This window comes from Sturnus vulgaris, chromosome 7 (assembly GCF_052056855.1).
Source record: "Sturnus vulgaris isolate bStuVul1 chromosome 7, bStuVul1.hap1, whole genome shotgun sequence".
NCBI classification, from domain to species: domain Eukaryota; kingdom Metazoa; phylum Chordata; class Aves; order Passeriformes; family Sturnidae; genus Sturnus; species Sturnus vulgaris.
In genome coordinates, this window is record NC_142249.1 from 21,346,444 (window position 1) to 21,563,741 (window position 217,298).

General features: G+C 37.2%; 6 protein-coding genes and 1 long non-coding RNA gene across 24 annotated transcripts; 3 read left to right on the forward strand and 4 right to left on the reverse strand.

The window, feature by feature from the left end:
• Positions 1-2,370: 2,370 nt before the first annotated feature.
• DYNC1I2 (dynein cytoplasmic 1 intermediate chain 2) lies at positions 2,371-29,679 on the reverse strand. Of its 5 annotated transcripts, none has more exons than XM_088168071.1 (17): positions 29,286-29,606; positions 27,555-27,672; positions 26,095-26,209; positions 22,759-22,849; positions 18,937-18,996; positions 17,632-17,747; positions 10,177-10,266; positions 9,793-9,955; positions 9,604-9,703; positions 8,998-9,123; positions 7,935-8,081; positions 7,503-7,616; positions 7,009-7,142; positions 5,876-6,020; positions 4,919-5,059; positions 3,824-3,949; positions 2,371-3,136 (listed from the first exon to the last, which is right to left on the reverse strand). In XM_088168071.1, exons 2-17 carry the CDS (start codon positions 27,660-27,662, stop codon positions 3,023-3,025), a joined length of 1,890 nt encoding a protein of 629 aa, XP_088024197.1. In that variant the 5' UTR covers positions 27,663-27,672; positions 29,286-29,606; the 3' UTR covers positions 2,371-3,022. The 5 variants fall into 5 exon arrangements, with proteins under 5 accessions (XP_088024197.1, XP_088024199.1, XP_088024200.1 ...); XM_088168073.1 differs by having other exon boundaries at positions 22,759-22,903; positions 29,286-29,599; XM_088168074.1 differs by lacking the exon at positions 18,937-18,996 and having other exon boundaries at positions 29,515-29,679.
• Positions 29,680-45,960: 16,281 nt separating this feature from the next.
• On the reverse strand, positions 45,961-56,507 carry CYBRD1 (cytochrome b reductase 1). Its single transcript, XM_014880243.2, has 4 exons — positions 55,872-56,507; positions 52,819-53,027; positions 50,116-50,270; positions 45,961-49,908 (listed from the first exon to the last, which is right to left on the reverse strand). The coding sequence occupies exons 1-4, from the start codon at positions 56,056-56,058 to the stop codon at positions 49,608-49,610; spliced, it is 852 nt and encodes a 283-aa protein (XP_014735729.1). The 5' UTR covers positions 56,059-56,507; the 3' UTR covers positions 45,961-49,607.
• A 7,266-nt stretch (positions 56,508-63,773) lies between these two features.
• DCAF17 (DDB1 and CUL4 associated factor 17) lies at positions 63,774-82,429 on the reverse strand. Its single transcript, XM_014880231.2, has 14 exons — positions 81,934-82,429; positions 80,611-80,714; positions 78,698-78,788; positions 77,769-77,911; positions 76,884-76,962; positions 76,653-76,742; positions 74,424-74,531; positions 73,817-73,922; positions 70,234-70,376; positions 68,741-68,850; positions 68,257-68,344; positions 67,286-67,369; positions 65,836-65,991; positions 63,774-65,070 (listed from the first exon to the last, which is right to left on the reverse strand). The coding sequence occupies exons 1-14, from the start codon at positions 81,940-81,942 to the stop codon at positions 64,945-64,947; spliced, it is 1,437 nt and encodes a 478-aa protein (XP_014735717.1). The 5' UTR covers positions 81,943-82,429; the 3' UTR covers positions 63,774-64,944.
• LOC148223201 (uncharacterized) lies at positions 76,686-80,655 on the forward strand. The gene is made up of 3 exons (XR_015804864.1): positions 76,686-76,777; positions 77,573-77,600; positions 80,036-80,655. It is a non-coding gene; the product is annotated as an uncharacterized LOC148223201 (long non-coding RNA).
• A 1-nt stretch (position 82,430) lies between the features above and the next one.
• On the forward strand, positions 82,431-131,444 carry METTL8 (methyltransferase 8, tRNA N3-cytidine). 13 transcript variants are annotated; one of them, XR_015804854.1, is made up of 13 exons: positions 82,431-82,633; positions 83,110-83,218; positions 87,958-88,113; positions 93,117-93,208; positions 97,967-98,355; positions 98,910-98,959; positions 101,458-101,521; positions 101,854-101,993; positions 108,407-108,513; positions 109,282-109,404; positions 112,098-113,934; positions 117,440-117,606; positions 129,370-131,444. XR_015804854.1 is itself a non-coding variant. In XM_088168078.1 (11 exons), the coding sequence occupies exons 2-11, from the start codon at positions 83,214-83,216 to the stop codon at positions 104,758-104,760; spliced, it is 1,077 nt and encodes a 358-aa protein (XP_088024204.1). In that variant the 5' UTR covers positions 82,431-82,633; positions 83,110-83,213; the 3' UTR covers positions 104,761-105,142. The 13 variants fall into 13 exon arrangements, 2 of the variants coding, with proteins under 2 accessions (XP_088024204.1, XP_014735719.1); XR_015804853.1 differs by having other exon boundaries at positions 117,489-117,606; XR_015804859.1 differs by having other exon boundaries at positions 113,879-113,934.
• Positions 131,445-132,058: 614 nt separating this feature from the next.
• Positions 132,059-134,632, reverse strand: LOC148223202 (uncharacterized). Its single transcript, XM_088168079.1, has 2 exons — positions 133,824-134,632; positions 132,059-133,354 (listed from the first exon to the last, which is right to left on the reverse strand). The coding sequence occupies exon 1, from the start codon at positions 134,473-134,475 to the stop codon at positions 133,996-133,998; it is 480 nt and encodes a 159-aa protein (XP_088024205.1). The 5' UTR covers positions 134,476-134,632; the 3' UTR covers positions 132,059-133,354; positions 133,824-133,995.
• A 341-nt stretch (positions 134,633-134,973) lies between these two features.
• Positions 134,974-203,222, forward strand: TLK1 (tousled like kinase 1). 2 transcript variants are annotated; one of them, XM_014880156.2, is made up of 21 exons: positions 134,974-135,360; positions 160,306-160,424; positions 163,879-163,950; positions 168,280-168,355; positions 170,855-170,901; positions 171,258-171,344; positions 172,420-172,509; positions 173,356-173,448; positions 174,680-174,790; positions 176,483-176,619; positions 177,909-178,097; positions 185,971-186,037; positions 189,612-189,709; positions 192,820-192,901; positions 193,145-193,236; positions 193,323-193,412; positions 194,032-194,201; positions 195,513-195,648; positions 198,024-198,135; positions 198,425-198,532; positions 201,470-203,222. In XM_014880156.2, the coding sequence occupies exons 1-21, from the start codon at positions 135,213-135,215 to the stop codon at positions 201,644-201,646; spliced, it is 2,301 nt and encodes a 766-aa protein (XP_014735642.1). In that variant the 5' UTR covers positions 134,974-135,212; the 3' UTR covers positions 201,647-203,222. The 2 variants fall into 2 exon arrangements, with proteins under 2 accessions (XP_014735642.1, XP_088024202.1); XM_088168076.1 differs by lacking the exon at positions 134,974-135,360 and adding an exon at positions 159,629-159,727.
• The last annotated feature ends 14,076 nt before the right edge of the window (positions 203,223-217,298 follow it).

Genomic DNA, 217,298 nt, shown 5'->3' on the forward strand with positions numbered 1-217,298 from the left:
AATACATGGCAATATTAAGTGTGTAATAGATACTACTCCTATGGTAGCATATTCAAAACACAATGAGAGATTTGCCAGTTACTAGTACACTCAAGAATTTTTACAGGGTTTATTACTCAGAGTGGCTTTTTTCCTGAATAGAAAACGTGCTACAAAAAAATTGAGGGCATTCTCTTAATTTCTAAATTGTTTTACCATGAGATTAGGCTATTCTGTGGGGGAGAAAATATTCTTACCTTTGTATTGTGTTTATATGCAAAACTGATTGTTTATATTTACAGGTGAGTGGAAGTAAAAGAAGAACAGAAAGTGAAAGTGAAAGCTTGAACTATTTCTAGCTTTTCTAACTATTTCCCTAGTATCATATTTATATGCGAAAATGTCAGAGGAAAGAGAGGAGTTGAGATTTCTGCTGTTCTGGAGGAAAATCAGTCACACCGTCCTTGCATCCAGAGATAAGATGGTTTCCAGCCTTGCTTACTCAAGTTTTACATGTTTCTTACAGGGTTAAACATCCTGGAATAGAGTATATCCAAGTGGTATAAACTGATTTCAGGTTCTGTTCTTACTTAAGTCACAGCAGGCCCATCAGGGATTAAATCAGTTTATGAAGAAATGGCTTCTTAAGAACTGAACACTACACAGAGCAGCCCTTCTCCAGCTCTAGCCTCTAAGGAAGATAAAAATTATTTTGGTGCTGAATAATATTTAGTGAGCCAGAGGTTACATACAATACACTGACCTTGGAAGCTTGACCACTATTCTGCAATATGAACATAGATAATGTCATTAGAAAGCTTCCTTCTTTAGTTGTATTGTGTTTAAGGAATTTCTTGTTCTGTACTGCTTTCTGGATAGAGACAGGCTTCTGGGAACTCTCTCCTCTATCTGTGAATTTTGTCTTGCGCTTTTCTAAATAGAGACAAAAATGGTGGGGACCCACAGGCATTTAATCTTAGTCACAGTTTGTTGACTGCCTTGATCAAGGCCTTGGGAGACTTGACAATGCACAACAGCATTTGTATTTCTTGCAGGTCCAAAACTGGACAGTTTGGCTCCTAGAATCCTCATTTACAGCATCTAGCATCACTTTTGGTCTCAACGTTGCAGGTATGGCTTTTACAACATTTTTAATCTGTACTCAACTATTCTGTGAGGGAGGACCACAAGCAGGAATAAAGATGTAGTAGTATTAAATTTAATAATTGAAAATTATTAGAAGGTTGAAATTACACAAAACTAATGCCATATGACCTGCATGTATGCAAAAGAAAGCCTTACCTACTCGATTTCTGAAAATAAAAGCATGAGGGAAATGTATTATACAATGAAAAGTAATCTCAATAAAAAACCCCACAGAGCAACTCAAGCACCCCCTCACCCCAAAACCATCAAACCAAGACACCTTCTGCTTGTTAAGAAATCTTCTGCCTAAAAGTACAAACTCTCTCATGATGTGCCTGTTCTTACACAGTTCACATGCTTCTCAGCTGAGGACAGCTGCTGTTGCAGGGTTGAGAACACACAGCATAAACGTCTGCAAACCGAGCAGCATGGCTGGGTTGAAAAGAGGAGGACAAACTCTTGAAATTCTAACACCAATGGAAGCTTAAACATGTTTCACTTCCAGACCCACCAAAAAAGAAAACTTTGGAAGACAGAACTGCTGTTACTGCTATGTCTCTATAAGATGCTCATAATAACAAAACTAAGACAAGGAGAAAGAAAAAACCACTAAAACTAAAGAGTTAAAAAACAAAGAAACAATGACAATACTCTTGGACATGAAACTAAGGAATACAAACCTATTTCCTATTTTTAAGCATATAAAACCAGCTCTCCTGAAAAAACAATAAGCTTTTAACAAAGTAAAAACAATTGTAGAGTCCTAAATTAGGCTACAAACTGATTTAGTGCCTAATTAGTAAAACTCACAGTATTTATTACAAAAAACAACCCAAAAGAAACAGCCCCCTTGTAATTTGTCTTAATAGAAAACTTCATAATGTGCTAAGAAACAAAAAAAAGTAACCTTTAAAAGAAATTCCAACCGTTCTGTTTCAAGCCATCAAGAAGTTTTGTTTCAATAAAAATGTTAAAAATCAAGAACAATAAAATCTTTAACTTAGTGCATAAAATTAGTAGCAAGTCTGTAGTTAACAGAATGAAACTCTTCATGCTATAAGAATTAAGTTAAAATCTAGTTCCTTACCATTTGAAAGAGAAACATTTGATAACCGAAGCCTTTTTTCTATTGGCCAATTGCCATGGCAGTAAGGGGTGGCTGGGGGTAGAAAACAAGCCTGTGATGTGTACAGTAAAACAAAAGGATCAGCTCCCAGAAACTTTAAATTACTGCAGGGACACAGATTATAGGTCAGGGCAGCTGACAAGTGCTTGTATAGTATTTATTTGTGAATCCGTCTCACCGTTCAATGCACCAATTCAAACAAAAGGAAATTGGTATTAAATATGTATTTCATTAATTCAGGTCTGATTATCATGTAAGTTTGTAACTACAGACAAATTTTTATTCACATATATTACCCACTACCAGAATCTGAGGCTTATCTATATATAAACAATGAAACTTGGAACATATGCATGCATATCATGGGTAATTTGAAGAATTCAAATTAAAGAATGCTTCAGAGATTTACTACCTAGTGAAGGTTAGTCTGTAACACAGAAAGTTTTAGGAGCAGAACTTTTACTTTTCAGAAAGATACTCTTTCAGATTGGACTTTACAGAAGCCAAGTAGCAAATTCATACCAGGTTAGTGTTTCAGCAAAAGATCCTTGCAAAGTCAAAGTTAACTGTATTAAAAGTTACACAAAAGAATGTGCTTGTAATTTATATATAAAACTTAACAATGCAAGATCTAATTTTCAGTGATCTTAATACATTTCAAAGTCCATTGTTGAATCCATATATTCGTCCCCTAAGCTATGATTAGAACTGACACGTAGGATTTGCATCCAGTCACTGCCAGTGCAGCCCTGGAGGCTGTTTTTGAGGGCTCTATGCCGGGATGCGGGTCGCAGCCTCCTCCTCCGCGTCAGCTCTGTTGGCGTTGATTTCTGCCAGCGTTCGGCCAAACCGAGTCCACTCATCCCCGCGAGGAACGGCGATTTGCTGTGACACAGAGAGTGTTACTGGAACCTCCTGCTAAATACAGCTGAGCTCGCTTTGAACGGCACAGCACTTTCATTATGTTCAGAAGAGTTTCCACTTCCAGATAAGCTTACCTTTATTTTAGTGTAAGTGTCAAAAGCTCTAACTAATAAAAGAAGCAGAATTTGAGACTACTGCATTGAAGTATAAAATTATATTATTGTAAGCCTGTGCTATGTATCTCCACCTGAGACACTGCCTTCAAAGGGAATACTAATGCTATAGCCTCATCCCATCAGTCATGTACTACTGCAGTACACATCCTTGCAAGAGCAGCTGCTTCCCTGTAAGAATATAATCAAGGCTGCTCTGCTGCAAAATGTTTTGTTTGGTATTTCTCGAGCTAGGATCAGAATTCACACGTGCCACAGTTACATAGAAGATAAAATTTCAGTGAACAAACCCATTGATCCTTATTTCACTAGCCTTACAGTAAAGCTTTTTCTTCTTGACTGGATGACAGCATGCTAAAAAGTTATGCTAGAACACCTTAAATAAAACACTACTAGGAAATACTAATAAAAAAATACAAATTAAACCTAATTATTATTCCTCTAATGATAGGAGAAAAAAAACGAAAGGCAAGCTGCTAAATAAAGAAACCCAAGTGCTTTGCAATATACTTTGCACAATACATGACATACATACCTCTCCCACGTCATATATAACTATTTGTCCCTCTGAGTCACCTACAGCAATCTCTCTCCCAGAATGTGTCCATCTCACACGGTTCAGAGCAGGATTGCCCTCCACGGTGATGCTTGCAGTGGGCACCTGTACCAATTTGAAACACATTGCTAAAAATGCATCAGGTTTCCATAAGCTAGATATTACAGAACACACTTAGGCCATCTGTGCTGCATCAAACGAGATGCCCAACACTTCAGCCAGTGCGTGGTACACAGATCAAAGACTGTTCACAATACAAAGACCTCAGTGGCCTTAAGCTATCACCAGTGACATGACCAAAACAAAGTACAAATATCTGCTATCAAAAGGCACTCTTCTTGTGGGACAGGAGGCACAGACACGCTTTCAGGCAGTGACAGGCACCCTAGGATCTCAGGAAGATTATGACAGAGGGTGGGATGAAATCAGCTGTTTTGGCAGGTCAAGCCCTGTCCAAAAGGCTAGAACAGGTAATTCCAATTTAAAGTCACAGGCTGGCATATGGTCCTACAACTTTCTTCTATATGTAGTTTTCAGATGGTGAAATTTAAGTACTAAGTATCTGCCAAGTTTCTCCTCTGATTTCAGCAAATCTTGGAAAATATTTCTACTATAATGAAGTTTATAACCCACACCAGAAAATTAAACATTCAGTTCACTAAGTTAGAAACAAATGGCACTTTCACTGCAGTATTACTGTGGCAATAGGAACAGTGGTGGTGTGTGGTAACAGGTTTGTTCACTCTCTTAAGCTGTAGGCTGACAAGGCCTCAGGGTGGGAGGTCTATAATCATTTTCACAACATGGATCAGTGTTACACCAACAAATGTTTTGCTCTCTTGTTAAAGGTAAAACAATTTAATTACTGCTGTTATTCATTAAGAGGAGTAATTTCTAACCCTGTAATCAAAGAATGCTATCTATTACACAGAAACTACTGAAACTGCAGAACATTTTAAAACAACAACGAAAAGCTATGGTAAAAAACCCCCTAAAGTATGGTAAACACACTACTTTTTTTTAAGAGTACAAACAATTTTCCAGCTGCACTTGACTGTTAACCTGATTTCTCACCTCAGTATCATTGTTGAGATTCCACAGGTCAAGCCTGCCCATCCCATCCACACAGGCAAACAAGGCAGGGTGAGTTGGAGACCACATCACATCATAAACATAATCCGAATTGTCTTCAAAGGAGTAGAGAGGTTTGTTATTCTGAAAAGAAACCAAGATAACAATGCAGTACCCAAATCCTGTATTTCAAAATTATAGAACTAACAGGTAAAGCAAAATACAGGACTTCAACAGTATTACCAGCAATAAGTAAAAAGTGATTTGCATTTTGACTTGCTTTAAAAAAACACCACTACAAAAATCAGCCAAAACCTAATGCTTTTAAAGGTATGCTTTCCAAAGCACGCAGCCATTTGCTGGCTGCTACTATAAAACAATCAATAGCAAGCCAATTGAAAACTGTAAATTTAATGCTTTAAGAACCTTGTAAATCAAGCCATTGATAATTCAGTGACTATTACTGGGAGATTTTAACTCTACTTCCTCTGCTTTGCACTCCTCAGGGCATCTGACTAACAAAGAAGTAATTCTTGCAATGAAAATGACAGATATTTCAATTGTGAGCCTCATCAAGTTTAACTAACATTAGTTTTGGTGCTGTCCCTTAGTCCTCCACAAAAATTGTAGCAAAACATTTGCCTTATGAATGTATGAGGTAACTGACTTTATAATATGATTTACATTTGATTACATTGTAATCATTGTTGATAACAAAGGGCAAAAGGTTGAAAAGAATGGGTCAGAAATACACAAATGATGTACAAGCTGAAAGCGAAGTTTTATGCTGTTAATCTTGGTTCTGCTCATCAGCTGTCTCCTCTCTGCAGGACTGCAGCTAAGAACCTCAGAACTTCACACAATTTGACTTCAGGTTCGTGAACTTCCTTAAGTAGCTTACATTATAGCACCACCTTGTGTCAAGGGCTATGAAGAAAACCACTGAACTATCTAAGTTACCTTCGTTGTCCAAAGCTTTACTGTCCAGTCAAAAGAAGAGGTGACAAAAAGATGTGAGAAGTCTACAGGTCCAACTGCTGCATGGCAGTTGATACCTGTGATTGGTCCCTGGTGTCCTTCAAACATCTCACTGATTCCAGCTTTGCTGTTTCAGAATATACAATGAAAGTTAATTGATTGGGAAACCAAACATCTGCAGACAGAGATAGCACTGAAATGCAATTTAAATACAGCCACAAGAAGATTTTTCTGCTTTATATGGATGTTACCCCACTGCAAAAGGCTTCACCACAGCAGGATCACAGAAGACCAGGCTTGAAAACAGACCTTCAGTTCAACATGTATTTTCTACTAATTTTAAGTGCCAAAATATATCCTAGGGACAGGAGACTCATTCAGGTATCAGTCCACACATTTAACTACATTGTCCTCCAAGCAATAGCTACATCTTCATATTCATACAAAGAACAAAATCCAGTCTCGGGAATAAGGATAAAACTCCCATGAAATTAAGAGAAGTTGCACATACTTTAAGGGCACGAGGTTCAGACAAACCAGTAAGAATATATCCCTAATAGACTCCTATCAGGGGTGATGAAAAAGAGGGAAGCAGATGGGAAGGATGTTACACGAAAGTGATACAATTTTGGGTATTTTGGAACCAAAAAAGCTGTGCAGCAAGGTGATGTGTATTTGAGATGAAACCTGGACACTCAATTGTATTTAAGAAAGCAATTGATAAGATACAGTCAGACCATTTCAAAATAGATTGAACAGCAGGAGAACAGCTAGCCAATTTAAGATTTGTGCGTGATGTTACTGTACAATTATTTACAAAACTGATACGAAGTTTGGAATGTTCTGCTACAATTCAAATTAATAAAACCATAGTGACCTATGCTGTCCTCATCAACACAAACAACTCATAATATCAATTCAATATTCCAACCATTTCTGTTTTAAATGAAGCCCTTATTCTGGAAAAAGTGCACTGGAATTCAGACAGAGCTACTCTGAACTCCTTCAATGTAAAGGAGAAAGTATGAACTTTAAAAAATTTTGAGTGTAAAGCATGCAGGAACTCATCCTTCCAGTGTTTTTATTTCCTTTGAAGAATTAAAGTTTGTATTCACCTGCCATGACGGCATGCAGTGTAGACTGAGCCCTCTTCACTGCCAACAACAAAGTTGTTGACATCTCCAATAGGGAAAGACATGCAGGTAACAGCCACAGCCTTGGACTGTTTGTGAACCAGCTCCATGCTATCCTGTAGTGGAAAAATTCAGCAACTTACTTCATTAAAAGAAATACTAATACCTACAAAATCTTTTCAATTTCACAATAGAAGGGTTTTCTTTTTATTTCACTTAGATAAATTGGGCAGGAATAAGAAAGTGTTCTTACAACATTTGTGTTCACCACTAACACAAATACACCAGAACTATAAAAAAGAAACAACAGAAAATATTTGATTCCACAGGTAGGGAAATATTTTATCAAGTATCAAGCTACCTTAATTCTATGTGTTGGGAAAATGTTGATTAATGTTTATTATATCAACTGAATTTTTAATAAAATATTAATCTAGAATAGATACTACATATATATTTATCAAAAGTTATCTTACCTGTGGTTGGGAAAGCATATCCAGACTCCAAGAGCATATTTTCCCATCAGTTGAGATACTAATCAAATTATGAGCATTCTGGGTCCCAACAACATTTACACAGTACACTGGGTGCTAAGAAACAAAATATTATCAGAGAAGAATTTAGAAGTAATAACCAGTTCTGATATAATTAATGTACAATAAAATATAATATTTTACCATTTAACAAAGCACAAAAGATTGATCCCAATCAAAAGTACAAATGATACTCCCCTATAAAACTGATATTTGTTTTTTCTGACACTGATTTTTATGAATAGCCTGATTCCTAAGTATCAAAATATGGACATAAACATTTAAGCATTGCCAATCAAGTGCCCTGGACAGAATTTCCTAGACATTAAACACATCTCAACAGGGCACAGTCCTTGAAGACATTTCACCTCCTACCGTGTGAGCAGCAGCTGAAAGTGGCGTTCTCTGCACCGGGGTTCTCTTATTGCTGCGATTATCCCACAGCACTATCTGGCCCGAGTATGTGCCACCAACCACCAGATTGGGATGAAATTTTGCAAATGTAGCTGACATCACTGCAGACTGAAAGGAAGAAAAACAAACAGCAAAATACACAAACTATCACTTGGTGACACTATGTCTAAAGGAAATGAGGCCCAGTATCAAAAAAACTTACTTGCCTAAATTTATTCAGTACATTATTTCACTTCTCAATTACTTAAGGATTCACCCAACCTTTGTAACCCCTCAACAGTCTTTTTGTTTCAATTTATAACTATAAAATGAAGTTTTCCTCCTCTTTTCTTTCATATGCATACATCTGTATTCCTCCTAGCATAGTTTATTAGCAAAGGAAGGCCCAGTAACATACAGGATTTTAATAATGTTTTGCCACATTCTGTAGTCATTACTTCTTAGAGAATGTAGAAATACATTTTGATATAACAGAGTTATTTTTGCAATCTGGGGTTTGACAGTAATGTGACAACATGAGGTTAAATTTTGATTCAACTGTGTAATTTTCCAAAATGATGGAAACAATGTGGATATCTTGGGCTTGGCATAATGGAAGAGATTTGCATGTTTTAATCTTTAAGAAAACCTCCATCTGCCTTTTTCTTGATGCATATGTTTCTAGTTTTCATCCTCGTTCCATTTCCTCAGGCTGTCTTCATTTTACTCAGTAAACTACGCTGTAGTATACAATCCCACTCAAGTCCCTTACATATAAACCTTTGTGATCCAACCATTACACAAGAAAGTTTTCCTGTTTTTTAAATAAAAAAAGGACTTCCCAAACAACCCTGAATTCTGAATAATGTCAGAAATTCTGAAACAGAGTCATATTTCTCAGCTGAAGTCTCTAGCTATCAACATCTGTTGAGAAATAAATGTGGGTAAAACAAATGTCAGCCCAATGAAATTATTACACTGACAAACATAAGGAAGGTGCTTGTTCAAATTCATCAACAAAGTCCCTCCCAAGGCAGGATCATACCTGGCAGTGAAAGACATACTCTGGGGTAGTTTTCTTGTACTTCATATTCCATACAAGGGCCACCCCATCAGGCTCGTGAGGCGCATCCTCATTGTTGTTGTAAGAGGCTACAAGTAATTCTGGATACTGCATGGTAAGTGAAAAAGACTCAAAGTAAGCAAGATGACTGGCTAATGGTCCAGATAATCCTAGAATCTTTGTTTTCTTTTGCCAAAATAGGGTTAAAAAACCACCTTGCATTATAAAGGCAAGAAAAATTGTCAGTTAAAACTGCAGTTGTTGCTAATTTAGCTCCTCCTACGTGCATTAAGGTGCACATTATTCTTGTTCTCTCATCATAACTTTAACTCTAAAACCCATTACTTTCAAGTGAGTTTTCTTTTTAATGAAGCTGAGTTACCTCTACAAAGCAGTCCTTAAACCAAAACCAGCTTTCTTCACAACACGAACCTTTTGCTACAGCTCTGTCTACTTTTTGCAAACCACGGAGCATGGAAGGAACACGTTTAGAAATACAGCCTGTATCAACTGGGCTTTTATGGGAATCATGCACAGAACGACAATGATTTACAAAGTCAACTGCTTACTTTAAGCATTATTTTTTACCTGAGATGACCAGTCCAGACAACTGACAACACGATGCTTTGACCAACGTTCATCAAAAAACTGCCTATTTAAGGACAGTTTTGCTCCCGCTTGAATCTCTCTATAAAGACAATTAGGAGATACTAATCTTAGATCATTTTTTCAGTAAGTATTGGAAATTCACAGAAAAGTATTTAACATTCACATTACCCTTCTTTGTCCTCTAAATCTCTTCCACTGTAGTCAAAGAAAATGTTGATTTGTTCAGAAAGGGCTCTTTCAACAATCCTTGTGGAGTGGTCAAAAAAACTTAAAAATTCTTCAGAATGCAAAATTTGTTGCTTTTCCTCCTCTGTGAGTTCATGAGGTGCAGCTGAAAAAAAATGTATACAGACATTTTCTGGACTGCATGCTTTTACCAATTATTTTCAAGAAAGAAAAACAGTATTTATCATTATTTTTAATAATTTTTGCATTTTATGTTTTGCTGGCTAATTAGCATTTAACAATTAAATTAATAGAACAAAAAGTTAAAAAACGTATTGATGGCTTTCTTTACAGTGCACATTTAGAAAGTCTTGAGGTGAACTGTACCTTCTTCCTCTTCCTCTTTTTTTAATGTTTTTTCTTCCTCAGGTTCCACTAATGGTTTTGGTGCAACCACATCATCTTCCTCCTCCTCATCTAAAGAGGAACATTATGGTGAGACCATCAGTGTTTTTAAAGGGGAACAGTAACATTCTATACGAATCTCAAATAAGCTGATGCAAAATGGTATCATGTAGCTTAAAATGGTTGCATTTGTAAAATGTAGGCTCAAGGATAACATTATCACAAACCAAAATATCATTGGAACACTGTCTCCACCTGGGTATCAGTTGCACTGAGTTATGTAGTTGCATAAACTGAAATAAGACACACAGGAAATTGTAAAGAATCCAAAGTGGAAATCTGTCTTACAGGCATTTATGATTCCACACAGAACCATGCAGTGGGTGTATGTTCTGTGTAACACACTGACACATTAATGCTGTGGAATAAAGAAAAATCAAATGTCTAAAATAGTCTACAGAACAGCTGCTTACTTATGATCTGAAAGCATCAGTCTAATGGGTCTGCACATGGCACGAAGATGGCTTACATTAGCTTTCAGGTTGCTATTCTGAGAGGCAAATTTTGCTAAAGATAATAGCGGAGAGATTACATTTTTTCTGTCATTCTAGATGCAAGTCTCATTCTCTGTATCATGTTTGGCAATGAGAACTTTACAGGAATACGTGTTTTCCCTAATTGCAATGAATAACAAAATGTTAATGTTCAGGAATACTGACAAGGCTTACAGCACTTTCTGCATTTCTACATTTTATTCTTTGAATACTGTAAACCAGAAAATAACTTTAAATTACTTAGAATTGTGGGATATGCTGGCTTTTCTTCATCCACTTTCTAGAATAGGCTTCTGAAAAGACTTGTTTTTATTGGTTAAACAGCTATGTCATCTGCTTATAAGGGATTGGCAGCAGGAGACTGCTGCATGCCTCATCACAAGTAATGAGACAGTATTCAACAGGGGCTAGGCTTGTTTGTTGCAGCCATCTCCCTGACCCATGTTCAAAGTTATCTAACACAAAAAGTAAAAAAAAAAACCAAAATCCACATGCATGCACACAAAAAGAGTAAAAAAAAAAGGGGTGGTCAAGGGATGGGAACCAGCTGCCAAGCCATGGTCCCAGCAGCCAGGCCAGCTGACTAGATAGCAACAACCAGATGGTACTGCAAGGATTGTCTCTCTGCTATGAGGTGGCTATGGGATGGCACAACATTTTTCTGCCTGACTGCTTCCAATCATGTCTTTCCCCAATGGCAAGCCTGTGCAATTACCAGCACTCCAGGAGGTCTACAGACAAGCCTTTACCCTGCAAACAAAATACAGCTTGTAGGCCATACCAGCTGCCAAACCACACACATAGTGATAGGTTTAAAGAGGTCTGAAAATCTTTCTAACTCCATAGTATAGGCAATAAAAATATAACTGTACCTGCAGGAAAGAAAGCTTTAAATGACACTGTATAATGCACACAATAATACAAACTCCAACTTAATCAAAATGATAATGACGTATGCCAATCCTACATTACTTGAAATTGAGCGATTTTTATGTTCTGACAAGTTTACAGAACTAGGATAAATGGCATGAATGATTTCAATATATGCTCATACTTTTGAACCAAATGGTGAAGGTTAAAATCTTTCCTTTCAAGGGCCTCAATCAGCCACAAAGGAAAACAGTAATCACTGTCTTTTCAGCCAGCCCAACCGCATTTGTCAGCCCTTTCTCCGTCAATGCAGCCAGAGCAATCAACCTGCCAAACATTCAGAATGGAAAAACAATCTGAAAATACAGGGTATAATGCACCTGCCAGTGAAAATGGCCATTTCAAGAAAAGCTAGTGATCTCAGTGACCCTGCTGAGGAGGCGGTGGTGCAAAGGGGAAAGAACCCGTAAAAGAATTCTTAGTGATCTCCACTCTCTTGCACATTGACACTTCCTTACAAAGCATGCCAATTACAGCTTTTGTGCTACTTAAAAAAAAATGAAAGCTTTTTTGGGCAAAATAATCACGCAAAGAAACAGAAAGACACTGCTGCTCCTTTTTCGATGGATTCGCATGCACGGCAGATTCATAACCTGAAAACTGTATAACTTGTGGCCATTTTAAAGAAGGGAATTCTTAATGTCAAATAACTACAGGTGTGAATAATGATTAATTAAAAAAATGTAATGTGAGTTAACACACACGATTTTGAGAACAACACATGCAGGATCACATATTCAAATTATGGCCACTTGGATAGAAATCCCCCTCTTTTTTGCCCTGCCAATCAATCTGGCAGAATTAAATGATGCCTTCAAATTTAGAAACTTGGTTTTGGGTCACCCTGGATACATTATTCTAGCTTTGAAAGTCCCAAATTAGAAATTTCAGCCCAACACCCCATTAGTCATACTACACTGATTCTAAGTACCATTTTCAGTGACAGGAGTCAAATACTTGTCAAACGTAGATGGTCAACCCCTTAGTGCTATATGACCTTCTAATCTACATATTTTATTCAAAAGATCATATAGTTGATTGCTCCTGCCTTTTAATGTTTGAAACATAAATGGCATATATTATACAGAGCTCGAAATTCCTTCATAGTACTTTCACTGCATACAGCCAGCTGATATTACTGCATTTAAATGCAGGATACAGCACTTATTTTAATATTCTCAAAGTATCAGACTTGAAATTGAACATGTCATCTCACTGATTTATCTGTAACTGCATGAATCTAAAACCTTCCCTCTAAAGAAGAATCACATGCAAACTTTCTTATTAAAGGATCTGGAGAAAAAAACTTCAAAATTTAAAAAAAAATCCCCATATATACAAGTTCTTGACCTCATTATCCAAAACTAGAATGCTTTCTATTCCAAACCCAGGAAGCTTTCTCACAGTTCAGAAAAAAGGCACCATTAAGTTGCTGGACTAAAAAAACAAGGTAAGACATGTTTATTTTAATTACTTTTCCTGTCTCTCCTTCATCTCAAATTTATTTAATAGCAGGCAGATAGCAGAATTTGCAAGGAATTAGCATAACAATAATACAGCACTCACCAAACACTGAAACATTGGACATATTATTTCTGAGAAAGTTCCAGTCTAATAAGTCAAGAACCCACAATACCATCATGCACTACATTTATCTCAAGTCAGCTACCTAAATTTGAAACCTTAAAGGCACTCCCTAACTGCATCCACCTTATTCATTATTGACTGTATCTACTGGCATTTTAAGCCACTTCAATTGCCAGTGTACCAAATATGATTTCAGATTAAAAAAAGGCTTCACAGGCTTGGAAAAGTCACAGGGCCGTGAAGACAGGAAATGGGACTCTATGTCACATCAACATATCGATGAATATTCATTATAATATGCTAAGGGATTAACTCCATGTTGTTTCTGACAGGCAATCAGGGGATCTAAGGTTACAAACTGAGCAGTAAAGTAGCTGCTATTTTTATGCAATCTTTAATAGCAACAAATGTCTTGCCAATGAATGCTAAAAACAGGTTTAATGAACCACTGAATTTTTACTTTGAGTTCACATCAAAATTGTGATGTATTTTGGCAAGACAGAAGGAAAGGCAGTGCTGTAAATTAGGCTGCACCTAGCAATAATACTGGAAAGTGTAGTTCCAGTTGTCTGAGTAATCTGTTGCTGCAGAGTAGGTTAATCAAAGTTAAATCATCTGTGAAATGGGTGGCTTTTGTTAAGCCAAATGTCTTCACATCAAGTTTTCCTATCTGTATTTCTGTACATTTAAGGCATATACTAGATAATATAGAATCATAGAATATTCTCAGTTGGAAGGGACCCAGAAGGATCATATATGAATTTACAATGGTCTGTTATTTCTTTAAAAAATATTAAAAGGCATAAATCCTGCATTCAGTGTACCAGTATCCAAGAAGAAAATCCTATACACCATATTTTTTATTACTTGCTTAATATTTATTTCTGTATCCTGGAGATGTTAGCAGACAATTATTCCTCAAAGAGTGGAGTTAATGCAATAATACTGTCTGCAGTCAGCTGCACGTGCATAGTACTGTACAGCAGCACTAAGCAGCAAGTACCCAGTTAGTCCTGGAAAACCTTAATTCTGACAGCTGAATAAAATCATATTCCCCTGTAAACCCATCCTTCTTTGGATGAACAGATTTCTAGGAGAGATCCAGATTTTATTGTTTTATAATATATAAAAATCAATCTTCCTAAGACAGTTTCTCAGATACTTTGAGGTCATAATAAATCAACATATTAGTACTGCAATAAAATAATGGAAGTTGTGAGAACTGTTAGAACACTAACTAATGCCTTCATCTCCAAAGGAAGCTGCCACATTTCAAGATTAACTTAACTGTTACATGAATCCAAAACAAGCATTCCCAAATGCCAAGTTTTATTTGAAGACATGAAGTCTCTCCTATTTAACTCACTTGGTATGTGTTGCCACAAATATTTCCATAACGATTAGGAATGGTTTTAATCTGAAACTAGTTTTCTTCTACTTCTTATCTGTTCCAGCAGGCAGACTGGTTGGAGTGTGAATGTTTCCCAATTCAGCTTACAATGTAAATACATAACCACTGTGTAGCACACAGAACTGGAACAAAGAGAACTATTTAGTTTGGTGTTTTGCTGTGGCTTTGTTGGTTTTATTTCATGTGCTGTCCTCCCCCACCCAATCAAGTGTTAGCACAAGGGGACCTAAACAAGCAGAATGACTGCAGAGCATACCTAATAAAACTGCTTATATTTTCCTTATTCAAAAACACAGCTGCTCCAACAGTATTTCAAAACCTCAAAATATATTATGAAGGGTCCAGTTCACGTCACTTTATAAGAAGCTATGAACACTGACCTAACCTAGCTCAGATGCTGCTGGACAAGGGACCTGCTGCAAGTGTAAGTTCAGTTACAAGCTCCACTTTCAAGTGTACTTCACAAGGTTTTTTTTGTTTACAGTATATGCATTCAGATAAGCACAACTCGGACTGTGAGATGAAATAAGAATCAATAAGATATATTTTACAGAATTTAATCTAATTGCACCCTGTAAATTCAGCATATTGCTTTCGTTAATTGTTTTAAAGAGTTAAAAATTTTTCTTTTCTTTACCAAGAAAAATCTCTTACCTAGTGACTCCTTTTTTGTATGCAGCATGATTTATTCTTTTCTTTAAACCTATGTTCTATTTCAGATATCATTGTAAAATGGGAACACAGAGCTTTGTTATTAATGTATTAATATCTTAAGATAAACCTTGAAAAGATCTTCAACGTTGAAATGATGAAAAGACACCTGTGAATTTTGTGAAGCACATGAAATAAATATATTACAAAAAAATTATGATGGCCCTCAAGAAATCAGTATTTGTAAGGTGGAATGGGTCAGGAGACAATGTATGCATTGAGACTGCTTTCTGGTAAATGCAGAAATAGAGATGGCCACTGTTCCACTCCACTACAGCAAACCTCAACTACAGCCTATCTACTGTGAAACTCAGATCATACAATCCCCAGCAATTTCCACAGTCAGCAGGCAGCAGAACTCTTCAAGTACATAAACTTTGACCTAAGTCTTCAGATTCCATGAACCTGACAGAAGGGAGGAAAAAAGACCTGAGGGATTAGACAAAGGTAATGTTGAGAGCATGGGAGAAATGAAAGCAGGAAAACCCCAAACACCTACCTGTGCAGGGATACAGATAAAATGAAGAATAGAAAAGAAACACAGTTAGAGAGAAATCATATCCTCTGGCTCACTGGAAGTGAAAGTTTGAAAGATACATGAAGTTTGAAAGATATATCCTTGCATGAACACACAAAAGTTCACATACCAAAGAGCAGGAAAACGCAAAATTATGAATGTAGAAGTAGGTCCTAAAATTGCTAACATAGACACATACTCAAAGTCAGTCATATTAAACAACCAAGAGATTTTGTTGTAGAACTGCACACAAGGTAGGTCAAGACTAATACCTTCATTTGCAGATCAATTCAAGTGTTTCAGCATTGAAAAGCAAATCTACTAGCCAACCATATTTTCTTTGGAAAAATTTATTTTTTGAAAAGCAAACAAGTCATGACTGAAAGCCTCTGTTCAATTGCTGAAAACAGAAACTACGTAAGTTATAAATAAATTGGTTCCATCTTTTAAAACTCAATGTACAAATTTCAGGTATAAAAATTTAAATTCTTAAGAAGTAGAGGGATTAATTGGTAAGTTTGTTGTGGGGTACACAGCCTTCAAGTAAGTTCATAGAATGTTAGGAGTTAGAAGGGATTTTAAAGATGATTTAGTTCCAACCCCCTGCCATGGGCAGGGATACCATCCCCTAGATCAGACTGCTCAAAGCCCCATCCCACCTGGCCTTGAACACATGCAGGGATGGGGTAACCACAGCTTCTCTGGGCAACCTGTTCCAGTGCCTCACCACCTACACAGTAAAGAATTTCTTCATGATATCTAAGCTTAAAGCCATTGCCCCTTGTCCAGTTATCACATGCCCTTGTACAAGGTCCCTCTCCAGAGCTGGATGCAGCACTCCAGGAGCAGAGGAGAGGGGCACAATCACCTTCCCTGACCTGCTGCTCATACTGCTGAGGATGCAGCCTAAGATAGGTTTGGCTTTCTTTTGGGCCACTTCTTGAGCTTGTCCAGGTCCCTCTGGGTGGCATCCCATCCTTCAGGCATGTTACCTACCCCACTCTAGAGAGCTTGGTGCACTCTATCTCTCTGCATGTCAGTGATGTAGATCATAAATAACACTGGTCCCAGTATGGACCCCTGAGGGACACCCCTTGTCACTGATGTACACCAGGACTCTGAGCTGTTGACCTCTGGATGCAACCATTCAACCAATTCCTTATCCACCTAACAGTCCACCCATCAAATCCATCTCTTCCAATTTAGAGAGAAGGATGCTGGGGGGGATCGTGCCTTAGAGAAATCCAGACAGATGCTGTGTACACTTCCCTTGTCCACTGATGTAGTCACTCCACAGTAGAAGGCCACTAGGTTGGTCAGGCAGGAGTTGCCCTTGTAAAGCCATGCCAGTTACCTCAAACCACCCCCGTCCTCCATGTGCCAATGTGTGGATTCTAAAATGCCATTAATGCAAAATATATCCCATTTATTTATCAGCTGTCAGCTAATTAAGGAACTCTGTTTGTAATCTGAACATATATTAGGAGTGTGAAAGTACCACATATATGTAGAAAGAGTGATGTTAAAAGACATGCAGAATAACAGTAATAGTTAAGCAAAACCTACAAAAATTTAGTAATAGAATCCATATAAATTATCTCACATATCAACCTTCATTTACCTTATTAAGTTTCAAGATCACAACTGCTAATTCTAATTCAGCCAGTCATCATTAATATATTAAAATAAACCGAAAGTAACTCAACAGTAATAAATTAACCATTCACCTTCCTTGGGCTGAGTCATAACAGGTGTTTGTGTCTCCTTTGTGTAGGTAACAATTTCTCGAGGAGGAAAGTCAACTTGTGTAATTTTGGCCATTCCGAGTTTAACAGGTCCACGTCTAAATAAAATTGTTTTAAAAATCAGAAAAAAAAAATTATTATTTCACATTTTGCATAGAATAATACCCAAGTCATTATGCCACAGCACTGCTTAGTCAAACTTAAATCCAGTGGAAACTCTGAACAAGTCACATGATTATGACTACTACTATTTTATCATTATTATTTAAAATCAGCATCTATTTATACAGCTGTGACAAAAAGAAAGATGTGCACATATAAATATCTGGACATTAGGATATAATTTTAAAGTTTTGCTCTTTGTGCTTAACCAGAATACTGCCACATATATGACACATCTGTATTATCAGAGATACAGATCTATTCACAAGAAATGCTTGTACAGCAACAGTTCTAGGATTATAAAGCTTGAAAACTAACTTAGTTATACTGAAGGAAAAAGCATTCCCTAGTCTTTTAACTTTGCTGCCCTTTTTTTGTCTGCCTCTAAGATACAATCTAGAATGCAGAACTGCCAGGCTGACCTGAAACTCACACTGACAAATAATTTATCCATAATACACTGTTTCACAGCACAATACTGAAAACGTCTGAGCTTACTGACTTTAATGAAGGTAGATACAGCTAGCATCATACCATACATAATTTATTCCAAAACCTGCACAACATTAATTCAGTCATTGTAGCCTTCTGTAAAACCTAATTGTATGTACTGTAATAATACTGCAATGATCCAACAATTTACCTATATCAGATTTAGTTTCTCATTATCCACTTCTCTCTCAAGATAAAAGCAGAAGAGTAACTCCTTTGAAAAGGTCTTGGTGGGCAGAATCATAATTCTTAGCACACAATACAGGTTTTAGTTAGTGCTTATAATGAGCTACAACTTTTATAAACCTATTTGTAAGAAAATATGGGAGTTGCTCTGTTTTTAAATACAGTCATGCTAACCTTTTAATATTAAATAAATGACTTCTTAAAGTTTACATTTTGTCAAAAAAAGACTCAAAGAAAACTTATTTATGTTTATTAGAAATAAGCATCTAATTTATATTAAAAAATATAAAAATTTCTCATTGAAAGCAAACTGCTAAGTCCAGGGACAGCAAATTTCTATTACTTACAAAACAGTTTCTTAACAACAACAAGTCTTAAAGGAAAAAATGCTCATACTTAGTATCCATAAGCACATGAAAGAGGGAATATAAGAAATCTCTGCAATACCCCAGATCGGAATCAGAGTGGAGCTGAAGAACTGATGGATCAGTATCCCAATGCAGCGTCCTGGTAGCCCAGGTTGAACAATCATGCAGCATTAGCAAAAAAGGCCAGAGATTAGTGAAGCAAATATACACTATGAAATTCTAGAGTTACAGCAAGCTTACAGTTATTTCATTATTCACAAGAAACAAGGCAATGCAATATCAGTTAAGGGAAATTCAGCAAACATTCAGTGCAATAACACATGCAGTAAATACAAAAGTTAAGAAGCAAACAGAATTCAGAGCTATTAGCAAGGAATTAAATTATTTTAAAGTTGAAAATTAAAGGTCTGCAAACAAACGTTGCCCTAATGAAAGGCAAATAAAAATATTTTAAATACTTTTAAGAACAGCTAAAAACTTGAAATTCCTTTTAAAATACGCTCAGATTTGTTCAAGTTATATGAAGACAAATTTGTTAACATAACATAAACTTGCCCAAAGCAGTAAATATGTGGAGGAAACTGTCATATTGGTAAAGGAAATGAGTCAACACATAAGCCTTTTGGTAGTGGGGCAGAAAAGCATTTCCACTGGGACAGAGAACTGCTAGAGTTTCCAAGATGTGACATTGCAGTAATTATGGGTTAAGCACTGCCTTGGGCTTGTAAGTGTCATCTGAGTTAGAGTCAACTCCATCTAAGACACTTAAAATCTCTTATAAATTGTGGGCTTTATATTAATAACATGTTTCAAAGTCATGTGGAATAACAAACAGAATGGATCCATTTCAAGTTCTACTAGAAGAAATGGAAGGGGAAAATCAATATTCCCTCTACCTACATTTTTAGCCTTCATCTCTTCTTCAGAAATTTTCATGTAGTCTACTGGCTATCAGGCTTAGGCAGAATTTTAGAAACACACTTGTAAGAGATTAGCAGATTAACCTGCATGGTTTTTTCTGATATTCTCCTATGTTATCTGCATTTTTAAAAGAAACATTTCTGAATTTTAAAAAATGAAGAATATGCAATATTTTACTATGATAAGTCAATAAAAGACGATTTTACATTTTCATCCCATACATGGTAACTTTTCAATTAACTAGGTGCAGAACTCCTAAAGTTAAAGTTGATCTAAAAATATACACACAATGCCATAAAAGCTCATAAATATGGGTGTGCCATGCATTACCTTGTTCCAGTGGAAAGTATGCATTAGGACTATTAATAATTTATAATACAAATACAAATAATACAAATCCACTGTCTTCGTTTGTAGCCAATCAACTGCATCCACAGCAATAGCTTAACACCCAAATCTCAAAAATCTTTAAATATCTTTTGTGCATCAGAGAACACATAATTTTAACCTAAAGTTAATTACTTGCAGCAGACTTATTTGTTAGATCTCTGCTATCTTTCTTGACCAAAAAGATTTAAGCTTAAGAGTTTAATTTGGTCCCTGAGACTTGAAGCTGGGTATTGCTTATATGTTGTTCAATCATAAGCAAAACCAAACCACCACCCCAACCTTCATGTTGCAAAGAATACCTTAGCCTCACATACAGATGCTGCATCACCACAATGCCTGCAAAGTAATTTTCTCAACTTTTTCAATCGTGTTTGAGACGAACTTGGGGAAAAGGCTCTAAACATAAAATGCTCCAACTTCAGCACCTGTTTAAGATGTAGCCCTTAAAAAGGGAGCTTTCCTGCTTTCCAAGTATTATTGTCACTTTCAAAAGTTGCTTTAGTGGGACTAGGGACAGTGTGTCTTTTAAAACAGTTGAAGCTAACAAGCAGTACAGGAGATACAGTTAAATATTTCTCAGAGATATTCTCTTAAAATAAAGGTAACAATCGAAGATGAAATTCACCTAATATTTATGTACCAAAATGATGCAAAATACTGTTTCTTTTGTTTTCCAGTTTGTTTTGCCTTCAGTTAAATGAATTTATCTACAAGCTTCAGTGAACAAATTTCCCATTCTTCCCCATATGTCCAGATTTCTCTGCATTCCTGCATTAGGCATTTTCCTAACACTTCCTAGTTCTCTAAAAATATTTCCTGTTTTTAAACTAATTCTATGAAGCATCCACCAGCCTAAAAGTAAACTGGCTGTACTCTTTTCTAGTGTAGGACTTACACTCTTGACTGAGGAAAAAAGAGAAAGAACCAGGATCAAACTAGGAAACAAAACTCTTTACTAATGAAAATAAAGCAAGACAGATGGAAGTAACAGCAGAAGCACAGTCTGAACACTGCTCTACTACTTACTAAAAGAGTTACTGACAAAATTCAGCACCACAGAGGAGGCTTTATACATCTCATATTGGTATGAGTCAACTATGAAATGCCACGTGTATCAAGGGATATCATACAGTCCAACTTTCATGTTCAAAATGTATGAACTTGTACTAATAACCCAGGATATAGACATCCATTTACTGGGGGAAGGGAAGAATCCACTGGTGGGAGAACAAGCAAAGGGACTCCAGCAGGGACTCCATAATGCCTTCAATTTAGCTGGATATTCATATCTCCATGCCTTAAAGATGACAATCCTGAGACAGATTTAAAGTTTGAAAATGCATGAAGCTTTTGAGACACAGGATATGGGTTTTCTCAAGGCTTCATAAGAAAATGCATGCATACAACATTGATTCTGTGTTCTCAAACGTAGTAATGCAGAGTGCAGTGCACTGATGAGGTGGAAATAAATTTAGTACACAACGTGGCATTGCATTACAGGTATGTGGCCAGTACATACTGTTTCATACTGAATTTAAATTAGGTGTGAATGGAAAGAAAATATTTTCTTTTAAAAAATCATTATCAAATACTTATTTTTTTTTTTTCCTTCTGGTAAAGAGAAATACGTATGTAAATATATATTAAAAAAAGACAATGAGCAATAAACAACAATTAGAAATCATTAAAATTTGCTTGCTACTCAATTAAGGAACAATTATATTGGTTAATTAACATGACAGGCAAACAAGATTATACCTGAGCACTGTTAAAAAAAAGTCTGGGTTCACATTTGCTGTCTGATGTATTCTCTATTTTAACTTATTAATTTCTACTTAGAAATAGGCACCACATAACCTTTGTTCAGGTCATTAGTATCTTGAATATTTTCAGATCAAGATGCATAGTTATGCATGCATAATCCCCATGTACACAAGATGTTACTGCAGTCTTTCAAAAAGAAGTTTCAAAGCAGTCTAACCTTTGACTCCCTTTCCAAAACAACTACTCATACAACAACAGAAACTGATAATGCAGTTATTCTGCTTTAACTAAACTTCATCCACAATATATGCTCACTAAATTTAAAGTGCACAAACTTCACCTGCTGAGAATATCTTACCAATATTAATAGGCAGCTACTGCTCTTATTTGCAGACTGTGCATGGGAAACTGTAGAAACACCCTTTGGAAGTAGTGTTTTCCTGCATTATCACCACTTGAAATATTTAACAGAAATATTTATCTGACTCTTGTTTAGAGCAGCATGTCTGAAACCATCACACTCAAAGAAGTGGTGAGACAGATGTGACAAGCACTGGCACTGAAAAAAAGGCCAACCGTGGCTATGTTGTTATGGAGTTATGTTTTGACAAAATAAGAGAATGCAAGTGCTGCAGTTGTCTACATAGATGAAGTCAAATAATGAGAAATACGGTTCTGAGTAGGGGAAAAATAAAATCAGAAGTAATGCAAAGCTTGTAGACAGTATCTTTTATTAGATCAGCTAGATATGGGAAAAAGCAAATAGCCTATGATTCATACCCATCCAAGTACTGAGCAAAGGAACGTGCCAAGGAAAGTGACATACCTAGATCCAACAGCACCATCCCCGGAGTCCTGGCTCCCAGCCTCGCTTGGCGTACTCACAGATTTGGAAGACGGAGAGGTAGGAGGAGGGACTAAATAGTGAAACAGACAGGTATCCGCTGTTACTACTCGCAGAGGGTGCACAGCTTAGGATGTTTTCAAATTAATTAAAAATGAAGTATTAAAAAAAAAGTGATGGCAAACAAAAAATACATGGATGAAAATGAACAGTAGAAAGAGAGGGGAAAAGACAATGTTAACAATTCATGCTGGACTTTCATGCAATTGTTTGGCATTTATGCATCTGGAGCATACAAGAAGACATGGAGGGGAAGACATTTAAGAGAAAATGAATTGAAAAAATATTTTCAAACTGAACTTCTGACAAACGATGACACTGATTTTCAAAGGGTAATTTCCACTGACTCACGTTCCTTAAACATAGAAAAGATAGTTGTTAATACAGCTCTGACATTAGTCTTTCTTAAAGATTAGACAATGAATGTGTTTAACTGGCAATGTTATTTCAAAATATATAATCACCAAACTGGACCAAAAAAAGTGGCTGTGTCATACAGCATCCTGTTATTTTTGTTCTAGTTTGAATCAAATCAATATAAATACTGTATATTACAAAGTTTCTAGTATTCAGTCTTGAGAATGACTTTTTTTTTCTGCTTGACAGTAAACATTTCTTAAGTGTCAGTTCATTTTCTGCTTGTAGATGAAGATTGCATTTACCATTTGAAAAGTAACATGCTTTCTGGAAGTGATACATAGTGAATGATATCATGCAATCTGATACAAATACAAAGCTACTTTTGTATTTCTTTCAACTTTTCTTTTTAGAAGTGGTCATTTTTAACTGAAACTTAGGGTTTAAACACAAGAATCAAGGGGAGTTTTGAAAGTCCTTATATGCTTCATTTTTCAGCAATATATAAAGCATTCACTGCTTAGCAACCCTTAAACCCTTTAATCAACCGAACACAAATTATTTATATAAACTGCTGTCTACTCTGTCAGTGGCTAAGCATGGGAGAACTCTGAATTTATGTCTGCAAGATTTCTACAGAATTTCTTGAAATCACAAGTATATTGTAAATTCTAAGGATTTTTTCTGTCTCATCTTAAAACAGAGACATGGTTCTGATTGACAAAAATTCTACCTTTATTTTACCAAATTATCAGTGAATTCTTCAATTTATTAAAATTTCATTCCTCCTAGAGGAGAGACCTTTTCTATAGGTCTTGAGTTGTGTTTGATAAATCCATACATACACACATTTAGACCTTATACTTATGTAACTGCGGGCATGTAAGAATATATAAATTCTTCAACTCATCCTTGCCATGTACTGGTTAATCTACAGCATAGGAGCTGCCCGCAGGCCTTTGCTTTGCCATCTGTGCATCATTTGTGCATCCTGGGGACACGGCGACATCGCGGCCCCAGCGCCGGTGCTGCAGCGCTCTCTTGTGGGGAAAGCGATTCTCGGGAAACCCTTCCCAAAATTCAGGTGAGTCCCACGGAAACACCAACAGTCTTACGAAAAAGATCAGATGGGATTTCACCTACCCCAGAGGATTAAACTATAAAATCTTGTTGAAAAGAATTCTGGTTCACTAACTGAAGGTTTCTTACATAGTAATTATGGTAGATATCAAAACATACTACCACTGGTCCCTTCTCCTGTAAGAGAGCCCACTCTCTAGCAGTTAACAGCACAGGAACTGCCTTAGGAATTAAAACAATTTCCTCGGAAAGAATCTAATGTCAAGCAACCCCCCTCCACTGACAGTACACAAGCTACCTCAGCTGCACACCACGCAGCTCAGCCACGAGTTAGCATCAGCTCAGGCACACAATCACTGCACTGGCCGGCAGAAAAGGAGCTTGTGCCTTAGGCATGTTAACTGCAGGCAGCAGGTGGGACATTCTAACTGGATTAAGGATCCGTATCAGACCTGGTTATCTCGAAAGGAAACAGAGCGAACTCTCTGCTTACACTGAAGGTTGTGATTAAGTAGCAGCTCAGAGGAATCAAACACAACATGCAGGGTGTGCCCCACTCTTTCATGTCAGCACCTGAGTTTTTCATGAACACCTCTAAGCATACACATTAGCTTGCTTTGAGGACTGGCTATTCTGTACCTTTCAGTTCTCTACCAGATGTGAAAAAAAGCAACAACCACATACTTTCCTATAAAAATTTCAACTTTACAGCCTAAAACTTAGCACAGTATCATGTAATTAAAGTGTTCAACTATGAGTCTAGCAAAGAAAATCTGTAGCAGGTCAGAACTGATTCCTTAGCAGCACACTGGTGCTAACACAGCCATATGGAGTCTCTTGACTATTAAAACAGTTTGAATTACCAAAAATGACTGCTGGGCTGTTGGAATGTGAGCAGCTATAATGGTGTTCACTTTTGAACACTTGAGAATTAAACAAAAACAATTATGAAAATATAATCACAGAAACATCTGTAAAAAGTTATTACTTTTTTGATTTACAAACGCAGTTGAATAGAGTCCCACCAAGAAGCCAAACTGATAAGTTTTAAACCCCTTTGATTTCAGAGTTGGAGACAAAAAGCAGAGTTGCATTATCAAGTTTCTTGCTTTCATCTTCCATGGGGATGTGCCTAAGTGAAGGCAAAAAGCAAGAGCCAATATGCTAACACATCCAAGAGCTGCACAGATACCAATCATCACCCTTGGAAGCTAATTTTTATACTTAGTGTTGCTATTGCTCCATCAAAGTCAGTCAGGTATTTGAGATAAGAAAAACTAGAGTGTAAAAAACGAGGAAAAGAAACAAGCCAGCTCCATACAAAAATAGCAGCATTAAAATGTGGCATTGTGGATAAGAGTAAGGAAAAGAAAAACAGGAGAATAATGAGCATGAAAAAGAGGGGGGAAAGACAATGCATACATGATACTTATATATTTATATAACCAATATACTTTAAATAGTCCACTAAGTATAAATAGTGTTATTTTATAAAATAATGTTACGTAATGTATACTGAAACACATCATTTGACATTTGTAACAGATCATGAAGGGCAAAAGAGTATAAAACCCAGACACGTGTAAGGCCCAAAAAAGTGGCCAGAGAATTATTATGTCAGTTATATAAATACCTCAATCCTAACAAAAAACCAAAAACCACCACCACAAAAAACCAAACCAAAACAAAAATAAAACAAACAAAAAGCCAAAACAAAACCCAACACAAAGCCCCAAAAAACACTTCATCCAAAAAAAAAAAAAAAAAACCTAAACAAAAAACTCCCAAACATTTATTTCAAACAAATAGTAACATTCCTACCAACAGGAGACTCAGGTGTCAACCCCATGCTCTGAAGTAATGCTTCAGCTTCTCTTCTCTTCTTTTCAAGATCAGATTCTTCTTGTACTGGAAGAACTTCTTTCTTCTGGTCAGTCTAAAAATTATTCAATAATTAAGTTATAGCCTTTAACCTTTCATTTATTTTGAGACCCCACAGGGTTTTTTGTAATACTGAAACCTAACCTACATCAAGTATGTTAGATATTCAATTTCAATTATTCTGATGGGGTTTTTTTGTAGATCAAGTAAACGGGCAGGAATAACAATGTTCCAAAGCTTTGGTACTGTCTTTAACGGACAAATATAAACATGCAAAATGTGCCTGTGTATTTAACAAAATGACTAACACTTCATAATATTAAGAGTACCTTTTTTTACACTAATCCTAAGCACTGTAAAATGCAGAGAGTGAAAAAAACATCCTGTACCTGGGTATAAAAGTATTTTAGAGAAAGTCATATGATTCCTATTTTAAAATGACAATAATTGTGTCAAAGAAACGTAGTTTTCTTTAAGTTGTGTTATCTACTGCATATAAAACAAGAAATACACCTCCACCCTCTTTCATTTAGAAATAGTGCAAGCTCTACTGCAAAAGATGGTGAATACTCTGTATCTTTCTACTCTTAGTTGGCTGCTTTATAAAAATGCAATTCTGGCAATACACTGCTACAAGATCATTAGGACATAATTTGAGCTATTTCTTTCTCCTTTTTGTCTGAATCATGTAGTTGGCAGCTACCCAGTCTTCAGTCATATGCTGATTTAGAACACCAACTAGATCATAACCGAAACACAGAGAAGTAATGAAAACGTACCCCAAAACATACCAGCAAAAGTTTATTTTATGAGATACAATTTGCATTCAGGAGAAACAGTAATCTATCACTGATTGTCCAGAAATCTAGAAAACTGTTAACAAACCAAACGTAACACACAAGTACCATATTTATCCTGAGTGTTGCTCTGCTTTTAAAATTCAGCCTATAGATAGGTCAAAGAGTAGAAGAACATAGCACATTGTTTGTACAATGATAATACTGACAGTCTCATAATTCCTACAGACATCCTCAGACCGTACTTCAGAAATGAGTTCTTTAAATAACACCAATCACAACTCATCAAGCAGAGCTTTCATGCAATAGATCAGAGGGATTTGATTAATGGTGTCACATGCACACAGATAGTTCCAGAAATCTGAACTTTATGCTAGTGTAAGATACTAATTTTTAAATTTTTTTTAATCCAGTTTATCATAAGGACAGCTGAAAAGAAAACTATGTTTATGTTACCAGAAAATGAAAGTGCTACATTTACATTAGCATCAACCATTAGACACTCCCTGAACAGGACACAGGAAATGATTATGTCAACCTACTCTTAAATTTTGGGCAAGCTACATATGCAAGTCAATTTTCAAAGTGAGAATAATTTCTTACTTCTTTCTTTTTTCTTTCTTCCTCCTTTCTCTTCTTCTCCTCTCTGATTTGAGCTAATCGTTGCTTCTTGCGCTCCAACTCCGCCTTCAGCTCACTTTTGTCAGACATGGCTGAAACACTGACCAACAGAAATCATGCAGAAATCAAGTCACTATTTGGCTTTGTTTGGGGTTTTTTTGGTTTGTTTTTTAAGATAGCAGCTTTTCTTTCCAGAAACTATCTGCAAAGAATTTCACTAGCTTACCAAAACCAGCTTACCAGAAGCCTGAGAAGTCAACAATAATTGAAAAAACCCATGTTCCTATTTCTATTTTTCTTTCACTTAACACATTCTCAACACTGAAGTGATTGATTTAAAACAAACAGATAGAACCACGGTATGATGACAACATCCATTTCTAAGGCATGTCTGATTTGAAGGAACTACTTTGAAAGAAGCCTTAGGTACTGAAGATGTGAGTATCTGATCTTGCCATAGGATTTTTGCAGCTACAAAACAACCTGCAGGACTGGAAATAGCAAGAAAAGCAGCTAGACAATATTTCTCTTTCATTTTTCACTTCAACAGTTAAATATTGGCATGCTATAACTTAACAGTATATAAGCTATATATCCTTCTACAACCCATTATATGATTCAAAGTAAAGATTTATTAAAATATTTAGTAGGATTATTATAAATTATAAGGCAATGTAAGTAGAAGTGTGGTGGTAAAAGAAAACTGTAAAACACATGCATTATTTTTTTTTCCTCAAAACTGTTATACTGCTAATAAATTGGTGGATCATTTAAAGACAGAAATGCTACAAAAAAGTTTTGCTGTGCAATTAACTCAAATACGAACAAGAAGGTCAACAACAAAAGGTGGAAACTCTAAGTTTAGAACTTCACAAAAACTTAGAATACAGACAAGGAAAACTGTGAAAGGGCTAGGTGAAGAAGAACTTCATTTTACTGTTTTTAAGCAAAGGCAAGTCAGCAAAGAAAATGCATAAGTGGTCCTACAACAAATGAGGCAACTATAAATGCTTGAATACAGCACACTTGACAATAAGGATACAAGATTAAGCGTTAATAATATGACTATGTGCTAATTCAAAATAAAAAAATACTTGCAAGTGTTTGCATAGCACAACTAAGTACAGAAAGGGATACAAAATGTTGCAAGCTTCATATGTCTAACCCCACATCTCAGTAAAACGTATACTGGACTAAATGTATGTATTCCTTCATGTCGTCTGCTAGCACTAAAGTGCTAATAGAGAAATAATCTACAGTCAGCATTTTTAAATGGCATTCCCGTGTCCCTTTCAAACACCACTAGGACAAGCGCGTTGTCACACCATGGACTGCCGTCCGTGCAGAGCCGGCGCGGGGAGGCGAAGCAGCACAAACCGAGCGAACCCGAGGGGAGGAGAGCCCAGCCCAGCCCACCCCGCCTGGAGATGACCACGGCACGAACCTGGCGCCGCCAGAACCAAACTCCCCACCCAAATCCCACAGGGGCCGTCCCGGGTAGAGCTTCTGGCAGCCCGGCCAGGGTGTCCGCACGGCCCGCGGCCCGGGAGAAGGCAGCACTCCCAGCCTCTCCCACTCAGTGAGTCCCGGCGCGGGCCGTTCCCGGCCCCACCCTGCTGCCGCAGCCCTCGCTGCACAGGGCGAGGCCGCGGGAAGGCGCGTTCCCACCGGGCGGCAGCAGCAGCGCCGGGCGCGGCTCGGCCCCCTGCGCACCTGTCCGCGGCTCCTGCCCGCTGCTCCTGCCCTGCGCCCGCCGCCCTCGGCCCCGCTCCCCTTCCTCCGCCGCACAAAGGCGCCGACAGCTGGCAGGCGGCTTCCGACGGCAGGCGCCGAGGGTCAAACCAGCTCCAAATGCGTTGCGGGATGCGCAGAAGCCTACGGGAACTGCGGAAGGACACAGAGATCTGTGCAGCAAAACACCTAATGCCCCACTCGACCGCACCGTCAGGGCCGGCAATCGGAAAGGAGTTAACGCGGGGGACAAGGCAGTTCCCGAGGCCCGGCACCACACTCCTCCGCGGGACGCTGTCTGGCAAAGCCGCTGGAGAACAACGACACCCAGCATGCAGCGCGCACCACTGGATGGGCCTCGTCGCGGGAGCTCCCCGGGCATGGGCGCGGCGCGGGTCGCGCGTTGTATGATGGGAGTCGTAGTCTTCCGGAGTGGGGACACACCAGCAGCCTGCGCTCGGTGCCCACACGGCGCAGGGAGTGAGCGCCACCACCTGCCGTGGAGTGCGCGTGCGCGCCGTCCCTGACTCGCCGATGCCGGGAGCGCGCGCCGGGAGCGCGCGCCGAGCTCCCTCACGGGGCCGTCGGCTGGGGCGGGTTCCTTGTGCGGGACAGCGCCTTCGCCTCTGCACTGGCTTTCGGGCAGGGAGGGACGATTCACGTAAGGTCCCTCCAGCAGCCGAGTGTGAAAGCCAGTCGTGTCGATGCTGACGCTGATGGAACTGTATAGTTTTAACCGCAGGGCCCACGTGCGGCCTATAGCCATAATCCCCTTAGTGACGTGGGGATAACGAGTATAAAAGCTTGGTTCGGTGTGAGCGTCAGGCCAGAGCCAAAATGGCCACCGCAGGTGGTGGTCTGTGCGTGTCAAGCGGTGGCGTTGGGCTGCCCTGGCGACACGGCGAGTCCCAAGATGAGCGTCGTGCAGGAGTGAAGTTAGACAGCTCATTTCGATACAGCTCCAAATTAGTGGCAAGTGACTGCTGTTTCCCACTCGTCCTAAATAAATAAGTATATTGTCATTTATATCCTGTGGAAAGCTATATCAAAATCCTGTACCAGTTCTTGGTAACTGCTGGGTTAGTGCTACTGCCTTCCACCTGAGTGAAGTGCTGGGTCCCGCATCTGCTGATCTGCCAGAACTGTGCTTACCAAAGCAGAATTATAGGGAAGATTGCTGTAGTTCAAGTGGAGCGTGTGTTCACAACACCCTATGAAATGAAGCTTTTGGAGGCAATAACTATCAACTCCAGAACAGGTTAAATTTTCTTCTATTACAGAATTGGAATAATTTATTTGCAATGACAGAATAGTTATGCCTGGTGAGTGTACTTTTGAAACTTGTTCTGACAAGCACTGGAAAAAGGCTTCATTTGCAGGCTGGCTTTGTTGCAATCCTGTTAGGTATCATAAACTGAACAGGTTGGTTGGTACTTTGCTGGGATAGCTGCTAGGAAAACTTCAATTGCTGCAGGAATCAGTGTTGATTATTTACTCTAGTGTTCCTTGTGAGTGAGGGTTCATACTGTGCCTTAAAAAATTTAGAAAAACCCTCTGTTGTTTAGATGGCTTCTAATCATTTAATAACCTTCATGCATTTTTGTAAGAGTTTCTCCCCTCTTTCCTGTTCTTACTAGATGGACATTTTTTAATGTCGTGTCAAAATAAGGTGAGGATGAATGATGTATTTTCTGAGATGAGAAGCTTTTTGCAGTCTGGTAACCTTTGGCACAAACATACACTAGTGAATGGTCCAGCACTTGAGAGTGATTCCCTGCCAAGCACTATAGAAAATAGTTTAACCAATTCCAAGTTCCAAGTTCTTCTTCAGTGTGGTCTGCATATGGTGTCAATTTTTTCTATTATGTGGTTAAGACAGGAGATAATGAAAGCTTCTTAAGGGATACTCTAATTCATCAAGACCTGCCCTAGTTCAAGAGGTTTTTATGAGAGAGTATGAGAACTGCCAAGACATCAGCTCAAAGGAACTATTTTCAGATGTGTTGTATGCTGGGCTATATTCTTCCCTCAGTTTGGGCACCTGTTTCCCACTGACCTTTCTGGAAGTTGGTGTACTCATCAAACGAGGAGAATATGTTTGAATATTTGTTAAGATGGTAACAGATTCCTTTTGTGTGGATTATGTCAGCATTACTAGCCAAAAAGATCAGAGGGTAAATAAGAAGACAGAAGGCCTGCACTTTTTTTTCCTGCTGTAACTGACAGCTTTAACAGTTAAATTTTATTATTTTCACGTTGTTATGAGCTTAGTTGAGTCACTGCCTCACAGCATCAGTCAGATCTGTTCCTTGGAGACTGAGGCCATGGAGTCATTTTGCTGAAAACAGAAATAGAATGTGTTCCTTTTCTGGTTCTTTCATAAGAAACTTGCTAATAGGTTGGAAGAAGCCCTGAAAAATTACATACATTCAGAGTGCAGTTAAACTATAAAACAAACACATAAGCATCAATTTTTCTTATAAATCTTCTCTCAGTTTATCTCCTACTTCTTGGCATAAATCTTTACTTTTAGCATAAGTTGCAAGGCAATAGATAGTTGAAAATGCATTTATTACTGGCAGAATCCAAGCTCCATATTTACACCATATTTACAAAACACTTGAGCAGAAAGGTGATGGCACATTTTGACTCAATGGAAAGGTGAACACTAACATCTGTCAAGACCTGTGGTGAGGACACCTATGATTAAAAGCACTTAATGAAGAAAAATTTTGATTTTTTGACTCTCAAAAACATGTGTCATTGGAAACATAGACACTTACTCAGGTCTATACAAGTTCACACACAAAATATATATACATATATTATTCTGAGACAAATCTACACATATAATTTGGTCATTTTTGTTCTGTGTTACATATACAAAACATGGTCTAATCTGTTAAATTTATTTTTATAGAATATGGCAAGACATAAAAAGCATTATTTTTGTTACTATTGTATATGCCTCTAATGCTAGCAAGCTCCAACACGTTCACAGACATGTTTGTAAGAGGAAAATGTATTTACAGTTGGTTTTGAAGTCAGTGGAAGTGTGTGATATTCAAGCAGTACAGTCACTAATCAGGAAAAAGAATTTTAATTTCACTATGGTTACAGATAATTCTCGCTATTCGTTATACTAAGGATGGCTGCAATTCAGGAGTGATGTAAAACATCTGTTCTATATGCTTAATTCATTCAAATATATTTATGACAACAATGAATAATCAGAGAGGAAGTAAAAAATTCAGATCCATGAGAATTTGTAATTTTGTGGGTTTAATTTTTATGTTTAGTAATAAATCCAGCATTTTGTAGCATTTCTTTCTCTGAGCTAAAAAAAGCTTGTTGCTGGTACATTAAGAAATTCATCTTAAAAGGAGCATTTCTCCAGCTCTTGTTCTTACTCTGGAATTGTGGGGTCAAGTGACCTAAGTCATGTGTTTTTCACCTTAATATCACAGGAGGAAAAGTGGTGTTTTGCCCTGGGTAGTTTGTGTCACTGGTTACCAGGTTACAAATGTATCTTTATTTTCTCTTAGTCTCTTAATGTGTCAAATTAACTGTCGTGATTTCAATAGCAATATTCCTTACTGCCATAGCTATGTGATTTGATATTTGAAAGGAAGCTTTTTGATTGGAAGATACCATATATAATTTGGGGTGTTATTAAAACCATATCTGCATGGAGTAGTTCATAACTTGCTTCCTAACAAGGAAATCAACAATTGAATTTTATCTATGTGGTTTCTGAGCTTTTCTTCCTGTCACATTTCAGAAGCTGACAGAGTTACTCTTGTGACACAGGTGTGAAGTAAAGGTGACAAATGCTATACAGAGTTTTACCACAGTTAACTCAAAATCAGTCACAGATATTCAATTGATCATTAAGAATTGCCCTTCCATCTCTTAGTCCCATGGTCAATTCAGAAGAACATACAAATTTTCTTAAATATCAAACAGTATTTAGAAGTAAGCATTTTAAATGAAGGCAAGCTCTAAATCTTTGAAGTTAAAACATGACCTCCATTGGGAGGAAATTTTTATGGTCTGTTGTTTGAACTCCTGATATGCACTAAAGCGAATTTCATATTTATTTCCATTGGGAAGGCAAACTACTTTTCATAGAAAAGGATCAAAAGCATCAGAGTGGATATGGTATGTAAATAATAGGAGGTGGGACAGCGAGGGTAGAAGAACTGAGGGACACTTACGGTTCAAAGAATTCAGCACTTTTCATTTATGCTGGAAAAAATGTAAATTATGTCACCCTCACCTCCTAGTGCAAAGTTATCAGGCAGGCAATCACTAAGTGATACTGCTGACATTAAAATGGGTGGAATATTATTTACTTCTGTTTATTTCTTTTGGAAACCTTACAATACTGTATTGCAAATGAAACAAAAATCCACATATAATGGTGTAAGAAACAAAGGTTTGTCTGTAGTTTCAATGCTGGATTATTGTTCTGTGTCAAAGCTAATTGAAATCCAAGATGTTTGTATCAAAGCTGTAATGAGACCCTGACAAATACCTTTCTGCCCCAGTGGAAATGTAATCTTTCTATTGAACATTTTGTCCTGGTAAATTCCATCTGCAATCGGCACAGGCATTTTGCATTTGAATCAAGAAGGTCACTCCTTTGGATCAGATGACTTAGTGTACACTCCACTTGCCTTTAGATGAAATTGATCTTTTACTGCATTGAACATAGGACTGCATTTTTTACACCTAATTATCTTATTGTTTCATCTAAATGAATTTGGAATGCTAACACTACCGACCCTTTTTGATCTTTGCACGTATCAGTGAGACAATTCTCTGAAAAGCCTTATTCCTTAGACAGGAATACTTTAAAAACATTCCGTTGCATTTCTTTGCTAAATAAACCAGAATAAAATCAGTGTTTCATTTATTGATATAATTGAATCTTTAATAACATTTTCCTCACTTTTTTGAGTAATAATCTTAGTATCTAGTAACTAAACTGCGTATTCAACATTTTGGTTGTTTTACTCATAAATAATGCCATTGACTTCAGTGTAGAGAGGCACCATAAGAATTGCACTGTCTTCACTCTTCAGTGTTAAAAACTTTCATTACCTTTGAAAATGTGACTTTTTTTTGGTTTTTTAATATAAAGTCAATACTGAGTGTACGTACAAAAGTGTGTGGATTATTTGTACAAAAACAAAGTGAAGAAATCTCTAGCTATGGAAGGGCTACTGTGAAATGCATAAATAGCAGCTAGGTCTCTGCAGGTATGAACCTGTTCTTATTTAAATCAATGGAAATTTCACTGCTGACTGCAGTAAATGCTGCATCAAGACCCCAGCTCTTTCCAAAAATCAATTAGATACGTTCTTAATAGGCTTTCATGCCTTTGAAAATCTTTCTCTAAATTATGGATGGAAACCAATCAATTAGAACTTAGAGTTCATTTTATTAAAATAAATCCCACAATATTGTGCGAAGTGAAATATAATGCTTAAATTTACTGGCTTTTATTCATCCAGAAAGATTAAGCAATATCTGTGATTGTCAAACCACCTTGTTTTATTTGCTAGAACATGTAGGACTCAACAGAATGCTGATGTGATTCTGCGTATTATGAATTGTTTCTGCACTGTGAAGAACAGTGCTGGTACTAGGAAGTTGAGCAATGAGAAATTGCTCTGTCAGGACATGGACTAAAATTAATTTTAAATAGACTTTTTATGTGATACTGTAGCAATTGGAAATTCTGATTCACCGTCTACTAAGAAAATGTTGGAAATGCTTTTAGAATTTTCTTAACCTACTAAAGTTCAGTAATAGTGGATAACAAAAATATAATTATTAAGGAAGACTAAACAGTATTTAATGTAAAAAGACTGTGGCTTGTTCTGATTTGTTTTTATTTTGAGTCTTTCATTGTTCACAGGAGATCCAGTGATGGCTGAAAAGTGTATGACATAAGCTGGCAGGTGGTACAGCATAAGGTTTGCATAAAGCTAATTTTTCCATTTCTCCTGTCTTCATCTGTTGTCATTCAGGTGCCATAACCTGTTTCCTTAAACTGCATTATTGTTAAATGTATTTATATCTATATCACCATGAGGTCATAGCATGTTGTGTGCTTCACTGTGCTCTATTTACCTAGAGCATATTATTTTGAAATCTTAGCTAGTTACACTGCTTTTATAGATTTAAAATTACAACATTAACATCTATTTTGTGTATTGCAATTTAGCTGTATCCTACCTAGATATGAGACAGCATATTTATTATTAAAATTATTAAATAAACTAAAATCATGTAATTTAGGTAACATAGCAATACATACATATAGTGTGTATGTTACCTTATGCATAGTTCTTATAGTAAGGATATTGAGGTTATTATTAATTGTATTTAATAGATTCAGATACTGAGTCAAGTCAAAAGATGCTCTAAATACCTTAGAGCTATGACAAAACCAGAGAGAAGATAAGCTTTACAAGGAATTGCAAAACAAAAAAAAATTAAAAGTGGTGTTTGGGGTGCTATTATATCTTATTTACTTATAATTAGGAGAGAAAAGATTTTTAAAAGAATAAAAATAAGGAACTACTGTATTTGATAGGTGTGAAACCAACTGTATCTGCATATACTTGGAAGTCTGATCCTCACAAAGTACTGAGTGGTTCTCTTCAAACTAAAAATAGGAAAAATGTAACTGTTAGCCTGAGAACATGCATGATAAGTATTGGTCTAGAGATAATTGCTTTGAGAAGTTATTTTAAGTTAATGAGAAGTTCATAAAAGAAAAGCCATTTCAACCAAATAAGTGTAATTATATCAACTAATGCGGAAACACATTCTGGGAGGAAAAAAAAAATAAGCATTGCAAAGCCTGGAATGGCCAGTATGGAATACAGAAATGTATCCAAGTGAGTAAGCATCAAATGAAGGATTATCCCTACTTGTGGAGAATCCATTCCAGCAAGAAATTGAACCAGGGACTACTGCATCTGAAATTCGTAGGACTCCCTGGAGAGCTAAAAGGGACTCTGCAGATTCTGTCATCAGTATGCCAAAGATCTCTGCTCTGTACTCAAAAGTAAGTGTTCCCCAGATTTCCATTTTTAAAGGACTTCTTTCAGAATACTGATCAAACCTTGGTGTTCTGAGTTTTTAAAAGTACAGTGAGGTTTTCTTTGCTGTTGTTTTGCATGTGAATGCAAGAAAGAAATTCTGGTTAAGGTTCTAAAGTTAGAGCCAAAATGTTGTCGTGTTCTGAAATAGATTGAAAGGTAAATAGAATTCTACTAAATATGCAGGCTAACCACTGAAAAAGAGAGAGGATAAGCATTTAAAGATAAATATTTTATTCTGTATTTACCTTGTAGTGAAAGAGACTGTGCCAAGCAAATAACAAAAAGATAGCCAGGTGTGCAAAACTAGTTGACAGGAGACTGGGGAGGTGTGCAGGATGAAGCTTCTGAGACTGCTGAATAAAGATGTTAGGTATAAATTAGAACTGATTTTGTACTGGGGGGTCTGCCAAAACCATGATACTAGAATATATTGATGCAGGAACATCCTATATATGTTGCATATATCTCAAACAACATCGTGCTAGACCACGAAACTGTCTTTTACTAGGATGCCTGTTTTGTTTGGAAAAGGATTGCATTATGAGATTTTGTCTCTGAACTAGAGGTAATGTAATCTGTAGAATCAATACTACAAAAGACTTCACAGTTTTACTGGATTTTTTAAACTTTGTGTTTTGTATTTTTCCTGCCACACATTCAGATGGAAGGCTTACTGCAGTGCGTTAGTCTTCTCATATCTTTAGGAAACCTGTGACACATTTTAAAATTTATTTTAGAAACACAGTGACTCAGTTCTCTCTTAAACACTTTTCACTGATTCATTCTGCAAGTTTTCTTAACTTGATTTTGATTTGATCCTGTGTACAGCTGCATAAAGATAGTGGATTAGGGTTTATCATACAGAGAACTATTCTGAAGAATCAAGAGATTTTAGCAGTATCTGCCAGCAACCAGAACTGTGCATCTGAGTCCAGTTAAGATATGGTTAAGTACTTTTTGCCAACCTTGAATAATAATAGTGTTGTAAAACTGACAACAGCTAAGAAACATAAGCATACATTGAAGACAATGAAAATTAATTGGATGAGCTCTCTGACATCAAGTTCAATGTGATTTGGTTGTATATCAAGAAAGGAAGCTTCATGTTTATGAAAGCTAGATTTCAAATGACATTGTAATGAATTGAAGCACATCTCTGCCTCTGTTCTTGACCTAGTGAAACAGAAAAGATTTTTCATTGTGTTTATTCTATAATAAATGGCTTCATGTGTATGGTAACACTGTATAAACAGCATTGACTTGTGGAATGTTAAGCACACTTTCCAGATAAGATTTTTTGTTATTTCAAGCAATGAAGAAGTATTCACAATTTTATCTTCGGGTGGATTTACAGTCACTTCTACTGCAGAAATGTAGGCCTGATCCCCTCAGACCTTCAGTGATAAAACTCAGTTGAAGTCAATACTTTGGATGTTTTCTGCCATCCTTTCTTCTCACTATGTTTGTATTAGTGACATAAATAGAGGCTCGAGTAAGGAAAAAGGAATTTGCAGTACAATGAGCTATACAAATAAAAAACAATTGTTCTTCACTGGCACATCCAAGTATAAAATAGGTTAGAGGAAGGTAGACAGCTTAGTCTCAAGCTTAGTATTTATAAAACTTAAGACATCATTGGCTGGTATGATAGTGAATTCAGTGTATCAGTGAAGCACTGTCAGGTTTTGGTAAGCATCATACAACAAGACAGTTTTAAGGGAAAAGCTCTGGACAGCTGGCAAAACTGGATCCAACAGCTTAGACAGCTGCTTACAGGGCTCCATTAATAAAGAAGACCTCTGTTTTTCTGCATGAAATCTTTTCACATACATTTTTTCAGATTTTGTAGGAAAGCACTATTTTTCTAGCTAGTTTCCACTGATAATATGTGTGTATAGTTGCGTGTTTCCTTTTCATTGGCACTTTTTCCTTTCCTCTCTGAAGGTCTCTTCTGGTTATATTGCTGTTAATCATGGCCAGTTGATTGCTTAAAAAAAAATCTCATTGGACAGGTTTCTGTGTTGGGTCAGAATAGGATATGATGTTTTGTCTTTCTAATCAATCAATTTTGTGAGGTGGGTTTTTTCATTTTGGGCAGAAGAATGAGCAGTCTATCTGCTTGATATGCAGACTCCACACTTCATAAAAAAGATAACAAGTCATAATTGTGAATATCTATCTAGAAGGAAAACAGCTAGTAGTAGAGGATCCTTTAGTTACTAGATAAAAGTATAAAATCCAATGATCAAAAATGGAAGGTAGATTAATTACGTACATAAAAATCGTACTAATTATAATTTAAAACAATATATCTACGGTAAGAGGAATATTCTAATCTATCTAAATTCTTCAACTGCCATTTTTTCTGTATGCTTATGCACAATTTCTGAACTGGTGTGGGAGTTATTGACTAAGACCTACAACTTTTGATTTGAAGCAGATCAGAATAATTCACATAGGCTGCACTTTACACTCTGATCTTCCTGGTAAGAATTCGTGCTCTGAATTTCATAATTAGAAATCTCACTAGCCAACCATGGGAAATAGGGAGGGGAGAAATAAGGCACTTCTTGTTCCCTTCTCATGTAAGGGGAATTAAAGTCAAATGTGACATAGCGGGACATAGTAAATAAAATGGGAGGCTTTGGAACAAGGAAACTCTGTCAAACCTCCACTCTAAAAGCAGGGAGCAAAATGCAAAACCCCAAACTAAGTCTCAATCTGGCATGATTTTCAAAGAAAATTAATTCCTCTCTAAGGTAGATAAATGATAATGAGTATACCATAGTCCTCACGGTAATATTGTAGTTATGAATCAGATTATTATGCTTATCTTCAAATTAATTCTGTATTCGGGTGAATCTCAATAGATTGGTGGGTTCAGATTGATTGGATGCTCAGATAAACTTCTAAACTGCAGGAAGCTTGTCCATATACCCCAAATTTGGGGCTTTACTAAAATTTGTACTCAAGAAACACTGATATTAGAGATAATCTTTGGCAAATGCAAAAATACTGAGCAACTATTATCAGTGGCCCTAGGATGACACTTTATTTCAAGAAATGCCATTTGAGGATTTGCAGATGGTAACTGAGTATATCAAATATGCTATTTTCTAGCAGCAAAACCAGCACTGCAACAAGCATGACTTAATTTATAGGATCAGTTATTCTTAATAATGGAATTTCATGAGATAATCATAAATTTGTAATAAAAAAATACAAAACCATAAAATCAGTTGTTCTAGTCAGAAATTCTGATTTAAATGCCAGAATAAACTGTTGTTTATGTAACTAACTGAAGGAAAAGGGAACAAAGTTAATTCTTACCCATTTTTCTATTAAATACATCTAGTTCAGGAACTCCAGAATATTTACCTCAGTAATACGATACTATCTTCCAGTTATTGAATTTAAACTTTTAGACCAAGTGGATAATATTTCTTTTTCGTTCAATTATGGTATTTAATTTTATTTATTAGGTGTATATTATTCAATTAGAAAAATTACTGAAATAAATTAAATTATCTGTTAATAATTACATTTGAAAGCCTATACCCTCTCAGTGCCAAAATCCCTCTAACTGCCTTCTGCCCTCAATATTTATTGTCTGCTTACTATGGAGTCTTGCCTTACTTGGGAAGTTCCCTGCATTTTGATGCCAGCTTTTCCAGTATCTCAAAAAATTGCATTTTCCATGGGCAATTTCCACTGTAGTTTACAAGAACAGTGTAAACAACTGTCTGCCAACTGGCTGTAAGTGATTTCAAGCTGGTCAAGTCTGCCTTTTAAGCAAAAATCTTTGCATGTTTAAATATCCAGAGAATGTAATTAAAATCTGAAGGATATGCAAAGACTATACAGACAATGAATTGCTAAAATAATTGTAATGATGCAGAGTTCTACAGTCACCTCTTGTCTCTGCTGCCGGGCCCTGTGTAGAAGGCAAATGTCTGCCTGACAGATTCTGATGGGAGTTCTTGTTAATTGCACTTACGTTACAAGGGGCACTATGTCAGTTCTATATAAAAACAGTGCTTTGCTTCCATTGTAGTTGGACAGTTGCAGAAACCACAAATAGTTTCCTTGATTATCTGTGTTCCTGGCTTGAGACCAGTAGCTTTCTTGCCTTTTATTAGTTGCAGCATAATCTAAAATAGAGGATGAATAAAATAATTGACCAAGAATGTAGCTTCAGATATTATTGTCTATGTGCCCCACTCTGTCTTTCCCTTTTCTGTCTCTCCCTAGGGGAAAGGCAGTTATCTTCCTTATGCTAAACCCAGTTCCTATCCACAGCAATCATGTAAATCTTGGCATCAGTCTCACAGCAGAATAAAAAGTCAAATCAGCAGGAAGCTTCCACATAAGAGCAACAGGCAGCTCCAGGAGGAAGAAAAAAAACTACAAGAAAAAAATCTTTTCAAACTCTTCCATTTATTTTCTTTCAAAAAATAAAGGGTTCTACTCATTAGAAACCCTCAGGTTTTCTTGTATTTTTAAAGATAATATGCCTTCAAAGAATAGAACTCATTATTCAGACAGCCTTTCAAAGTCTTTTATTTCAAAGCTTCTTTCTGAATAAACAAATCTATAAAGAGAACAAATTGAAGTTTCTGCTTTTCCTAGTGTTCTACATAGAGGCTACACAAGCTGTCTTCTCTCAAAATGAGTCAGACCTGAAATTACAAAGTAACCAAAAATTGTTGGATGTGGCTGGTGGATTAATTACCTACAGACTGTCTCTAAAGCAACAAAAACTATTTTAAATTGAAAATTCAAAATGTTAGATCAAAACCCCAATGTATTTTTTATGATTGTTACTATTTGCTTAGGGATGTTTTAAATGTTTAGATATAGGCAAAGGAAGACTAAGTATAATACAAATAACTATCATAAACATGGCAACAACATAATAAAACTGAAAGTAGAGTTTGTGATATAATTTGAATTTGTACTTATTGGACTGATGTACAAAATGTCTTTGTATCCAGTTATTACGCTCCACAAGAACTTACTTCAGAGTGATTTAGTCCTTTAAGGCATTAGGAGGAAGTGTCTTACTCAGACTAAACTGAGTTATCCTCCCCAGGATGAGAGAATGATTAGGTTTTAAACCAGAGAAAACATACTGAGAAATATAAAGATTTTGTTGCTAGAGGAGAGATGCAGGGAATACAATGATAGGAGTAAAATATCCTCAGAAGAATTGGAGAAAGGGGTTTGGAATAAGAAGGAAATGTTAATTAGTGAATAGAGCAGATGTAACTCAGTGGCTTGAAAAGCATAATGTTAGGAAGTGCAAAATAATACAATTTGTAGGAAAATGTGGAGAAATGTCTGAACTCTCACAGGACTGCAATCACCAGTTAGGAAGAAGACCAAGGCACTGCTTTGACAAGTTCAAACCATGTGATTCCTTGATATAGTTTCCTATAGTTAGTACCTGAATTACAATTGAAAATTAAAAAAAAAGGTTCAAACATAGTACACAAGACTCCATGAGGGATGACATAGGCTTACAAAGGAAGAAATCAAAAGAAGCACTCTGTGTGATTCTGGGCCAGAATATTTGACTTCATATTAAAAGCAGGTACAAATGGAGTACAAGTGCAGTCAGAGGCTGGAGTAGCAGGGAAATCTGTTGAACATAGGAATTGCTGACTGCCTGTATTGCCTGTATTTCATTTATTTGAGGAGAGGAGAGCAGTGCTTAGGTCTATATGCAAACTCATTTACTCAAACAGTGTTTGTAGTTATACTGTTGCCTTCTCATGGATAGGCAAATTCTTCCCAGGCTTTTGCAGTGCCATTATGAGGTTTTCGCTGCTTGGTAGCCGAGAAGAGTTCATCCAAATCCATGTATAACAGTGCCTTCTTTTCAGAGCTGCAGACTTTTTTTCCAGTCACCAGCTGCATAATTGTCAGTACAGACCAAAGAGCTAGGAAAACTTCTACAGCATTTTGAGATCTGCTGCAGTTGTGTTTCGCTAGGCTCTTGCAACTCCTGCTTACAGTACGCAATAAAGTGAGGACAAGATTTATCTCTGATTTCACTTTGCTGCAGGTTTTTAAAAAAAGCGTACTTTTCTACACAGAAATGGACATTTCGTGCTGCTACTCTTGTTAGGTATGGAGACCTGTGAAATGATGGTATCATTCAGTATAATTGGAAATGCAGAAGAAAAAGGTGTTTTATTTTTGTTGAGTAACTGTCTGGCAAACATCTTTGTTCACTCCATGCACCTCATCCATTATTTGTAGATTATAACTAAAATGTAATTTTAAGGCTTTTTAAGCAAAATATTTCCATAAAACAATATGAAGAGAAGAAATAGTTATAAATGTGGAAGTCACTGTCTGTCTACAGCAAATAACTTTGTGAGGAGCGATCTACTGAGTTCAGAGTACAGGCTGAACATGCAAGAAGGTTGCTGGCAGGGTGCAATGAAGAATGGCTGGCAGCAGGGCAGGCACAAATTGCAGGAAATGGCAACCAGGTTCAGCTGCTGGAGCAGGTTGACAGTTATGCTGGAAAGTCAATCCACAGGTCATAACCCAACCTACTGAGGGTCAGAGTCCTGTGGTCACTAGGGAGGTCCAGAGTGATGGGACCAGGCAGAAATCAGGCCACAAGTCAGGTCCAAGGGGATGCAGGCAAGCACTGAAACACCCAGGTGGAGCGGGATTAAAGGCTCTGGATTCACGAGCAGGAGTGCGGGGGTTGAGGCTCCCAGGTGAGGTTGGTCAGGTCCATTAAGACCTATTAATGTGTTCAGGGTCGTTATCCATTGGCAGTCTTGCATTTGAAACAGACTAAAATGATTACAGAGCCTGTGCCTTACTGGACTTCTGTTCAAATTCCTCATTACAGATGCAGTAATTACAGCAATGAATAGTCATGTAAATTTTTTTTGTATTTTTAGTCTCGTTCTCTACATCTGATCAGAAACAGGAGCCAGACATTATTAGTGCTCCTATTGCCACAGTTATGTATGAGCTATTCCTTAACTGCAACAGCAGCTACTTGTTTTTAACAAAAAGATAAAGCACCCAAGCTGAATTGCTAGGGTATTTTAAACTAGTATTTCTACCAGATCCAGTAGTCCTGACAATAATGAAAGCAATGTCCCAGAGAATCAGAATTAGGTGACTTTTGCCACTTCGTTGACCTAAACATGAACAGCAAGCTTTGTGAAAAACCACAGTGCCTTTTCTACATCAGTACTAGTTAGCCATAGGAGACAAAATAACTTCCAGTGTAGACTGAGAGAGTGGGCAAGCAAGATCAAGCAATAGCACTAGCATACCATGTAAAAAATATCTTTCAGTAGTACTGAAACTAGTCTGTTCAGTGGAATAGATCAGAAAACAGGATGCACAAAGAAGTTAAATTAAGAACAGAAGCTGTTAGCATGTATCAGATGACAGAAGTGTGCTTCTTCGTTATTTGAAATTAGCATTCATGTTTACTTTTTCACAATTTTTTTTTTTTAACTGCAAGGTCAAATGGTAAAAGTACTGGAAGTTCCTGATTTTTTCCTAATTCTTGCTACTTTCATATCATGTTTATGAGCTTATCCCTAAACTTTAATGCTTTTCTGTTCTTCTTGTTGTGTCTTTTAACCAAGCTTGTATTTGCACAGAAGTTAAAAACAGAAGTTTAAGAGCTCTGAGGTGGAGCACAATAAAGAACAGTTTCCAGCATCAGAGATGAAGAAATACTGTATTCTGAGTGGGCCCTTTAAAAAAAAAGAGAAGTGAATATATAAGTTCTGACATGACTGTGTTTTATGGCTGCTGACCTTGTGATTTTGTTTTGAGGCAGATGACTCATCATATTGTATCAGCTAAAAGTAAGGCTGGTCGAGCATCTGCCAAAGGCCGTTTTGGTTGTGCTTGCCACCTAGTGGATTACTGCTTGTATACACATGAGCAGGATCATCTGCCACAAAAATATTTGACCATCACACTATGAATCATGCTAATATTTAATTACATCCTGCATAATTTAAGTATTAGGCAATGAATTTTTATTTTGTTGGAATGTAATTCTTATGAAAATTGAACTACATATTGCAAACATTTTCAAAATGTTTATCCATTTTCTGACACCTGTATTTGTAACTGTAATATGATGTGGTGACCAGCAAAATATGGAATTTGAGAGCCAATGAGTAGTCAGTGTACATGGCCATGGACTCAGCTGTAAACTCAAGCCCCATGCTAATAAATGTTGGCTGAGGCTCTATGATGAGTACATTTGGTGAACATAACTGAGCTTGTTGAAATTTGTACCCATTGTTTCTGCTTCTTCTGTAAGAGTTAGCTGGAGCCCTGTAATTTTTTTAGATTTCTGGTTTGTATACAGTAGTAACTGTATACAGTTATTTCTTTCAATATCACCCCTTCTCTTAGCTGAATTGCCTGGAATGATTGTCATCGGGTTTTGTTGACCTGGACTTGAATTTCTACCTAAGTTTACTTCTCATTACTGCCCACTAGTCATACAGGGATTACAAGTGTTGCTTGTACCATAACACAACATAAATATCTGTATTGTAAGTTAGAAGGGTTCTGTCAACTACTTACAAAAACCATTTTTCCACACAAATGTAGTCCTCCTGCCAAAATTTGAGTCTCTTCTTTCAATTTTGAATACAATTTAGCTTTTACTAAATTTTTAATAATCAACATATTTTAAAACCATGGACTATTTTCTCCAACACATCCAGCCTACAGGCAACAGTTAAGAGAAGTTATCAGCAGCATGGAATTGTTAGGTTTGAATGCAACAGGTTTTCTGCTACATTGATGTTTGTAATAGTATTTTTTATTATTCCATGATGATGAAAATGTTGGAAAATTTTAGCCAGCAGCTCTATGGTATTCACAAATAATCGATTTATGCTGTTCACTTTCAGAATTTCCAATTAAACTTTTAAAATTCAAGAATACCTTAATTCTTAGCTGTTACTGATACGTTCATATAGATGATTTTACTTTTATAACATTTTATGATCATTAACCTATTTATGAGTAACTTGATATGCAGATGTTGAATTGGGTGAGAAGATTCCATGGGGTCTGTTCTTAGCCTGTCTGTTACTTATCTGAGGGTATTTCAATCTTACAGTGCATTATGATACCATTATATATGAGAATTCGTGGTCTTGCCATATTTGCAATGGCATTCTCATGACAGGATGGTTTTGGTTTGTTTTTTTCCTCCCTCTAACAACTGCTATGAGGAATTTCTGTTAGGATCAGAAGGTGAAATACGATTGCTTATACAGTGAATTCTTTTACTTTCTGTTATATACTGATTATGTTCCTAAAGTACATATGTATATATTTACGAAGTACATAAATTTCATCATAAAGATCATTATAAATAGCTGAAATTAAGACATATTTAAGAAACTTTGTACAACTGTCCTCCTGTTTTCAAAAAGTAATTTAGGAGTAATTTGATCATTATTGAAATTGAGAAAGTTATATTTTAGTACCATAATGAAAATCTGTACTCAGTAGTATTACAAGCTCAAAAATAATTTTTATTAATATATAAAAAAAGAATAAGGAAAACAGACATTGTAATTAAATATTTTCTCTCATCTACAAATAAGTACCTTGGATGACAAAATACTTTTTAAAGTTCTTGTGAACAGTTAAAATCAGAGGAAGGAATTTTCTGAAATAAAAGCAAAAGAAAGAGTCTTTTGGAATAGAAAATATTTGGCAATATCTCTTAGTCACTAATAAAATATCCATGTAAACAAGTAGTCCATATTTACATTATCATATGCAATATTCTTGGTAACATGTAGGAAGAAGTACACATGTAATTACATTCAATTTTAGAATCTAATTTGTACCATCATTTCCAAGTTTCATTAACATTGGAAAAAACACTTTTCTACTTCTGTCCATAGTACTGCATGATAGCATGTAAATAGAGTATTTTTTATTTCAGGCATCTTAAAAAGATATATCTTTCAATGTTAGGTTTTGTAACTTCCTGTTTTTATTGGAATCCAAGCCTGGAATGTAAGCTGTATAATAATTTTCCTGTAAAAACAACTATGTAGATGATTTCCAAACATGCAAAAAAATCTCAATTGAAAACGCTAGAGTTCTACCTTCCATTTGTATCTTTCAAAATACATTTTTTTTTAAATTTCCTATGTTGCTACTGTATTTATGTTACTCCTAAATGCAGGTAAGAAAATTTGCATGAAAAGAAAATTAATGGAAGGCTACTTTGAGGTAGCAGGTTTAGGACTATTACTCTCCAAACACCTATGTCTTTTTATTTAGCATTGAACTAACCTCATTTTTTTGCAAGGATACTTAGAGGCCTTTTAAATCAGTTTAGAATTAAGCCAAATATCTACAGTGTGTTTTGTCAATTTAAATTGCACACACCAAGGTTGATCAAGGTTTAGGAGGTTACAGCTACTGCAGCTCATGGGGACCTTCCAAAGATCAGCAGCAGAATCCCACAGTTCATGCACGTGAGATATCACTGATTCTAAATTCCCCAAATGGAATCTTCAAGCTTCTGCTGAGTTTCTACTATTATGTTTACCCTCTCAGCTTAAAACCAAAATTATATTCTGGGAGACACCCCTCAAAAGGTTGCTAATCCTTGATTTTCAGTTAGTTTTATATCAAGAATCACAGAATGGTTGGAATTGGAAGGGACCCAGGAGGATTGAGTCCAACCCTTAAGCAAATGGCCCATATGGGGTTTGAACCCACAACCTTGGTTTTACTTGTACCTTGCTCTTCATGAGAACAGAAGTGTAAAGAAATGCCACCATTCTTTTTTCAAGTATCATTCCCCTTGAAGAGTATATGGAAAACAATGGAAACCAGAAGGAGTACTGGTTATTACAGCTTTAACAACATATAGAACCAACCACCTAAAAGCTGTTCATTTCAACAGCATTCAACTCTGTGCTGTAACAAAAGAAGTCGTAGATTTTGTGGTTTTTTCCAGTACATTGTGCAGTTAGTTTCTTCCAGACCAATCCCTAGGCAACTGACTACTTTCCATACAAACATATGATTTTATTTTGTGACCTAGTACTATGCACGGATTGAGTGAGCTTATTTTCACAGGTGAATGAGATACAGTAACAAGCCAGTACATAACAATTTAAAATGCTGTTGCCTGTGTGAGTGCAGTATAGAAAGCTGCATAGCAAATTACTGCAAGTGAGCTCATTTATCCACTTCCTCTGTCATGCTTCACTGTTTATTCATTGCACATAGTGGGACTGGAGGAGTGCTCACACAATAGTTTAGTAGTTTAGGTTAGTGTTCCTTCTGTCATACCTGAATTGTACATTAAAAGCAGGTATTTTCTACAGTGGGAAATTACACCAATGTGAGGTTGGTCCCAGTCATTCACAAACCTATAAGGGAAAACATAGAACTCTGGGATGTAGTCTTTGATTACCAAATGGTATAGCAGAAAAGTTTTAAAATTATTTTATTATGCTAGCTTTCTGTACTGCATTCACCAAATAAAATATTATTATAAATCCTATTATTAAATAACAGGAACTGTGGTGCTTCATGTCAGAGAAGAGCCAGAATAACTCATGTCCAAAATACTTTGTACTAGCATGCAGTGAACTACAAAAATGGCCCACTTGTTGAATGGTAATGTGTTAAAATGTTTTTAAAAGCTGAAATAGATAAAAAACTTATGTAGTATTTAAAAAATAGGAAATTATATGCTGACTGAAACTATCTATATTCCAACATAATCAGTTGTAAATTCGTATTTCTAGTGGGCTCTGCAGCTTTTACAAGAGATAATAGAATGGTTCATCATTTTGGACTTGTGCAGTCCAAATAATCTACTATAATTATTCTTCTATAGTAGTAAAAGTATAAATATTGTTTGTATCTATGAAATTAATGAATGAGCATAATATATTAATACTTCAATTACTAGAAAGAGCTATAAAAGTAAAGTGCCAGTAGGGACTCTTCATTATTTAGAGAAAATTGCATTATTTAAAACTATAATTTCAAATTAAAACGTCATAAAGTTTGTATAGATTACATATAGACTAAAGCATGTGTTCATGCCTATGATAATGCTTTTGATGTCAGTGTGGAGATACCCAAATTGGCTTTCAATTAACAGGTAGCATTTTATTAAAACAGCAAAGCTCACCTGTGTCTTGGAGGACACATTTCTCACTTGTAGGTAATTTTTTCTGTGAGACTGATAGCAGATTTTTCTGCTTTCTAACCTCGTAACTTCTAGTCTAGTGCCCTAAATCAACAGAACTGTGCAATCAAATAAAGATGCTAAATTGCTGCCTTCTGGTATAAAAGGAAGACTTAGTTTAAGTGATACATTTTTCTAAGTGTGTTTCTATAGCTTTTCAAATAAGACAAATTCTGCTTTCGGATGTCTTAAAATTTCCTTAGATTTCAGTATTAATTTCACATAATTCAAAGCCAAATATTGTCTGCATACAATATATATGGTAGAATTTCTTAGAAGGTAAACAGATACATTCTGATTTTTAAAAAACAAGACCAAAAACCCCCAGAAGTTTCTAAAGGAAACATAACATTTTAATCTCTTTTTTTAAATTAAAAATTTTAGAATAAACTTTTTTATGAAGCAACTCTATCAAGTGCAGCATGACCTCAAATCCCATAGAACATAGCAGCTGGTGGGGGGTTTAATCAGCTAGAGAAGTCAGAGCTTTAAAAAAGTGAACATTACCAGAAAATTTATGTGTGACAGACTAAATTTTTCTGTCTGCTGTACTTCATGGCTGATTCATAACTTGCAAAATCACTGAAAATTTAGTCTGAATCTTGTTCAATTTTTCATGACTATAAGAGATATAAGCATTAAATCAAAAAGTGATAAGCAAGACATTTTCCAGTTAGGTGATTTTCCCATTATATGATGTCATTCATGCTCTTGTTTTTTTAAACAAGGCATCGACTAGTCATGGACCAATAAAATATGTTTTGGACTTACAGGAATTTAAATTCATATGCAGAAAACTTGAGTACCTTTCAGCAAGCCATACTAAAAATGAACCCCCAACCTACTTACATATCAATGTAACTAAATTAGAAGGACCCTCACCAGAGGGAATTTGGAGGTATAATAGTACTTTCATTCTGTGTATTTTCTTTACATAGTTGATCTTTGTCCTGCTTCATCAAATTTGATGTTTTGTTTTCTGGCTGCTTCAGTATTGCCCCTTAGATCAGACTTATCTGCATTACTGCTGTTTGTCATTGTGGATTCTACTTCTGTGCCTTCAGGAGTTGCTCCAATGGGCCTCAGAATTTTAGCGTTCTCTGCTGGGGGCCGCTTCCAGTGGGGCCTGCTTGCCATCCACAAAATAAGTGAACCAAATATGACAAGCAAAAGACCAAGACAGTTGACCAAAGTTGCTTCTGGCGGGGATGCACTGTATGCAGGAGTTTTCCTTTGAAAGGGGAAAAAGAAAGTAGAGGTCAGAAAAGATTGTTTTTAAGACAATCCTGATCTAAAAACAGCAGTCTCCTGCTAGGCAGGTCTTTTTAATACAAACAAAACAAAACAGTGTCTCAGTACTGGATGCTTATTATTCTGGGCAAATGGAAGTGTATTTGCAATGAATAACCTTAATAAACAAGTGTAAACAAATACTTACAATGCAAATATAAGCTTTTCTGTGATTCCCATGAGAGCTGTTGCAATCACTGTTGCAAAGATGGTAAGACCCGAATAAACGTGTATTGGCATGAGAGCTACGCGGAGATGGACCGGAGCAAATGGGAGCAGAAAGACAGCAAAACCCAGGAAAAGCTAAAACCAAAATAGATTTGTAGTTAAGGCTAGATGGAAAACAAGCTGTACTTCTCAAGAACAATAAAAATAACCATACAAAATTCCATTCTGAGATATCTTCAGGTAAAAATTTAAAAATAATTGGCATTTCTATTTTTTAATGTTTCCTGTCAAAACCAAAGCAAAATTCTGGACTAGCACTTGGGAAGCAGACATTAAATACTTTATAAATCATCTTACCTAATATCAGTGTCCAAACTTACTGACAGTGCTAAAATTCCAACCAAACTAAGTACTGGAAACACAAGTTTTCAGTGTCGCTAATTCACTAATACAGTGAAGGTATGAGGAGCCACACTTTTACATTCTTACAAGTCCTGTTCTCTGCTCCTGTTGCAGATTTGCACATAAAGGAATATCAGAAGACAGTCTAACCCTCTGACTTGAGTGGATTAAATAATTTTATCTTGTTAGAATTTTAGTTAAATTTAAGTGCCTATCTTTAGAAGGAGAATGGTCTCTCAATATATTGATCACATGGCTTTTACAGAGTGAAGACGTCTATGGGTGGCATCAAGCTATTCAGGGGACATTAGTCCTCCTATTAGCACTAATTTTGTGGTGGAAAATAACCCATCATGTGCCATGGTTGCATCCACAGGCTTGCCCGGTCATGTTGAGGTTGCATCCCTTCTTAATTTGTTCTACTGTAACTCACCCCTGCTGCTAAATTAGACACAGTGCATGAATTTGTATTTCATCCTGCTTTAACTCAGGCTTAGTCTTTGTTTTATCTTTCCATAATGGATTAGAGAGCCTGATATTTTCTCCCTGGGAAACTCTTTAGTACATCATAATCAAATCATCTCTTAATCTTAGATCTGCTAAACAGCTGGAGTTTTTAAAGTCTTGCACTGGAAGATAGCTTTTCCAGCTCTCAAATTACTTCTCCAGAATTTCTTTGGATTTGTTCCTTTTTATTTTTCTGATCATTCTTTTATATTAAAAAAAAATCATTACATTTCATATTAGTTTCACTAATGCCATCTTTTTGCTGTTGTCACAGCATTGTGAGAAATCATTTAGAGCTTCATGTCATTTTTGAGTACTTTCCAGAGACATCGTTTTCCAAGAGACAGTCTCATTTTACATTTTTGCCCTAGTCTTAAATTTATGTCAGTGTGCTATACTGTATTAACCTACATTTGGCTTAATTACAATATAGTTCCAACACTGTAGACAGAGTATTATGTGAACATATGACTGACATGCCCCTTCTGGTAAATGCCAAGTGTCTTCTCTTTTAAAAAAGATACTCCTTTATGACTATTTTTTATAGTACTCAGTCAATTAACAAACATCAGTCTCTGACTGGAGACTTACATCCCAGATTGGAGGAGACCAAGGATCTTTTGATGTGACAGGCAAGGCCTTAGGAGCCATTGATCATGTTTACAGTAGCAAAATGAAAAGTAGAAGTAAGACTTTAGTCACAATTCTTCATTTAACCATTAGGAAAAATACTGATACTCAGAGTAGTGGCAGCACAGACTTCTTTGAAATAGCTGCAAACTTAATTTTCAAACTGTTCTTTCTTATTAATTCATATTCATTCTTATTAATTTGTTCTGCTATGGAGAATATACTCAACAATGCTGCAATATGCTTTCTTTTGTTCTAAATGTTAAAAACACTGTTTCTTATACCTCTTGACCTGAGCAGTGAAGGATGAAGTCCAGAACCCAAATCCCTTAGCTGAGGCTTTTCTGTGCTTGATCATAGATAATTAATTTTTTCTTTTTAGTGTTTTGGGGGAAAAAAATTTGAAAGAACAAAATAAATTTCCATAGTGTATAACACAATATAGAGAGTTCAGGGTTTATATGCAGAAGCATCTGTATGTGTTCTGCAGATTTCAGGGTATGGTTGCTCTTCTTTGCCAAATGCGAAATTCACTAAGTTAGCTCATTTTACATTACAATAATGCTAATTCTCTGCCAAGAGGAGCAGTTAAAAGCATGCCCACAAACATCTATCAAAGTTCTGATGATTCAGGAAAACTAGTTAGCCAGTAGTAGCTCATTCAGATGTCAGATCCTTTACATCTCTACTGCTTCCTAATGCACTTGTTCTGCAGATTAACAAAAGTCTTGAGATCAAGAAGTGGCTACTTAAATCTATGATAGCTGAAAAAAAATAGAAAAGCTGTTACTTCATTTGAGACTTCCTTAATAAATGCTCTGACTGTATTTAAATATGCTGCCTACAAACCAAATAACTTGCTGTAAGTTCAGGAGTTAATAGGTCTTAGAAACATACTACTGTGTAACTGTATTGTAAGTTAATGGATGTTATGCCAGCAAATAAACAAAATATGCTTAAAAATGCAGTTTTCTTCAGAGTCAGTGATCCCATATTTGTACATTTACATGATAATTTGGCAAATCAAGAGTGTAAAATGGCTATCCCAGTAGTTACAATGTACTAGCAAGAGCCTATTATGCCTGAATTACTCAAAACATTCTTCAGATTTACAACTTGTTTATAAATACAGTTAGATTCTGACCTGGAGAGAATAAAATATAACAGCAGTCAGCCCAATCCAGCTGTGCAGACTGTACATGTTAGGAATGTTCTTGGCATTGTGGAATTCAAACACGGCTACCATAGAAACAATTGCAAGAATCATAGCTATGGTATTTAATCCAGCATGTATGAACTTCATTAGGAGTTTGCTGCACTTCCAGGTCCAGGGCAATCTGTACACAATAATAGCTGAAGAAAGAAGAGAATCAAGATTTTAGGCCTTGTAGGATAATTTCTTTCAGATATTAATGATTATGCATAATTCACATAGTTACATTGTAAATTTCAGCAAAATCCAACCACCTTAAGCCTTCTAGAAGGTCTATCAAAAGGCTTTTCCTCATACACTTAGCATAGCATACTCTGAAAACACAACTGAGGCTTAAATACAGCTTTTACGGAATTTTTTCCTCAATTATAAAATATCTTACAAACTTAAGTATGTTTCAAAAAAACCCCCCAAAAAACTGTAAATAACTAGGTGTCATCTTTTCCTCAGTCATTAAGTTGATCTAACAGGGAATTAGCATAGGATTTTGATTTTCCTGCTACTTGTCAGATTGGAACAATATAGCCTGATTCTTAGGCTGAGAAGATCACTTGTTGTGAAAATGTGTAAGATTATTTTATATTTGTTCTCTTTGCCAACTTTGGATAATACTATTCTATAATTACATAGATACTTATATGACTGTCTATTACATTGATACCAGTAAGTAAGACTACTTTGAATGGGAAAATGCTCTTCAGCATAAGGGAAACATAATCGGACTTTAGGGACAAAAGCATTTAACAAATACAAGTCTTCCACTACTGTTAGATGAATGTAGGGAAGTTTTGCTTATACTTGAATTAATAACTCTAGCAGACAGTTTTGTCCAGTCTGAACAAAACAATAGTATCCATTGATCCAACTCCAGATGGTCCATAAGAATAACTTAACCTAGAGCTGCTTCTTGACAAGTTTTCTCCAAGAAATAGAAGTTTTATTTCCCCATCACCATTTCTCTGTTTCTCCCTGCCTTTCTCATAACTGGTGCTTTTCGGATCTGCAGGAGGAAAGAAGACAATCTGGGGAACAAAGGGAAGAGAAAGAATTCACCTTTCAGTGGGTACAAGCTCTTAAAAACTTACTCAGAAGCGATGTGTAATTTCATGTCAAAATTAAAACAGCCTAAGTTAAAAGCACATACACAGAATGTTTGGTGGTGACATGTTAAAGCAGCCTTGTGAAGAGCTTACTCAAGGCAGAATATCTCTACTGCTGTTAAGAAATTTGACAGCCTAGGCACCTGAGACTGAGCTTTTTGACTCAGATCTTACTCCTGTTTTGAACTATGATTTTAAAACACATCGCACAGGGCAGAGTTATCTTGCAATATCTTTATATGGGACAGCTGTCCTTTTACAAATGTACAGCAATACAACATTTCCATCCTTTGTATAGAGTAATAAACTCAAGAAAAAATTGGTTTAGTTATTATTTAAAATCCTTTACTTAAATTTACCCAAGTTTTTTTTACTTACACCTTTCTACTTTTAACTACTCAAAGACTTTTTTTTCTTGTATGTGTCCAAAGAGGTGTCTGATTTCCCACTCTCATCCAAATTGCTTTGAATTCAGTGGCAGACTTCCATAAGCCAAATTTGAATCAGATTCACAGTGGTATCTTACCTGTTGATATTTCATCTGATTTACTACAGTACTCCTTCAGTCTCCAACTTTGCTTTTCCTATTATGTAATAGGACTTCTTCCCTAAATTATGTTGTATTATTAGTAAATTCCTTGTATGAACGTGGTTTCTTAGCTATGGTAAACTTCCACTTATTTTACATATATCCTTACTTATACAGGGCTTGGGGCAACCCTCTTTCTCTGTGACAGAAGGAAAAAACAGCTTCAGAGGACAAAAAATAGAAAATACATAGGAAGCAGCAGCAGAAAGCCTCTCCCTATTTTCTTCAAAATTTCTATGCTTATATAAAAAAAATAGATTGAGCAGATTAAGTAGTATAGATCTTAGTGAAGTCAACAGGTGGTTTTCATTGCTTATTTATAGCCTGAAATTACACTTCCTATTGAGCAATATTATGTAAAACAACTTCAAAATACGGTTTATTGCTCAATAGTAGTTTGCAGCTTGAAGCCACAAGAAGGCTGCGAACAGCCCCACTCCCACTCAAAACCAAAAATTTGCAGTGTATGTTCAAATTACAACATTCTCTTCATAGCCAGAACTAGACAGTCTTTGGCATCTTCCAGCCTTTTGACTGGTTGGAAGTGTAAAGGGAAAATGTTAGTCTACGATTGAACTCTATGAAATCCAAAGCTCGTACACTCTTAGAGAAACTGGAAAATAAAAAAAAAAGCAAAAAAGAAAAAAAAAAAAAACCAAAAAACCAAAAAACCCAACCCTGTATCTTAATGATTATATGTTATTTAAGCAACAGAACAAATGATTAATTTAAGATATATACTTTACAAAACAATTAATTCTAAGTCTAGCCTGAAGAACTACATTTTAATAGTGCTTGTGTTGCTACATTTTCTCTGGCAAAAACCCCGCTCCTGGATCAAGCTTCTGTGGTACTGAACTTCTCTTTCTCTTCCTGGGACAGGGAAGAGTGCCAAAAGAGAAACTTTCCTAGGGCAGCATTTCTGGCATTTCGATTTTCAACTTGCATAAATTCCAGCTGCCCAGGAAAAACACACCTCGCAAGCATTACTCAAAGTTCACGGCAATCCCCAGGCCAGGATAAACAAGTGCTTGCAGAAAAAACCCCAAAACAACCCAAACCCCATATGTAGCATTTTTGGCTTATTACAAGGGGCTCTTTGTCCTTTCTCCGGGAGTGCTGCTTTCCCTAAACTGCGGACCGACCGCTGCGCTCCCGCTGTCACCCGCTCCCGGCCGGGGCCGCCCCGCAGCTCCGCCCGGAGCCTCCCGCGCCCCGCGGCCCCGGCCCCGGCCCCCGCCCCAGACAGGCCCGGCACCCCCGCAGCTCCGCGCCCACCCGGGCCCCCGACGCACCGATGCCCTGGATGAAGACGAAGCCTGTGATGATGAGGACGGGGTGCCAGTTGAATTCCCCCGCGCTCCCGTCCCAGCTCAGCCCCTCGCGGTAGTGGAAGACCCAGACGAGGGAGAGGATGACCGACAAGAAGCCGACCAGCAGCGTAGAGGCCAGCAGCGCCAAGAATCGCCCGTAGTCCTCCATCTTTCGAGCCCCGTGCGCGGCAGCGGGCACCGCGAAGGAGGGGCGAGCCGGCGGCCGGGCGGGGTCGGGCTCGTGCCCGGGCTCGGGCCCGGCGAGGAAGGGACGGGACGGGGCAGGACGGAACGGGACGGACGCAGCAGGGGCGGGAGCAGAAGCAGGGCGGCACTCCGCGCTCCTCCGCGCCCCTCCACCCTGCCCTTCTCCGAGCGTCCCGTCGCATTCAGAACTCCGCCTTAGAAAAGAATTTTCTGTGTCAGCCTGTCCCCTGCCATGGTGGCAGCCCGACTGCGTTCCCCCCCGCAGCCAAGGACTGGTGGTCACGGGTTTTGTGCCGAGAGGCTGTTTTGGAGGTTGAGGAGTTCACAGACCCGCCATGAAGATAAGCCACCGCAGTCATAAGCACTTACAGATAAAGCAGGAGCGCTGTTACGACGAAGAGACAGACAACGCATACAGAAAATGCAGAGGAGGAGGAGTGCACTTAAAGACACTGATGTACTTACCTGGAGCACAGTCTTGCTACCATGATCGCCCCTCTTCTCACTGGATTCACTCAGTGCTGCAAATACAGAACAGATACTAACCAGTTTCATATGTGGAGTCTGGCCTAAGTATGCAGGATGTGGACATTGTTCTGTAGAATAGCACAGATATATCAAATATCCACTAGCAAAGAAAGGGAATGCATGAAACCAACAGATATGGAAAGGCCCATTGCAGGAAAGTTTGAGAGAAAAACAGAAAGAAACAAAACAGAATTGCAAAAGAGACAATAGGCAACCTGCCAAAAATATAATATGATAGATTAGACCAGTTTGGTCAAATCATGTAGTCAGCAGTTACTTTTTGTTTTGGTGAAGAACATTCAGTTGGCTCTGAAAGCTGTCAAATGTAGTAGGAGGATATGCCCAAATATATAATTAATACTAATTTTCTGGTATTTGATTAGCTTACTTTAAAAATATATATAGTGTTGAACTGCATATGAAGTAGAAGTTCATTAACTGATTGAGAGAAAAAATACTATTTACTCTGGCTAGCATTTGAGCTCTCTGGTATCTCACGCTTAAATTGAGGCCTAGAAAATGAAAGGAAACAGTTTTATGAAATTCAAAATAGTTTCCAATTCAAACACTGTACATACTAAAGTGTTGGAAATATCTACGTAGCAACATGAAGACCAAGCCAGATTGGAGAGGGATGAAGAAAATATTGCTTCATTATTGTCTTTAATCTCCTAAAAATAGACACTGATGCTTTAAAGAAAAGCTTGACTTGAGCAGCACTTCTATAAAGGTATTTAGCTTTCGTTTGCATGGATTTGGTGTGACCTGCCCTCAGGATTTAACTGGTTGCTCATTCTACTCACAATAGTAAGTAGAACACTTGTATTGTTAAATTTCACAAGTCACAGCCTCTAAGAGAAGAGCTAAGCCTTAAATCTTGCAATAAATACACTCATGCATAATCTTGCAAGGGTGACAGATTGTCATTATATTATGAGGCACACAAGTCATCTCAGTATTATGGTTAGAAAAAATTTACTTTTGTCTCTGTAAAGCATACAAACTGATATAAAGGTTTATTTTAATTTTCCTTCTATGAACCTAAATCTCCCAACTGCAAAATTCTTCCAGTTCCCACTGATTTCAACAAGCTTTGATTACATCCAGTATCCCAACAATTCCATTTAGGAATCTTCTACTCAAGTGGATTTTACTTTAGCTAAAACTTTATCTCTCAGAAGACTTTAATGAATCCCTATAGCTCAAACTGGTTTACCTGGTTCAGGCAGCAAATAACAAGGGCAACAACAAAATTCTATTGAACTGAATATGAAGCCTAGTTTTACAAAGTAATGATGAAGAATTTTTTTTTAAATAGAATTGAAGAAATTCCAAAGCTTAGAGGTTGTTAAATGAACGAAACCAGGACAAAGTGCAAAAGAAATTGTTAGACAAAGTGAAATGTTCTTTATGGAACATCTGTAATGCAGAAGGGATTTCAGGCAGCACCATTAGTAACTCTGGCCTGTATTTCTCTGCATTTCCTGTTCTTCCACCTCTTCTTGCCCACCTGGTGCAAGTATCAGATTGGTACAGAATCAGAAGCAATCCTTAGCACAGCTCCAATGGCCGAGTGGATTTCATGTTTACTTGGGGATGGGAACTCAACATGATACAGTTGACTGCTGAGGGCTGAATGACGCACTTGATGATCAGTTTGGAAAATAACCCCCCACTGGTATAAAAACGAAACTATTCTGTGTGGGACTTCCAAGTCTCTTGGATCAATGAACACCTGCTTTTGTTAACCATTACTGTGGATAGGTTCTACAGCAGTTCATAATCTCTATTCTTTTCCAGAGCTTCTGTCTCCTAGAGACAATGATATTTTCCCAGTAAATTACCAACTCTGTCAGTGTGTGTTCCCTCTTAGCAGTTCTGTTGGGACATGATCTAACATGCACTTCTTTCTTTGGGTTGCTGCATTGTCAGATGTAGAATAACTGTGACTTCAGACCCAGAACAATTTCAAAGTAAACAGACAAAGTAAAACCAACGAAAAGAGACAAAGATTCACAGATTATTTTGAAGAGTTAACAATGGATTCCTGCCAGTATTACATGTGTGGTACTTGGGAACTGCTGTCATCATTGCTATACCATTCATACATTTTGAGAGTAGCAGCCTAAACATAAGTGTACATAAATGTGTATCTGAGCAACACACCATGTCACCATAGACCATTATTTTGTGCTTCTGATGTAACTTTTTAAATACAGGAAGTATTTCTAGTTTCAAGTGACTAATAACTGACTTGTCAAAGCTGTACTTAGAATAAGAGTCGAGTCTCTTCTACCAGCTACAACTTTATCTCTTTTTCCATGCTGGAGAAGTCACTTATGATCTAAGCCTTAGACCTGGATATTCCAGACAAGTTACAGTATCCCTTAAAGCATTTGGATGAGTTTTTCAGAAGCCTGATGGCTGTTCATTCTGTAAACAGACAAAAGTGCTGAGATTGTCCAGTCAGCTTTGTTTTGGCAGCTAATTTAACTGACTGTTGTGGAAGCTTTAGAAATACCTCTGTAGAAGTTCTCTTACCAGGAGTAATACAGACAAAGGAGTTCAAGCGATTAGGGTTTGAATGGCACAAAGAAACCAGAATGATCTTTTAACTCTTTTGGTACTGAGTTCCATGCCTAAGCAACAGAACCATTTGACCTTTGCTATTGAGAACATCACTAATTTGTCTTTGCAAATTGCAAATTGTGACTGTGGAACAGGACTCTTCCAGTAAATGATTTTTACTTATTCTCCACCATAGAAAGAGCTTTTGCTAAGATAAAATAAGGCACATAGTGCACTTTTTGTCCAGAATGTTATATTAGTCATAGGCCAGTCATTGTTACCTGTGCAATGAAACTATTTATTGATCTTCAATCTATAAACATTTTGCTTCTGTGAGTTGTAGGATATTTTTCTAATAATTATTTCGTAAAAGCTTTTCGAAGTTGTGGAACTGTGGGACAATAGTTGGAATTGTCAAAGCAAGATTATAAAGTTTTACTGCTTTCAGTTTTTATTTGGCTCGTGCTTTCTTATTTTCTTCCCTACCACTCGCCAGCCTTGCCAGCAAATTATGTACTCAAATGACAAGAGAAAGGCAGGATGGGCACTCTTTTTATGCTCAAAGCAAATCTTATCACTCCTTCATATTTTTTATTTTTTTAAGAAGTCACTCCTTCATATTTTTTAAGTTTCTAGGCTGGGAAATTACACCTGAGTCTCTAAACAGCTATATTTATCAAATGCAAATAAAGGGCTAGCCCTTTTGGGATCACATTTTTGCTTCTCTGTCCTGAGCCAATCATTAAGATGTCATGGTGAAGTGGCAAATATAAAGTGATTTTGTTGAAGTAGAAATGCTGGAAGTATGCTGCTTTGGTCCACAGAACAAAATGTTCCTAAGACAGCCATAAAATCAAGCCAGCTTTCAGGCAGTACAAAGAAGAGGCAGTGGCATTACATATAATTATAAAGGGCTAAAATAGGAAGAGTGTGGTGTCAACATTCAGGAGTTTCCTAGATTTCCGTTGCCCCAGAGCATGGAAATGTGTGCAACCATGCTGCAAATTGCATGGCAGAGGCAGACAACATCCAAAGTTGAGACTAACTGCAGATACAGAAGATAATAGGGACAATTGCCAATGTATGAGTCCAAATACGAACATCCAAGTAAACACATTAACAGAGTAATTTTCCTGCCTGTCTTCTGGCAAGCAGCTGTTACTGAAGACTGTCTGGAGAGTCTGCTAGCCTGTCATGTGGAATGCATTGCTCTTCCTGCAGCAGCTCAAGTAGGCCAGAGTTCTTGAGTCATTTTGTGGAGTAATTCCAGTGAATTTTAGCTTTCCCTACCATGTTTCCTTTTTTCTTCCTGAGAATGTGCCCTTACTCTTCCCTAAAAATATACTGTTCTCAACAACACACTATTCCTTCTCCACTCAGGCAGGAATAAGGCATTTGTACTTCCAGTTTACTAAATAAGTTACTAAGCTATACCAAGCAGCTCTTAACAATCACATTATTTTAACTCTTCACTCTGCTAGGATACCTAGTTCCTTTTATAAAAAAAAATCAACCCCCCAAAAAACAATTTATTTTTGCAGTTGTTAATATTTTTTAGCCAAAGCAACCACTTTGACTACTTTATTAGATCTATAAATATTTGAATGCACTTACATTATTTTCTATATTCTTTCTAATTCTTTCTATATTCTACAAGAATATAATAACCTGAAGATTTCGGTCATCATTTTGTAATTTCAATAAAGCAGAAATAAATACTATAGTTATAGAAATTACAAATCTAGCAACCAGAGAGCTTCAAGTGTCCTCTCTGAATTGTTGATACAATTCAGTTATTATTGGTGAGGCATTGCTACAGGCATATCAGATCAAGTCCAGAAAAAATAAGCTCTTTAAAGGTTTTGTAGTGCAGCAATATTTGTCAGTTAGAAAAGAACTCAGCTGCTATTCTATATATTCTTTTGTGGTTCAGTCTTACAAAATCAATTTTACTCCCTCCCCTTTTTTGCACTTACCATTTAGGATTTGTTCAGTCTGGCAACAGCAGAAAGTTTGTTTCAAAGAACCTTTGGTGAAATCCAACATAAATTCACTAGTCCATGACCTTAATTACTAGACCAACATCTTGCTTTTTGTAGGCAGAATGCTCAGAGATCCTGCTTTAAGCAGCAAACAGCAGCTCCTCACAACTGTTCTTTCAGAAAGCACTCAGCCTACATGTCACCCTACACAGGTGTGCTTTCTAGCAGGTATTCCTTTTAACAATCTTTATTATAACTAGGAACTAAATTAATTTATTAGCTATCCATCTTGTGGGATAGCTTTTACAGTTCCATAAGGAAAAAAAAATACTGCTGTTGAGTTTTTGGCAATCTTCAGTGACTGTTTAGTAATATAAAAGGTATTTTTCTCAATAATAAGAGGAAAATAAAAGACAAAGTGAGAATAAAATTAGCAAGAAACTGTGCTGTTAAAGTAACTGGACATATCCAGAAACAAAACCCCAAACAAAACCAAAACAAAAACAACCAATCCAAAAAATCAAACAAAAAATAAAACCATTTTCCCACACTGAAAATACAGAAAGTTTGGGTGAAGTTATCTAATTGTGAATGCTGGCAAAATGTCTTTCCTCACATTAACAGTTCACTGATGTATCTACATGTCTCTGCCTATGCACATATAATCTTTCTCCCTTGAGCATCTAGTGCTAGAGGAAATAATGGAAGCATAAGCCATGGGCCTTTCAGGTTTGATCTTTTAAAGGATGCACTTGAAACTGCATTTGAGGTAATTAACTGAGGCTTTATGTGCATACTCTGGAAACCACGGCATGAGTGCTAAGAAGCCCCTGAAAATCACAGGAAGCAAGGGTACTCAAAATTTCATGTTTAACAGTTGCTTAGTCTGATTTTTGTAAAATAAAAACCTATCAGTAAATGGTTTTCCTGATCATAAAGGAGTTAGGTACTGCCTATGAGACGTGAAGAAAATTTTCGTCTTTGCTTATTCTAATTAATCTAATGCATTAATTCACATTTAATATCGATTTGACACTACACAATAGTACACCCCTGCCAGCAACAGTGACTAAATAATGTTTGAATGGTTGCATATAAAAGCTCCTGGCAAAGTAAAGGACTAGCTTTTTTTCTGGTGGATAAGTTTTGTTTAGAAATTTAACTTGGAGAAGAAGCAGTAGATTCAGGTAAGCTGCCACCAAGCATGCAGGTATTTGTATTTGGTTTAGATAGAATTATTTTAAACAGTGTAAAAACTACTGTTTTGTGATCAGCATTTTCCTCCCATTTAAACACAAGTTTATTTTTGGAATTTTCTGGGTCTCAGCATAGGTACAGAAGGCAACTCACAGCTTGAAAAGCACATAAGCATTTAATGATTCTGCTCCTTTATTGTGTTCCAGACTGTAAGTAGGATGCCAAGACTCTGAAGTGTTCAGGGCTAGTCGTTTGGGATTCTCTGTTTTTAAATAGCTTTCAAGGTGTTTTAAAGCAAATAGAAACCTCTTCTGTTTCTGAATGAAAATGTCTATGTGGGACCTGCCAGGATGGAACATCTGCCATTATCTGTAGTGCAGCAACACAGTGTGCATTTAGAGTGATAGAACTTCTTACACAAGAGCCAGTCTTCATCAAAGCCTGGGCTGCTTTTGGTCATTACAAATTGCTGCATTAAAAAACAAACAAACAAACAAACAGAAAACTGATGTACATTTATAGATTTAGCAGACTATCACTTGGTAAGTCTGCCATAACTTAAAAAGGATGCATAGTGAACTCCTGAAAGCTACAGCTTGTCTTCATGAACAGTACTTGCAGTATTTAATAAATGATGAAGTTTCAATGTCTTTCTCTGGGAAGAACTGCTTCAAAAATCCAAACAGCAATGAGCATAAAATTTAAGTATCTGCTTAAAAGTTGGGTCTTCTGCTTCAAGAGTACAGCTTCATATTAGTTTCTCCTTCATATATTACTTAAATAGTTACTTATAAAATAGCAGGTGTTCTTTCCTGGACCCAAAGTAAAAACTTTTGGAAGCTGGGTGTTGCTGCTGCCCTTTCTTTCTACTGTGTTTCATTATCTTTTTAAATGTCTTTTTAGTGTTGTTTTTTCTTTCCATAAATGTAATTCACTTTTTCTTCTGCATTACATTTTCTTTAAAAACTCACAATAGAAAACTTTTATCATTTTTCTAGAGCTCTTCTCTATTGCATCTTCTAGAATGATCCAACTTAATTAGTAAAGCCTGGAGCAAAAATAAATATTTGCATTTAGAGTTACCATGCTTATGATGACAGTGGTGCTAGTGAGTTCTGTTTTGATGAGCTATGCTCCTGAGCCCATCTTTATCACCATGAAGCCTCCAGCCTGTGTTTTGTTGTTGTGAGTGTTTTTAAATTTAAAATGAAAGCTTTTGTACTGCAGATTCTGAATACACCACATAGAACTCCAATACATCAGATAGGCTGCACACAGTAGTAAGGGTGAAGAGCTGGGAGCTTTGGCTCAGACTGAACAACTCCTGACCCTTGACAGGGACAGGCAGAGAATTGCTTGGAGATATATATATCTATGTAAAAACGTATAAAATATATAAAAAGACAGTAAAATACATAATTTATTAATATTTCTCTTTAAACCAAAACATACACAACCAGAAAACCTGAGTGATTTTATTTTTCACACAAAACGAAGAGAAGGATTTTGTCTAAGTGGTTTAATGGTAACACTTCAATTTTCATACTACATACAAAATTTATCCTAGATAGTTTTACATACTTTGATTAATTAACAGTTTGTATTAGTGATGCCTTAAGTTTTAGCTTTCTTATTTTCCAGATTCTGTACTGCATTAGTTTATAACTCTGAAATTCATATAAAGTGTTAACAAGTTCTCCTCACAGTTTAGTTAGATAAAACAATATTTTTCCAGCACAAGAACCAAGGACACCATTACAGCTTCAGGCCCAAAAAGTGGAAACAACGGCAAACTGAGGAGAGCAATCTGAGAGGATGAGACTTTATAACCTGAAGCTGTAATTGGAAAATTAACCCTAGTATGTAAATGGACCAAAACTTTAAGAAGTATGAAAATGTGTGACCCGTCATCCGTCTTGGGTAGAGCCATGACCTGGCTCTTGTACATCCCAAGCTGTATTCTTTGAAAGCCTTTTAATAAATACCTACTTTATTCCTTTAACACTGTCTAGCCTTTGTTCTAGGTAGCCTCTCAAGGCATCATTAGAGTTGCATAGGTAAAACTACATAAGACAGACCACAGCAGATGGCAGATAATAAGGAAATCCATGTCTTTCTCCTTGATGTCCAGTATTTAAATCCTATTGCTGAAGAGAAGCAATAAATGCTGCATCTAGCATTAATGATGAACTGGTGAATACATGAAAAGCCATGAACTACAGGCAAGCGTACAGTGTCACAAAGAAGAAAAGAAATAAGACCTTATGTAGTAGTACAAAATGTTAAGATTAAATCCAGCCAGAAAAACAGTAGTTGACTACTATGAATGGAGTTCTTAAATAACATCCAAAAGTCTCTGTAGCTGGTGTTTATGGCTTAAATATATACAAAAGTTCTCCCTCATTTTTTTACTAAACACTTTCTGGGTTTATTTTATAGCATTAAGAATCATATTCTTTTGCAGAATTCTTAAATAACATCCAAAAGTCTCTGTAGCTGGTGTTTATGGCTTAAATATATACAAAAGTTCTCCCTCCTTTTTTCACTAAACACTTTCGTTTTTTTTAATAGCATTAAGAATCATCATCTTTTGCAGTATCACATACCATTTGGTAAACGTAACAACTGAATCTCCTGTTAGGCTTCTGTTCTATATGTAATACAAGGTCTTTGTCAAAGTAAACTTCGTGACTGTAAGTCTGAAATGAGAAAAAAAAAGAGTTCAGATTGCAGTCTCTATTTCATAACTTGCTAACATCTGTATCATTTTCCACGAGGAAAAAAAAATATTTAATAATGGTGAACTCCATGATCAGGCAGAAATTTTGTGTGGATACACAGAGATTACTCTTCCAGATAAAGGACAGAATTTTAAAACTTTGAGAGGTTTCTCACATCGCTATTTTAGGAATCTGAGTTCAGAGCATCTGATTTAAGATCACAAGTTGCCTATGCAGTCAATGATAAAAGAGGTGTAACAGTGCTGAGAATTTCAGACGTCTAAGTTGGATGCCCACCTAAACTTGGACTGTATGAACAGCCCATTCCATCTTCCCAAATATATATACAGTGAAGTCCATGCTTCATTCTGTGCATGAGTACTTCAAGTTAAACTAGGGAGACTATTTACAAGTTGTAAAGTTAGTCTGACATTTATCAACTTAAATAGTCCACGGTTAGTTATACTTCAGAAATACATTAAGGACAACCCTTACCCCAACCAAAATACCCCCAAACAAATCAACCAACAAGAAAAAATCACGATTTCAAATAATGGAGTTTTTCAGGTAAGTTAACTACTGTCTGATAGAGTACATACAATTTTAGAGTTGTAATTATTATTTTATGCAACTCTCATCCCTTTGCAACACTACTTATATATCTGCTTGAAATCTGAACACAGGTGGTATGTAAGTAAGTATAAGGAAGAGACAGTGGGAATAAAATACAAGAATTTTCCTCACCACATCCCAGGACTCCTTTAATGGAATACTCTTAAGTAGAATCCCATGTTCATTGCAATGAAAGTCAAGGTGAGCTCTTCCATCAGCTCCTATCTGAGTAACTGCCACAGTGGATAATAAATCCAATTCATCTTCATAGTCCACAATTTTGAATGTCTTAGAAAAAACAAAACCTCAAGTTTACAAATCAAACATAAATTCACATTCCCCTCTACCTAAATTGCATAGCTCTTTTTTCTTCACATGAAGGCAGAATTGGGCAAATTCTCATTCTTAAGTCTTCTCATCCAAAAGAAAACCTTGAGAGCCTAATACCCAACAAGCATTTTTCCCAACATGAGCTGCCAGGGTATTTCAGCAAAATTCGTTAAGCAGGAGAAATGGAAGTGATGTTCTGAAGAATCCTAATGTGCAAGTATATATATTTTATATGCAGCATACAGAAAATAGGAAAAGAAGTATTTCTGAAGGGGCCAAAGACATATATTTAGGCTCTTGAAGCACAGATGTTAAGAGATAGTGTAGCTTTAAACCATCATTGGTTTTGAGGGAATGGGTACATGAGAGTAATCCCATGAATATCTCTATGTTCTGTTCAGATCTCTCTCTTGCTCCACAAATTACATGTCAGTGAAGAACTGACACCAAAATGTGAAGATAGTTCGCAATCTTAACTGCCTTTATCTGAGTGTGACATATTCTTTAAATTCAAATGTCAAAACATTTATTGGAATCACAAGTAAAGTGTAACAGCAGGAAAAAAAAAACAGTGTGCAATTATTTTTCTTATGGTTAAAAGAAAAAGTGAATAGAAATAAACTGCAGACCCTTAATATACTGGACTGTGCTATATTTTAAACCATAGTAAAATCTATTTCCTCAGAATAAAGAATAGGAGTGACTGCCAGAAACTGATGAATTTTACCTGTTGTGCTTATGTCAATTACAGACCCAGATCTCTCAAGAAGCAGTTACTTAAAGGAAAAGTATTAAATACCTTATCCTACAATCCAATCAAAGTAACTGGGATAGAAAAATTAAAAGTTTAGAGATACTATAAAAAAGAGGATCCTAAAGAAGAGGAAAAGAAAAAGTTTTTCATTTAATAAAATGCTTTATATGAAATATTCAAAGTAGATATTTAAATGATGAGTAATGATTTGTCACATTAACATATCTTTTCTGTGCCATTGAAGTCACATGGAGTTATGGTATCATGGGTATCAAAGATCAGTTCTTGAAAGAAAGAAAAGATACAAAGCTCAAATATCAACCAAGCAGAAAAGATGATAAACAGCATGTGAAGCAATTGGAAGAAGACAAAGAGAAGAGGAATAAAGAGCTCAAGGATATAGACATGTAATGGTTATACCCACTGCACCCGAAACAAGAAGGGCTGGCTAGCTAAACACTAAAATAATGCACGAAGTGCTCGTACTACATTGGTTACCTCTTGCTCTGGGTCATCATCCAGCAAGGTAAAACGCTTTTTCACCACTCGACCAGAAGCTGTTACAGTAACACTGTTGTTCACCTTTGGAGAAACATAAAAAAGTGTCTCTAGACTTCGGAGCAATTTAGTTTCTATTGATTGGACAATGTATCTGTTTCATACATTTTGCTTTCTGACCTTGTTTTGCTTATTAGCTGGGTGTAGCCCTGGTGCTGCTCTTTTCTTTTTGTGAGTTCATGAACTTGTTGACTTTAGTGGAGATATATTGCTGTTTGCTCATATTCAGAGGTGTCACACAGAGGTGGCAAAGGTTACCAGAATTTTTTTAACATAAGTGACTAGAACCAAGATGCTGGAAGGAAAATTAAAACTGCTGAATCACCACCAATTTTTTTCCTAAACTTTTACTTCCAGAAGATGGGAGAAGTAGCATCTCAAACCATCAGTGCACTGATTTGGCTCACCAGGGGATACATGAATGCCAAACTTGTCACAAAAGAATGACAGGTGTGCATGGCCAGGAAAAGGAACGGACTTTTGAAAGCAATGTAGTGTCTTTGTTGTCTTATGAAGACTTACCACTAAGTTATGAGAGACTTGAAACATTTCTAGTATTTGTATGATCAACTTACCTGAGCACTAGAGATGCACAAATTTGTTATTTGGTGGCACCTTCATTTGAAGAAAATCTGTCACCATTTTTAAAGTATGTTTTAAATCCATGATATGTGGTTACACTGCACATCTTAAAGAATGCTGAAAACTAAAGACCGGAGGTTTCAGAAATCTATCCTGAAAGTGTTACTGTTTTCAAAATTCTTTTCATACTGCTTAAAGTTCAATGAAGACAGAGAATGTCTTTCAATAAACCTTGGATAAATCCCATAAAACACAGTGATTACTCAAATATGCAAACTCCCTGTTTATAGCTCAAAATCACACATCATGATCACAGACACTAAACTCACACAGTTTTCTCTGTTGGCTACAATCGTAAAATCTTCTGCAATCTCCATTTGATCTGCACGATTTTTAACTTCCTTAAGCTTTAAGACTCTACAAAAGAAAGAAATTACAAAGTAAGTAATGTATTCTAATCTGCTTACTACATTTCTATATAATTTTTTAAATCCACTACATTAAAGTATTGTAAATAAATAAAAGGGAAATGAATTCTTTTTTTAATTTATGTTTATCAGTGAAATTTTGACACAAGTGTCCTTGAGTATTTTTCATTCCAAAATTTAAACTGTGACCTCTAGCACCACCCACATTCATCACACAGAAATCTGCAGATGTTTCTAGAAGAACTTTTGATTCTGACAAATTAATAGATTTTACAGTTTCTATAGGCTGATGAGTGTTTGGGCCTGCAAATTGTCAGACTACTGAATTTATGTAGTTATGCAACTTCTCTAATGAATGAAAGATTTCAGTAAAAAAGGCTCATACTTTATCAAATTTGGTCCCACGTGGATTATTCTACCTGACATATCTGGATGGAAATATATCCAGTCAGGTTCAAGTGAACAGCATTTCATATCCTGTATTCCATTTTTTGCCTGAAGAAGAAAAGGAAAGCTTAGAATATTAGTATCTTGAAAGTCTTACAGATCTAATTAAAGAGGAAATATTGAGCTCCTCACTATATATACCTCTGGAGGTTTTTAAGCATTGCTCCTAAACATGACCAGAAAGGATAGCAGTGGAACAATAATAAAAACAACAATAGTAATAATAAAAAACCTCAGTTCCAACTCTCAAGATACTCAGTGCAACAGTTTTGAGATTTTTAATATTCAATAAGCAATAACCTTGTCCCTTAGCTATATATTGTCCTATCTCTCCTGAAAATAAGCCGAATGAAGATTTAACTTACACGGTGCAAACATTTCAAAAATTCTAGCCATTTGAGTATCTAAGACATGGGATGTGTCAAGACAAGCAACAAACATTAGCACAGAGTTTGACTTGAGTTTCAAACCTCAGGCTCAGCCTCTTCGGTGCAAATTATTTGTGGAGCATGTAAGCCTGGAATACTTTGTGATTTCAGCTATCAGATGCAAGCCGGTCAAAATCTTGGGATTTTGGCAGTGGCTTTTTCTTGTTAAATATAGCTGACATCAATCATTCAAATTGCCAAATATATGAACCCACACAGAAAAAAACAGATGAGGAAGGATTCTGCAAATCCATTTGAATCAAAATTGATCTTCAGCTACAATTGTGAAACATCAGTTTTGAAAATGAGGAGGGAAATAATTGATAGGAAAGCAAAAGAGATAAGGACATTTACAGATGAGACTTATTTAGTCAAGAAACTCTGAAGAGGCCCAGAAATTGCTTGAAATACAGAATGATCTTCAGGTCAATTCCAGATTCAAAATAAAAGCTGAGATGGAGAGCTCACACAAAAATAGTATTCATATGATGAGTAGTACATAAACAAAAATAATTAGGAACAGATTAAACTAACTAATAAAACCTTTATAGGGATGGAAGGAGATTAAACTGAGCAATCAAATCTTTTTAGGGAGAGAGAGAAGGTGCAAGTCAAAGATAAACTACAAACATTAAGGACATTTATTCTGCAACATCTTAAAATTTAAAATAATTCTGTAGTCAGCATTTAGTAGGCTGTCTAGTCAGAAGTGCATTAGGACGTTATCATGCAAGGAAACAGGTAATGAGACTTAAGTCATGAATACAGTGCTGTGTAGCTCTGACAGCACTACTATTGTATTGGAATGAAGGAAATATGAGAAGCAGTACTGATTCAGAAGAAAGTATTTTACACATGACTCCATGGGACAACTAATTTGACACTGGGGTGAGCCCTGTGAAAGCACTTGGTAAACAAAGGTATTATAACCTACTCAGAATAAGAGATGAAGACAAACATAATACACATTAATTTCAGAGAATCTGCTTTCTGAATATATTACCAAAGCATTGTCTTTCAGAGAACAAATATGGAAGACTCCTTTATGTTTTTTCTTGTTAGGTGTGATGATATAATGCCAAGGGTAACCTCCAATTTGAAATGCATTCTCCAGAGAAGATGCTTCAAATAGCAAAGGTGGGGTATCTGCAAATATTCGGTAATGTTAACACCATTAGTAGCAGAACAGTCATAATTCCATTGATCCTTACAATTCTAAATTCCAGTAAAGCTCCTAATTCTTCAGAACTTTTGAAGATTGGTGAAAACACATTGGCTATGAACTCTTTTCCAGCACCAGCTATGCTACCTCACCCAGCATCCACTGCACATGTGCAGTTCCCTCTGGAGGGTTACTGCCTTCTCAGATCTTGATGCTGAATACTCTTCTAGTACCTTTGACTTATGAGAAAGATACAGCAAATAATTAAAATTATTCCAGCTCATCTGATTGAGGAAGGATGCATATGTGAACAGATCACACATCATATCAAAATGGTCACTATTCTCTTGGGAAAAACAGTGATAAATAACTGGAAACAGCAAGCAGCAACCTCAAATAACAATTAAATGCAGCAAGATAGAATATTCAGATTCTGCTTTCTCCTTTTGTGTAATACAACAAAATAGTGTGGACCACAGTGGATGCAATCTGTAGCTGAGTTCATAAAAATCAACCAAAATATAGAATTTTTTGCAATTAATGGCAAAAGCTATCTAGTTTTCCGTTCAGTTGGGATAAATTATTGACATGTACCAGGCCATTAGTACAAGTCTTCTGTTTACGACATGAGAGGCATCTTTGAACGAAATGGACTGTGAAGAACTTTACAACTCCTGCCAACTAGCTACATTAAAGCAATTTCTACAGCTGCTATAACCAAATCGATTTTAGACTGAAGATCTGCTCTAACAGCACAGAGAAAAGCTGGGAAAAAAATGACAAAACATGGAGAAAATCTGCAATTACAAGAGAATTTGAACAGGTAGAATATAAAAACCCAAACTGAATTAGTGCAAGGAGAACAAGGTTCTTATCTGGACTCTGAGTCCCAAAGGTTTTATCCAGATTTTGACTTGTTCTTATCCTGCTTTGTCTAGATAATTATCCTAATGCCAATGGTGCTGTCACATAACATCAGATATTATGTTTATGGAGTGCTTCGCTCCTCTCCTCTTCCTTTGTTCATGTTTCCATCAATCTAGCCATTTAGATTGGATGGAATTAGTTCACTGCCAATGGAAATGAAGTCTTTCCTAAGCTGGAAAGTGGCTGTGTCCCATTTGCCTTTTCGAGTGGCACATAGGAAATGGGAGATTCTGTGCAAGAGATAACAAACTATATGATATAAGAATACTCATGCATCTGCTGGAAATATAAAGAATGTTGAAGATGGAAGCATAAGCAAAGGACCTACTGAAACTAAAATCTGTCAGAAAATGAAAAATTATTTAAGGAAGTTTGTGACATTTTACCCAAACAACTTTATAAATAAAGCTTATATATTGAAGTCCCTCAAAAATTCTGGTAGATGGACTAAATGATACAATTAAATGTATCTCAATAATATATCAGTACTGAGTAGTAGAGGCTGCTTATAAAATATGCCTATCCTTTCTTTAGCAAAGATTTGCAAGATCATAGTCATGTAAACCAGTGTGATAATGTGATTCTGCTGCCTCAACTCCATCTTTCCCACTGTATGTCACTTGCTCTTGTTGCTTAACACCTCCTGTATTATTATTTGCAAGTCCTTTCCCAAGTCTTGCCAGTTTTCAATCTCCAGTTGAGCTTCTTTGTTCGCTTACTTTAAACTCTGCAAACTTATCTAAATAAAGTTGTTCCTGGCAGCACTAACAAGTGTTTGTAAAACCAAAAAAAAACAAGAAAAGTTTTCTACAAAGTATACTTCTTGCTTTTTTTCTGAAATTACTATATCAACAATAAATCAAATTACAATAAAAAAAAGCTAACAATAAATCAAATTACAGTTTTAAGTTCTGGGCTGTTCAGAAAATCACATACTGTGACCAAAATCAATTCCTTGCCAGTTAAGAGCTGTAGCAAAGTACATTTTAGCCTGTCAGTTTTGATCTCTATACACTTCCTTTTGGGTACCTCACACCATAAAAACAATACTGTAATAATGCCCATCCCTTCAGGCAATTTCTGTAGGGAGGCTAGGACTTAAGAAAGAAAGAAAACTACACACAGTTAAATTATAGTAAATACAAGCCTGCACTCTGTTAAACTGTTAAGATCTTGCTCACTGAAGCATTTGCCCATCTCATTCTTGAAAGAAAACAACTCAAAAACCACAGGAATGCAACTATTTGCAAAAGACAAGCATGAAAAATATTTGTCATGGGTTCAAAACTTCCAAACCACAAATTCCTGAATATGATTAAAGATCAAAAAGTTTTTCTCCAGTACACAGGTTTTAAATCTCAGAACTAAAAACTACAATGATCTATCAGCCATGAGATCAAATCTTCCTAATAAAGTTCACATAGCAGGTTTTCCATAGGTCCCTAACATTAAATGGTGGTTTCACATATTGAGGTGGGGAGAAAAATGGGGGAAGATTTCCCACTGCAAAAACTGAAACATCAAATATAGCAGCCTATTGCTTTGTTTTGATAAAACATTGCATTATAACTTCACTATGTAAGTCTGTCTTTTATCTTTATGTATATACTCCCTCATTTTTATAAAAATCTGGATTGATTTTTCTCTTATTATCTGATACTCTGAAGAAAAAAGGCATTTTTTTATATGGACGATCACCTGAAAAAGAAACATTTAATACAGAAACATTCAAAATTAAATAAATAAATACATGCATTCTTTGATATCTGTGAAACCAACCTTGTAAATTTTTTTTAGGTGCCTCAAGTGTAAGCTTGTGAGAATGTTTTTTTTTTTTAACTAAGAAAAGAAAATTCAAAAGAAGCCTCAGACTTTGGTCATTCATTAGGATTCTTAGCACCAAATTCTAATCTGCAAAATTCTGCACCAACAGAAGCCACTGTTTGCTTTTAGAGAAAGAAGTCATTACATAATGCAGAACATTTATAAGAATGATTTGAGGAATTAGAAGTGTTTTTAATAATTTGTTCTCTTCTGAGGAATTCATTTTACTGAAACTGGCACATTTCTGACAACCAAAATATTAAAATGCAAGTAGGACAAATTGTATTCAGGCTCTTGGAATTTCCTCTGCAAGTTGGAGTAAATGTTCTCATATCTTTTGCTTACATACCATATACTGTTTCTGGGTGCTACTAACAGCTATCCTCTTTCTCAAGAGCAATTGCATCTCAGAAATAAAGGGGTTTCCATTACATGCATTGATTATAGAGCAACTAAGCTATCTGAAAATCTTTAACAGTTTTCTTGTTATGTCCTATATAATTATTACTGTAATTACAAGTTAAGCAAAGCACATTTTAAAATAATGTAAATCCAGAAATACAGCTACAGCACAATATGAGCAAAGTAATTTTAATATTTTTTTCTTAGTGTGAAATAAGCCATAATCAACCCACAAAAGACACAGTCAAGCTAATACAAAGATCATAATTACCTGTTATTTTAATGTTACATGGAAGACCAAATGGATACTTTCCTACAACTCCCACCTGACCATTCCAGTTGAATTCTTGTCCCAAATCAAATGGTTGTTCCATGAACTAAAATAACACAGAACAATTTAGCTTTATGGATGCATACTTACTTGCTGTTTAGTTCTACTCTCTATTACTACTGCATTCTTTATCTTTTTAGATACTGCTTGAGGTTTTATTTTTGAATTAATGTTTGATTTTTGTTTGGAAGGATATAAACTCACAAGTCTAACTGCAGTTCTGTTTTGAGATCACACTTCCCCATGCCCACCAGTTTCTGGTCTTAATCTTATCTAACTACGGACTAGATGTGTAGAGAGAAGCACATCTGGTGTAACATTTATGTAACTCCTCAGAAGTGCCAGTCTGACCCTGTATCTATTATGTTTTGCCACCTCTAACTATTTCAAGTAATTTTTCTGATAATGTATCCATTTGTATCTTCTGACCTTAAACAGAGCTAGGCAGGAAGCTACATACCCCACATACTTAGGTAGAGTACATGAATATTTATGACTTGTTACCCAAAAGTAGCGTGGACTGGATGAAACCTCTTTTTTTCATTACCTGTTCCAAAATGGCCTTGAAGTTATAGAGTCTGACCAGACCCATGCTGTACATTACAATCAGGATTCCATTAGAAACAGCAACATCTGTCACACTATTACCAAAAATCTGGAATAAAAGGAATCAAAAAATATTCTATTAGAGAAGAAATAATTGAGAGAACACAAATAACTGACATTATATCCTCGATTTTTCAATCACTTTATTTTTTTTATTCTGACCAAAGTCTATGATCAGTGTTTAAGTTTTCTGTAACTCATCTGTTTTGCTGTTTCTTTAATCCACTGCACTGCAGTAACACCTGAGGTTACATCAGTCATATTCTGCAAGCAGATTCATGCTCTAATCAATTCTCAGTATATCTTCATATCATGCTACCCAGTTATTATCATACATGAATAGCTTATATTATTCAGCATCCCATGTTAGCAAAACTAGCAACTCAATCTAAAAGTCCTGATTTCAGATCTTCTGTTCTTTCTTCATCCCCAGGGTAAAATACTAGTCTAATCACAACTATGACTGTGTACAGCTGTACTAAAACTACATTATCCAGCTGTCATAGAGTACAGGGTTTTCTCTGAATCCAAATTAGACATACATGAGAAGCTGATTTATCTTTTTTAATAATTATGCACTATTCATTTGTGCCACTGCTTAACACATCACTGAGCAAACCCTACAAACTAATTCTTAATATTTAATTAATACCAACACGTGAAGTTGATAGATTTTTTTAAATAGATATGCTTGAAAATGTAGTTTTCTTTAATCTGACTCACTATGTGAAAAAGCAATTGAACCAAAGTTAAAACAGGCTTAAAAACAATAAAAAACTTAGGAAACTCAGAAACTGTAAGACACCTACATCTTAAAACTACCAGCAATTTTGTGATCTGTTCAGTTCTGAAAGATATATTTACCCCTGAGATTTTTCCTTTTATTTTGCTTTATTGCTCTTTCTCAATTCATTTGTTAGCTTAGGTCTGTGTCTTTCAGACACAAACTCTAATAATCTTCCAACCATAAAGTCTCCTTCCTATCCTTGAGACCTCAGCCACTCTGAGCTCAGAATGTATTGTGGTATTGTGGTATGCCATCTCAGTAAAGCTGCCACATGGGTGCGTTCTGCAGCCTTAAGCAGTGACACTAACCCCATCTCAAATCTAAGTTACATTCCACTGATCTGTGTCAGGTCTGGCTTTGCTTCCCTGCTTGCATCTCCTGCTGGGTGGATTGTCACATCTCAAATGCTGCCCCTTCCATTACAGTTTGAACAATTTCTCTGATGAATACTTGCTACAGACCCAGCTGAAGAAGTGCTCTTTCACATGTTTTGCCTACTATGACCACAATGAATCTGGCATGCCATTCCTAACCAGATTGAGAATACCTTTGGTACTGGTAATGTTTCTTCCAGTCCTAAATACCAATTTTGAACAATACACAGTACCTCCAAGCTGTCATGGGCCCAAATGAAAAAGTTTAACCCCCTGCCTTCACTTGCCAGGCCCAGTTTCAATTAGAGCCTCAACTCAACCTAGCATCAGCTAAAACTCCAGCCTATAGCTCTAGACCCTAAAAGACAGTGTACCTCACAGAACCTGAAAGACAGAGTTTGCATGTTTGTACTGTTTCATGTGTAATTTGTATCCAGAGCTTTCCTGACTTAAAATAGAAGAGTCAAAACTACAATCTGGCTCAAAGTTTCTTCCTAAGTATATACACTTACTTATAGGTCAGAAACTGAACTCAGGTTGTTTGTTCTTGACTGATAAAGCAAAACGTTATTTACTTTTGTCATTCAGTAACAGTGATAATAAAAGTGTGAAGTGTGAAACATTTGTAACTGCATGTAGAATTCATAGACTGTTACTAGGACTGGGTCAGAGGCACTTCTGTCTTTCTTTAAGGAGGTGAAAAGAAGTGACAAACACTTTAGGGTTCCCTAAATTTTATGACTGCTCTAAGAAAAGGCTAAAGTCCTGTTACATGTCAAAGAGTAACGCAGTAACAGAATCCATTTACACCTTCTCTTCTGGTCATTATAATTAGGAATATTTGCCCCAATGCCCCTATCAGACACAAGAACACTGCTGCTAATTAATGTTTCAGTTGCATACTTACAAACTGTAAGTATGACTTCTGAAATTCTGAAATAAGTGCCTAAACTACAGCTGTCATAGAAACTACAATACAAATTACATATTATTAGAGAAATTAAATTACCTTTTTGTTTATTTCCAGCATTCCAATGAATGAAAGAGGCAAAACTTGGAATACAGCAAGATAAAACAATACAGTCTGTTGGATTCCTGCCTGGGAAGGAACAATACTGAATATAGTTATTAAAGGTAGGACACCTTTATCCTCTACTATAACCAAGTATAACGTCCCCATCTTTGTGCTTGTAAATTTTTTTTATCAATGTTGTAAAAATGAGTTTTTCAACACACTTACCTGCCGTGCTGCTGCAGGAAGCTTATTCTGAGCTGACTTTACAATCATTACCTCTTGAGGAGTATCCCAGCTCAGATACCTATTTGTGACAAGAAAGGCCTGTCTTAATCACTTAAAAATAATTTATTAATATTTCACATAAAATACAATCAAATATAACTAAGCAGATGCCTGTGCCCAGGCAAACTTCAGTATTTGATTTGGAAGAGGTGCTCAAGATGTTTGCTGTTTGCAATAATGCAGAAATCCATGGAACTAGGAATGACTTATTTCATACAGGATTGTGAGAAAAATTTGGAAAGGATGAATATTCACTATCTTAATTTTTCTCCTTCCCTTATTAATCACCACTTTCTTATCTTTTAGCCTAAAGAAAATACTTTTTTTCTGAAAACCAAAAAAAAGAAGCAGTTTATCAAAAGCACTAACTGCCCTGTTTTAAAAGAGAAATATGAGTACCTTATGGAGAAAAACCTTTGGAAATTAAAACCAGCTCAGACTTCAAACATATTGTTTGTATATTTGATCAGGTTTGTTTTTAAGCTCTTAAAATCCTCTCCTGGTAGGTTGCCATTACAATAGTAAAGGCTGTAAAGTTGTCAGGGAAAAGCAAATAGTAGGCTAGGTTCTGTAGAACTTGGTATCAAATTTGACCCCGTAATACTTAAGCAGATGAAATTCTTCTACAGGTAAAAGCATGCAGGAACAGTACTCCAGGTAATGTTCTAGATTAACAAGCCTGTTGTCAGCCATAGGGTAGTACTAAAATAAAACATTTGCCCTAGTCCTCTATGGTACTAATCACTGTTAATTATATTAAACTCTCCTTCTCCACTATACTACTACCAACTGTTAATGATACAAAGCCTAGTTGTTGTTTAATACCTGAAGAATTTGCAGCAGGAACCAGCAAGATACACTTTTTCCAGTACTTCTCCACTATCAGCAGAGAGACGTAGAAGCCAGTTCTGCACTGTCAAGACTATCAGGGAAGCTTTATAATCTGATGGACTTGGTAGCATTTCCCCCTACATAAAAAAAGGCTATTAGAAAAAACGTTGTATCAGGAAAATACAAAACATTTTGACACAGTCAGCACAACTCAAAAGTAAATACACATTCCTCAAAAATTGAAAAAGGAAACCTGCCTGCTAATCAGATCAGTATCTCTAAGCTCATGTCCATGCCAAATAACTACCTATGACATTATCTGCTGTCACACTTTCTGCAAGACAGTTACCTTTTCTAAAAAAGGCACCCTTTAAAAAATCCTTGCCTTGCAAAAATTAACTCCTTATTTATCTAATTTATACCAATCTAGAAGAGAGTATTTCAAAATAAGACATTCAGTGGTAACTCAACAGTAACTGCTACAAATGGTATTTACACTGCTTTAGTTTTTGGGCAGGGTCACTTCAGTGGGCCTCCAGTGTATCTGCTTTTTGTTTTTTTTATTGTCAACAGAGATGAAGAAAACTAAAACTCCTAGCTACTGTCATTACCATTAAAAATAAAGAAAAATATAAATAGAATTTATTTTGTAAGGAATTCAGAATTAGTTGCATAAGAATAAAAGCACTGGTTTTTAAATCTTCCATGAAAGCTTATGAAAAAAGCATTTGAATGCACTGTTGAGAGATTCAGAGAAGTATACCTCTAAATGTTCAGTTAATATAAATAAGGCACATGTTGCAAACCTTTAATAACCTAACTCCTTAAAAACATAGAGAAAATAGTTAGGAAGGAAAAAGCACTCCATCCTAAATGTTTCATCAAATTTTGCACAAAAATGCTCTAGTAAAAAGTAATCTTACCAGTGGGCATTCCAATAATAAAGCATCTTCTATTTTCTCAGACTTGGCACACTTTGACTTTTGATAAATTAGTCTTGGCTGTTGTGCAATGCTAGAAGAAAATGATTGCTTATTATTAGTCTGCTTTATGGACCACTTTCTATCAACAAGTCATTTCATATAATTTTATATATCCTGCCTTCTCCTCAGGCAGGTCATAAATCAAAGCATCTTATTTTTATTGTAAATATACCTGAAATTGCTCTCAAAATAAGGCCTGATAAACAATAGTTAATATAATGTAATATTTAAAAGCTAACCTTCTCTAAATACTTCTGTCTGATTTTTTTTTGTTTGCTTTTAGTTTTGGGTTTTCTCTTTTTACTTTTAGTCTCTGGGTTTTTTTGTTTTTTTTTTAAGTAACAAACTTTATAGTAATATTCTTGCTCTAGTCATATACATTAAGAAGAAAGCACATTTCCAAAACTAATGATCGTCCTGAAACCCTCCCCTCAAGTTCTTCCAATGCTGCCTTTCATAACAAAGGTGCAGTGTCACGTTCAGATATTTTAAAAAACAGCTCTACTAATTAAAATTTATGTCATTTGGAAGTTTCCTATCATATATTCCCTGTATTTTTCACACATATATTTCTAACTCTGTCATCTATTGTACTAGTAGCTAGTTTTTCCTGTACTTTTCCATGGCCTTTTCCTAGGCAGAAAGACAAAACAAATTGCAGAGCTCTAAGTCCTGGGATGTACAAGGCCCCAGTGCTTGGTTCTTCCTGGGAACCAAGGCTGAGAGGCTGGGAACAACTCTTGGAGATACATTCTCATGGCCAAAGTACAACTGGTGCTGAAGGGAGACTCCAGAGAAGGGGCTTGACTTTGGCAGGGGGGGATTGTATCACCACTTGTCCTCCTAACTGGTGATTTTTATCATTTATGCTGATTTCCTAAAACCTACAAATGTGTATTCATCCCTATAGAGGTGGGCTTTTGTGGACATCTTTCCATAACTGCCTCTGAAGGCCTTCATTAAAGTTCCCCTTATATTACCTCCTTACTAAGATTATCTTGAGTTTCATTTCCAGGTTGGAAAAAGGCAACAAAATAAAAGCTTTGCACTGTGCACAGTTTTGCCCTCTGGGAGAGGATGACACAAAGAAAAACGTGAAAGATGTTAGACAGGTTAACCCAGTACTGAAAACATTCAGACAATGTAGGAATAAAAGCAGATTTAGATCTCAGCTGTGGGTGACAGAATAACTTAATTAACTCTTAGTGGTTTACCCTGACAGAGTAGTTTGTCTTTTATGTATCATGTAACACTATCTCAAAACTGCTCTGCCCACAGCTTCCTCAGCAATGCAGTTCCCAAGTCCATGCTACTTCCCTCACAGCAGGGACAGGCTAAGACAAGGGCTGGTGCACACAGATTTCCTGTCCTCTACCCTTCCATGTGCTGCCTCCTAACCTGTGTGTCTGCAACTGATTGTGGAACAGGAGAATATATTAGATCAGAGAATTGATCTACAAAATACATTTGCCAAAACTAGAACACACTGCAGGCTGTACTCTTACATGAAGAATAATTTCATATTGTATACAGAATTCACATAGTACCAAGCTTGTTACATAGGCTGATTCTGTGACACTCTTTAGCACAGTGCTAGTTGCCAGACTACAAAGAACTACTTTTCATTTGGCTTTTTAGTGCAAGACTAGAAAATTGTGTTAATCTTCCATTCCTGCTCTGAAAGCTGAGGTTATACTGCACCAGAAAGATGAGATCTATCACCTGCTTATTTTTTGTTCCCAAGTAAACACCATTTAATTCACAGCAGCTGTTTGCATGAGTAAAGTTAGCAATGTAACACAGAATGAGTCTCAAATCTGTAAGTCAGTACCTCATAATTGTAAATTTATTACCTGGTAATACAACATTGGTAATTGTCCATATAAATTCTTCCTCTTTCATATGCAATAGGAGATGCAGAATGAGTTGTCCAAACATTCTTGAATTTAGTACTTTCCTGAAACGCAACAGTTTTAACAGTGACGACTGTTTGTAACAAACTTTGCTTCTGAAAAAAAATTTATTTGGCTCCTGCAACTTAATAACTTACATTAATTACAACTTTACTGCTGAATACACAAGAAAGAATCTTACTTGGTTTTTAAAAATAAAATTAATAGAACTTTTATAATAAAATTTTGTCTTTTTTAAAGACCAAATTAAAATATTTTTAATTAGCTATTTTGGACAGCAGGGGTAAGGAATATTTTGTCATTAACTGTATTAAAACTGGCACTAAACTTCCATAATGACTTTTGAACAAGGACTAGGCTCCCAGAGTATAAATATGCAGAGAACTCTTTTATATGTAATTAATTTGATTTATTGAACACCGAATTCCATTCTGCTGGTGATGTTTGGTGTGAGAGATAGAAAAATGTATTTACTGTTATTTGCAATAAGTGCCCAAAATGTTAATGAAATAAACTGCTCACATTAAACTTTCTTGCATGCATTTGAGATATCAGGAGCTCTACACCATTAACAAAGGTTCCAGTCTTAGAAAAATTAAGTGTAAATCAGACATATTTATTTATTTCAGTAAATCTTGCATGCCTATTGATCTAGTTACATAAGCAGACACTTCCAATAGGTGACTTCCAATAAATGTATTTTCAATATAATTGCCAATTCACTTTCACACTCTTTTCTGATGTCTATCAACTACTGTATGGAAGCAGTAATTGTTTTGACTAAAAAAATAAAGAGTTCGCTGCAGTTTGTAATGGGTTTAATTCCTATTTTTTCTGTAACATCAGTTTCACTGAAAACTGGGGTTACGTTTACCTGAAAATCTCTGCCGGTTATCTTATTGTGCCAACTCTTTTCAAATTTAACATGAAGCACTAAGAACTTAAGATTAGTATTAAATATGAAGCCATCTTGGGGAAATAGGTGATATAAAATCTCATAAAAGCTTATTTCTAACACAATTATTAGACATGCAAGTGCCTGCGCAGTTTTTCCTCTCTACCTTTCTAGGTCTGAGCCTTGTGAAATAAATTTAACCACTACTAACTCCCTTTATCAAAACTGCACCTTTTTTCTCCCCAGTCTTGTTCTCCGGCGTGACCAGGGACCTCTGGAACGCCTGGGCTGAGGACTGACACTCAGCCCCCTCGGCTGAAAGCCCGAAGCCGCAGGGCTGCAGCGAGCGCCGAAACGCAGCCTATTACCTGACACATGATCTTCCTGAGGAGTCCCAGGTTCTTCCTGTGGGCGACACCAGCATCTCTGGCGTAGAAGCCGTGGGCCCTGCGGCTGAGGAGGCGGCAGACGTTGTGCACCCCGCACGCCCGGAGGGCGGTCCTGTCCCCGCCGGCGGCCGCCTGCGGGCATGTTCTCGGCCCGCGGGGCGGGATCGCCTTTCTCCCCCGCTCCAGGCTCGCTCTCGGCAGGGCGCGCAGCCTTGCAGGGCCAGGCCCGTGCCGGGTTTATCTCAAACCCCCGCCCTGCCGGCGAGAGGTGAAGCGAAGTGGGGAAAGGCACGAGCGGCCCTTTGCTCCTTGGCACCCGAGCGAGGCAGGCCGAGGCCTCCCGGAGGTGCTCCGCGCCCCGCGCTTCCCCGGCAGCCGCAGCGCCGTTTCCGCAGACGCCAGGCGGGGACGGCCCTCCACCGCATCCCCGTGGCCCGCCGGGTACTGTAGTTTTTCCGCGGGCGGAATCGCATCCCCGTGGCCCGGACTTCACCTCCCGCCGTGCCCCGCGGAGCGCCGCCGCCGCTCCTGGGCAGGCCGGGCCGGCTGAGGCGGCCGCGTGGTGCCCGCGGGTGGCGGGCGGAGCGCGGTCACCCTCCCGTACGGGAGCGCTGCGGCCTTGGAGCTGATAAGGCACCGCTCCGAGGACAGGGCAGGAGCCGGAGCTGCGTAGGGCTCGGTGAGAATCGTCGGCGGCAGCCGCCGGCCGGTACCGTGGAGCCAGCCGCGCACCAGGAGCTCTGCCCCGGCCGGGCTCCCCGCCGATCCTGCGCTGAAGGATGCGGGCGCTCGACGGGCGGGGCGTGCAGATGGAAGCATTTTACCCGTCGTTTTTTTTTTAAATAAAGGCAGGAAAGTTTTGTTAGTGGTAGCTAGTTAAGGACTAGTGGGAACTGGTATCTTCTTTCTTTTAAAATGTTCCTGCTGTAGAGCTCAGCCCTCGGGGTTGGGCGCGGGGCATTGCCGGGGGTGAACGACCGGCTTGGCACCTGCGGGCCTTTGGGCACCGGCTGTGAGCCTTTCTGGGTACGGCGGTGTGGGATTGAGTGTACCGGGACCTGGGGGAAGGTTAAAGGATTTGTTGAAACCCCTTTAAAAAATGCAAGTCAACAGAAACTTCTTAAGATGCGTGACACTTAATTTTTGTATTTTTAGAGCTACATCCCAAATGTTGACACAGTCATCAATCGCTTCTTGCCGGCAAAGCAACTGAAGTGGACAGACTTGATTCTTTTCCTTGCCAGAGGCCAGGAGCCCAAATGGGGTAATCGAAAATTGCTGATCTTTTTGTGTGCCCATATCTGTTCTTCGGAATCTGAGTGGAACCTTGAATCTTGACTGATACTGAAAGAAAGAGAGAGTCCTTTAAGTTTCCAGTGCTTTGCAGTTGCTGCTGGAAGGCAGCTAAACACAAACACAATGGTTGCAGTTGCTCCTTCAAAGAGCTGATTAGCGCAGCAAGTGGAGCATACTGTCCAGTGGATTTGCAACATCGCCAGTGACTTCAGAGCTGGCAAGGCAGATTGTAGCTCATCAAAGTCCCCACAGACATCCAGAGTTCTTTGCAAGAATGTAATGGATGAGGTTCTTGAATATAAATTGTAGACAGTAGTAAAATTTATGCTGCTCTATCCCAATTCTCATCACCTTTAATAAAAAAATCCATAGTTGGTGTTGAGGCAAATAATCTTCTGTTAGGCAATACATTTAAATATTCAGTATTTTGTAGATAATATGGTTAAAATATTTTAAGTGATTGCATTTGGAGGTTTAGCTATATTTTTACTGTGCAAGTATGTGTATATATACACATAAAGTCTCACTAGCTCTTTTTTTTTCTTTTTCCTCCTTCCTGTGTAAGTAGCAGCCAGCAGAGGGTGTGCAGGGCAACGAGGAACCCTTCTTTGATTATTCAAGTAAATGTTTCCAGTAAATCCGCAGGATTTATCTCTCCTTCTCTCTCATAGCATAAACTATTTCCTCTTTGCTTGACTATTTTTAACAGGCTCCCTTGCAGCTTGTGGAAGAACAAGCACATCTCACTCAGCACATGTATATGTGATTAAAATCATATCTCGTGGGGCAGGTTTGTTTGTTTTCATCTGCTTTGCTTTTTAACTAATTTTAACTTTGTTGTCTCTTTAGGAATCAGAATAAATCAAATTTTTTTTCTTTTGTTTTTTCTTTTCCCCTGGGAGGCACTGCTCTGCAGCGGTTTTACTGAAGTTGCTGTATGCTCACAGGGAGGTCTACACCATTCCTGGTGCATGAGAAAGGAAAACAGTTGAAATTTTTAGATCTGCTGACTTTAAGAAGTTGTGAAATACCCTGTTGTTTCAAATGTGCATAATTTTTTGCAAGTATATAACTGAAAAACTAATCATGAAGCCCCAAGAGGGCATGATTAGTCACTTGGTCAAATAGAATAGGATTAAGCACTTGGTTAATGAATTAGTCCGATTGACAGTAAAGTCACCCCACCCAGATTAGAAATATTAGGATGTGTGTATTTAAAAAAATAGCTACTGGTAATTCATAGTTACATGAATTCTGTGTTACCATTATCTTGAATTTTTTTTCCTTTCTGTCCCCGATAGCCACTTGCATCTCTGTTGTGTAAGGAGTTTTGAGTTTTGGTCGTGTTTGATGGTGATAATACAGATTAGCAAGACTTTACAGAAGAGCATTGGGGATTAATGGTCATATGTTGTCTAGATGAATTTCTAGGTACCAAGCAGAAGTAATTGTATGAAGTCAGTTGTTTCCAGAATACTTTTCTGTATGGAATGGGAATGTAACAAAAGCTGCACATACTGTTCCTAATATAGGCTATTTTTGTCCTTATAACAGAGACTCTACAAGTAGACTTAGTGACTGTTCGATTTGTAATTGGAGGCCAAATGTCAAAATATTTTCATCCAATAAATTCGTTAAATTAGGTTCTTGGACAAAAGTAACAGAGTATTCCTGTTCTTTTTGTTTTGTTTTTGGTTTTTTTTCCCTCTGACATCTCTCACAATTGATACTTTTAAAGAATTTTACTCATCACTTAAGTGGTTTACATATGTTTTGGGGTGTAATTCACAGTTAAAAAATCTTAAAGCAGTTCTTTTCTCCTGAATCTAATTTTTCTTCTATGGGTGTGACTGCTCAGGGTTTTAATGACAACATCAATTAATTTAATGCTGACTTCAGATCTGGCTAGCAGTTGATGTGTGTTACATTCTTCTACATGTTCACCTGCAAAAAGCTATACTAAAGATGCTGTGTTTGCTTGTTTGAGGAGGGAAGGAGTTTTAAGTCTGTTTCTTAAAATTTCTTAGTTAAACTGAGGACCTCATCTGTAGTTGTAACAATGACAGAATTGTAAAGTCTAAAAGGCAGTCCTCCACAGGGAAACAAGGACTTCCATGTTGCTCTTCAACATGGTTATCAAGTACATTGTTTCTTTAAAGGTTTTTTTTTCCCCTGAAAATAGCTATGCTGCCACAAAAGTAAGTAATTTTTAATGTAATTCACTTTTACGTTAATTTCCTTAAAGATGAAAGTTGAATTTTTTTGATTAATAATCAAAATTAAAGTATTCCTGACTGTGACTGTCAACAGGGAAAGAGCTCCTAATTCTTTCAGGCAACATTTCTTGCTGCCATAATTTCAGGGTATGATCATATTACCTGATAACAGGAGTGTTTGCCTGTTTCATTAACAAACTTCAGTTAAACAATCAAGTAATGACTTGCTTCAGAAAATATGATGTAGGCTTACAAGTGATTTAATGCTTTTTGAGCTTTTAGTAGCCATGTTGCCCACGAATCTCATGATCTGTGGATGACTTCTAACTCTCAGGGATATACATGCATGTCTCAAGGGAGTTCATTTGCATTTAACATTGATTGCAGCAGTAAACTTCCTCACCTACCCCACTTGCCTTGCATTTTCAGAATTTATCTGCTAAAATTGTTCAATTATCACTCTTTTTCATAGAAAGGCTTGCATAGCTGGATTTTACTGATGTAAGACCATCTTAGTCATCTGACTATAGTTCCCATCTGTGCATCTTTTCATGTTCTTATTGAGATATTTAGAAAGCCAAGAAAAATTATGTGACTAGCCTAGCAGCTGAATCATTGTATTTTATGGCGAATATCAATGCTGGCACAGGAAATGCAAGATACTAACTCAGGTCTTTCCAAATAATTGAGGGAGGAAGAGGATTTGTAAACAGTTTGCAATGTAATAATGGAATCTTTATCCAAGCATTTCTATAATTTCATAATAATAATTTTGAATTTTGGTTTTGGGGTTTTGGAGGACTTGCTATTTGTTTTTATTTTCAAAAATTTTATTTTTCATTGCCTTTATGTAAATTACACATTTTGCAGAAATTGTCGTGATGTCTTAATTTTCGTGTCTCGTTATTTCATTATATCCCATATATGTTAATAATTATGGATTATGTTATGAAAAACTCATACATATTTTCAAATAAAAGCCATGAACAACTTGTAGTAATTGAAGTATAAATTGGAATTGTTTTAGTTGCTGAGCCACATTAAAAAAAAAACACCAACCAAACAATAAACTCATTAATATTAGAAGAAGTTTTGATTTTTTTTTAATAGGCCTAAATATTACATTTTCACTGTATGGCAGTGCTTCCATGTCCTGGTAACATTGCAGTCTCAGTAGCCAATGGTTTTATTTGGCATTGTCGACCATAAGGCAAACTCCGTTTTATTTAATCTTTGACAAATAAAAAGAAATTTTAATCTTCTTTCCTTTTTTTTTTCTGTAAGCTTAAAATGAATAAACAATGCCCTTTTAAAAGCATGACTCATTCAAAAGTGCATGTTAAATAAGGAATTGTTCATTTAATTGACGTGATTCCTTTGCCAGTCTTTGTATTGATGTGTACACATTAATAATTTTCGATTCACAGTACAAGACTTGTGATCAAATACTACTGTTTTCCTCGAGATAAAAATCTTTGTTTTGCAACCAATTTGCACAGAATGTTTTTAGTAGTATCTTATGCCTGTTCTTTTGTAACTACGTATTGTATTTCCAGTGCATTAAATTTGTAGGTGTGTTTTTTACAGAAGCAGCACTGCAAAAAAAGAAGATAAAAAGGCAGGAGTAAATAGGATTTAGAATAATTTTAAGGAGAAAAGAACAAAAGCCCATCAGGGTAAAAGTAGTAGGAGGGGTATTTCCTTTTACTCGTCTCGTTGAAAGCCTACGTTAACAAGAATAGGAAAAGACCCCACCAAAAATGCTAATACTAGCTACACACTTGTTTTCTTTCATTATTGATCCTCTATGAAGATATTCCAAGTCAAGTAAAATACAGCAATATAAGATAAACTGACACATGTAATAAAAAAAATCTGAATCATTTTTTAATTTCCATTAATAGAAATTAAACATGTATAACCATTACATTTCAAAGACAGCATTGAACAGGGATCAGGAGAATACATGGCAGAAATTTTGGATGGCTTTATATGGATTATGTTTACACTTTAAAAAAGTTATTTAATTTCCTATTAAAAAGTATAAAACCATAGTGGCCGTTCCAGAGTGAAATCTTTTGAAGAAGGTGAGTGGGGTGAAAAATGTCAATTTTGCTGACAGTGTGTACCCACTAGAAGAAGTGTGTTCTTTATTGATCATTTCTTGCTTGCGTTCATAAAGGTACAGTATCAGTCTTGGGTTATTATTTTACTGTGTATTTCTTTTCCTTCCCCTCCCTGATAGGACTTTGAAATGATACAAGATTATTTATCTTTTGAATGGTTTAATTCCAGTAGCCTACTTTGGGATTATTTGGGCTTTCAGCACACTGATGTTGCCGTTTTCTAAAATGCATTTGAATTGTTATTTTAGTAAATGATTTTTAGTAAATCTGATACCTGTTCCTGGTTATTTGACCAGTCTCTCATGTAAGTGACATAAACAATTAGGTTACTGCAAAACTGTAATTTCAGTTAAATGTGTTTTCAGGTCTCTCAACACAGGGAACTTCATTACAAGGCTTTCTGCTTTATGTCTGAGGAAAAACAAGATGCAACACAGGCACCAAAGTAATAGACGACCAGCGGTTCCACTTGGATCACGGATTTTAACTGATCCATCTAAGGTCTTTGAGCATAACATGTGGTGAGATGTTTCTTCAAGGCTGATTTTCATATAATTTTGTGTACTATTTACTTTGATGAATAATGGTGTAGATGTATAAAACGTGGTGCTGCCAGAATAGCACATAAGAGGGTTGCACTAGAGGAAACCTGAGACTGTCACAAGTAATCTGACAGTTATGAGCTCTCAGTGACTTGCTTTAAAAGTTGCCAAGCAAATAGTCAAGGAGTGAAAGGCAAAATATTATTATGGATCAGTAATCAATTAGGAGACAGAGACTGTAGAGATAAGATAGTCCCTGTTATTTAAAATGGCAGAAAGTTTCTAGGTACAGTAACACTGCATAGTGGATTAGCACCCTAGCCTAAAATTGACACCGTTTTGAAAGGAGCATGTAAAGTACTCCTATTCTTGTAAAGGTGTACTGAAGATGTTACAGATAACTCAGCAGAAATTTTCACACACTGCAATTATAAAAAAAAAAAAAAATTAATCTTAACATAAATAAGCAATGTAATAGCAGAGAAGACATCAATTTGTAAATGCTGACAGGAATAAGAATTGCCCTGATTTGCAACATTGTGATCTCTAAAAGATGGTTTCGTGTTAATGGGTGCTCAGAAAAGAATGAGACTGCTACTCAACACAGTGGGAAAAATGAGACTGAAAAGCCTATGATTTTTGATTGTGGAATGGAGATGAACAAAAACCAGTAAGTGATACAGAAAGTGTTAGAAGGATAGAAGATTATCTAAATCTATTTAGAAAGTAGAATATCTGGTCTCCGAAATAGCTACCCAAGATATATGGGAGACCAGGAATTTCTATTCCTAAATTTTGTCATTAAACCAAAGGAAAATTTGTTCAGAAGTGAGAGATTTAGAAGCTATACAAAAAAATGACTTCTTATAAAATTTTAACGTATTTTTGAATTCTGTCACCATTTTTGAGAGCAAAGGTTTAGGAAAATTAGGAAGAGGGACTGCTTGCAGCTAACAATAACCAATAGGTAATATAACACAGGAGTAATGTGACACATTTCAGGGCTTAAGATGACTTCATAGAAGTCATCTGCAATTCTTTTACTTTCCTCAGAGTTGTCTTCTGCTGTTAGCTGTCAGAGAAGTTACTGGACAAGCTTTTAACTTGCCGGGGTTTTTAAAATATTTTTTTATAACCCATGTTATTGTTCCACTTTGCTTTTTAATTGAAATGATTTCAAAATATTCTCTATATCAATATTCTGATGAATAAAAAGTCTTAAGAATATGATACAGAAGATTTTGTTGATAAACTAGTATCTTCATAGCTCCTTTTAGTCTTTAAATTTGGGCTTAACTCATTAGTTAGATACACAACTAGATTTGTCACCTGTTAGTTCTAAACTAGATGTCCCCAGGCTGTGGTCCCTAGCACTTATCACTTTAAGGCTAAGTTTGGAGTTGGCTATGCTTCCTTAGTCAAGGAAGCTGGAAGCTGCCTGAATGTGCTAGGAGTGTAAAGTTTGTCTCTGTATTTCATAAATCTATATGCAGTGTAGTTCTTAAGCATCTTCCAGGCTTAGTCCTTCCTGCTTGGTGGATGAATCCTTTTCATGTGTAAATGCTGATTGAAATATAGACTATATAATCAAGGTGGGAAAAGATTTTAAGAAAAGGGCCACCCTTTTTCTGTAACATTGGGTTTTGATGAAACTGTTTGTTTTATTATTTCCTTCAAAAAATTGATCATGTGTAGCTTCAGTTTTTCCTGCTATCCTTTGATGACAGTCTAACACAGTTATCAAACATTGATGCAGGTGGTTGGGATGGGTTGTGAAGATGGAAGTGAAAGAAACAGGGCTGTTCAGAAAGTGGATCTTTGAAGGTGAATCTATGTAGCTCAGATGGGGAAACAGGGGAAACTGAATTGAAGTAGAGGTGCATGAAAGTTGTGATGGTCTTGATAAATCAAGAACCTGGCTATGATGTGGGGTAGGTCATTGTTTATGAAGCTCACTGCTTTGGCAGGATTCTCACTAGGGAGATAAGGAGAATTAGGATGAGTGGTGGTAGTGCTAAATAGATTATACAGGATGAGCATAAGATACCTTCTCTAACATAGATGTACGATGTCCTTTTGTTTTCCACTTATCTTTGGTAGTTCATAAAGTGGCATTCTTTTTGTGGGAATTGGCAGAGAGCCAAGAGCTGCTATCGTTGCTGCTAGAAATACTAAGTAAATTAAATTTGGGAACTAACGCTTTAGATGTTTATTGTGGTGCTTTACTGTCGTTTTGAGAGAGAAGTAATGAATGATGCAAAACATGGGAGCAAAAAACGCCTGCTTCTATTCAGGTCAGTAATTGACACAGTTTTCACATTATCACAGAGATAATTAAACCCTAAGTTAGCAAACAAGTTAGTGGAAAAGGACAAAGTTGAATAGACTGAACTGAAAGCAGCACTGTTTGATCTCATATCATGTTGGAGTCAGTAAGTCAGGGGTCTCTCTGAATCCTTCAGAGAGAGATCAGAGTGCAGGGGTTGAATTAAAGCCTTTGGAAGGAATGAGTAAGTGAGTAGATGGAATGAGTGAGTGAGTAGATGGAGTAAGTAAGTAAATGGAATAAGTTTTAAGTGCTTTTAGTGAGTAAAATGTCTTAGATGCCTGAGAGGTAGTACATGTTCTAGTGAAGGTTGAAAAACATACTAGAGTTTCCTTCGAGGCTCCAAGAACCTAGCTTCAGACATAATAGAGGTATAGTTAAGAATATTGCTTACATTTTTCAGTTAGAACAAGACAGACCATGTACATAGTCTGTACGTAGCCTGGCGTGCTAAGAAACCAGAATTCTAATAGGTTAAGAAGTAGTGGTCCGAGTTTGTGTCTTAGCTAGCTGGGAAGTTTCTATAAAAGAACATGCATTAGGAAGAGCTGGTACTCTGTGCCATGGCTTTATGCCACGTGCGTTTTGCCATTTTGCTTTATGCCATTGCTTTTGCCACTTGCTTTTATGCCATGTGCTCTTTGCACATGTGTCGTTGCTTTGCTTTGTTTTTGCCTTTGAGACTGATGTGCTTCTGCAATAAATAACTTTATAATAACTATTAACTTGCTTGGCTTTTTGAAGAAAATAACCTGACAATGTGGGTGCCTAAGAGCACCCAGAGGTTTGCAAAACCTCACCATATCAGGCCTACTCATGTTAACAGTTCCTGGTGTGGTTGAAACGGATAGCTTGCTTTGCTGCCCTCAGTGTTCAGCTTAAAACACTTCTGTTTTTAAACACTTCTGTGCTTAGAATTCTTATGTGTCCTGTGTTCCTACCAACTTGTATTGCTGAAAGAGCTGCCTCATTTGAAACATCCATACTATGTAAATAATTTATGTAAGAACTATGCAATGACTACTCTTTTGTAGATTTTGATCAAGAAGTGCTGCAGCAGTATTATTTCGGATCCATATAGAAATTTTTACAAAAACACCATAAGGTGCTTTATGAATTTTCAAGGAGGGGAAAAAAAGGGAAAAAAATGCTGTTAATGAAGATGGAGGGCTTCAGTCACCTTTAGTATTGTGTGTAGAACCCCTAAGGGCTCTGACAGACACGCAATGATGGATTAAAATTGATCAGCTAAAGATTACAGTGCAGCAAGTCATCTCTCAGAAGGGCTGACTGTGTATTATTGCCATCTGAATAGTCCTTGGTTTCAGTTTGCTGGAGTAGGCAAGGTCAAAACCAGTGATAGCAGTGAGGGAAGCAAGTCTTTCCTAGAAGATGTCTGCCTGGTAATGCTTCGGTCATTCAGTTTTATTCTGCTGCAGCGTGTCTGTCAGAGCCATGACACTGCACAGGAACATTTGGTATATGAACAAATACAGGAAGGGGAGAGGCAACCTGCTGGGGACAATAATGAGAAGTATTTCGGTAGAGAGGCGGAAATCAAGTCTGAGGCAAGCAGACAAATACATACCAATTAGTCTCCCACAATTAACAAAAGAGGAACAGTGAAGGTCTAAGAATTAAATTACCTATATGTCACCAAGTACGGAAAAGGAAGATGCTCATTAGCTTTTAGAGACAATCAACTTTTCAAGTTGGCACCTTCTTCCTTTTCCCATAGTAACCAATGGAATTTTAGTCATGGGCTTGCAGTTAGCTGAGTTCAGTAGGATTAGGATCTAATAGATTACTTGAATTATGTTATCTAATTTAATCTGTTCAGACTGGACAATTTGGAGGGCCAGCTGATTGACGTTTAAAAACATCCTGCAGCACATTTTTGGGCACTTCCCATTATGGTCTGATCCAAAGCAGAATCTGCAGAGAAGGCAGTTTAGTCATCAGGATCAGATTTGGGCTTGGTTCTGTGACCGTGGATTAACATAACATTTAGGTAACTACTTTACACAAATATAGATGGCATAGACTTTGGAAACATTGCAGCATTGCTTGACTTTTCTTACAAACGTTTCATTCTGTTTTTTTAAAGATGTTACCTTTCTCTATTCCTCAGAAAAGTAAAATCCTGTTCATCTGTTCCACTATTCCAATTGAATAGGTGGATTATGCTCCCTGTTTCAAAACAGCTGATTTCTTTGCTAGTCTGTAGTTCCTCATCATAAACACTATTAATGTGAGTTGCTTCTTTCATTAGTGTGTTTATTGGTAGGTCTATTATTGTATTCAGCTAAATAAAGTTCTAATGGGATAGTCAAAATACCATCCTGTAAACACATTCAATTTGCAAGATGTATATAATCCTGTTATTAATCAAAAAAATGCATTCTACTTCAGTCTCTTTGTAGTTGGGGCATGTTTCTTAATAACTTGACTTTTACCTAACTAGTAATTAATTTTTATCTATCATACACTGAAACTTAGGTTTTAACTGTCAGTCTCCTTGTGGTCATTTGCTTGCACTCAAAAAATGTTAAAAAGGTATTTGAGACAGTGTAGCTAATTGATGACTGTTTTTCCTGGGAAAAAAATATTATGAAAAACCCTATTGAAAAGCTGGTGCTTCAACTGCCTTTTGCAGGGACCACATGCAATGGTCACAGGAAGAAGAGGAGAATGCCAAGAAAAAAGCAACAGAGAACTCTCTTGTGAAAGTTCAGTCGGAAGACCAAGGTAACAAATTTCAAACTGTATAAAAATTCTTATTTTAATGCTCTTTATTAAAACATTTGGAGTTGCTGTAGAATTCAGGAACATTCTTTTTATTTCTACATTCTTTTGTCTAAATTTTTTATTTGTTTTTGTGCTTTTTTTTCCCTTTGTTGCCTCAAAAGATCTCACAGTGTGTTTTTCTGACAACACAGTTACTTATTTGAACAATTTTACAATTAGAGTGGCAATAGACTCCGTGTAAAACAAGTGCATCAGTATGGTGCAGTTGTTCTGACCTCTTTTGCAGTCCTCCAGAATACAACTTCTACTACACAAGGCTTTTACAGAATCAAAGGGAATGAATTTGCATTCAGCTAGGGTGCTGGGGATAAAGATTCCCATGTACAATATTCAAATGCTTTTTAGTGCTTTGTGAACTATTTAGAGAGCTTGTGTTTGTACATTGCACTGTATTTCACTTAAATGCCATGAAAGTTGCAGTGGTCCTGGCTGGTCCCAGTTTGCTGCCTTTGCCAGGCTGAGCTAGGAGTGCTTCAGGAATCAGTGTGTTCACTTGGTGTGGAAGGTATTCCAATCCATCCTGTACAGTCTGCTCTGCAAGGGATTAAGGAGTTTTGTGCCTGTCTTCAGAAGGGAAATTTAATGTATTCTTGGTTTCTGAAGGGTGATATCTCTAGGTTCAAACTGGCAAACTAAACCATAGACTAAACTCTAGGGTAGTTATGAATGCTAAAGCTGGAATATATACTTGATAGTAGCATAGAAGACTGGATTCTTAATTTGTTGTTTTGTTAGAAAGATATTCTGAAAGTGGTTACTTGGATATCCTGTGCCTCAGTTTACTTAGCATGTCCTGAATCTGTCAGATAATGTCATTATGATCCTGTGCCTTGGTGTAACTAAGGCAAATGTTGCAGTTTACTTGAATTACCTGAGAATGTGCCTTGCATTGTGTGCCCTTCATTACCTTGAATATTCTGGGATTTTCAACCTGCCTTTCTATGTTACCTCTCATATTGTTTATCTACATACAGGAGTACAATGTTTGTTTTTCAAAAATTGCATCTAATATCTTCATTTGATTTGTATAAAAAGCTGGAAAAGAGCTCATAATTGAAAAGTAATCTGTGTGACTGGTGGCTTATGGATCCTTTCATTCTTCATCTACAATCAATTAGAAGTTAGTTTGTGCTGGTGAGAAATGGATAATCAGTCTTTTGTCTATTGCTATGAAACACAAGAATCCAAGGACATTTCTTATGAATGCCTCTCTGTTTAGAACTCCAATAGGTGAGCATTGCTGATAGTGTTTCTTCAGAAAGCTTCAGCTTCCTTCTGCAAGTGGAAGTACATTTTGGCCTATTTGTGTAAACAATGAACTAGACCAAGGCTAATGAGCAGGTTATTTTGGGGCCTTGAAAGCTACAGTAAGGGGAAAAAGACAGATTTCAGCAATACTATTGTATTACTAAAGTAGAAGTGCTCTGGTGAGCCTTTTTAAAGCAAGAGAAGTTGAACTGAATGAACTCATGATATTAGCTTTAAGAATTTGGTTTACTTACTAGCATGTGAAGTTTCTTCTCAGGTGTGCTTGCTAGCAGTGGAAGATCCTGTTGTGGAGAAAAATCGATTGACAAAGTAAAGGGGGGTTTGGTTTTGGTGGGTTTTTTTTTTGGTTGGTACTGGTTGGTGGGTGAGGTTTTTCTGTTGTTTGGTTTGGTTTGGTTTTGTTTGTTTTGTTTGGTTTAGGTTTTTGTTTGGTTAAGAGTAGTTTGTTTATTTTTTTGTTTTCTTGGAAGTTTGTATATTTTTTTAGTTATGTAATTTTTACATGCTTTGGAAAATTTCGGAGGTAGGCTAATTAAATACACAAAATGAAATAAAAGTTTGATAATACTGCATGCATATTATTACACAGAGCTGCAGAAATGACCAGTGCAACAATGCAAAGTAAAGAGTTCCTTCACTTGAACCCATGTCATTCCATACTAATACAGTTTGAAAGGCTGACTTTAGCTATTGCTTTTCTTCGGTTCTGGAATCTGGAAAACTTGATGTGAATTTAAGTACGAGGGTTCTGAGCAGACTTGTAGGAAAATGGTGACTGTAGAAAGGGGTGAAAATAATTAAAGAACCTTTTGACTAGAAGGGTTGTTGGTTTTTATACTGAAGCTGAGCAATCTATAAATGTACAAGTTAAACTATTGAAATCTTATATATATATATATATATGACCTCAATCAGCTCTGAACTTTTAATATAAAACAGGCCTGTACAATTACAATTACATGGCTGGGTCTTGCCCTTTAATAATACAATTGGATGTATTAAATGTTAATTTTAAAACATTATGCAGATTTCTAGGACAAGGCATTCTGCCACCTCCTTACCACTTCCCACTGCCTGTCTGTGCCTCTAATGATAATTCTCAGCCTTGTTTATCTCTGAAAAGCTGTAGCAATTTAGGAAATATTATGTTAAGATTTAAAGAGAGTAGTAGGAGAAGCGCACTGTGCATTTATATTAAAAGAATTAATGTGTTGGTGTGAGTGACAACAAAATAAGAAAGGCAACACATTATATGAGGTACACTTTTGCAGCAAGAGATGTCAGGGGTAGCAAGACAGTTCTGCAAATGCTTTGGAAATAAGGGGAAAAAACCCAAGGAAAAAGTTTTGATTTGGAACTTAGGAGGGATAAGGAAGGAAAAGTATCAACAAAAGAGAGATTGAAAAGCTGTAATTCTGATCTTTTTATCAGCCTTCCTTTGAAAGGGTTAGCTAGCTCCAGTCCAGTGGCTAGCACAATTAGTGCTAGTGAGAAAGAGGAAAGATTTTGTTCTTGAACTGAGAAAGAACAGGTTACAAAGTACATCCATAGAGTACATGGATGAGTGGAAAAGCAGAAAAGAGAATATTTGCTTTTTTAAAAAGGAGGTGGGAAAAAAAGAAGAGTCAGATAATTAGTTTCAGTTCCTGGAAAAATACTGGAAGAGTACATCCAGAGCTTGCAGACATTGGGTTCAGAAGAACAAAGGAGATGAATACTGGCCAACAAATATTTTTTCAAGAATAAATCATGTAAAATCAAGCTAATTTCCTTGTTGGAGAAGGTTACAGGCCCTGGGGATAAGGGAAAAACAGCAGACATCCTGAAGTTCATCCTTAGTCAGGCTTCTGACTTGCTTTACTTGACATTTTCATAAGCAAGTTAGGCAAGTGAGAGTTAATGAAGCTGCTTTTGGGTGAGTGGATGCCTAGAGAGATCCTTTCAGAATAGAAGTGCTGGGCAGAGGAGAGTTTTATTCTGTGTCCAGTTCTGCTTGGTATTTTCATTAGTGACCTTGGGAAATTAGAGACTTGAAGATGATGTTAAATGAAGAGATGTTTCAGGGTGCAGGACAGGATTCAGATTCAGAAAGATCTGGACAAGCAATGGAAAAATAATCTGAAATATATAAATTTGCTAAAAATGAGTGCAGATTGCTTTGCTTCAGAATAATTCCTTAAGGAAAAAAAGCCCTAGGTTTTAGAACAATTGACTTGGTAGTCATTTTGCAGAAGATCTGAGAGTTGTGGTGAATCACTAGCTGAATCAGCAGTGTCACGCTGTTGCAAAATGGCAAGCTGGGAGTTATAAACAGGATTACAACCTGTAAGCCTCATAAAATACTCCTTTTGCTCTGCAATAATAATGCATTTACCAGCATACAGCACCCAAAAATAGTAAATCAATTGGAGAGAATATAGAGAAGAAAAATTGAAATTATCAGAAGTCTAAAAATCAAAAAGAAGAGAGGTTTAGATGATCTAGAAAAGAGATTGTTTATGGAGGCATAGTAGAATATTTCAAATATGTAAGTAGGTGTTGCAAAGACAAAAGAGAGTAATCTTTGCTTTGTCTGCTTGATCCCTAGCTGGGACAAGAATTGCTCGACCTAATTGCGAGTTAGAAGTTTTTAGTTAGGTAATGGAAAAGATTTCTAACTGTGTAGAAAAATAAGGACTGTACTATATTACTGAAGAAAGTTGTATGTGAAAGGTGGTATTTTAAGAATAAGTTGGGCAGATTTCTGTAGAGGAGTATGAATTCCCTGACTCTGTGAAATCCCTTCCAGTCCTACTCTTTGACATTCTAAGACTCAGTCAGAATGTTTTGTGAATTAAAAGTGAACACATAGGTCTGTTGTAAGACTCTGAAGTATTTTGAAAATAAGGAAGCAAGAATGTTCCTTCTGTAGTGTTGAATGGTTAAGCGTGAATTACTGGCTATTTGCTATGCAGTAGCATTTATCAGTCCAGTTCACACAACTGGATTTTTTTTTAGGAGGTGATGAGATATCAATAAATTTGCAATTGATTACAGAATTTCATAAAGCATGAAAGAACTTCAATTTACTGTTTCTTAAATGATTGAAAAGATGCCTTTTTTTTGTATCATTTGAGACATGAAAGCTTGTCTAAGAATCTTCAGATTGCGTATTTTGGTGGTAGTACTCTGTCACTACTTCTTTTTAAAAAATGACGCAAGCCTGTCTACGCCTTCCTAAGTGACATCAAATCTAATTAAACCTTTATAGGAGTTATTTTGAGCACAAGTTAAGGTGAGACACAAAATCCATACGTTTTAATTTAAATGTACAATGTGTGGAACTATGGATTTCTAAACTGTATATTTGAAGTCCAAATTGTATGTTGCTTTAGAGTATTTTCTGTCTAAGCTCATATTCACCAAGGTTTTATTCTGTTTTAACTGCAGATAAATATGAGAGAGAAGCCAGTAAATATTGGAATGAATTTTACAAGACACATAAAAATAACTTCTTCAAGGATCGCAATTGGCTGTTTCTGGAGTTTCCAGAAATTCTTCCAGAAGAGAGGAGACAAGAGTTCAAAAGAGAAAAAATATATTCAGAACAGACAAAAATAAATAATGACAACAGTTTTTCACTCAAGAATAGAATGTTTGGAGAAGGAGAAAAATACTGGAAGAAAAATTATGGAGGTGGTTCTACTGTGCAAGGATATGTATATAATGAAAATGAAGCAAAAGCTCTTACTGGCAATCTTCAAGGTAAAAACTGTGGAGAAGAACTTGGCAAGGTAGAATCCTTCCCTGGTTGTGATGCCACTTACCGAATATTAGAGGTAATGCACTGCAAATGTTTTGCCCATCATATAGAGCTCCCCTTAATTACTTAAAAATCTGATAATCTTACTAAGTATCAAGAAAGTAAGCCTTTGGAATTTTACATACTACATTAATTTATGCTAAAAACTTTCAGAGGAACCTAAATCTGGACTTGTTTTTCCCTTTAAAGTTTTTCCCAAATCAGAATAAGGCTAGATTTTCAGATTCCATTTTCCCTGAAGGTCAGGTTTCTTATTTCCTAAGGAAAGGTGTGAGTTTAAGTTCTTTGTCTACATGTGCAAGCACTTGCCTCATTCTTGTCAGATGGTGAAATTGGACAAGAATATTGCAATTTCTTATGCAGTTTGAGAGATGAATTCTCTCTTAACTTTAGAAAGACATTGTGTAGAAATGTAAATGATTTGAGAGTTGTGGTATGAGCTGATTATACCTCTTCTGTCCAACATACCTTCAAGTCTAATGGGTCCTAGTGACAAATTATTTAAGACAAATATAACAAAGGTTTTACTTGCTCACTTATTTTAATTTTATCTTTCTTTTTTGATTTTAGGTTGGTTGTGGAGCTGGAAACAGTGTCTTTCCTATTCTGAAAGTTCTACGGTACATAGTGTTGAATTTCCAAATATGAGTGTTGTATTCACATCTTTATTTTCACTAAATGTTGGTGCTGCATCAGTGCTGCAGGAAGTGTTAAGTGAACCATTTTGCAGCCCTAAGATTCTTAGTGTGTCAGACCACAAATAATACTGATAGCATCAGTATCACATAGTCCTCATATTGTTCCACCCTGGTCTTGGGGGATCATATTTGCTGACAGAGTTTGTCTTTGGGTGCATTCAGGCTGATTTCTTGTAGTTAATCTCAAGCAGGTGAAATACTCTCTTGTCTTATAGATCACTGTAAAGCTACCAGGTCTCTCTTCAAAAGGCCAGGATTATAGAGACCATAGATAATGGCATGTGATCTACTGGGAAGAAGTTCTATTTTTTCTGAATTGGCTGATGTATTTGTCTCATTACTTGTGGTTTTAGTGTCAAGGCACAAGTCCTGTATCACATTACTTAATTAATTGAAATATCTTAATCCACTTAGCTTCCAGTTTTAGAAAAATCTGTTATGACAGCTTGTCCTCCCATCCATGTAGGCAGGAAGGTTTTATTGGAAAGGCTATGTATGTTTCAAGGGTTGAAATAGATTTCTCATTATTCATGTCTTTAAGAGCTTGAGAACAACATAATTCATTATTCTATCAATGAATTCTGATTGCTAGTATCACCATTATACAAAAATACTCCATTTTGCAGATATGGAAACACAGCAGGAAGGATTGAGTGATGCACCAGGGTCATGCATGAAACCTCGAAGTGTTAGCAATGCATCTTCATCCCACAGCAAATGCTTTGCTTTAGACAGCATGTAGTGAAAGGAGAGTCTGGTTTCATATGAAGACTTTGAAAGGAACCCTATATAGGAAAAGATATCATGTAGCTGTATTGAAAAAGATGAGACAAATTTTTGTGTTTTCCTCACAGGCAGCATTAGTCATAGATTGGCATTTCTGATAATTAAGAGTCTACTCATTAGGTATTTTTCCTGGAGGACTCGATTCATATGTAAATCCTTCAGTCAATCACGTTGGTTCATACATTGAACAACTTGCTTGTTTGTCTTGTATATGACCTAATGGAAAGATCTCTTATCTCTAAGTAGGCTTGGCATTATAGAATACTTGATTTTACTCAGAATTTAATAATATGAAATTGCCATTCCGGCAATTATATGCATATAAAATAATATATCTATATGTATATAATTATATGTATATTAAAACAAGCTAGTGTCAAGCAACTGTACCCTGGCTACAAAAAAAATTCACTAAGGTTAGTAATGTAACTCTTAAACCTCTTCCCCTTGCCTCCCCTAAAATTTAAGTTAGTGCTTTTTAATACAGTGTGTCATGAAAACTCCATCCAGATCAAGCCATGTATTTGTCTTAAGTGGACTTCCTACATAGTTCCTATTCTGCTCTAAAAAAAAAAATCTTTAAAACCCCAACATTTTAACAAGTCTATTTGGTAATCAGCTTAACTTTCCCAGTGAACTGACAGGATCCAGAGCCTGGCTGCTTGTTTTCATTCATAATAAATATGTAAATTCATCAATTCTCATGGTGGTTACAGAGCTGATAAAGGTTTTGTTCAGCAACCAGAATGGAGTATATTTTGTTCCAGAAGCATTCTCCTGTTGAGCCTTCAGAAGTCTCTAGTTTAGCTGTGTATACTGCGAGATCTTACAGGCACTGGCAGAGTTTATTGATTCCCTTCTAAAGAAGCCATCTATGCAAAGCGTTAAATATTTTTAAAATAAATTAAAGTGATCATCGAGTTGATAATGAGGTCATGTTTCAGTGGGTTTTGAGTAGCTTTCTCAGTTTATCTTGCAGAGGTGAAAAAAACTTCTCCCTAGAATTACTTGTACCTGATGAATGGTACAAGGAAATTTGCAGCTGGCTGAGTCTTGGATGGGAAGAGAAGGGAAAACAGTGCTACAGGAAATTCTTTTTCATCCTAGCTGGAAAAAAAGGAGATAATGGAGTACAATAGCCAATAATGCTTAATCAAATCAAAAGAATAGCAAGGTGGTACATGGAAACCCAAACTTCTACAGAACTGGATGACTTTTGCAACTATCCATCCCTGTCCAAATCATATTGTTAATTAAACTGCATGCATGGGCTAATAATGCAGTGTTCCTGAAAGAAAATGTGACCTATTAATGTGCATTTATGCATTACAGCACCAGGACACTGTCATCAGTTCTGACAGCCCTCTATGACCTTTTTTCTTTTCCTTTTTGCTTCCTCCCTGACAAGGCTATAATTCTTTTGGAATAACTGTCTGTTGGTATTCTTATGAATTTGTCTGCCCTATTGGTTCATTACAACCTATGTGGCTTTCCATGTGCTAGACATCAATAAAGCATGCTTGATCAAGCCTGTGGAGCGCCCCAGAGGACCCTCTGAAGTTTCATGAACACTGACGTTGACTTTCATCTTATACATTAATAATTTTTAACTGATGTTGGTTTTGTTTTCCTAGCAATACACCTGGAACCTTTCTATACTGTTGTGATTTTGCTTCAGGAGCAGTGGAGCTGGTAAAGGTAATTCATGCACTTGCTTTAGAGTACCTTACAAGCCTGTAATTCAGGAGGCTGCCAGGAAGCCATCTTCATGAAAAAGAATGTGATGGCTTTGACAACTTTTAACTGAAGTTTTCAATATTCCAAAGAACAAAGTCATACTGTATGCAGAGAGGAATGAATACCATCAGTGAGCTTGCTTCTCAGCTTGAGTAAGGTACCAGACAGAATAGGCTTTTATATGAGATGTTTTACATTGCAGAATAATTGAAGAAAAAATGTTTCTTGAGTCACAGTAAACGTATTAACTACTACTGTTCTCTCTGTGCCTCTTTTTATCTTTTTCCTGACAGTCACATTCGTCCTACAATTCAGCCTGGTGTTCTGCCTTTGTTCATGATGTGTGTGATGATGCTTTACCCTATCCTTTTCCAGATGAGATCCTGGATGTCATTCTCCTTGTCTTTGTGCTCTCTACTATTCATCCTGACAGGTAAATGAAGACTAAAGGGCAAAGCAAATGGGTTAAATCTCTTTTTTAACTGGAGGTTTTCAATAACAGCAAAAGAAGATGATGAATCTTTGTTATTTAATAAGCTACAGCATATATAAGGTATTTTAAATTCTGTTTGCCATTTTCAGACTTCAAAAGAAAAGGCTAATTATAATTAGTGAGTCTCCGGTATCCATCAAAATACATGGGATATATTGTAACTAAGTACATCTCTATTAGAAGTGACAGATTCAAAAAGATGGCAAATTAAAAAAACCAGACTGACAGTCTTCTAGAAGGTAGTTATTTTTAGTGATCAAAACCAAATATTCATGATTTAACACCTTACAATATGTTGATATAGGCTTAGGCTGCTGATCTAGCCACATTCAAATGCTTACATACAGTCCTTTTAAACTAAAATGCATCAATAATTTTTAACTCATTTGGATTAAGAACATTTTATCTAATTTTCATGTATGGTGTTGAGTTAGCCTTTGCTAATGCCTCTCAATGTCTAATGAACCAAATTTTATGACTGTTAAGGTTGGCTGATTGTGAAAACACCTTTTTTTAATAAAAAAATGTAAAAGAGGTCATGGAAGTTAAACTTCTTGACTCTAACTAGGTTATATGAAGGGAAATACATGCTGTTTGTGTGATAATACATTTATTACTTCAAGAATGTCATTAAAATGGGCTTGGCCTACAGAACAGTATTTGCCTAAGTCTGAGAACTGTTTCCCTGCTACTAGTGAAATCTTTATACAGAAAACCCTTCCCTGTATAGGATATTTCTCCTTTCTGTTTATTCAAAGATGAGCACAAAGCCAGAGTCCAGATTTCAAAAACAATTCAATCAGGAGACTTCACATCTCTGTAACTCCAGTGAGTTTCTCCAGAATGAATGAATCACTGTTGTCCAATTTCTGTCACTGTGCATGTAGAAGCAGTAATCAGAATTCTTCTGTTGTGTCAGAATTTCTGTGGATCTTTTCCTATTAGTCTTTTAAGAATACACTTGAGGTTTTTGAAGTTTATTTTCTGGTTTGTTTGTGTACTTTTTATTGTTTGTTTGTTTCAGGGTTGTCATTGTTGGTTTTGGTTTTTTGGTTTGAGTTGGGTTTTCTTATTCAGGGCTGACATAGATGCTTTTGTGTGCATGTGTGTGTATACACACAAAGATTTTCATGTAACTATCTTTATTGTGAGACCCACTTTCCAAAGATGTGTTTAGTCATTACTGCCATCTCATAGAATTAAAATGACTGCATAAAGAAAAATGTGATGGAAATTTATCTTGCTCAGTATACATTTTTTCTGGAAACTTTGAAAACGGGAAATGAAAAAGAAAACCAAGGGAATCATGATGCAGAACTTACGTACTTTGAAAAGATGGAAAATACGTGTGAGAGGGACACATTTATATTCAGCAAATTCTTACTTAGCAATTTTTCTCTAGTCTGTTTTGTTTAGTTTTTGATAATTGCTACTCTTGTAGTCAATTTTTAACATGCTTCATTTCTACTAGAAGGCAGAATTGGAAGTATTAAACCTCTAAAATTTGGTTTCAGAATTGGAAGTATTAAACTTTCTTTAAGCTGTATAATTAATGTCTTCTAGTTCTGCTGGATAAAATTTCTCAAAGCACTTTCACTTGTTGTGCACATACACTCCTTTCTGTGTGTGCAAAACTTCTTTATATAGGGAAGGCTGTAATTCTGTGCACAGCCACTGTCCTGAACAGTCTCTTATTCTTAGGTGGTGCTGCCTTTTTGGTCTGTGGCAGCAAACTCGGTTGCTTATGTTTGCAAACTTCACCAGCATCTCATCTATTCTCTAAGGATGCAAGGGGTTGTAAATAGGTTGGCTAAGCTACTGAAACCTGGAGGAATGTTGTTATTTCGAGACTACGGAAGATACGATACAGCTCAACTTCGTTTTAAAAAAGGTAATTCCTGAATGGTTTTGTAGTTCACTGTTGGTTTTAGCTCTTTCTGGAAAAAAAAAAGTGACGTGTCCTTTTTCATTACTGCTCTAATTTCTTAGGTCATTGCTTGTCAGAAAATTTTTATGTAAGAGGAGATGGAACCAGAGTATATTTCTTTACCAAAGGTATGGAATTTTATAGTTTCATAGAAAGGGTTGAGTGTTTCTCAAGATGATTTGGATTATAAATGTTAAAGTATAAATTTAAAGAAGGTTTTATTGGCTTTTTAAAAAATTCTCTGCTTTTAAAAAGCCCAAAGCTAACTGTTGTAAGAAAATAATTTCCTTTGTGTGCACACTTGTTGCATTTAGGGTCCTGTAAGGCTGTTTACAGATATCACTGGAAATTTCTCTTTAAGTATCCTGTATGTAATTGTATGCTCAAATTTTATTATTTAAACATGCACATGATTTCTCTGTTAAAATTGAGTTAAACATGCTTGGAAGGAGAGTCTGTAGCTTTATATGGTATAAAAGTCTGGATTGTCATTTGTCAGGGGAAATAGCTTTATCTCAATAATACATTAACAGTGACCAAATGGCATGCATTTGTTTACTCAACTATGGTATCTTGAACCATGTGAAGAAAGGGTATCTGTGGATGCTGTGAGTAATAACTAATGTGGTTTGGGCCTCAGCATAACAGTTTTTCCTGCAATATAAATCAAGAGGTGTGAAAATGAATTTTTAACAAAAGCCTTATTATGGGCAGTGCCCTTTAGCTTTCAAATTGCAAACCAGATTCACTTTCATCTTTGGTTGAACTACAGGTTGGTAATTACTACATTCTACAAATGACTTTTTTTTCTAATCACAATAATTCTTCATATGAAAAAATAGATGAGGTATGGAACATGTTCAACTTGGCTGGATTAACTGAAGTACAGAATTTAGTTGATCGGCGATTACAAGTAAACAGAAAGAAAAAAGTGAAAATGCAGCGAGTTTGGATACAAAGCAAGTTCCAGAAGCCGTTGCTATCTCTGCATAATCCTGAAGAAACCACCAAAAGTCACCCTTGTAAATAATTGTACTCCAGAAATGTAGTACAGAATTGAACTTCAGAAACTGAAGCAAATTGAAGTATGTATATTTCCAGTAAATGTTGTGTTAGCCAGTGAAAAGTATAAAAAAGTTCAATAAATGTATTGAACTGAAAACCTTTCTTTGACTTTCTTTTCTTTGTGTATATATATATATATATATATATATGTGTGAGAAAAATCTGGGGGGAAAAAAGGCCATTTCAGACTTCTGCTTTATATGCAATAATTTTTCATAACTGTGACCAGGCATAATTTTACTCCCTTGAATATGAATAGACAGTAAGTATAAGTATGTATCTCATTCCTGTTAAAATTCACAGTATGTAAAAAGCTTTAGTCTGAAGCATAATTGTTGCAGAGATTTAGAGAAATAGAATATCTGTTCTCAATATAACTACAGGCTGCACTGTGTTAATTTCTGAGTCACATCCTTTCCAACCACTGTGTCTTACAACTGTATTTCCTCTTTGGAGGGAAATTTCTTGGTGCATAATAATGAAGACAAAAATCTTTTGGTGATTTGCATGTAGCCATCATTTCACACTAACTGCATGTGATATGTATACATATCAGATTACTCAGTGATTTTTGTCCTCGACTGTGACTGATTTATTATGCTGAAGTCTCCACTTTTCATCTACATGCTCATAAGGAACATGCCAAATTCAATTACAATGCATTATATTTAAAGTGCTTTAGGTTGTAAACTGAACATGTTTCATGTAGAAAGTTACCAAAATGCCAAAACAGTTCTGAAACAAAATAGTTAATATTGGATTGTTGTCTGGAGAAATACAATTATTTTTTTTACGATATGTTAGATTTGCTAGAGTGAGGAGCAAAAACAGTAGGCATGAGTGCATTTTATTAATATTGTTATGGGGTAATATAATCACACTAGAATGGTATCTGCCTGGCAGCTGAGATATTTTTGTTGTTCACAAAAATAAGTTGCTTTCTTAGGGATTGTTTATTAGAAAGAAAAAATATTATTGACCAGGCAGGGATACAATAAAGGACAGGACTACCTTAGTACTTTAGAGTCTTCTAAGAAGAAAACTGAACTGCAGGCAATGTTTTCAAGTGTAGAACATGATCCTGAGGCTGTTGAGCTCGTATTTAAAGATACCACTATGCCACTCTGCTGTTTAAATGTAATTTTGAATCAGTTTGCCATATGGAGGAGTGAACAAGAAACAGGTGAATGAATAAAATAAATCTCTTATTTAAACAAGGGTATGGGATGCATGTAATCTATAACATGTACTTTTGAGTGCCATTAATACTGTGATACTCAAAATCTCTTCTGTTGCCTTTTTAGTCTGAAGGGTAAACATGTCACAGCTGACGGCCCAACCTGTTCTTTTTGCAAGTTGGTAGTTGCTAAGCTAAGGAGGACTGATGATCTTCTAGGAAGAAAACCCTGAGTTTTCTAAATGGGGATGCCAAGCAGCTTCATCCCCTTTAACCCAGATGTGTTTCAAGCATGAGGTGCAGTAAGGGGTCGGATCCTGGATTTTTGCTGTATTTGAAACTCCCATTAGAGGAAGGCACTGTTTTATGAAGTAAGAGGCTTAGGAAGCTTTGATTAGCAATGGCATTATTGTAACCTGCAGTAAAACTCTTGTGGTATAAACCAAAGGTTAAAACATAGCTGCGTTTCTTAAAACCCTAAGAGCTTGTAGCACCCTCAAGTAAAATATAAATAAATGTCTTATATTTTGAAAATGTTGCTACTCTGTTTTATTAATTGTGACTTCTGAATATACATAGCTCTTAGCTAGCACAAATAATTTTCAGTTGTAGAATTTTCCAGGGGAGTGATGATGATATGTTCTTGAGTATCATGCAGTCTTACTCATGTGTGTGACATAAATTTTCCATTTGTAGAGGTTAATGTAATGTTTGGTTTGGTACTCGTGAGGATATATTGATTCTGGCAAGATTTTAATATGCTGTATTGTTAGTTAAACAAAAGTGTGACATCAGAAAAAAACAAACCCTGAATTTTGAATGGCCTTAAGCAAAATTAGCTGTTTCTCTTCCACAATTTGCAGTGTAAGTATTGGCTGCCTCTTTTAGAATAATGGTGGCTGATTTTGAAGTAATAAGATCAGCTACTATTTGAAGTGTAAAATATCCACTTTCTGAACAGTTTTAAGATTCACAGAAGGGGATATGGAAAAAGGCATTATTCCCAGTAAGAACTTTTGATTCTGAGTAGCACTTTTTGTATTTTGGCTCTATAATATTTCAGTTTTCAAAAGGGTTAATCAAAAACATTTTTAAAACTTTTCCAAATTATCTGGTTTCATTGGCTTTGGCTTGCTTTAAGAATACCATGTATTTTTTGCCCAGATGTACATGGTACTTACTAGTTAGACCTTGCTTAGTTTTTAAGCAAGTGTGAGGAAGTTAAAGAGTAAAGAAAGTGACTCTACTTCTTTTTCCTACGCTAATTTTTAAGTATCTAGTCAATAACAATTGGCTTATATAGAAACAATACTGCTTTTTTCCTGTCAAAACCGAGGCAGGTGCTTGTGCCATATTCACAAATCCACCAAGTCTGAAAAGGACAGCCAAATGCAGGCATGATGAGGAGACTCATCATGCTGAGTAGAACTCTAGGAACACTAGGGAATAGTTTATTGTCTTGGAAACTGCACAGGTCATCTCCTGATTCTGCTAGTTAATAATGACTAAAAATTTATAGCAAACAACCCCAGAATTTGTATTAACCAACAGTGGAAATCACTTAACATAAATTTTGCTACTTCATCTTCATTTGTGGTGTGAACTTTACTGACTGCTCCAGTGTGCTCTTTGATCTGTTGACACATGCTTTGCTTCCTCTTTTTCCTGTGCATAGTGGACAACTAAGCAGTTTCTTCAGGAGCTGTATACACAAGCATTTGCAGTAAAGTTGGCGGGGTGAGTTATTGTTAGAATTGAAAAAAGGGAGTTTTATTTCTTTCTGTACAGATTGCTTTTTGTGTGAATGCAATGAATTGTATAGATGCTGAATTATATATAGTGGATATATGGTGGTGGTGGCTCTGTTTTTTAATCATTTTAAGTTAAGTGTCAGAGAATCACAGAATGGTTTGAGTTGGAAGGAACCTCAAGATGATCTAGTTCCAACAACTCTGCTGCAGGCAAGGACACCTTCCACTAGACCAGGTTGCTCAAAATCCCATCCAACCTGTCCTTGAATATGGGTATGATGTCTATTTAAATAGTTCATGTATAAACCATTTCTTCTCCATAGAGCCTCTTCATAATGGGTGGTTGAACAACCTTGGAAATAAAACATGAATACATGTTGCAAAAAAATTAAACACTGCTATTGTTAATAATACAGTTCACTTTGCCTTTCAGTATATGTAAACTTCTCTCCATGTTTGGAACAAGGATTGGACATGAAGGGGTTTTTACATCACTTATGTGCCAGTTCCCTTTAAGAATCATCCAGAATTTGGACAAGTGTAAGTTTCCTACATGCAGTTGCACTTTGTTTGTAAGAACTGCTTGGGTTGCTATGGACATCTTAGCAGGTTCTTCATTTTGTCTCTGCTTCCTGGCATAGAGGTCATGCCTGGACTGGGCTTTGAGCTGAGAAGAAAACTTCTCTGTTGAGAGACCATCCTTCACCTTTTGCTAGTACCAAGCAACTAAAAGGAGAATTTGCCTAATTTGAAAGCAATACCATACATACAAGAGGGGAGAAAGATGAAGATGCAGAAAGGCAGGCAAGAAAGTCTTTCCTCTGGGAACTAGGATGAGAAGGAATCTTGGATAGACTGACCAAAAAAAAAATGAGATGCAGAATAGGGAACTAAGGAACAGGACACTGTGGGCACAGTTTTTGGAGAAGATTTGTAACAGGATGCAGTGTGGCAGAGTGAGGATCTTGGGCATAGAATTGAATGAAATTAAATAGTGGAGGCGAGAAGAGAAAGGGGACTATTCGCCACAAAATTAGGGTGAAATCTGGGTAAGCGAAGCAGTCAGTATAAGGACTGGAGGTAGAAAGACCTATCTTCAAAGTTTTTACTCTCCCAAGTGGTAATGTATTTTCACAGAATATTTTCTGCAGAATATTACAGGTGCTCTCTTCCATCCATATGTGCACAACGCATTTCAATATATTAAAAAGATGGAATGCTTCATTTGTTGTCGTTTGCCTGTGCTGTGCACATGTTTTCAACAGTGCAGGCATGTGTGTGATACACCTGCTTTTGCTTTCTCCTTAGGGAACAATGTTTTTCCCTTCTTTCAAGTAGAACCCTATAGTGACAGAAGCTACATTCCTAACCCCCTGGGAAGCAAACACCAGAGAATAACAGAAGTGTGTATCCTGATTGTGTGCAATCAAGGTAGAACAATTAAATTTACTCTATGTGTTCTGATGATGTCCCATTTAAATCAAGACAATATCTGCAGATGATCACCGAGAGATAACAGCCTCCCAATATCAGTTTCTGTTATATTTGCATCTGTTCAACAGAACTTAAAAAGAATTTGTATAAACTAGAAATAAAACTTAAAGAAAAATTGCAGAATAGGCTTCATCTGGGAGCACAGCAATTTAGAGATGGAATATGTTTTGTTATTTTAAAACACTTATGGTTGCAGAGGAGCACTTATCCAAGAGGCTGAAAATTTCACTTATTTGAGGTATAATGTATGTCAAGAATATTAAAGCTAATATCCGTGTTTTGAAGCTTTGTATACTTAATGTTAGCTAAAGATATCTTGTCAATTGTTGCTGTGAAAAAGGAGTTAGTAACAAGATAGTCTCATTCTCAGAGGATATTTTATTGATCCAGTTGCTACAACTTTGAAGGGAACTCAAAAGATTAAGAAAGCAAGTGAAATAGCTTAATAAGGCTAAAACCCACAGATGACATATACAATTTGATAAATAACTAAATTAAGAATAATCTAGGCATTCATGTGTTTTGATACTAAATGAAATTTTAAGTTCATTAAAAAACCAGACTTGGTGTATACTGCTAGTTATAAAAACAACCAAAATACTAGATTTTTTAAGTATGATGTAAAAATAGAATACTCTGTAGCTACTGCATAAATCCAATGCATAGTCTTCTCTGTAGTGTGTCCTGTTCAGTGAGAAGAAAAAGATGCAGTAAAAAAAGATAGTGAAGTTTTCTCATGTCTCTAGGAATTTTCATATGAAGACAGTTTTGGGAATTGAATGATAGCCAATGTGAGAATGGCATATAATGTTATGTTTTAGTATTGAGGTCTAATTTGTACCTTTACATGATACAACAAGCAAAATAAATTAGTCAAGTTGGCAGGCAACAAACCTTCATTGTATGTGTTTATCACCATGCCCTGTAAAAACAAGGAATCACAATGTTCACAAGGCTAAAGATTGGTGAATTACCAAAAACTGGTTGTATTAGATTTTCCATTTTCATTTTCATATGTATGAATGGGAAATTTTGCATATTTACTGTTCAAGATTTTTAAATACTTTCAATTAAAAAACCAAAGAAACAAGGAAATAACAATTCTAAAACCTTTTTCATTACCTTTTGTGAGATCCTAATATTGCTCAACAGTAGAGCTGAAGAATATGCCTGAATGCAGAATGGGCCTAGTAGACCCAGTTACCAAATTAAGAAAAGATAGAGGGGGACAAGGTAGAAAAATAGAGAACATACTAATTGGCATGACAACATGTAACCCTGTAGTAATCATACAGCACTTAGTATTTTATATGAAATGATAAATTCAGTATAATTCCTGAGAGAGCAGGAGAGAGACAACAGTCTTGCCACACTTTCGTGTCACTCCCAACTGTAAACTGCCACGTGGACAGGCCAAAAGCCAAAGAATGAAAGTAATTGGGTTGCTGTAAGAGTTACAATTGATTAATTGTGCTTGGTTGAGACTGGCTGTTTTGGAAGGTTTCTTTGACAAGCCAGCACTAATTTTTTCTTTCTTTAGTGTCAGGCACACTCTAGCCTCCATTTCCTTCTGATATAACAAGTGTTCTTTAAATGGAGGAGTGCTTCTTTGAACTTGAAGAAAAGGGTTGTTGTGCAGTGTAGGATTTAGCAGATGGGCTTAGAGAATCCAAACCTACCACTAGTCTTTTATTTTGCACTAGGAAAGGCTTTGCCATTTTAAATGGCTCTGTTTGCTACATTCCCTACTAAAGCACAGTAGTCAGATGTTCTGAGGAATCGGGCAGCTTCGCTTCCGATGACATTGATTACACTCAACAGTGAGAGCATGAGAAAGAGCAGTGGGTGGAGAAGTGAAAAGGCAGTGTGAGGCATTTCAAGAAGGAGATTTGCACTCTAGCACTTGCATGTGGGTGACAATCCCTCAGAGAAACAATTTTTACTCTGAAGTGGAACAGAGTTGAATCTTCTGTGCTCACTTCAGGCTTAATCTCCATCCCTGCAAACTACCACTGCAGCCTGTAGGTAAACGTGCATTTACTTAAAATGAAAAGAAAATAACAGCAGTGAGCAGCTGCATCTTTAGCATGGAACTGTGATTTCACAGAGAGAGACGCTGGCATGTTAATCCCTGGCATAAATGGGTGCAATTCTCAATGACAATGCTAAGCCTGTTTACACATGGGCTGAGCTGAACCCAGAGATGACACACAATGCTGTTCAAAATAACTCATTTAATCCCTTTTGAATTTTTGCGATCTAACAGCCAGAGATGTTTGTGTTAAGAAAAGATGATATGAAAAAACTGTCATTGTCACTGACCATGACTTTCTCTGACATACAAATTATGACAAACAGTCATTATCCTATTTTAGATTAAAATGTCATATTTTTGTTCAAGAGTGAATATTAGTGAATTTAATAAATTCTCAGTGATAGTTACCAGACTGAAATAAGATCTGCTTTTTAAATCAGAAACAGTCTGAGCTAGCTTATACAAAGAAAGAAAAACAAAATCATCCTGGCAGTAAGTCTACATTTTATTTTACTAAAGTTTATGAGGTATCAATATAATCAACAAGAACCTTGGGTTTAGTTTCTTTTTCTTTTACATGTGCTTATTTTAATAGCAAAAGAAAGCAGATGGAAAAGGAAGCTGCATGGCACACAGTCTACAAAATATGCAAGTATTGTTATATCACTTAAGATATTTAACAAGCTACTAAATCACACTCTTCTTCTTGCATCAATTGCCTGGAGGCAGAGTATCAGAAACAGTAAATATTTATTTTACTTAGAAACTATGTTAGTAAAAGGCCTCAGGGTTTAATCTGAAAGAAAAAAATATCTTGGAATCTTTGACCCAAATTTCCAATATCATTTATGTCAGTTAAAGTCCAGAAGACTCCTAAAGTTTATAGAGCTTCCTTAAGATACTGACTAGTTGCTCACAATTGGAATCCATATTAGTGGTGCCTGCTTTGGTTTTGGTTGGAGTAGAGTTAATTTTCTTCACAGTGGCTGGTATGGTGCTATGTTTTAGATTTGTGCTAAAAACAGTTTGGTTATATAGAGATGTTTTTGCTATTGCTAAGCTGCACTTGCACAGTATCAAGGTCTTTTCTGCTTCTTGTACTGCTTCACCAGCGACAAGGCTGGGGCTGGGGTTGCACAAGGATATGGGAGAGGACACAGCACAGCTGGCACCAACTGACCAAAGGGATGTTACAAACTATGCAGTGTCATGCCCAGCATATAAATCTGGGGAAAACAGGAGGGTGGAGGGGACATTTGGAGTCACAGTGTTTGTCTTCCCAAGTCACCATTGTGTGTGGTGGAGCCCTGGCTGTCCTGGAGATGGCTGAGCACCTGCTGGCCCGTGGGAGGTGGGGAATGAATTCATTCTTTAGCTTGGCTTGCATGCACAGCTTTTGCTTTACCTACTGAACTGTCCTTATTTCAACCCATGACTTCTTTTGCTTTTACCCTCATGACTCTCCCCCACTCCACCAGTGAAGTGAGCAAAAGGCTTGGTGATGCTTAGTTGCTGTCTGGGGTTAATCCATGACAGGGCTTAATACTACCTGTAAGGATAAAATTGCAAACATTGAGGTACAAAAATACTTTGTTTGCTACTCTTACATTGTTTAAGGGCTGAAATTTGGTTTGCTTACATATGTGTTTGTATTTTTGTGTAGGATATTCAGAATTTTTTGTCCTACAAAATTCTGTAGTGGGTAATAAGTTTTATGAAACTTAATAACCAACCAGATAAGCTTGATTGACTAAGATAAGTGATTTGTAATAAAATCCTTAAGACATGTTTGTATTTATTGTTTTTCTCTCAATTACTTGAGAAAGTTCCTGTGAGAAAGTATGTCTACTCTTAAACTTAAAAGACCTTTGAAGTCCAAAATAACAAAGTTTGTGAAGATAGAAAAAAAAAAAAGGGGGGAGGGAAATGGCTTTTTTAAATGCATTTTCAGAAAGTGAAAATGCATATTTCTGTTTTCCCATGTTTTTACATTTCACAGACATTGTGTTATTTCATTATCAAAGGACTATGCACAATGGTATGTGATTCTAAGGAAATACCAGTAAAGCAATATAATCTAAACTTATATTATGCTTTGGGCTTCCATTTTTTTCCAATTGTTCATTCTCCTTTTTCTAAATAGTCAATCAGATTGAAAAAAAAAGCAAACATGACCCTCTTTGGAAGTCACAGATAGCTGAAGGTAATGCAGGCAAATATTAGCTAAGTGTTTTTTCTGGTGGACTTTCCTTTCCTGTATGAGATCAAGAATACAGCAGTCTTATCTGGTGTGTTACCAGCAATTTTTTTTTTAGTAGAGGTATATTATATGTGCACTTGTGATACTTTATAAAATTTTTATATTCTTGTTTCCAGCTACACTACCTTCTGATTTATCTTAAAGCTTTTGGAGACTCTCAAGTGGTGTGTAGGTAAGTATTTCTTAGATATTTTAAGCATATATTACGTAAGTGTATATATATATATATATATATACACACATATATATATATACGTAAGTATACATAAAGTGAAAAAATAAAAAGTTTAACATAAGCATGCATGTGTATCCATGTGTAACTACATGAACAATGACAATTTCAGGCCTCTTGGTTTTCATGCCCAGTTTGTTTGGTGAGATCAGCAATGAACATGCAAACTTTCCCCAGGGTAGCCTAGAGCAACCTTTTCTATCTCTCTGAGAGTTTCAGTACTCCCTCTTTTAAAAACAAAACAAAGTAAAACCACAACAAAACAATTATTGCCAAAGATAAGCCTAACAGGCTTAGATTATATATATATATACATACATGTACATATGTATAAAAATAAAATGAGAACATAGAGAACATCAGCAGGCTGAGAGGCAGAGAAATGAAAATTGGCTGGCATCCAAGAATGATCCAGGCATGAGAAAAAAGAAATTCTTTAAATAGGCATTTAGCACAAGGTAAGAGAGTAAGGTTGTTTGCTTAGAAATTTTTCCTTTAACAAATGGTTGTACGGAATGAGTAGTACAAGAAAAGTTAATAAAGATCTTTCTATTCTTAATCTGGAAAAGTATACAAGCCATAACTTTCACGTTTGGACTTTTTAAGCACTTTTATACAAGGGGCCTGCTGGGGATCCACATTCTTCTGCAGTCATTATGGATGCTGAGTCATCAGGAAAGCTGGCCATTTGGTTTTTGGTTTCTAAATATAGAGGTGAACATTTAAAGCCCTAATCTGCTAACAATGGATACTCGTGTGCAGCATTGGTGACATGAATGATTTCAGTCTTAATAGGCTTGTATCAAAACCAATGCTGTGCTTGTATGACACATACTCCTAAAGAACTACGGTTTCTATGACAAGAAAAAATAATTAAAAGTTTAAAATTATTAAAAGAAATATAGAAGAGCAAAAAGTTTCAGTCTTTGATAGTCATCAGAACCCTCTCATGGTAGCTTGTGTATCTTTGCTACATGCAGAAGAGGTGGAACAAGTAGACTTCAGGGGAGGGAACATAAGAGCATCCTAAATTAAGGAAGGAAGCTTATATTAAACAGTAGAAGAGGTGAATTTTGACTCTTCAGTTGGATTTTAGGTATTGTATTCAGGGAATAAGGAGTTTGTGGGAATCTGCTTGGAAATTGTCAGTTTGATAATAATATTATTGAATAATATTATCAGAGATTTATCCTAACATCACCTTTGCAGCTGGTGTACTATACTAACATTCAGTAGATAGATTGCTGTGGGGTTTTATTATTTCTGATGAAGTTCTGCACACTTGATTTATTTGGAAACTGCTAAAGCAGGACCTTTGACATTCAAAATGCAATGACAGAATGAGAATTAAAACAGGCATTTTCACTTTCACTTTAGATAAATTTTTATAATTCAGTATTATGCAGCAGGAGCTCATTCTTAATAAAGCAAGGTTTTACATTGGTGGTACAGTGTTTTATTTTGACAGCATTCTCTGCCTTCTGCATAGAGCCTAGCTGAAGAGATGCTTGCTGAGGGCTCTGCCACCTGAAAATGTGGGGAGGGAGAAATCCTGCCTGGTCAGCAATAATGTCAGTTTGGCTGAGCACATACATTGCAGCAGCAGCATCACACCTCTGGCAGGGCAGACCTCAGCCAGTGACTCACCCCTGGCTCTCTCTGCTCAAATCTGCTGCTGTAGAGCATGTGCAGCACAGGTGCCATCTCCCCATCCAGCTACCAAGGTCTTCCAGGAAAGTGAGTCCTCAAACAAGCTGTGAGGTCCCATGGGTATTGTTCTGGCAAGCTAGGTATGGCCCGGGGGCACTCCAGTGCCTGGCTCTGCTTTGAGTGGAGCACATACTTCATTATTTAGATTGCTTACAGTCCAAGCAGGCAAAATTCCTTGTAACTCTGAATTAAGGAAAGACTGTCTAGTAAGTGGATGGCAGCAGAGGGAAGGCTGTTTTGGGGAAAAATAGTTTTTTAATTTAAACTTTGTGTCAAATCTTCATCCTGAGTATACACAGTATGTTTCAAGAGCTATTTTTTTGTAGGTGAAATAGGGAACGGAACTCTTTAACAGGATGTAAGAAACCTGTAGCTGTGTTAAGTGACAAAGCTCTGGCCATTGCATCCAACATGCAGTGCTTTTGTACAATGGCAGTTCCTGTGCAGCTGATTCATCAGTTAAAAAAACAGCCGTTACCTTACTGTAAGATGTGAGCTTCAAAATGAGGCTGTGCCCTCATTTTCATTTTCTGTGACAACTTAAAACAGGCAAAGTTTGAGGTTTTAAAAGACAATCGGCCAAGCGTGACTTATAAAGCCACAACAAATTAGGAACTCATTAAATCTTGAAAATACTTGAATTTTATCAGTTTCCTTCCAGCTGGTATAAGACTAAGATGATTTTACAACAAAAGGGGGTTTCTTGACAATATTATAGCAGCATGATGAGAAGAATCTTTTTTTGATTGACCTAGGGCAGAAGACTCTTCTGACACTTGTGTTAAAAGGTCTGGCCCTAGCCATAAACATCTTGTCTGTTGCTCTCATGGAGTTTCTCAGCAGCATGTAGGTGGAATCAAGGTCACTGGGCTCCAGAAGATAAATGCCTAATATGTGACCTACAAGTGTATTTCTGCTGTCTGTGGTAGATATAAAGAAAACAAGAGAGTTCTGGTTTATTCCACTAGTAGAAAAATCAGTAAATGTTTATTATCTAGCCCATTTCCTAATGTTCTTTGGAGAAGACTGAATCCTTCTTTCAACTATGCGTGGTATGCTGAAGGTATTCATTTGGGACTTTATTACTAGTTTCTATTGTACTTATCTTTATTTTGGGTGCTGTCTTCACACAGACTGAAAACCATGATACATCTCTTTTTCTTAATTGAACTCTTTACTGTAATTTGTCTATTTTCTACCTACAACATTCCAAATACTAGTTATTTCATGTGTCCTACCATTAATCTACAATGGCAAGGCCTTGATACAATTGAAAAAATACATAATACAGCTGAGATGAAACAGAGATATGGAATGAATTATTGATTGTCTAAAATACAGCCACAATTCCAGCTAAAGCACTTAACATTGTATGACCAGTTATGATGTTTTGTTTGAACCTTATGTGAAAAAAAACCCATAGAAAATACAAAATATTTACTGTTCACAAAACAGTTAGTGCTTCTTGTTCCAGTTTCACTCATCTCCGTTAATTCTGACAATGCTTCCACGTAACTTGTGGTGAAATTAAATTCCCATAAAAAAACGCAAGTTTGGGGTATAAAATATACTTGTGAATTTCTCTAATGAATGTGCCTTGCCACAGAGGGCCCACAGCAGCTTACTGGTCAGAAATTATTATTATGCACAAATAAAGTCCCACTTGTGAGAACACTTCTATTATAACACTTAGAGTTATGATGTAATATGATGTTTTCTTTCATGTGATTCCTAGGATGACCCTGTCTCAAATTTGATACAAAAAATGTTGTTCTGGCCCTCAGGAACCAAGTGAAAATTTTGCCACAGACTTCACTTAAGACAAGATCTCATCATAAAGAAATTTCATATTCAGACCTAGAACTACTGTGCATACCTTTTCAGGGATCTGTTGACACTTTGGTGAGTGTAATGTCAAGAGTTGTTGGGCTACATTTTCTGAGACTTTCTTGATATTTGTGGTTTATGCTTTCAGATAGGTAAATGTAGACTCTTTTGGCAAAATGAAAAGGAAAGAAAAAATGCTGCAGTTTGAGTATATCTATACATTGCTGTGGTGTCAGACCTGCTTTTTAAATTAGTTTTAAAGTTTTTATAAGAAATGCTTTAATAAAATACTAATATGGAATGTTACGTTCAGCAGTCACAGAAAAGAAGCAGTCCATAGTCTGTATTTGCTCAATACAGAAAAGGCCTGTAACAGAAGCAGCAGAGTGACTTAATATGAAGAATTTTGAAAAAGGAAACTAAGCTATACTGCATTCTCATTTATTAGACAGGGAGAGGGAACTGAAGAGTAACCTCTGAGGAACTCAAATTGCACCTGAATAATTTGCATTTAGAAAGGATGTTCCTTTCATGTTCAATTGGTTTATTGAATCCATGCTAGATTTCTGTAAATGCTACACAGGTTTTGCATCTCCAGTATTTTGCCTAAATGAAAGACTAACCTTTGGAATCTGGTTTGGCTATATTACATTTATGTTTAGTCTAATAGGGGTGAAGAAAGTCATTGAACTGAATGGCACAAATTCTCTTGGTCCTTTGGAAGCAGCTTAACAACAATCTCACTTGGATGTTCAGTTTGACAGGAATTTAACATCATTCCTATACATAGGAACATCCTTCTACTTGAAACAGCCTTCACAAATTCATGTTTCAGTAATTTACAAGGGCAGAGTGTGGTGCTGAAGGACGAAAAGCTGCATATACTTTTCATTCCTGTGAGAAATTAAAAAGAAGGCACGTGCTTTGAGTGGTGAGCAAGTCTGCCTTCATTTTGATTCTATTAGTCTGCCATAAAGAAACTTCAAACAATGCTTATTTTACTGAGCAAAGATATTTTGAAAATTATTGTCTTAAGGAGCTGTGGGGTTGGTAGAAATGTGGACAGAAGTAATTTTGTTCCTTTAGTGTACAGTATGTATTGACAGTAAATTCTTCTTGCAGACAGTGGTTACAAGAAGTTTTGCCTTGGGAGTTACATAAAATACTATATTTGAAGTATAAGAGAAATCTTGCTTTGTATGTGGGACTTCTTAATAATACACCTATTTCAGTCTCCTTCTGTTTCAGCCTTTGTGTGTAGATCTCTCAGGTATCTTGTACTGTCCTTGTGGACAAGATAGTATTTAACAAGGTGCATGAGGCTTGTAATATTTTGGAATTTGTTTGTGATTTTTATGCAAAAGCAAAATCATATTGAAATCAGACAGAAATCTAATTTGTGAATTACACTCAGGAAGTGCTTTGTGGAAAAATACTCAAATCAGTAATAGGAAATAGATATTTTATATTCTATTTCATATACTCAGCATTAGACACATGAGATTGTAAATAGGGTTTTTGAGTTTATTCCTAGCAGTAAGTACTTGTTTGTGTTAAGGCAGGGTGATAGTTTGGTTCTTATCCTGAAAAGCAGGAAAAAGCAAATGTCTTTGTGGACTCTGCACTCACACTGTCTTTAGGGGAACTTAGCAATAACAGTGCAATTGCTCTTTCAGCTGGAGTCTGGGATGTCCTGAGTTATTCTGAATGTGTGTTAGCCTCAGTTATTGGCACCCTGGTCCCCAGATGGAATTTTTCTTCCACTCCTCTGCAGCATTCCTTGTCCAAAAAGCTGCTCTTACCCTTTACCATATGGCAGTAGAAGGGCTAGAGTTTGGAATGACAGTACTGAAAAGTGAAAGCTTCTATAAAAGAGGAATCATAACTTATTCCCAAAAAATCCCTATGTAATCTTGGCTTTCATTTTGTTGAATCCCATGACGAGAAACTATCCAGTCAAGAGTTTACTATTGCTAAAATCAGGACTAAATAACAAGAGCCATGGGTAAGATAACCACCATAATAAAGGTTGACTAAAGCCATATATAAACAAAGGCTTCTCAGACAACCTGGATATTTTGTACCTGTCCCATCAGCAAAAAAAGGCATGCAATCCTCGGGTTCAGTACAGCTGCTGAACTGTAATTGGTTATGACCCTGTGTAAGAAATTGTCCCACCCTGGTGAATAATCATCTAATCTCATTCATTGTTAACTCATTGCTTGCTCATGGTTGGGTTGGAGTGAACGGGATATGGTAACACGCACAGCAGTAAATTTGGCACTGAGGACTTGCAGCTAAGACAGAAGAATGCTGTGTATTCTCAGAGATGGAGGATATAGCTCATCTGTCTTCTGTTCTTTGCTCTACCTATTCAAAGAATAATAAATTGGTGTCAGTATTCTGCTCTATTTTCTTAGCACTCCAAGAAAGAGATCTGACGTACTTAAGAGATCTACTAAAGCTCAGAAAAAAACATAGCTCATCTATATCAATGGATCTTTCTGCAGTAAGAGCAAAGCTTGACCATGACAGGGTTTTCTTTGGAAACAGCTCACCTCTGTCTCAGAAACTACAGAAAGGGAACATAAGTATCCATATTTGTGTGCATGTGTGTGTGTAAACCAAAATGAAAATTCCAAAATTCCAAGTTCACTTGCTTCTTCCCAGCTCCACATAGAATTGTAGAACTACACAGATAGCAGTTGTGTTGCTTTGTGCATGCCTGAGGTGTGGTCAGGAATCAATATAGAAATACATTAAAAATAGAATGGAAAGAAGAAGCTGATGTGCAGAAATGTCTTGCTGCTATTTTGTTTGCCTCTAAATATTGCTGTAAATAAATGAGTATGTGCAATTGGCCATGGATTATCCTTTATACATGAGAATCTAAAAACTCAATTTGGAACAAGTTTTACAGCATACTTCATAACTTCTTTGGATTTTTAAAAACTTTTTTAATAACTTGGCATATGAATTATGAGTGTACTGTGGTACTGTCATCAAAAAGAAGATCAAAATAGTGACTAGAATAAGTGAAAAGGAGAAAGAACTGGCACAGAATCTGTATGGAACAAAGAAGTTACCTTTATTATTCAAAGTACAACTCCCGTTGGGAACTTGTGTAGGTATCACATGAATCATGATGGAATAGGTCCTCTAATGAAGGACCATTATGATGGGAAGCAGGTAGTCTCCATCTGAAATAAAAAGCTAGGCACAATTATACTGGTTGTTAACGTGCAAGCAGCTAAAAGAGCCCTGTGTGTTATTAGCCTCTTACCCTTACTACCTGAAGTGGAATTGTCTGATAGGAAAATTGGGTGGGACTTTCTGTGGAAAAAAAATGCAAATTGTGTACAAAGTTGTCTGTATGGGTCTTAACACTGATTTTAGTGGTTTAAGGTTAAGTTTTCTTGGTAATGAAAGAAGTATTTTGGCTCTTCCTGAGGTCTGTAAGCTGTATTAAGCACATGCATGACAAGTAATCTGATAGCAAACTATGTATTCTTTGCCTCCCTAGACCCTTAAAGGTTGACTGAATCCCTTCATCTGAGACAGGCATTGCTTTCACTATTGTTTCTATGGCAGATGAATATCTGGTGAATCTGTCTTTGGAAGGCAGAAGATTAAATGCATTGTCTTTTAGTGGTCAAGTCTGATAGACATCCTTTTTTATGTGTCAGTATTGAGTTTTATAGAAGATTTTTCAAAAGTGAAAATAAGTTTTCCTGAGAGAGAAAGATAAGAAATAAAGGATTAGTAACTCCTACTGTGAAATTCTAGCTCAATTTCTAATGCTAGGTTAATAGTTGGAATTTGTGATCCTAAAGGCCTATGATTCTAATGAGAGATTTGCTCCTGACTTCAGGATGATCAGTTTTACTCCTATGGTGCAGCTGGGCTTTCCTAGGAAAGCTAATGTATAAAATACAGCCTCTGCCAGCACATCATGAATGCAACATGATGGGAAAAGGATAACATTGAATGGCATCCATAGCCAATAATAGCTGCTGTGAGCATCCTGTCAATCAGTGTATTAATGTTAGTCACCAGCTTGATTAATGACATGGAAACACTCACTCTTTCTCTGAATAGTGTCTGAGTGCCTCCTGCCAGAGCCATGGAGATCACCTTCTGCTGAGCTTATACATATATGCAGGGATAGAGCCATTATGGGTGCTTCAATGCATTGTGTAAAGCCTCTTCCAAATGAAGGGGGCTCTGAGACATCATTCAGTTTATCCCTGCCTGTGTTTGTTTGCTCGTGTAAAATCACCTGGCTCTCAGACCAAGGGGTGCCTTGTAGCTTTAAGCTCAGCAGTGGCTGTAATCTGTGTTAGGGAATTTTTCTGCCACTATAAAGGAGAAAACAAGACTCGTACTAAAGATGGCCCCAGAATTTCTGTGCAATGATCCTCCCTGAGAAACTTGGTGTTTCTTGATTGCAAATGGAAAAACACTTGAAGAAATGTGTGTGCGTGGTAGAGAGAACTTGAGAAGGCCAGAAAAGGATTTCATTGAATAATTTCCAAAAAATAGAGTGAAAAATAATTATTTATATCAAACCAGAAGGAAACAGAACAGTAGTGTGGGGGGACAGAGTCCTTTTGCTGTCTGAAAGTACTGGAAGTTTCACTCAAGACTGGGCAAAGTTCTGCATTGTGGTATTAGATGTCAACATCATGAGATACTCAGCTTGGCACAGTGAGACCACTTCATTGCTTCATTTCATGCTAGTGCATTTCAGGCTGTTTATTCTATGTGCAATAGATTAAATTTTCCTATTTTGACAGGGAATATCTTTAGCAGTATGCTCTGAAATGCCTTAGGGATTCAAACTGTCCCTTAATCAATGCTGCAGACGATGCAGTTTTGATTTTTTTTTTCTCTGGTATATGAACTATGACACTAGATTCATCCTGGCATACATCTGTCAGACCAGACTGAAAGCATTCAGTTAGAGCCACTTCATTACCGGCACAGGGCCAACAAATAGGGGACAATCTAAAAAACAGGGATTGAAATATAGCATAGATGAGAAATATATCTCAAAATAAGGTCATAATGGAGGATATAAATTGCATAGCAATCCAGATAGCAACAGGACATCCTCAAAACATGCTACAGTATCTGCATACTGACACTGACTTTTACAAATATGCAACAAATATGGATTGTTTGTGAAATGAACAGCTATGGGTCAAGATGTAACATAACAGAAAAAACAACTTTGCAAATATAAATATTTATGATTAGTGGACAGTAAATGCTTCCTACTAAAATTGGCAAGAATTATGAACCCAACCCCCTTAGTACTTATTGGAGAATTAGAAGGCTAATGAGAGAGCAAAAAACCTCTTCTGCCTTCTAGAAAAATCAACAAAGCTCAACCATCATGAAGAATGCTCCAGTGTATTGAGAGCTACTGGGCTTTAGATCTACCACTAAAATTCTCCAGTGCTTGATACTGAACCAAGAAAAGAAAAATACGAAATGAAAAATCCTGCATTGGCTGAAGGACATGCAGAATTCTTTCCCATCTGTATTTTTTGATTGTTAATACTTGTGTGAAACAGTGCTGGACTGCCATATAGCAAATTACAAGCAAGAGATGAATGTGTCTGGTTTGATCTTCCAGCTTCTTTGATAAGATGGAGATAAGAGTTAATGTCATCTCGACATATTGTTACATGTTTAACATCTGCTGTTCCTTTCTGGGTTTGTTTGCAGTTTCAGTCCTTAACTTATGACCTTTTCTTTTTTTAATTTAGCCATTGATTACACTCCAGAACATGTGATTCATTTGAACTGCAAAATCCCTATTTCTTGTGGTACTAATAAGCATTGTGCCTACTGAAAGCTGTAGAAGAGAAAGGGAGGAGGCCTAACAGGCTTGACACTGTCTTTGGTCTGTGTTGCAGCAAGAGGAGAAGGAAAGATGTATAGGAATTGTCATATCATCATGCACATATATACATGTACATAAGCATTTTTATTTGTTTATCTAATCTCTTGGATGCTTTTTCAATGCCTGTCTTAACCCTTTGCTATTGAAGTAAGCAAGGAAAAACTATGACAGGCATTTAATTCTTTTCTTTCTCAAGAACAGCTAGTGTCCCTTGTGCTGAGAAGAAAATGGGACTGTGTGGAAAGCTAAATTTCAATTAACACATCAAAGGGCAGTTTGTGATGTTTTGCCTATAACTAGGGTTTAACTGAGCTGCAGGACTATGGAATTTTTGTTTTTTCCTATAGACTCACTTACTGCACTCTTACCTCTCCTACTTTTCTGCTCTTCCTCTGCTTTTCTGAAGGGGGCAAATGAAAGCAGTATAATCTTGTGGATATGTTTCTTCATGAACAGAGATGAACAGCTGCTGGGAACAGTCTAGGAATACAATTTGGTGAAAAAAAGAGATGAGATACAAAAAAAATTCCCTTATGATGCCATTCATTCTATATGCAGTATTATACCATATTGGTGGAAAAATGGGAAGGCCTAAAACTCAATTTCACTTCGAGCTGGTTTAAAAAGAAGCAATTCTACATACATTGCAGCCACAAAAATGTATATTTAGAAGCACAGACTTTTACTTTGTAGGTTAAAATTGCACAGCTGTATACATTTGATTTTTTTGCATGCGTAAGAACTTACTTTTACAGGCACAACTATTGTACTTTCTTCTCAGTATTACCCAAACAGTTATGCTAATTCTTACATTATGTAGTTCATCTCTTTTCTTTGTGCTTTAAACCAGCTTGGGAAGGGGGAAAAGCCCTACATTTTGGCATGCAGGACAATCAAAAATCCAATCCAGAAAATGGAAGTGTCATTGGTGTGCCAGTGTTCCTGCAATATCCTCCAGCTCACATTTTTGTGTTGTAAAAACCCAGCATGCAATTGTGTGTTAAGATTGGAAATTAAAGCTAATCTCCTCAGTTGCCTTATGAATGTTGTACACCAAGTGAGGCAATAGCATTTTCCTTTCTTATCTTGCTACTTTTGTGAATTCTTTCACAGTTCTGTTTCATCCTACAGAAATGGGAAATAATTACATTGATCTTGGATCAATTACCATTTAATGTAGTTCTAATAGTTCACATATTTTGGAAAGATTGATGGGGATGTTGGTAATACAGAACCTGCTAAAGCCTTTGGCCACATGCCCCATATTTTGAACCAGATGTCTGTAGTTTGCTGACTTCCATCCCACTGCAGGCCAGTAGTAGGAGTTGGAGTAGGATTCTTTTCTTGACTGGGGAATTTAAAACAATTGGAAAACTTTTTATGCTATGTACATTTTGTAAACTGCAAGCTTGGTCTGAAAACATATCCATTTTAGAGTTTTAAGCCAGCAATTTTAAATAAATAATTTAAAATGTTATTCTGGGACAGAAATTTTTTCATGCTTAGAAAAATGGAAGAGGCCTTCTTGGTAGTTATGCAAAACGGAAAAAGAAACATGTTTTTAAAATTAATTCTTAGAAATAATCTAAAAGTTTAATAGTAGTCATGAAGATTTCAACATAAATGATGTTTTGGTTTCTTTACTAGGGATTGCATGAGTTCTTGGAATGGAAGTGTCATCAGATCGACTGTAACTATAGCTTGACACTGCATCTGTGCATGTGCATAGCCTGATATTATCTAAGTATCAGTAACAGTGATACCTAAAGCTACTGTGGATGAACACAGGTTTCTGATGACAGCATCTTAAGTACAGGAGAAAAGCTCTTGTGCAGTTTATGTTTATAATACCACCATATACCTGAGGTGCTGACAGAGCTTCAGTCACAGTTTTTCTCTGAGTTGTTTTTCTATATTTCACACATCCCTTCTCTTTCTTGATGAAAATCATTGATATTACTTCACTTTAAATAATGACATTAAGAATTAACATCATAACTTTTAGTACCCTAGTTATTTTAAAATAATGCAAAATCTCGACTTCTTAATGGTCATAAAAGGTAGGTTTTGGACAATAGAATTGTATTTTAAGAAATAATATCATTAATAAATATTTCTTTTTGACACATGTTTAAAAAATGCTAAAGATAGGGGTTTTTTTAAATTTTCTGAGTTATTTTTTATTTTATGTGGAGGTTTGGTTTATTTTACTAAGGCCTTGGTTCCCCAGTTGTAACAGTTGTACTGCTTAATCTGTAGCAGTTAAGTTAAATGAAACAGGTTCTCCAGTCATGAAATCATTACACTGGGCAACAAAAAAAACCAACCAACCAACCAACCAACCAACCAACCAACCAAAAAAAAAAAAAAAAAAAAAAAAAAAAAAAAAAAAAAAAAAAAAAAAGGGAAAAAGGAGGTCCAGTCTACCCCTGCCCTTGTTGTGGCAGGAAATGGGTAACTAGGTCATCCCTGACAGATGTTTGTATAGGCTGCTGTTAAAAACCACAAATGAAGGGGATTCTATTCCATCTAATCTAGACTTTAGGTTGAAAGGATTTTTTTTGTTGTTGTTGTCTCATTTTTTGTATCTAGACTATTCTTCTTTGATGCAAATTAAGCAGTTACTTGTTATAATTGAGGTGTGTACAAAGATCTGTTGACTATGACTTTCTATATGCAACCTTTTATGCATTTCCCACTAGTCTTAATTTTCTGAGGAAGTGAAGCCTCATTTCTTCAACCTTTCCTTGTAAGTCATATTCTCAAAATATCATTCTTGTTGATTTCCTTTCAACTCCATCCAAATTGTTGAAACTGTTCTTGGAGCGCATTGCCCAAAATTGCACAGAATGCTCCAGCTGAGACCTCAGCGCCACTGAAGATTGCAAAATAATTAGGTCCTGCATCTCACATACTGCACACTTCCTAATACATCTTGGAATGTGAAATGCCTTTCTGCAACATCATCATGTTGACTCATATTTAGTTTGAAATCCACTTGAATCTTCCTATCCTGCTTTGCAATTCTGTTGCCTTGTTAAAGCATCATGGGGTTATATCAATATACTGTTTTATTTTTGTCAATTTCAGTCTGTCTGGTATGAGCTTACTGCAGTTGTAGTTTCTCACATTATCTAAATATTCTGGATTCTGATCTGCTTACCTGTATTTGCAACCCCCTTCCAGACTTTTTGCAAATTTGACAAGTTTACACCCTTTTCTATTTTCCGAACTGTTCAATGAAAAATTGAATAGAATAGGATGGGTGAGAAGTCCCTGAAGGATGTTACTGCAGTGTCATCCTACTCTGTCAGAAAACCATTAAAATAAATACTTTCTGGGAGAAATACTTAACTGCTTGTATGTCAACTGTAACTTGACTTTGTCTACACCATTTTTTGTATTAATCTGGCAGGCGAAATTACAGAGGACCCAACTAAAGGCTTGATACTACAGATACTGCATTTACTGTTTCCTTCTTATTCAATAGGCCTGCTGCCCTTTCTAGGAAGGAAATTGGAGAGGTTTGGCACAATAATGATCCTAAGATTACATTTTAAAGCCTTGCTACCTAATTATTTCCTATCATATTGTTCTCTTCATGCCTATACACTAACTGCCTGATAACCTATGGCAGTACCTCTGCGAGATGCATGGTTATTTACGAGAGGCCAATGGCATTTTGTTTTCTAAGGCAGTATTTTCATCATTTCTAGTCTTCTTGGATCTCTCTTATACTTCATGAATTCTTAAAAAACTCAAAACAAACCCCCTCTCCACAATTCCCTCCCCCTGCTCCTATCCCAGAATCATCATACAGAGATTATATTATCTTTTAAGTGCTACAGGCTAATTTTTAGCTCATTTTCCTATGGAAACACAGTTTATAGGATCCCACATATGACCAGTCAGGCCACACCATGCCTTTTGAACTTGTTGCTTACTCTCCAACTGAACTGGATCAAGTAGTTGTGGTCTCAGAGATACCACATTTCTATAGATTTTGTGAAAATAAGCAGGAAAATAGAGATCCTTCCATGGCAACAAGGAATTCAATGTAAATGAAATCCTGATATCAGGCATTGGAAAACTCACAGTAGAATGTTATGAATATTCCAGCCATAAATTTCAGTCATACTTTTTGCCCTGGGCTAATGCAATCAGGAGACACCAGGCTACAGGGAGGCTGGCTTTATCCACTGCTTTCTGAACTACATGTTTAAGTCAGCAGGATTGGAAACTGGCATTTCTTAATATTGCTTAACACATTTCTTCCCTTTTCAGGTCTGTGTGTCTTAGACCTTTGTTAAAATTAAGTGCTTTGCATATTTGACACTAAGATATTTCATAAACATATTAGGCAAATAAGCATTGAATATTTCAGAATTCTTTGTGTCACATTATTTGCTCTCTTTTACTTAGATACTGGATTTGAACTTTTCTTTGTCTCCCTTTGTGTGTGTGTAACCTTCTATTGGCTTTTAGGCCCTTTCCTAGATTACCTCATATAACCTCTTAGCCTTCATCCTTCATTCCTTGTGTGAGTTTACTATTCTTTTAAACTCATTTTTAGTCATCAGTTCTTGTTTTCACTGTTTTGCATGATTCCGTCCTATTTTTCAGTTAACCAAATAGCTCCTGATGAAACTTTGCTGCTCCCTTTCAGTGCTTACTTTACATCAGGGTAGTCTGCTGTTGTGCCTTTAATATTTTTTTTTTCAGTAACTGTTGGCTCTCCTATGCTCCTATTTCCTTATGAATTTATTCCAAAAGTTCTACCCACCCGTTCGTTCCGTAAGCCAAGAAAAATCCACTTTTGGAAAGCCATATTCTTTCTGTCACTCTATGCTTTCTTTGGCATCATTAATTTCATTGTTTTGCGATCAGTGTCATATTTTCATCTTCCACCTTTGTCTCATTAGGAAGTATTAACTAATGAACTAAATATGCAAAGCAGCCTTTCCTCTCTTATCTCCTCAACTGTCTGAAATCTCAGTGCCCTGAAAGAACGGTTGTTTCAAATCTGCTGACTATGGGGCTGTTATCTTTTTCTTGGAGGTGTGCTTGGACAGAACAAGGGATAGAACACTGAACTGAGTGGGTGTCAGAACAGCAGCAGACCAGCACATCTGGAGCTGGAAGGGAACAGAGGCAGAGACTCTGTAATTAGAATATTGTTATTTTAGTATCTAATATTTAATCATCTGTTGGGCTTATTGTTGGTGTTTTTTGGCCAAAATTTGAAGGCCTCATTCAACAATTACAAAAATACCCTAAACCAACAATCCTAAACTGGTAAGACTTTTGCCTGAAAAAAGCATCGAGACATGCCCCATTGCTATTGGAAACCACATACAGACATGGCTTTCTGCAAACACTGTCTGTCTCTAATGGCTTAAAATCAAAGGCAACAAAATAAGCTCCAGGCAAGACAGATACTTCAGGAAAGAAGATATAAGGTGTAAAGAGTGAGATAAAACTATGAAAGATGTGTGGAAAAGCATGAGCTTAAAATAACATGGAGAGGAAGCCTGACAGATAAGAGGGGCCTGCTTACCTGAGAGCAGCATTGTAAAAGGAATAGTCTGAGTATAGAAAAAAATTGCAGGGAAGAGCAGACAGGTAGATTGCAAGGGACATTGGAAGAAAAGTAATATAATAAAATGAAAACAGACTGATGGGGAGAAACAAAGTGAATGCAGCATCCATCCAATTTTTTTTTGTTATTATTTCTTCACCAGGGAAAATTAAAAACCAAATTATTTTTTATTAAAATGACATAAACAGGAATATTGTAAAACTGTCCTTGATTCTGACTGACATGTAGCTAATAATCAAAGTACCTAGAGCTGGAGTCAAAAGGAACATTTCTATGGCAAAAAAAAAGTAACCTAAATTCAGTTTAATTTTTGTATTTGGTTTGACAGGAAGTTGTTTGCAGGCTTCTTGGAGATTTGGAACAAAAATCATGATAGCAGAGGTGGATCACTGGATCTGACCAATGGTGATGATATTAAAGTATAATAAATGCAGTTTATGACAATTACATAAATGATGAAAATAGATCTATGTTCACACAGTGTTTGTGTCTAGTTCTTAAATGTAGGCTTAATGTGATAACATTGTTTTCATTTTAGCTTCTATGCATCTTGATAAGCTGGTAGGGAAGATATTTTTGCTAGTATATTATTTATGCATGTTTTTGTTACTTTGCAACTCAGAATTGTCAGCAAGTGCCATATTGAAAAAATTGTAAAGCATGTAGTGCAGTATATGGCTTAAGGATACAGCTCTAATTCAGTGAGCCTCAAAACTGATTTAATCGAATTCAAAGTAACTTTTTCTATAAAAGTGTTATTGCACTAAACCAGTTTTAGAAAACTTTAACTAAATTTTAAAATTAATGTTAGTACAATTACAACATTCCTGTTTGCTCATAAATAGAAATGCTTTGTGAGAAACAGGTGCAGGAGCTGTTCCAATCTGAGATGGTGTTCTATCACAGCAATGCTCTTGCTGTCACAGTCACATGGCATTTTACCTTGTAGTTGTGCCAAAACTACATTCTGAATCTTCTGACCTACAGAACACAGATTGGAAGATTCTAGTCATTATCCCAGCCCAGACTGCCCAGGAGCATGTTGGTCTGATCCAGGGAGGGTCCATACATGTGCTCAGCTGTTAGAAGGATGGACAGTGTGTTTGAGCTACAAACTTCCAGCATTCACCAAGACAAAAGACAGTATTTTTTTCTGTTATGTTTTTGCAGCATATTACATTACATCTAACCTAGAAATGTCATAAATATATCATTTTGATGATAAAATATTTTCTGCGTTTTCTACACAAGCTGCTATACCAGTGTGTCTATTTAGTTGCAAGAATATTTTTCTACTACGCTAGTTAAACCAGATTGGCTGCTGGTGTTGGCATAGCTATAGGATGTGTGTAGGTCTTTCTATATATGGGGTAGGTGAGTATGTGTATACATATTTTTATGTATAAAATTCATAAATATTGGCAAATATGCAGTGAGGCATACTGTAATAGCTTATGCTTTAAGAAAATACTGCTGCAAGTCTTTTACCCAGTGCTAGGCTGACAGGGAACTAACAAAGAATTTGAAACCTCTGTTTCACTGGCATTACAAATAATTGAGGGAATAAATCAAAGGATACTAAGTTTTGGTTGCTCTGCTGTCTTGTGCCAAGTCCAAGGAGATGGAAGAAAGCTACATATAAAATAGATGCCAAAAGTATCAGAAGTAAAGACCCTAATGATCTCTGACTCCTGTCATTTCCCTAATTTGTAGCTGACAGAGACTGATTTAATTTTGGAAGCATATAGTTTAGAGCATATAGTTTACTACTTTCCAAGGATATTGTAATTTCTTGTAACTCTTGATCTTCATTCGTAAAAGAACCAGCCTGCTAAATCAAGTTCCTCTTCTACCTCTACTTCTTCCAATCATCTTATGAATTGGAGGACTTCCTTCTAATTACTGACATAATTTAAAAATGGTCTTACTTGGAACCTATACATAAACATACGTTATTCATATAATCAGTTATCTGGTATGGTCGGTTGCTATGCCTTGGTATTGCAGTATCTGCTGCTTGCATGAAACCTAAGCCAGCTAATAGCAAATTGACTTTGGGGGAAAAAGAGAAGTAAAATATATGCAGTTATTAAGAACATGTATTATTTGATGTTATTAGATAAAAATCTTTCAAGGGGACACCAAAAAGTATTTGGTGCCTATGAACAATGAAGGTGAAGACTCACAACAGGAAAGAAACTGCCATATCTCTATAATTTGTCCCACAATCATAGCATATTCTTCCTTAAGAACAGATGGGATAAACTATGGATTTTATGTGTAATATTTGAAATAATGTCTCTTTATATCTTTGAAGGATGTATGTGAAAATTTTGTAATTGACATTTGACCTGAATGCACAGTAATCTTTATAGATGCAATGTAGATATCTCCAAAAACTCACTCCTGCTGTAATCTTCCTTATTGTCACTATTCAGACCATTAATTCTTTCCTTTAAGCACCTTCCTTTACTATCTCTCAGTTAACTTCTCTTACTTCCTAGACGTTGTGAACTTACTGTGATAAAAGTTTCTTGCATAGAAAATTCCAGTTACAAAATTGAGAGCTCTTACAATTTTAATGCTTTTCAGGATTTTGTTGCTTACCTTTTTTTTATCTTTGGAATAAGGAAAATTCCTTGTGCTTTTTTGTTCTTTAGTTGTCCTCAATTAGAGAGTAACTACTGCCATAAACGTTTCTAACTTTCATTTGACACATTCTCATGAGAAAAACAGCACACAGGTTTTTCACTTCTCTATATTCTGATCTGAGTTTTGAGATCCTCTTCCTTAGGAATTAGCAAAACTAAATGAGTTTTCTGGAGCTTCACCTGGAATCAAGTTTTCCCAAGTAGGTAGGTGTGTGGCACCTTATTCATTGTTATCCAGAGTAATCCCACTGAAAGTTGATTTCTCTGTATATACTACCTCAAGTTATGCCTGATGTTGATGGTATGCAGTATTCCCATAAACCCTGATAGCAGACTATTCTGTTCTGAAAAATTAGAAGGCAAAGAGAAAGATTAAATATTTATTATATTTTTAAAATATAATTAGTAATACTTAGTACTATTTGAGATGGATTTAGTGTTTAACATTTTGGGCAGGTGATGCTGACTGACTGCTCATCACTGTGAGAGAAAGGCCATCTCTCTGGCCACTGGATCATAAAGTTTTATTGCAAAATAAAGACAGGGAATTCAAGGAAAAGCATTATGTACATTTACAATACTATTTGGTATTTGATAAGGGAAGTCTTGAAATTTGAAATTTCTGAAAGGTACTGAGGAAGGTTTTCTCTCCTGCCATGATACTATTAAATTGGTAACACTGAAGCAATGTGGCCTTACAAATAAAGAGGTACATTGAAATCACTGTCAGCTCTAACTCAGTAAGAAAGTAGGTTTTCTGTAAACTAAAGAGGATGATATACCCAGCTCCATGTATTCTTGAAGTTATATATGTTGTCTCATCTGGAGATTATCTATATAATTCACACTCTCCATCTCTACATCAACAACTCATGAAACCAAGAGATACAGCTCTACTATGTTCAAAATGCAGACTCAACCCATATTTTGCAGCAGTTGCTGTGCTCTGCTGGGAAGTCCTGCAGTACATGCCCACTCTCTCCTGGTCCCTTGATGAGGTGTTGGTGTCTAACACATTATGAGATTGCAAAGATCTGATTATTTTTCATAGTGTTAATGTTTAAAAATATAAAAGACACTTCAACATTTTTATAATATTTAAACTGCATGTCTGATAGAGGAAGTAATTAATGGGATCTTCTTCATGATGTCCTGTTCCCCTAATCAAAGCAAGTAATACTTCATTTTAAAAAGATGTTTCAATTATGTCAGTAGAATGATTTGTAGGCAACAGTTTGTAAGCAAAACTGAAAGGAAGAATGCTTGCTTATGTATGGTTTTGTAAGGATAGCAGGGGTTTGCATGAAGTGGATGCAAAGGGCTATAAACAAAGAGAATTTATTTCACTTACTGCTTTTTACTTGGCAGATTTTAAAAGCATCATGCTGCAGCAGGATATATTCATCAAAAAATGAGGTGCATGTTCACTTATGCTATCATATGTATTGTGAGATTATGAGTCAGTTTTAGTTTTAACCTAGCAAGAATATTCTAGACCAGCTAATAAGTATTAATATTGCAGTCAGAGTGAACTAGCACTGTTTTACTTCATTCCCAAGTACTGGAAATTTCTTGATGTAATTTGCTTAGGTAAAGTCTGAGAAGTCTTTAGGATCAAGTCCTTAAAAGCAGGTCCTTGTTGAAATATCAGATCACTTCTCTCTGAAAAAAAAAAGTATACCTGTTACTAGATATATATATTCTGGAACAGACTTGTTTAGCAAGTAAACATAATAATTTTTAATTTAAGTTAATACCAAATTGCAAGGAAACTTCCAGCTATGCTGTATACTTGTGGGAGGTGAAGATCTTAGATAATTTGACAGATGTCACTTTAAAAAGGAGACAGATTTAGTAATATGTGTGTTGTGCAGAGAACTGCAATCCAACATTAGTAATCTATTTCTGTCATTCTCAAATAGAGGGGAAAGTAGGTTAGTTGATGGTCATGATGTCTCCACACGGCAACCACAAAATAAGCGCCATGCCTGAATGAATATATTCTTCATATACACAAAATGCAATATATCTTCAACCCGTGATTTTTTGTAAGCAATCGAAGTCATTGTTACCCCGTTTGACATATATATATATATATATATATATATATATATATATATATAATATTTACCAGGTGCATTGGTAAATTAAAAGGCTTTTGTTTCAGAAGTGACTTTCCACATATCTCGCATTCTCAATCATGACTATGTTAATTTTAAGGAAGGAAAAACTGAAAAATTCGGTGAGCTTGCACTTAGGTTTCTAAACTCAAGGCAGACAGGAACGTTTTGAAATTTTTTCGGTCAGCGTTGATGCCCAGCTGGGAGCCCCAGCCTGGTGGTTGAAGCTGGTGAGGTGGTGGGCCTGGTACATGGCTCCTGCCCGGCTTCCAGTTCATCCGATGGAAGCTCCCGCTCCTCAGCGAAGCAGGTCGCGGCTGGCGGCCAAAGCCTTCTCCCTCGGGACATCAGCTTCCCCCGAGTACCCCCGAGTCTCCGCTGCCACAACGTCCTGTCCGGGAAAAGAAGAACACTGAGAAGCGGCAGGCGGCCGAGAGCCCCCGGAGATGCTGCGTGAACAGCGTTCACCTGGACCGCGCTGGGAAGAGCCCGCTCAGCCCCGCCGCTGCCGCCCGCACTCCCGCAGCAGCGGGCTGGGCTCGCCCCGCGCGGCTGCACGCCAAGGAGGTGCCGGGCGGCGCGGCTCCGGCCCCGGCAGCCGCGCGTACCGTCTCCGTCTCCGCCGCCGCTCCCGCCCCCGCCGCCCCGCCCCGACACCACCATGGCCGTGGCGGCGGGGCGCGGGGGCAGGCGCGGCGGTCGGCGCGGGGGCACGGGTGGACCGTGCCGCCGAGGAAACCGAGACGGAGGGGAACACCGCGGCCTCAGGGGAGCTAGCTCCGGCTGGGCCGGGGCGGCCAACGGAGGGCCGCCCGCGGCGCGGAAGGTGCGCGCTCGGGCGAGGAAGGGAAGTATCGCCGCGAGGCGGGCGGGTCAGCCGGCGGGGAGCTCCGAGCCGCCCCGGGCAGGAGCCCTGAGGCGGGAGCAGCCGGCGCGCTCGGGCCGCGCGGCGCGATGGGGATGGGGGCAGGTGCGTGCGCGGCTGGCGCCGCTCCCGCCGGCCGCCCCTGGGCGGCTCCGGCTCGGCGGGGCTCGGCTGGGCGCCGGCGGAGCGCGGCGCTCGCTCGGCTCGCGATCGTGTTTGCGCATGACCCCTCCCCGCCTGCGCCCTCCCCTCCCCTCCCCGGCGGCAGCGGCGGCGGCGGCGGGGAAGGTTGGCCTCAGACACAGGCGGCTGCTCGGCGGCGGCGACGCAGTGCAGAGGTGCGGGCAGGTTGCGCTGGCCCCGCGCCCCGTCTCTCCCGCGCCCCGCCTGCCTCCGGAGCTCGCTCCCAGCCGGCGGCCTCCCCGCGCCGGTGTCGGGCCGGCCCCCCGGCCATGAGCGCGGCGCTGGGTGTCCCCCCGCCGCGCCGCCTTCCCCGCCGCCCCCGGCGGCTGCCGGGCTCCAGGAAAGTAGCTTGATGAGTGTCCAAAGTAGCAGTGGAAGTTTGGAGGGGCCGCCATCTTGGTCCCGGCTCTCCACGTCCCCACCGAGCCTGCAGGGCTGCTCCGCGGCGGCGGCGGCCTCCCAGCTGCACGGCGCGCCGCCCGGCAAGCCGCCCAAGGAAGGTAATCAGCGCGCCGCGGGGCTGCGCGGGGGGCCTGGCCCCTGGGGGGGGAAGCCCAGCCGCCGCCGCCGGAGGCCGGTCCCGGGCCGCCGGGAAGCGGCGGCGGGAGAGGTCGGTGCCCCCGGCGGCGGCGCGGGGTCAGCGCTGGGCCCGGTGACGGTGAGCGGAGCCTCGGGCGCTGGGCGAGCGGGGCCCTGCCGCCCCCGCCCGCTCGTCAGCGCGGCGGCGCCTCGTTGTTCCCCCCCGCGCCGGGCCGCGGAGGGGGACCAGCCGTGCTCCCTCCGTCCCCGGGCCGTCCGCCTGCCGCAGCCGCTCGCGTCTCCTCGGGCGGCCGCTCGCCGCGTCCTCCCCGAAATAGGCTCCCCTCCTCCAGCGGCTAAGTAGAAGTGCTGCGCCGGAGGATGCAGCTGCTGTTGCTGAAGGGAGTTGGGCACTTTTAGCATCATGGAGGTGGGAAGGAGAGAGGCCGACACCGGAGGTTCGTCCCCATGGGGAAAGCGCCCTCGGGGGCGGCCGGTTTTGCGGCCAGAAGTGACAGGGCGCCTTGCGGCCGCCACGGAATGACTGCAACTTTCTCCTGTCCTCCATCACGCCTTCGATGATAATATTTTTCTCCTCCCTCCCCTGCTCCTCCCCTCTTGTGTTACACCGACAGCGACAGCAGGGTGTTGTGGGTGTTTGCAGGGAATATCTGTATGAAGGTTATGAGCAAACAAGTCCCTTCGCTGTTCCCTTTCGGGTATTGTCTGCTTTTCCTCCCTTGTGTTGTGTTGCCACAAGATGTAGCAGTTATACAGCTAGTGAGTTGCTCGGCGCTTTTAGCTAAAATAACTACTTGCTGAACGCCAGTTAGTGGCGGAGGAGAACTTTTATACACAGATACTTGCATACCGAGCAGTTGTATAATTTTAATTGATTTGCCCCAGTTTAATGAATTCCATGTAACATTTCTTGTAGCATCTGCAAAACGTCATCGCCAAGCAGGAAACTTGCTAACTTAAAATAGAAATAGTTGCGAAGATAGGGAGTCTTTGTTTTTTAGGTCTTCCTGTAGTTGCTTGCTTGCTTTTTGGGTTTTCTTGGTTTTTTTTGGTTGATAAGCAATGTAGGGACTTGGTAAACAGGGATTCGATATCGTGAAAACGTATAATGCAGTCTGGTTTCTCCATTTTCCACACCAGTAGTTGTCAGACTTGTATCACTCTGTGTCACTTTTGCACACGCTCCTGCAGGTAGATTGACGTGAAATGCTCTAGAAAATACCTGGGAAGGAATTATGGTATATGTTAAAGATGCTGAGTAAAGTGGCAGGCATTTTGTGCACATCTTCTCTGGGAAGCCAGAGCTGTTAGAAAAAAGACCACCAGCAGCCAAATTCGTAGTTTTAAGTTTATTGAGAGTAGGTTTCTTCACTGTTGCAACTCCTGTTATTAATATGCATGCAGGTAATATGTATATGTAGGATATTTTTGGATGTATTTCAAATACCTACCGTACAAGCTTGAAATTATTATTGCGGTATAAATTATATATCTATTTATTTTAAGAAAAAATGATGGTCCTTGAGTACCTCTGTCGAGACAAGAAAAATATCTTTTTTGAAACTAATTTTTAATATGATGATTATGGTATTTACATTTTTCTTTCTTACAACTCATGCTGTTGGATTTTTCTGGGTACTGTAATTTGCATCCTCTAATACAGATTATGGGGTTAAAAGTAATCAAAACCTTAGTGTTTGCTTGGTACTGTAATGTGTTGTATTTGCATGGTGCTCCTGGGTTGCATTTAAATTGTGTCCTCACTAGGTAGCTCTCTTTGAGAGTGAGCATAAGCTGCCATGCTTGGGTTTATGTTTTGCATTCATTTTTGTGGGATATTATTAATGCATCTTATCTTACGTATATACATTTTACAAAGAAGTATCAATAGGCCCTGAAATATACATTAGTGTGATCATAGACATTGGCTTGTATATGTGAAAAATTGATGCCAGATCAAACTAATAAGTATGGAATATTTGCAGTGCAGTTTGTTTATGGGATCCTGTGCTGTCATCAATTCTGAACTTGTGATACCTTGTGATGTTAATGGAGCTTGTGAGTTTTGGAGCAGTGCACAAGGCTGCCGGCCCATACTGGATCACAGCTGCATCGCTGCTGGTGCCAGTTTTGAGTGGGTAATATTTACCAATACAGCGCATTTGGCACTTGTGCAGAGCTTCTTTCCCAGCCCGGCCTGCTTGTTTGTGGATTAAAATCCATTTGGTTGGCTCCTGTGAGAGTTAGGTCCTGTTGCCTTTGGAAGTGCAGGTCTTCACAGAGTGTACCATGTGTGCTGTGGTTGATCTGACCTCACCTATGAAGGTCTGGTATCGTCTCACATGGGCATTTGAAGATTCTGGTTTATTAAGAACAGAAGCCCTCAACACCTTAATTTAGGAAGTTCTAAAAATATTTTTGGAATTTCTAATAGGAAAAAAACAAAAAAGAAAAACTCTGGCATATATAACAGTTGCACAAACACATTTAGAAAAATGGCAATACCTTTTCAGTATCACAAGAGACTACTTGGAAAATATGTATGAATTTGGAAGAAATAATATTTTTAAAATATTTTAATCTTTTAAAATGCGCTACGAAGTTGCAGCAACATTTTCCATTGGATGTTATCTTCTATGTCTTGATCTAGAATGGCCTCATGGCTTAACTGTATTGATTTGAATTTATGTTTTGAGGTTTTGAAATGAAAAATCTGGGATGGACTTGAATGCAGTTGCATCTGTATACTTTTATTGTATGACAACTATCTCTTGTTTGCATTTTAGTGTAGCTTGTAAATGTCTGTCGTTCTGTCAGTTGTTTTATATACCCATAACTTTGGTGTGGTATATGTGGTCACTTAAGAGCCCTGCAGTAGATGTTATCAGGAATTCAGGAGGACTGTTACGCGGTATTATTTTACATACTATATGTGTGGTTGTGTGACTGAACCTTGTGCCATAGCTCACATAATTGCAGTCACACAATTTCCTGTTTGAAGTTTCTTGACTTTTGTCTGCTTTATGTGTGTAACTAAAAATACGAAAGAGCATACCTGCAAAGTGCTGTTTTGTAATTGGGAATGTCCAGGCCAATGCTGACGAGGCAGAGTCAGAAGAGATTCCATGGATTGCCTGGGGTTGGAAGGGACTGTAACGATCATCTGGTTCCAACCTCCTGCCGTGGGCAAGGACACCTCCCAGCAGACCAGGTTGCTCAAAGCCCCATTCCGCTTGGCCTTGAATGCTTCCAGGGATGCAGCGGGCATAACTCCACAGCTGCTGGAGGACCAGCCTGTTCCAGAGTCTCACCGTCCCCAAAGTAAATAATTTATTCCTAATATCTGATCTAAATCTACTCTGTATCAGTTTAAAGCTGTTGTCCCTTGTCCTGTCCCTTCATTTTCTTGTAAAAAGTCTCTGTCCAGCTTTCTTATAGGCCCCCTTCAGGTACTGGCAAGTGCTGTATGGTCTCCTAGGAGCCTTCTCTTCCCCAGGCAGAACAGCGCCAGCTCCCATAGCCTGTCTTCATAGCAGAGATGCTCCAGCCCTCTGATCATCTTCGTGGCCTTTGTCTGGGTTCTTCCAGCAGGTCCATGTCCTTCATTGCTCTCCAGGTGGGGTCGCAGCAGAGTGGAGTAGAGGGGTAGAATCCCCTCCCTTCACGTTCTAGACATGCTGCTTTTGCTGCAGCCCAGGACATGGTTGGCTCATTGGGCAGTGCTGCAGTGTCTGGTAATTAAGCATAATGCTTTGTAAATTTTTTGTGTGTGTGCTCTTGGCTTTCGATACTCTGCTAAAAGCAAAATAGAATGCTAGATAGAACTTTGAATTAATACAACAGGAATACAAATTTCAGTTTTCAAATTTGAGCCCAAATTAATGTATGATGGCAAAATGGTAAATAAAATTATGCCATGTATTTGACGGTCTTTGAAGAAGTTTTGTTGTATGGGTAGCAAATTTTTTTGATAACTTTTTTCCTAAAATTTGATAAATGTGTATTGTTTATATTCATTGTTACCTAAAATGTGATGGTAGTTGTGTATCTGAGCACAAAGGTACAGTTATTTCCTCCTTAAGTTTCCAGTCTAGAAAATGCTTCTAGGTCCAAGGTTGTATGCTACATACAGTATATTAGTCCATGAACATGAAAGCAACCTGAATCTTATTAAAACTTCCAGAGTTATTGTTTTGTGTTGTTTACATGTAGTGTAAAACCTCAGCTACTTTATTTGCTTTAACAGGAAGTTCTCAGTAAGTTTGTTGGCTTTTATCATTCAACTGTAGGTTAAAAATTTTATGGATTTGGCCAGTTTTTATGGGAGCAGAGAAGAACAGGAGCACTTTCTGTATTTAAAAGTGATGGCATATTTTTACTCCGAATGAGCACAGCAATCATAAAAGGTTATTTAGGCTGGCTGTAGCACGAGCAGGTGTTGTCTGAGATGAATGTTGTGCCAGTGATACGCACAAATTCTAGCTTGTGATGCTATTTCTGGTTTTGGTGAAGATGTAATTCTCGTAGTAAGCTGATGCTTATGCCAATTCTTTGGAGATCTTGTAGCATGTCCAAATGAGAAATGGGAAAGGAAAGCTTTTTTAATATGGATCCTTGTTTGAATCTGGTTTTCTAAAAGGCAAATGCTGTAGCAAATAGAGTAAATTAGTTCTTGGCCAACTGTTTTGTTTTAATTCTGTTTTATTCTCCCTGGAATGGAATTTCCCATTAACCTAGTTCATTTTTAATGGAGAGGGAATTGATACAGGGACAGGATGTTTTTATTTATTATCTCCATTCAAATAAAAAATTTGTTATTTCTCTCATTCTTTTTTCCCCTGTTTTTTTCTTGTTTACTTTTTCTTTCAGCAAGTAATTTTTTTCTCCACCAAGCTGAAATAAACTTGCTTGTTAATAGTAACTGTAGTCTGCAGTTAGTATTGGCATTTCTTTAGATTTTCCTAGAGCCTGATAATCCTAAATGGTTGCAAAATACTGTTGTGACTGCTGGGAAACACAACCATATATATGTGCATCGTGACCAAAGTTAGTTCTGTAGAATTTCGCTACCTTAAGAATTGAGATTATGGAAATATGATAGGCTTAGATAATCCTTTATGTTTTCTGTGTTCTTGGCATAAGGTTGTGTTTTGAAGTGGTACTTACTCCCAATCCATTTACTCCCATACTAATTTTTTTGCTTCCATGCTGAGCTTTTTTACACAAGAAAATATGTTGAAGTTAGTAAATTGTTTTTATGCAGTGGAGTAGTTCCTGAACTGTAGCTAAAAAGCATAAAAGCACACAAGTGGGAGGAAGAAAAGCTTTATGAACTTCTTTCTGTTTGGCTTGGTGTGTTTCAGCTATAAAAGCGGAAAAGAGAAATTTGGGTTGCCAAATTGTTCTGGGTAGATATGAAGATGGGTAGAGGAAGAAGAGTGGTCAGGGTTTCTGTTGAGAATGCCAGTACTTCAGTTGTGGTCGTTGGAGAGCAGTTAAACAGAAACTGGCCACCATAATATAACTCAGTTTTTCAGGTGTTGTAAGTGGAAAACTTCTCATAGTTGCTGAAAATAACAAGGAATAAGTACTGCACTTTATGTTCAGTATTTAAGGACAAAGTTCGATAGAAGTAGGGAAGCGTTAGTAAGCACCAAAAGGTATATTGGATCCAACATTTCCCATCACCTTGACTCCATCCTTATTGAGATGCTTTGTTTGGGACAGGAAGTAAGGGTCTGCTTCCTTCCCAGGCACGTTCTCTCTGGAGGTCTTACTCCTTTCTTTCGTTCCTAAGCAGACCGATGGTATATACCAGCAGAAAAATCTTGGCACCTAGGCTTTCCCTGGGAAGCATGTGTTAGGTGACAAGAACATGACTGCTTGTAAGCTTTAATCCACCTCGAACTTAGTCCTGGAAGAAAGGAGCAGGAGGACATAAGTGAAGTTGGACATGCTGAAGATGCTGGGGGAAGACTGGGACTGTGTGACCCTCTGGGGTGGGTCCATGCTGGAGGGATTGACTGAAATCAGAGTGACTATATTATTAATTTTAATCATGACTTAAATCAGTGAGCAGGAAACCCTGATTAAATAATTGTTTTTAATTTTATTTTGCATTTGTGCTTAATTATTTTTCCTAAAGAAAAGTTGATTCTAATTGGTCTAATTTGATCATACCTCTTGCTAGGCAGGCGGGGACACATCTATATGCATTTATTTAAGGAGTTAACGCAGCTTTGATTCTTAATGTTTAAGAAACATAATTCCCCGTGCTTTAGACAGCTTTTAGCTAACTTTGTTAGTTAAATAAAATGGATTCCAATTGTGCTACGTACATAATAAGAAGCAAACATATCATATGTGCTTTGCATTTAGACCAGGTAAAGGAGAATTATCTGTAGTTTGTGAAGTGAGTCAATTACTTCCGGTCACCATGCCTTGCGAAATCTGGAGTTAATAGATCAAATCCAGTCACCAGTCCTTCGTGTTCATCATTGGGAAGGGAAAGCCAGGCTTTCCTGCTTTCCAAGTTGTTGGGTGCTCTTTCAGCAGTGTTGAGGAAACCAGCTGCTGAAGTGGTTGAACAAATGAAAATGGCTGAAGCAGTTGCTGGTGAAAGCTGATCAAGTGCTTCAAAACTCCAATTTAGGCAGTTCATCCACGGCTTCCAGTGATGTGATGGTCTGTTTGCCAAGTTTAAAATGTTTGAATGTATCTTTCTCTTTTATGAATTTAATAGATCATAAACTTCAAACCTCACCATAGATTCTTATTGCTCCAAGCTTTGATTAAACATTTGGTGCCGAAGCGTGGTTTTAAAATACACAAATAAGAAAAATTGCCTGCCTTGCGCTCAATAACTTTATCTGGAAAGGATCTGAAGCTGACAACTGTCCTCCAGGGATTTAGAGGGAGAGCTAGTGATTGTTGTGTCACTACACAGCTGTGACAGGAATCTGGTCACTTCGGAGTGGGAAGGTTAATTTACTGGAGCTTTTATGTGAAACTGGACGTCACGGAGAAGGTTGGTATTCGCTAGGACCACCTCTGCTTGCTGAGAGGTGGCAGCAGGAGCATTAAGCAATGTATCTTGCCTCATCATATCTGCAGTTTTAAGTAGGTAGAAACTTAAAGTTTCCAGTTGCAGTGCCTTCTTTATAATGTCCTTAAGAACAAAGCACTCTGAGCTTCATATTTTAAGAGATGGGGGTGATGGTAAGAAACTCTGGAGTGCCTTTTACGGGAAATGAAGCCTGACCATAGTTATTTCAGGAGTTGAGGAGTATTAGATTCCATTTCTATGGACTTCTAATAGATCTATACCTATAAGAGAAAAATAACAAATTTTTTTGAGGAGCAAAGGAAATCCTGATGCTTTTAGAAAAATCTCTTGTATGACGTCACACCCCCAGCCTATTACTATTTTATTTTGTAATTACCTTGATCTGAAAGCATGTAGATACTTCAAGCGCTGTCTCTTGCATGTGTAACTTTTGGTGGATTGCCTTTTTTTTTTTTTAATAAGTAAACAAACTTCTGAACTGTATGATGAAGGGCAAGAAATCAGAAAGTAATCTTAAAAATAAATATACAAGTTTCGTAAGTCCTGCAAGTCTGAAACAGTATAATTTAGATCCTAGTCTTCCCTCTGTGGGACTGTGATGCTCTTGGGATCATGTAGATTGAACAGCAGAGGTGTTTCCCATTTCTGTTCTCTGCCATTGAACTCTTTGGCCTCTTAGTTCTGTGGAGACAAACTCAGATGATGCTACAAGTACGATTTGTAATTCTTCTTTTTTTCACTCTTGTGGCTTGGACTAATCCAACCTGTACACTGCATAGCTGTATTTGGTAGCTATTGTTTTTTTTCTAGTTAATGCTGTGTTCTTCTAGGTTCCACAGTTTTGTCCTAATTTTTTGCAACAGTACTTTAGCCAATTTTAGTGTATGTCCTAATACTCTCTTGTTAACTACTTCACCTCTCATGGATGTTACAGCCTTTGTTATTTCTTGGATTATTCTTAGTAAAAGTCTTGAGAAAAGTAATGTCCTTTAAGTTGATATTTTCATTATAAAGCAACTGAAAATCTACACATTATTAATACTAATCACTTTAACATCAAGAGTGGTGGTAGTCTAGGGAGTGTGATTATTTTTGTAAAGTAAGTTTTTTATTTTAACTGTGACAGCAGTGATTATAAAGAGTGGTTTTATAGATATTACTAGTAGGGTTTTTCTTTGTTTTTTTTTCAGGGTTTTTTTGGCAATTCAGTTATTTCTTGAGCTGGTGGCTGTTTGGATGTGGTTGCTATGTATTCGATACATCTTTTAGAAGCTTCTTGACTGTTTAATTAATGTCATGGTTTAGTTTCAGTAGTTTTAGTCACAGTGCTAAGGTTTGGTAAGAGGCTCGCTTGTAAGCTCTCCACAACTTTAACTTTGAATAAAGTGGAGTCGTTCTTCTAGTACTTGTGTTGTTAGTCTTATGAAGGGTCATTGTGAGGAGTGGGATTTTAATATTTTAAAGTTAAAAGCAGGATTCAAATAGAAATAATTTCTGAAGATACCGGTTTAGAATTTTAAAGTGAGATTTAAAAAGCACTTTCTGCTATGCATGTTATGGCCTCAGTATGTGGTTGCTTTTTTGAAGTTCATTGCTTATTTAATTTACTTACACAATCAGATTGCATATTGCCTCTTTGTAATTAAATTGTATTATTAAATGATTGTGATACAAATAATGTTTAAGAGGAGTTACACCAGTATTCAAACTGAAAAGCAAATGTCATGTTGGTCTTCCTTCTTAGGTGGTACTTTGTATTTTGCATCCATACACAATTTTTTTTCAGTTGCTTGCTTGATACATGCTACGATATCCAGAGCATGCAAGCGGTTGCTATTAAGGAAGCAGCAGTTTTATATGTCCTGAATGTACACATTTTTATATATTCACAAACCATTGTCTCAGTGAACTGTTTTATCATTAGGAATACTAATGTTGATGTTAGGACTCTGCATTTCACAAAGCGGTCTCAAAACCAAGCTAAACTTAGACAAAGATTTCAGCTGCTTTTTAGTGAAAATGTTCTAAATTCCTGTTGTTTATTATTACATACCTCTTAAAAACTTGTTTTTTTCAAACACTTAATTTTGTTGAATATGATGATGATTGCAGATGGTACAAAGTTTGGCAGCTGGATTAATCATGCTAGTTTTGCCATATAATGAGTTTTAGTTTTCGGTATTGTTTTGGTATTGTTTAAACAGAAGAAAAGAAACCTGTAAAGTTCACACCAGCCTGGTTGTGCATTAGATGATACATTAATGCTGTGTTTCTTGTATTTTCTCCTATTTGTTATACGTGCAACATATATCATAATTTGGATACGAAATAGTGAAGTTATGACAATGAAATGATCTCCAGTAAATTACCCTAATAGTGACAGGGTTTCGTTTTTTCCCCCCATGTTGTATGATTGCTAGTTGACCTGATTTGTTCTCTTGGCTAAATCACAACGTGCTGTTCTCTGAGCCTTTCACTTGTTTTTTTCTTCCAGAGAAGTGCAAACAACAGGCACCAGTCTCTGCCAGCGTCTGACACCACCTTCCTGCTGTTTCCCTTAAATCTTTCTCTTCAAGTTTGTTCGAACAAAAAAAAAAAGGGAAATTTTTACTGCTATTTTTACTATTTTTTGGTGTGTGTTGTTCTTGTGGCTTTGAAATCTCATCTTTCTAAGGGAAGCAAGCAATGAGGTAGCAATACCAGTGACTGTCAGAAGTTGCAGAATTCGGATGTGCCACCATCCCTGCTGTCCCTGGGTGGGATGTGTGCTCTCTCCTACACCACTGGGTCACTCAGCCTGCCTTCTCCCACTGCCAATTTCCCTTCCTGACTGGTGTTGAGCTGCAATGGTGACCTCCAGTACCATCCTGCTTCTCTGCTTCCTCTGTGCTTCTCCAAGCAGTGGTGGTCGTGCTCAGTTTTCATTTGTGCATGCTGTTGTTACTGCTGGTGGCAGGGCAGTCTTTCGATGCAGGGAGTGTGTCGGTGCAGTAGGAGCAGGAACCTTGTGGATGTTCCACCTCCCACGCACAGCTGCAGGTGCACTCAGTGACACGGTGGTGCAAGGATGTCCCCAGGAGCCTCCTCCCGTGTCCCACAGCACATCACCACGGAGCAGCTCTCCTGCTGTAGTGCTGGCAGCAAGGGTCAGTGCTTTATGCACTTAGGATTTTGCAGTCACAGGCACCTGTGGCTTGAAAGACTGGACAGGAAGGCTTGTTTATCTGAGGTGTCAAAGTCCTCAGTGACCACCAGTTACCACTTGAGAAAAGCTGAAATCCAGTTTTAAGGTTGTTGTGGCTAATAGCTCAAATGAGAGATTTTTGGGAAATAACAGATGTTGTTAGTGTTTTTTTTAGTCTTTGGTAAGATTGCTCGTGTTTTTTAGGTTTAAGTTAAGACAAGTTGTTGCAAATGCTTTTTGTTACATCCATTGAGTCATGGAATTTATTTGATTTGTGTATCAACGACCCAGGGATAGTGAATGGAAGAGGTTATTTCTGAAAAATAAGCCATTTTTATTGGCGTTTTCTCATTTGGTATATAATCTTGGTAGCATGTAGTTCTCACAGAACAGTATTTTGTTGTGTGAAAGCAGTGAATCAGTGTTTCAGGTAACTACCAAAATAGGTAGCACGGCTATCTATTAGGGATGGAAGGGATTTCATTAGAGACTAGACTGGTTTTATTCTAACAGTTAGACCCAAACCTGCCTGGTGTACTCGGTTACTTGTGTTGCTATTTGCTACCTATTTAGGAGTTTTCCAGTGGTTAGATTTTATCACATGTTCATGTTTACTGTGGCAATGCAGGAGCTGAAAGGGACAAAGCTGCCAGTTCTGGGGGCATGTTATGTGTGCTGACCCTGCCGGCTGTGGTAGCTCCTGGTGGGCACAGGCAGGAGGGCAGCTTCCAGCTGAGCCTCTTTGTTCTTCAGGGAACTGCTGTTGGTGGAACTTTCTCCTTATTGATGTGTTTTTATTCAATTGCTTTGAATAGTGCATAAGTTTTTGTCACTGACACAGCTTGCTGCAGCAGCAGTCTGGAGTGGGGAGTGTGGTGCATGTGGTGGATACCCACATGCACCTGGAGACTTGTCAGGGCCTTGGCTGTGTCTGACTGCAAGGCAGTGGTCTCGTTTGGACTGTTTGTGTTTTCTTACTGATGGAGGTAAGCCTGCTCTGCTTCTGGGTCCTCTCTTAAGTCCATCATATATTTGGTGATAGATGTATTCAGTTTTAAAGCATTTTCCATATGGTTAGCTGGTGCTTAGTTAACCCAAAGTGAATCAGTTGTGTTAAATGTGCACCAGACAAAAGACATCCCAGTTTGTCAGATGTTGGTAAGGTGTGCTGCTGCCTCCCAGTAGTGGGGTCTGTTCTGTCTCGGTTAAGTCAGCTTGAGGAAGTAGGCTCCACAAAGCCCATCCAAGGGATTTCATGGTACTCCCCTGCCTCTGGTGTGAGCTGTTTTAAACAGAAATCCTGCTTTATCTTCTGTCAGATGGGGAAGAGAGGTTAGATCACTTTTTTTTTGGCTAAAATTACGCCTACAGTGTCCACAGAAGGCAGTGTAACATCCTTATGCCTTAAGAGTAAAAGGGCAGTAGTACTGTGAGTGTTCAGGTGCTTCTGCATGGTGGATGATGTTAATTGCAGATTACTGGTGTCTTGAAGTATGTTTTGGACATATACCTGAAAATATTTTGTTTTTCAGTTTGTGATATCAAAGACTTATAACTGCTCTTGCCTAATTTCTGGTTGCCCCTAGGGCTTTAATTGCATTTATGTTTTGAAGTTTTATTCATGTGATTGCAGACTGTGTTCCACAAAGTTCGCTTAGCCAGCAAGATGGGCAGTTCTTAGGAAAGGACTGTGTTGAAAGGAATGAAAATCCCTTCTGTTTTTTTTTTCTTCTAAAACTTGAATGAAAGTGATAGTATAGCAGAAAAGAAAGCTGGTTTAAAATTAGGCAATGAGCTTTGGATAGGAGAAATGGCTGTAATGCAAATTTCTTTTAATGATAATGCTGAGCAAAACTAAAACTGAATTTTTGACAGATGATTACATAGGAAGTTTCTTTGTGTGTGAACTGAGTGGGTTTTAAATTTTTAAAAATGCTCAGTACTCAAAGTTGCAACTGAATTCAGTGTATACTGTTGGTATCAACAGGCTTTGTAGCTGTGCTGTCAGGAGTAAAAATCTTGAAATATTCCCCCCCCAGCCTTAAATTTAATTTTTTACTGATCCATGTGTCCTTTCATGTAAGTCTTTTTTTTTTCTCTATCTGTAGAATGGGAACAATGCTGCAAGTCCTAGAAAAATGTAGGTGTAGTCATTAACGTGTCAGCTCTGTGTGTGTATAATTTGTCTAGCCATGTTCTGAGAGTCTCCCTCCCTACGAGGGACCTTGGGGAAATGAGTTTCTTCCTATGTTTAGTGAAACTTGGATTGTTTAAGATGTAAATTTAAAAACCAAAAAACCAACCAAGGTTTAGTTCCAACCTGAAGGAGCAGTAGCTAGTTGCTGGCTTCTCTGAGCACCACCTAGAGAGGGTGCCTCCAAGAGAAAACAGTGAGCCATCTCACAGGTAGCATGGCCTGCTTAGCACAGGGGACAGGATCCCTGTTGCACAAGATGTCTGGTGGTGTGGTGGTTTGTGATGAATCTCGTGATTCTGCAGTCTAAATATCTTAATATATGTTATTTTTGTTGCATTTTTGGTGGTTTCTCTGCTGTGTGGACCATGTAGGTATTTTGCAAAAGGAGGCAATCGATGGTGTTACTGGAGGTTAATACCTTTTTCTTAAAATGCTGTAGTACAAAAGCCAAAATATTTAATCTATCTTGTAATTACAATGAGTGGTGAATTTATTGTCCTAGTTTAATCTCAGAGGTGTAATGAGTTTTTTTTCATGTTCGATGTTAGAATTGTATGGAGCTGATGTTCTAGTTGATCACGATGTAATAAGTGAAATAGATGAATATATTTGGAAAGACTTAGGATTTTTTTTTTTTTTTTTTAGTTCCTTATTTATAACAATGTTCCTCCCCATGTGTCAGCAAAAACAATATAGATTAAGAGTTAGGAACTGTGATCAGCAGTTTGTCCTGTGTGCTCCAGGGAACAGAGCACTTGCCTTGAGGGTCAGTGGGCTACCTGTACTTGGGAGGTTTTGAAGATCATGAGGGTAGAAATGGCAGTAGGAGCTATAGAAATAAGGAGATTTGGAAGTTCAGGGAATTAACAACTGAAATACCCTTCTCTTGACACAAATGGAGCTTTCAGATACTAAATGACTGGTATTGTAACTCAGAAAAATTATTTTATTTTATTAAATTGTTGAAAAGTTTTGGCCTGCCTCTCTACCTTATGGGTAACTTAAAAAAAATTATTTGGGGAAAAGCTGCAACATCTTGTATTTCTTCCTTCATAGGTTACGTTTTCTGAGGACGGTGAGAACCAGAAGCCTATGGGAAGAAACACTGCTTGCTCTGTTCCTGCTTGATAGGTTTTCTCTGCTTCTAACTTCCTTTCCACTCCTTCAGATAGCAGAAGCTACTGTTTATTTTTGATATGTGCAAAAGGCCTGTGCCATTTTAAATTCTCGCAGAACAGCCATTTCGTGGACTTGAGTGTTCAGAGCTCTCGGTTTGCTGCCTTCTAACTGAATACTGCAAATAAAATTTGCTGTACTTTCTGATATTTCTCTAGGTAGATCTTTCCTCTTCAGGACTGCTCCTGGCTTTTAGTCCTTTTCAGCATAGAAATAAGTGGAAGGATGGAATGTAGCAAGCCTTTTGTTCTGAGTGGGGTGCATTTGAGAGTATCACAAAACTGGTGTTATCTTGTGACCTGTTAGTCTGCATCGCCAACAAGTGACCCATGAACTTGCAGTGTGCTTCTCCCTGCTTGCTGCCTCTTCCCCAGGGGGACAGGGAGCGTCTGGTTTTGCAGCAAATGAAGCTGAAATGGGCAAATTCTGCTGCTGTCTTTCTGTTTGGATACCTTTTACAGAGTTGCCTGGAAGCAAGAGTAATTGCTGCACATTTCTCTACATAGATGAAGAGGGAGATGTAGAGATAGACAGGCAGCACATCACCTGCAGATGTGCAGCCCAGGCTGTTAGTTTTTATCTCTCTTGACATAATGTTGTGTTCAAGGCAGATGTTTGCTACATAGACAGGCAGTCTTTTAGTGTTCTGCCACAGATGTCTTGCATAACTTTGGCCAAGACAATAGGTACTTTCTGTAAAATACAGATTTTTCTTACCTTATAGAGGAATTGTAAGCATAAACTTGTCTGTGTATTGTATATCTGTTTATTTCAGTGGAGTAGTAGAGTGTAATACATTAAGACTAATTCTTCTCTATAGGACACTAGCAAGGACTTGTTTTTTGAACTTTTGATTGACAAAGGCAACACAAAGGAGTGCCTTCATATTTTCTTTTAACTTTTCTTCTAACTTTGTAGCATGCAGTTATAAAGCAATGTATTTAGTGGCATTTTTTCTTAACCAGAACATTAATCTTAACTTTAAAGAAAGAAAAGTTACTGCTTTTGACCTTATAACTGTGCAGTAAATCTTCACTTTCCAGGAGAAAGCTGTGTGGAACCTAGATAGGATTGTTTAAGGCTTTTTGAGGGATTTTAGAGAGGTTAGGATCACATTTATGCATGCACAAACTATAGATGTCGGAGATGACAAGAAACATGAGGTGGATATGTTAGCTGCCAAAATGGACAGTTGTTTGGAACAAAACTTTATTAAAAATACTTTAAAAGGGAGCTTTGTATCTCTGATTATTCTGTCACTGGAGCAGATGTTCAAATCAGATGCTGTCATTAAAAATGAGTTTTCCTGAAGATGAATTTGTTTTTCAGTATCTGTATATTTGTTCTACATGGACTAAGTGCTTAAAGCATTACTTTAGACAGTGAGAGTTAACTAGTCAATAAACCTGGTGTCTGGTATCACTTTATTTAGCAGTGAAGAGTGCAAAATGGTCAGTGAGGTCTGCCTCAACAAACCTATTTCTTCCTGTTCCTTTGTAGCATTCAGGCTCTGGCAGCTTGCTGTTAAATGGTGGAAGTTGGCATTGTTGAAAAAACACCAAAATCCTTCTGCCAGCTCAGAACTTGCTCTTAGTAGTTCAGAATAATATAGAGAACAGTTGGAAGTGAGGAGTCCAGACCTTTTTAAAAAGCAAGTAAATGTGACACTTGGGATGATACAGCAACAATGGGCATGTTCAGGATATCACCTGTGTAGTTTGTGTATGTTCAGAGTATTGACTTGTCAGACTTGTTCTGCATGTGGTATTGGAGCCAACAACTTGAAATATCTGGTTTTAGCAAATTTCTTATTATTTAGACTCCTAATTGTATGAGTTCAGAATAGGCCTTATAAATTAGGGCATTTCCAGAAGGGATATTATTCACTGTTGCTACTTTCCCATGGTGTATTTTTTGTAGTGGCTTTTCTGTTTTATTGATATAGGAGGGCTTTCATGATGGGAAAAGATATTGCAGACTGGGATTTTGATATAGGAAGTACACTCTAATCTTTTCTAACTCAATACTGTTTCTAAGAGCCTAGAAGGGATTACTGGACATGGAGAGCAATTTCGGACATGGGGAATTATTCTTCCAGGTGGACTGTTCTGCAGTGGGGCACAGCATGTGTTTCTGTTGCAGTGCCCATAAACTTATCTACTGAATTCAGTAAAGGTGTGCAAAGGAGAGGAGAGAATACAGTGATACAGTCTTCAGAATGTAGCCTCCTAAGTGCCATTGAGGGGTGGCATTTCCAGATAAACAGCTTTTGGTCTGTTAGTAATACAGAAATACAGAATCAGCAAGGTTGGAAGAGACCTTCAAGATCATCCAGTCCAACCATTAGCCTAGCATTATCATTGAAACCATTGTATGCCACTCAGATTCAGACACCTCTTAACCATCTCCAGGGCTGGAGAATCCACCACCTCCCTGGGCAAGTTATTCCAGTGCCTGACCACCCTGCAAGTGAAAAAAAAATCTAATATTTAATCTGAATTTCCCTTGTCTCAGCTTATGGCCATTTCTTTGGGCCTTCTCATTTCAGGCACCGTGGAAGAGACCAGCCCCTACCTCACTACAGCCTTCCTTGAGGGTGCTGTAGAGAGCAGTGAGGCCCCTCCTGAGCCTTCTCGAGACTAAACAACTCACTCAGCCATTGCCCATAGCACAGCTTTTCTCGACCTTTCACAGCCTTGTTGCCCTTCACTTGACACGCTCCAGCACCTCAATGTCCTTTTTAAAGTGAAGGGCCCAGAACTGAACACACTATTCAAGGTGTGACCTCACCAGTGCTGAGTACAAGGAGAAATACACTGCTTGTTCTTTCAATTGTTGTTTGTCCCTTCATTCCCTTCATTCATCACATTCAGCATTATTCAACAGACTCAGGAAGGACCTTGTCGTGGTTCTGTTGCTCATAGCAGTGTTTGCTATGCTAACGCTTCCTGCACACAATGCATATGGAGTTGTATTGAAAGTCTGGGAAATGGATAGATAGATACCAGGTTGAATGTTCTGTTCTAGATCTTATCTTCTCTTTATTAATTATTCCATACTTGCCAACTCCTATCCCTAACCCCCACACTGCAAAAATAATGGCATAATAATTTCTGGGGCAAGATGAGAAAAGTTTAATTGGTGAAGAATTCCTTCAAGAAAAGCTGCCAGAAAGAAAAATCTGGCTAAAAATGGACCTATTGTATGGTTTTACATGCCAAATAAAACTAAATATTGATTCATTTTCTGAATAATGAATAGAATTGAAATGAGACACAGCATGCCATTGTTTCAATGAGTATTGTGAAAAAAGTAGCTTTCAGACCATCAGCATCATTGATTTAGACTTCAGTCTTGAAAGTTGTCATAGACATAGAGGTTTTACCATTTTTTAGTCTTGGATGTAATTTTTAAAGGTGCTCAGTCAGTTGTGGCTTTTTTTTTTTTCCCTTTTCAGGTCTTTCTCTTACATTACTCTCTTGAGTATTGCACTGCACCTCAAACAGGTTGTATTTACACCTGTGCAGTTGTTGTCTGTGGAATCGAAGGAAAGTGTAATTTATTGTATGCAATACACAGGGAAAATGCTGTCACTCAGAAATTTCTGAGACTTCTTTATGGATTCAGGAGTCCCAAGCATTACTTTTGAGTCAGGTGTGTCTTTCAGGCGATTCAGTCGTACTTCCAGGGGGTAGGATTGGTGACTAAGTGTTGTCTATGCCAAGCTTGCATGCCTGGTTTAGCCCCAGTTACACCAGAATAGACCCCAGGGATGCATTGTCCTCCCTGTTGTATGAATCACTTGCTCCCTGAGCTCTGAATGAGCCATTCTGAGCTACCATCCTTGTGGCATATACCCACTCAGAGGAGTATATGTTGTTGGTCTGTGGCCAGATTGAAGCATTGGTAGGCAACTTGTAAATTCATCTGTGCCTCTGCTGCCTGCACCATCTGATGAGACACATAATCCTCAAGAGATCCCTAGAATACAGCGCCTCGCTGAAGGCAGGAAGAATTAAACGTTCTTAAATTGTTACCCACAAATGTCTCCTAGCTGGTCTGGAGTTGGACCAAGTGCTTTATTCATAAGTCTTTTTTCAAGGTGTTGGCAGGGGTTCCCTCAGGAACATATTTCTCCATAATTCTCTTCTCTTTTCCAGGTTGTTGGCCACAAAATTGAAATTTTGTGGCAGCACAGGCATGAAGTCTAAAGATCATTACGATTTTTTTTTAACGTTAAAGAATTGATTTCTGTTGTAGAATGATTTGCAGAAAATTACTTATCTATCCAGCAGCCAAAGTTTTCTTTATTTTAGATCAAATTTCTGGACTGTTGAACTTTTGGGAAAAGTGAAATAAACAACGTTCAAGGGCTGCAGTAATTTTAAAAAGATTTCCAAAAGGAAATAAGACTGCTGCATCTTGGGGAGGGGGGGACATGGAATATTTTCCTGTTCTTTGGGCACCAGAAGAATTAATTTTGATTAACCCAGCAATCTATTCAAAATGCACTTCCTTGTCAACTTTTTAGTCCATGAGAAATTGGTTAGAAGTTACTGTGTTTTGGGGATATTTTTTTCTCCACATCAGAAAAATTTTTAATTCTCTGCTTAGTATTTTAGTAAGTTTCCACCCACCAATTATAAAACTGTAATCAGCATATATGAATTTTTAATATTGGTCAAAAACTGCTGTCTTTTTATGTTCATAGAAAGATTTTTTTTTTTTCTTATACTTTTAGATTTTCCACAGTTGTGCTTTTTTAGGCCAAAATTTGGCAGTTAGATTATGTCCCTCCCACAGGTTTAATGTAGACCAAAGCCTGATCTGTCTGCTAATTATCTGTCTTTTACCCCTCAGTCCCCTTTAGATTAATAAGAGAAGCCTGTTAAGTTTATGTAGACACCTTAGCAGTGTTGGGTGGGTTATGTCCTTCAGTGTTCTCAGGTGCTGAGAAATGCTGCATTTTCACTCTTGATTATTAATTAAATGGATCTGTTTTTTCTTTACCCTGGGCTTAGATATGTCTCTCTGTCATTAGGATTTTCTTACCTTTTATGATATTTCAAAAGGCTAATTTCACTTGAACATGAGGATATATATATTTTTACCTTTTCCTGTTTCATCTACTGCCACTGTTAATTTCAGATACAGCTAAGGTCTTCAACTTGAATGTAGTGCCCTGAACTTTTTCGTGTTACCTGTTATTTGGAGGCTGTAGTAGCTACATAGTCTTTTACAGAAATTCATCCTGTTCCTTAGGAAGTCAGTGATTTTAAGCATTTCTAAACTCCTAGGTTAAACTTTGTCATGAGTAATCTGTAGCTGTTAAGTATTTTGGAAGAGCTGCAACCCTGGGGCATTGGTTAGTAGTGTCCTCTAGGCTTTGGATTGTCTGGACATAAATATAGTTCTGGGGTTTTATTTGCTTTGCTTTAAATCTCAGAGATTGTCTTTCTCTGCCCTTCTGACTGCTGATTTTGATTGTGTGGGACCTTCTTGACTTCAGGATTGTGATTCACATTGGATGGTGATGTACTTCAAAGCCTTCTGCTAAGAATGGGCTGTACTTCTGCTGTTACCTTGAAATTGAACTCTTCTCAAATTAAAACTGCTTGGCTTTATGCCATTATACTAGCATCTCAACTTGATTTCTTAGCACATTAGTGATTTTCAAGGCAGTTTCCAGTTCTGTTCTCTGTGATTCGCCAAACACACGGTGGAAAAGAGACTATTCAAGACATGGTTTTGCAACACAGATCAACTTTGTGACTTTATGATTTTTTTTATTTATTTCTCAACCTCACTGCCCAAAAGTTCTATTTTAGATTGAACAGGTGTCATTTTCCAACTTAGAAATCAAGATTTCCGGTCATTCCATACAGTTGGATGTTACTTGGTTTGCCTTGCTTTTTCACTGGGCCAAACTCGTATTTTAATACTCCCTCTGTTCCTTGACTGACAGTTTGTTCTGGGTCACTTTATTCTCCATTGGCTTTTTTAAAGCACTGAAAGTATAATCTGGAAGAGACCTGGATTAACGTTTACCTAACTACATAATAGTTTATTACCAAGTAGTTTGTTTTCTTGGAGGCAGAAATATTAGCTTCATTAGCCTATTTTCCTGGAAATGAGAAAGTCTTCTCTGGTTGGTTCTGCAATAAGGAAAGCCCAGGCTTTCAGAAAGGTAAAGAAGGAAGTTGAGTGCATAGTTATAGTTTGATTGGTTGGGTTTTGGGTTTGGTCTGAGTTGGTTTTTTTTTCCTAAATGAAACAAGAGAAAAGCTCAATTAAAAGGCAATACATATCTGGATGCAGGTATGTATCTTCATGTTGGTGAGTGGAGAAAAGTAGTTGTGTGGCCTCATTTTTAAGAGACTGCTTAAGGATTTAAAAATCTGGGTTTAGTAATTTTCTGTAGTCTGTTCTGCGTTTGATATTTTAAAGCTTTCCTTTTACCAGCTTGCTGGTAAATGTGTATTCTAGAATGACAAGAGCTATCATACTCCATTGTTGTGAAGTTAAATTATTGGAGCATCAACATAGTGGGATAAATACATATTTAGGATATTCCAAACTGAAATAAACAGTTACTTAAGGACTTCAAGGATTGCACTGCAGTGCTGTTAAACAGTGTTTGTATACTTAGAATGGTTACCATGCTTAAAGTCTGGTTTGATATCTTTAAAGGAATCTTGATGAAAAAACATAAGGGAGTGAGGGCAAAAAACCCCTCTGCTTTCCAGGCTGCTTTTCCTCATATTGGAAATGTGTGCACTGCCCTCTCTGCCTCCTTTTTTGCCCCTTGCCCTTTTAGCTGGATATTAGTTAGAATTACTGCTCTATAGGATGCTACTGCCATTGAGGAAGACTACATGGCACCGATATTATCAACATTAATGTGAAGTTTTCCTGAAAAGATGCTGCACATAACTCTCATACTGTGTATGTTACCATAAAATCTGAGTGCCTACTAGGAGCACATCAGGAAATTGAATTTACATTTGGGCTATTGTTAAACTGTCTTTTTCTATTCAACAGATAGGTCTCTGTGTTGAGGTATTTTGCTTTGGCATTAAAAGCTATATGCATATAAATGCATTAAAGAAACCAGACCAAACCAGTTTGGCTTTCACTTAAGTGAAAAGTGGTTTGTGCTGGCCTTGAATTCAGGAGAAGGGGGCCTCAATCTAATGTGGAGAGTTGTTCTAAGAAGAATCTGACTTCTGCATAATGAACTTTATCTTCATTGTAGAAAGCTGACAATGTGTGAAGCTGTTGATCTTTCTTCATTTCAAAGCTATAATTGATGACCAGATAATAAGAGTCAATTCAGGGTGATAAGAGAGTCAAAGATAAATACTGAGTTGTGTAGTTTGATTCCATATTTAGTGGAAAAGAGAAACAGTCTGGTCAGTCAACCCTTTGTGTTTGGATGTGCAGTGCTGCTCTGTGTAGTCTACCAGTGTTCAAGATAGAGGTTGTAGTACAAAAGTATCACAAAAGATGCAGTTTTAGAAGGTGAAGAATAATTGCAGCTGCAATCCTCTGCTGAACCTTTTCTCCTAAAATATAAATTTTATTGTGGCCTGAGCAAGTACTTGGTTAAATAAGTGGATCATTTGCAAGTATTTGTGTATTTGGGGGTGTAGAGCCTTGGGATACAGGTGTAGTTGAACTTTTTTGGTCACTGTTTCTGAAGTGTTCTACCATGGAGAATACTTTGAAGCTTTACATCTATTTTGCTAAGGTAGAGCACAGTATAATAGATTATACCAAATGCCATGGAAAAGCTTGTGGATTGCTTCTCTGACTTAGAACTTTGAGTTTTGACATACCCCATTGCTTAAGAAATTCTCAGAGGAATTTGGAGTTCTTTTTCAAAAAAATCCTGCTAAAAAGGTCATTTTCAGGACTAGATATCGGTATATTTTGTATTAGTTTTTAGAGAAGAAGCTCTTTATTGGTCTCATAAATTAATGTGGAGGATACCGCCACTCCACAAAATACAAAAGCGAGAAAATGCTGGTAATTAAAAAAGACCCAAAAACTATCAGAAGAAGTATTCAGAATCTGTAATGGCTACAAGAAATAAAGAAATGTAGTTTTTTAGAACTCTTCCATGAATTTCAGGTGGCCTTCTAGGTGTTCTTTGGAAGATAATAGAAGTTTGAATGGCGGTGGTTGGTAGCAGTGCCAGTCTTTCCTTTAGCATCATGGTAAATATGCTCTAAGTACTTGTGTGATGTGATTGGATGTCCCTAGAGTTAGTGAGTTGGCCTTCGGGTGTAGGAATGACATTAGTTCAAAGAAGTCTGGGTATATTTTCAGGACTGTTATGTCAGTCTTGTGGGTGACAAGGCATTCTGTGAGCAGGAGATTTTATAAGGTCTAATGCTTAAAAAAATTATATCTCCCTTACATTTAATACATAACTTTTATAATTAAAAAAAAAATCGTCCCTGACATGAAATGCCTTAAAACTCCCAGTACCTTTAAAAGTAGGTAACTTGTGTTGAGAACTGAAGGATTGTACAGAGCTGCTTGTTTTTGATAAAACAGCTGTGTGTTTGGATGTGGATGGTGTATTTAAATTACAGCATAAATGAGGAAGGCAATTCTTGGGATCCTTCCTGGGATTTCTCTCTGTTAAAATTTGAATCCAGCTTTTCTGTCTTGTCCTTTAAATCACAAAGATAGCAGAGTACGTGTTGCTTTTTGGTTTTGAATATTTAACAATAACAAAACCCAAACCAAAATAAACCCCCCTAACATAACAGCAAAAAAACCCAAAACACTTCAGCAGAAATAGTGAAGAGAATGCAGTGCATTCATTAGTGTGTCTAGGCTCCAAAATCTGAGCAGAAAGAGAAAGAGTTATGTTTTATCTTTGCTGTGCATTGCCCCTTTGGGTGCTGCATCACCATTCTGACCAGTGAGTTAACCCAGGGCTACTGATCTCTTTAGTGCCTTAGTATCTAGGCACAGTACATGAGACCTGCAGTACTTCAGATAAGCCTTAGCTATCCAGAGATTATAGTGTAATGGACACATGGTTCTGTGATTGCTGGAGTTACAGCAGTAATTCTAAGTGGTTGTTGAACTTTTGTGGGCGGTCATGTAGGCTAATAAATCAAAATATTGCTGGACCTGCTTCATTAAATGGTTTACTTTGCTGAACTAAAATTTTTTTTTCGGAGTGGCATACACTTAAAAACTTCTACTATAACAAAACAGTAATAATTCAAACTTTCCTGACAAATCTGTTGAGATTAATTTCTTATGCTTTTTCAGAGCAATACTTTCCTATTAAGGTATAGATTACATACATGCATACTGGGAAAGACATGCTGAACATCTCTGCTTAAAAAAATATCCTTACTGCACGGTCCATAAATGTAAGAAATATTTTTTAATGCATATGAGAAGTATTAAATTTGTTATAGAAACCCTTGAAAGCAGTACACAAGCACAATTTAGGGAGCAAGACTTCAGAGAGCATTCCTGATTGTTCTGCACTCAGCTTACATGTACATACGCAAACAGTCTTAAAAAAACAGGGAGTTTGCAATCTAAAGGATGTGGAAATTGGAGAAATTTTTGCTAGGCAAGTTCAGTAGTAGCGTTACAACTACAGAGAAGCTGGCTGCAGTTTCAAACTGTGTAATTCCCCTGCGTTGTTGGAAAAGAGTCCTCCAGCTCTGTATATGTCTGCATTTGGGTGTAGTAACAAAATATGGTATCTCCAACCTGCCACTTCTGGTTTGATTTTTCAAAAGAAGACTCTGCCATAAACACATTTCCTGAATGTTTCCTTACCAGCTGTTTATGTCTTGGTGTGATTTTCTTCCTTTGGAGGAGGTCTGTTACCAGCTCCCCTGGGAAAGGAGCAGTGGCACCACACCTGCCATCGTCTACCTTCCTACAGTAACAAAGGCAACCAATTAGCCAAATAGCAGAACCAGTACTTTCCATGCCAGAGGGGTTAGCTCTATGGCCAGGACTGGCCAAATGTCAGATCTGTCTAGGACTTGAATGCTGAAGATTTTGAGATACCCAAGAGTCCTGTAAGAAAGTGTCCTTTGACTTATTAATAGCGAGGGAAAAGCTACGTTGGTGCATTGGCTAGAATGTTTAGCTGATGAGTAGAGGTTTATAGCAGCAGTTGAACTTCGAAAACTAGTCTTCACAAAAGCAGAATTTCAAAAGGTTTTTTTCATGGCACCATTCCTTTCTGAACTGCCATGTTGTCCTGTGGGACTGAAAAGCAGCAACTTGTTGTGTCTTAGTTGGAAAAAACGGAGGCTATTTTACTATGTGGAACTTGAAGGATGTGCTGTTACAATAGTGCATTAAGACTTCGACATGAATTATCTTATTTAAAATAAAGCAACTAAAATGTTTCCAATTGAAGATAAACCAAATGTTGAAGTAGTTGAAAAGATAAAAAACACAGAATGCAGTTTGTGTAAATACGGAGGACTTATTTGTCTACATCATCTTTCAGACTCATTAAACAGCCATAAGTGATTTAAATACAAATTAGGAAGCTGCACATCATGTTGCAGCCTACTCATGTAGGCTGAGCTCATCAGAAGCTCCTTTTGTTCCTCCATTTCCTTCCACCTTACTTTCCCTGCAGATGCCAGCAGCCCTGCTTTACTCCATTTACAGGGCTCTGTCGAAGCCATCACCTCTGCAAGGGTCTCTGTTATTCTTGGTTTCTTTTTTATTGCTGATCCTGCTCCTTTTTTCTCTGACCTTTGGACCTCCGTGTAGCACTACATTCCTTTGCATGTGTTGAGGACTCTGATCTACCTTCTGATTTTCCTTTTTCTCCCCCTATAATTCCTGCTTGTTGATCTTTGACATTGATAGTCTAACGTTTAAATAATAGCAAAACCCAGAGCATTGCAGAATGCATTGCGGAATTGGGAGGTTTTATGCTGGAAAATATTTTGTTCCTGTCAGCTAGTTTTTAATCTATAAATAATTGCCTGGTTGGCGTATTGCATACTGCAGACTCTGTGTCTCTTACATGCCTCTAACAGGTTCTAGTTTTCAACCAGAATTGACAAGGCTATTCTGATATGCAGAACTTGCCGCAAAATTTTTGTAATTCCTTGAGTGCTTTGGTTATTAGGTAACAGATGGTGAGTCATTGTCAAGTTGAGGGTACAAATTCTTCTTTGCATAGGCCAGTGGTATGTTTGGCTTGTTTGTGAAATATTCCACTGCAAATATTAGGAAATGTAATGAATTTTATATATGTATGTTTTTAGGAGCAATGGATGAACTTCATAGCCTGGACCCAAGAAGACAAGAATTGTTAGAGGCAAGATTCACAGGAGTAGTAAGTGGCAGCACTGGGAGTACTGGAAGTTGCAGTGTTGGAGCTAAAGTAAGTCCTAAGAGCAGTTATTCAGATCTGCCATGTTTGAAATACTGATTTATCTCACACCATCTCATTTTTGTATTGTCAATGTGATTTACTTGTAAAAACATTGGGTTGAAAGAGGCTCTCAGAAAAAGCCTTGTTTGTCTGTTATTTTGCTTTGAGATAGGATTGTTTATCCTGAACCTTTTTTTGACGTGGACGTTGAATGGTTCTTAAAAACACTGAAGAATGAGCTTATACAGGCTCTTTTGTGGTTTTGCTGTAGTGCACATGTGATCAGAGGTGGAAGATTTTCCCAGTATTTAGGTGGAGTTGTCCCTGCTGCAGATGACCATCTACTTATAGTTCCACTTGAAATAGAAACGAGCAGTCTGGTGTGATGTCTGTTTATAAAATCAAACTTTTTTGAAGATTAATGCATATAGATAAACAAATGATTTCAACATTTCCAGACATTTTATCAATTTCTCTTGCTTTCAGTGTAGACTTCTTGTCCTTTAGTATCTAAGCCAGGACGCAACACTTGAGGAAGAACCTTATGAACATGAATAATTTCCTTCCATATGTTGTATATTTCCCTCCAGTTAATACATCTGCAAAATAATTTTGTCTTTGCTGCATATGCTGTTTGCTTCAGCTTCCAAGACTGATTTCTGCAATACTACTGCCTAGCCAGAAGTACTCCCATTTTGTGTTTGTGCATTTGAATGTTCTCCATCAAGTAGAGTAGTTCATAAACTGATACCAAAAAGGTTTAATACTAATTTTTTTAAGCACATTTCCCTCCCTCATGACTAAATTACTTCTGAATTCTGTTTCCAAAGTGTTTGCAGTGTCCTCATGTTTTAAGTGCTTTACACAAACTTGTAGTATTTTTAGCTTCCTATGCTGTATTTTAGCTACTGCTATTACAGAACAAAATACTTCCTGATAGCAGACATTGATGAAATTTTTGAAGACATGTCATGTATTGGTGACTATGAACAAACTACACAGAATTGAAATTATTACATAGTGATCTCGTGTCATATCTTAATTTGCTTTGGAGAGTGACATGAAGGTAATTGTCACAAAGTTGTAAAAAGGTGACATACTTGTTACTGCCATTTAAACCAAGAAGTGAATTAAATAATTGGGGAAGAAATGAGGTTGGATTGACACAGTGACATTGATGCACTGTTTAATTGTCTTCTCATTATGATTGCAAAATTGTATATTTGCTGTATCTTATGCTTAAAAATCTTAGAGACAAACACAATAATTCTGGCTCATCTTTGCTGATTTATTCCTTGGGTTCTCTAGTACTGCTTACTCTCCTGATTAATTGACTCATTTTAATAGCTCAGGTAGTTGCTCAAAATTCAAATTACTATTCATTTATATTACTAGATCTGTACTTCTAAATTCATTTAACTTTTGCTTCTTGATACAGCTCTTTTGGCCCCTTGCTTTATTGCAAATTTCCCCTCATAATCTGTCTACTGCTGTATGTGTAATACATTTTTTTAAAAGGCATTTTAAAGAAGATTCCTCTTCTTTAAACTTTGATTCCCTGTGAGTCAATTCTTACCATTTCCTAAGGTCTGTTGAAGTCTTTTTCTTGTTGTCTTTTGTTCAGCTGATTTCAGCTGTTAACCAAATTACATTCTACTTTCACATTCTCAGTTTGTTCATCCAAATTAGCCAGAAAACAAAATTTAAAATAACTAATTTCCTTTTTCACTCTGTCACAGAAAAAATAAATTTCTTGTCCCTGATGCATTCCAAGATTTGCATCTCGTCCAGTTGGTTTCCAAATGGATATCTAGATGAAGTAGTGTTTTTTTAATACAACCAAATGCTTTAATAAATGTTTGCAGAGGATACTATTACCACTGTTTTCTTGTAGATGCAGATCCTCATCTAAGACACTGTTGTTCTTATGTTCTAGTCCTGTGATTTGTTACACCATCAGTATAACCACAATTATATCAGTTTTGTTTGTATTTCTTTTATTTGTGACCATTCAGTGTATCCATCCAGATAATGTGAAGTGTAGAAGCTGATCTGGGCTGTGTTTGGAAGAAAATGCTTTTCAAAAAATATAGTCTGTAGCCCTGGTGGGGGGTGTTCAGACGGGCTTATCTGATTCTTATTAAAAAAACTGATAAAACGTTTTTGATCTGATGTGCAGAGGTAACTGGGAAAATGTGAGTTTTAAATATAATATCCATTGATCTGCCTTCACTTTGAAGGCCAAAATGAGAAAACTTCTTTGTGTACAAATCCAAATCCCCATGTACCAGATTCTAATTTTCCTAAACTAGCAAGACAATACAGAGTTTGCAACTGCATTTAATGGTTCTTTTTTCAAATATTCTAGGTCATTGTACTCTTCTAGTAATTAAATTGAAATGGACTCTTACTTAGACTCTTTTGAAAGGCTACCCTTACCATGTGTTTTGCTGAAGAGTTTTGGAATTTTTAAGGTGAAAAAGCCCATCATGTCCAAGCTTTTTCAGTAAGCAAGGTTGGAAATACAAATGTAGGTTACTGATATTATTGGATGATCAGGTACTGACACAGGGCAAGGAAGAACTACATGCAGACATTTCTGTACTGGAGACTGCCCTGGGGGTGAAAACATACATGGAAATTTTGTGTATTTAATTAACATTTCTCTGGAAATTTTAATTCAGAGATGATTTAGCTATTCAGATGTCACAGATGAATACTGTCCTGCAAACTGATACAGAGCTGGAATTTAATGCTCAGGAGCAAACTGCCTTGGAACTAATTCCACTTCAAAGTATTTATTTGTTCTGCCTTCTTATGTAAAAGAGAGGCCAGTCCATCGGTATAAGAGTTTTGGTGTTTTTTTTTTTTTTAATAAAAAGACACTCAGCTGATGATGACTCATTAAAATGTCTTTATGACATGCTGTGTTCAAAAGATTTCTGAATAAATCAGCCTTAGTAAATTTCTAAATAAATACTGTAATTTGGGACTATATCACTACTTGTGGGTTTTTTGCAGTGTTTTTGTTTTGTTTGTTTGTTTGTTTGTTTTCTTCCCTCACTAATGTAAATTTATTGTGTTGGGGGAAATATGTCTTAAGAATGTAGAATAGTACTGACAATAGATTTTAATTTTCTCCAAGACAGACCAGACTATTGCAAAGATTATTTTTAAAATCTATTCCGTGACGGAAGATTAAAACCTATTTTAAATCAATTCCTCTTTTTCTTCAGAAATTGAAAAATTCTAGTGTCTCCAGAAGTTTCTCCAGTGGTTTTGCATATGCTAGGGTTTTACTTGGCTTAGAAGCAAAGGAACTTCTTCAAGTCACAAGTACTCTACAGTTAATTTTTCCATGCGAGCATGAAATGACTGTTACTTGTTGTAGCTGTGAGTGCTAACAGTGGTTTCTGTTTTATAATTCTGTGTGTAATGTTGAGTATTTTATTTCTCTTGGTAGGCCTCAACAAATAACGAGAGTTCAAATCACAGCTTTGGAAGCTTGGGATCTTTAAGTGATAAAGAATCAGAGGTAAGTGTGTGGGGTTGGTTCATTATTACCTCAGAATTTTAATGCTAACACGTAATTTTTTTCTATTCTACTTTGATGCTTGATTTTGTATAGAAGCTTTTAAAGTAAAATGCAGACTACTCAGATAGGAAAGAGCATAAATTACTGGAAAACATTATCTCTTGGAAGAGGAACTGTGAGTGGAAGAAGTCAGCTTCTGTGGATTTTTGGTCATGAAACTTGCTGCTTCAGCTTCTCTGTTATCTGTGTAGTCATGGTGTGAGGATGCATACAGCTTTTGGAGCTGAAAATGCTTATATAGTTTGCTTTCTTTTGTTTCATACGTAATAAGTGTTTCATCAGCACAGATAACTTCGACTGATCTTGGGATGAATCCTTGAAAATACTCTAGAAACTGGTTTACTGTGTTTTCTTTTCAAATACAGATTTATGCCACGGGCAGACATCTTTAGTAGCCGTCATCTTTATTTGTAAAAGCTGCTGTTGTCACTGTGTATTTTCTTACCTAAATCCAATTTGTAATCCAAAAAAAGGATTCATGCTTTTATTAGGTTTAAATGTGCAGAGCTCAGACTTCCCCTGACTATTTTCCTCTTAGTGATGAGCATTGTTATAGTTGCACTAATACCACAGCTCTTAGAATTTACTTGTTTCGGGGTCGGTGAGTCCCTCTGACAGCTTTGCTTCTGTGTGTCACAGATTGCACGGATAAGATTTTTTGTAACCAAGAGTGGATTTCTAGCCTAGCTTAGACCGTGTGTGACAGTGTGTTGTGCTGGAGAGGTGGTTATTTGGAATGTGCTGTTGGTGCTATTTTCACGTCAAAGCTTTACTTGAGGCCTAATTGTTCATTTGCTCAGTCACTACAAGATGCTTTTTTACTGGGCTGCCAGCAAGTGAATTTAATTGGTTCCCAAAGCTGATACCTTATAAATAAAAGTTCTGTATGTGTGATTTGTTTTTCTCGTTGAAAAAAGCCCTGCTATGTTTTTTTTCCACTCACCTTTCCCAGCTGGATTATGCATCCAGCTGCATAGACTATTTTCTTAACCAGAAGATTCTGTCTGCCTGTTGTTTTTATTCATGGCTTTTCCTAGAAATACTCTGGGCAGTGATGCAGTTCTGATGTAGATGTGGGAATGGAAATGTGCTGCAGTAGCCTGAAGGTTATAATGCATTATTGCAATTCCTTGACAAAAACATGTCTATGAGTAGTTGAGTGATCTCAGAACACTATATGTATAATAAATTTTTGGTGTAGGAAAATGTTATTTTACAGTTCTATACATGAAATACAGAGGCAAAGCTTTTCCAAGGCATGTAAGTTTGAAAGTCAGTGTTTTAACCTCAAGCCATGCTTCTGGGTAAGGATAATATTTTGTCTTTTAACTATTCTAAGACTTGTTATCTAAAATAGAAACAGACTTCTTTTTCGAAAATGTTTCTGCACAGAAGTCCACTGTGCTCCATTGCACAGTGAAAGATGAGTCTTAATGACATTGAGTAGCAAAATACATTTTCTTGACTTCTTCAGAAGTTGTTAGTTGCATTCGCTTAAATTATAATTGTAGTAGCAAGTATGTTAATAAATTTTTACAGCTCTTAAAATTACATCTGGTTTCTTATATGCTAAAGTACCATAAAAAGCAAGCTCTGTAGATCTTAGTATTGCAAACAGGTTGTGGGATTGTTTTGTTGTGTTGGTTTTTGTTGGTTTTAATAACGTGACCTTGGAGGTTTCATAGCAATAGTGATGGTAGTGTGGAAACAAGACTTGCTCATTGGGGAAGCAGTGCCATCATTGGACGTTGAAGGAGCACTGTTGTATTACAATAGGTCATGGGAGGGAAAAAAACAGTAGGTATGCAAATCTCAGAATCATTGAAATTAATTTCTAACAAGAGTGTCAATTTCTGATCAAACCCTGGTGATGCATTGATGTCATTAATCTGTGCTTTTATCATGAAGTGGCACATTAAATCTATGAATGTGAAGGGAAGACTCAGGGGAAGCACAGTGAAATTGAGGGGAAAACTCGGATCAAGACCAAGATGTATGAGGCTCTGCTGGTATTCCAAGCTATGTGTGACTTTAATATAACTTTACAGTCTAACATATCTTGCTTATGAAATAATAAGATTTTAATCTAAATCTTGGCTATATGTACACACTTCAGCAGGTACAGAAAGTAGCTTCAGTCTTCATTTATCAGGGACATACTCCCCAGCCCCATTAGTCTTTAGTTTCTTGTAATTCCTATGACTCCATTCATTAGGAAGGATTTTGGAGTACATTTTCTAGTGATTGATGTGCACTGTACATTATCATACGAATTTTGTGCTTAGAAAAGGGGAACATGACCTTGTTGAGTAACCTCATTAATAACCTCATTAGTGTGCTAGTACTTTCTAGTTTGGAAGGTTAAATTAAAACACTGAAAGAAATCAGAAGAGCTTAAGGAAATAGACTTTTATGAATTACTTGAGTTTTAAAACTGTAAACCTCTTTAAATGGTTGGTTTTTAAATACAAGCCACAGCAGCTAGAAACTAGTTTTGGTGGAGGAAATCTTATGTGCTTGGTCATTAATTAGCTTTTAAACTTTTTTTTTTCTTCTTGATATGGTAGATAGAAATTACTACGATGGAATGTAATGGCAAAATTAAAAGTTGGGAAACAAGAATAGCATGCAATTGGTTAAGCAGTTTCAATTTAGTTCATGGAAAGGTAGCTTAATGTTACTTATTTACCTGACAATAATTCCAAATTATTAAAGTAAAATTTCGGAGCTATGCTTTCTGCTCTTAGAATCAATAGTCTTGAGATAACTCAATTTCCAGGAGTCTGTTCGTATACCCTGTTAACGTATGGTAGCACTGTAAAAGATGCAGATGTCAGTTGGATGAGGTTATTGAAAATAAAATATATTTAATGTAAACTTAACTCATAGCTTGATAATACAGCATTTACAGTTGTAGAACTTCCAAAGATACCTCTGTGAAGCTACACACAGAATCAAAACACATAAAAAATATATGGGATAGGTAAAGAAGACCCTTCTTGTCCTGCTGGTTCTTTTCTAGACTAAAAATTTTCTAGTGATCACAGGTAGCTTAAAGTGGTTCTTGCCAACAGTATTTGTTGATTATACATGAAGATTTTGAAATTGAAGTGTCCTTGAAATGATTTTACTGATGGTTGAAATTTGAATGTTAATATAATTTGCTGTGTTAAGAAAGCAAATTTGGACCAGCAAATGACAGATACAATAAAATGATAAAATGATGGTATCATGAGAGAATGAAGCATCTTGTCACTGATGTCAGATTTAGTCTGAGCTATTTTAAGGACCTTTGGTTTACTGGTAAAATAGTACTGATAAAATAGTTTATGTAAGTATGCTTTCTCCAGTTATGTATGAGGCACCATGAAGAATACACACACACAGAGCTGCAATATGATGAGCAAGAGCAGCTTTTATTATTTAACTTAAATTGGGGAGACTAACTGGTTTGAATCCTCAAATCAAAGAGCAGCAAATATAATTTAGAGATGTTTCTGATCACAGCCCTTTCTTGTTATGTGTGTTGTACATGGTGATTGTAATTTCTAGGTAACTGTATAGAAGACTTTATTCCAGAAATACTAACAGATTGGTATTTTTTCACTTATCATTGATGCTTTTCTTTCTTTTCCTTGAGATGAAAGTATATGAGGAGGACACTTTCTAAGTGGATAGATGTTAACATTTTGAGCAATTTTTGCTCTCTACTTTTTCCTCTTTTTCTTTCTTTTTAATTCTCAGCAGATTCTAGAAATCTATTTTTTTATTAGTTTGGAAGTATCTTTTGCACTTATGAAAAAGTGTAACATTATTGACTTCCTACTGAAGCACTAGAACTTTGTGTTTATGCTACAGTAGTGTGTAGAAAACACCATCGGGAATCAGATTATTTCACAAAGTATTAAGCTTTAAAACACCTGTGCTAAAATAGTTCTTGGTAAAATGTAGACATAAACGAAACAAAAATGGGTGTTCATAAACCCTGGAATGAATGAAAAGGAGTAATTGCTTAACAATTAATACGTGTAATTGCCTTTTGGGAGATAATTTAAGAATTACTTTTCACTTTCTTAAATATCTCTTCTAGCTTGTACCTGATTCACCAAAGATTGTATTATCTAGTTTAACTATGGTCTGAAGTTGCATCCCTGCTGAATTGTGAAATCATGTTTTATGGATGAGGATTTAAATTTATTTCACAATAATACAGCAATAATACAAATAAATAGAGCTTATGTTGCATCATGTTCTTTTTGTTATTTGTAGACTCCAGAGAAGAAACAGTCAGAACCTTCCAGAGGAAGAAAAAGAAAAGCAGACACTCAGAGTGAAAGCAGCCAAGGTAAATTAAAATGTAAATTGATGAGATAGTGATTGCATGTAACACAGTTTTGACTGTTAGCCTTAAAAATTCTGTATATTCGCTTACGTAATACGGGTGTTATGCTTTGGATGATAAGTTACTCATTCTTCTCACCCTCCCATTTGTCCTTGGAAGGGATGGGCAAGTAAAACGTGAACTGGGCTGGTAATTACCCAAAAGAATCATGAGCTACTGCATGTGTAACTCGCAGCTATGATGCAACTCTGTAATCTTTTTAAGAATTACAGAAATTTTTATCGTGCAAAATACCTTGTGGTTTGAATTTCTTTTCAGGAGATAAGGGGGAAAAGGGATTACTGATTACAGTATCTGATACTTTTTTTACAGGTACATATAAAAATTGAATTTTATTCTTCCTTTTCTGTGGAAGATTGTAGTAGCCTAGAGGGGTGGGGAAATCATGATGAGACTGATTTCTAATTTAATATTTGCAAAGTTTAGTTTTTGTCATTCCTCTCTTTAGTGTGGCTTTTGAGTGAGGACTGGTGAAAATTTAACCTCAAGATAAAAACCCACCAGAAGGGGAGCAGAAATACCATCTATATCAGCTTTATTTTTCATTCTAACAGAGCTAGAAAATGTCACTTCAGATATAAAGCAATGGGCTCTGTATCTGGAAGTTGTCATGATGCAGCATGCTATTAGTATAAGAATCATGATTTTTGATTAATTTTAATTTCTTCCTAAGTGTTACTTTGTAGACACCTGCTTTGTTCAAAGAACCTGAATGAAATTTCCTATTTTCATTGTTCAAGTAGCTTATCCTTCCTGTTACTAATGAGTGTTGAAATTAGAGATGATGGAAAATTTTGCGACCTTTTAATACAGAAAACATAATTATAATGTCTTATAATCACTGTTTTAGTGTCAGCAGCAATAAAACTGAGTAATCTGCACTGCAATATTCTCAAGGAGCTGGCCTAAGAAACTACAGCCTCTTGGAGTGGTATAGTACAGTAGAAACACAGCAAAAAACCTCCCGTTGTATTGGAAAAAAGAAACAAGAAATCCATCTCTTGTATATTGCATACCCAGGATATTGACTTTGTAATATGTAAATTAATCCATAAATGTTGAAGAAAAGGATTGTTTAGAACATAGGGGTAATTGGAAAGTGGTATAAATCAGTGTAAATCTATTCATAATTGGCTGTGCCAAAATAATTTGACATATTTCTTCAGTTCAGAGTTCTGTAACGTGACATCAAATAGATTTTTCTATACTGAAAAGGAATACAGCCTGTCTCATTTATCTGCATGAAAGCAAATTTGATAAAGTGATATATGAGAATTAAGCATGAGGACAGAAATCACTAGCAGAATTACAAGGTAGGTAAAGAATTGGCTAGAGGGAAGTAGCAGCAATAAAAGGACACTTGACTGGGTAACCACTGGAGAAGTTGGCTGTGTGCAGTTCTAGGCCTTGGAATTATTCTATCTAAATTTTTCTGTGAAAAGTCTTGACACAAAGAGGACTGCCAAAGGTTTCTGATTTTTTGTGTTTCTTCTTAGTGATCCACCATTATGCAGCAGTGTCAGTACAGAGGTATATTGAACTAGAGAGAATTCATCAGATCTGAAACTACAGAAAAGCTTGAAAATCTTTGCTAAAAAGTGGAAATTAAATTTATGGATCTGTGGATAATGTTCTCCTAATATATTGCAAAAATTTCTTTTTATAAAGTAAAAAGCTTTGAACAATAGTGCATTTCCAAGGTGTTTCCTAACAGATTGTCTGACTTCTACAGCAGAAAAACCCAGTCTTAAGATTTATTGGTAATCTTAGGGCCAAACAGAAGAAAACATTTGTGCATTGGCTAAGATATAAGTGCAATTTCCGGGATGCCACAGATGGGTCAGGTCCACCTGTTGAAGAAATGCAATTCATGTTAGTTCTCCTGAAGTCTCAATCTGTTTAAGATAAATTCTAATCTCATTCTCTGGTGTTTTATTTTGCTAGTTAACACTGTGTGTTACCCAATTAATAATCAGGTTAAGAGGACTGGAAATACTTGTCATTCTCTATGCCTTTACTGTTGCTAGCATCTAGGAAAATCCTTGGGCAGAATATTTGGGCATAATAACTCACCTGGAGTATATAATGTTAGTAGACTTGGTTAATTTGATACGTTGAGATAGTTCTTGAAAAGGGAAGGGACTTGGAGCTAAAGATTTGATCTGTGGGATTACAGATGAGTTTCCTGTTATCTAGAAGAAGTCTAGGGTTTAAGAATTGAGGGTGACTTAATATGTGATTGCTCAATGAATGGAATATGCAAATCCTTTTGTTTTGGCAATCCCTTAATTACCTATATAGGGACATCACATATTACCACATCAAAGAAAACCAATTAAGAAGTGGTAAGGTTTTGCTATGATTATTTTATAGGTAAAAATGTAAGAAACCTCCACAAGTAATTTATTAACCAATTCTAATGTATTACTCTATTTATTGCAGGAAAGAATATTGGGGGACGTGGTCACAAGATTAGTGACTATTTTGAGGTAAGAATTTTGTAAAATTTACTTTGGCTTTAAAATTCTCTTTTTAAATACCCTTGTAGCTTTTTTTGGATGCTACAACTTTGTTGGTTGTAATGGACAGGCCTCTTGAGAGATTACTTCTTTTTACATTATGTAAGCTTCTGAGTATTAAACCTTGAAGTAGAGATGTAGCCATCTCCTGATAGAGCCTGAACTAAAATAAAAAACCCATTATCTTTCACACTGCTCTTTAAAGAGCTAAAGGCTCTGATTTACAAATTCTGTGTACAGACAAGGTGTAGAATGTACTGTGTACATCCAGTAGATGTATCATGTATTTTGAGAAGATTGATTGGAGGTCCATATCTGCTCCACAGTACCAAGGTGGAAACGGCTCGAGTCCAGTGCGAGGTGTACCTCCTGCAATCCGCTCCCCTCAGAATTCACATTCCGCTCCTTCTTCTGTAAGTCTGGGAACTTCATCACTGCTGGACATAGTTTTATAGTCCAAAAATAGAAAACTGAAAATAATCTATATTCAAGGGGAGAGTTTTCAAAGGAACTGGAGTGCTGGGGAAGAGATCATTCTTCCAACAGGAAAAAAAATTAAATTAAGTATTAAAACTAAATTTTTCATTAACACTGGGTCATTTGTTCTTAAACATTTTTTCTTAAATACAAGGTAGATATGTAAAATATTGAATAAAGTGTTACAATGACATCTATTCACAGGCCTCACACAAAAAAGAGGGAGTTTTTTTGTTACTTATAAGGAAACTTGTACCCCTAGCTCCCTAGGTCAGTTCGTGGTAAATCGTATTTTTTTTCAATAATTGATACCTAATTTGCCTTTAAAATTCTCTTTGTTGGTCATGCTAATTCATTTTTTTCCTTCTTATAAGCACAATTTCAGTGCTCAGCATACCAACATGTTATTCTCAGTGGCCAAACAAATTTTGCCAGCTACAGAAAAGATTTGTTTTCTCTGATGGTAGACGTCAGCTTTTATTCCATGTGCTTTCAACTTCAGGCATCCTCTTGGTGTTGCCAACAATATGGAGTGTAATACAGATTTGGGAATTTGGCTTGTAAAAGGTCTCATTCACACAAACGAGGTTCATTAACAGGATTTGCGTTCTGATCTGCACTTGCTTCCCCTCTCTGGTTCTCCCACGAGAGCTAAACACTCCAAAAATAACTCACATTATTCTTGAGCTGTGAAAGCTCAGAATCAGAAAAATAAGTCTGTAAGACTGACATCACCTTATGTCAGTCTTGTATTGTCTTAAATCTTTCAGTCTGTTTCTCAAAAGTGACAATCTTAGTTTTCTCAGAGAATATATTGTGTTCTTCCTGAGCTGCAAGTGGTATGTAACACCATCCTGATAGCTCTCAATGCAGCGCTCCAAGTAGTAGTTTGTGTAAAAAATACCTTATTTCTCTGTTCTTTGAGATGTTCTGCCAAAAGTTGTACCAAGGCTATGCTCATAATTAAATATTACAGCTGTATCTAAAGTACTTTGCTTTCATGCCTTTCAGGTTCGACAGAATAGTCCTTCTCCTACTTCATTAGCTTTTGGGGACCACCCTCTCACACAACCAAAGCAGTTATCTATTAAAATTACTCAGGTAACTTTTTGAGTAGATCATTTTAGACTGCAGGGAAAAAAAAGTAGTTCTGTTTATTTCTTTGTCTTTTAACTTCTTCTAAACTCCTAAAGATTTTCAAAAGCTTTGCTTTTTAATATTGCCAACACGTTTTTCTCTTTAGTTCAGCAGCTCATAATTTAAATATCTCTGGTGAGTTTTGTATTCTGCACTTGCTCAGCTCCCAGCATTCACATTTCATGATCACATAGGTGACCATGTCATCGGTAGGTTTTTGCTCAAGATTTTAACTGTTGTGTAATTTTAGAAGTAGAGGCTGCTTTTTCAGGCAGTATTTGAATTGACAGCTGCCATTGTCATACTGCATTTAAAATCTGACATTGAAGAAGAAAAATGAGATGGATGAGATGGCAATCAAAATGATCAACACACAAGACTGACATGACTTTTAAAAGCTGAAATCAACTGTTTCATTCCCTCTGCCATTTCTGATGTGATCTGTTCTGTCTTTCACATTAGACAGGAAAAGGTTGCTTCACCTGTTGACCAATACAGAGAAATTAATTAGTTGACATTTATGTTCTTGCCCTGTTTTTTTTGCTTTTTTATGAACAGTAACTTCTCAGTTAGTGATGAAATCTTTTAATACTGTTAAAGGTTTGTTCCAACTGTTCACAGTTGTCCTCATGAAGAGGGAAAGTGATTTTTTATAAGAACCTTTCATGACACTTCCAAACACCTAAAACTAAGATTTGCTCGTCTTGTTAAATGTTTTAAAGTAGTTCATTTCTCTGCCTAACAAACATAAGAAGAATAATGCTGTAGTTGTAAAAGGAAAGGATAAATATTTCAAAATGTTTTTTCTAGACTGATCTCACAATGCTGAAATTAGCTGCACTAGAAAGTAATAAAAATCAAGACTTGGAAAAGAAAGAAGGTCGTATAGATGACTTACTCAGGGTAAGTGTTGGACATGAGGTAAAGTTATTTATTCAGAACAACAGACTGAATATGAGGACAATTTTTTAGATTTTAAAAAAATTACTTAAATAGAAAGGTATAACAAGTTTTTTTGTAATTTTTTCTTAAATCTAAGAAGTCTATATAATGAAATGTGTATTTTTTTTTCAGCTTCCGTGCTACAACTTGTTAATGATTAAATATGTTTATAGACTTCTGAAGGTGCAATGTTTGCAGGCAGCTGATTAATTCCTTAAATTCATATTATAATTCACCTAGTGGGTGTTTTTGGGGTTTTTTTTGGTTCTAATTGTGAATAGCCATTATCTGTGGAACAACTGTTGGCATTTTCAGAATGGAAGTGATTGTGACAGAAATAATTGCAGGCAATGAATAACTACTTTCAAAAAGAAAATTATGCTACACTGTGCTTGAAGACCTGTTTTCAGAAAAAAAAAAATCTTAATGCTTACCCTCTTGAAGGAAGCACTGGAGAGGGGATATAGAGAAATATGAAATAAGAAACAAACCTGTATTCACAAATCGTAGTCTGTTTAGTGTTTGTATGTGTACATGCATATGTACAATACATAAAAATATTAACCCATGAAATCATGTACTATGAAATTGTATATGTAGATTGTTTTAATACATGCTCAACAGTATGGGATAGACAACCCTAAACTATTTTTTAAAAATTTTGTTCTATTCAAAATAATATTTTTTATTTTGGGGATTTTTAAGGTAATAAGTTAAATATAATTGGAACACAGGGAATTTGTTAAATTTTCTACTCAGATCATTGAAACTTTTATCATTGTGAAATTTTTGCATTCTTTTAAATTGAAGATGTTGGGATTCACATGACTTCAGAAATAATATATAAAGTTCTGATGCTAAAATTTAAACTTCCAGTTTGAATGTAAGTGGAGCCCTCAGTAGAGAGCTGAACATGAGATTGGTACAGAGCTTTTATATATTCTCATTATGCTGAATGCTCTGCAATACAGATTGCAGGGCAATGTAAAAGAAATAAAAAAGAAACAAGGCATCCTTCTATAGCTAGGGACAGGTCTGTGAAATGAAATTTTTATTTAGATAAATAGATGTGTGTATGCATGTATGTTCCTTACTTTAGTCATGTGAAAGTAGCTATATTTATTTTCTGTGACAGCTGATTTAAAAAACAGTGTTTCAATATATCTCTTCATATTTTGTATATATTTATTAGGCTAATTGTGATCTTAGAAGACAAATAGATGAACAACAAAAACTACTTGAAAAATACAAAGAAAGGTTAAACAAATGCATTTCAATGAGCAAGAAGCTACTAATTGAAAAGGTAAGTTTCCTGCTCTTAAGAATCTTTGTGATAAAAGCTGGGAGATTGAAGTGTAACTCCATTATGATTCCTTCATTTTCATTTCAACTTTTTCACATTAGTCACTTGAGATTGAAAGTTCATAGCCATGGTGTCTGTCTAGCAGTATTTTTATAAACCTGAATAAGCTAAATAAAACATTTAGCCTTTTTCAGATAGTGGAAAATGTACCTTTTTTAATTTAAGGATTTACCCATTTTTAGTAATTCAAAATAGCAAAGCATAAAAGTTAGGAACTTAGTATATGGCATATTTTCTGGACAAATTGTAAGATCATAATTGTAAGTGCATAAAAGAATTTTTGAACATAAGCTGTTGTGAAGAGGAGATGGATAATATCTCTTTGTGAGACACTTAAGTGGCTAAGGTAATTTTTAATGTAAAATGATAAAATGCCTTGTTGGCTCAGAATTAATGGAAAAAGGGAAATGAAGATGACTGCCTTCATACTACTATTAATGAAAGAATTATTTTTTTTTAAATTTCATGCCGATTATATTTAAACTAGTAGCAATTTATTAGAAGACAAGGATACCCTGCTTCTCTCCCTCTTCTTTAAAATAGCCTCATTTTTAAAAAAATCTTACAAAGTTAACAGCAAATCATGTCATTAGAAATTAAGGTACAAAAATGTTTATGATAAACAGCCCCAGTGCCATCCATAGTGCTAGCTGCTGGATCCTGCTGCCAGGCACAATGGCACAAAGTGAGCCATTGGAGGATTCAGGAGAATTTTCTCACTAGCATGTCATAAATAAATTACTGCAGATCTTTTCAAGTTCCAGCGTAAGGGGAACGCAGGGAAAAGATGCATCAGCTCTGTTTGGCACGATAGTAAGTGCATGCCTTCAGACTGAGAATACCACAAGGGATGTTTTCTGTCAAAGGCCCTTGTTGAGTCTAGAGGTCTGTTTGTAAAAAGATCCTTAATTCTGACAATTTCTCACTCTGTATGTGTGTGATTTCAGGCCATAGACATTTCTTATGAAGCAAGCATTTGTAACAATTAAAGAGATTTCCTTGCATTAGTTGTTCATAGTGTTCTTCTCTGAGAGGGACCAGGCACACTCGGTTGTCACATCCCAAGGATGCTTGTGGTAGCAGTGCTGGTTCTAAGAAGGGCATCTGCTTCTGTCACTGCCAGTGAATATCTGATTGCACTTAAGCCTGCCCACAGTGCATTGTCACACAGCGGTCCCTGTCCCAAGTCACTTTGATACAAGTGGTAACATAGCCTGGAAACTTCCTTGAGCATCTAAGTATAGGAAGTGCTTTCTTTATGATATCTGAGTCAGCTCATTTGTTATAGTAGACATGTACAGATAGAACCTTAATTATATCCTCTATGATGCTGATACTCTAAATAAAGTGGGTTTTCAATGATGAAGAACAGCAGACTTTATAGGAAAACTGAGCCAAACTCAGCTGGGTTTTTTGGTGCATAGATTGTCCTCTAGTACTGGTTCTGGCAACTGCAGATGCTCGAGTTCTGTAGAAATTAGAATAAATGGGGCAAATACTGCAACGTAGTTTTGTTTACTCTCCTCTTATCCCTCCCTTAAAAGGCTGTTAGAGGAAAAAAAACCCTGAGTGTTTTATTGACTTTTTGAACACTTTAGTGTTACTAAATATGAAATTTTTTTGTTTTCTTAGAGCACACAGGAGAAGCTGGCAAGCAGAGAGAAGAGCATGCAAGACAGATTACGCCTGGGGCATTTTACAACAGTTCGTCATGGTGCTTCATTTACTGAACAGTGGACAGATGGCTTTGCATTTCAAAATCTTGTGAAGTTAGTCAAGCTATGTTCTTAAAATTCTCACTAATTGTTACTTCCCTCTAGTGGACTTTTTTATTACTAGTGTTCGAGGATTGAAGCAGCTTTTTATATACTGTGTTTTGCTTTGCCTTTTGAAGACTGAGAATAGAGTATAGAACTGCAGTAATGAGCTGAGGGAATGCTAAGGTTGTGTGTCTTTAAAAAACAGTTTGGTTTCACTTTCTTTTAACTACCTTTAGAAAAGCATGAATGCAGTAAATAAGCAGCATGTAGTCATTCCACTCAGCTGATAGAACTATAAAAGTAAATCAGTGATTTTTCAGGAAGCTAACCTTGTATCTCTGGTGGTCTTTGGGACAGAGGAGGTCTGTGAAGCTCTCACTGGTCACATAGGTGCTAACTGCACATCCTCATGGCAGCAGCTTTTCCAGCATCCTGCTCCTTCGTGCTTGTGAAGGAGCAGTGACAAATCTGGCAGCCTCAGATAGGGTCTAGTGCAAGTGCATGAGGGAGAGCAACCACCTGGAAAAGAGCTGCCATAGCAGGTGTTTGAGCAGAGATGGGGCCAAGGAAGAGGGCTCTGCAAGACTCTCAGAGGTGGTGGTAAAATAATTATGCAGTGCTTCCAGAGGAGTTCCTTGGTAATGAGTCTGATTCATTGGAGATACATAGATATTCAGATAGAAGAATACATGTATTTTTAAAAGTATTTCACCAATACTTTAGTTTTTGAAGGGCAGTATTTAGTCTTAGCATTATGGGATTGTCTGGGGCATTGTTTTTTTACACAGTCTTAAAAACTGTCTGTAGATGTGTTTTGCATAAAAGCTGTGATCGTTTGCTGTACAACCAAACTGATGATTTATTTGGGAATGACCAGATCATATTCAGTATTTGGCCTATAAAAATCAGGTGCTCTCTGTTGTTACTGTCAGGGGGTGTTTTTTATGGTATAAAATAAGGTATCCACCAGCTCAGATTTGTTTTTTTTCTTTTTCTAGTGCAGGAGTCACGCATAACATTTTCAAAAACCAAACAAAAAATCCCACAAAACCCCAAAACAACAACAAAAAACAAACAATCCCCCCCGAAACCACCATATATTTAAAAAGTAAGTTGTGCCATAACTTTACCAAATTTTTCCACTTCATGAAGAGCACTGGTGTTCATTCTCCTAGGAAACATTTTCACATGTATAGTAAGTTTTAAAAAATTTCTAAATGCCTTATCAGTTAAAAAGATAGTTCTTGAAAAAATGCAAATTGATGAAACTTTAATAAAGCTTTTTTTGGGGTTTACAGGCAGCAAGAGTGGGTGAATCAACAAAGGGAAGACATTGAAAGGCAAAGAAAGCTCCTGGCCAAGCGAAAGCCTCCAACTACAAATAATTCTCAGGCACCATCTGCCAATTCTGAACCCAAGCAGAGGAAAAATAAAGCTGTGAATGGGGCAGAAAACGATCCCTTTGTTAGACCCAATTTACCACAGCTGTAAGTTTAACATTTCAATCAGTCTTTTACATAAATTCTCAGATATTGTCTGTGTGTGTTCTATTCAAATAACAGCGTAAAAAGACTCTCGGTATATTCAGCAGCTATATTCTCACTGAGGACTTGCTGATGTTAGGGAAATTGACACCACTGTCTATGAAGTTGTACAATTGCACTGTCTATGAAGTTGTTGTACAATTTATTTTTGGTAAAGTCACCAGAGAAGGGCCCAGTCTAGGGATAGGCCATGTTCCTTATGTTATCTTGATCTAGAAATGTCCTTATCGTGGCTTCTTAATCTTCTCACTGATACTGATTGAACCTTTTTTTTAATCCACATTGGTTTAAGAGCTTCTCTTTTAGTTGGAGATTTTTTTTTCCATATAACAGTATTTAGTTGAAAAAAAACCCTTTTTTCAGCCTTTAGTATTTGAAGATGTGCCTTAAAACAAATGGAAATAATATCTTTTCCCCCCTTTCTGAATGCTACATCCTGAGACCAACTGTCAGAAGTTACTGATCCCATTTCATGTATTGACAATGTTGTAATTTTTTGTCATTGAAACGTAAAAATTGAAAGTTATTAAAGAACTCTCTTTTTTCTGGGGTCATTTTTTTTCCTGCAGACAGAAAGGGTGTAATTCAAGGCACACAAAGATGTCTTCTTGACATTTAATTTGAATATTTCATGAAAATGCTGCTTCAAGATATTAGTTGCTGCCCTTTATGCTAAGAGGCTGCAGCTGATAGTGTACCTATTCCTAGTTTATTTTTAAGTAAAAAGTAAATAATTAGGCTTAAAAAGAGTAGCAAATTAATCTGTGTTACTTTTTAGAAGTAAGCTACCTGTATTGAGCATGGTCACTTGTCACCTCTCACCTGTGGAGGCAATAATTCATACTTCCAGGGATGGAGGGTATATAAATTGCTCTGGCTAAATCTGCGAAATAAATACATTTGGACCATCCTTTTGAAGACAGCTGCATGTGTTTTGCATAATGCATCATTCTTAAAATTCACATTGTGACACAGTTGTTTTACTGTGCCAGAAAACCCATGAAGATACAGTAGTAAGGGTGGCAATGTAGGCAAATCTTGGTTAGTGTTGCTTGTGTTTTGGTAGAGAGCTGGAGAGACATTGCTCATTGTGACTCTAGTAATGCTTGGTGCCTGTGTTTCTTCTTAGACCATAATTAATATTTCAGAATATCAGTAAATATGGCTGTTGTCTTAAAAATAATACTGCTGTGTGTTTGAATGTAGTCTCTCCTCTTATTAAAAGTAACATTTAAGTAATGGAAAGTACCTGAAAATTTACAGAAATTTAAATTTGTTAACTTTTGACTGGATATACTCCCATAATCTTATTGCTGCTTTGAGAGATGATAAAATATAAATTGGGGAAAAAATACAGACAACATGTTCTAATTTTTAAGTAGGACAAGATGAATTCATGCTAATAAACTTTGTAATATTTTCTGGTGTTACATGGTGTTAAATAATTTCCAATTTACTAAAGACTGCAATTTTCATTTCATCTGGCTTAACCAGTGACATGTTAAATGACACATGAAAATGCTTGCTTGTTATGGAATCACCAGGAGAACAGTCAAATTTGTCTTTTTGTATCTAATGCTAGCAAAAATATAAGCAGTTATTGAACCAGAACTGTTTTGCATTTAAGTATCATAGTTCAATCATTATATAATACAGATATGAGATTACTTCCTGTATTGTAAGCTTATAAATTTTATTTCAGATCTTTGAGGAGATCTATAATGCATCCTGAAATCACAGAATCATTTAGCCACATTATGCTCTTAGGCCTTTACTTGAAAGTGGATTTTTGTATTTAGGATTTGTTACACCTTTGTATTGTAGTATTACATGTTGACTCCTTTCTGCTTCTCAGTACAGGATTAACTATTTTTTGTATCTTGGTAAAATATTAATTATGTATTTCCATTTTAGAGTAAATTTGTCATGTGCTCTATGTGATTCTCTGGTATTACATTGCTTATCATTGTTTCTGCATTACTTTGACAGTAATGATCTTAATTAGTATAGTCAAATGGAAAAATTTCTGTTTATATGAAGCCTGAGGAAATGCAGAGCTGCTTGAGATTAATGAGCTAAACCAGTAGTGAATTAGTACAACATCCATGCAGGTTTATTTTAGACATACAAACGACTTGCTAGGGATTGTTACCAACAGGGGTCTTTACCACTGCATTGTTTGCTTTAAAAAATATCTCCAGCATCTGGTATTGACAAATGATTTACAGCTTTGTGACAATCAGGAGTATTGAAGCTTTTTCTGCAAACGGGTATCAACTATTTTGAAACAGACTGAAGGTGTTTCCTGCGGCATTCTTAATAAGGGCATTGTTTTAGTTTAGCTGAATGTACTGTGGTCTGTGATAGAAATGTAAAAGCAGAATTTTTGCTCTGAAGTTACTGGTATAAAAGTGGCCAGCTTTCCAGTGTCTGGTGAGTGAATGGTGGCTTAGTGCTTCAAGTAAATGGAACACGAGTCTGAACACTGTCCTGGTTTTCCATCAGTCTTCCTCTTTTGTGGCCTAAGCATAAACCAAAAAGTAGCTTCAATTTTGAGAATTCTGTTTTCTACTGAGCAAAGTAATTTTATTAGTCTTATGTGAAAGGAATAAATTTAAACGTATTTAAAGAAAAAATAATTATTTTAAATAGAGGTTGCCTTCTTAGCCCTAGAAAAGAATTTGTTTGAAAACTCTTCCAAATTCTTTGGATACGTGAGAGGATTCTGTGAGATTATAATGCAGGTCCCCACTTTTTGGAAGCAGCTCTTATTTCACGAGACAATTGCTTCTAGGAGCAATGTTTTATTTGGTTTAGATGGTGGAATCCTTCCTCTGCAGCTTCAGCCATTTCAGTTGTATTCACTTCCCTATCACCTCTTCAAGTGCTTCCCAGTTCCTCCATGGTAGCCTGTATGTGTCCTTGTCCCTGCTTGCAGTTTGGAATGGGAGAGCAGAGAGAGCTGGCAGGGTTTGTTACTGTGGCTGAACAAATGCATCATTTAGCAGGAGCATTCTGTTCTGTATGGAACAAATAAAAATATTTTCATGAACTTCTTCAGGCTGAAGTGCCAACAATGTGTCTGGGCTTTACTGGACAAGTAAGGACAGCTCCTTCCCTGAGGCAGTCTATTTCTAAGGCAAACATGGAAACAATGGGTGAAAAGACGTCATGAAAGGTTTTGAGTTGGTTGAAGTTTGTTCGTCCTTGTAGAAATTTGGGGAACTGGAGTGAGAATAAACTTAGACCAAAAGAGAAGAGCTTCAGAAATTGCAGCCAGAAAACTTGTATTGGATGTGCATATGGCTGTTTGGGAGCATGGCTGCATTCTGCTGTGCCTATATATGCAGCATGATTTTCCAGCAGGGCAGAGGTGGGAAGAGAGATGCTTGTAAACATACCAGGCTTGATCATGGTGGAGATCAAGGAACACATGGGTAGTTCGGGTTTTTTGTCTTGTCTGTACCTACTAGTAAAAGAATTTTGAATGTAGAAGATTTTGTCTGTATATGTGAGGAAGAAGTAAAAAGAAGACTGGTTATGTCTACACATGTATATTGTATCAAAACCTTTGAAATTTGGTGGTGAAAACATAAGCCTCTGAAAAGCCTATTCTTTCTAATTAAAAAAAAAAAAGTTTTAATTGGTGGTAATCAAGCCTTTCAGGCCAGGATGGCTATCTACTTTCTTCCAGCAACAAGTAAGAGTGGCACATTGTGACACCTATACGTCACAGGAGAGTTATGCTACATGCACAGAATACGTCCAGTGCATTTTGGGCAATTTCAGGAATTCATTGCATGTGTTTCAGAGTTTATTTGGCTGCAGACAGTTAAAATACAGCATTTATTGTACAGTAGTTTTGTGCATAAAAGGTCATGGTCAGGGCCAGACAGTTGCCACATTAATTCACGTAACCTGTTCCAGCTGCCCTTCTTCCCCAGTGGTTTTCAGATTAGCCCCAGGCCTGACTATCCAGCTTAAGATGGCAGCAGCCTTTTTTCTGGTTGACATTCCTACTCCTCAGCCTTTCTCCTTTCTCACCTGACCTGTGTGTCTCAAGCGATAGAGGAGCAGCCCCTTCTGCAAGAAACTGTGATGTCTTGTAGGTGCCTTGGATGGTGCTCTGAGCAACCAGATCTAGTGGGTGACATTCCTCCCTGCCCATGACAGGAGGGTTGGAACTAAATGATCTTTAAGGTCCCTTCCAACCCAGACATTGTGTGATTCTGTAATTCTGTTTTCAAAAGGTGCCTCCAGCATGCCACTGCCCTGCAAAAGGGGTGGTGAGTGGATGGAGGTAGAAAGTGGTGAGCTGATGAGGAGCAATCCCTAGGCTGGTAGGATTTTTCAGACCGTGCAGTGGGCTGGTGGCCTACAGCCAGAAAACAGACACTGTTACTGGCTTACTGCTGTTCGTCGTGTGCTGTTTTAATACCAAGTATATCATATTTTTAGATAAAAACTATTAAACTCCTAAAAAAAAGTGTTTCTGAGTATGAGAGAGTAAAGTTTTGTTTTTCAGAAGTGAGTGAACAAAATCCAAAGTGACTGTATCTGTGTACACCTCTGTGTTTTATATGTCTTTCTCTGAAATGTGGTGGTCAGTAATGACAGTTTTAGATTGCTGTGAAACATGCTGTGCTTCTAATAGAGTTAGATTTGTGAGGAAATAGAAAAATGGAAAACAAATTATTTATTGGGTTATGGCATAGAAACATGTTAAGAGTGACTTTGAATCTTAATGCTTTCAATATGACATCCAAGTTGTGCTCTGTGCTCAAGAGGGCTGTTTCACGACTCTTTGAAAGGCGATACTTGCTAGAGCTGTCTAGGCACTTTGTATCTCTATGTGGACACCTCAGGTTTTATAAAAAGGACCAGATTTTCCATATTATGTCAGTTTTTAGTGTGTTGGGAAGGATAAGGATTTGACAAGAAGGTCTCACAGATATGTGAAACAGAAAGATCTTTGAATGTAGAATCTGAAGAAGGAATAGAAATAATGGCAAGTTTTGATATAGAAGAAAAGAATTGCTGAGCCAGTCTTACTGGGTAACTAGAAGGCAAAGAGCAAGTGAGTTGGAAGGGTCTTTTATGGCTTAGAGCAAAGGATAAATCCAGCTCAAACAAAAAACGTTTTTACCAAACAGAAGAATTTTCACAGGCTAAGAAGAAAACTAATGTTGCAAGTAGAAAAAAGATCTCAGAAATCTCCACTGCAGAACAAGTCCCAAACTTTAATATGTAACTACTGACTCCGATGATTGGCTGATCACTAACACAATGTGGTAATTTTAGCAGTTTGGATAGGTTGTATGGAAATGTAAAAGGTGTGTCTGACACTGATTGATAGTCAGGTATTAAGATGCTCTGTAATGAAAAGTATATAATGGATTGTAACCAGAACTAGAATTGGGCTTCAGGACACACAGCTTGCCTATAGCCAGCAGCTCTAGGCTCACCCATGACCCTCAACTGCTGGAACCTCGTCTATGCAATAAACAGCATTTCCAGAGCCCTCTGAAGCCTCCGTCTCTCCGTCAGGCTCTTACATTAGGGCATCTGTGGTTTTAGGGCTCTTAGTGTTCACTGAAAGTTCTGGTAGGTCATGTTATAAACTTTGTCTTTTGAATGTGTTTTACTGGTAGTTCAGCATTGCAGAACCACCTAAAATACTCACTCTTCTTCCTGAGAAAGACAAACTTTACTATCTGTATTTCTGGAAATGCACAAGCTGTATTTTATACTGTAGACAAGAATCTGGGAATGGCATTATTCAACCTTGTAAACATTGGCATTTTTCTTTTTTAGCTGAGAACCACATTAGAGTAGTTTGCTGTTTTAATAGAAGTATTGAAAAAGTGTTGGAGATATTCTTGTAAGTTGTCTAGCATGGTCTGGATTTCTTTGATTATGCTGGTAGATGTATTACAGCAGGAATTGGAGCATTTCTTTCTTATGTTTCTTGCTGTTGCTTGGACTGTACAAAGTCCAAGTGCATTGCCAGCTTTCCTAGCTATGGAGACAGCCCATTTTATATTTGCTTTAATGCCTCTTCTTTTAAGATGTAGCATACGTTGTCTAAACCTAGAGGAGATTCTGCTAGGAAAAGAATATGAATCTTAGGTCCCAAAATCTGATAGTAAGAGATCTTCTGTCTTTCTTGGAGAGGCAAATTTCCTCCCTCCATTGCCTTCAGAGTGTTTGGGGATGTCAATTGTAATACAAGACTTCTCTGAATTCCAGTAAGAAAAAAAAGATGCAGGATAACTTTGTATGACATGTCTTAAAAGAAACGATTGCTTGCCTCTCAGATTCTGACAGGATGTGATGATGGGTGCTTTTGTCGCCTGATCTGAGTGTTTCCTATATGTTACAGACCCAGAAGGCTGATGAAATAACTACAGTCTTGTGAGGCTCTTTCCAATTTCTTGAAAATTTGGATGGTGTGGTCAAAAAAAACCCTCAGTAATTTCACTGAGATTTGGTTGAATCAGTTTTCTGTCCTTGTCAAATCAGAAAATGGACAGCAAAATTCAGTATTTATAATAAGAGGAATGGAGAGGACTCTATGAAAGTTTCAGAACCTTCTGATTTTATCTGAAAAAGATGCACTCCTTTATCAGCAACTTTTGAGACACAAAATTGCAGGTGTTGGAATTCTGAAAACTGTGGTGAACTTGAAATTTAAAAGTGAGGAAAGAAGTTTTATAATCTATTAGATTTCTGCAAATTTTGTTGAAGTTGACTGGCATTTGCTGTAAGAAATATCTGGAATAGTGTCCCTCATCTCTGGGAAAACTACTGGTGATTCTCAAGACATTCTAGTCCTCAAGTTTGCAATCAAAGTGTATATAGCCTTCTAACCACCTGGGGTAATGATCTTCCCAGCTGATAGTTGAACCCACAGAAATACAGACTTTGTGAGAATGTACTATGCTATGAGCTTTAGCTTTATATGATGCAGAAAGTATTAAGTCTAGGCCAAACAATAAAAAGTGTAATTTTAATTTCTTTTGTAGAGATTTGTGTGAACCCTTTCAACGAGGCCATACCTCTTTCTCCTTCCCCATCGCGTTTCTCTTCCTTGTATGTGCATGGTTTCTTATCTGGAACTCAAGTCTCTTGGGTTTATTTTTTGTGGTTTTTGTTCATCAGATGGATACTGCATGCAGTCAGTTTGCAGGTTTCTTAGTTACTAATCTGTGCAAACAGTCCAGATTCTCTGTATAACTGAATTTATGTCTGAGCAAGTCTATAGACAGTGAGGGACTACTGAATTATTTGTAGCCAGAAATTGCTGAGAAAAGGAAGATGCAAAGAGAACAAACTAGAGTCACATGTGAATTCAAAGCTGAATTTCATGCAAAATGTAGTGCTAATGAACTTGAAATGTATGGTTTTGCACTACCATCTGTATATCACAGCTCAGAAATCCAGTGTTATCATTCTTGTCTAATTTCTGAATGCATTAGAGTTGAGAACCAAGCAGTGGAGTAGCATCAGCTAAAATCTGGGATGGTGATACAATTCAAGATGCTCCTAGGTAATTAACAGGCTATCTGGATGAATCGAAATGGTTCAGTGGGAGAGGCAGTTAATATTGTAGAATACCAAATACAGGCATTCTGTAAGTATGTTTTGATCCTGAAATGACAAATCCAAGATGTTCAGATGGCTCAAAAACTTCTAGTACTTTTAGAGGCAGTAAATAACAAGATAACTGGATATACTGTAGTTTTTAAGTAAAAATGCTATTGTTTTGTTTGCCACCATGTAGAAGGTATAATTACATGATTGTTTCATTTTTCAGTTTGACTCTAGCAGAGTACCATGAACAGGAAGAAATTTTCAAGCTACGATTAGGACATCTCAAAAAGGTATGTTTTTTTAATCACAACAAAACCCATAAAAATTAGTACTATCAAAATGAAGAGATAGGTTGACAGCTGTCTCAGTAAAAAAGCTGATACTAAAATTGCTGTACTACTTCATGCCTAATAGTTGCCTTCCTTTTGTTTCTGTTTGTGCAGCTTTTCATAAACACTGAAATTACAGGGGAGCAATAATGAGTCCATCCAGTGTAACACTGTGCTGGCACCTTAAATTCATCTGAGAGTGCAACAGTGATGATGCCACAAATCCTGCTCTTCCCCTTCCACTTTTTGGGCTCCTGTTTCAGAACTTAGTGAGCCAGCCAAGTTTGATGTGTGGGCTTTTTTTTTTTAGCCTTTAAAAAGGTCCAATTCGCAAGCATTGTACTTCTGAATTAATACAACATTTTCATCGTCTGCAGTATTCACTTCAGTTGTTACCAGCGTATTACCTATCACAAGAGAATATAATTTTCCTACTTTTATGGAAAATCTGTTCTCTATGTCTTAAATTATTTTTACAGTCAGATATTTTACTCTAGTCTCTGACTTGTGAAAAAACCTCTTTTTTGAACCCCGTAATTCTAATAAATCTGTGTGGTGAGATAATCGTTACATGAAGAAACTATTACTCATTCAAGCGAAGATCTTGAGGAATAACCTGTAAAATGGAATGGCAGTTGATACAGACAGAAATACCTCAACAAGAGTGAAAGAAAAGGACTTATATGTGCTGAGTAGTAGTTCCTGAGTTGTTGAGTCAAAACAGGTTGTAGTGTTTTCCCCTTGAAATGTTGCAGTCTGTTTCAAGCCTGTTTTCTTCAAATGTACAAGCCACCTGTTAAAAATCCTACTATAATAAATTGAACTGGCCCCTTGAGAAAGCTGCAGCTGTTTCTGAAGAATATGACAGGAAAGTATTTGAATCTGTAGTAGGAAATCTGCATATAATTTGCTGGCACTAGTGAAGTAGACTGCCCACATTGTTCTTCATTGTTAGTGGTTTAGAAGCTCCAGCTTCACATAAAATTCCGTTAGGAAATTCTGTAGGTTTTTTTTCCATGCTTTAACTTTATGAAAGTCTAATGGGAGTTTCGAATGATACATGAAATAAACTTTTACAGGGTTATTTAATACCAGAATTTCAGTTTCACCTTGAGCATCAATGCTTGGAGTACTTTGTAAAAGATGGAGATTCCCTGACTAAATGCTGGGGGGAAACAAACGTTATTCTTAGCAAATCATACTTGAGTATATCTGAAGAAAACAATAAAATTACATTCTTACATTATAATTCTTTTGTGTGATACAGATTTTGTCATTAACTAAGAGCACCAATTTTGTTACTTTCATTTTACATGGCTGTATTCCTTCTCTGCACTTCTTTGCTATTTGCATTTTTTTTTCTTCATTCCTTTAGCATATGCTGTTTTGCTGGCTGCTCCTCTTCCTTTTCACTCTTGAGATGATTTCCTGGTGCTCTTATTTTTGGTGCCCTGTACATGCTGCCACCACCAGTTTTCTTTTCCTACTGCTACCCAGGAAATTCTTTTCCAGCTAGTTGCTTTGGTCCTGGAGAGAGTCTCTTGTTTTCTCACTTCCTTTTATATAGCAGTGACTTGAGGCAGCTAAGCTGGTTCATTCTTGCTTAAAGGTATTCACAGCCTGAGTGTCCTAAATAACAGCTGGAAACAATGCAACCAGCCAGTTCTTTTTGGACTAACATTGGCCTATGAACCACATTTTGAGAACCACTGAATTGCATAATATATGAACAAAAAGGTCCAAAAGAGGCATAACTGATGGATTTTTTTTTTTTGGTTAGCCTTTGGGAAGAAAATAGACAATTGTGTGTATGAGTGTGTGGCCTTTTGTGAAGGGAGGACTAAAATTCTTATAAAGGACTACGGGGTTATGAGGAACTGCCTATCATTTCAGGGTATTTAGCGGAGAACTGCAAGGATGTGTCTAAATATAGAAAAAAAGAATTTAACCTTATATAAACAGGAAAAAACCCTACTCTTGACATTGTATCTTAGGAAAAATAAATGGTCCATCCAGATCTGCTGGCAGATTGTGTTACTTCGTCCAACTTTTAAGTTATTAGGAATTTGAATTTCATTTCTTCCATGGAGGTTCATCTCATGTCTTGTTTTGGGATGGGAAGTTTTTTCCATTGCTTATGGGGATGACTTCAGGATATTCTCTGAAATAATCTAGTCCAGATTCCTCAATTCATTGGATATGTGGCCATTTAATACATGTTTTAGATCCTACAAATACAGTTGTTGCTTCAGAACTATATCATTATGGTATTTTCTCTCTATTTTGCTGACTTGTGCCTCCATCTCCTTGTGCCATGGCTTGTCCTGTTGCTTTTACCAGCACCGCCAGGTTGTGCAGTCACAATAAATTGGATTGGAGAACTGATCTAGCATCTCCCAAAAAACAAATATGTTTGGGGTTTTTTTGTGATGCTAGTTTATTTTCTTTCTTTCCTTTCTTCTGTTTGTTTATTTTTTCTCCTCTAAAGAAAGGATTGATTAGTATTCCAGTTTGATATACCATGTGGCTGTGCAAAAGGCTCTGCCAAAATAACAAGAGGTGATGATGGGTGCTGCTACTAAAAAAATATGTATCAGATGCCAGGGCTTTTTCTTTTTCAGCTAAAATAATTCCATAATTATGAGCTTTCTGATGTGGACTAATTTTGTCTCCCCTTTCTTCAAATTTTTAAGTTCTAGAGGCACTAACTCTGAAATCAATATAACCCTGTCTGCAATATCTTCCAATGAGTATGTTTTGCAGTTTGAGTATAGATACATAGGTTTCCAGAAATTAGGCGTCATGAAATCTTTATGATTTTAGAGGACCTGAATAAACAATTATTTCCTTGTTTCCTAATGCATAGACTAAAGATGAGATAAAATTAAGTGCTGAAATTCGTTAAGGAATGTGCTCCTACCTGACACGCTTCTTTTGAAGTTGCGCTTAAAATCTTACGCAGTAGACATTCTTCATTTGTCATTTTAATAAGATACAAATGGAAAAATCTTTTCAAATTAGATTGAGTTTGGTGTCTTGTATCAGCACCTTAAGAATGTTTCTGCTGTAATTATGTGCTCTTTTATTCTTTTACTTGATTTGCACTTCAGCCCTAAAATATTCTACATGTCTGTTCTTAATCTGTCGGTTTGTACAGAATCTGTAATAGCCCATATCTCAGTTTTTTCTTCCTTTGTACATCAATTTCAGACCGCTTCCCAGATAATTTATCTCCTTGGCTGAGGTACAAAACCCAGCTGCCTTTCATTTCAAATAGCATCCCTACAGTGCAGAACAAAATCATGAACATCCCATTACCTGTGGGTTCATGAACAGAAAAATTTCTTGAAACAGGCTTTTGCCTTATCTTTCTGAATTTTTCTGGCTTTAAGAGAAAAGCAGTGCTTTCTTCTAGTTCAGCAGGGTTTTGTAATGTAATGTTCCTCCATCACCACTAGTATTGGTGCAGGCATAAAAATACCCTCTTCAAATGGGAAGTAAATGAGCTTTTATATTTTCTTCTTTTCATTTGCAGGAGGAAGCTGAAATACAAGCAGAACTTGAACGTTTGGAAAGAGTTAGGAATCTTCACATAAGAGAACTAAAAAGAATAAATAATGAAGATAATTCACAGTAAGAGTCTTTACTGTCTTAATTTTGCATGTCTATTTTTAAAGTAATTCTCTAGTATGACATCTTACCTACAGAAGAGAGATTTGTTCATAAATTTTTTTTTGTTCTCTATGTTTATATTTGTATTTTAAACACCAGTTTATTTAAGCTTAACTAAAATTTCTTACAATTTGGTAAATTTATTAATGCTTTTGTTGAATATGCACAAAATAACATACCTACACTGTTTATAGTTAAGAACTGAACTTGCTAGACTATATTACTAAGCTAAAAAAACCAATTGTGAGATAACTTAATGCAGTTTACTTACTTGATAATAATGCAAGAAAATGGCAGGGAGGTTTGATGCAGCAACTTTGTGCTGCACTTAAAATTAGTTTTGTGTTTATGGCACTGTGATTTCATTCCTAGTTGGTATAGGTACCTAGCAGGAAAAAGCCGTATTATGTTGTTACTTTGTATTTCACCTTGAATGGCAGTGTATCACAATGTTAAATTGCTACATATTATGAACTGTTACTGTGTAATTTTAAAAGTAATAATTACATAATTTAAAGAATTAAGTCTGTTTTCCATTATGACAAGTAGACTCACTACAGTTCCACCAGCACTTTCAGCTGGCACTGTTGCTTGAAAGGAGCTGGTTCTGCCTCTCCCTGGCTGCTTAGCCCTGTTCTCTTTCACATGCTAGCAATAGCATTTCTTTACTGAACTGATGTTGGAAATCAGTCCAAATTAAAACCAGCTCCTGTGGTTTATTTTTCTGGATTCATTTTAATCCGGGATCAATTTCCTGGTCTAGTTCTTTGCCCAGTTGCAAGAAATATTTATGCTGCCTTGAGAAGAGAGGGCGGTGCAGGGGTGGAATGAGCCAAGGGGGAAGGACATGATGTGACTGGCCTTCTCACTTTCTGCTCTAGGAAATGTTTATGAAACAGTAGCCTTAATCCTTCAGGATTTTTTTTTTTTTTTTTTTTTTACTTTTTAGACACCATAGAATTAGGCATACACTAAAGCTTTTAAATATTAAAATATATGCGAAATTGTGCCTAACTGTTCTGATGATGCCTACCATGCAGTAATACAGAAATTTTTTGCTACCATGTTGCTTTAGTGCTAATTGATAGCTAAATTGTATTGTGTTTTGGGTATGAAGAATAATGGGTGTTGATGCTTACATATTGATGGCAGAGTATTTTCTTTTAAAAATAGATAATATATTTTAATATAAAAATATACAGTATTATTTTAAAATAAATATCCTACAACAAATAAACAAGCAGGTTAAATGGCAACCTTTTGAAATCTTCAGCGTTTGCATTAGAGCAGGTTTAGGTTTTTTTAAAAAGGATCCTTCAAGAATAAGGAATAAACAGCACAGAAAAATGACAGGCTTCGACTGTGAAAATACTGCATATGTGGGGCAAAGAATGTCCAAATTGCAGTCACAGTTGAAAACCATTACAGGACATGGATGAGAAGAATAGTGCAACTTTACCACTTATCATCTGCAATCAATACTAATGCATTTTATGGTACAGAATGGAAAACTTTAAACTGTGTGTTCATGTTTTTGTGGTAGTTTAGACAAGTATCTACCAAGTGGCCAAGCCACAGCTTATAGTCATCATGTAGAAGAGAGAAACAATGGAGAAATAATTAAGGTCTGTAGCCCCTGCTGTCTTTCCTAACATGTCTTGGTGATGGGGCCGTTTGGTAAGGGAGAGAGTTCTCAGCCAAAGCAGCTGCTGAATTCTGACTCAGATCCTGTTGGGATTTCCCCTTCCAGCTGTGGTGTAAAGCTAAGCCCATTTTCTTGTTCTAGCAACAAGTCCATCTACCCCTGGATAAGCTTGTATGTCTGCAACTGCACTGGAATAATGGGACAAGTTGAGAGTGCAGGTTAGGGCTTCCCTGTGTGGCTTTGGTACCCACATGATGCTGGGGTGCAGGTTCTGAGCCATGGAGAGCCACACAGAGAGCAAAAGCAGTGGAAAGGGAAGGTTGTAACATTCACAAGATTGGCCTACTAGAGGTACACGTGTAATAGAAAGGCCATTAAAAAAGAATTATCACATGACATCAAGTGCCTAATGATGCTGCTTCTAAATTTGTTTTTCTTATACACTGAATATATTAATTACTCTTTATGGTTTATTTAAAAATATATTTAGCATTGAAATATCTACCTTTATACTGAATAAGAAGGAAAGTTTTATTTCTAAACGGGGCACAATAAGCAAGAATATGCATCTTCTCTCAAATACTTGACTACTTATGACCATAGTTCCAAAACTGTAGAGGACATGGAAGGATGGGATGAGCTATTGGCAGACTGGCCTAAACTCTACTTTAAAGTTTTCTATGGAACATAACTGGCAGCTTGCCTTAGATTCTTGCCTTTCTCATTATTGTACTAAGAATGGGATGAATATTCAGATCCCTTCCCTCTGATTAGATGGAAGAATATATTTTGTTTTCTGTATATTTTAGGACAGAGAGTATGGTCCTTTTTCTTGGTCCTGCAGCAAAATTTGTATTTGGAAGAAGTGTTTTCATTTTGCTTTTGCTTAGAGTGTGAGCAGATAGTTCTTTTGTGTGTTTTCCCCATATTGCTGTTTCTGATTCGTTTTAACTTCTTAGTGTTACATAAAATCAGTTTTTTTAAGAAGAGGCAGTAACATACGATATATCATGTTTTGTGTGAAATCGGAAGAATGTCCTTGTTGTCTGTTCCAGAAAGTTGAAGTGCGAGTCTTCTCTGAAATTTGGCACAACAAAGAGAGACCCATGTATCACATGTTGAAATTTAAGCATCCTTTTCTTGTCCTTTTCTTGCCCTCAAAAAGAGAAAAATAACAAAATGTTTGCCAGGATTGACTGTTTTGATGACAGTGTTGTGATAGTATGTGTAAACTAAATAGTCAAAAGGTACTGAAATTGGTCATGTTGTACAGTTGTGTCATAAGATTTCTTGTGGTGTGATGTCGCTCAGCATATTATATGTTGTTTCTAAAAAGAAAACTTTATTTGATGATCTAAGAAGTTTGCATTTTAGATGCTACTTGTGTACTTTGAACAGAATAAATAATTTTTTTTTTTCTTTGAAGATTTAAAGATCACCCCACATTGAATGAACGATATTTGTTACTCCATTTACTTGGCCGAGGTGGCTTCAGTGAAGTATACAAGGTAGAGTTTGATAAATCTAATTTTTGAGCCTTGTACATTTAATTTGGGGGAAAAAAAACGAGATCTAATTAAGTAGGATTGTGATGGGTTGACCAGATTTTGATTAACCTGCGGAAAGTAGCATGGCAGTAGCCTTGTCAATAGACACTTGAATTATATACCAGCTTATTTCCTCATTTTATTGTGTGTTATTTTTATCATTTTTGGTTATAACTTTGCCATATTTATGCATTTCTTTTTTAGGCTTTTGATCTTTATGAACAAAGATACGCTGCTGTGAAGATTCACCAGCTTAACAAAAGCTGGAGGGATGAAAAGAAAGAAAACTACCACAAGTAAATATTAATTACTTACGCTTCATATATTAAGCTTAATAGCATTTTGTTGGTTGTAGAAGGTTAATATATCCATCTTCTTTTAGACATGCCTGCAGAGAGTACAGAATACACAAAGAACTGGATCACCCCCGAATAGTTAAACTGTATGACTACTTCTCCCTGGATACAGATACGTAAGTAGAACTAGGCAAGGATTTTAGTGCTGTATATTAGATAAACAGAAAAGAAAAGTATTTGAACCAAAATAACGTATGTTCTTGCTTTCAGCCAAAACATTTTAAAAACCACCACATTAGTTGCAGAATTTTGTCTGCTAAATATTGCAGGTAGTCTATAAGGTGATGAAGAGAATGTTTTGCAACACCTGACTGGTATCAAAAGGCTGCCGTACCTTAGACAATTTTCCAAGACTAAGTGACATCAGGAGCATTGCTAGCCTAGGTGTAGTCCCTGGTGACTGGGCTGCACCTCTTTGCATGAAATACTCACATCTTAAGGGATAGTTAAGGTATTTTGATTCTGAGAAATGTGTCTACTATAAATAAAGAGGCTTTTTAAAAATTCTCATCCATATGGATGCATTCTCTCTTTTAGTGAGTATGAATATTCTGATTTGCATCAGTTTTCATAAGCTAATAGTTACACCATGTGCTCTATGAACAATTTCATTCATATATTTTAATATTCAGGCAGCCATTCTTAAACTTGTCAGAATTAGACTAGGTTGTCATGTCTGTTCCTGTTTGTGCAGTATGATACATTCTTTCATTTTGTCTCTAAATTCTACCCTAGGTTTTGCACGGTTTTAGAATACTGTGAAGGCAATGACTTGGATTTCTATCTCAAGCAACATAAATTGATGTCAGAGAAAGAAGCTAGGTCCATTGTAATGCAAATAGTAAATGCACTACGGTATCTCAATGAGATCAAGCCCCCTATTATACACTATGATCTTAAACCAGGTAAGTGAGAAATGTTATGATTGAAAATGTAATTTATTTTTTATCCCTTATTTTGTTCATAATTCATGCCTGAAAATGCCGGAGTTATCTTGTGTGTGTCAAGGTTATTGTAAACAACTGGAATTGGTTTTGTTGTTTTTGTTATTGTAAACAACTTCAGAATTTCATTGCCAGAATCACCTGCCTTTTCTGTGGAAAATGTTTGTTACAACTTTTCTATTTTGCATTATTTTGATTTGAATTTGTAGGAAAAGATCATGTAGCTGATAGATACATGCATTCATAGTTAGCAGTATAAACAGATAAGATCATTAATGGGATCAGTTTTGTCTGGTAATTGTGGAGTGCTGATGTGTAATTAATTTTCCTATATGTTTTTTTTAAACCTGTAAATACGTAATCAATCATTTTTAGCATCCCAGCATAAGCACTCCAAAACAGGACTTCAAAACAGGACTTTACAGAGAGTTTTCTTTATAATGAAGAATAAATATTTTTATAAACAATATTTGTCTTGATTCCATGGCCTTTGTTTTACCATCTTGCATGAATGATGCTTATATTCTTCATGTGCTTTAATCTGCTACACTTCCAAGCATGGGGTTTCTGAAGTAATTCTAAGTGCCAGTGTTTTCTGTTCAAATTCTAAGTGGTTTCTGTTCTGTAATAAACTGTTCACACAGGTTTCTCTTGTCCTAGGAGATTGTACAGAATGTATTCTTAGTCTCATTAGTTTTTGTTCTCAGAGGAGCTTCATCAAATAATTTTTATATCAAGAAATTATTGTACAACTTTAACACATGGACTAAAATTTGTAGGATTGCAGCAATTTCTTGACAAAATTTTATGACATATGCAAACCCTGAAAACTGTAGTGTAGGGTTCATTCTGTCAGAAAAAGAATAAAATTTATTTGTAACTAGTATACTGCTGCATTCTGGTGTTTCCTCACTCCATTTTGGTGTTTCTTTGCTGACCAGCCAGCTCCCAGCATTTCAAATCATGATGGTAGCCTAGAGAGTTGCTGAAACTGCACAGAAGCTTGTCATAGTCAAGTTACACTAGACTTGAGGATGTAAAGATTATGTAAATGTATCTCAGCTGTTTCAGGCATGGTCCTAATAACACCAAGGCTGTGGGTTTGGTCATGGGTCCCTTTTAACCCGTGCTGTTTTATGGTACTGAGTCTTTGATTCTGTAAAATTGTCACCCTTATGAAATTAAATGTTCTTGAAAATGGAACTTGATTTTGAAAATAAAGCATTCTGTTAGCTTTTTTGAAGTAATTTTTCTCTTTTTTTACCTGAATAGGTAATATCCTTCTTGTAGATGGAACAGCATGTGGAGAAATAAAAATTACTGATTTTGGTCTGTCCAAAATAATGGATGATGATAGCTATGGGGTGGATGGAATGGATTTAACTTCACAGGGAGCAGGAACTTACTGGTAAGGCCTGGTTTGATTTTGCTGTTTAGACTTTGGATCATTGTTCAGATTTTATAAATGCTGTCTTATAAAACCGATTTGGAGAGAAAAGTAGGACTAAAGATATTAACATGGATGACAAACAAAGGGTTTTGTGCAGTACCGTGATGTTGATATTCCCGAATGTTAGAAGGGTAACATAACAAGTAAAATAAGACTGTGTGTGAGATGTTTATTTGTTTACAAATACATATATAAAAATAAACGTGGAAATGTTCATTGAGATTTAGAAACGTGGTTTCCTCTGAAGAAGCAGGTGTTTAATCTTTGACTGCTGGTGGTTGAAGACATTTGACAGAGCTGTGATGATTAAGTGTGGGTGCTTAGTACTTGGAAATTAAAGAATAGGGATTAGCAACAGGTAATGTCCTTAGGACAGAAGAGTATTTACTCTTCCTTCCTAAAGGTTAATGACAGCTCAGAAGCTGTGATTTATTTTTTGTGTACTTGCATGCTCATCCAAAACACTGGAATTTTTAGAGCTGCCAAAGCATAGGAATGACAATAAGCATTTTGTTGCTTACAGAAAATCTGCTTTTAGAATTTGGTCTCTAAAGATGCAGATTCTTCATGGCACAGTAGCTCTTTGAGCCTGGGTATGTGCTGGCTGTGTCAGGGTGGGTGGATTAGAAATCCTGTACTGGCCAGGTTGTTACAAGTCATTTGCTCTACAGAGAAGCCAGTGTGATTCCCCTTTGCTTTGCACCTCTTCCCATATTGAGGAGTTGTATGTAATAAAGTTTTTGCCTTTTCCTTAAAAATTTTTTGAAAAGGAAACATAGTCTTCCACAAATGCCACTGTGTGCATGCTGTGGAAAAATGATTACTCAGTTGAAGCATTTTAGAAGTGTGAGGCTTTTGTGACTCTTTTGAACGCTTTACCTATTTAAACACCAGTTTAAATGTTTTATTTTAGGAATGTATATCAGAAAAATGTGGACTTTTGGATTTCATCTAGAATGCCTCAGTCACTAGTGGTGCAGCTAACTTAAAAGTAAAAAAAAGATTGGTAATCATTAGAGATTCATGATGAATCTCTGAATTTCTAATTCATGCTTTCTCTGAGCCCAAAATCTTCGTTAGGGAGGGAAATATTTAGAGTGAGTTTGAGGTTAGGAATGAGTCTGTTCAGAGTACATTGCACAAACTGTCAGCAGGGAAGGGATTTCTTCAGTTGCTGGGTCCAGTTACCTACCTTGCCAGGCAGTTAGGTTATATAATCTCTTTGGTAAACTTATAGATGTTTATATTAAATTTAGTTAGTGTTTTGGCCCCAGTAATCTGATTTGAAGTGGCTTCTGTAACCTCAGTTCTCTGATCATTAGAAACCTAATCCTCTCATTTACAGACTGTGTATATTTGTGGCCAGTTTGTACTGGTTTCTTCCTGTGCTAACATTGTCTTTCCTCAAGTAGATTGTGGCCCTTTTCTAGTACTTGCTCCTTTTGTAGCCTTCCCTCAACTGTAGGCTATCCATTCTTCAGATCATTTTAGTAACCTTCTTTGCATTTGTATCACTTTAAGATCACTTGTCTTGATTGTTGTAACCAGAATTGTAGACAGATATTCCTGAAGAGAGTTTGTGAAACTGTTTTAAGTTGTTGCATTTTCATCTCATTTTTCTGCCTATGCCATTTCTACAAATATTTCTTCAGAGTTTCTATTTAAGTGTTACATGTTTTTGACAAAAGAATGCCTGTTCTGTAGTTGCCCTATAGTTTTTGCCTTTTTCAACTTCAAATATTACAGTCAGTAATACTTGACCACACTTAAATTAATACATTTGGAAGGTTTTGTTTGCTTTATAAAGGAAGTTCCATTTCATCAGTTATTCTGTAATTCAGGAATGGCATGGGAACTTCCTCAAATTAAGTTCTCTTTCTGCAGAATATAGGGACAGAAATAACAATCACCTTTGTCTATCATATATACCTCTGGGTAATGTTACTGTTTTTACTGAAAACTTGGGTAAAGGGTCTTTCTTAGATTCCTAACCAGGTCTTGCTGTAAAATGCCCTATTTGGCTTTCATCTTTTCTTGCTTTGATAGATGGCTTCACATTTAACCTGGGGTCCCAATTGAAAAAAAAGTGATTATTGGCAGTTTAGGTAAAAAATGTTTGTATTTGTGCTTGTGACCCCTCTATTTGACTTACTGTACAAAAACTGTAATACCAGTTTTGGTTGGTTGAAAAGTGCTGGAATGCAGATTGTAGGGCAGCTGTGCAGTTTTCGAAAGCTCAGAGACGTGTAGGTGAGGTGTTTGTACAGTTTGATAATTGAGCACATTCTAGTGATGCCGTACTTAAAGACTGAAATGTCTGTTTTGTTTTCCAGGTACCTGCCTCCAGAGTGTTTTGTAGTTGGCAAAGAGCCACCAAAGATTTCTAATAAGGTTGACGTGTGGTCAGTTGGAGTAATCTTTTTCCAATGCCTTTATGGTAGAAAGGTAAGAAAAACTTCAGAAAATCTAGAGAGTTTAAATGTAGTGCCTGTTCTCAGTAGACTCTGAATTACTTTTGTAAAGGCATGAATCTACATGGAAAGTTACTTGTGTTACTTTTTGGTGTTGTACATTGAATTTGCAAAAAATTAGAAAATCTTGCATGCAACTTTTTTATTTGCAGAATAGTTGGCAGTTTGTATTAACACTGCAACAGCTTACTATAGCATAAATATTCATGAAATCAAAGTAGTTGGATAAATCTCCTGAAAAAAATCATGTGCTTGTCTTGCAGCCATTTGGCCACAATCAATCACAGCAAGATATCTTACAAGAAAATACAATATTAAAAGCCACAGAAGTTCAATTCCCTGTCAAACCTGTTGTAAGCAATGAAGCCAAGGTAACTTTTACTATAATTTCTGAGTAAAACGTTCATCTTAAAGGATTCAGCTGTAAAATTGTTATTAACCAAAGAATGCTGTGGGACATAATAAGTATGTAGAAAAACATAATTGAGAATTAGTATTTGGATGTTTTTATTTAAGCAGCCTTATTCTGGGACTTCTCGAAATCATGTCTTCAAAGCAAAACTATATATATACATATATATTCCAGAAATTTGCAAGTGGTTTTTAAGTAGGCCACCTCAAAAATTGTGTGCTTTACTTTGTCCCAGAGGATCTTGTGTGTCTCATTCAGGCTGTCTCACTAGAAGTTCTTATGAAATGCTGCTGCTAACAGTAGCAAACTCTTTCTGAAAATAGTGGATGTTATTCTCTGCATCCTTATGGACTAGAACTGCTTGACTACCAGGTACCTGAAGGATATGGCCTGTAATATTCTTCCCTTTGAAATGTGATAGTATGTGTGTGTTAACTTAAATCTGAGTTTGGAAACATGAATTTTTGAGATTAAGAATCTAGAAGATATTTTGATACCGATTCAGAATAAAACTGCCAGAATAGTTGATCTGCTACAAAGGTGTCAATTCCTCTACACAGACTGGCTATTCAGAAACAGATTAAGGTGGTTTCCTAAATGATTACTACTGTGAGCATCTGTAACACAAGTCCAATTCTGTGAAAGTAGAAGAAAATATTGTATGTTACTTGCTTGTAAAAACTCTCCCAATTTTTGAAAGATATTCCTGAGCAGATGCAATAGACGTCCTCTTTGGAGAAAAAAAAAAAAAAAAAAAAAAAAAGCCAAGATAGTAGAATGTTTATTCAAGATTCAGCAACTAATTAAACATACTTAGATTTGGGACACAAGATGCCAAAAAGATAGGAATGTTAAGATTCAGCTTTTAGAGATTAAAAGGAAAGGAAACTTATTTCTAGAGGCAGTAACGTCCCAAGAAAATAAGTCTTTTGGGTACATAAACTTGCTGTTACAAGTGGTGGTATATTTCTGTTTATTATATTTTCTAAAAGTAGTGTTAGTGAGAGAGTTGGACTTAAGGTTATGAAAAACTGGTTGAAGAGTTGTAGTTAGAATTAGGGGGGGGTTTGATTAACTTTTTGTTTGCTGTTAGTATTTCACTGGCATTTGGAAAAACTCTTGACTGCCGTTGACAAATACACATCATGTTACTGATAGCTTTACATAGTACGAGTTTACATCTTTGTCTTTTAACTTTGCATTTCTTTGTCATTGGTAGTTTTTATATAGAGAATGTTAGGAAAGAGTAGACAGTTCAGCATGCAGAATTGGCAACTTTTTGCATTGTCTATGCACTTGCATGCTCTGTTTGAAGGACTAAAGTAAACTTCCAGTATTCTCCACTCATATTAACCATTGTCATGATGGCTGTGAGAGAGAGGGAGAAATTATTCTCTGATGTAAATGCTATAACACAATTTCAGACTAACTTCTTAATGCATACCATTTACAATGACTATGTAGAATCCAAATGGTTTTTCAGATTTATAGACCTGGCAGTTGCAAAAGAACAGCTTGTAAACTGAAATTCTGATTTGGAAAACATGGAGATTAAATAAATATGGACCCTCAAATGACATTGTTAGTTAGGTTTCAGACTGTAAATGTCCTTTGATCCTACTCACTGTTTCCTGTTTTGTGCAGTGGTCTCCTTTGCTTCACACTAGTGTGGCTGCAGTGCCACAAATCTGTGAAGAATTTTAAAAACATTTTAAGCACAAACTGTTACTCTGAGGATCTTGTGAACAGCAAGATCCTGTTTACAGTTTTCAGATCTGTTTACAGTTCATTTGTTTTGAAGGATTTACTGTGAAGAATCTGATTAAAATCTGTAACGTCCAAGAACATGTGAATATCTACTAACAGATGTGCATGATTTTTATGTTGTACCTTGTTCATGATAATATGCAAATGGTAGAAGTAAATTCTAGCATGATTCTTTGAAATTTATCACAGATTTTCTCCTTTAATCTTCAGTTTTTAATTGGAGCAAAGAACAAACAGCTGAACAGATTTATCAAAGAAGATATATGTAATTCTTTTAAATTAAGGTCTAAATTAAGTAATGATGTGCTAATCAGTTCTGTAGCAATAATAAGGATTTTCTATCATTAAATGTTGAAGCCCAGGCTCTCGGGAGACCAAATGTTCTGTGTGTGCTAGACATAAGACTTGACAGAAACTTTCAGCACAAAATGATTAGCATACACCTTATGGACCTAAATGTAGGGATGATGTAGTGAATTTAGCTACAGAGTTTTTCAATTTATTGGCTCATTTTAAGCAGGTGTGATTGACTTGTTTGTGGGAAGAGAGTTTCAGCAAAGTAGTGCTTTTTTTCCTAAATACTCTTTATATAATTCCTATTGAGCATGACAACCATCAGTGTCAAATTCATGTTTTGCTATACCCTGTCATGGCACATGTGGAAATGCCTGTGTTCAAACTAAAGCATTGAAATTCTGTCTCTGCATCATCCTCCTGTTCTTCCCCACTCTATGTTTTAGAAGCTCATTGGAGAAAGTAGAAATGTCTCCTTTTTCAATCCTCTAACACTTGGTTCTGGTTTTTATTAGTCTGTTCAGATATCAAGCATACAAAAATCAGATTGAGTGAGGTGCTAATGTTTTACTTGTAAATATAGTTCCAAAACATGGAAATACATATTTGAAGTGTGATTATTTGAAACAATTAATTTGCTGATTTTTTTCTGTCTGCCATGATCTTGTGTTTCTTCAGTGGGCTCAGCAGTAAAATATTACTGTCATTTGAATTGAATTATTTAAGAACAAGAATTTGTTTAGACACTAGTTTATCTAGGAGGACTTGCCTATTTGACTGAAAGGATATGCAAGTATTTGGAATGTTACTGTAACTTTCTGCATTTCTTTTCTAGGCCTTTATCAGACGCTGTTTAGCATACCGAAAAGAGGATAGATTTGATGTCCACCAGCTGGCTAATGATCCTTATCTTCTCCCTCATATGAGGAGATCAAATTCTTCAGGAAACTTGCATATGACTGGCCTAGCAGCATCCCCTACACCACCTACTTCAAGCATTATTTCGTACTGAAATTCCTCCAGCTGAGGAATGGGATGATACTTTTGTTTAGTTTTCAGATGCAGACTTGAGCTTGAAAGCATTTGAGTGTTTTTACACAGGACAAGTTTGATAACTGTGTTTTCAGACTGAAGTCCTCCTACATAGTGTCATTTGTATGATTGGAATGGATCATGGACTGTGTGAATAAATGTACCCTTCTGAGAAACAGCGTTAAACATTGAAGGATGAAGGATGACACTTTCTGTTACAAACTAGCAGGTATACTGTGTTTAAGACTGAAGAAAAGGTTTTTAGTTTTTTTCTGGGGAACATTGTAAATAATCTTTTTAATACTTCAAAGTACATTTGGTGGATACTGGAAAGTTTTAACATGAAGGGTAGTTTTTCATTATTTAAATAAAAAAGGGTAGTGAGCAAATTTGAAAACACAGGAAAAATTGTGCCTGGTTACAAACTAAATGAACTGCCATCTTTCCAAGACATTGATCTTTCGAAACCAAAGTAAAGGAGTGTGAGACGGTGAAAGATAATGTTCAGCATCAGATTTCTCAAATAAAATGGGAGTATTTTATTTGGCTACTCAGGCTTGTACCTCCAAAAATGTGGTGGTGTTTCACTGAATTTAGATTGTAAGGGTGATGTGGAATTCCTGGTACTTATTTCTCAAATAGATTGGTAATTTTGAAATCCATTCAGTTTTTAAAAAATACTATACTTGCTGTGGTATTGAAACTTGTGAAACCTTCCAGGCTTCTAATAAAAGCAAGCAACAGTATGAAACCAAATGCAAACAGGTCATGTATAATGTTCTATGCAGGAATAATGATAAATTCCCTTCTAGCTCTATTGTAAATTGTTGTACAGATGTCACATTTTCAGTTAAATTTCAGCAATTTATTCCTGTACAAATGTTTAAAGTATGGCTTTTTCTAATTGGATATTGTATTTTTTTTAAGTCTCCCTCAAGGCGCTTTTAATTGCTGCTAAATGATGTTGCTTTTACTTTTACAAGAGTCAAATGACCTCCTTAAGGTGCGAGTCAACTGTACGAGAGATTGAGAATCTGTTAACAATCAAGGCATGTAAAGCAGATCTGTGTTGGCAATATACAGTACAGTTCTTTAAGTCAGTTTATTGCGTTCTCGTCCTGCAGAGCGCATTGATAATAGATGTAGAAGTTACTCATGGTTATTCTCTATTTCTGGAAGTTCCTATCAGCAAGGAAATGTTTCTTGTGGCTTGTACAGATATTTTAAAATGTGAAACATTTTCTAACTGCCTTGTATGGTAGAAACTTATTTTTCAGAACAGTGTATCTCTCTCTTGTTCACTATTCTTTTTACTATCCCATTCTTGATGCTGAATACCTATATGTAATTTTGTCCATGTTGCAGAAAGAGGAGGCTGTATTACCACAGGTTTTCATTTAGTATTGTACAGTTAAACTGTTGCTCTTGTTTCTGATGTTGCAAGCCATTTTGTTTTCATTGTATATAAAGAAATGTTAACTGTCTCTTTAAGATGCTGCTGAAATTGTAGAGAATGTAGCCAAAACAGTAATAAACAACGGCAGTTGAAATTTCAAGGTTTTCATTGTGTGTTTTTACATTTCAGCGCAGGGCAGATCACATAACCATATCAGTGAGCAACAGGAAAATATTTAAAGCAAACTCTTCTTAATTACAAACAAAAGTCCAATAATACAGTAATTAATTTAAGTAACAGTGGAGGTGAAAGGGAAAGATTCCGTGATAGTTAAATCATCTCCCATGATGAGGTAACCAAAACTGCATTTGATTGAATAGACCACACTAACAACTCGTAAGTATTTCAGTGGTCCTTTTTAAAATATTGAGCTATGGGATAAGATTAGCTCACAAAATTATTAGAAAATTAGACTCAAACAGAATACTGGGACTCCATCCTTTCCTTACTCTGCAGCACAAGACCGAGTACAGAGTTCAAAGAGAATGTGCTGTAGCCGTAAGTTCACATTAGATTTCATTCCTTCTTATTCTGCATATTGATAGCTGAAATTGAATTGACGGTTTTACCACATGAAAATACGTTGGATAGTGTGAACTGTTTTTATTTTGTGGAGGCTGGTCAATATTTTCACTTTCTGAAAAGCGCTTTTGATGCTCTTGGGAAGTTGGGAAATGCATCGTGGCAGTGCAGGCACCAGAACAGCGTAGACCGGGGAGCAGGTGACTGCTTGTTTTAAAATCAGCAACCCCGAAAAGGAAGGCTTGTATTGGAATTTAAAGCATCCTGCGTGTTCCTGCTCCAGCTTCGATGTCTTCCCGAACGTGCGAAAACCGCGGGTGTGAGGTGGGGCCACCAGGCCGGCCAGGCCTCTCTTCCCCGTCCCTCAGGCCCCGTCCCTCAGCCCCGCGGCCAGGCGGGCTCGGCACGTCCAGCCTGGGGAGGGAGGGGCTGCAGGTGCCCAGCAGCGCTGCTGCTCCATCCCTGCCCGGGACTGGGCCCTGCTGGGGCCGGAGCTGCTGCTGCCGGGCAGAGGAGCTGCGGCCCCGCAGCCATTATGTTATGGGGCCGAGGGGTTCGGTGAGGGAGGGGAGGTCAGCGAGATGAGAAGTGTCTTTTGGTCTTTTATTTCTCTTCAAAGAGCCCTCAGGACTTGGTGCTCTTCTTCAGAAGTGAGATGCTGCATTGGGAAGGGAGACTGGAGAGCCTGGCCTGGTGGGGTAGAGACCTGGGCAGCGTGTCAGGACAGAGGAGCCTCAGAATTTGGAGCCACTGTGGTTAGAGAGTGTCCTGATAGCAATGTATAAAATACTTGAGTCTCACAATTGCTACTGCATTTTTAAAAACACTTTTTTCTCCATATCAGCTACATCCAGGGTGAGGACTCTGGTTTCAAAGCTGAGGGGTGCCAGATTGCTGGTGTTTCCCTGCACAGCCAGCCCAGCGTGTCCATCGGCTGCCACATCACAGGGAGCGGAGCCCTGCCGGGTCCCAGCGTGAGCTGCTGTGGGCCCCAGGGTGTAAATGCCCCTCCTGGGGCTGGACCACACCTGGCTCCAGGAGCCATGGACTGTAGAGTTGAGGACTGTGTTCTTGCCTTTGTAGGAAAGGTAAGACTGCACGTTTTTCAGAGAAATAATGAATGATCCAGAAACCTCATATCTTAGTGATCACAGATGGGTGAAAATAGTGTAATCAGATGCACAGAGCTCCCTGAGTCACCATCCTGGGAGTCTGTCTGGCATTACATACCTGTTACCTGAGGCCAGTGTGTTTCCAAGCACCCCTTCCACAAACAAAGCAGGTTTTACTCAGTCCTTAATGCTTCCTACAAGTATCCCTGAAAAACTCTCTAACCTCTTTCAATACCTAAGTTTGGCTCAAGTTTACTTATATCCTGAAGAAATTTGTCCACCTTATTCTTAAAGATGCCTGTCAGTGATGGCTCCATTACTTACCCAAGTGATCTATTCTAGTTTTTCCTAGCATCCTGTCTTTCTTACTGCCCTTTAAGTGTATTATTTCCAGTCCTGGGCACTGTGGCACAAAAAATAGTTTCCTGCCATGTAGAGTACATGGGCTTTGCTTTCTATACAGTCACCTGTATTTAATTTTGAACCTTCATGTGTATCTTTTGAAGTTGAGATTACTATTCTCTGAATAAGTGAGGTTCTTACAGTAATAATTTCAGCTATTCAACTTCTAACAGAATGTTTGAAAAACTTGCTGTTGGAGAAATTAGGCTTTTTTTTTTTCTGAAAGTAATTGAGTCACCTTGCAGTCTTTTCATTGTGCTGTGTTTCCCAAGCCAGTAAAATGTTGTGTATAAATCAAGGAAATCCCGTTTTGTATCTAGTGTCTGAAGAGCTAATTGGGTATCATTAAGAAATGACAGGATGTTCAAATTTCAGAATGCCCTTGTGCAAATTTATGGGTATCTTTTTCTCTGCACCATTAAAACACACCCAGAGACTTTCTCTCTAAACAGTGGAGGAGATCAAAGCCACATTTGCTATGTCCTCAGAAGATGTGCAGCCATCAGCCAGCAAAGTGAAATGTTTTCTTGCTCTTGTATGAAAGCTATGCCAAGGTATTCAATATCGGTATAAAATATCAGTGGTATACAGCTTTGTCAAAGGCAGTGTATGATGCTAAATACATTGGCTATATGTACAAGCATGGGGGTTTTTTATGGTTCTAGTTGAAGGAATAAGAATGTCACACACATCTACAAGTTAATGGCTTTTATATAATTTATGCAAATACTGTATTTCACTTTGTAGTACTCTTATGTAGGATCTGGCTATATGTGTCTCCTATTGCTCAAATGAATTTTAATTTAATTTTATATATTGTCTGCACATCTTTGACTGCAATGGAATAGTTGAAACTGGAGCTTGCAGAGAAAGAGGTCCTGTGATACTTCAAGATGTTCATCTTCCAGCCCTCAGACACTGGCCTTGCAGCTTCTAGAGCAGCTGGTACTGTGTCCAGCAGTGCTCCACCATGTCACCGTGCAGCCATGCAGCCCCATGATGTGGGGAATGAAATGAAAATTTCTCCTGAAATGTGCAGTGGCTAACAATTGGATGGATGGCAAAGATTCCTGTAAGAATCAATGTAATAGTGAGGTTATTGGGCCGTGAGAAACACTATGTTAATACACAGAAATGTATTTTACAGCATGAGTTCTTTCCTATTCATATCACACTAATGCTTCCAGAAAAGAGTTGTCAAAATGCAAGACAAAGACAGGAGAGATGGTTATTTGCATTTTGTGTCTAAACTTGTTGGGATACTCATGGGTTTAGCAGGCCTGGAATGAAAGCTGGAAAAGGGAACTGACTGTTAGCATTGTTGAAAACTTTGCAGGAAAGGGCACCAAGAACTGCTTTCCTCTGTGCATTTGTGATCAGATCCAGTAGATCTTCATTTGCCTTCATTGGTAGAAGAGCAGTTTCCACTAAAACTGATAGAACTAGCAAAGATTTAAGGGACTCAGAGAAGTAGAACATGCCTCATGCTCCCAGAATTCTGCCAACTACCTCCTGTGCCTTTGGGCTGAGCATGGCAGAGGAACAGGACTTGCCAAACAGTTGCATACACGGGGCTGACCTAGCCAGGTGGTGTAGCTTCTTTCATTCCCCTAGATTGGTCCCTATAAAAAGCCACATGAAGAGTTGTTGCACAGCTTTTTATATTAGCATAAAGTACAACTTCATTCACGACAGACGTAATCACCCTAACTACGGCACAAATTGTTTGTTTCAGGCTTGCAGCTGTGGCTCATTGGCTGCTGGCAGAGCTTTCCTCACTGATTTGAGCACCACAATACCTTCCCTGCATGCATTTCCATTGCAAAGACAGGTAAGTAACTTATTAGTTGGCAAATTGCACTTGCCATAGTGGATTTGGAGCATTTTGTTCCATTGGTTAAATGTCAATTCATAAACATTTATATGATACCATTAAATCCTCATGCTGCTTGTAGGGTTACATAAGAATATATCAGGTACTGAGCTGATCTCATAAATTGTCTTCTTAGAGCTGTCAGGATAGTTTTGTTACTGAGCCAAAACATATTTTCGATCTAACAAATTACGATATCCTAAAGGTTATTGTCCTATCACCCACTTAACAAAACCTTTACACATAAAATAGAAGAATTACTCCTCTGTCATCCTTTATCAGCTGTCAGGATTCTTGTGTTTTTAATGACCCTCATCCTTTTCCACTTACATTAATACTTTCACATATTGCTAAAATGAAAATCTTAATATGTAGGTAGTGCATTCAACAAAAAAACATGGTCCTAATGGTGAAAACTGTAAAGATTGGTGGTTTTTATTTGTATCTCAGAGACCACTGAGAGGACTTCAGCTGAATTACATTGCAATAGCTTTCTATTTGGGGAAATGCTTTGACGGGCTCTATTAATAAGAGGCAGCAATATGAAGGCCTTTTTTTTTTTTTTCTTCTTTTTTTTTTCTTTCTCTCCTTTCAGGTTTTGCAGAAGATTACTTAGGTTGCAAAGAATTTTGCTAGTTGTGTGCTAAGGAGCAACACAGATGAGCACAGGGATTATGGGGGAAAAGCCAGTATGAGCCATTCCTATTTGAAACTGGGGAAAAGCAACCAGGAGTCAGCTGGGCAAGACTCCAGATGGACGGTGTGACCAAAATAACACTTCAGCTGTACTCATTTAGGTAACTAGATGTGCCTCCAGAACACTTTCAGATTCAGCCACTGTGCTCTGGGGGATAGAAGGTAAATTGCTATAATGGCTAGTGGCAAAGTTTTATGTTGTGTTTCATATTTAGATAATACAGAAAGCAAACCCAGGTCACAAGGGGAAAAGCAGTGCTGCCTGAACCATCACAGCTTTACTAGCAGCACTTTGGTGCTTATAAATCAACCTCTGTCTGAAATCAGGGAGGTACATCAAAACTCAGCTTTCCACCGGAGATGTGCATCAGACATAGTGTCAGCAGCCCAGGAAAGGATGCACCCGGGTTCCCAGTGCCCACTGGCAAAGCAAGGTGCTCTATTCAGACTGCTGAACATCTGCTTTACTTGTCTGCACCCCACACTGGCATGACACAGAGTATGGGCGTGGCAATATCAGAGCAGCAGATGCCTGTGACTGAACAGTCAAGACTGCTTATCTCCGGGATATTGAACCAAGGCTTCTCTGTCTTCAGCTGGCAGGGGATTTAAATACTAATGATACTAATTTTCTTAGAGACTGGCATGGGGTATTGGAATTCAGTAGCATTTGGCTGTATTTGGATAGCGATTGACTCAACAAATACTAAGAGAAACATGTTTCTCTTATAGGTTATGTAAAACAGGAAGGAATAGCTTGTAGCAAACAGTGAAGGAAAACTTACTGCTTTACAGAATCCATCTGACTTGAAGCAAGAGTCTTGAAATAAAAGTCAAAGCTTTTGGAGTGAAGTTTTACTTCTGCTTGGAGTTCACAGTAGTATTGAGATCTAGTGTCTAGGAAAAGGATCTGTTAATGAACTTAACTCCTACAATGCTAAATTTTGTCTTCTCAACTTTTGTGTTAAGCTCTAGTCCCTTATTGGGACACTTTCGACTTTCAGGTGCTCAAATACTAAAATGATGACTCTACAAAATGCATTGACGCCAATAGTTGAAAGCACAACTGATAAAATATAATTGCTAGAAATATTATAATTCAGCTCTTCTCTGTTCTCTGGTCTTTATTCTTCTTGCTGCCATTGAAACAACACAATCCAAACTCAGATGCCTTTTAAAGTATTATTTTAGCTTTGTTAGCAGTATAGAAGCCTGTAGCAGGCACTCTCTCCATGTGTACACACAGACCCAGCACAGGAAGCTAAGAAGTCATCTGAGACTTCTGGACTCTCAGAGCAGTGCAAATATCAAACATAAGCCATTGCTTAACTAACATTTTTCACTTGTAAGGGGTGAAGTATCAGCATCTTTTCTATTTATGACTCAAGCGGACAGGTCCTTAAAACTGTTGATCTTGTAGGAGAGAGGAGTATTAGATGTGAAGAGGATTACAACAGGGGAAGCAAGCACTTGCCCTTGTGAATTTGTATGAACTATATTTAGAATTTAAATCCAAGCATAATTAAACAGTGCTAATGAGACAGAGGGACTTATCTTCATTTGGTGTATAATTGGTATCACTGATTTCCTCATTCATTTTTTCCTAGTTTTAAAGCCTTCTTGTTCCAGTGCGATTTGGTGGTAAAAGCTACCCTGCAGAGAGAAAGTATGTGGCCTGGAGCTAAAATTCAGTTGGAAGCCTTTTAAGGGATGCTGCTTTCTTGATAGCATTGATAACTGACAGCAAAGACACCTGTGAACGTGTAGCCAACAGTCAAGCAAGGCAATCTTTGTGCAGTGTACCCTTGAAAAAATGTACAAATTTTACAAAGACCATAATGGGGAAGAAAAGTTCACCCTTTCCAGTGAGGGAAACAAAGTAAGAGTTTTAATAGTCATAGGTATCTAATCCAACGCTATTAATTGAAGTTTGAATTCCTTCTCAAGAATATGCTCTAACTCATCCAAGAACGTGAAGCTTGCATAGGAACTTTTGGTGGCATTTTGTCATGGGCACACTGCAACAGGTCTGGGTGGAAGATAGGAAGTCTTGCCCAACTTAAGTAGCTCTGAGCCCATAACCAGAACAGCAGCCTGTTACAACTCTGTGCCAATAGCTGATTATATTTCTGAGCAAAGGACAACAGCTACCTGCAGCTGCAGGGGCTCAACATTTTTTTTTTACCTATTCAAAGCCAGTAGAGAAGTGGGTGCAATAGACAAAGTCAGGTTACCAAAGTTCTATTTCTGCTTTTCAGTTTTGTCTTTGGTTGGATTCAGGCTCCTTTTAATTATGCCTCATGGATACAATTTTTTGAGGGTTTAATCCACATCTGTTGTTTCAAACTGCAGCAAAATCAGCTGTTTCCTAAGGGGTAGCACAACAGTGACTATGCCTGTACTTTTCAGTGCTGCCATGCATGCCAGGGTACATGTGCTTATCTGCTGACAGGGGTGCTCAGGAGCATGAGACTTTGCTGTGCATCACATCCTAGTGGGAGTACTTGCAGCCAGCTGGAATCTGTTCTCAGTGACTGCCTGTAAAGATTCTTCAAACCCTCTTCCCTCCAAAGTGACCACCACTAACAAAATGCCTGTCCACCCACTGAGCCAAACCAGTTCAAAGAGGAGCACTACAGTGTCTGTGAGTAAGCTCTGCTGGATAGGAAGAGGATAGAGTGAGATGAATCCCACAAAAACAACAAATGTTTTTCATCATAGTCCAGTAATTCAGCACAGACTTATCCTTTGGGTTGCTGAACCCAAGACTTTGTTTTGTCCTTTTCTGGAAGGGGATTTGAATACTTCCCTGCTAAGACTGCTATGCAGATTAATCTGAAACATAGGAATTGTCATGAACATTTGGTCTCAATTTCCCTTTGCTCAGTTTCACTGGACCACTCTATGTCACCCTCTTAAATACCCTCTCTCTTTTGGAGCCTATCTCTTTCGACTACTTAGAGCCCTGTTTGCTGTTCCATAAGGTGAGATTTGCAGCTTCCTGTTCATCATTGCCTAGCTAGGCTATTCAGTCAGCACTCTGGCTACTTACTGACAGTCAATAACACGGGGTTTAACTTTCCAGGGGAACAGATCATTTTAGAAGTTGTTCTGCACCCCAAAAATACCTTAATTTGCTTATATATTTCACAGAATGGCATGTCTGCTCTTGCTGCTTTTTCACAGTAACAGTCCAAGTGTTGAAGCTCTTAATGCTGCCTTAAGAGCATTGAGAAAACACTATTGTTAACCAGAACTGAGAGCAGCATCAAGTACAGCTGCTCCACTTGTGAGCAGTCCAGAACCACAGCCACTTGTCCACTGAGTCCTGCTGAAAAGATGCCCTTTTTCAAAAGCAGGATTTCTTTCTGACTGAGCTGTGAAACAGAGGTCCTGACTGTCTACAGCTATGAAAAATCCCATTACTCTCAAAGCGTCAGAAACTGGAGTCTTAAAAAAATTGAAAGGTCTTATCACTTCTTTCTGCTACCTTAAACATAATTTTCAATTATAATCCTTTTGAACCATCTTAGCTTAACTGCTGGGGAGTCCCACTGTCAGGATTAAATAGATGTTTTATTTCCTGCTAAAGGTGGGTGAAATAATAATCACCAGCTCTGCCTCATTGGCCACCATGTGGTCTGGAAAGGTGCCATATGCCCAGCACTCAGAATGCTGCAGACAGGAGGCTGGGGGCATTATTTATTATTTGCTAATCAATTTAAATACTGTATTTCTTTCAGAAAGCACATTTCTAGTCTTTATAAGGAGATACGTACAGGATTCATCAAGCAACCTCCTCTAGTGAAGTGCATCTCCTGTTTAAACAGCCAATATTCTGCTTGCACAGCAAATGGGGCTAGAAGGAAAGACTTTGCACTTGGAGCTGCACTGTGCTCATGAGCTGCACTCAGCATCACAATCAGTTGTAGAGGTTGTTCAAGTTCAACCCAAATAACTATTTTATTTTAATACTTTTGAAGAGTTCTCCTTGAAGGGAGTGTGGTGCCTCTCCTCCAGCACGCATACGGTGTGGATTGAGCAAGCTGCTTCCAGAGGCTGCCCTGCCTCTGGAAAACTGCTGCTGTGCCTTCCCAATGTGGCACAATGTCTCAGCTGGCAGGCATGGGGCAGTGTTTCTCTCCCACTGACTGAATTCTGATACTCTCTCAGGCCAGCCCACATCTTCCACAGAAGCTTCAGGGCTCTGAGGTGAGCACAGGCTGGGGCTGGATGGGTGGTGACCAGAGTGTGCACAGCATGGCAGGCACTGGATGTCGGGGGGTGACTTCTGCTCGAGGTCCAAGGAGAAGCAGTTGAAAATGCATGGGTACATCCTTACTATGAGGATGGTAAATGAGGAATCCTCTGCAAGAGGTGACAGTAGAACCCCTCTGCTCCGTGGAGTAGACAAGCAGAGTGCCAAATGCAGTGATTAGTGAGAAGACAGCCATCTGGCTTCTGTCCTTCAACAACTCTCTTTCACCATCTCTCTTCCTATACACCACAAGAAATTTCCCTGTCTTTTTGGCAACCCATTGTAGCCTTTCTGAATCATACTACAAGGTCCAATTTACAAACGACAGGTAGAGCAAGATGAAGAGAGAAAAAGGGGAAGAAGATGATAAAGTGGACAAGAATCTGGGAGGCTTTCAGGCCTTATCTTTAAGTATTACCTCGGTAGCACTGGTTATGGCAGCCACCACAAAGGCAGCAAGTCTTTTAGAGCTGGAGCTGATAATGCACTTATTGAGGGAGGGTGTTGTCAGAAGTAGAAGTTTGTAGACTGACAAGTAGGCATTGTGAAGACAGGAGTAAAGGCTGACACAAGTACTTCTGCAAATTGATGAGGGACGGGTGAGCAGCCTGAACTAACTCCAGCAGTGCCTATCTGCAGGTGAGGATGCACGAGTACACTTGTGTGTGAGTGACATAAGGCAGATTCCAAGGAGTGTTTGAAAAATATTTGATTCAGTTCCTCACAGTCCTTAATAGTTTACCCTGAATCCCTCCAAGTCTTTCCATTCCTTTATGATGCATTCTTTTAGGCTAAAAATATTCTGAAGCACAATCCATAAGTATATTATTTTTGTTACTTTTAGTAGTTACGAATGAAAACAGTCAGGAACTGTGTTAAGAACATTAAGTTCCTTTTCATATTAAACAGTTAGTGCCCAGACTGCAAGTGTGATTTTGGGTTGTGGGGCTTTTTTGTCTTCTCTCTGAAGAGGTGTTACTGGTAAGATGGGTAATAAACCTGTTTCAAATAAAAATGCAGCTTTGAAACAAAGGTAATTGTTTCACAAATTCAGTCATTTCTAGTACATGGCATGTTATTCGGCAATACAAAAATTTCCAGTGGCTTTTTTTTGGAAGCTATAGTTGGTCTCTTAAAGGATTTACCCAAGTACTGTTTGTATCTATAAAAACTGCTATTGTCAGAATTCTGAGCCTTAGTAAAGCAGTGTCACTGCCTGAGACCACACTTTTTCTGTTCCCTGTTTCATGTGAACACATACTTATTTACCTGAGGGCATAAGCAGTATTGTGAAATAGTTTTTCATATCTTTTCTTACAGTTCTAGCTTTTAGCATCATAGTTGATAATATTTGACTGACGACTCAGTTAACACTGAGCTGCTGTTTGCAAAATTTGCAACTTTTGTTTACAAGTTCTGATGTTTCTTAAAGAAGTTGCACTATTCCTCTGAGCCAGCTTCAGTTCCCTGATTCTTTCTTTCATGTGTGTAAGCACTGCTTGTGGTATGTGCACAGCTCCAAGCCCATGCACTTAGAAATGCGTGGATGGGAGGCTTAAAATCTTCAGTTTGATTTTAAGGACTATTTTGAAAACTCACTGAACAGAATTTCAGGGGAAATCAGCTTGAAAGATAAGGGTGAGATGGCAGCAAAATGGTCACTGGAAAGTCGTAGCTATTGAAGTGTCTGTCTGCTCTCTCTATAAGTACCAAGAACTGGAAGCTATTTCTATTATGCCAACTGAGAATGCAGTGGGCTTTGCTGAAGATTGGCTATTTGTCTCCATCTTTCATTTAAGAACAAGATCACTGAAATGAACTGTTTGTTCTTGAAAGCTGCCAGCAGAGGATGTTGGCAAATGAACTCTGAGGGCTGGGAAAAAATGCGTTCAGGAAGCAGGACCTGGGCAGTGCTATAATGTCTTTCTGCACATCAGAAGGTCCAAACCTCCAGAGTCAGCCCTCAGTGAGTCCCATTATCTCCAGGACCTCTCATCAAACACAAAGCTCTGCATTGCTTTTGCTAATATTACAATCATCCACTGCAGGCTTTTCTTACATAACTAGCAAGCCTGTGTTGACTATGGGTTTTGCCACTTGAGTTCACTCATGTTTCCTGTGCTCTTAGTTTTTGTCGGGGTTTCATAGCTCACCTAACCTGGAAGGGCCATGTACAAAGTATGTGAATATGCAACCACTTGCCGGCAGAGCAAACAGCTCTCAGACGAGAGGATTGTTATTAAAACGTTGTTTTGTTGGCAGAATAGGCTTTCCAGTTGCCCAAGGTGAGCCTGACCTCTGTGGTTGTTGAAGCTCTCTCTTGTGGGCGAGCTGAGCAATGCTGGAATGCAGCTTTTAAGATGGATTAACTGTGAACCTAACAAAGGAAACAGTTCAGAGAGAGTAAAAATTTTACATTGCACAACTAAGGATGAAACATAACTTTTGATCCTATTGGACAAGGTCACAGTCATCTTGTCAGTGCAGAGCAATGTTTGCAGCCTCCTCCTAGGACAGAATTCTTCCTTTCCAGGTGCAAGAAGGGCAACGGAGGGGCAGGCATGTGACCAGTGGACAAGAGACTGCACTCTGGCTGTGAGTAAAGTAACAAAATCGTGTACACCACCTCACCCCTTCCACTCAGAGCAGGTCCCCATGTGCCTTTGAACTCTTAAGTCTTGATGCAGTTTCACATGCACAAACCCAGAACTTTGTTACTAAACTGAAATCATGTGCACAGGCTGTTCCTAAGAAATACCAGTTATCTACCCAAGTAATTCTGAATTGCTAACTGCTAACTGCCATGGATAAACATGAATTGAGGTTTCAGGAAAAGGAGGTGTTTGTTCCTGGCTCAGCTCAGTAGCTTCTAACCACCTTCTGCAAATCTTAGAGATTCCAAAAAATGGCAGAGTACTATCCTTTAACTCTTTTGCCAGGGCTGCAGGGCAGAAGTGCTGGAGATTCACATGAGCTAAATGAAGTTTTCCGGTTGACTGAGGCTCTGGATTTGGTTTGGGTTTATTTTAAGATTAGTTCTTACACTTTAGGTGTTTAAACTGTGCTATGGCAAGTGTTGGCTCTGACTGCAGCTAAAAAAACCCCCAAGGTTTTCCACATATATTACAGGGAAATCGGTTTGAAGATTTTAATTTTCTAACCTACACAGGTTTTTACTAGGAGGCATAGCACAGTGCAAGACACTGTGCTGGACTGCATAAATATTTATTAAGCCTCGGTACTACCATTAAGAATGTACAGAGGAGGATAACAAGAATGTTGTGAACTACAGACACTTAAAAATGAAGAAACACTTCTGCAGTCTGATTCTTGCCTAACATTACAGGATTCAAATCTAAAATGAAACATATTCTACCTGTCTGAGTCCAAATGAAGAACCAAAAAATCTGAGCTTGGTGCCAGTTAGGCCTCCATGTTACAGAGTGATTATGAACACTTGTTTAACTAGTACAGACAAAGCTTGTGTATAATCAAGGAAGACACGGTGCCACAATCAAACATCTCTGATCCTTATCTTGCCCCCTTCGACTTAATTCCATAATCACCACTTAGATCACGGAGAGGTTGGAGCTATTATCCAGGCCTCTCCTTCAGCATTACAGTATTTCAAACAAGTCCCTGCCTGTAAGGATTTGCTCTCTTCAAAACTTTCACCCAGTCCCAGGATAAGCTTGACTTAAGTCAGCAAACTGCCAACAAAACTCTGAACTTAGAAATAGCTTAAGCTCAGCCCCTTTCTGCCTTCAGATCAGTCGGTTTTACAGTTCCTAAGCGCCATCATTCTGCATCCAGCTGGCATCCATTTGACTACAGTTGCTGCTGGTGGGGGGGCAGGAACCAACCACTCCTGTTGCTGAGTCTTAGCCTGTAAATTCAGCCAAAAGAAACTAGTGCACGCCATCTGGTGGCCCTGCGCAGCTATTTCCCGGGAATGAATCGAGCTCCAATTGCGACAAGGTTTGATGTGGACAGGATTTAAAAGATGGCTTTCAGAGGCTCAGACACAGCCCCAGCATCTGAATCCCCAACTAAGAAACGTTCACCATTAGTGCTTTGTCCACCCTCCTGCCCTGACCATGCAGCCTGAGCAGCTGTTTCCTGGAGCAGCAGCAGAGCATCAAACTGCAAAAGGCACTTCTTCAGTACATGCTCACAGGGCTGTTGAGGCAACCCTGTCCTCACAACAAATCCAGGGTGCCAGTGAACACAACCCCCACATCAGCCTTTGCTGGAGCAGGAAGTTACCATATTCATTTTAGAGTAGGTCATACAGATGTAAAAAATTAATTTTTAATTACATGCAAGGTTGGGGATGTTCATGGTACATCTATCATCATCTACTTTCAGGACTTGTTAAAGAACCCCATGTGTCAATGCTTTAAATAAAGCTAATGTGCCTGTTCATAACTGTTCATTAACAGCTGAACATATGAACGCAAGAAAACGAGGTTACATCAGTTGTCAGTCTTTTAGTGTATCTTAAGTTCCTGTTCCTGCTTACTTTCTCTTTTTGGTGGGAAGATCAAGTCATTGAGACCCTTGCCAGAAGTGATTAGGGTACAATTTCATCATATCAAGTTGAGGGAATTAAAAGGAGAGGGACAGAGTACAAATGTATTCTTTCAAGGCCTGTGTTTTAATTTTAAGTAGTAAGTGTTCAACTTTGCAATGTTTATCTTTTTAGCTGAGAGATTACAGCTTAAATCTGCACCACTGAATCATCTCCAAATCTGAAGTTGCGTTATCTTCCGCAGAATTGCTGATGGTTCCACTGCTCTCGTAGCTGTCAAAAGACTGGATATGTAGTCAGCAACAGGGACTTAAAATAGCTAACAGAAATGCAAAACTTCAGACTAAGCATCTTCTTTTTGTTTGCTACTAGTGCACAAGTGCACAAGACCTATGAAAGTTTGCAGTTTGCTGTTGGAAAGCATAGACTCATGCCAGAGAACACTGTGCCATACTGCAAGAACAAAAACATCTACCCAAGGACTCTAGTTCAAAACATCTGATTACAATCAGCAATTGCTCTACCTTTGGTTTGTGACAAACTTATTTACTCTTCTTGCGTTGGAAGTGTTTAACAAAGTTGCAGGAAAGGCTGTTAGACCTGTGAGGCTCAATGAAGCCTGATACCAACTGTGTTAGAGGAAAGAAAAGAGGGAACATCCTTCTTCTCATGTCAAGGTTTAATTCTGAGGTATACGACACTGGATTTACAAAGGTAAAAAAAAATACATTCTGAGAAACAGCAAGTGCCCTACTTAGCAAGGCAGAGGGATTTCATACACC

What these genes read in the sequence shown, in the direction of transcription:
- METTL8 (XM_014880233.2), top strand. An exon ending in TCTACTATTCATCCTGACAG is followed by an intron (nt 101,994 to 103,837) that starts GTAAATGAAGAC and finishes CTATTCTCTAAG; the next exon opens with GATGCAAGGGGTTGTAAATA. An exon ending in TCAACTTCGTTTTAAAAAAG is followed by an intron (nt 103,945 to 104,042) that starts GTAATTCCTGAA and finishes CTAATTTCTTAG; the next exon opens with GTCATTGCTTGTCAGAAAAT.
- CYBRD1 (XM_014880243.2), bottom strand. Translation starts at nt 56,058, where the DNA reads ATGGAGGACTACGGGCGATTCTTGGCGCTGCTGGCCTCTACGCTGCTG. An exon ending in CGTCTTCATCCAGGGCATCG is followed by an intron (nt 53,028 to 55,871) that starts GTGCGTCGGGGG and finishes TTCTTTCTTCAG; the next exon opens with CTATTATTGTGTACAGATTG. An exon ending in TTATATTTTATTCTCTCCAG is followed by an intron (nt 50,271 to 52,818) that starts GTCAGAATCTAA and finishes TTTTGGTTTTAG; the next exon opens with CTTTTCCTGGGTTTTGCTGT.
- LOC148223202 (XM_088168079.1), bottom strand. Translation starts at nt 134,475, where the DNA reads ATGGTGGTGTCGGGGCGGGGCGGCGGGGGCGGGAGCGGCGGCGGAGAC.
- TLK1 (XM_014880156.2), top strand. Translation starts at nt 135,213, where the DNA reads ATGAGTGTCCAAAGTAGCAGTGGAAGTTTGGAGGGGCCGCCATCTTGG. An exon ending in CACATTCCGCTCCTTCTTCT is followed by an intron (nt 171,345 to 172,419) that starts GTAAGTCTGGGA and finishes CATGCCTTTCAG; the next exon opens with GTTCGACAGAATAGTCCTTC. An exon ending in ACACTATGATCTTAAACCAG is followed by an intron (nt 194,202 to 195,512) that starts GTAAGTGAGAAA and finishes TTACCTGAATAG; the next exon opens with GTAATATCCTTCTTGTAGAT.
- DYNC1I2 (XM_088168073.1), bottom strand. Translation starts at nt 27,662, where the DNA reads ATGTCTGACAAAAGTGAGCTGAAGGCGGAGTTGGAGCGCAAGAAGCAA. An exon ending in CACTCTGATTCCGATCTGGG is followed by an intron (nt 17,748 to 18,936) that starts GTATTGCAGAGA and finishes AATTTTATTTAG; the next exon opens with ACGTGGACCTGTTAAACTCG. An exon ending in TTATATATGACGTGGGAGAG is followed by an intron (nt 3,137 to 3,823) that starts GTATGTATGTCA and finishes TCTGTGTCACAG; the next exon opens with CAAATCGCCGTTCCTCGCGG.
- DCAF17 (XM_014880231.2), bottom strand. An exon ending in TATTATTGGAATGCCCACTG is followed by an intron (nt 77,912 to 78,697) that starts GTAAGATTACTT and finishes TTTTTTATGTAG; the next exon opens with GGGGAAATGCTACCAAGTCC. An exon ending in TAAAGGAGTCCTGGGATGTG is followed by an intron (nt 65,071 to 65,835) that starts GTGAGGAAAATT and finishes TTCTCATTTCAG; the next exon opens with ACTTACAGTCACGAAGTTTA.